General features: G+C 40.8%; 5 protein-coding genes and 1 pseudogene across 10 annotated transcripts; 4 read left to right on the forward strand and 2 right to left on the reverse strand.

Annotated features, from left to right (window-relative positions):
• Positions 1–6,213: 6,213 nt before the first annotated feature.
• On the forward strand, positions 6,214–11,401 carry LOC131240365 (phenylalanine ammonia-lyase). The gene is made up of 2 exons (XM_058238543.1): positions 6,214–6,906; positions 9,514–11,401. Exons 1-2 carry the CDS (start codon positions 6,515–6,517, stop codon positions 11,261–11,263), a joined length of 2,142 nt encoding a protein of 713 aa, XP_058094526.1. The 5' UTR covers positions 6,214–6,514; the 3' UTR covers positions 11,264–11,401.
• Positions 11,402–20,088: 8,687 nt separating this feature from the next.
• Positions 20,089–120,292, reverse strand: LOC131240366 (uncharacterized). The gene is made up of 21 exons (XM_058238544.1): positions 120,160–120,292; positions 119,193–119,355; positions 117,282–117,853; positions 96,047–96,752; positions 94,223–94,307; positions 89,493–89,638; positions 85,258–85,451; positions 75,274–75,413; positions 74,815–75,102; positions 63,646–63,795; positions 62,075–62,329; positions 61,588–61,728; positions 61,184–61,504; positions 60,798–60,971; positions 49,532–50,558; positions 49,219–49,454; positions 46,892–46,996; positions 43,807–45,414; positions 30,291–30,890; positions 29,972–30,182; positions 20,089–21,153 (listed from the first exon to the last, which is right to left on the reverse strand). The coding sequence occupies exons 3-21, from the start codon at positions 117,832–117,834 to the stop codon at positions 20,528–20,530; spliced, it is 7,566 nt and encodes a 2,521-aa protein (XP_058094527.1). The 5' UTR covers positions 117,835–117,853; positions 119,193–119,355; positions 120,160–120,292; the 3' UTR covers positions 20,089–20,527.
• On the forward strand, positions 29,186–29,299 carry LOC131241599 (U2 spliceosomal RNA; annotated as a pseudogene).
• Positions 120,293–138,138: 17,846 nt separating the features above from the next.
• Positions 138,139–158,500, reverse strand: LOC131240367 (inositol phosphorylceramide glucuronosyltransferase 1-like). The gene is made up of 10 exons (XM_058238545.1): positions 157,945–158,500; positions 149,803–149,923; positions 144,825–145,010; positions 142,602–142,765; positions 141,978–142,085; positions 141,437–141,574; positions 141,172–141,318; positions 138,935–139,220; positions 138,730–138,853; positions 138,139–138,351 (listed from the first exon to the last, which is right to left on the reverse strand). The coding sequence occupies exons 1-10, from the start codon at positions 158,188–158,190 to the stop codon at positions 138,210–138,212; spliced, it is 1,662 nt and encodes a 553-aa protein (XP_058094528.1). The 5' UTR covers positions 158,191–158,500; the 3' UTR covers positions 138,139–138,209.
• Positions 158,501–181,613: 23,113 nt separating this feature from the next.
• Positions 181,614–203,754, forward strand: LOC131240368 (protein root UVB sensitive 2, chloroplastic-like). Of its 6 annotated transcripts, none has more exons than XM_058238547.1 (10): positions 181,614–181,746; positions 181,865–181,990; positions 198,784–198,872; positions 198,991–199,075; positions 199,411–199,470; positions 199,559–199,652; positions 199,812–199,909; positions 200,180–200,359; positions 202,211–202,333; positions 203,134–203,754. In XM_058238547.1, the coding sequence occupies exons 2-10, from the start codon at positions 181,871–181,873 to the stop codon at positions 203,560–203,562; spliced, it is 1,278 nt and encodes a 425-aa protein (XP_058094530.1). In that variant the 5' UTR covers positions 181,614–181,746; positions 181,865–181,870; the 3' UTR covers positions 203,563–203,754. The 6 variants fall into 6 exon arrangements, with proteins under 6 accessions (XP_058094530.1, XP_058094529.1, XP_058094531.1 ...); XM_058238546.1 differs by lacking the exons at positions 181,614–181,746; positions 181,865–181,990 and adding exons at positions 186,795–186,910; positions 187,029–187,154; XM_058238548.1 differs by lacking the exons at positions 181,614–181,746; positions 181,865–181,990; positions 198,991–199,075 and adding exons at positions 186,795–186,910; positions 187,029–187,154 and having other exon boundaries at positions 199,365–199,470.
• A 13,892-nt stretch (positions 203,755–217,646) lies between these two features.
• On the forward strand, positions 217,647–220,961 carry LOC131238650 (transcription factor MYB14-like). The gene is made up of 3 exons (XM_058236275.1): positions 217,647–217,968; positions 218,786–218,915; positions 219,997–220,961. Exons 1-3 carry the CDS (start codon positions 217,836–217,838, stop codon positions 220,565–220,567), a joined length of 834 nt encoding a protein of 277 aa, XP_058092258.1. The 5' UTR covers positions 217,647–217,835; the 3' UTR covers positions 220,568–220,961.
• Positions 220,962–236,418: the final 15,457 nt, after the last annotated feature.

A 236,418-nucleotide genomic window follows, 5' to 3' on the forward strand; every position in this document is an offset into this window, starting at 1 on the left:
CATCATTCATTATTTACTATATTTACATAACTAAATGAGGCTCTAAAAGGTGCATTTCCACCCCCACTACCATTTAAAGACATGGACCACAGAGGGTGTCAAGTGTCTCTTATTAAAGAGACGGTCTGACTCTGACCCTTGAAAATAACAGTTACGGTCACAGAACGCGTGCGAAGATATTTCCAAATTACCAAATTATCCCCCACCATGAGAAAAACGTGGCAGCTACGGATCCATGACAAGAACGATAACGGCTGCTTCTGACTGAATAGAAAAGCTTTTTAGGTACCTTGAAGAGCGTGCTCGATGCCAACCAGACAATAAGAAATTGAAAATTCACATGCAAGTAATTTAAGAAATTGAACTGTCCAAACTATATATACGGTGTCAATTTACATGTATCTGAAACAAAAAATTAGACTTATTTATATAAATATAGAATTGATGGACGTTTATGGACGGTTGACAAGAAAGAGGGCAATGGTCCGATCTAGCAAAATGTGTCCACGGATCAGAGGTTATGATCATTAAAGCAAGCTCATTTTGGGATTGTAACTTAACTACCGTGGGTTTTACCAGTTAGACGGTTTGATCGAGTGAAAGTATGCACGTGTACAGTACATGGGTCCGTGTGTATCCAGCCAGCATCTTTTCATTTTTTTTTTGTCTTAAAAGCATTTTTCATATAAGGGTTTTTTTTTTTTTTTAAATGATAATAATAATTTTATGGTCTTAAAAGCATTTTTTCATTTTTTTGAGAACGAAAATACCTTTCTAATATAGTTGTTCTTCATACGTTGGGCTCTCATTTCGGAAAGAAATTTTTTTTTTTTTTAATGACGTGGGCCTTACCAAAAATAAAGATTTAGTTCACCCATTGACCGATCTAATATTTCTTTCATTTTAATTGGACAATCGTAAATTTACGAAAGATTTTTTTTTTTTCAATTTTCTGTTTGAAGTTCTCCGTGTTTCACAACTACACTTACATTGTGCATTAATTCTAAATTGTTTCCTCCCGTGTGGCCCATCTATGATGAGTTTTGCTCTAAAACTAGGGCCAATAACGTGTAATTAAAACTCCTTACATGTGGAAGGGATGAATTTTCTTTAAGACAACCTAGTGGGCCCCAATAAGATTTGGATGGGTTTAAAACATAGAACCCACACCACACGATGCCAAAGCTGTTTCAGTTTTCTGTTCCTTTTTTTTTTTTTTTTCACTACCTAAGACCACACAAAATCAAAGCTTCTTCGATAGTTGGGAATTATACGACTAAAGTTGATACTTTTCGGGCGACGACAAAAAACTTCGGTCAAACTCCTATGAAGTTCGGACCACTCTCTAGTGCAAAATAAAATGATTTAAAAAAAAAAAAAAAAAGTTTTGAAGCTGCAATCTTTGAAGTGTAAGCTATGGTGACCAGATGCAATTCTAAACTATTTCCTCTCGTGTGGTCCATCTATGATGAGTTTTGAGCTTATGATATGTAATGAAAATCCCTTACATGTGGAAGGGATGGATTTGCTTTAAGACAACCTAATGGGCCTCAATAATATGTGGATGAGTTTAAAACATAGAGCCCACACCACACGATGCCAAAACCATTTTAGTTTTCTTTGTTCTTCATTTTTTTTGTTCTTCTTTTGTCTTTTTTCACTTCTTAAGACCACACAAAATTGAAGCTTCTTCGACAGTTGGGAATTATACAACCAAAGTTGGCACTCTCCGGGCAACGACAAAAAACTTCAGTCAAACTCCTATGAAGTTCAGACCACTCTTTAGCGGATTTTTTTTTTTAAAAGTTTTCAAGCTACAATATTTAAAGTGTAAGCTATGGTGATCAGATGAAACTTTTTTGTGTTACTTTATTTTGTTTTTATTGGTGGACATGCACAGTGAGAGTTTGTAAAAGAGAGGAAGATGTGATAGGACTTTGTGAAAGGGAGGAAGTTGTGGTAGTTACTTTATAGATGTTGTAATTTTTTTTATTGTATGAATGGTGGGAGTTTGTGAAAGGGAGGAGAGTGTAGAGGTCCCATTTTTTATTATATGAATGGTGGGACCACATGGATCGTGAATAATCACTATGAACCATTAATATTTAATGTGGATTGTTGATATTCATAGTGGCCCTCTAATATTCACTTTGGACCATAGATATTAATGGTGAAATTCACTGTGGACTGTTGATAATAATAGTGGCCCGCTGATATTAACCATGGACCACTGATATTTTAAACAAATGACCGTTGATATTCACTGTGAATTGTCGATATTTTTAATTCAGGATCGCAGATATTTGTTGTGGATTGCAGATATTCATTGTGTACCGCTGATATTCATTGTGAATATCAGTGGTCCATAGTGAATATCAACTGTCCACATTAAATATCAGTAGTCCAGAATTTCACTATTAATATCAGCAGACCACAGTGAATATTAGCGATCCTCTATTAATATTCGTGGTCCACATTAAATATGCGTTACATATGGTGTCTTTGAATGAATTAGTGTGATTATATTTAAATCTAATACTTTGTATTTCATGTACTAAAGAATCATTTTGTAAGGTAAGAGAACCCAACCCTTGCCTAGACTACCACATCATGAAGGTGTCTCTGAAGTGCTCGTTAGCATTTCTTAGTATTGTGAATGATGATGTCAACAACTCCCCTTCTAGGAGAGAGATGTTTAGGAAAACTCAGTTTGGATATCTTATGGATTTCGATGAAATAGTATGGAGGGCAAATGAACCTTTGATGTATCGTCTAATACAAAGGCACATCAGTGACCTCTACTTTGACATCAATGGCACCATTCACAGCTTCAGAGAGGTGAACTTTGCCTTATCATGGGTCTAAAGTGGGGAATTCTAGAAAAATCGAAGCGAACTGGCAATGGGTCATCGCGGAGAAAGAGAAAAAGTATTAGGGATCATTTTTTTTAGGATAAGTACTATATTTCAAAGAATTATTTGCTTAAAGTATTTCAAAAACTATGAAGGACTAACCATCATAGGGATGACATGAAGTTGGCGGTGTTGATGTGAGTGGAGCATTTACTTCTTGAATCGCCCTTTAAAAACGCATGTATCGATGAGTATTTAGATTTAGTGAATGATTCTGATGCATTTGATAAGCACCCACAGGGGAGTGCGGTGTATGATGCATTAAAGAAGAACCCAATATTATAATTAAGAAATACCTTTTGAACTCTTACGATTTCTGTGGATGCCCATATGCCTTACTGTAATGTCCTGAAAAATTCCGCACTGAAACCCTATTATGTCCATGAGCGGACCTGTCTAAGGACCGTACCAGTCACACTAAAATGACAAATCATGCTAAGACTGGCAGATTTAGGATAATTAGGATTGAATAACTATTTTTGCAAATCATAAGCGGTTAAGGTCGCGAACTTAGCTAATCCTAGCGTTGAGAAGTTTCAGGGATTAACTCCTCCTGGAGGAGGCCTGATTAGTCGTAGTAGATCTAGACTACACGTCGGTGGTCCGCTAGTGTCAGAACTATAGAATAACGTCGATCTCGCGGGGTTCGATGTCCACTGCGAATGTTGAACTGGGTTAGTGTCTAGAATCACTTGACTTGGGCCGAAAGCCTGGTGTATAGGTTATGTGAATGCCTTAGGTGAAAACTCAAGATTTAAGTGAAATTAGTCATTTCCTCTTTCACAAAGTTGTAACTTTCGGACCGTTGATTCAAGGGTAAACTCAGTGTATTGTCTAAAGACATTTCCCTGCACATATTCGTATAGTCGTTGCCTGGATCGATTATTGATGACTGTCGATCTAAGTTAGGACCTTCCAGGATGATCAACACGCCCGATTATCAGATGGTTATGTCTAGTTGCAAGATCTCTTAGTGGGGTAGTCTATGGCTATCCAATCTACATTTTTTACAAGATCCACATTGAGCTTAGTCCATATATCTCTGTCGTGGACATTTCTGACGGGATCTCTAATGAGCTCAGTCCAAGGATCTTCGTTGTGCATTTCCGAATGAATACATATTGAACTTATTCCAAGGATATCTGTTGTGCATTTTCAAAAGGATCATCGATTGGTGGAATGAATCTATTTTATTACGACTAAAATACGTAAAATAAATGTTACACCCATCTTTATGTTGATGTTGCCCTAGAATGATATGATGGTTGCGGGGCTGTGGGCCCATGAAAGGGAAGAATTTTTTACAAGTCACCATAAACTCGTCGGAATGGAGGGAATGATGCCGGAGGTCCCTGGAGTGGGTCCCATAGAGTAGAGAAACGGTCCTCACTACCTTCTAGGTTGGTGCTCCCCTTTCTCCAAAATAACTTCACCGTAATAAATTCAAATGACTCAAAACAAAACCTTTTGGGAGGACATAGCTTTTCAAACCCTTTTTGCAGGACCCACTGTGCATATCCTCTGAGATCTGCTCTGACCATTAGCTGGGGGAAAGAAGGTTTAGGGCAAGGCCCTAAGAATGAGGAAGGACATCAGGGGTGGACCACACAAGAAAAGGTAACTTCGAGGTGAAAGGCCACTGTTATTTCTATTGGTGGCCATAGAGGTCTTGGATGAGGATGAAATTAACGCTCTCTGTTGTCCCAGGATACTTCGAAACAAATAAACAGATCAATTCGATGAAGGAGTGGCCTTATTCTTGTTTTGTTGGACTAAAACTTTCTTACGAAGCTTCTTTTCTTTCCTTCCGAGATGACCCCGCCCCACGAGGAACAATTATAACAAAGAAGCAATTTAGTCATCTAAAAAATGAAAAAGTACTTTTAAAGGTTAAAAAAATTGAAGTTTAGAAAGTAAGGGCTCCTTACAGCAACAAGATCAAACTACAGGGCTAATCTACCTAATTCTCCAAAGATTAAAAGTTTAATACCCGACCGAGTGATATGAATTATAAGCAGGCACCAAAACATTACTTAAAAATTGCATACGTGGCGTACAATTCAAAATAAACAGGTAAAAGTGTGGGTCCTAGTTTAGATATCTCATGAACCAAAATGAAGATGATTTGATAATCTGACTGTTGGATTGGTAGACACGTAGGTGATGGTTAAAAATGAATGGTATCCATTGGCACTGTTTCAACAAATCCATGTTCATATAATTATTCAAACAAATTGATTTTTTTAATGTGATTAGATATATGGGTTTCCACAATTTAATTAATTTAATTTAATTTAATATATGCCACGTGTACCATTTCTCAGTGCGTGCATATGAAGCCTCATCCGCAGCCAGAGTATCAAATAACTCCAGAATGAAGGGAAATGCTCCAGTGCTCTTAGAACAGAAGAAGTTATAGTGATTCTAGTTGTCTAAGTTCACAAACAGTACAATAAATCGATCTGAACCGTCCATTAATTCCAAAAATATATTCCTACGATTAACATATAAAAAGAACAATAATTGGATGATCCACTCAATCCTTGATTTGACTTATTTTCTCTAGCCGCCCTTTTTCCCGGCCATGGATGGGATGGCTACAATTGCCTAACATAAGCAATCCTTGTTAGTCTTTAACAAGTAGATGGATTGGACCTAATTTATTTAAATGATCTTGACCGTTGAAATTTGATGACCATTGATCAAATGGTAAAAAATAATAATATCACTATAACTCTTTTATGGTAGGGTAAGAAATGTCTTTTGGACCTAATGAACGGTCTAGATCAGTGGATTGGACATCCCACGTGTCCCAATGCAACTAAATGATACTAGGAGCACTATAACTTACAATGCTCTGAGAGCACCGGAGCATTTTTCTCTGATCAAAATGGAGAAATTATTCACGCTACCTACCCCCACATGGTCAAACTTCAAAGGGTATTTCCGTCATAGGAATAACATGCACAGCTGTAAGGAAGCTGCTGTCATTGTCTTTCGCTACAGGGGCATTTTAGTAACTCGACCTCAATTTATGAAATTCCTCTACAAAGGGTTTTTTTAAAAAAAAAAAATTGCAGATGATCGTCAGATGACATGGCTTCCCACCCACCACCTATTTGCCTTGAAGAGTAAAAACCCGCGTTAGGCCCTCATGCTTCTGTCATGCAATAGACATGCGCCACGTGTCGAGAGATTGACCGTCAGATGGATGAAGATCCGACGGCCACGAGCGTTCTTCAACTAACACGCGGGGGTGTGTTTGGTAAGGCCTCTATTTAAAGAGCCAAAAGCAGGTGAACAAACTCAGGAAATTCATTCAGTACCTGAAATTTCCTCCCACTAATAAAATCTTCCATTTGCATTGCATTCTCAGCTCCAAAACTCAAATTCATTTCTGGGTTTTTCTTTCTCTCCAAAAAGAAAATCTCTCTCCTTCTTTTCAGATTAACGACTTCCTTTCAAGAAAAGCAATTTCTTTTTATTTTTTGTCTTTTTTCTCCTCTGGGTCTTCTTAACTTTCTATCATTTTCTTTAAATTCCTCTTCAAAATCCTCAAACCATCAGCTAGAGATATTCATATAATTCCGAGTTTTTCCTAAATGGATTTCTCCCAAGTCCACGAAAATGGCAACGGCACCGTCGCGGCCGAAAGCTTCTGCATCAAAGACCCTTTGAATTGGGTAGCAGCAGCTGAGGCGCTGAAAGGCAGCCACCTCGATGAAGTGAAGAAGATGGTCGAAGAGTTCCGTAAGCCGTCGATCAAGCTCGGCGGAGCGACGCTCACGATCTCTCAGGTGGCCTCCGTGGCCCACCAGGCCGGTGTGAAGGTCGAGCTGTCCGAGTCAGCAAGAGCTGGCGTGAAGGCGAGCAGTGATTGGGTGATGGAGAGCATGAATAAAGGCACAGACAGCTATGGTGTCACTACTGGTTTTGGTGCAACTTCTCATAGGAGAACAAAGCAAGGTGGTGCCCTTCAAAAGGAGCTAATCAGGTGATTTTCTCTAATCCAGTATTAATCATGATTAGCAAGTTTCAATTATCTTTTTGTTTTTATTGTTAGTTTGGCATCATTTAGAATATGGTGGATGAGTCATCCTCCTTGTATTTGGCACTGTTGTAGAGATATCCAGATTGTGGGTCCCATTGACACTGATAGACCAATTTTTACTATCCATTGATGGATATCAAATGGATGGTTAGGATCTTAGAAAGAAAAAAAAGTTTTTTTAAAAAATAAAAAATTTTAAATCGTTTCACGCGTAGGCTCCACCCACATCTGGCTTAGCGATTTGGACGGCCTGGATTGCTGTACAACCATTCTATGTACGCTCGAAGAGTCACCACCATTTTTAAATGGTGCAAAACTAACATAGAAGCCTAAATTTATTGTGGGCTTCTACGAGATTTCAACGCTTTGCACCACGTTCCATGAATTGGACGGCTCATTTGGTGGGCCCCCAGATGGATCGACTATCTTGTGGGAATTTCATCATTGGACTACATCTTAACCATCCAACCAACGATCTACAATGACAACTGTTGGGTAAGGTCCACTGATTGGACGTGTAGGATGGTCGAATATGCGAAATTTGTGGACAGTGTTCGATTGTTAGTGGGACCCGCCGACTAACCGTTCGGATCATGTAATGGTTTTGCCGATTCCTCGATCAGGGATAAGACATGCGTCTGAACTATATACATTTCTACGTTTGTGAGGTCTGTTTCATCTTTCAGAATTTAATCATGATAGATACACTAGATCCTTTTCTAAAGTGGGCCAACCATCATTCCCATGATGCATGTGAAAATGATAACAGGTTCCTACCCTTCTCCATAGGGGATGTCTTTTCAAAAAATAAAGTTACTAAAACTAATGCTATGATATTCTAGGAGACTAATCGTGGTTAGGATTTTATGATAATTGTGATTTTATGCCTACCACGAAGCCTTCCATGCCTGGATAGATGAATGAACGGTTCGGATCATTATATACATATATCATGTATTTAGTTTAGAATGTGGAAGCACAGGAATTTGGTGCTTCTGAGGGGTACCGCCTCTCATAGTTTCCCACCATTCCAAATGCTCACGGGACTCCCGTACGGATCCCACAGCGTTTCTTCCGCTGATGTGTACGGAACGACTTCATGTGGACGAGATCCACCCGTCCATCAGGTGCGCTACCCTGTACTTGAATCAGGACCCAAAAATGAGGCCGGATCCACCTTCGATTGAAAATTCCATCCATTCCACTGGTAGCGGATTGCCTGTGACCCGCCTGAGAATGTGTGGGATCCACGGATATGTCTGTGACAAATCCACTCCGTCCATCTGTTTTCAGTCTGTGTGGGGTCTACGGATATTTCTGTGACAAATCCACTCCGTCCATCTGTTTTGAAAGACCACATTAGTATAGGATTCTAAAAATAAGACATATCAAAAACTCAGGTAGGCCACACTAACAAAACAATGGGAACAACAACGTCCACCGTTGAAACTTTGCTGGAGCTTACCATGATGTTTACATGCCATCCAAACCGTTCATAAACTTTAGGAACAGATATCATCCTGACACAAAACTTCTGTCACCGTCATGTGTTCAATCCTCACTGTTTCGTGTGGTATGACCCCGTATGTTTTGGATCAGAATCCTATCCTACCGTAGTCTTTCAAAACAGATGTACGGAGTGGATTTGTCACGGATAGGGCCCCAACTTACATAATGAAATCCCGGAAATTACGATATCATGTCGGCCACACCACGTGAATTTAATGTTATAAACATGATTTTACACCGTTCCCAATGATGTGGTGCACGTGAACCTTTTATCTTACCCAAATTCTGAAAATATGACTGATGAACGGGGTGGATCTGATGCACGTCCGTCTCAGGCAAGTCATGCCAGCGCAACACATGGCATAGTTGTACGGAAATCCAGACCGTCTAGATCGCTGACACATCTGTGGATGCGCTTCGCTGGGAAGATAGCAGTGCCTTATGATTTTTCCACTGGTGTTTGGACCGCTCACTGCTTTGTTTCTAGCCATTCATTCATTTGACAACCCTCAATTGGATGGTTAGGATTGCTTGATTTCTGCGGTTGTAAACAAATGCTTTTACACAGCATCTGGTAAGTGAGGGACACACATCTGTAGATGATGAGACCCCATTGGTCCCACACGTGCTAATAATGGAGATCATGTGGTCTGAAATTGTTTACAGCTCCTATTAGCTGTTGAAGTACGGGCCCACGCAAAACACGTGGCTTTCCACAAATCACATCAGATCTGGTTTTGGCAAAACCAGAAGAAAAAAGTCAACTAGTTTTTCAATCGTGTAGACACGCGGGCTCACCTCATTTTCAACATATTCCCTGATGTGGATGGATGATCCGAGCCGTCCATCTACAGGAATTTCCATGGATTGATTGGCCCACAAGAAGAAAATCGTACCGGATGGATGATCCTGATCATTGATTTAGTCAATAGTCAGACATTAAGTATTCCAGTCACATCAGTAATTCTGCTGACCCACCATCACGTGGTGGTGATGATGATTGCACGAGCACTAATTAGTCCTTGGAATTTCTGTCCACAGATTCCTCAATGCCGGAATTTTCACCCCCGGCCGAGAATCCGGCAATGTGTTGCCGTCGACCGCCACCCGAGCCGCCATGCTGGTGAGGATCAACACCCTCCTTCAAGGCTACTCCGGCATCAGATTCGAGATCTTGGAAGCCATCACAAGCTTCCTCAACCACCAGATCACCCCATGTTTGCCGCTGAGGGGAACAATCACCGCCTCCGGCGATCTAGTCCCTCTATCCTACATTGCCGGGATCTTAACAGGCCGTCCCAATTCCAAAGCGCTGACAGCTGACGGGAAAGAGACTGATGCAGCAGAGGCATTCCGTCTCGCCGGAATCAACACCGGCTTCTTTGAATTGCAGCCTAAAGAAGGCCTTGCATTGGTGAATGGAACCGCGGTGGGGTCCGGCCTAGCATCGATGGTATTGTTCGAGACCAATGTCCTCGCCCTCCTATCGGAAGTCCTATCGGCGATCTTCTGTGAAGTGATGCAAGGGAAGCCGGAGTTCACAGATCATCTGACCCACAAATTGAAACATCACCCAGGCCAGATTGAATCGGCAGCGATCATGGAATACATCTTGGATGGAAGCTCGTACATGAAGATGGCCAAGAAGCTACATGAGCTTGATCCTCTCCAGAAGCCGAAACAGGATCGCTACGCCCTCCGTACATCGCCCCAATGGCTGGGCCCACAGATTGAAGTAATCAGGACATCCACACGGTCCATCGAGCGAGAGATTAACTCAGTCAATGACAACCCTTTGATCGACGTCTCCAGAAACAAGGCCTTGCATGGGGGAAACTTCCAGGGGACACCGATCGGGGTTTCCATGGACAATACCCGCCTGGCAATCGCGTCTATTGGGAAATTGATGTTCGCTCAATTCTCTGAACTGGTGAATGATTTCTACAACAACGGACTGCCTTCCAACCTTTCCGGTGGGCGGAATCCCAGTCTGGATTATGGGTTTAAAGGGGCTGAGATTGCAATGGCGGCTTACTGCTCTGAACTCCAATTCCTTGCTAATCCCGTTACTAATCACGTTCAAAGCGCTGAGCAGCATAACCAGGATGTGAATTCGTTGGGATTGATTTCGTCGAGGAAGACAGCTGAGGCCGTTGAGATATTGAAGCTGATGTCGACCACTTACCTTGTTGGGCTCTGCCAAGCTATCGATTTGAGGCATTTGGAGGAGAATTTGAAGAATACGGTCAAGAACACCGTGAGCCAGGTGGCTAAGAGGGTTCTAACCATGGGTGCGAATGGCGAGCTTCACCCATCAAGGTTCTGTGAGAAGGACTTGATTAAGGTTGTTGATCGCGAGTACGTGTTCGCATACATTGACGATCCGTGCAGCTCGACATACCCTTTGATGCAGAAGCTGAGGCAGGTTCTGGTGGACCATGCGTTGATTAACGGTGAGAAGGAGAAGGATCCGGGCACTTCTATCTTCCAAAAGATTGGGGCTTTTGAGGAGGAGCTCAAGACCCATTTGCCGAAAGAGGTTGAGAATGCTAGGGCTGAGTACGAGAGTGGGAATTCGGCGGTGCCGAACCGGATCAAGGAGTGTAGGTCTTACCCTCTGTATAAGTTTGTGAGGGAGGAGCTGAAGACAGATCTTCTGACAGGCGAGAGAGTACGGTCACCGGGCGAGGAATTTGATAAGGTTTTCGCGGCTATGTGTGAAGGGAAGATGATTGATCCACTGCTGGAGTGTCTGAGAGAATGGAATGGTGAACCTCTTCCCATCTGTTAGGAATGTTTTTTGTGAGAGGTGTTTGTGCTGTTCTCTTTGGTTATTGTTCTTCTTCAATCCTTTTACTTCATGTATTTGTATTTTGATGAAATTCTACGATGCGTGGAGATGGAGAATGTGATTTCAAGATTTCATGTATTTGTTTTTATTTCTGTTTGATTTGTCTTTTTTTTTTTTTTTCTTTTTCTCTGTCTTTTTCTTTTTCGTGCAAGGAGAAATGTAATGTGTATAGAAGCACTTTTCATTCCATCTGTAGTTTGGTTATCTTTTTCATATGGCTCTCTCTCTCTCTCTCTCACATTTGGACACGGTTTCGCTTGTGACCAGCCAAAGCTTTGTGGCCCTCACCATGATGTATATGTTTTATCCATTCCGTCCATCCAATTTTTCACCTTATTTTATGTATGATCCCAAAAATAAGGCACACCCAAATTATAGGTGGACCACACAACGAGAAAACAGTATTGACCGAATGTCCACCATTAAAAACTTTCTAAGGCTAGTGTAACGTTTATTTACTGTCAAACCTGTTGATAAGGACACACAGATCTGGTCAGCTTGATCCAAAACTTCTGGACGAAGATAAAATATAAATATCAACTTGATCCAAAACTTATGTGGTGCAAACTTATGTGGTGTTGGAAAAGTTTTCAACGGAAAGCGTTCAATCCCTGTTGTTTCTTTTGGGGGTCAACGTGAGATTTAATTCTGCCTCTTTTTTGTCTCATGTACTAAAATGAGGTTAAAAAATGGATGAACGGCCCACAGAGCTTTGACACTAGCTAACTTGCTGCCTGCTGGTACAGGGGTCAGTAGCCAAACCGCGTCCGTCAACTGCAGGGCTTGTGCATTGGGTGGCGAAATAGCCTTTGATCATCCAAAAGAGCCATGGGTGATAGTAAAGTAACCTCGCACCATTGGATGAATGGGCACTTTTTTAAACGGTTGAGATGCTACCAAATTAATGTGCATATACCTTGATTTTCATTTCAATGAGCGATTTTTGGATTCATCTCAAGTGGTCCACTAATTGGACGGTCCCTACCCATCAGCAAAGTGAACCTATCAAGGGTTTCCCAGGACAGATACCGATTATTATGTGGTGTAGGACGCACATTGTATCCCAAACGTTTGTTGCATTTAAGGACGGATAGATCATATGATAAATGGTTATTGGTAGGTTAGCACCAAACCAGTAACGTGTACGATTGCTAGGTACTCTTTGTCAATCAATCAGGACCGACCAATTGATGGGCCAATGGCGAAATATTTCAGCAATGGACTATTTCTAACCATTCAACCAACTGAATGGTCCGCATAATCTCTTCGTTGCTAACCGTTCGATATGTGGACAATTTTTTCCCTGGACTATTCGCTCTTAATTAAATTCCGTTGCCTGTCCATAAAAAGAGTCCGGACCACCACATTAAATTCCGTTGCCTGTCCATAAAAAAAAAATCCGGACCATCTGCTTGCCACGAGCAGGGATATCCTGCTTGCCCCAATGCAATGTGATTGGGCTACATCATCATTGGCGGATTGTGGCAAGCAAAGAATCGAACAGCTGCGAACTTGCAATCAGTACGGTTTTATTTTGCTGTAGCTTATGCCATATCCAAGAGATGGTCCAATAATTGGACGGTCCACATCCATCTAAAAAGTGCACACATCAGAGGTAGGCGTTATTAGTACCATTTATATCTGAAGCACCCACCTAACTCGGGTATTACACATTCCTCCGGAGGAAAGGGATGCCAATTTCCTATAACTGTTGTCTAGAGCTGGGCCGACTGAGTTAGGGCTGACTTGGCTTGATATGGTTTTGAAAAACAGCTTAACCGGAACTCGATCCGACTTAGAAATACCAAGTCGGTGTGTATCGGATCACCGGACTGGATTACTAGGGAAGGCCACAAGGGCTCTGGCTCAAACACTATTTCTTATTCGAATCCAAAAAAAAACAAAAGAAGAAGTCAAGTAATTTACAGTTAAGTCTTCACTGTTTCGTATAGAATGAGCCTCTCCCTACATAATTTCCGCTAAAATCCACGTAACTTTTGGATTTTTGTCCAGGAATAGATAGTTATCACGTGGACATCAAAGTGAGAGATGGAGAAATTCATAAATCAAACAAAGATGAAAAGCGTTCACACTTCAATCCTTATATATATATATATATATATATATATATATATATATATATAAGAGGAATGCTTACGTGCACACCATCTTAGTGAGTACTTGTGCACACCTTTGCACATGTGTCATGGTCACAGAATCTAAACGGTCCACACAATGCGGCACCCCTTGAAACCTTACAAGCCCAATTTCCAGCCTGATTCAAAACTCCAGCGGGCCATAGTAAAGAGAAATGCAAATCAAGGGATGAGACTATTTTCTTTTGGTATGGCCCACCAGAGTTATGTATCATGCTAAAAGTTGAGCTTTTAAGGTTTTGAGGGGTGTCGTATCATGTGGACTGTTTAGATTCTGTGTGTAAAAGTGCACACAGTGCTCACGTAAGAAGTGATGGGGTTTTCCTCCTCAGGTCAGAAGATATGTGGTGCGGTTCGGATGCCACAAACAGTAGAATCACCGCACTGCTCGACCAGTCGAGTGAACAGTGCTCGACGAGTCGAGGGTCAGTCGACTCAAAGTCCAGCGAGCTCAGTAAACAGTGCTCGACCAGTCGAGGGTCGGCTCAACCTGTCGAGTGAATAGTGCTCGATCAGTCGAGGACTCTACTCGACCAGTCGAGCTTACGCAGATTTGAGTCCAGATCTTGTGTGGACTTTGAAAGTTAGAGGCGGTTTCGCAAGAGGTGCGAAAGGGGGTTTCTAAATCTATAAATATGGGTGTCTACGACCTTTCTAGGCAATGCAAGAGGGTTTTCTAAAGCTTTGCAAGAATTTGTTAAAGGGTTTAGAGCTATCAAAGGTGTGAGAGAGAGGGAAAGAGAGAGAGGAAGCTTGTAGAAGGGATGTTATACTCATGGAGGTGATTTACTGTGTAATCAACATCTCAGCGCTTCTACGTCCTCGTGATCGGTGAAATCTCTCCGTTTTTTTATGCTCTTATTATTTATCCACTCCTGCATGAATGAAGAAGGTTATAATATTCTACTTTATAGTGGATTGTTGATCTGGACGAGGTCCCGTAGTTTTTACCTCTTTGAGGGTTTTCCATATAAAAATCTCTTGTGTGATATGGTTTATGCTTCGATTTATTTCATTGCTTTATTATCACATAATTCTGGTCTATTTTGGGAGGCTAGATCCTAAGGTTTTGTGCAAGGCCCCCAAGAGAGAGAGAGAGAGAGAGAGAGAGAGAGAGAGAGAGAGATGGTTCCATGCGGTCAATCTCATGGGAACTTCTCATGAGGTCGAGCTGTGTGGGCCACACCATGCATTTGATGGGTCCCCTTTAAATTATGAGATATTCCTAAAATCAGCCGTATATGGAACTCAGGTGGGCCATTCTATCTAAAATCACGTGAAGACATGTCTAAAATATATAAAAGCACTTGGTGGAGCCCACCTCAAACTTGGATGCAATTGAAACTTGGTTTGACCCCTCATCCAAGTGGGACACACATAATGGATGGTCAGGATTTGTGACCACATCTTGGTGGGCCCAACAAATGATTATAAATATATTAATGGGAGGGTAACCCCTCTCAACTTTTGTATGTGGTGTGGCCCATGAAAGTCCTGGATTGACTTGATTTTTAAGACTAAGGCCCACCATGGAATGATGCATTTGACTGATGGGGTAGATGTTTAACATACATCACATCGGGGGCCACACAACACAACCTCATGGGAAGTTCTCATGAGGTCTACGGCATAGAACCATTTCCCATATATATATAAGAGGAATGCTCACGTGCACACCATCTTAGTGAGTACCTATGGGCACCTTTGCACATGTGTCATAGTCACAAAATCTGAATGGTCCACACAATGCAGCACCCCTTGAAACCTTAAATGCCCAATTTCAAGCCTGATTCAAAACTCTAGCAGGCCATAGTAAAGAGAAATGCCCCTTGAAACTATTTTCTTTTGGTATGGCCCACTAGAGTTATATATCAGGTTAAAAGTTGAGCTTTTAAGGTTTCAAGGGGTGGCGTATCATGTGGACTGTTTAGATTCCGTGTGCAAAAGTGTGCACAGTGCTCATGTAAGAAGGTCCACAGGTGAGCATTCATATATATATATATATATATATATATATATATATATATATATATATATATAAAATGAATTTTACAATAGAAAAAAATAGAGTCGGAGAAGAAAAAAGAAGAGTAAAAATAGGGCAATGGGAGAAGTAGAAATGGACGGATAAGAGAAGTAGCTAGAAATAAAAGAAGAAACAGTCTTAAAGAAAGAATGAAATGTAAAATTACAAAAGGAGTAAGAAACGTAGAAGTAAGGTTGATGTGACTTCCTAAGGCGTGTAGAAGTTGGAGTCTTTCCTTATCAAAAGCACGACAGCCAATTGTAGGAAACTCACGTTCACATTAGAGTGGACCGACGGTGAGGCATGGCCTTTTTTGTTGCAACAGTACAGCTCGTGAACTGCGTAGGCGTGGAACGCATGAACCTCTGCCTCTTTCTACTAAGGTGTTGGACGAGCTATATCTAACAACCACAATAACAGAGGCCACACATTCCCAAGCTGGTGGCCCCACACATGAAGATGCTTGATTGACCGTTACAGAAACACATCATAATTGCAGGTTGCGTGTGTGTTTCATACTTGCATTGGTTTTGACTTGGGCATTCTTGAATCGGCATGGCAACTGAGTTGGTGGGCCTGAAATGTCCCTCTACTGGGGTTGGACACCAACCAACTAGCCTGTTTCAAAGCTCTATGGACCCTACCATGATGTATGTGTTTTATCGACTTTGTCCTTCCATTTTTTTCAGCTTATTTTAGGGCATAATCCCAAAATTGAGGCACATACAAAGCTCAAGTGGACCACAACAGAAAAAAATAGTGGAGATTGAATGCTTGCCGTCGAAAACTTCCGTGGGCATACAGAAGTTTTGGATCAAGCTGATAATTCTGTTTTCCTTTCATCTAGGTCTGTAAAACCTTATGAACAGGTTGAATGACAAATAAACATCACTGTGAGCCCTAGAAGGTTTCAATGGTGGACATCGTTATGCCCACTGTTTTCCCTGGTGTGGTCCATTTGAACTTTGGATGTGCTTCAATTTTTGGCGCATGCCCTAAAATGATCTGAAAAAATCATTGGACGAAGTGGATAAAACAAATACATCATGATAAGGTCCGCGGAGATTTGACACGAGCTAGCTGGCTGGCGTTGGGGTAACCAGCCATACCATGTCCGAAAACATAGGTTCTTGACATTCACACCGGGTTCGATGGAAACGTTGCATTTGAGGGACTGGATTGCCTAGTGTTATAACACAGCGCCAAGGTAGGTACTGTCTTGATGTGTCAAAGTTATTTGGCTCCACCATGATGTATGTGTCATACTCACACCACCTATATCATTTTAGGCTACAAGACTAAAACCTTTTTTTTTTAATAATTTGCATGGACCCAAAAGTGAGGCAAATCCAAAACTCAAGTGAACCACACCACAGAAGCAGTGAGATAATGATACCCACCGTTGAGACGTTCCTGGGGCCCGTCACAACATTTATCTGCCATCCAATCAGTTCATAAGGTTAAACAGACTTGGATAAAGAGAACATAAAAATATCAGCTGATCCAAAACTTGTATGACCTTTAGGAAGTTTTCAATAGTAGTAGTTCACTCCCAACTTTTCCCGTAACATGATTTAGTTGAGCTTTGAATTTGTTTCATTTTTGGACTCATGTCTTAAAATAAACAGGTCAAAATAAATGAACAGTGTGACATAAAAGATGCATCATGATTCAGCTATAGAGATTTACCTACCATCTAAGCAGATTGCGTCGAAGACAGAGATGTTCCAGGCTTGCGTGGGGGGTTAAGAGATGTTAGTGACAAATCCACTCCATCCATCCATTTTGAAAGATCATAATGGGACATGATTCTAAAAATCAGGTAGATCCAAAACTCAAGTGGGCCGTATCAAATGAAACAATGGGAATGAAAATGTCTGCCATTGAAACTTTCTTAGAATTGGCCATTATATTGATATGCCATTCAAACTATTCATAGGATTACTACCAGTCAGATAAAACTTAGGCACGTCTATCATCTTGAGGCAAGACTTACATCACCCCAAGGCATTCAATCCCATTGTTTCATGTGGCATGACCTACATGAGTTTTGGATCCAAGTGGTTTTTAGATGATTCCTGTCCTATCATGGTGTGAATTTGTTAGGGACATTTCTGTAGGCCCCACAGAGTCTTGAGCACAAGAATATCTCAGTGCCTGGTCTCACAGGCAATTCACTTCTCCACATTCGAGGGAAGTAGATTGCCTTTGATCCCACAAACAGAAATATTCTTATGCCCAGGGCTGTGTAGGACCCACAAAGATATTCGTAATAAATCCACAGCTTCCATCTGTTTAGCAAGACTATAATAAAATAGGAATTTAAAAATCAGCTAGATCTAAAACTCACCTATGCTATGCTATATCACACGAAACAGGGGGGATTGAACACCTTGGGGTGACTTAAGTTTTGCATCAAGATGATATTTGTGCCTAAACTTAATCTGAGTGGTTGTAACCCTATGAATGGTTTGATGGCATATAAATATCATGGACAGCTCCATGAAGGTTTCAACGGTAGACATTTGTCCAATCCGACTATTTCATTTGGTGTGTCCCAACTGAGCTTTGGATCCGCTTGAATTTTAGAATCCAGTCCTATTATGGTCTTTCAAAACAGATGGACGGTGTGGATTTGTCAGGACGTCTCTTTGGGCCACACAGCCCCTGGCAAAGGAGTATCTATGTGCCTGGGGTCATAGGCAATCCACTTCCGCATGTGAGGGGAGCGGCTTGGTGGATCCGCCCACCATGATGTACCTTCCTTACATCCATGCCGTCCATCGGTTTTGACAGCTCATTTTGGTCATTATTAAAAAAAATGAAGCAGATCTAAATCTTAGGTGGACGACACCACAGGAAACAGTAGTGATTTACCATTAAAAACTTATTGTGGGCCATAATAGTTTTTTATAAAGCTAATATTTTTGTGGTCCCTTGATATAGGTATTTATGACCTTATTAACAGGTTGGATGGAAAATAAAAATTCTGGTGGCCCCGAGAAATTTTTAATGCTCAATCACCATTGTTTCTTGTGATGTGGTTCACCTAAGATTTGAATATTCTTCATGTATTGGATCGTGCCCTAAAAATAAAATGAGCTGTCAAAACGGCATCTAGATGGTGTAGATGTAACGTACCAACATCACTGTAGTTAGGGATCCAGCCACCTCAGTGAATAAAGGGATCCACCGAAGCTGCGCCAGCATTTGAAAGAACTGCCGGGCCCACACAACGGATGATCAAGTTAAACGTGGAATCTGCATGATGAAATGATACAAATGCAAGGTCCACTTGATCAATGGCCTTTGATTGGATTGCTTTGACCATTTAATTTGATAGGACTGGGAAATTAAAGGACCCATATGATATGATTATTCTTGTATGATCAATCTGGACCCATTATACATTGAATGGATGGTTATGATTTTGTTTGATCAAAAGTGACTTTTGGAAAGACAGGCAAATATCCTATTTCACTAGCTATTGATTAAGATCATCCAATCAAAGCGATTTCCTGTCTGCCACAATCAAAGTTGGACCTATGAAGCAAGTGTTTACCAAATCCATGTTGTTTACCAAAAAGAAACCAAACCTGTTCTTAGAAGAACCGTACTAGCCTGCTAACCTGTAGTGGCACGTGAGGGACAATGCACATGAAATCCACCCCGTCCATCATGTGAATTGCCTAGTGTTCACCCTGCAACCCAAAACTCAGGTAGGGCTCCACTGCAGGGAAGAGATGGGATAGGACACTCACCATTCGTTAGTTGAGTGTGGGCCCCACCATGATTTGTTTATGCCACCCAATCCGCTCATCTGTCGCAAACACACGAGGCTAAAGGGACGTCCAAAAATCACTGTTCTGAAACTCAGGTGGGGGACAGCAGGTTTTAGGCATGATCTTATACATGCAGGTTTTGGATGAGAGTATGAAATTCGGGGTCAAGGCCAAACATTAAGTGGTGCACCTGATGGATGGTGTAGATCTCATTTACATGCAATCATTCACCCAACAGAAGCGGTGGGCACACTTGGTGTATGCCTAGTAGCCAGGCCAGAGTTTAATAACAGTCCACCAATCAACAAACATGCTAATTCCGAAATATAATTGCCTAGTTAATCCCTCTTGCAGAAGCTTTACAGAGTAAGCCCGTTTGGACGCACAGCCCAAAAGGGGGGTTTGAATTCTAAGAGCCGTTTTGATCCAAACAGCAACTGATGTTTGTGCATTTGGATGCACTTTGCAAACCACCGTCTCATCTCCTGCTCGACTACGCAAACCGGTTCTGTCGAGTTGAATAAAAATCAGGCTGTAAAACCCCCTTTTCCAATAAACCCTGAAACCATCCTTTTTGAGGAAGTGCAACCAAATGGGTTTGACAGTCCATACACAAGGGATGCAGCAGATGACCATGACCAGATATTCTCCCTTGATTCCCTGTAATTAATCTTTCCATCTATTATGACCTACAAAGCAAATTCCACATTCTCCCAACAATTTTTAGCTAGGATCTTCCAAACCGTGAGATTCATGGGCCATGTCGCATGCAAGCCTGTGTATAATGTGCAAAAATGTGCATGCATTTCCAACATTTCCTACCACAATTAATATTTCCAATTAGAAAATACTGTGATCAGTTACATCATTTTTGTGCCTTCGAATACAACCATAAATTCCCACAAAATTCAACTAGAGATCTGCATCAGTAGCTAAATTCACTTGGATGTGCTCGCCGTAGCCTCTGGAGAAGACTATCATGACAAAATTTCAGGGCACACTAGCAGAATGAATTAGTTATATTTTTGCAAGATTACAATATATTACAAAAGGCCCCTGTCATCTCCGATTATGAACAAATGCCACCTTCGAGAAGCACCATCCCATCCTTCCAATCATCTTGTTGGCTAGCTAGACCAGCCACCGTACACATTCTGCAGGAGCTGCATCCCCAACAGCGCCCCGTCCACTGTCATCTCTGACTGTAAACACCACCATCAAGAAGCATCACTCGGCGCTTTCAATCATCATCCGACAGGCAAACAATGTCCACAGCTGCTTGGGGGCGAGCAGTAGATGCACCAGCAGTGCCCCGTCCACTGCCAGTTGATGGGTTTGATGGGAGCAATGTGTCGAATGATAAGCTCAGGTCAGATAGGTTTTGTAAGTTTGCCCCGGAGCGGCGATCAAAGTCCATGAGTAGCTCAACTGCTGATAAAGAGTTGTGAAAAGCTGGCAATGCACCAGAACTGTCGCGCAAGTGGGTCCCACTGAACACTCCTGAAGGAACAGATTGGGGGACATGTGGAAGCTGTGGGGGTTGGGGTGGTGCAGTGACAGAATTAGCAATAGATTGCTGACTCGGCATCCCGCTGGTAGGAGGCAGATGACTGGACATTGAAACGGACGTAGGCCTAAAGGGCTGGAGGTGTGGGGCTGGGGCCCGCAGTTCGGTGCTGAGTTGGATGTTGACTCGAGGAGAAACTGTAGGGCTGAAGTGGGGTGCAGTAGCTGAATTGCTTGAGAAAAGTGCAGAAGGGCGGTGGACGACCTGTACAGGTGGGGCTGACGGATGGAGGGGCCTCTGTGCAGTTTGTGGCGAGGATTGCATGGGAAACTGCTGGATGCCGGAAGTAGAAGGCAGCACTGAGAAATGAGAAACAAGGTCAGCGAACCACCTAGAAGAGGAAAATATGGAGGTTCTCTCTTGCAAGGACACCTCCATACAAATCCAACGGTTAGCACAAAATTTCCAGATTTGGTGCACTGCATTCAAATTGGACTCACATGGCATTACAGTCCATGATCCAAGCTATTTAACGGGGGTGGCTCCCCCAATTGATCAGCCACATTGTCCCAACCTTACTGATATGATGATCCAACTGTCAGATCCATGATATAAAGATGAACGTATGAGAAATGTCTCAGCAACAATCAGAATTGAAAGGAGAAAGGTCCACTAATCAGATAGGTGGGTCATCCAAACTATGCAATTTGGAAAATGGTCCATCCACAGTGGACCCATCCTTTCAGCCATCTGGATCATGACTGCTGTTCATGTCTACACTTTGAGGCAATGCACCAGTAATTGAACTGCTATGTTGCGCTCAGGTTAGATTATCCCTAAATTAAGATGGATACTTGAAAGGAAAAACAAAAAAGAAAATCATGCTTCTCCCTATCAAAATTATTTAGATCCTTAAACCAACCTATACTACCTACAAAAGGGGAATGATAGGATGGTGCCAGGCCTTACAATATTGGCTTCACATTTAATGTACCTCAAATCCTAAATGCCTAAACAATGAAGCCCACTGTAGATCTGTCATCATCATCTAAGCCTAATCCCAATTAATTGGGGTAGGCTACATGAATCCTGTTCCACCGTTCTATTCCATAAAGGACCACCCACTGTAGATTGGTCATATCCCCAAATCGAGTTGACTAGACAATTTTACGCTCTTATTAGTTGGACATTTGTTTGTCGAATTTAGACAGTTTGCTGCTTTTAATTTGAACCGTTCATTGGTCGACCAGTTAGGATCGTACTTCCCATGTAAGTTGGGAACCACTGTTTGCACAACTCAAGAGTCAAGGTACATGCCATGTGTACAGTCGGGAAGCCTTCTCGGTACCATTTTTAAAAAGAGAACAGCAATTTTATTCGAGAGCTCGGAAAACATGAGAAAAGAATAAAACCCAAGAACATGTAATCAAAGGGATGCAAAAAGAGGGCCAGCCGAAGCTGCCTTTGTATGCACATCCCAACACAAGTAGTTCTGACTTTTCTGATGAACTCATCCACACCCTCACATTCATTCCGAAAACAGCACCCGTTCCTAGATCCCCAAATGACCCAAAACACAGCCATAATAATCAATCTCCATATAGCTTTACTGGATTTGCCAACTCCTCCATGCCACGCCCATAACAAATCCTCCACTAACTTGCGCCTCACCCACTCAGTGTGAAGCAAGTTTAGGAAATAATCCTAAACTCTAGCAACAAATGGGCAATGAGTAAAGAGTTGATCAATCAACTCCTCATTATTCATGCACATCAGACATTGGGAAGAATTCTCTTTCGACCCATAGGCCAAACAAAGACCGCCACCCGAGGAGCTCCATAGAACCAATAATGGAACAGATGAGGTGGACCCTAGTGAGACAACTAAAAAATGAGGCTGAAAAACAACCTAACAGAGAACTTTCCAGAGCAGTGCCTCGACCATGGGATTTAATATTCTTCTTGAATCGCAGGTTTGGCATTCTTTAGAAAGCCCAAAAGACCAGCAAACTTGACTATCTCCTCATCCGACATGTTCCTCTGACAAGGAGGATACCACACTACCAACCCCCCATCTATAGATAAACAATCTGCCACAAACAAATTGATCAGAAGTAAGACGAGCAACCCTCGGGAACAGATCCTGGAGCACATTATCGCACACCAAACATCCACGTAGAAAGAAATACAATGCTCGTTTCCAAGCACGAAGGAAATGCCCCTACGAACCAGATGCTCAATAGCCACTACTACTTTCCAGACGCTAGAGGCTCTATAAAGAAAAACTTTTCACGAGCCAACCACCCTTCTGCGTACCATACTCGGAAGCTAACAAATCCCTCCAAAGTCTACCCACTTCTAAACCAAATCTGTATATCCACTTCGCAAGAAGAGTTGTACTCACAAAGAGTTGATGTGTTATCTCAAGTCTATTTTTCGTGTAAAAGACCAAGTAAAGTGGAGGGTTAGTTCAACCCAGATCAACTTGCACACCTCGTCCCACCAAAGGTGATGAAACATCCTCCCTCGCTAGTGCTTTTCCATAAGAAATCTCTTATTAGCTTTTCAAGCTTATCCAACACCAATTTAAGACATTTAAACAAAGACGTGAAATACATATTGGAGAAAGCCGCCTTGATAAGAGTCAAACACCCTCCCAAGGAAAGATATCAGCACTTCCAAGAAGCCAATTTCCTCTTGGTCCTCTGAATCACCATGTCCCAAATGTGTTTTGGCCGGTTTTCCAACGCAAAGAGGCAACCCTAGATACGTCGACGAGAAGGAACCGAACTGACATCCGAACACACACGCAAAACAGCTAAGATCATCATCCCCAACATGTAGTCCCAACATTTCAGATAGATACATTGATCTTCAACCACGACACCGTTTCAAAACACACCATAATTTTCCGAAGATTGCCCATTGATTCCACTTCCGCCTCGCAGAACAACAACATATCATCCGCATACTGGAGATGGCTAACATGACCCATGTCACCTACAACCTTAAAACCCACTAAAAAGCCCATTCTCATCACATTTCCAAAGCATCATGCTAAGCGCCTCTCTAATAATAACAAACAAGTAAGGAGAAAAAGGATCCCCTTGCCTGAGGCCTCTTGATGCTTTGAAAAACCCTTTAGGTGATTCGTTAACCAAAATAGAAAAGGATGTGGATTGCACACATGATCTGATCTACTCGCTCCACTTCTGGCCACATCCTAGTCTAACATGCATATAATCTAAAAACACGCAGTCCATGTGATCATAAGCCATTTCAATATCCAACTTGCAGACTAACCCACTTCTCCTCTCCCTATGCCTAGTGTCAATACATTCATGAGCTATAAGAGAATTGTCCAAAATCTCTCTACCCGCCACAAAAGCACCCTAATTTACCGAGACAACCTTTGAGAGAACCTCCCAGAATTTGGAAGTAAGGATCTTAGCCAAGATTTTCTAAGGGCCCCCTATGAGGCAAATGCCGCAAATCAGTCTGAAATCTTTCAATTGCTTGGCCCCTTCCACTTTGGAAATAAGGGCAATGAAAGAACCCTGAAGCTCACTTGAGAGACGACTTCACTCCGAAAATTCCACAACAAAATCCATAACATCCTTTTTCACGATATGCCAAAACTTCTAAAAAAAGATCATAGAAAATCTGTCAGGGCCCAGGGCAAGCAAAGAGGCATCCCCAAAAGACAACTGACAAAACTCGAGATTATCCAACCTAGACCTCCCCCATTACTCGTGCCAACCCACCCATTCAGAAAATCTTAACGTGCTTTTAAATACCCCGCCTCCCTAGACGTTTCATAGGAAAATCATGCAATGTTAAAATCCCCACCAACACACCAAGAGGCCTTCCACCTCTGCCTGATACTTTCTAATTCCTCTCATAATAGTGACCATGCACAGCAAAAAACACCCACTGGAATTTGGATGAGATCTCTCGCAACAAAATAGAAACAGAAAAAATTTAAGAAAAAAGAATTAATCTTTCTCCAAATGTCAGAGTTGCAAGCAACAAAAATCCCCATGTTGCCCCAACAACACCACAACCACACAATATTTGTATTTAACCCACAAACAAAATCGAGCATACCTCTATCAATAACCTAAAGCTTGGATACCATGATGATATCTACCTTTGATTTTCTACGCACTTTCTTGAATTGAGCCCTCCTGGCTTTGCAACCCAGGCCTCTCACATTCCAAGATATAATTATCATTGATAGCCACCTTTGCCCGATCTCACCCTCTTGCTCCACTTGCTCTCACCGCAGAATCATAATTGATGGAGCACTTGAGTCTCAGAAGCTCCCTCCAGCCCTTGGGAGATTTCTTGGGCTTCAAAGTCTACAATTTCAGCTAACGCTGAGCTCCTCTGGCTTGAACAAACTAGAAGAACATGTAGACATCCTAGGCCAAACAAAAATTGCTTTTCTGAAATCGAACATTTTCTCTCATATAACTCGAAATCCACAACAACCATTTCCCAATCAACCACACAAATGGGTGTTCATCATTCCCCATTTTCTTGGCATAAAAAGGAGTGACAAACAAAGCTTCTAACGAATCACCTTCAGAGGATTCACCAGTCAGTATCATCTCCCCTTCCTCTAGCTCGACTGCTTCTTGAGATGCCACGATTTTAATCCCACCTCCATTACTCTGTCTGCCCATTGGTAAACTGGAACCAAACCCACCTAATTGCCGACCCCATCCTGGACAAAGCTTGTAGGAGAGATCTCCCTAGAGGGCAGGGAATTGTTGCCATTGTCAAAGGACTTGGACAAAGCTCGCAAGAGAGATCTCCCCGAAGGGTAGGGAATTGTTGCCATTGTCAAAGGACTTGAGCCTCGTCTAAGCTTCTTCGCACAAAACAACTACTAGGAAATCCCTCTTTAAAACAAAGGGAGATATCTACTTATGATATATAAGGACTGGTTGTTTGTCACACGTGAGAACTTGAAGCGCACGAGGCAATGAAATATAATAAGTGTCACACGTGAGAACTTGAAGCGCACGAAGCAATGAAATATAATAAGTCACATGTGCCAACGACAAGACAACAGCTAGTGACCTCGGCTTAGCTTCCACGTGACTCTCTCTCTCTCTCTCTCTCTCTCTCTCTCTCTCTCTCTCTCTCTCTCTCTCTCTGAATCCATTATCAGCTAATCATCACCCAAACATTTTCCACCATCCATTTCAAAATGCGATTGTGACAATCGAGACGAGGAATCTAAATCCTCCTCCTCATGACATGAGTCCCAACCCAAGAATCCATCAAGGAAAAAGAGGTTCGCTTCGATGTCGAAAGACAAGCTCAGATAATGCTCAGGCACCAAATTCCTTTGTTGCCCAGGCTCGGGAGGGAGTAACAGGTGTTCGATGCTCCATTGCCCAGGCTCGGAAAGGAGTAACAGGTATTTGATGCTCCCGTTGCATACTCATTGTCACACGCGCATCAAGGTTTGAGCTTGTCACACCTACCCCATTTCCTCCTATCACCTTCTCACATGAAGACCTCCCAGCTTCCAAAGGAGAAAGATGATCATGCTTCATCATCTGCAACTCGCCAGAATCCATGGCTATCCAGCACCCTTCCAATCTCCCGCGACTTCCAAATTTCCCCCCAATGAAGCAGAAACCTGCCATTCTCCTCCCTCTGGACCGACATCACCACTCGTTTCTCCCCTATTGTCATGGAAACGAAATTACGAAACCCCATCCCATTCTTCCACCTCACGCAGATACTGTCCGCTACCACCGGCTCCTTGTTCTCTGTCAATGGGTTGATATCAACAACCTCGCCAAACGAGAAGCTATCACGAAGAAGAAATCCTAAAACCAAAATTCCAGTGTGACTCCCCAAACCAGATACCACGCTTCTTCCTTTTCGAAAATGGGAGTATTCCTCCCACCTGCGGATCTGAGCTATCAGCCCGTCCCTGTGTAAAGCCCCAACCATAAACAAGCGATCCACATGCACCTTGCGGCTCAAACAAATCCACACCTCATTGAATCCGATCGATTTAATAGAGTACGTATTTGTTGCCAATCTACAGCATTCATCCAACCATTTCTTGATTTGTGGGATGGTTGTCTTCCTTTGTGACAATGACCATTGTTCAGAGTATCCTTGATCTTATCCGTATCTCCAGCTCGGCGATACCAATAACACTGGTATTAGAAACTCCCAGTATCTGCGATGTATCTCTAAGCATCACCAATGTATCAATATCGCCAATATTTTTTACTACATAAATTTCAGGTGTCGCTTTGTGGTGTTGCTTCTACCACCAATGTATCAATATCACCAATATATTGCTAATATTTTCAATTGTGTAAATTCTAAGTATCGCTTGTATTGCCAGTGTATTGATGATATTTCGATAATATCGACGATATATTGATATTGTAAAAATTGTTTATTAAAAATTTTTTTAAAAAAAAAAAAAAAAAAAAAACTACATTTTTTTAATAAGCGCATATGGTTGTATGCATTGTTCAAATTGTCGACGATGATATCAATAATATTGCGACATTATCATTATCGCAACATGGGCGATATTGAGACCTCTTTCATTTCCTTTTGGTTGTCAATGATTTCTTTGTAAAATATCATGTCGTCAATATTTTGGAATATCGATGGATGTTTGGGTGGATAGATGGGATTTATGGGATGGTTGGAATGATTTCTTATGACAGCACATGCTTTTAGGCTGCCATTAAATGGAAACTTATTATGCATACATTCTTTTTGTAATTTTTTTATTTCTAAATATGAAAATGTGTATTTTAGCATCTTCTGAAGTTACACCAAAAATTTTCGCCATTTTCCCCATGTTTCCCTGCATTTTCGGTTATTGGGGATAATATCGACGATATCGATATTGTTTTTGTATCCCCGGCTGGTGATACTTGTAGCAATACCGATACTTCGAACACTGACTATGATTAAAGAGGGATTGCAACAATTCCTAGGACTTGTCTATCACTCCCTTGGCTTTAATAGTATCCCCGGGAAGTTCTCGAACCGTAGAGATCTCCCTATTCAGCCTCAAATATGAAGATCCCTTAATTTTCTTCCCGACATTGCTTTCCCCTCATTTCTCAAGTTGGGACCAAACGAGCTCTCTGCACCATGAGCTTCTTCCACCCGAACCTTTCGCCACAAAACATCTTCATCGCTTGAACCAACTCCTCCTCCGAGTTCCATACGGACGAAAGCAAAGCCCCGATAAGCAACCGTGAATATATCTCTAGATAGCACCCCCTCCATCATTGCACCCGCTCTCCCGAACACCCTAAAAATTAATTTGATAGCCACCCTCCAGGAAACCTTCGACGTAGAGTTGGATGCTTAGACAAGTTCGACTTCATGCCCCCTCTTCTCCGCCTCCGATTCCTTCCCCCAAACACCTTAAAAAATTAATCGGCAGCCACCCCTCCAAGAAACCTTCAACGTGGAGAATTGGATGCTCAAATAAGTTCAACTTCATGCCCCACCCCCCCGCAAATGCTCAGCACTGTAGTGTGGTATAATGTCTATTGTCAAATTTAGATAATTTTCTGCTTTTATTTTTCAACATTCTTTGGAATGTCCACCAGTCAGCAGGTTATGATCGTACTTCTTTTTTCCATGTAAGTTGGAAACCTCTATTTGGACAGATCAAAATCGAGGTAGATGCCATGTGTAAAGTCGGGAAGCCTTCCTAGCACCATAGTGTGGTATGATGCCAACACCCTAAACTAGCACCCTATGAAAAGATACGTAAACAGGCAAGACAGATGGTGCCAGTGGTTGAAGCTACAATTCTACAAAGTGTGAAAGGGAAGCAGCAGCAGATTCAGGTGCACTTTAATTTGCCAAAGTCCAATTTTCTGTCCGACGACTTTGCTTTAATTTCAGCATTTCTCAAGGACCTTGTCGTGAAAGCCCCAGATACAAAGCAAGGTATTAAAAAACGGTTACGTAAAATGGTGGGAACTGTTACATGTTAAGGCTGACACAGTATTTAAAATAAAATAAAATAAAATAAATAAATAAATAAATAAAAGAGGCGGTAATGGCCACTACAGCCCTTATTGTAAGGGTAATTATAGTGACTGCTACGGCCACTGTTACCGTTAATGAAGACCTTGATACAGAGGATCCACACATGTGCACGTTTCTAAGATTATATGCATGCCTGAGCTCTAAGTTATGTATGAAGTACTGTCACTGCACACATGGCGAACATGTACAAGATCTGGAATGTTCATCAGTTGGGCCCTTACAATAGATGGACCATACCGAAAGAACCCCAAAAGTTGGATTATCCCAGCTACTGGCAAGAAAAAATTTTATGCATTGAAGGTCAATAGGTGGTTGGGATTTTTCTATACCTCTCTCAGCCTTTTGGCTAAGATCAAGTGTAGTATCTGTTCTTTCTAAAAAATAAAGGGAAAAAAAAAGGTGGATGAAATTTTTCTTTAACTTCCAAATCATAAACCTTGAAATTTCTCCAGCCTGCAGCTATGATTATCTGACATGCTGATTAGGATTATCCATGGTATCGTCCCATTGACGAATGATCTGCATTTTATACATGAGGGTCGTGCAAAAGTGTTGGTACCCAATCCTTTACCTTTTGCAGGACTGTAGCATCCTGGTGCATCAGAACACGAATCGTGTCCAGATGCAAAAACTTATACAAGATTCATGGCTCAAGACCCAGAGCATTGATCAGAACTGTCCTATCATGGATGGGTATTCCTCAAAAATATCCCATTTTAACCCCTTCGATCACTGGACCAGAAATAGAGGGTTATAAGAAAAATATAGCAGTCCAAAATAAATAAAATAAACATTAAATTGCTAGGTTCTTCCAATCTAGAAGACTATGGATTGGCCTCCACCTGCAGTGGGTCAGACAAGATCAATGATCTGGACCAATCAAACCATGGGGCCCACTTGTACTGATTGGATGCATCAGAACAGTATTCATGTATTCAACTTCCGTTTTCATCATGATTAAACTTGTATCAATTGGATTCTTAGACATTAAGATGATGCAGTGACTAGCACAGTGTCACTTGCACTTTTAGACAATAAGAATGCGAAAAAGGAAAAAGGAAAGGAAAAACAAGAAAAATCAGCTCTCAGAGGGGTCTCAAGGTGCTCGTACCTCGGCTTGGTTGCATCGACCTCAGCTTGACATCAATGCATTTCAACCTGAATGCCTCTGCCAACCTCTGGTTCATAGACACCTTGTACATGTATGTCTCAAGCTTCTTCATTCTCTCCGCAAATATCTTATCTGAATTCTGAACTAAACCATTGTACTTCCTACGCACCTCTTCAAGCTCTCTCTCGCAATCAGCTTTCAGCCGATTGTTCTATTCATTGAGCAGGAAAAGAAAACAAATGAAACATCCAAAGGCATAAGATTCATTAATAGTTGAGATATAAAACAGCATATCAAAAGACATTCAGAGAACACAAACCACATCTTCATGCATCTTGACGGTTTGCTCCTCTTCTCTGCGTAATCTTGACAGCTCGTTTTGAAGAGGGTCAAGGTAGAGCACTTGAGACCGCTGAGTTGTCATGGGAAAAGAATGTGGGGGCCGTATGGTGGATTCAAGTGGCATTCCAGCAACTCGAGGATCTAACACAGGCATTCCTCCATAAGGCAAGTCTGGGTAAATGGGCAACTGTGTGACAGACTGAGCGACCAAACGACTAAATTGATCAGTTTGTGGATGTAAAGCCTCATCCGGCTGCTGCAACGCGACTTCTGTTTGTTGGGAGGAATGGAGGCCTTCATGTCGTGGCTCACGTTCGCTTCCATTAGCAGCAGATGCATCCGGTTGAATTTGTTCGGTAAGAGGTACATCTGTAGATGTTGGAAGCTGTAGCCGCACAACAGGCTGCAGGACTGAGACACTATCATTACATTGCTCCACTAGTGGTGATGCTGGATCAGCAGTTTGTGGTGGTGAAACCTCAATTTGATGAGGAGAGTTCTGCCCTTCACAACTGGGTACGTGTTCCTGCTCCCCTCTGGAAGATATGGATGGTTGATTATGATCAACTGAGGGCACCTGGTCATGTCATAATAAGAATATACCATTAATTAGTTCTCTTTGAGAAAGGGGGAGAAAAAGTCTCGAGCATGTGGAGATGCCTGAACACAAACAAACAAGCAGACTTGCTTTACAGAGATTAGAGAAATGGAAGTATTCCCATGGGGTCATTAGATGAGACTAGCTAACATTTATTTTTAATGCAGACAGGAAGAATCTGTATGACTTAGAAATGCCGACATGCAAGGTGTAAAGAGTGATGTATCAAGACACATTGGGGCAGTTCTTATTACCCAAATATTAGTTGATATTTGCAAGTTCCATCACTCGAAATGATGTGACCCACCAATACACAACGTTTCCACTGACAGGAGCACTAACATGCACAACCCAAGGAGCGAAGGAAAGTAGTGCCATTGAGCAGTTGCCAGGCAAACCACAAGGACGAAGGTGTACAAATTTACCACCATCGGACCAAAGTGGAAACAATATGCTCAAGAAGAAGTTGCAGGGAAAAGCAAGGGACCCACCAGTAGATGCTTACAAAGAACACCACTCGCCAACAAATGCCCAACACTACACTTGAACCTAACTATTGCACATAATGGCAAACAGTTATGTTCTCTAGCATGCAATAACAGTCCCCACCCACAAGGAGAAGTTAGCAATGTCTCCAAAGCATTTAAATGACACATGTGACAGCCAATCATTGTCCAGACTGTACATTCATCCATACGGATATTAGCAAGCCATGTTGCAAAAATGACAACAAACATATGATCCTGACCATCCAATCACTAACACGATAATCGGACAGTCAAGATTGAGTAGAGAAAAATATAGGTGCAATGATCATCTTGAAACATCTATTCAACAGACTCCACCGAATTTTTCATGATTCTCGAGAAGCACTTTCATCAAATGATGCTAATCCAATCTATGATGTATAAAAAACCAACTTTTGTATAAAAACGATCATGGAACCAAAAAACAGTATCGTATCGACCACTACACCTGTATCGTATAAGTATCGGCTCCATACAATACACAATACGAGGCCACCTCAATACATAATAATAAAGAAACTTTCGACACCATTTACAGCTATTTGGATTATCAAAACAACAATTTCCAGTGGATTTCTAAGATCCAGACAATGTTCGAATTATTTCCGATATTATCGAAATATCTCTGATTTATCAATATCTCCAGCTCAATGATACCGATAACACTAGTAGTGATACCGATAACGCCGGTCGTATAAAAAATTCCAGGTATTAGCAATGTATCGCTAAGTATCGCCAACGTATCAATATCGCTAACGTAATCGCCAATATTTTCAACGATGTAAATTCTCGGTGTCGCTTGTATTGCCAATGCATCAATATCACCAATGTATCACCAAAATTTTTTACTATATAAATACTAGGTAATGCTTGTATCATAAGTGTATTGACGATATTTCAATAATATCACCAATGTATTGATATCATCAAAATTTTGTTTATTAGAAAAAAAATTATTTCATTTTTTCTTTTTCAGGGGCACATGGTTGTATGCAATGTTCAAAATATCGGTATCGCGTTACGTATCGCATTCTTGGGATACGGATACGTATCAGTTATCGCATGGGATATATCGGATGTATCGTGTAATGTATCGTTGTTGTTGGAAACATAGGGAAACATTGGGAAATTGGTTGAATTTTTCGATGAAACTTTGGTGATTGTTAAAAAAGACATCAATACACACTTATAAATCAAAACATTATAAAAAACAAGCACACATAATAGGTTTTCTTTGTACGGGGTCCTAATCTATGCGTTGTCTAACTGAATTGATGCAAGTATATTCAATGTCTACTCAAATAATTTATAAATGTAAAAAGACATGTGGAAACACAAGCAATACATTCAAAAGCAAAAGAAGAATCACTAGATTAGGTTACAGACATGTTTGATGTGATGTTTGAACACAAAAATTGCAAACAATTTGCGAGAAATTGGGAAATTTTGATTTTTTTTTTTCAATTTTTCACAACTCGGCCCATCTCCTCCAAATCTCGAAATTCAAGCTCCCAATCCATGATTTTTCATGCTTTAACAATTTGACATTAATTTAAAATTATTTACAAAAAATAAGAGCATCGAAATTCGAAAATGCTCACTAGATCGAACATGTGGGATATATCGCACTACTTGTGCATTTCGTATTGCACTACTAGGATACAAGATATATCGTGGGATATATCAGCCAATATCGTCGATATTTAAAATAGTGGTTGTATGTACTGTTCAATTTGTCATTGATAATATTAATAATATCTCGATATTATCGATATCGCAACACGAGCGATATTGAGACCACAATCTTTCATTTCCTTTCCAATTGTTGATGATTTCTTAGTGAAATATCATGTGTTGTTGATATTTTGCAATATCGATGGATGTTTGGATGGAAGGTTGGATGGTTAAATGGTCGGATGCTATGGTTGGACTGATTTCTTACAACAACACGTGCTTTTAAGGCCCTGTTAAATGGAAACTTGTTATGTATGCATTTTTTTACAAATTTTTTTTTTTTTTAATTTCTAAATATGCAAATATGTACATTTTAACATCTCCTGAAGTTTCACTGAAAATTCTACCATTTTTCCCACGTTTCCTCACATTTCAGCGACATCAATATTATTTCTGTATCCCTGGCCAACGAAACTTGTAGCGATACCGATACTTCAAACATTGGATCCAGCACTTGTTGCACAGCCACAAGCGCATTCAGATGATTACGAGGACGTGGAGGTTGACCAATCACAACCAACCAGATTTTCATTTTGGTGGTGAGGTGATTGGTGAATTTTTATTAATATTAGTGTTTTTTTAAATATATTATTAACATTTAAGGTAATTGGTAAGTACTAAGTATTTCTACAGTTACACTATTACATACACATTCTCCAAGCAAGCACGGTAGTGACTAGCGACTAGTGAGTTATGATACTTCTTGGACACTTAATAGTTAATACTTAATATTCCAATAGTTGATATATAATCATATTAGGCTATTAGCAATATATGATATAAATTTTTGACATATATCAACAGTTTATACAATAAATAAATAAACACCACAACTTATAGTAGGTCAACCCACCGAGACAACATTCTTCCGAAAGAATGGTCCGATACACCATTGAATACATGGTCAAAACATACAAACACACACACAAAATTTGATAGATTCTTGAATATCTCATTTTCCCCTATTTTTTGATATTTTTCCATATTGCTTCAAAAAAATAATATGGCCAATACGGCCCCAATACCGATACGCGACACCTATCATATCATTTTTCCACCAAACCGATACGGTGATCAATATCATCATTCAGAACCATGAAAACGATCAACATTCAAAAGGCTTGGATGCTTCCTAACCTTGCAATAATCGTAGGAAAAAAATTAACAGTCCATATCCCACCCATCATTTACGAGCTTCTAGGACATTGCCGGCATCCCCACTAAGGTGACGGACATTAGCATTTCCTTGCATATATATATTGTGGTAAGCGGAACAAGAATTGAGATGTAAGGTGATGAAATGACTCAACAGTAAAGAGAAGCAAGTCATGGGTATCTTCAAGTTGAGATGGACACGCCAAGCACGTCGCTGTGGTTATCAAATCAGACAGATTAAAAATTCCTAGTGACATGGAAGATCAAGTGAAGACCTTAGACTTCATGATAGCCAAACCAATTTAACTGGGCCTTCATCATCAACTACCATTGAAGCAGAAGAACAACTCAAGAGCAAGTTCTTTAAACCAAGAGGGGTCACCCGTTCATTCCATAGAAGTCCAAAACAGTACCTATTGATCATCGTCTGATTAGGTCCAAGGGTTCAGGTTGCAGGTACCCAATCAGACCCAATTTATTAAATCAGCCCAAAATATGGGCACATACGAGTCGCCTTGGGTACCCACTGATCCAGCTACCCATTGACACTCCCACAACCATACAACGTTATAGGCGCTATATACAAACCATATAATCTAGCTGAGGGGTTTGTACAGATTGTACACTAAAGCAGCCCATACAATTGGTATATAAGTATAGTGGGGATTCAAACTCTTTATTTAGTTCTTCATTATCTTTTACAGAAAATTTTAGGGGTAGATAAGTGCTAGGTTGTCCAATAGATATCAAAGGAAGGATCTAGAGACTTCTTTCTAGATCCTTCTACCCTTCCAGTTGAACCCATAAACAGGCCATCAAAACCATAGGTGTGAACTAAAATGCTTGATTATTTGAATGATTGAATGAAGTAATCTTCTTCAGCTTCCCATGATGGGATCATATGAGAGGAGAGAAGTTCCTGTAGAATCTAGTGGTCGTCCAGATTCCTTTAGCATGATTCTGTAGTGTTTTCTTTGTGGTGTGATTCCACATTTATCCCTCCCCTTCATTTTATTTTCTGTTGCAAGCAGAGTGAGCATCAATTTTGTGACAACATTTGGAGGATTGGGTCATCCACAAGGGGTACGTATTCAGTCTAATTAAATCCTAGTTTGATTCAATCATATAACACCAGTGTCTATGACCAATTTTCAAAGGAATTGGAAATGATGAAGGGAAAAAAAAAAGGGTCCAGCAATCTTGTCCTACCATCAGGCAGTGTTGGTCAAATTTCGATGGCTCCTCCCTCCACAACCTGGGCCAGGTGGCATGGCAGGGAACAGCACGTGTGTCATTCACATGGATTTTTTGGGACCCCCTCATAGAGGTTGCTGTGAAGGATAAGGCCCTTGGGGAAGCCTTGAGGAATTTTTGAAGGACCTTTTTCACCTGGTGATAGTGGATGGCAACCTACAAATGTTTTTGCTTGGGCATCAAAGAAGGGTGTTGGGCCATGGGATCTTAGTTTTGTTTTAATTAAATCCAGGATATTGCCTCCAGATTAAACAAGAGGAAAACATAATTGCCGACATGTTGGCAAGAATGGGGGTTAGCCATTTGGCTCTTTGTATAGAGAAATCTTATTTGACTTTCTTTTAATAAATTTCAATTATCTTCTCAAAAGAGCTTAAAAAAAACTAAACGTTCCTGAAAGTGAAAACAACATTTTTCCAAGAGAAGTTAGTATATTTTTTGTAAGTATATTTTTTGTAGGATTCTCGCGTACTAGAAAGTCGAAACACTCAATTAAGTAACCAAAAACTCAAAAAACTGGACAACGAATAAGCTTTTCAAAAAGAATACATATGGAACCACATTCGGAGAGATAAATCAGAACCAACCAGGCCCTCCACAATGATGGGGACATCATGCGCACGCCCCCACCCCCCACCCTACGCACATATTCAAGGAGGAGGAGAGCCCCATTTTCGATCTAGATTGACAACGACATTTTTGGAGGGCCTCACAGTTAGGGGTTGTACTATGAAGCATTGGAGTGGACCCGATCATCATATAGATTCTACCATCGGATCTCATGATCGTGGCCCACAACCTTAGATGATCTAGAATTTTGAGTTCTGACTATTCTCGTTATTAGAAACATCATGAACAGCTTTGATTATGTACATTAGTTATTATTGTATTTACTTCCGCTTTAAGTATTAGTGTGCGCACATAGTGCAAGGGTAAAATTGTCTTTTGGGGTTTAGGGTTTTCTTATAAATAAGCAACCCCATGTAGGCATTTTCAATGATGTTTATGAATAAAAATTCTGCGTTTTTCTTCTCTATCTCTTTGGGTTGAAAAATCGAATTGGGTGTGAAATCCTCCCTTCCTCGAAGGGCTAACTACCGTGGTGCGAAGCCACAACCATCTCAAATCATCTCCACTTCTTTACACCCAACATCCATCATCTTCTACATCCCTCCCATCTTCAGATTCACCCTTTCTCGTACCCAAGTTATCTTCTACAGCAGATTTTCAAATTCCGATACGTTAGAGGGGCTGAAACTTCAGCGGAGTACCATGCACAAATCGTGCATCAGATCGACATGAAATTTGGCATGGAGGCAGTCCTAACCTGGCATATCCTAGCCTAGGAGTCGCTTTCCGACTTTGTGGGCCCCACACATGTGCGGATGAGTGGTCACGCACGTGCACCCAGGGTCAGCCGCTATCCACGCACGTGGCTCATCTCGGGTTCTACCCTTCCTCTATTTTCCTCCTCTTTAGCCCTAAATCCAGGTCCTTAACCCTAAAGAATCCCAAATCCCAATTATCCCCAATTTTGCAAACCCTAGATTTTCCCCAAAGTGAAACATGGTGAATCTCTTGAATTAGAGAACAATCCTATGCAAGAATGGATGAATCTTAAACTCCTTTGGGCTTGTTTGATTTATAATTTTATTTGATCTAGCCCTAAACTTGTGTAGGCTTGGACCGCAATAGATTCCCCTTTTTGAATATTTGATCATATGTAGGATGTGAAATTTTGTGATTGTTTAGAATTGGTATAATCTAAAGCTTGAACTCTTGCATGTCATATTTAATTTCATGTCCTGCATCAAATTTGGTATTAGAGCTTAGGTTTTTTATAGGGGAATGCATTGCATATTTATGGTTCAGTTTATTTATGTCTATTATGCATCAAGTCTTCTCATATAGGATCGTTTAGGACCCATAATTCACAATATGGGCTGCTGAATTTTCTGTTGTCAGAAAATCCACAAATTTCATGGCTGAATTTTCTGTTAACAAATTATTTGGACAGTTATATTGCTGGAATTTTAGTAGCGTTGTGTAATTTACTTCATATAGAGTCATATAGGATCATTTAGTCTCATTTAGACACATATAGTTGCATTAGAGGGTCTTTGAGTTGAGTGAGTGGTTGTATGCCCACACATACTGGTCGTGGTTTTGGTTTGCACCCTACACTAAACATGGAGCAATTGCAAGACTCCGTGAACAACATAACCCGGCAGTTTGAGTCTTTGGGTAGGTGTTTCGAACAACGTATTGACCAACACTTGGATCAGCTTAATATGTGCATTACCCAACTAAAAACCTCCACCCAGGCAAACCCCGCCATTGAGGAAGATGCCCAACCTCAGGCAGGTGGTCAAGGGGATAGACAAGGGAATGAGGATGGCCAAGGAAATGGTCATGGGCGCGCACCCGTGCGCCCACCCCGCGATGAGCGTCATGATCATTATGACCCAAATGCGCAACTCCTCAAGGGAGTTAGAGTAGAGGCCCCTAAGTTTAATGGTCGCTTGGACCTTAAAGCTTTTCTAGACTGGTTGGCGGACATGGACTACTATTTTAAGTACTACGACATATCGGATGCTCGTCAAGTCTGATTTGCCAAGATGAAGCTTATGGGCCAAGTAAAGAGGTTTTGGGCTACTGTGGAGCGAAAGAGAGAAAGGTTGAGGGAGCCCCCAATAGTCCATTGGGGAGAAATGAAAGAAATTCTAAAGGAGAAGCACTACCTGTTCTCTTATCATTTGAGGTTGGTTGAAGATTGGCAGTCTCTTCGACAAGGTTCCATGAGTGTGGCTGAATACATTGAGAAGTTCGCAGAATACTTGACCCGGTGTGAGGTTGAGGAAGATCATGTACTCAATCTTACTCGATTTAAGACAGGCCTCCATCCTGACATTAGGAAAGAGTTGTTCGCCAAAGACATAGACAGTCTTGAACAGATGTATCAAGTAGTGTTGGAGGTCGAGCAATACCTCAAGGCATCTATGGGAAGGCGGTTTGAGTCCCGTGATTCTGGCGTTAAGGCCAACCCTTCTAGGGCTAAGCCTAGCACTGGATATCAATACAAGACTTTCAGTAATTCTCGGTCTAGGCCGAAGGATGATAAAGATAAAGGAGTTGTTGGGTCTAGCTCGCGTAAAAGCGATGCAATTAGGTGTTTTAGATGTCAGGGGTTTGGTCATTTTACTCACCAGTGTGGCACGAAAGCGGGCACTAAGGCGTTCCTTATTGATGGGCAAGTAGAAGTAATGCCCCCAGAAAGTGACAGTGAGGAGAAAGAATACAAGCCAGTGGAGACCCCTAGTGATGAGGAAGAGGGAGTGCAAGAGATTGCAACACTTGCAGTTGTTCGTTGCGCCTTTGTACAAGCAAAGAATACTGACAATTGGTGCCACAACACGATCTTCTATACCTACGCAAAATGTGGTGATACGTGTTGCAAGAGGATCGTGGATAATGGTAGTTGTACTAATGTGGCGTCCACTGGAACTGTGAGCCATTTGGGCTTGAAGCTTGAAGCCCATCTCTAACCCTATAGAGTGTCTTAAGTTGATGAGACTTCCATTCCAGTCTCGCACCATTATCTTGTTCCTATCTAGTTTTGATCATATAAAGACACTCTGGTGCGATGTTGTTCCCATGGACGTTGGTCATATCATTTTAGGTAGGCCCTGGCTCTATGACAGGGATGTCACCATATTTTGTCATTCGAATGTGTGTACATTCTGGTTTAAGAGAAAGAAAGTTAAGTTAAATCCACATCCACCGAAGAACACAACTGGAAAGGAGTCCACCACAAAGAGTGGTGTGAGCGATTCAAAAGAATTAAAGGAATCGAAGTCCACATCTAATCCTCCATATTCTAAATGCCAAAGACTTTGAGCAAGAGATTGAGTCGGACTCAATGGTATACACCCTTGTGGTTAGGGAGAGTGCACCGGAGGCTAGTGTAGAGTTACCCACTGAGGTCATCCAGTAGTGGATGAGTTTCGTGATGTCTTTCCTGATGATCTACCGGATGATCTTCCCCCCTATGAGAGATATATAGCACGTCATTGATTTAGTCTCTGGGACGACTCTACCAAACCTCCCTCATTACAAAATAAACCCAAAGGAGCATGTAGAATTGAAAAGGCAGGTTGATGAGCGCCTGTAAAAGGGTTTCATTCGAGAGAGCATGAACCCGTGTGCTGTGCCCGCCTTTCTTACACCTAAGAATGATGGCACATGAAGGATGTGTGTTAATAGTAGGGTCATCAACAAAATCAAAATCAAGTATCGGTTTCCCATACCGCGTCTTGATGACATGTTGGATATCATGGTCAATGCTACTATCTTCTCAAAAATTAACCTCAAATGTGGTTATCACCAAACCCGTGTATGCCCTGGCAACGAGTGGAAGATGGCCTTCAAGACAAAGGATGGGAGATACGAGTGGCTAGTCATGCCTTTTGGGCTAACTAATGCCCCAACTACCTTCATGCATGTGATGACCCAAGTGTTGAGGCCCTTTATAGGGAAGTTCCTAGTCATCTACTTTGATGATATCCTGATTTTTAGCATGACCAAGGAACAACACCTCAACCATTTAAGACAAGTTTGTGGGATCCTTAGAACCGAAAAATTGTACGCCAACCTAAAGAAGTGTGCGTTTATATCTAGTAGTGTCATCTTCTTAGGTTTTATTGTGTCAGGTGAGGGTGTGTTGGCGGATCCCGAGAAGGTCAAAGCCATTATCAATTGGCCCGAACCTCGCAATATTCACGAGGTGTGCAGCTTTCATCGCTTGGCCACCTTCTATAGGCGGTTCATTCGAGGCTTCAGTTCCATTATGGCTCCCGTCACGGATTGCATAAAAAACAGGAGAGTTCCAATGGACGAAGGCCTTCAACTAGATAAATGCTAAGATGACTGAGGCTCCAGTCACGCAACCTCCGGATTTTTCGAAAGTTTTTGAAGTCGCATACGACGCGTCAAGAGTGGGTATAAGAAGAGTACTTAGTCAGGAAGGGCACCCTATCGCCTTCTTTAGTGAGAAACTGAATGAAGCGAAGCAAACATACTCCACCTATGACAAAGAATTCTATGCGGTAGTGCAATCGTTGCGCCACTGGCGTCATTATCCATTGCCGCAAGAACTCATCTTGTTCTCAGATCACAAGGCCTTGAGATACCTAAACTCTCAGAAGAATTTAAACCCTAGGCACGCCAAGTGGGTCCAGTTCCTTCAAGAGTATACTTTTGTGGTTAAGCACAAGGCCGCTGTAGAGAATAAGCCTGCCGACGCATTGAGTCGTCGAGTCACGTTACTTAATTCCATAAGTGTCGAAGTCACAAGGCTCGAGCGTGTCAAAGATGATTATTCTGAGTGCCTAGATTTTAGAGTTGTTTACCCATCGTTGTTAGAGAGTCTGTCAAGAGCTAGCAGTAAGTATTTGATATTGGACAAATATTTGTTTAGGAGTGACCATTTGTGCATACCTCGCACCTCCCTCCGCGATTTTCTTGTCTGGGAGTTACATTCAGGGGGTCGCCGGTCATTTTGGTCGAGACAAGACCATTGCCCTAGTGGAGGATAGATTCTATTGGCCAAGCCTCAAGCAAGACGTGGCCAAAATTATAGGGTAGTGTCAAACTTGTCAACTGGCAAAGCAGAATACGGGGCTATACACACCTTTGTCAGTTCCATTCGCCCCTTAGTAGGACATCAGTATGGACTTCGTGCTTAGGCTCCCCAAGACTATTCGGAAACACAATTCCATATTTGTTGTCGTGGACCGTTTTTCTAAAATGGCCAACTTCATCCCTTGTTCGAAGACCTCTGACGCATCTCACGTTATCAAGTTGTTCTTTAGTGAGGTTGTCAAGCTTCATAGGTTACCCAAAACCATAGTGTCTGACCGTGACGTGCGATTCATGAGTTATTTTTAGAAGACACTATGGCATATGATGAGTACTAGGCTCCAATTTTCTTCTACCTACCATCCTCGGACCGATGGTCAGACTGAGGTGGTCAATATGAGCCTAGGAAATTTGCTCAGCTGTTTAGTGGGAGAGCATACCAGGACCTGGGACACTACACTACCTATCGCCGAGTTTGCATACAATAGTTCTGTCAATAGATCCACAGGTTTAAGTCCTTTTGAAGTCGTTACTGGTTATAAACCTATAAAGCCTATTGATCTTGTCCCTATGTCCATGTACCATAGGCCATCAGAGTCCGTAGAGTCCTTTGCACATCATATTCATTCATTGCATCAAGAAATCAGGTGAAAGATCAATACTAGTAATGAACATTACAAAATTTCTGCAAACCAACAAAAACGATTCAAGGAATTCAATGTAGGGGACTCTGTGATGGTCCACATCAGGCCAAAGTGGTACTCTCAGGGAGCCGTTCCGAAATTACACGCGCGTAGCGCTGGACCATTCAAAATTATAAAACGAAACGGTCCCAATGCGTACGTGGTAGATCTTCCACCTTCCATGGGAATTAGTTCCACATTCAATGTGGAGGATCTAGTTGCATTTCAGGGGACCACTGATACATTATCCAACCTTGCACCTAACCATCCTGATTCTCCAGACCTTTTCCTTGATTCATGGCCCCTTCCCGACCCATCTTCCCTGCCTCTACCACACATACATACCCTTCCCATACCCAGAGAAGAGATAGATGATATTCTAGACCATCAGATAGTATCGACGTTGGATGGCGGCTTTTAAAAGTTCCTTGTCAAATGGAAGTCACGCCCAGTTTCGAACAGTACGTGGCTCACTGAGGAGCTTCAGAGACTTGATCCAGACATCTTAGAGAGATTCAGGAGTGTTGTTTCACCAGTAGCGAAACCTTCACAGCCGGGGAGAGTTGATGGGGACAATATAGGCACGCCACCGGCCCCCCACCCTACACATATTCAAGAATGGCCCCACTTTCGATCTAGATCGACGACAACATTTTTGGAGGGCCTCACAGTTAGGGGCTATGATATGGAGCATTGGAGTGGACCCAATCATCATATAGATTCTACCATCGGATCTCATGATCGTGGCCCACAACCTTAGATGATCTAGGATTTTGAGTTTTGATTATTCTCGTTATTAGAAACATCATGAACGGCTTTGATTACGTAAATTAGTTATTATTTTACTTACTTCAGCTTTAAGTATTAGTGTGTGCACATGACACAAGGGTAAAATTGTCTTTTGGGGTTTAGAGTTTTCTTATAAATAAGCAACCCCATGTAAGTATTTTCAATGAAGTTTATGAATAAAAATTCTGCATTTTTCTTCTTCTCTATCTCTTTGGGTTGAAGAATCGAATTGGGTGCGAAACTCTCCCTTCCTCGAAGGGCTAACGACCGTGGTGCGAAGCCACAACCATCCCAAATCATCCCCACTTTTTTACACCCCACATCCATCATCTTCTACATCCCTTCCATCTTCAGATTCACCCTTTCTCGTACCCAAGTTATCTTCTACAACAGATTTTCAGATTCTGGCCCGTCGGAGGGGTTGAAACTTCGACGGAGTATCATGCACAAACCATGCATCGGATCGACACGAAATTTGGCATGGAGGCAGTCCTACCCTGGCCGATCCTAGCTCAGGAGTCGCTTTCCGACTTTGTGGGCCCCACACACGTGCGGACGAGTGGTCACGCACGTGCGCCCAAGGTCAGCCGCTGTCCACGCACGTGGCTCATCTCGGGTTCTACCTTTCCTCTATTTTCCTCCTCTTTAGCCTTAAATTCAGGTCCTTAACCCTAAAGAATCTCAAATCCCAATTATCCCCAATTTTGCAAACCCTAGATTTTCCCCAAAGTGAAACATGGTGAATCTCTTGAATTGGGGAACAATCCTTTGCAAGAATGGATGAATCTTACACTCTTTTGGGCTTGTTTGGTTTATAATTTTATTTGGTCCAGCCCTAAACTTGTCTAGGCTTGGACCGCCATAGATTCCCCTTTTTGAATATTTGATCGTATGTAGGATGTGGAATTGTGATTGTTTAGAATTTATATAATCTAAAGCTTGAACTCTTGCATGTCATATTTAATTTCATGTCCTGCATCACACAAGTATGAGCAACATTTCCAGCTTCTATACCCTGATACTTCAAAATAACAATTTTTGGTAGATACCATAGCAAGCATTTCTTTAACAGAAAATGTGTGATCAAAATTTGCAAATTATGCTGAAAAGGTGTACCTGATAAGATGGCCACGAATTAGGATGGCCAGGACTCATGCTGGAATGATCTAAAGAAGGCAACTCTATCCGATTCTGCTGGGGAGAAGCTATTAAATTTGCAAAATCATAATTATCTGCACTAACTCCAGCAGCACCAGAATTGTCATGGCCTGGACTCACTTGAGGCTGATCTAAAGGAAGGAGCTCACCCCGACTATGTTGGGAAGATATCGGACATGCATCAACAGAATTGTACACCCTACTGTGCTGCACGACTCCACCATCAGAATTATCATGGTCAGGACTTGTGCAAGGCTGATCTAAATAAGGTAATTCAGCCTGACACAGCTGAGGGGAAGATACCGAATGTGCACCATTAGAATCGTATGCCCTACAGTGCTGCTGGACAGTGGTAGCCTCTCCTCCTTCCAAGGCAACATTGTCATCCCTGCCACTGTCAATGCCATTGCTAACTACATTCATGCTACTGGAGTGCTCAGCAAGTGTTATTGTTCCTGGAGGCATACTCCCTGCTACTTCATTCTGAGGAGGCATTCTCCCTGCCACTTCGTTCTGAACTATCACAGGAGCTTCAGCTGACATTCCGCTCAAAGCTGTCAATACCACTGGAGCTTCGGCTGATATTCTACTCACCGCTGCCAATTTCACTGGTTCCGATACAACATCATTAACATTATGTCGCACTGAAGACGGACCAGACATCAACTTACCTGAACCATCACGAACCATGCTTCGTTGCCAGGTCTCCATTCTCTTCAGCCTCAATCCTGATTCAGACAACGGAAGATTAAAGAAAGACTCTGACAACCTTCCTGATTTTGCATCTTCCAACCAGCGGGCCTTTATCCGCTTCTCCCGATTCCTTGCCTCCCGCTGCATTTCTACAAGGATTCTCTGGTAATAATCCATGCACTTTGAAAGTTTATCCATTTCTCTCGCAAAATTATCATCTATTTTCTTCAGTTTGTCTGACTTAACTGAATGACCTTTATGCATAGCACGAACATGATCTGATTCCAACAAGCGTGCTTTATTCAGCTTTTCCCTTTCCATGTCCCAAAATTTCTTGAATTCTGCAATTTCTTCTTGTTGCTTCGATAGGATCTCCTTGGTCCTCATGCCACAAACTTTCTCAATTCGCCTAATACATTTCTTGGTAAATTCAGTTCCCTGGGACCCGTTTTCACCAAGGTGAGGAGGGTGCATATTACGATATTGTTCATTAATCCCTGCATTGCCTAGCTCGTGGTAAGGTGCCTCCTCAACAGAGAGTTGTTGCTTGAATAAGTTACTACTTGGAGATATCGCGTGTGCCTCTCCTTCCACCCCTTTCTGATGAGAAGCCATAGATCCCAAAGTCTTAGTATGAAATGGATGTCTTGCAACATCATCATTTCTTGGTGTAGAAGACTGGCCTTGAGAATTTGACATGTTGGATTTCCCTGAACTCATTTGCGGTAAAATCTTTTTCTTCAGCTTCCTTAATTTCATATAAACCTGTTCAGCCTCCTCCTCCTTGCACTCAAACTTCAACAGCTGTTTTACAAGTGCAAGTGATTCCTTGTGATCCACCTTGTGTTTCAAGAAAGAAGCTGCCGCCCAACACTGAAAATTGCAAAAGGAAACATTTATTATGCCATGTATGCAGATTCACAGAAAGATGACTATAAGATCTCAGTTTATCCATGCAAATAATTTTTATTTTTTTATTTTTTTTTAAAAGATGATTGTCGATGCAAATAGGGCTCCCACCAACAAATTTAAGAATTAGAAAGAGTTTGTAGTAACAAAAAGAACACAGCTACCCAGGACTTTTAGGAAACAACAAAAATGTAACCAAATAGTTTCTAACCAATCTAAAATTTCTGAGAAGAAAAAAAAAAAAAAAAAAAATCCCTCGATTTCACTACTAACAACAACAAAACTTGTACCATTGTCTTAAAGTGTAAAACTAGAATTAATGGATGCAATTAAAAGTGAGACGATGAAAATGTTACTAGGTTCTATTTTTTTCTTCTTTTTTATTTTGTATCGTATTTTTGTGAAGTCACTAGGTTCATGACATTGTTTTGGAAAAGAATGGTAACAAAGGTTCCGAGCATTCTTAAGAATTGAACATTATCAGCAAGAAGAAGTTACTTTAGCTTTATTTGTTTCTGATGTGAAGGTCATCCTCTCACACATTTCAAAAAACATGCCAAATAAGCAGTTCCACGCATCTAAATTAGCAGATTCTTAAAACTGGAGCACTATAAAAGGGTAACTGACATTCAAAACCACCAATATGATAGACACACCCTTCCTTTCGGCTCCAAGTTGATAATGAAAATCCTGCTTTTCAGCTGACAAACATATGTGCACACTAGCACGAAACAGCTTTTCAAGCATTGCTTGCTTGCCCAGATATTTAGTACAGGTTTTGACACATCCCCACCTTCCCCATAGCTTTTAAATGGCACACAAGGTAACCTACTGTTGATCCAAACCATTCCATTCATACAAACGGAGCAGTGCAAAAATCATGACAACCAGATGATCCTAAGCTTCCGATCAATAGCATGAAAATGGACAGTCAAGCTTAACTGGAGAAACAAAATAGGTCCAATCATCATCTTGAAACATCTAGTAGAAAGATCCCACTTTGTATTTCTTATGATTCTAAAGTAACACTTTGAATTGATGATTCTAACCATGTGATTGATGGTCTGTAGACAACAGATGATTGTCAACGATTGGCCCTATTCAAAGGGTTAGGATCATCCGATCGGTGTGATTCTTGCACCTTAGCTTGCTTCTAGTTTTATGAAGGATCGGAGTGATGATAGGTCACCATGTGTGCCATTAAAAAACTTTGGGGATGTTGCTAACATTCTCATGACCCTTTAGTAAAATACAAGTGAATTGGGTAAATTCAAACCATGGTCCAACAAACCCGCAAGTTTTTTTTTTTCGAAAGATAACTAGATCCAATATCTTTTTAATAGGTTCAGGTGATTAAATTGAAACATCCAAAAAGCCAAGCATGTCACTAGATCAGTCGGATTGTTGAACATGAAAATGGAGAAGGATGCAAGATTCTTACCAGAGATATCTGAAAAGCCTTTAATATGGTCTCTGGTTCTCTAATAACGCGATGATTATTCATTATATATTCAAGAAACCTTCTAGCCATATGCTTGACATCCTCCTGTAATTGAAGTCAAATGTTTCAGTCAGCATTTATTTCTTAGAAGTCGCTAAAAACATCATCAGAAATTACATATCCCACAGAGCCAACCAATTCATGATAAAAATAATAAAATTAATAAGCATTATCTTTGGCATATGATATGACCTGCAAACATCAGACAAAAAATGAACAAGAATGAACTTTAAACACATCAGGAAAATCACTGCACAGAATAGAAAAGGTGCTTACATACTTCTGGAGAAACAGAAATGAACAAGAATTAAGTATTCAGGAAGTCCTGCCACTTACGTTTCAAATTGAATAATTCAATATAAATCCCATGGAAGATGATTCATGATTAAACTTGCATCCCATTTGACTAAAATCAGACATGAATTACTATGAACAGTTTAAAAGCTACGGGATTCATGATTTTTAATGGTTTTAAAAATCAGTTTTCTTATATGGAATGAAGGGTGATGAAATGGAAGTGCAGTTACCATTCTACGACTTCTTCACATGCCTGATTGCTTAGGATCCTGTGTAGTTCATCATTTATACTAGTTTTAAAGTAGGGTTGATTAGTATAGTTTATCTATACTTTCTTTTTAAAAAAAGTATAGTTTATCTATACTAATGCAATGGAATATTTTAAATTGACTGGAATCAATTTTTAGACAGTTGATTGGTCGTCTCCTCGCATTTGAATGAGCCTCTCTGTTCATTTTATATCATCATCAGAGCCTTGTCCCAGTTATTTGGAGTCAACTATCTAATGATTGCTCAGTATAAATTCAAAGATCAGATGCCTACTTGCTGCCCCTTTCCTACACTTGGAACCAGATGGCACATCGTTACAAGGCAAAATTGGTTATTTTTGTTTATATTATATAAATATATAAGACTAATGATTTAGAATCCTATTTTACTACTTCATTTGGTTCTTTTCAATTGGTGGTACAGGCAGACCACTTGACCCACAAATTTTCAGGTAAATAATAAAGCAAAAGCACAACTTTTTTTCCTTTCATGTCCCAAATGCGACCTGATGCTGTAATAGGTTGCGCTCTCCCCTAACCAAACAGTTCTCATGAACTGTGTTTAACTTTGACCTCAAATCAGACCAACTTAATAACATATGTTTTCTTTTTGAACTAATACTTGATTCTTTAAGAGTACAATCCCAGAAAATAGGGCACCAGAAATACTCAAGCAGAAAGAAATCTGACAAGATTTGAAGCAGCACTTGAAGTTCTCTTTCTTTTTGTCGTTACCAATGACCAGTGCCTGATTTGTTGTTATCAATCAGACGATCGCACCCAAAATTAATCCAAATGCGAGATTAACAAAGAAAACCTTTTTTATTCAACAAATATTCCCCACTCACAACATCTACAAATTCATCTATGTAGGTTTGGAACCCAAGTCCAATCCCAGCCATTCATTAAATCTAATCCCAACAGACTATTTTATTAAAATAGTAATAATGACAAAAATATCCCTAAATCCTATCATGCTTTTTTAAAAGGTACCCTAAATCCTATCATCAGTTCAACAACACAAACTGGCTACAATCCACTCAAATCATGTCAGAATTGCATGATCATGAGCTCATCTGAAGGCACAATATAGGCTTTCAGACAGGACCGGTTTTGTGCCATTTGGACACATAAAGAACCCAAAAAAGGTGACATGAAAAATAAGTAACAAAAAGATTTTTTTTTTTAAGTGTTACAAAAACAAGGATTTGTTATCTAATCCTTCATAATTATGTTACTTGAGTCACAAGAATTGTTGTTATGCCATTCTAGAATTCCCACCTGCTAAAGAATGTTTTTTTTTCTCTCTCTAAAAAAGCTACTAAATAATGTAATATTCCAACCACGTGGACCATATGTGCCAATTTATTAATCAAACAATTAGTGGGTCCATTTTACTGATCAAGTAGATTGTGGGGCCCACTCCTGGACTGCATCACTAATGAACTATGTGTTCACTAGTTTGGATCTGAGGGGAATGCTAAGAAGTGGTTGGTTCTTGACATTATGGGGTATTCATTTGTTGAGTGTTGGAATATATCCATCTTTGGCATCCAATATCCTTCAAAAGAAAAGGATACATAAGAAACAGAAGGAAACAAATTGGCAGATAAAGAACAGAAACACTGACAAAAATAAATGACATTGAAAGTTTACAAAGAAAAAGAATGCTTCTGACATGGAAATGTGAGAGATGCTTACTGGAAGTTGCAGAGTTTCACATAGTTTCGATATCTCTGGCTTCAATAAGAAATGAAGGCTTTTTTGTTCATCACGTAACTTTCTTCTTCCCTCAGATTCAACCATATTAACTTCAGGTGATTCTACAATTTTGGGACTCACAGGAGGAATCCGTGAACCATGAGCTGGATGATTCATATTAGGCAGTGATCTTGACAAATAGTGTGATCCATAATCAGTTTGAGATCCAGATGCTCCTGCATAGAATTTAAGAAGACTTGAGAAAAACAAAACCAGTCAAGAACTGAAAAGCTCAATCAAATCCTATCAGTACCTGATTCCTTATTTAATTCACTTGGACAATTTTGTGATTTCTTTAGAGAAATAAAACATGATTGATTAGAGGTAGTAGAAACATCAGCTGGTCTAGTTTCCTCACCGGAGGCAACTTCTTTTCTTTGGTCTTCCACCCAAGGCTGGGGAGAAAGTGAGTCAAGGGAGGCCACTTTCTTTCGCTTCTTCCTAACTTCATCATTGCCTGCTCCTGGTTTCTCTGGTAAATCATCAAAATATTGAACTCTTTTTCGGGCCCTCTGAGATGAACCAGTCAGATATCTCCACTTAGGAATCCTACCTTCGAGTAATTTTTTCCAAAAGGCATGAGGTTGCTCTTCATCTGTCAACTGCAACTCCAACTCACCTAGCAAAGAAATATTTCTAGAATAGGCTGCTCCGCTCTGTTTTGCTTTTAAAATGATCGAGCAGTTGCTTGTATCATTGTTTTTAACCTCATGTGGTAGTTGAGCCAACAGCTCTGACACTACATCATTCAAGAGTGACTGCTCAGAGGAGGTGTTTGAGCCTAAGCATGGCCTATGACCATGATGAAACTCGTCAAGCCTATTAAATAGGTAGGCAGCACCCCAAATGAGCAGCATGTGACTAGTACTACGGTTTATATTTTGTATATTGCTGTCAAACGTCACATCTTGCTTCGCGAAAATCAGAACTTTTTCTTCCACAGTATAAGACGAATATAGCCTAAAGACTTTTAACTGTTTAAACTGTGAATCAAAGTTGATCTTCTGCAGTGCCCTTAAATCATTCGATGGGTTCCAATCGCTATCAAAGATGATAATGGTATCCACTGATGAAAGTTTAATGCTTGGATGGCAAGCACGATTTTCAATTAGAAACACAAACCTCCCTCTCTCCTTATTATTGAACATGCTTAAGGCAGCTTGTCTCCTTGATGAGACCAATCCACTATCAATTCTTTCATAGGAATCAGGACCAAATCTTTGACGCATATAATCATCCAAAATATCCCCAATAGAATTCCGTCCCGATCCACCAATGGACTGTCATATAAAAAAAATTAAAAAGACTTAAATAACACATCATGAATGAACATAAAAAGGAAATATCTGCACAATGTAGCCACAACAGCAAAAATAAGAACTAGAAGCAGCCAAAACATTCAAAGCTGAAATAACTTTTCTTTATTGGCACTCGAAGCCGAAATACTTTTCGTAGTGCTGAATTTATTAGAAGGGAACATGAAAGACACAAAATAAGAACAAGAAGCAATCAAAACATTCAAAGCTGAAATAAAATAAGAATTAGGAGCAACCAAAACATTCAAAGCTGAAATAACGTTTCTTCATTGGCACTCGAAGCCAAAATACTTTTAGTAATGCTGAATCTATCAGAAGGGAACATGAAAGATGCAAAAATAAGAACAAGAAGCAATCAAAACATTCAAAGCTGAAATAAGTTTTCTTTATAGGCATTCAAAGCTAAAATATTTTTAGTAATGCTGAATTTATTAGAAGGGAACATGAATGAAGCAAAGCAATTACCCACAAAATACAGAAAAGCTCTAACCTAACAGGAAACTATCACTTGGGTGCCGCGTTCACCAAAACACATGTACCTTGCACCAGGGACATCCATACCTTAAGTGGTTCATTCATAAACTGGTTTGGTAAAACAGGCAAATCAAGGGAACCCTAGTATTGTAGGCAGTACTGTGCAGTGCGGATGTGATACTTACATCACGTTTTAAGATATAAACACATTTTAGAAAACAAATCCTACATGAGCACCAGGTTCTTTCAGTATGTAGCATATGCATACCTGTACCACATGATGGTTTCCTGAGCCTAATTAAGCACTACCAACAATCTTTGGAGTCCTCTTTCGAAACATGCACCAAAGAGGCATCAGTAATTAAGGAAGAAGCAGTAGGAAAGGGGTAAAACAGTCACTGCTGATAATGAGGAAGGCAGTGCCATTGTATCCATAGATAAGGACAATTAAATAAGACAGTGGGTAACAGGATCACCCTCATTTTTTGAAGGATAAGGGGAACCCCATTCCTATTTGTGGTCATGGATGAAGCTCTGGGCAGAATGTTGGAAAATTGGCAGGAGGTGGGTCATCTCTGTGGCTTCAAGGTTGACGGAAGCAGTTCTCCAATTTCTCACTTACAGTTCACCAATGACACTATTATTTTATTTTATTTTATTTTTTAAAAGTAACGAGAGAATATATTAAAACGAGAAGGAAAAACAAAACAAAGGACAATTGCTGAGGTAGCAGAAGCCGACTTTACTAGCCAAGAAAAAGAAGACTACAGTCCTTAAGAGAAGAAACATTGGTTGCCCACTCAATAATCAAAGATTTAGCCCTTGAACCCATGACAAGCGAGGACGATTGAGAGTTGTTGAAGCATCTGTCGTTCCTTTCTTTCCAAATCGCCCACCAGATGGCCAGGATTGCCATCTTCCACAGCTTGGATTTAGCCTTGCCCAACCTAAAACCATGCCAATAGGCCAAAAGAGAAGAAGCAGAAGCAGGGATGCACCCGCTGACATGAAATCGAGAGAAAAACTCCTGGCGAATCTGAGTAGCAAAGGGGCAGTGGACAAAGAGATGATCCACTATTTCGTCGCTGGCCATGCAGCACAGACAGATGTTAACCAGTTGCATCCCTTTCTTCTTGAGATTGTCTATAGTGAGGATCCGATTTTTAGCCGCCAACCAACCGAAACAAAGGAGCTTGGGAGGGACGGGGTATTTCTAGATAAAAGGGCAGCCAACCGAAGAGCGGGGGGAGGGGGAGCGAGAGCTTCATAAAGAGACTTAACTGTGAAACAGGAAGATTTGTCTCTAAGCCATAGAAGTTTGTCTTGTTCAAATTGGATTGGTGAAACCGTGGATAAAAGATCTAGCAAGGCAGCATAATCAGCAATCTCCCAGTCATGAAGGCTTCTGAAACATCTAATGTCCCACACTATCCCGGAAGAGGATTGATAAAATAAGTCGGCAATGACACTATCCTTATTAGCGGCAATGCGATGAATAGAGGGGAAGCGGTCCTTAAGCTTACTGTCCCCAAGCCAGAGATCTTCCCAGAACCGAATAGCTGTCCCATTCCCCGGGTGGTAGGCTGAATTTTGAACGACGTAGGATTTAGAACGCAATATTCCTTTCCAGATACGGGAGGCTCTATAGGAGGTGGAATCCTTGGTCCACCACCCACCGTGAGAAGATCCGTATTTACCTTTGATGATAGAATTCCATAAGGCTGCCTGCTCAGAACCCAGTCTCCAAGTCCACTTACCCAAAAGGGCCTTATTCATGGCCTTCAAATTTTTGACACTAGCCCCTCCATCGTGGAAATGCCTACAAACATCTTGCCAGTCTAGCAGGTGGAACTGATGCTGATTGTCTTTACCGCACCATAAGAAATCTCTTCTCAACCTGTCAATGCGGGACAGGACAGCAAGGGGGCACATGAGGAGAGACATGAAATAGGTGGGGATGTTGGATAAAGCGGCTTTGATTAAAGTGAGCCTCCCTCCCATAGATAAATATCTGCATTTCCATGTGGCCAGCGTCTTCTGAAATTTGTCGACTACCTTATCCCACATCGAAGTCGGCAGGGCCCCAACAACGAGCGGCAGACCAACGAACTGCGTTGGAAAGGAGGCGGTTGAGCAGCCGAAAGTAGTAGCATATTGATGAAGATCAAAGCCTGGCACATTGACCCCAAAGATCTTGGATTTAGCCATATTGATATGAAGACCCGAGACTGCCTCGAAGCATCTAAGAGTCATGAGCAGGTTATAGATTGCATCGAGGTCAGCTTCAATCATAATAAGCGTGTCATCTGCGAATTGAATATGGGAGATTGGAGACGATAAGCCGGGCATCGAAATGCCCCTGAACAGCCGACGATTTTGGCCCACTTGCAACAGCTGAAAGAGCTTCTGCGACGAGGAGAAACAGCAGCGGAGAGAGGGGGTCGCCTTGACGAAGACCCCTAGAGCTAGGGAAGAAACCTTTAGGAGTGTCATTAATAAGAACTGAGGAGTGCGACGATTCAATGTAGGCCTTTATCCACATTCTCCATTTCTCGCCAAAGCCCATTCGGAGTAATAAGTAATGTAGAAAGCTCCAGTCTACATGATCGTAAGCCTTCTCGATGTCAAGTTTACAAAAGACAGATTTCGTTCCAGAAGAATGACAGGAGTGAAGACCTTCGTTAGCTATGAGGGCCTCGTCGATGATCTGTCTTCCCCTTATAAATGCGTTTTGATACTTGGAGACCAAATTACCTATGACTGAGGAGAGTCTGATAGATAGGATCTTCGCCAGAATTTTGTAGGGTCTGCCAATCAAGCTAATGGGTCTGAATTGGGAGAAAGAGGTAGCCCCTGGAGTTTTAGGGATTAGGGCTATGAAGGAAGCTCCTAACCCCTTAGACAGCTTACCTCTGACACGGAATTCGGAAAAGAAATTCATAACATCAGATTTAACAGTGTCCCAGAACTGCTGAAAGAAAGACATGGGAAAACCATCAGGCCCGGGAGATTTGTCGCCTTCCATAGCAGCAAGCGCCGATTTAGCCTCTTCTTCCGAGAACGGCAGTTCAAGAGAGAGGGCTTCCGAGTCACTGAGAGAGAAAAAAGGGGTCCCATGCATGAGTGGTCTAGACCAGCCTTCAGAAGAAAGGAGAGGAGAAATAATCAATCGCATGCTTCGAAATTTCTTGTCGATCATTAGTCAATCTGTCATCCACCATAATACTATGAATGGCCTTCGCCTGGGCTTTCATGGAAGCAATTCTGTGAAAGAATCTGGTATTCTTATCTCCTTTAGATATCCACTTCGCACGCGATTTGATCTTCCACGAGACTTCGTCCTCGAGGGCTCGGGAAGATAGGGATTGGATAATCTGGATGCACTTAGATAAAAAATCTGATGAGAGAGAGTCACCCTCGACCCCAGCATCTAACCGTTGCAACTCAGCGAAAAGCCTTTCTTAGAACTTCAGTCTTCCAGACTTTTAGCTTCTCCTTGAGCAGCCTCAACTTGGAAAGCAGGCAATGACCAGCAAACCAGTAACTTGAAACGAGTCCCACCATTCCGCTATCATTTGTTTGAAACCGGCGATGTTGATCCAAGCAGAATTGAATTTGAAAGGCTTAGGGCCCCAATCAGTATTGAGGACCGAAAGGAGAATGGGGCAGTGATCAGAAGTCGATTTGGGCAGAGCCGATTGAGAGACGGAGGGGAATTCCTCTATCCAATCCGAAGAGAGAAGGAATCTGTCCAGCCTGGACTGAATCTGCGACTTTCTGCCGTTTGACCAAGTGCATCTAGCACCCCCCCAGAGGGAGGTCAACGAGCTCCCGCTCCTGAATCCAATCAGAAAACGCTTGCATGGCCGGGGTGGAACGCCTCTTCCTAGAGTGTTCATCGACAAAGCGAATGACATTAAAGTCACCCACATAGCAGCAGGGGCCTGAAAAGGACTGCCTAACGACAGTCAGTTCATCCCAGAAGATAGACCTTAACGAGTCATCGTTAGGACCATAAACAGAGACAATAATACAACTAAAAGACGAGGACTTATCTCGAAGAGTAACCGCTTTGAAGAAGGAACCAGTGAAAGAGGCCTCTAAGTCCCACTTAGAGGACTTCCAGGCAATGAGGATGCCACCCGAAGACCCTTTTGCGTCTAAGGAAACGAACCGAGCATCCGTGGGACCCCAAAGGGTAGCCAGAAGGGCTGAAGAGAAAGAGGGGACTTTAGTTTCCTGAAGACAGATGACGTCCGGCTTTTTTCTCCTAATAGAGCGTTTAATCAGGCTCCGTTTTTGCTTAGAGCCCACTCCCCTAACATTCCAGGAGAGGATAATCATTGGGGAATCGAGCTGCCCCGAGTACCCTTACGCCCTCGACGAGCTGTGGATGTGGCAGACAAGGTTGGAGAGGATTGGAGACGGAGAAGTTCTCTGTTGCTAACAGATCGGGAGACCTGCTTGACCGGGAGCTTCCCCGAGGGTTAAGGGTCTGCCCCTATTCTCAATGAATTGGAAGAGACCTGTGTAATCTTCGGGAAGATTCCCAACGCTCGGCCCACACATCCCACTGCATCTCGAATCCACTTTTTGTCATGGATTTCTTCGTAAATTTCCTCCTTGCTCTTTCCAACCATACGAGGGGATGAGATGTCTTCCTGTTGCTGATAAGGGATCTCGGAGCACATCTGGAGAGGTTCCGCGGCTATGACATCCCCCATTGAATCGTCCTAGAATAAGGTGATGGGCCCCAAGTCCGCCCAGTCTCTACCGTTGGAGTGCATAATATTCGGGGTAGAGGTAGAGGGTGAGGTGTCAATGGAGTCAGACACCGCCTCATCAGAGAGGACCCCTCTGGATGAGACGTCAAGTTGGATAGAACAGGTAGGGGTGAGGGAAGAGAGCTGGGGGTGGCCATCTGGAATATGTATATCGGTTTGGATCGGGTGCGGGATGAGGATGGGGCTGGGGTTAAAGGGGACAGGATCGTGTAATATGACAGAACCCCGATTATGCGAAGAGAAGCAGATACAGGTTGCTAATGGACCAGCATTGACAGACCCGATGTCAATAAGGGATGTAAGGGTAGGAGCTGACGTGAGCACTTCCACGTGGCGAAGGCTGGAGCCGTCGATCAGAATTTTGGGAGACGCTTGCGGAGATGACGTGCCCGGAGCAGAAACGTCAGCTATAATACTTGAGTTTGATGTGTACAGGCGGCCACGTGTCTGAATAATAGCGGCGTGGGTCGAGGAAAAATCGGTCGTCATTAATTCAAGCTGATTTTCTCAACCGCGTATCGCGTTGTTGGAGATAGGACGAAAATTTCCATCTGCGTCTGTAGATATAGCAGGTGATCGAGACTTCCAATGCAAAGGGGACGAGCCACGTGTACTCTAATTAGGCTTGACGTTGCCCGGATTAGCGTCTACTGTAGTCGACGTAGAGGTCGTCAGAACTGGTGATCCGCGCGAGAATGGGACCGATGCTCCTTCTCTATGGTGCTCCCGCACGAGCACGGGCTCGGGCTCGGCCGGAGCCCGAGCATTCTAGACATTGCCCCATCTCGGATGAATCATACCGGGGATTTCCTTCTGAATAGGAAGAGAAATCACTCTGTTATCAACAAACGCGGATGTGAGACGGGAGAGAGGAGCCTTCTTCTCTTTCACTTTTGCCCGGATAACACCCACTTCGACTCCTAGCTGAGTTTTGGAGTCGATTTCGAGGAGGAAGCTTAGCGAAGACGCGGCTTTTATGAGAAATTCGTCATACCAGCACTCCATTAGGACATCCCATATGAGAATCCATATATTCTCTTTGCCAAAGACAGAAAATTCCTCCCACGGGATGATCTGCTTTACCGGGCCAGAAGTGTGAAGTTGCCCGGCCATGGTTATCATATCTGTGTTCAGGCTTGGACAAACTCGCACCCGCAGGGCGTTATAGCCCAATGGTTTGATATCAAAGTTACCGTAGTGAAAACCAGTGCAGTCTCTAATCCATGATCTCACCGCTGGAATAGATGCTCCTTATTCGGTTAGGATGACAACCGACTTAGCCAAATCTACATGATTCTTCTCAAATATAGTTTGATTAACGGAGACGGAAAATTCAAGTCGCTCTTCTGTAATACTCAAGACGGCAGGGCCGTTCGAAGAGGCCGGGGGGGACTTCTATCGGGGATGGGTCGTGGGATCTAGCATAGGTTGGAGAGTCGGGTTTAGACCAGACTGTCCGGTAAGGGCATCTTTAAAAGAAAGTCCGATGGAGCGCTATCTAACAGGCGGGCTTTGCGGTGGTGGCCGATTGGGCAGCAGTTTGGATAGAGAGTTGGAGGGACGATTCTGGCGATAAGAGGGAGGCATGGTTTCCGGGCCAAACCGAGCCCTCTGAACTAACATTTTTTTTCCATCGTAGCTAATGCCGTGAAGCATGTCAACCACCCTGGCAAGTTCATCTTCACTGCTCATGCGGACAAGAGCGAATCCGCGATAAGCCCCTGAAACTCTATCCCTAGGCATTACGACATCCATTACAGCACCAGCTTGCCCAAAGATCTTTTGGGGATATCCCTTAACGAATAAGGTGGGGTAGAAAGGTTTTTTGATCTGGTTGTCACCCACCAACTTAAGGTTGCGACGGGAAGGGGGCACCAGGTTCCATTCTCGCTCATCTCTAGCAGGGGGGGCATGGGGAGGATCCATCTGATAACCGGAAGATTTAGAACTGTCGAAGCTCCTGGTCTTGGTGGAGAAATCGAAGTGGGTCGGAGAAGATCATCGGCGAAGGTCGGAGAAGATCATCGGCGAAGGCTGGAGAAGAACTTACCTTTGATAGCCTCTGCACCAATCAAATGATTGTAGCCATCCAATCAAGAACAAATGGTTGCACCAGTCAATAACACTATTATTTTTGCAAGGAGGATCCAAACATGATGAACAAGCTCGGAATGATGAAGATGCTTTGAAGTAGTGTTTGGGTTGAGGGTGAACATTGCTAAGAGTAAAATGTTGGGGATTAGGATCCCGGCTGAAGAGGTGGGCCAGTTAGCAAGGGTCTTCGGGTGTAGGGTGGGGTTCTTCCCTTCCACCTACCTGGGTCTCCCTCTTCGAATCAAGAAGCCACCAAAGTACCTATGGGACAAAGTGGTGGAAAGGTTCGAAAGGAACTTATCTAGATAGAAAAGCAAATATTTATCTATGGGCAGTCAGATAGCAGTGGCACTTATTAAAGCAACCTTATTTAAATGCCTAAAATCACTGTTGTTGAGGTTAGAGAGGCTTAAAAGGGAGTTTTTTGTGGCAAGGATTGGAAGATAATGGGAAGTTTCACTTATTGGGGTGGAAAGATGTTGGCAAGCCATAGGCTAAGTTAAGAGACTTGGAGACTATGAATTTGGTGATATTAAGAAAGTGGCGGTGGAGGTTTGGGACAGAGCATGACTCCTTTTGGAGATAGACGAAAACAGCCAAATATAGATGTGAGGAAAGGGGCTAGCGACTCGTCTCTATATAGAGAGTCAAGCTTGTGGAGAAGCATCTTGAGTGTGAAAGCCAAGTCTAAGGAGGGGATCGGCTTTTTGGTTGGAAATGCAGAAAACATCCCATTTTTAGGAGGCATGGGCAAGTGAGACTCCCTTCCAGAATGTGTTCGGAAGACTTAAGCATAGTGCGGTGGATAACAACAAAATCTATATGATGAAGAAATTGAAGACCTATTTTCATTCCTAGAGAGAATCCAACTTATCACTCTTTTGCTAGGAGAACGAGACAATATACTCTGGCGGAAGGAGAATTCAGGCTGATTCTCAGCCAGTGTTCGAATTATCTTCGATATTATCGAAATATCTCCAATATTATCTTTATCACTAGCTCAGCAATACCGATAACAATGGTAGTGATACCAATAACGTTGGTCGTATTAGAAATTCCTTGTATTAGCAATATATGGTCAAGTATCGCCAATGTATCAATATCACTAATGTAATCGCCGATATTTTCAACTATGTAAATTCTAGGTGTCACTCGTATTGCCAATGCATCAATGTCGCGAATGTATCGCCATTATTTTCGACTATGTAAATTCTAGGTAATGCTTGTATCATAAGTTTATCCACAATATATCAATAGTAAATTTTTATTTCAATTTTTTTTTCATGGGCACATGGTTGTATGTAGTGTTCAATTTGTCATTGATAATATTGATAATATCTCGATATTATCGATACCGCAACATGCTCGATATCGAGACCGCAATCTTTCGTTTTCTTTCCAATTGTTAGTGATTTCTTAGTGAAATATCATGTGTTGTTGATATTTTGCAATATCAATGGATGTTTGGATGGAAGGTTGGATGGTTAAATAGGCCGGATGGGATAGTTGGACTAATTTCTTACAACGGCACATACTTTTAAGGCCCCATTAAATGGAACCTTGTTATGTATGCATTCTTTTTTGCAATTTTTTTTTTTCTACTAAATATGTAAATATGTAAATTTTAACTTCTCCTGAAGTTTTGCTAAAAATTCCATCGTTTTTCCCAGGTTTCTCCACATTTCCAATTATCAGCGATATCGATATTGTTTCCGTATCCCTAAACAGCGAAACTTGTAGCGATACCGATACTTCGAACACTATTATCAACTAGTTCGTCCTACAAGTTGCTTCGCCATCCACAAGTGGAGAGTCAAGTTACGAGATCACAAAGGTGTCGCATCATAGGGCTCCCCCAAAAGTGATGGCCGTCGCATAGTTAGTAGGTAGGAAGAGGATATTGACCATTGTCAATCTCCAGAAAAGAGGTATGGTCATTCCCAATATATGTGCAATGTGCATGGGAGGCAATAAATCATTGGACCATTTGTTTATTTATTGCTCCTTCAAACGTGGGGTTTGGTCTAGCCTTCTCAGCTCATTCAACGTGCTATGGTGAGATGCCAAACTCAATGTCGACTTTGCTTACGACATGGCATGGGGTGAACTTAAGCTAGGTCTGAGTGGAGATTAGCATTGATGGCTGTTATATGGACCGTGTGGGGGGAAAAGGAACGGGAGATGTTTCAACAATATAAGCAACTCTGTTTCTCATGTTATTCGAAGGGCAAAATCCTATGTGGTTGAATGGACCTCTTGTTTAGCTATCTTAAAGGATTGTAATCTTCTTTTTGCTTCATTGGGCCGGTTGGTTTGTGCACCATCTCAGTGCTTTTCTAATTAAATCATCTTTAGAAAAGAAAAAAAAACGATGGGAAAGGGGTAAAACAGTCACTGCTGATAATGAGGAAGGCGGTGTCATCATATCCATGGATAAGAATGGTGCCAGAAGATGGACAAGGCTGTTCCAGGTGAATCGAAGAAGAAGAAGAGTAGCCAACAGGACTAGAATTTTAGGCTGTCCCTTGGCATATTGTAGACAGTATGCATTTATAGCCATCCCATGGCTCGTCTACTAAAGAAGAGTAATCAAATCCTCCTCTGCAAAGTCCCACCATAAGTCTCGATTGGTTCCAGGTCTTACCACTCTAATCATTCTATCAGTCCATAAGTATGAACACATAAATATGGTTGTCAATGGCTGATGCTAGCAAGGACAAGGCTATGATGACGATGATTATGATGATTAGAGATAAAGGGAAAGACGTGAAAGTAAACAACACAAAACCCAAAAATAATAATAATAACAAAATAAACATGAATGGTTTGATATCATAAAGAAGTCACATGCCTGAAAAAGGATGAGTACTCTTAGCCCTCGGTTTTTAATGTCCGGAAGAATTTTGTCAAGAAGTTGTAGCTTGCCGCTAGCATTCACTCCAATATCCAAATACTCAACCTCTGCATGACCTTTAGTCAGAACAATTTGCAAAGATGGGTCGACAAGGTAGGGATGGTCACAGCACTGCCAAGAAATATCATGTGAGTATCAACCAGCAAGTCTAGTAGTGCTCTGCACAATATGAGAAATTTGACAAATGACAAGGAAATGAAGCCAAAATAACATGTACAGCATGCAATGAATTTCAGCTCAGAGATGTTGCTGTGGACAACATTTCCAAACAAATGCAAGAGGCAAATACAGTTCTATCAAAACAAGATTCAGTTAGATTCAACCTTCCTGGTAGAAATAAGAATATCGCGAAGAGCACCAACAGGATCAGTCTTTGAACATGAGCAAAGGGAAATAGAATTTGCCAGTAGAGTAGCGCAATACTGTTCAAGCTGCACCATGGAGAGCCGTACAGGTACCCAATACTCAACAAACTTCGAGGAATCCGACTTCCGTTCATATAACAGATACCGTGAAAACCTATCCTTCAATGCAGCAAGTTCCCCAGTACTATCATTAGAGTCGTTCTTCAAACTATCACCACAAACCCCACTCCCCCTTGAATCCAGAAAGGCCAGAAACTTGCGGTACTCAGGTATGCTATCCTGAAAATTCTCAAAAAGAAGTTAAAAAGTTAGTGAATGAAACCCCAGAGAACTGTGTATTAACCATATGAAGAAAGAACTACCTTCATTTGACCACTGATGAGCAGCAGCCTAAAATCAGATATAAGCGTCCCAATTTTTTCAAAATGTTTTGATACTGTAGGAAGCTGACATTCATCAACTATTATTGCTTCCCATCCTAGGCAATTCAGCACTTCTAAGTCCTGCACAAAAACATTTCATAGGCTTAACCATAGTCAGAGTTTTATCAAGTAAATAAGATAAGAGTCCTGCAAATCAATATTATACTGCAACTAAAACCACAAGATAAGGTACACATTGGGCTAGATGGATAGCCAACATAGCACTTCTATGGTTCCATGACAAACTGGCATGAATCTTTATTTTAATAGCAAAGGTTATCAACTGGTTGACCCTTCAATCAGCTGGAACCATCATGCAGGGGCAGGGAATAACTCATTTATGAGGTTAATTTTCTAAGTTCAACTATAAAACATGTTTAAACCCACAAAACTCAAGAAGGGAAAAGAAGATTAGGAGAGCTGTTACCTCAACAACAGCATCAGGATGTGATAGAAGTACTTGAAACATTACACAGCCACCATTTTCATAGAACTCCAGTGACCGAATGCACTTACGGACATCCTTATTCCCACTGTAAACTACAAAATTGAAAGATGGGGCTAAATGCAACAGCTCATCTTCCCATGCAGGAATAGAAGAGGAAGTTGAGATGATCAGGAAAGGACGACATATATACGACTGTATGGATATGATGAACAGGATCACTTTCATAATTCGTTCCTGAATACAGGAAATCCATCAGGTAAATTTGAATTTTGAACAATGAAAATACAAATGCAATAATTTGAATCCTCAAGAAATTTATTATTATTTATAAATAAAAAATAAAAAATAAAAAAAAATAAATAAAAAAGGCAAGCTAGAATCCAATAGGATTCAAGCATAAACTGGATGTATTAGAAAGTAAACAATGAGTGAATAAGAGTAAGAGAGATGGAAAGAGAGAATGAGCAATGATTTTACAGCAACCTTCTAAGAGTTAACTAATAATAAACACAATTCTTGAACAGAGACCAGGAGCAACATCTCCAGAAACAAATGGAGGAGAAATTTTGCTAAAACAGAACTGCTGAATAGTAAATACCACTCATGCAAAGCAGGAAATGATCAAACAAAACACATGACTGACAAGATTCCGTTCTGGCCTTGATGAGGTTGCGTGAGGAGAGCCCAACCATATTAGGATGAAACATGAAGAAAAATATTGTAATCAGCATAATGCATTAAAAGGAAAACAATCAGCTAATGCAACACCAGGTCACAGACATGCTAAAATAAAAAAGGAAAAATCGTGGTCAAGGAACCCCCACATACAAATCAGGCTACCTACTGAATGGCTAGCCAGCCTTCAGATACCCGATTCAGATTCACCTTCTGGTGCACATAGGAGGCCTTTAGTACAATTAAACCAACCACAGCTCAAGAAGGCTTTCCATGCCACCAGAACTTTTAAGACTAAGGTTAACCTTGCAACAGAAATGATTAAATTGCAACACCTTAAAAGTTCAGCATTTTACACAAAAATAGCATACAGACAGTGTAATCCCCATTTGTGTATTTAATTTGAGAATTGGTATTATTAGACAACAGAAAAACCCCAAAATAATAATAATAAGCAGAATTAGAATTGGATAAATCTCATCCGTTTCCACTTTTATCTAAGAAACCAATCATCATACTCAAGGGCTAGAGCAATGCCAGCTCCATAATTATTATTTTTTAATGAAAGGTCAGCTCAAATAAATAAGGATGAATTAGATAAAACATGGGTTTCATAAACCAGTCATTCGCATCTCAAACTTTAATCTTTCGAGTACCAAAAACATTGAAGCCCTTCATGACATTTGCAGTCATGGTTAAACATCCCAAGCATAATACCTTAAAATATTATATCTCAATTTCATGTCTTCATACGATGTGTAGACACTACACCACATCAACTGTGAGAATAACATGATAGCATTACCAAACTAGAGTCACAATTGCCTAAAAGAATCACTAGGTAAAGGAAGTAACTTTGCAATAGAGACCTGTACCTGCTCATCAATGACAATGGCATTTTGGTACTTGTGCCAGTATTCACGAAGTTTATTAACAGAATGTAGATGATCATTATCCAGTCCAGCTGCAAACTCACTTAGCACCTTTGGCAGTTTAGAAAGGGAAACTTTTCTTTCTTTCAGTACCTGCAGATTATTGAGTCTATAATCAGAAACTGAAGATATGTATTAGAAAGCTCAAGATGATAAAAGTTGAATGTATTCTTAACCGGGTTTCAAAGCATAACCAATGTAATTCATTGAACTGAACAAGCCTCTATCCACCAATTATTTACGCAGGAGTCAGTATATTAATCCTGTTGCTAATAACAGAAATGGTCAGAAAGGCAGCCACCACCAACAGGGATATTAATCCTCTTGTTGATGAATAAAAATGGTCAGAAAGGGTGCGTTTCATTCTACTTCAGGAGATGGTAGCAGTTCATTAGCTGTTTGTTTGAAACATTACAATGAGAAGGTTTCTTTTCAAACTGACAATTTGACCCTTTTTTACACTTTGGGAAGCACTTCTACCCCACACCCATTATATCAAAGTGATGCTATAGTGGCGCTGGGAATCAAAGGTAGGGTGAACAAGAGCATCCATATCCATGATCAAGCATTCTATTAGATCAAAGCAATTCCTAAGAGAAACGGTGAATCGGAGGTGGGCTCCACTTGATGGATGGTCTAAATTCATGATTTGACCTATTCGCCAAAAATTATCCAGACCGTCCTTTTTTTTTACTATTGATCCAATGTTTAGATCATCACATCAAAGTGCTTCTTGAGAAGAACACGAAATTAAAGGTGGGGCTAGTGAGATTGATGGTACAGATCCACAACAATATGTTTTTTGTCATAAATAAACAAGGCAAGGAAAGAATAGAATTAGAACGAGCTGTTCATAGGGTAAATGTAGTTGAAATGAGGATGTTGAGGTGGATGAGTGGCGAGACAAGGAGGATAGAACTAGAAATGAATGCATTCGAGGTAATCAACATATAGCTGATGGGTAATAAGATGAGGGAGAAAGTAGGCTTAGATGGTTTGCCCATATAGAATAGAGACCAAGTATTGCGCCAGTTACGACTTACAAGTTTATTCAAATTGAAGGCTTTACAAGGGCAAAGGAAAGGCCAACTGCCCAAAAGGACATGGTGGGAGGTAGTAAGAAACAACTTGATGACCTGTGGATTAATTGAGGATATGGTCCTCAATAGAGTGGACTGGTGGAGCAGGATTCATGTAGCTAACACCAAGTAGTATCAAGCTAAGTTTTATATGTTTTCACTTCATCCTAATGGGAATGACCTTAGAAACGGTTTGGATGGCATATAAACATCAAGCTGGAGCCCAAGAAGGTTTAAACGGTAAGAATTTCTTTCCCTAATTTTCCCTCTCGTGTGGCCCACTTGAGATTTGGATCCACCTCAATTTTCGTATCATGTCCTAAAATAATCTTGCAAAATGGATGGACATGGTAGATTTTTCAAAAACATCATTGTGGGCCCCACCTAAGCATCTCAGTGCAGGAACTGTCTGCTTTTGCAGGAAATCCACAATCGGAAGTTATTTGATACTCTTGTTGCGTACTTGATACCTAGCGCTTGAAAATGGTATGGCGAATTCTAACACAATCTAAACCATGTTTTTACTTTCATCCTAGCCTATGTGATCTAATCAAGAGGTTAGATGGCAAAAAAATATTGCAATGGCCTTGGGAAGTTTTTAATGGGCCCTAGGAAGTTTTTAATGGTGGTCATTTTATCACCATTGTTTCCTTTGGTGTGGTCCACGTCCACCTGAGATGTGGATCTGCCTCATTTTTGGGCTCATGCCCTAAAATTATCTGACGAAATAAATGGACGGCATTGATAAAATATAGCACATCATGATGGCCCCTCAGAGCACGGAACCACTGACCCAAACAAGTCGCACACCGGCTACTTCCTAGGAAGTGGATTGTGCACGTACTGAGTCAACTGTATGGGACCCATCGTGATTTATGTATTTTATTCACTCCATCCATCCATTTTTACCAGATTATTTTAGGGCTTGATCCCAAAGATGAACCATATTCAATGCTCAAGTGGGCCACACTACAAGAAACAATGCAAATTGAACGTTTATCGTTGAAAAAATCATAGGGTCCACAGAAGTTTTGGAACCTCAGCATTTTTATGTTTTACCTTCATCCATGTATATCAAATCTTATGAATAGCTTGGATGACAAGTAAACATCATTGTAGGCCTTAAAAAGGTTTCAATGGTAAGAATCATTATCCCCACTGCTTTTTGTGGTGTGGTCCACCCAAGCTTTGGATCTACCTCATATTTGGGCTCATGACCTAAAATGATCTAGTCAAATGGATGGACTAAGTGGATATAACACATACATCATGGTGGGGTCCACGGAACTTGGTGACATCCACACGCGTGGCACACCGCACACCACACTAATCCGCTCCCCATAAAAAAAGGCTTTGAGAAGCCATTTCTTGAAATGAACGAGGGTTCCAGAAGGGAACCCTCAAAACCCTAAAATCCCCAAAAATCACTCCCAAATCCCTAATCTTTCACAGATTATTCGCCGAAATTATCATTTCATTTGAAATTTTTTATCTATTCAAAGAAAAAAAATGGAAAGTAGAGATTTTTTCGCACTTATGGCGCACCGATCAATTGATTGGCCTACTGCTACTTCCGATCAATAATCCTCTTCTACGACTGGCCCTTTGCTACTTCCAATCAGCAATTCTCTTCTACAGACTACAGGTACCGAAATCCGAAAGTGCCCCCCTTTTCCCCAATATCGGCTCTTTTATTGTCGAAAAGGGGTTGTTCGCTACAGTTATCCTGTTATAGGGTTAGGTAGCTATAGCGATTTCTCACTAATAACTATATTTTTCACAAAACAAATAATAATAATAATAATAATAATCGATAAAATCGCCGAAAAATCGTTGATATTAGGAAGAGAAACAAATAAAGTGAGTTTCGGTGTCGCGACTCTAGCGACACCGATAATATTGGCAACAATATCGATTTTTCGCCGATAATAGGAACATTGGTGACAGCTACATGGCAATGGAGATTGTGGTGGCGAAACGGGTCCCTAGAGAAGTCAATGACAGCAACATGGTTGTGTTAGGATTACAACCTAAAGGCGAGGATATTAAAACTCTCCACATCCTTTCAGTACCTTCGTTAGGTAGCACATGGCAAGAGGAGTGGGACGGGTTTAGGGTAGATGTTGTCAATTCGAAGCGAGATGGCACTCAACAGAAGGGTGACGTGATGTTGTGCCAGATGGAGCCTGCTCCTAGCGACGTGAGGCTACCTCGGACTTCAGTGGGGATAGGTGGGGTCGTGGCTTTTGACGCTCCAACAGGTGGCCACTAGATCATCTTTAAAAAGGAGCTCTCATGTGTGCCTTTTCACTCATGTTTGAGAGAGGCCGTAGGACCCACTCATGTGGGAGAGTCAGTTAATCCTAACACGTGCAAATCCCCCATTTTCCCACAAGTTCTCTAAAGGCTTTCGTGCACCCTTCTACTTCCTCTCTTCCTTTGCTTATATCGAGTGACCTCTATTTGGAAGTCAAGCTGGAGGTTCGTGGCATGGCGAGACTTCCTGGCTTTGATTGCGGTTCCCCTAGCTGAAGTCTCTGCCAAGTTTAGTTGTTGTGGAGTTGTGCCTCTGAATGCTCCTGAGTTTGAGCCTGGAGACATCTCAAATGTTGTGGATGTATCCCCTTTTGCAAACAGTTGTTTGCGACGTCATGATTGGAGATTCCCCTAGCAAGCTCTATCTTTGCATGTCCTCGGCCAAGCGTACGGAGATCTGATCGGCGACTATGAGAGGTGGATCAAGGAGGTTATCAACCACATGGGTAGGATAATAGTAATCTTCGGCGACTATGACAAGGACCATGTTGCTCTCTTCCAACTTGTAGAAGAAAGGGGCCTCCTAAAAAGCAAAGAGGACCTTCAGAGTAAGTCCCCAAGATCTGCAAAGGGATGCGGAAAGTTGGTTGTCCTTGGGGTTTCTTTCAGAAGTGAAGCACAGGTCATCCCAAGCTGTGAAAGGAGGGGCATGGGGGTTAGGTTGGTTCCCCAATGAAGATCAGAGGTCATTCCAAGCTGTGAAGGGAGAGGCATGGGGGTTGGGTTGGTTCCCTAATGAAGATCCTTAGCTGGAACATGAGGGGTCTCAGCTATAAGCCATAGTGTATCCAAGTGTTGGATGTGTGTGAGAGATCCAAGGCCTAGCTTATCGTTATTCAATAGACCAAGCTTCAGTGAGTGGACCAAGTAGTGGTAGATATTATCTGGGGGCGCAGGGGTGCGAGGTTAGACCATAGGAGACACTAGATGCCCAAGGTTCAGTTGGAGGTGTCTAGTCCTGTGGGATCCGAGCGTTTAGGGTGAAGTACGATAGCTAGTCTAACAATTTCTATCTTGGTGGTTCTAAGAGAAGCGAGATCTAGCTTCATGCCGGTCTTCTCTGAAGTTTAAGGCCCGAATCATCAGGCTCTTCAGCCATTGTTGTGGGAGTTGTCCTCTGCCTTCAAGAGGTGAAAGCCCTCGTGGTGCGTGGAAGGGTGACTTCAATGTGGTCAGTTTCTCCCATGAGAAGCTCAATGGTAACCATGTCTTGAGTAGCATTTGTGGTTTCTCTGACTAAGTCCAAAGGCACAAGCTAGTAGATTTGCCAATGGACGGAGTCCAATTTGCATGGTCCAATGCCTAGGTGAGGGCCGCCATGTCAAGGTTAGATTAATTCTTGGTCTCTCCTTTGGGGCGGGGGTGGTTTCCTTTGGTGCTTCAAAGGGGGCCTCCCTAGGCCTGTCTTTGACCATTGCTTAGTGCTCCTAGAGGTAGATGAAGATAATTGGGGTCCCAAGCCCTTTCGCTTCGAGTTAACCTTATTCAAGGTGGTGGGCTTCTACAACCTTGTTTTGGGACGGTGGTCCTTCGAAGTTGAAGGCTTCGTCAGATTCAAGCCCTTCCAGAAGTTAAAGATGTTGAAACTTAAGCTAAGTGTGTAAAAGAAAGAGGTGCTCGATCTGTAGGAGTAGGAAATGGATAACATCTTGAGGGATATCCAAGAGGTGGATGTTAAAGAAAAGGGAGGAGCGCTCTTGGATGTAGAAAGAGCTTTAAAGGAGAATCTAACCACTGACTATAGAAACTAGCCGAAAGAGGAGATCAAGTGATTTCAGCATTCAAGGGCTACTAGGCTTGAGGAATGGTATAAGAACATCAAGTTCTTCCACAGGATTGCCAGAGCTTGAGCCAGAAATAACGGGATCCCTTCCCTGTTGGTGGATGGAAGGAGCCTTGCAGATAAACCCCTACGATACCATTATCAACTTTTACCCAGATCTCCTCTCGGAAGGGAACTGGAAGCGATTGAGCTTCGACAACATGTTGTTCGATAGAATCTCAGAGGAGGAAGCAATTGACCTTGAGAAGCTAGTTCTAGAAGTGAAAATCAAGGCAATGGTGGAGGCGCATAAAGCTTCGAAGCCGGATGGGTACCCCTTAGCCTTCTTCCAAGTCTTTTGGGAGATGGTTAAGGCTGATTTGTTGAGTTTCACTATTGAGTTCTTTGATTATGGCCTACTGCCATTGGAGATGGGGCATTCATTCATAGCCATTATTCTGAAAACTGAGGGAGTTAAGAGCCTAAAAGACTTCAAGCCTATCAGTCTCATCAGTAGCCCCTATAAAATCATTGCCAAGATCCTAGATCAAAGGTTACAATCTGTCCGCCTGAAGGTCATATCCCATCAAATTGCTTTCATTTCTAGCAGCCAGATTTTGGATGGCGCATTGGTGGCTCATGAGTGCATCGACACATGCCACCGTGCAAGCAGTAAAGGTATTATCTGCAAATTAGATTTGGAAAAAGCCTACGACCACGTCAACTAAAAGTTTCTCGACTATATGTTGTGTTGGTTGGGATGTGAGGCTCGATGAAGGAGGTGGATCCAAGCATGTGTTTGAGCAGCAAAATTCTTCATTTTAATCAACGGCTTCTCATTCGGCTTTTTCCAAGCCTCAAAGTCTCCGATAGGGAGACCCCCTTTCTCCCTTCCTATTCGTGGTTGTCTCAAAGGCGATGAGCAAAATGTTAAAAAGGGGCCAAGTCTTGGATCTTGCCTTGGGTCTCTTTAAAGGATTATAGGTGGAAAATGTCGACTTCAAGATTTCCCAACGTCAATTCACAAATGACAATCATCTTCTGCAGAGCTATCGAGTCCATGGTGGAAAACTTGCGTAAAATCATGAGGTGCTTCGAGGCAATGTTAGGTTTGAAAGTCAATATCTCTAACGAGATGTTAGAGATTCTCTTGATTCACCTATCTGAGGCAAAAGCTTCTAGGTTGGCTGAAGTCTTCAGTTGTCGAGCTAGTTCCTTCCCCTCTCCGTATCTCTTATCTCCCTCTCTATGTTGGCAAATTGCCTATGCATCTACGGGATAAGGTCGTTGGGAGAATGTAGAGGAAGCTCTGGTCTTGGAAAAGCAGGCATCTATCCTTAGCAGGCAGAATTACACTTATCAAAGTCGTAGTCTCAGATCTGCACCTGTATTTCATGTCCTTGTTCAAGTGTCTGTCGTAGGCTCTAGCCAAGATTGAAAGGCTAAGAAGGGATTTCCTTTGGCAAGGCGTTGCAGCCAAAGGTAAGTTACGTCTGCTAGACTAGAAGGAATATGTCAACCATGCAAGAATGGTTTGTGTAGGTATTAGGCAATTGGAGGATGTCAACTCTGCTTCGTTAGACAAGTGGGTTTAAAGATCTGATACTGAAAAGGACGGTCTTTGGAGGTCCATCATCGCAGGTAAATATGGCGTTTCTACCATGGGTTGGTGGACCAAAGACTCCTCCCTCTATAGAGCATCTTACCTTTGGAAGGTGGTTGCCAAGCAGGTGAGCAAAGTCTTCGAGGTGATCAACTTTTCTATCAAAGATGGGGGAGAGGATTCGGTTCTGGGATGATATCTTGTTTGGGAGACCTCGCTTTGATCGAAGTTCCCCAGCCTTGTCACCCTTTCTTCTTCTTTGTATTTATCGATCGCCCAATGCTTCTTCGAGCCAGGCGATGGCGACGTTTGGCCCCCTCCCCCCTGTAGGGGCAACCTCAATGACACTGAGGTGATCAAGTCGTTGTGCCTCTTAGCTCGCCTCCAAGGAATTTGCTCATCCAGGTGTGAAGGACTCCACAGTTTAAGGTGAGAGAGATCCAGAAAGTTTTTTATGAAATCCTTCTTCTCCCAAGTGAAGCCTGGTGTGAGGTGCACTCACACAGGCCCAATCAAGTCCCATGATGCCCTACCGGAGGTCACTGCCTTCGGTTGGCTCGTCGATAGGAATAGGGCGCTCACCATTAATAACCTATGTAAGAAGGCTATGGTTCTTTCTAATGCTTGTCTCTTATGCGTGAACGACTTGCTGTTAGTGGATCATATCTTCATACATTGCTCCTTTACTTGGGGTGTGTGGATCGACATTTTGGATGTCTTCAAAATTCCGTGTGATGTTGAGGCCAGTGAAAGGGTTGTTCCTTGCTTGGCACGAAGGTGGACCCGAAAGGAAAGGTAAGTCGAGATGGCAGCTGGCCTTGCAAGCATGTGGTCTGTTTGGGGAGAGAGGAACAATCATAGTTTTAGGAATCATTATAGACCCATTTCAACTGTTAGTAGTAGGGCTTTAATGTATATTAGGAAGTGGGCTCCCTAATTTTTAGGGGTCTTCCTTTTCACATTGCTACTTTCCACTTGTAGTCTTTCAGCCTTCGAGCTTTTCCTTAATAACATTCATTACCTCTCAAAAAAGAAAAAGCGATAAGCTCATCAAATCGAAGTGATTTTTTAGAGGAACAGTAAATCATATGTGAAGCCCAGATATGCGCAGAGTCCAAATCCATGAGCAATTTCTTGTCGTAAATGATTTGAACCGCCATTTTTATAGCCATTAATCAAATTGCTAGGGTCATTTCATAAAGCCGATTCATGAGGAATGGGGAATTAGAGTTGGGGGCAACAATATGGATGGTCCAAATCGCGGTTAGGGCTATCCATTTTGTGGTTGAATGGGCTTCCTTCTCGTCCAAGCCTACGGATTGTAATTTTGATTTCCTCGTTGTGTAGTCGGTCTGCTATCTCAGCAGAGCCATGCTCTCTCTGTTTTTGTTGTTTTTCCTTCTCTCTTTTAATAAAATCTTCTGCGCTATCTCTCAAAAAAAAAATATGGATGATCCAAATCCACTTTTAGACATGTTATCATGAGTGATTTAGACCCTCCATTGTGTTGGCCATTGATCGGATGGTTATGCTCATCATATCAAAGTGATTCATGAGAGGCAAGGAATCAAAGGCAGGACCCGTTGGAAGGTCGAGGTCCATGATTGGAATTTTTCGTCAGAACTAAACTGGCATGTCAATTATGTTGACCATTAATCAAATGGTTAGGACATCTGATTGGTGAATATTGAAAGTCATGAGCAATAGATGAAATGTAACATGAGATGCATGGTCCAACTAGATAATTTGTCGTTTTTATCACAATTAATTTGAACCAAGCCTAGAATTTTTATAATGGGACCATTCATGAAGTAGCGTACGACATAACACAGTCCATTAAGTTCATGAAATGTTCATGAACACAAGTTCCCCTTATGAGGACTTTTATTGTTGTGGAAACTTTACACTGACTACCATGGTATAGCAATAGTATGACTCTAGGGCAGTGTGCACACAACTGTGGGAGAAAGCATCTCTTGATATTTTTGTTTAATAAGCACCCAGCAAGGGAAAGTAGTGTGCATGGACTACTGGTACTGTTTTGTGGTGCCACTCTTGTTTTTGGAACTCCCAGTGATCCATGTGTCAAGTCCTGTGGGACTTACGATGTATTACTATACATCCAAGATGCTGAGCATGTCAGAATTAACACTACACCAGAGTCCAAATAAGGATTCAAAGGTGCCCTCCTGTGGGAGTTGGGATGTGTTTGGTGCGTCAAGAGTCATTCCAGTGGGACCTTAGTTGCACAATCCTCGTAACCAGGTGCTGCTCCTGCTCCTGCTTTCTACCTACTTATACCGGGAAACATTTGATACAGACGCTTCCCCAGTCCCACACCGGATTTTGTTTTTGCTTTGTTCACACTTTGTGCAACAATAGGTGGAACCGGATCAAGGCACAGAGGTGCAACAAGGGAGGAGTAGTGGGTCTGACACTCTGGAAAAAGCTTCTTACTTAGAGAAAAGGCAGGTAACTCACTCAATTAGACTGTCAAAGATGATAATCCACATTTGTCCAGGAGATGGACTCAAAAAGAGGCACAAGGATGCCTGACACTTCGGGTGCATGAAAGAATCAGTCAGAAAGTGCATTCCTGAAAATTGGGTGTTAGTGTTGAGACTTTGCTAAGTAACCACTTGGTAGGACTTGAACAAAAGTGTTTGTGAATGCTAGGGTGCACACCTGAGGCTGGGGTTAGGCCTAGAGGGAGAGTGTCGGCTGATACTCAATTAGAGTGTGAAAAAGACTTGGACAGAAGCGCAAGGAGCTTGGGTCAAAGAGCGGCTTGGAATGCTTCCCAGCAAGTCTAGGGTTAGACCCAGGAGGAAAGAGTGCAGCGAATTTCACTATGTAATGACCAAATTTGTGCATGAAAAGGAGAACATAGATGCTCATGACAGTACCAGGAAAGGCCACACGAATCTAGATTTAGACACCATGTTAGTGGAAGTCAGAAGTAACTGACACGGCAATATACTGGGGTTGAACTCAGATATGAGCAATCTTGCTCATGTGGGCACCCCGAGTGGGGTCTTTCCGGAAACGGCAAAGTACTTCATGATTGTTGAGCGCATGACTATAGCTTGGAAGGCAGAAAGGTGGCTATCAGGACAGCAAGTGGGTGCAGAGTTGCACCCATCAGAGTTCCAGAGATGAACTCTTCAAGGAGATGCCTGTTGTCCCTCTGCAACGCATACACTTCCCTGCACGAAAGGAACCTGCAGTGGTTCTCAGTAAGTCAGGAAGGATCCCTGGGATATAATCCAAGGGCATCCTCTTACAGCCAAAACGGAAGGACTTCCCAGTATCCCATGGCGAGGATGATCAAGACTATGGTTTATCGATCAAATAAATCAATAAATCAATAAAGACTATGGATCTATTGATCAAAAAAAAAAAAAAAACGTCAATACCATGGATCAAAAGGGATCCCCTTTACCACTTGCAGGGACCCAAGCCATGTGGCAGGCTGCCACTGGGTCAAGGTAAGGCTCAAGCCTCAACAGTCTCACATGACAGCCACTGGTTCAGTTGCCTATTACTTCTTTCATTAAGGAAATAAGGGATTTCAGTTTTTATACATGCATGAGAAGCCTATTGACATGGCAGGCTCCCATGGATCCTAGCTAGAGTGAGGCTCCTACCAGCCTACCTTGGAAGAGGCATAAGGTGATAAGCCCTGCTGCCGTTTGTCGTACGGAGAAAGGAAACAAGCTCAAGAATCTGTAAGTAACATAGCATGCTATGAAGGGCATGTGGAAGCTGTTGAGGCCAAGCTGCCGGATGGGAAAGGTTGCATTTCGCAAGATGAGAAGGAAAAGAATAAGGAGAAATTCAGGTATAGGAGTGTACGGCACACGGCAGAGTGGCTTGAAGGCCCTTTTGCAGCAAAGGCTAGGTGCTACCGAATGTGAGTGTGTCATGTGCTTGGCCAATATGGAGACGATTAACCATCTATTTCCTCACTGCCCTTCTGCTAGTAGGTTATGGAACTGCTTTCTTCTAAAGTTCAATGCCTCTTGGGCTACCCCGAACTCTATCAGTTACTATTTTTTAGGTTGACATGGGATGGAGGTTGGAAAGGAGAGGAAAGGCATTTGGTGGCTATGTTTACTGGAGAATCTTTGGGTGATCTGGGGAGTAAGAAATGGAAAGGGGGGGGTTATTATTGATTGTAATTTTCTATCATTTTTTGGTGGCTGGTTTTTTGCTTCCTGTTCTATAGCTTTTGCACTTTTGGCACTCTGTTTATAAAATTATTTGTTAACTGTCAAAAAAATAAAAAGGTTGTGACTTCAGAAAATAAGTACTGGATTATATTTTTCCATTAGGCATGCATTAAAACGCACCTGATCTGCTCTAGAAGGACTGGATGTTTTCTTTGCCCTTTCACGACGACTTTCATAATCTCTCATAAGCATCTTAGCTTCCGGCAAGTTTAAAAATGATGCATTCTCTAACTCCCATGTGGCATGCTCGTAACCAAGACCTTTCCATTTCACGAACCACTCATAAAAGCAACTTGAAACATCACGACAACACTCATCAAAGTATTCATCCGCCTGCTTTGCAGTCATTACTAATCGTTTCTGCACAAGACGCTGTGGAAGAGTCCACTCCGTTTTCCATCTTACAACCTGAAAAGGAACTTGAAATCGCAAGAACCATTAATATGACAAACAGTACTCGATGGGAAGCAAAGGAATCAAAAACATGATAAATATATTTCTTTCCATAACAATCCATTGGAAAGTGAAAATTTTAACAGTCTGATGCAACTCTATATCAATTGTCAAGAGGTATGTGACCTGCTCTTTTTGGAGCCTTTTATTGTATTTGGTAATAAGCTGAGGAGCCTCATGCAGAAGTTGGCTTTCTGGGATCCAGCGGTTATGCACGTGAGCAAGGCCTTTGTACTTGACAAAATATTGCTTCTCCTTCTGCATTCCTAACATCATATTATCAACATCATTAGCAAAACCACCCCGAGCATCAATATCTTATCAATTTACAATCTGAGAACAACTACTGAGAGCAACATTAATTAACAGATGAGAATTGGCAATTGGGAGGCATCCCTGTTGAGGAGTGCCATTGCCTGACAAATACAGGAAGATGAGAATGGATGGAACATCAAAATTGCTGGTGGTGGAAAGGGGTCCACAATTTGGAAAGCAATCTCTTCGGTGTAAAGCGTTTTCTGAAGCACTTTGACTTCAGGGTCAGAGTCGGGCTAATGTCAGATTTTGGAAGATTGGTGGTGCACAGAGGTTCAGGTATGTATCTGTATGTATCCTTTTCAAACCCCTGTATGCTATTGCTCTAGAACAAGGAGGGGCTGGTAGCTCAAGCCGCTCGACATTTCCAGTTGTTGGTTTGGAAGGTGGTTTGGGTGCCTCTTTTTAGGCTTAACCACTCATGCAAGCCCACCAAGGTGTGCCGTATTGGTTTTGGTGGCCATAACAGTGCCCACTGAAACCAATACGCGTAACGGCCATAATAGAGGCGTAACGGACAACTTTTTTTAAAGAAAAAATGTCACCCAAAAAAAAAAAACCAGAATATTGAGATTTGAGAGGATTCCAAATATGTATTTTTTTTTGTGGTTTTTAACCTGTTAATGATGGTGTAACAGTCCACTCTTTGGTAAGAATGTTGTCTTGGCCTGTCTAATGATTTTATTAACCTAAGATAGCAGTGTTCAGGTAGCTAGTTGCAATGAAGAAGGTCCTGACAATTGATAACTTGAGGAAAAGGGGCACGGTTCTCACTAATGTTTGTCTGTGTTGCACGGCCAATGCAGAAACTGTTCATCATCTATTCGTTCACTGCCCGCTCGTCAGCTATATATGGGCAGCTATCCTCCCCCTTTTTGGTATTCTTTGGTCTTCTCCTGAATCCACTGAGAGTTTGCTTTCAGCATGGCAAGGTGCTGATTTAGGAAACCAAAGAAAGGAGATTTGGAGAATGACCCTTCTCGCTATTTGGTGGACAGTTTGGGAAGAAAGAAATGGGAGATGTTTCGGGGATATTTCAAACTCGGCAGATTCTCTAGTTAATAGAGTGAAATTCCTCTCGGTGGAATGGGCCTCTAATGTTGTTTCTCTAAAGGGTTGTATTTGTCTTTTTTAGGTGGGTAACCTGCTCGCTATCTCAGCGGGCCGATTTCCCCCTTCTTTTGTAATCCGTTCTCTTATCAATATAGAATCGTTACCTTTCAAAAAAAAAAAAAAAAATTTGATTTTATTAACCTGACAAGCCTAGATTGACCCCAAATTGGCCCAAAATTTATACAAGCTATGACACTCATCCCACCAATGCACATCTCCAAGCATTTGACATCATTCTCCCCAAGTAATTTTAAGAAAAAATTAAAATTAAATTCAAATAAATATTGCGCCGATATAGGCAACCACTCAAATGCCCCAAAATTCATGCAAACTATGCACTCATCCCACTAATGCATAGGCCTAAGCATTTGACATCATTCTCACTAAGAAATTTTAAGGTAAAAAAATAGTATTAAATTTGAATGAATAATGTCACCATTTTGGGGGACCACTGGAATGCCCCCAAATTGTCTCAAAATTCATGCAATCTATATCACTATCTCACTAAGACAATGGGATCCAAATTATGCTTATTTCATGATCCAACTATTAAATCGATGGACATTTATTAGAAGGTGAAGAATTAAAAATATCCATTTGTCCCATTTCAATAAACAAGTGTCTACAAATCAATGGTTAGGATCATTCAAATAATTTGATTTTGGGATTGTGACTTAGCAACAATGGGCTGCACGTTTCAATGGGTTTAATTTGATTTAATACATGCCACGTGTCGTGTACAAATTTCTAAGTGCATGTGTATCAAGCTTCATATGCCACTAGTGCATCATATAAGAGAAAATGAGAAAGTTGTAAAGTCAAATCAGTTGGACAATAAGCTATGGTCCACCTAGCAATATAACTTCCAACTGGTTAAGTGCACGTGAAATCCGACATTTCCAATAGATTGGCCCCAAAATGAGGGCCACCTAGCACAAAAATCATCCGTATCTACTCATCGAGTGGGCCACACCATAGACAAAAATTTCTAGACATAAATAGCAAAAAATACAAGTATGGTCCACTCGATGCCTGAGTTATGCAAAAAAGTGATCCTCGTGGTGGGGGCAACTTATTGGATGGATTAGATTTCTCACACACATAAAACATTGGAAGCTATCGACTACTGGACTATAACTTATAGTCCAACCGGTTGGACCATCTCTTTTAAATACTTGGAGATAAACAATCCACATTGTGGCACTCTTTTGAAAAAGACAAAAAGGGGGTAGAGAAAGAGAGAGTCGCACTTGCTCTCTCCCTTCAAAACCCTAAGAGAGAGAGAGAGAGAGAGAGAGAGAGAGAGAGACATTGTTGGCAGAAGAGAAGAAGAAGAGGAGAAAGAAAATGAAAAAAGGCGAAGAGACTCCTAGCCCTAGGTACTTTTTTCGTTATCGGGGTAACGGCTGTTACGCCTTGTAACGGCCATTACAGTGCTGTTTTACCAAGGGTGTCCAATTTGACCCTGAATCGCATAACAGGGTGTGCCGACACTGTTATGTAACTGCCATCATGCAACTATTTTGGCACATCTTGAGGCCCACGGCCGATCGTAGGGCCTAGCATGTGCTGATTTTGGACTGTTTATTTACAGATTTTGGGCCTAAACATCAAGAGCTACAATTTACTATTTGTAAGAGATACGAGAGGATGTGATGGATGATATGGGGTTTATTCAAAGATGAGATTGATGAAGTAATTGAAGATTTTGAGGATTATTTCATATATTTGGTTCAACTATTATTACGCTTTTATCATCTTAGATTGATTTGAAATCATTCTTTGTTGGGGGAACATCACTAAAGATTCATTTAGGATCTACGAAATAGAAGTTGGGGGGGGGAGGAGGGTACGATCTCCAAATCAAACAAATTCGTCAAAGTAAGGAGAAAGGAAAAAAAAAACTTGGGAGAAGATGAAAAAGAAGTTAAAAAGAAAGTTCACACCCGCAACTTATACCCATGGAATCTATCAAAGATGTCACAATCTATGTTAAGGGAACAAATCAGTAAATGAATATACTGAGTTCCATACACTAACATTATGGGCAGGGGTTTCGTGAGTATGAAGACCAAAAGATTTCAAGATACCTTAATAGCCTTAACTCAGACATTAGAAAATGTAATGGCTTTCCAAGATATACTCAAGATGCCCAATGCACACACGCATTAAAAGTCGAAGAGATAATAATTGGGGACTTGGAAAACGATTTGGTGCCCCACGACTCGAGAACCGTTATCAACAATGTGGCGGCATGCAAACTTCCGATGCAAGATAACCACGGGACCTCCCATAAGTCAAGGGATGATGGGCCAAAGTCCAATAATGAAGCCAAACCCCAACTTGGGGGAGGTGGTCATGGACAGGGGGCTAGTACGCCCAAGATGGTGCAAAATAGTACTCCTTTCACAAGCTTTTAGTGTGAACCGAGACATCATTTTTTTTTTTTTACTGTTTTCAATATCAGTCTACAATTAAAGTAAATTTGACCGAGGAAGGAGAATATGTTGAAAACACTTCCGACCGCATGCAAATGAAACATGAAGATGATACAGAATATGAAGAACACGCATAAAAGGATGGGGTGCATGTTGAGGAAGATGTAGCAGATGTATATAGTGTAGGGGCAAGTCATTAATTATCCAAGGGACTGTTATTGACAGTTTGGGTGATTAATGAAGGGCGATATGGTTACGACATAATATCTTCCACACCACTTGCACTTCTGGTAGGAAGATATACACAATTTTGCTAGATGGGGGGAGCAGTGAAAACACTCTCACAAAAATTTGGTATATAAATTAAAACTCAACGAACATAAGCATCCACACCAATACTAAATTGGTTGGTTTAAGAAGGGAGGAGAAGTGTTTGTTAACTCCAGGTGCTTAGTTTCCTTCTCTATTGGGTCTAAGTACAAGGATGGGGTGGTGTGACGTGATTTCCATTGATGCATGCCACATTTTATTAGGGACACCATGGTTGTGAGACCAAAATATGGTGCATTTGACTTGAGCTAACACCTATTCCTTAACCAAGGATGGTGTTAATATCACATTACACCCAATGAAACACAATTCCAATGCCCAAATCTAATGAAGACGAGGTCAAAAATCGTTGTGTAGAAAAGTTTGAAGAAGAAAGCAAGGAGAATGACATCATTTGTCTTGGTTATTAAAGAAAACACAAAACGGTCAGATGTTTTGCCTCTTATCCAAGAGCTCCTTCCTGAATATGGAGTCTTGGTGCCAAAAGAATTCTGAGTTGGACTTCCTCCTATGGGGAACATTCAATACCACATTGATTTAATGTCAGGTTCAAGTCTAGCGAACCTTGCACACTACCAAATGAGTTCATCCAACGATGTCGAGCTCCACACAGGTTACAGAGTTGCTACAAAATGATTTAATTCAAGAAATCATTTCACCATGTGTTGTTCCTGAATTGTTAACCCTAAGAAAGATGGATCTTCAAAGATGTGTGTGGTCACTCATGCAATCAACCGGATTACTAGCAGGTAACGGTTTCCTATTCCTCGCTTGGATAATATTTAGGACATGTTGCATTAAGCAAAGGCCTTTTCAAATATCAAGTTGAGCAGATATCATCAAATATATCTAACACGGAGACGAGTGGAAGACCGTATCTAAGACTCGAGACAAGAAGTACGAGTCTTTGTTTTAAATAGTGGTAGCATGTTGCATACGATTAGCCCTATGTAGCGTGTAGCGTGTAGAGTAAGTAGCGTAGCATATAGCGTAAGCTACCCATGGTATTCAAAATCGGTTACGTAACGGTCATTACATAGTGGTAACAATCATAACCGTTACACGTTACGGGGTTGAAACGGCCGTAACGGCTGTTACAGAAAAACGGGCCGTAACGACCCTGTAACGGTCCGGTAACAACATTTTTCAAAAAATAAAAAACGGCCGTAATTGCCGATACAGGGGCTGTAACAGCTGTTACGGCCCATATCATAACGGTAACGGTGGTGGCCGTTGCGGCCATCGTTACCGTTTTGAAACACCTTTAGCTACGAGATACTTCTATTTTTAATTTAAAAATAGAAAATATATATATGATGAATAGTTTTAAAAAAAAAAGCCTAAAACATTATTCATTTTTTCAAGTAAAAGCATGTTCAAAAAGGTTATTAATCATCATTTATCAAAAGACAATTCACATGCATAAACCAAATCAAACTATTATCACATTAACTTTTTTAAGCAAACTATAATTTATAATGTCTAATTGAAACCACAAGTCACAATTGCAAAAAGAAATTAAACTCCCACGGGTTGAGAGTTTAAGTACAAAATACAAAATATAATTACCTTTCAAAAAAATACAAAATATAATTACCATTTATTTAAAATAAAAAAAGGCGTAGCGTACGCGCACACTACATACGCTACGACCCTTGTAGCATATGCTACAGGGGATTTACACTATTTGTTACCGCTATGCTACGGGCGCTATTCAAAACACTAGTACGAGTAGCTCGTCATGCCATTCAGCCTTTCAAATGCACCGAGTACTTTCATGAGGCTGATGACAAAGGTATTCTGCCCTTTATGGGAAAATTCTAAGTTGTTTATTTCAATGATATTCTTGTTTTTAGTCATGATTCATCTATTCACCTAGATGTACAATGGAATGAGTCATTATTTGTTGACTTGAAAAAAGTGCTCCTTTCTAGCCGATAGTGTTGTGCTTTTTGCATATATTGTGTTTGCAGAAGGGATTAAGGTTGACCAAGAGAAAATCAAGACCATTGTTGGGTGGCCCACCCCACGAACCTTTTCAAAGGTCCTTTCTTTCCACGACTTAGTGACATTTTACAGGAGATCTATCCAGAATTTTGGTACAATTATTGCACCTGTCATTGACTACATGCACAAAGGCAAGTTTGAATGGCTAAAGCAGTGGATTGAAACTTCAGTACTATGAAAAAATGATAGAGATTCCATTTTTTACGGTTCTGGACTTCAATACAATCTTCTAAGTAGAAAGTGATGTTTCAAATGTTGGGGTTGACGTGGTGTTAAGTCAGGAAGGAAAGCCGATCGCATTTTTAATGAGAAGCTTAATGATGCACGGAGAACCACTCCACATATAATCTCGCTTTCGATGCAGTGGTCCAAGCATTACAACAATGACGAAATTAGATTCATCGGGAATTCATTCTATACCCGAACCAAGAGGTGTTGAGATATCTCAAGTCCCAAAAAAGTTTAGTGCTCATAATGCAAAGTGGGATGGCTTTCCTATAAAAATATACGTTCCCTTTACGTCACAAAGCTGGAAGTCATAACAAAACAATATATGCTTTTGAGTACGAGGGTGGTTCTACTAAGAACGCTTGCTGTGGAGGTCGTGGGATTCAAGACATTAAAAGAACAAAGGACGCCATTTTTAGCAAAATGCTCAATAGATGTGTGGATGGTCATCCAGAGTGTGAATTCATCTCATACTATGGATATTTATTCAAGGGTTCTTGCTTATGCATTCCCAAAGGATCGTTGTGAGAGAATATCCTATCTGAACTACATGAAGGACTGGGTGGACACTTTGAGAGAGAGAAAATTGGCCATGGTGGAAGAAAAATACTACTACCCCCAATGTGTCGTGATGTTAAACGATAAGTAGCGCGATGTCACCAATGCCAAGTCTCCATAGGTCACATACAAAATACCGACCTTTATACGCCGCTTCTCGTTCCAATCACACCATAGGTGAACATTTCTATGGACTTCATTTTGAGTCATCGTAATTCTTAAAGGGGGAGCATTTTTTATTTTCATTGTGGTGGATGGCCCACTTCATTCCACGAAAAAGAACAATGGACACTACATATATCTCCAACATATTCTTCATAGAAATTGCGCGACTTCACGAGGTACCAAAAATAATAACTTCGGACCACAATTCAAAGTTTGTGAGGCACTTCTAGTGCACTTTCTGAAAGCAGTTGGGGACTAAGTATCAGTTCTCTGGCGCACATCATTCTCAAACAAACGGTCAAACGAAAGTAGTCAACAGAAGCCTTGGTAACCACTTAAGGAGTACTGTAGGCGATAACGTATCTTAATGGGACTTGGCTCTACCCAAACCCGAGTTTTCCAACAACAGCTCCATAAATCGTATCACAAAAAAAAAAAAAAATCCCATTTAAGATTGTAAATGGGAGGAGTCGACATCATCTACTTGACTTAGTACAATTGCCGTTACAAGATCAAGCAAGTGAAGATGCTTATGCTTTCGTCAAGCACATCCAAGACTTGCAAGCTCAAATAAAGAAAAAGATAGAAAAGAGCAACACCGGGTACCGAGAGCTGCAAATGAACATCATTGGGAGAAGACGTATAAAGAATGTGACTTATGGTTTATCTCCGCAAATAAAGGTTTCGTAAGGGAACTTAGAACAAGCTTAGGTCTAAGAAGATTGATCTATGCTGAGTTAAGAGGAAGTTGGGTGACAATGCCTATGAGATCGAGTCTAGATGACTTAGACATCTCACCAACTTTCAGCGTGGCGGATGTATTCAAATACCATGGCGAGGTGCCTAACGTGTATGATGAAGTCATTATCAACATGGATAAACAACTCCCAGAGAAAAGGAAAGATGAAGTTGAACAAGTTTTACGCATGAAGCCTATATTGACACTCGTCGGGCGTCAATATAAAAAATAATTAGTTAAATGGAAGAACAACCCTTATTCTTAATGCACATGAATCAAAGGAGATGAATTGAAAGATTAGATCCAAACCTCTACTACTTGTATGAAGTGTCCAACTCACAGGAGTCGAGTTCTTTGCAACCTGGGGGAATGATACAGACCCATGGCCCATTGTAAGGCCCAACATGTGTTGCTTTTGGATTGTTTATTTATATATTTAGAGCCTAAATATCAAGAGCTACAATTTACTATTTGTGGTAGATATGGGAGGATGTAATGGGTGATATAGTGATGACCTAAAGATGTGATTAAAGATTTTGAGGACTATTTCCTATATTTGTTTTTACAATTATTAGGCTTTTACAACTTAGGTAGATTAGATTGCTTTGAAATCAACTATGATTAAGATTAGATTGATTTGGAATCAACTATGACTGGTATAAAACTAATCTCTTAATTGGGGGGATCCTCATTAAAGATTCATTTAGGGTCTATAAAAAAAAAGGGGTAGCAAGTAAGCATTCCGAAATTTTCTTAGCATGAGTTTTTCTAAAGTATTGTAAGAAGTTTGATATTAGTGAAGTATTTCTCCCTTTCTGCTCAAATATTTTTGTGGGTGTACTCTTTTTGTCCATTTTTTTGCAATCTAGGTGTCAATGTTGCATTGACTCGATAACCAGGTTGCCCAACCACAAGGACGATGAAATTCCAATACTACAGAAGTTGTTGAGCAGCTAGAAGAGGTGTACTTGTAGAACTGGAACACAGACCACAGAATCTGGGAGCTAGATGCTAATGGCCGGTTCTCCGTTAGGTCACTCTATAGGCTCATCCAATCAAGACATGAGTCTTCTCTTGCTTGGTCGTCATTGGTTTGGGCTGGTAGTCCTATGCTGAAGGTGAAGACGTTTTGTTGGACAGCATGCTTGGACTAGATTGTAATGTTGAATCATCTTCAGGGGAGAGGTATCTCTCTTCCTAACCATTGCGCTATGTGCCTTGTCAAGGGGGAAAGTGTTCTCATCTGTTCCTTCAGTGTGCATTTGCGTGGAGGATTTAGGCAATTATCCTTGAGAAATTTGGCATGCAATTGCTTATCCATAGTTGGTTGGCGATATCCTTCCAGGTTGGAGTTCTTCCAGGTAGGCAGATGTAAGTGAAGATTAGCTGAAAAAGCAGGCCTTTGGAGCTGTGGTGCTTGTTGTTGGAGAGGAATAGGATAATATTTGAAGGTAATGGAAGCTCAGTGCGGTGGGGAAGAAAATTTTCAGTTTGATCCTCGAGTGGGATGAGTAAGACAACATCATGAGGGATCCCATCTCATATTTTTCTTTCTAAATGGGAAGAGATGTTGATGTGTGGTAGTCCAAGGTCCAGAGCTACTGAAAGATGGTGCCCTCCCCCCGCCTGGTGGTTTAAATGGAATTCAGACGGATTCTCAAAGTAATACTGATCTAGCCAGTTTTTGAGGGATTAACAGGTGCATAAGCAGGTTACCGGTACTGGAATTTCCAGGCTAACTGGACATTCAGGACTCTAGTTTTGCAGCAGCAGCAACCTTCCTTCAAGTTGTTATATTAGCAATTGATTTCAAGTTTACCATTGCTTGTTGTAGGGGATTCTGGTAATGCCACTAAGTGGATAAAAGAAGGCAGATCCCCCTATAGGCTAGTGAACCTGATTGAAGAAGCCTTAGATATCTGATCAACATTTTTTTTTCTCATTTGCACTCGTACAAGCACTCGGAAGCGGATAAGTTACTTGAGGGAGTTCATAGGGCAGGTGTGCCGTGGTGGTGTCGGTTCTTACCTGTGGTTCAGATTTTGCATTTTGTTTGGGTAGCGGCACCTATTTGTTGTGGTCAAGTTGCTTTTTGCGTCATCTCTTTTGCAGTTTGTTTTTTGTTTCCTTTTCTTTGAACAAAATTGTAATTCATAAAAATAAAAAATAAAAAAAAATTTTGACAGAAGATGTTGTAGACGCATCCTCGGTCCTTACCGTCACAATCTGATGCCTCAGCTTCTCTAGCATCCCAAATGGATTCCAGTCCTTCAGACATTGAATGTACACCAAACTCCATCTTCTTCTTCACACAATGCAGACAGTGCCAAATCCCAAGCGGGACATCTTCCACAGGAGGGTCATGGCAAGAGAGATGGTAGCTCCTGCTGCAACCTTTTCCAGCACAACATCTGAAATTGCAACCAACAAAAATCTCAAAATGTTGTATGTTACAAAACAACTAGTCTGACCATAAACACATCAATGAAGTAATGAACTTTCGGATTCATGGTATAGGTGGAAAGTATTGGATATATGAAGTTCTCAAAAGTATGGATTAGTAGAAGAGTGTGGGGACAATGAAGCGCATCAAAACGAGTGATAGAAGTATCTCGATGATTCACAAAATTTACAGGCAACAACTAAGGAACAAGCAAAATTCTACGTTGCAACAATTGTACCTCTCCTCCATGTACATCCTCTTTCCTTTTTTTTGTAATTCTTTATGGTGAACATTAGAACAATTTTCCTTGCCAAAATATTTGGCCTTCCAATTTTGTTCAACCTTTTAGGCACTTCAGTTAGCATGTAAACAAATCCATTTGAGGCCACTTAGTTTATTCATTTAAAAAGTAGGTGAAACGTACAATCATCTCTTTTCAAAATGTGAGCCAATTGGTCCATCACTGTGGGTGCCCTTATATTATATTAATATAATTAAATTCAAAATTAAGTTTCTCCAAAAGTACAACATCCAATCACATTAACAATTGTGTCGTGTTTTACAGCTTTGGAACTATTGGAAGGGGCGAAATATATAGCCTTTAGAGAGGAGGTGGACAACATCTAGTCATCATTAACAGGAAGCAAAGAACAATTATTTCTTGACCCCTCGTTTATGATCTTTCATGGTGTAAGGGCTGTGAATCTGTAATAGCTTTCTTACCATCATAATATGGAAAGTTTTCTAGCTAGAGTAGATTCAATGGTAGATTTGTTATTTTTATTTATATTTTTTTTGGTGAAGGACAATAGTTTTGTTTTATTGGAGAACTGCTGAAAAGAACATAGCATCAAAGAATACAAGCCAAAATTACAACCCAAGCATGGGTGTAAGAACAGAAACATCTACATTATTAATCCCAGCTGCCCATTCCAAAACATCTCTCTTGGACTTCCAAAAACTTCTTCCCAAGAACCTTGTTTGTTCATAAAACACCACCTATTGCACTCCCCCCAAATATTTCACAAAATAGCAAGCAGCATAAGGGGCCAAATGATATCATTATCAAGAGAATGGAGAGAGAGCTCTCCTTGGAAAGCGGAGGTAGACTTATCCTCATCAAAAATGACCTATCCAATCTGCCTACATATTTCCTCTCCATCTTCAAATGCTCTAAGGCGATTCTCAACAAGATAGATTCATTGAGGAGGAGCTTTCTGTGGCAAGGAGCAGCTTCTAATCACAAGTTTCACCTTCTCGATTGGAGGGAAGTGCGTAAAACTTACTCAGAAGGCGGGTCTGGCATTAAAAATCTAGAGGCGATGAACGATTCTCTTTTAAGCAAATGGATTTGGAGATTCAGGGTTGAGTCCAACAGTTTATGGTGGAAATATGGAGTAGATCATTTCGGTTGGCGTATCAAAAGATCATCAATCTAGAGAACATCTCACATCTGGAAGTCGGTAGTTCAGATGGAGAATTTTGTTTGGGAGAGGAATATAAGGTGTGATGCTTTGTATCCTGTAGGTGAGATGATGATGACTATTAGATGGTGCAATGCTGTCCAATTTGTGGGATAAGATCGAAATGGATAAATCTAGTTTTCAAAAGAAGTACTCTATTCTTCTAGTATTGAGATTGAGATTTCAGGCTCATCAGGACAATCCAACAGTCAGTCCTGTGTCACTGAGTTAAGGAGAACAATTGATGCCCGGTCAACAACTGGTCATAAGAAGTCCTTTCTTGAGATAGAAGAAATAGGATTCATAAAGATAACGCAAATAGAGGTGTTGGGAGAACAGATGTTATACCAATAAAGGTGTGGAAGGTTCAGCATGAAACTGGAGTGGCTTGGTTAACTACCCAACAACACAGATAGATACGCCCAATGAATGGAGCAACATCATGATACCCATTTACAAGAACAAAGGAAATGCACGAAAGTTGGAGATCAAACTTACAAGTCTCACTAAGGAACTTCAGAACAGATTGACAGAGCAAAGACTAAGACAAAACAAGGATATCAGTGTTATGGCATGAAAAATTCATTAAGCTGTCATGTGGGTTCTGAAGCTGTCATGCGGGTTCTGAAGCTGTTGTATGAGTTCTGAAGTTGTTGTACGGATTCTGAAGCTGTTGTATGGATTCTAAAGTTGTTGTGCGGATTCTGAAGCTGTTGTATGGGTTCTGAAGCTGTTGTACGGATTCTGAAGCCGTTGTGCGGGTTCTGAAAAGGTTGTGCAACTGCACAAGTGGTGTTGCGCGGCCGCACAATAACAACGAGTTGCACAACCGCACAACAAAGCAATGTTGCGCGGCCGCACAAAGAAATCATGAATGTGCAAGTAAAAAAAAAAAAAAAAAGACAAGAAGCTACAAACTTGTTGCATGGTGCAGAAAAAAAAAAAGGCAAGAAGTTATGGAAGCTATTGCACGGAATTCAGGGTTTCACACATGTGAATGCCTATAAATACCCCTCACCCCTCTTATTTGGATATGGGGAACATTTAAGAGCTCTTGGAGTAGAAGAATCCCACAATTCAGGTATCGAGAAGTTCGCGGAGTCGAGGAAGAAAAAGAAAGGAGAAGGACAGGAATTGAGCCTGTTGCATGACCGCGCAAAAGTGCTGCCTTACGTGACCATGCAACAAGGCTGCCTTGTGAGACATGCAACAGTGGTCCCGCGCAAATCATTTAACAAAGTTGATGTTGGCCGCGTAATAAAGGCTATGGATTATCAATTCAAGTCTTTTAGCTTGCATGTTAGTATGAAGCCAAGGTTTCAAACCCGCACAACTCTTCTGTCATTTCAACAGACACTCTACAGGGCCGAAATGCTGCCAAAATTACTATTCTTAATTGTCACTTAATGTTATACAATTAACCGTATCATATTTTAGAATCAAGAGCAATATAAAGAATGTAATAAGAAGTTAAGAACTCAAATTAATAAAATCTTGGATGACGAGCATTCTTTCTTTTTATCTTTCCTGATTATGTTAGAATACAGATATTCCAACCCCCAAAACAAAACAACATTTTGTCCTAACAATCAGAAACAAGGTTTAATACTGGTATTAGAGGGTGCATCAATTGGGCCGAGAGAGAGAGAGAGAGAGAGAGAGAGAGAGAGAGAAACCAGAACCTATTGGAATGATTTTCCACCACACAAAAAAAGAGACAGAAAAATATTAAAACACGTGAATATATCATTTTTTGTGGTTTTGACATGTATTCAATGGTATATTGCTCCATTCCTTGGTAAGAATGTTGTCTTTTGAATATGGTATCATGACCATACAAATTTCTAAATGATATGCTATCATTAAACATGCCTATCAGATGATCAATTTATCAATGAAATTGATATATACATGCAATAAGTATGCTAACACATGCTATAATGCCTAAATTTGGCCATGCAAACTTAATAATTAAATATGTGATTGAAATAAGTATGGATATGAGGGCTTGTTCAGCATGTTTGCTTACCAATGATAGGGAGTCATATAAGAATGGTTGGTAGAACAGGATTCATAACGCCAACCCGTATAGCTGGGGCAGCAAGATGATCGTTGTTGTTTGTTACTACTGCTGCTGCTGCTGTTTATTTTTATTGCATTTTTCATTTTGGCATGCGTGAGCCCATGCATGGCACAGTTTTTCTTACTAGTAAATAATTAGTAAAAGGATAGTTCAAAAAAATCCACATAAGAATTTGCTGAATCTACATTGAGTTATTCAAGAGAAATATACAACCGGGGTGGAAAGATTTGCAAAGGTGATCTTTTTTTAATGCACAAAATTAGTCCATGAATCAGGAAACCATTCCAAGAAGGCAATGATCAAACTTTCAAGCAAATAAATAAATAAACCAACATGAAAGGTGAACAATCTATTAGAAAGCTGAAATCACGAGCTAACAGATCTCTAATTTTTGTCTCAACCTCAACTTTAAAAAAGAACATCAAAAGAAATCATGCATCAGATCAAAAGTAGAGTTACCCACACGAGCTCTCCACCACACTTGCAAATAACACATGCGTCACGGTCAATATCTGTTTGAGTGTCTAATGAAAAATCCTTTTGCCGAGCATTAATGCCGCATTCTTCAATGGTTCCTATGTTGTCGCTACCTTCAAGTTTCCCTCTATCCTGATCGAAGCATTAAGTTAACATGGCAATCAATTCCAAAAATTAAAACTAAATAAAAAAAAAAAAATATATATATATATATATGTCAAAATAGAGCCAAAGAACTTATACAAGATGAAATGGCATAAGTCAGCAATCATTTCATCTACATGAAGATAGAAGAGAAAATCAAGCTACAATACGTCTTTCGAAGGAAATGAGACATCAATTGTAGTAGGTGAAACAATTACACATTTAGAAGAAAATTAATTAAAGAGAATACTAAAAGAATAACCGAGACTCCTCGAGCCGAGCCTGTCACATTCCCAACCTCAAAAACCCAATTAATACGCATGATATCATCCTATCAAGCTTTGCTAAGCCCGCACGAGTGTACAAGGCAGCTCATGTACATGCCAGTATGCCACACATGACAAAATGGACACGTACAAGATCCAATCCATCCATCAGCAGGGTACACTATGTAGATGTCTTGGCCGAATCAGGTCAGTCCCCTATACAGGTAGGCCACAGTTCACAAACCAAAGGTATGGCTGCAGAAAATTTGGCTGGGGTTTTCAAACCATCCACCTGCTTCCAATATAAGGGCCCATCTACTAACGGAACCAGATCTATTTTCTTGAGGAAAATGTGCTCAAAGGGGGTTTAGAAGACATCTTTCCACCCTTGATGGGTATGTATCAGCATACCAAAAAACCATCCTCTAAAAGTACCAAAAAGATACAGAGGGTATGTCACAATATTATGCAGGTGGCAACCGGGCACACTTAGGCGTCAGGCACCAGGCACCTAGGCGTGCAACTAAGGATAGGGCCTCACCTGGGGCCCAGATGAGGTGCAGGTGGCCCAAAACGCCTAGGCATGCACCCAAAATGCATTTGACTACACTGTGGGGCTTTCAGCTCTACTGGAAGGGCCCATGGTTTAGCAACCCAAACGGTTGATACAATGGGCCTAACCGTGGGACGAGCCATGCACCAAAAATCCTGTCCAACCTTTACTTTTTAATGGGAAACCAAGAAATAGACCATTAGGAAAGAAAGACAGCAACAGTTCCAATTCAACCAGAAAAACTGAAACATTCGACAGGTAGATCTACCAATCTGGTGGATTTTTTTTGCATGGACCACCTATAGTGAGACCTGTCACATGAAGTTTGAGTCGCCAAACAAATGGACACTAATTGCACAAAATTATACACTCAATAGTACCACGCAAACATTCAGCCATAGCATCATATAATGCACCATGTTAAATACACCGCCACAAAGGCAAAGACATCAGCACATGCTCCAAGCTTGTTGTAACTTGTCACCATATCATATAGGAATAGGATTAGCATTAGCTGCTACCGTGCCCTTATTGACTTGGCACTTCATATTCAGAGGATAACATTCTAAATGCTACTAGATGGACCGGAAATGGGTATGCTGTTCCAAGGAAGATTTCTTAAATTCTTAACATGTAGTATTGGAGGCTCCTGTTTTGCAACTTTCCACATGCAAAGGAAAAAAAAAAAAGATCTTGACCACTACTGTGGAGCCTCAGAATCATGATAGGTTCTGCCCATGTTTGGTTGGATTTCAGTTTTGGTTGAGGTTGAGGTTGTTTAGTCGCCAATTCAAAACATCTGACTTTATTTGTGTTTATTTCCTACCTCAATGGACCCGACTACCAACAGAAGAGGCAAACACACATGCATGTTTTCACGTGAGGTAACTTGAAGAAAAGAAAAAATTGGAACATCACTAAGAAATTTATTACAAATTTGAAGTAGATAAAGGGGAGGGAGCTTCACTAAGCCCACATGTGTGCAATAAAGCTCATATAAACACCACGTGTGCCAAAATGGCACAATAGGTCCGAGCAATGTTCTCAAATCGTTATCGTATTGCGAATCGTAATAAGGGTTGAATCGCATCAAATCGCAAATCCTAAGATTTTTTATTTTCTTAAAAATTTGAAGAAAATCTGCAAAATATAAAAAAATCAGAAAATAAATTTTAAAAAAACTCATCAATCATCCATTTTCCATCCATATGCACCATTACACATCCATATCCTGATAGTGTTAGATGATTCTTGTCTTTCCTTTATTTCTTCAGCATAGAATCACATTGGAAAACTGGCATTCAGTTCTGTGGACTGATGAAAAAAATATTTTGATTTTTAACCATCATTACGACAATATATATAGGTCAACATGATCACAAGTCACAACCATCTATAAAAACATTACAGATAAGCCATATATCAATTTGGTGCTTCAACCAATTAAGAAGTAAGAAATCATAAGAAAGGGCAAAATAATTTAACGTTGAACAGAATATTAATTGTGTAATCTCTCACTTGACCTCTTCTAAATGATTCTTAAAGGACCCACCAATTTAAAACATAAAATGAAAGCCATGTAAAGCTTAAAAAAGGAGATAACAAGTACAATTTGAATCGTAAATCGGGATTTGAATCATAAATTGTAGGATTCAAAACATAGAATCGTAGGATTCATCTAAAATGGGATTCAAGGTGAGATTTAGATTGTTTTGCTTAAGATTCGACTCAAATCGTAAATCGTAAACCGTAAATTGTAGGATTTTGACAACATTGGGTCCAAGATCCAATCCATCCATCAAAACAGCACCACCATATCGATGCCCTATCCCAAGAATTAGGTTGTTGATCCACTGGTCGGGGGGGGCACAGTTTGCAAAACAGATGTAAGGCTTTAAAAAACTTGGCTGAAGTTTTCAAACCCATCCACTAGTTTCCAATATTTTGGCCCACATGATGATGGGTAGAGGTGGGTGTCGAGTCAAGTTGAGTCGGACCGGATTGGGTCCAACTCGACTTGGTCCGAAATTTTCAATGCACTGACCCGAACTCGATCCGATCCGAGACCGAGTCCGGGTCCTCTAACTCAATCTAATCCATTGCACTGCTGGCCTGACCCGAACTGAGTCTAACTCGGTCAGGGAAACCGAGTCGGATCAGGTTGGGTACGGTTCGGATCGGATCTTCTGTTTTATTTTTTATTTATTTTTTAAATTTTTAAAAAAATAAAAAATAAAATGATTTTCAACGTTAAAAAGGCCCGCCATAACATTTATTTTCCATCCAATCTGTCAATAAGGTCACAACTACATGGATGAAGAGGAAAAACAAATTTCATATTGATCCGAAACTTCTGTGACCTCTAAAAGAGTTTCAATGGTAGACGTTCAACCCTCCACTTGCTTTTTTGCAGTGTGGTCCACTTGATCTTTAGATCTATCTTATTTTTCGGCTCAAGCCTTAAGACGAGCCTGCCAAATGGATGGACGGTTTAGATATAACACATGCCTTATGATGGGACCCACAGAACTTGCTGGTGTATTGTGGCCTGGTGCGTGGTACACCTGCCAATCTGCTTCCTTTAGGCTTTATCTTCTTTCTTTTCTTGGGACACGAATTCCCTGCAAAAGCCTTTCGTAAGAAGTTCCTGTGCAAGGATGCTATGTGGGGCCCAATTCAATGTATATGAGAAATCCATTCCGTCCATCTATTTGGCGAGTTCATGTTAGTATGTGCCGCCAAAAATGAGATGGATACAAAACTCAATTGGGCCACACAAGAAGAAATAATGGAAATTCAGCTAGCACTGTTGAAGCATTCCTATGGCCATAAAAGTTTTGTATCAGGCTATCTTTCTAGTTTTTTCACTTCATCCCATTTGGAATGACCTTACAAACGGATTGGATAGAATATAAACATCAAGGTGGAGCCCAAGAAAGTTTCAACGGTAGGAATTTCTTTCCCCAATTTTCCCTCTCGTGTGACCCACTTTAGTTTTGTATCCTTCTCATTTTTGGTGGCACATCCTTAAATGAGCTCGCAAAACAGATGGACGGAATGGATTTCTCACATACATTGAAGTGAGCCCCACATAGCATCCTTGCGTAAGAACTTGCCTTTCGCAGGAAAATCACGATTAGAGCTCGGTGCTCGATGCACCTCGAGCTGTGAGCGGGAGACTGAGAGGACGGATTGGCTACTCCCCCTGCCACCGGCCAATGGCTGGTGGTTGGTGCTCTGTGGACCACAGCATGATGTATTTATTTCATCCATACCGTCCATCTATTTTTCTAGATCATTTTATGGTATTAAACCAAAAATGAGGAATATCCCAATCTCAAGTGGGCAACATTACAAGAAACAGTGTTGAATGAACATTGTGCGGATCGGATCGGATCCCGGATCGAATCGGTCCGGATTGGCTACTGATCCGAACTCGACTCGATGTACGGTCGGATCTGAGTGGGCCTATTCGATCCAACCCGATCTTGGCCTTCGGTTCGGATCGGATCGGGTCGGATTCTTCCCAGCTCTAATGATGGGACCAGATTTTATTTTTTAGAGAACCATGTGCATGGTCGAACCAAGCTGATGGATGGATTAAATCTCGCACACGTATGTGCCATGCCATGGCATGTGTGGCATGTACACGAGCTTCACTACACATGCATCTTCACTTAGCAAAGCTCAAAGGAGTGAACCCTCTTAGAGAAAAACTGATCAAAAGAATGACGGAAAAAGAAAAAAGCAAACCTCAGATAAAGGGTTGTCGCATAAATCGTGACTTGCTGTAGCATTGCAAGAGCAGACCTCCTGGTTTTCTGAATCACAGTCCACACTGCCATAATCAATAATAAGATTAAATTAATCAATGAACTATCAACTATATTTAAATGTTCAAACAGCATCTATATAAATGAACTTCGTCTGCAACACCCAAACTGATATTTGGTCCTATAATGACCAACAATTATTGAGTTTTTATAGGGTAATGATGAGGATTATATTAATAAGCACACCCTCTTACAAATACACATCCAGAAGTCTACATTTACGAAGTATTGCAAAAAGAGAGTGAAGTTATTCCGCTCATGGCAAAGATTGCCTGCAAATTTAACAAAGATATCTGCAGCCTCATTAGCTTCGCTGCACAAGTGCCTGGAACTCCAAGCAGCAGACCCATTCGGCAAGATCCTGGTGTTCTGCAACATCGCCCTGGTTCACCAATATCTGTAATCCCGATTCAACAAGGGCCTAATAGGATTCCTGTGGCGAGCATGAGATTGTCATGTTACTCATCTCACAATATTCTCTCACCGACCGTTTGTTTTTTCTTTTCTTTTTTCAACAGCCTCTGTGTTGAACTTTTAAGAAGGAAAATTCAGTTATTTCTTTCAAACCAAAGGCACCACAAGATGTATGGAAAGAATGCTGAAAAAATGGTGGGGTGTTCATTACAGATTCAAATATACCACAACAATCTCCGCCTCCCACAACAACATATAAAATGTATATCCGGCCACTGTAAGCTACAAAAGTTTCTTTTATCAGCAATGGAAATTTCATTAAGAATTAAGGAAAGAGTATATAAGTTCCATCAAAGCAATGAATAAGAAAAGCCCAACCATAAACATGAACGGAAAACATGTGAACACCATGCTTCTCGGGAAATGACCGTGGAAGTTCTGGACAAAATAAGAAAACTTGTGGAAAAAACAGTTTGTGTAAATGCAGGAATTCACTCGGAGGGTGGTTCACTAGAGCATCATCTCCGCACAGGACTTCGGGGCTATGGAGACCAATGTTTAGAGTTGACGATGGAGCACTCATCCAATCTTGGGAAAGATGTGTAGCGTGCTAACATACCCCTATTGGTCCACACGTATAACTCCTTTAACTTAAAATTAACCTTTTAAAGTTGTACTAACAAAAGGAAAGAAATAAACCCTTTTCAAAAAAGTAATAAAAAAGGAAAGAAACCAAATAAAAGAATTCATCAACTATTCAAATTCTCTAAGTATATATACAACCATGTGGCCCTATTAGTCCATATGGTTGTACTAACAAAAGTAAAGAAATAAAACCTATCAAAAAAAAAAAATGGAAAGAAATAAAGAAACCAAATAAAAGAAATCATCTACTATTCAAATTCTCTTTGTATATATAAAACCATATGGCCCTAGTGTTCAATCTATTGAATATATTGGTCAATATTTTATGTATTGCATTACAGGTCAGCAATATGAAACCATCCGGGAAGAAAAAGAAAATCTCATGCATCGATGACTGGTACATCGCAATATTTGTGAAAGTACCCAGATATTTACGATATTTTTTGCTGATATATCATCAATATTTGGGTTACATCTGCAATACTTTGACTGAAACCAGCAGAAATCTGTGAAATCAGAGAAGTTCACAAAGATAACAAGCTCTGTGCCATTGGCCCCTAACAACAAAGGCTTCATGGCAATCTTTTTTCCTAAAACACTGGCATTAACATGTTTGGCAGTTGCAATGTATCAAATAAATATAAAGACAAATGCACATGGAAAAAATATTGTGCAAGTGAAATACCTTTGCTGCTTAAAACAAGCCATACATCTCTTAACAAGTTTATTGATCTTGCTCCCGGACGGTGAAGATGCATTGAGATCAACAGATGAAGCCCCCGGAGAACAGATCCCTTTTGTTTTTGTGACAGAGATATCAGAATCCAGTTCTAAAGCATTCCTTTTCCTTTTAGAAGCTCCGGCTTCGCAAGCTGGTTCCAAGTCAACATCATATGCCCGTGACGGCAAGCCTCCTCTTGCAGAGCAATCCAATTCCACCATGCCAGCATCATTGATAGCTTCTGGTGGGTCTTCCGTTGACACGCTCTCCGATTCTGGCCCATCAGCCTCATCAGAGGTTTCTTCTTTGGTTGTTACTCTATCAGGGGAAGATTGCAATGAACCAACACTACATTTGGGAAGTAGTGAATTATCTCCACATTTGGACTTTTCAATCACCAAACTAAATTTGCGTTTTTTGCTAAGTTGAGAAATTTTCGCTTTCCCATCACCATCTCTCAATATCCCATCAGCAAGCTTTTCCGAACCAGAACTAGATCCTTCCATAGCTTCTTCACCTCCTTCACCTAAATACTTACTAGTGGGCTCGTCTCCCTTTTTAACATTACACTCATGCATACCCTCTTCAACTTTCTTAGAACCTCTAGTTCCAGTTTTGGTACTATCCCTTTGAGATGAAGTATCCTCTCTTCCTTGGTTCTCACCTAGATCTACAATTTCAAATAGAATAAGAAAAATAAGCACAAATAGAGACCACCAGCCATATTCTGACTTCCCGTTTGCAAAAATAAATCCAAATATTCAAACAAGAATTGGCGTGAACCACAATATCAGGAAGGACAATATGGGGAAAAATTAAGATGTGTTTGGGTAACCAAAAATTGCAATTTAACTGGTATTTTTGAAATTTTATATTATATGATTTTAATTTAAAGGGACGTTAGCAATGTCCCCAAGCATTTTAAACAGTATATGGGGTGACCTATAGTTGATATGAACCATTCATTCATTCTTACAACTAGTAGCAGGCCATGGTGCAAAATTCATGCCAAAAGAGTGATCCTAAGCTTTCAATCAATAGCAAGCAAATGGACATTCAAGATTGACTAGAGAAACAAAAGAGGTCCAATCATCATCTTGAAACATCTAGTTGATGGATCCCACTTTGTAGTTCTTATGATTCTAAAGTAACACTTTGGTTTGATGATTCTAACCATATGATTTATGGCTCATAAGCAACAGATGGTTGTAACAAATTGGCCCCATTCAAAGGGTTGGGATCATCTGATCAGCGTGATTCTTGCATCATGGCTTGCTCCTAGCTGTATGAATGAATGACCGGTTCAGATTGACGATAGGTCACCGTGTGTGCCGTTTAAAAGGTTTGGGAATGTTGCTAACGTCCCCATGATGATGGGAAAGTTAGCAAAACCCTAATTCCGGTCTTTAGGGAAAATATTGTAAATTTTCACATTCACTTCCAAAATCAACTATGGGAGGGATGGACAATCAAAGGTGGGCCCCACGTGATTGCCATTCACAATCAATGATTGGACCTTGTCTATTGTAATCAATGATTCAATATGGACCGTCAATAATGATCCGATGACAGAGGCTAAGATGGCTAAAATCATCTTATCAAAGTCACTTTTAAAGGGACGAGCAATCAAAGGTGGCCGGCCTGATATGACGGATGGTCTAGATCACTAGTTGTACTCGTACCTTCTCTATTAAAGTCAATATGAGCCATCTATTTTCCTAGCCATTCATCGGATGGCTATGATCATTCAATCAAAGTGACTGTTAAGAGCGATGGGCAATTAAAGGTGGGCCCAGCTTGATGGTGCTTATCAATGATCATACCTTCTTTATTATAATCAAAATTCAATAAAGACAATCCATTTTCCTAGCAATTAATATGACGATTGGGATCATCCAATCAATTTTTTTTTGAAAGGAATGGCCATCAATGATGGGCCAAACATGATGGACTCTCTAAATAAATGACTAGGCCTACGCTATTATAATCAATAAGGACCACCCATTTTCATAGCCATTGATCAGATGGTTAGGATCATCCTAGTAAAATGACTTTTAATAGGATGGGCAATCAACAGTGGGTCCACATGAGGACTGATCTAGATTGATGATCGGACTTATTGCGGTCAACGTGAACCGTCTACTTTCATAAGCATTGACTGAATAGTTAAGAGGATTCAATCGAATTGATTATTCGGAAGAATCAACAACAAAAGGTCGGCATGATGCGCAGTCCACATCACTGCATTCATTTCATATCCATTGATTGCACAGTTAGATCATCCAATCAAAGTGACTTTCAGGAGGATGGGCAATCAAAGGTGGGTCCCACACAATTGATGATCCAAATCAACGGTTAGACCTTTTTTGTAAGTAAAGACATTTTAGACAAATCCTCTTTTATTAGGATTACTTTTGTTTAAAGCCTATAAAGGGCAGTCTCTTGGACGTGAGACACTTTTTGCTTGAATGTTGAGCAGAGATTATGCAAGTCAAGGATATTAGCACGAGAGCAACCTAAGGTATCAGCAGCCACGACAGCCGAAGCAAGGACCACATGCAGCTACAGCCCCTCATCATGATTGTCCTGATTACAGAGAAATGATTCAAACTCGCATAGAGGACCCGACCAAACAGATTAAAACCGAAATTGAAGATTTCCTTTTATGATTGGTTGAGAACATTGGTGAATCACATTTACTGGTTTCAGTGGACCGAGCCTGTCAAAATCGGTTTCACAACCTTTAAGTTAGAAGGGTCATCATTAAACTGGTGGCACATGGTGATATGAGAGCAACAATGTGGCCTCTTGCCCATCTCAACTTGGGATGAGATGAAGGCCAAGTTGAATAAACAATTTCTACTGTTGAATTACAAGGCCAATGGTTTCAGCAAACTCCTTAGCCAACAAGATGGCCTGACTGTCGAGTACATGCAGAAATTTTATGACTTGGTAGTGAGATGTGACATGAATAATATTGAAGAACAACAGGAAGGAAGATATTGTCGCAGGCTAAGGATGGAAATACAATGGGAAATGGTGGAAGTCTGTCCCAAATGTGTAGACAAGGCCTATCAAAAAGAACTGCAAGCCCAAGCACAACACAGGAAAATGGCAGCCCGACGCAACAATTACCAAGTTAGGGGCATTTTTCTTCTTACTCACGCCAAATAACCCCATGTAGTACAGCCCAAATGAAATGACAATAGGAGTATTCAGGTCAAAAGGCAGCAAAAATCAGTAATCCACCCAGCCACAACGAAAGTTTGGAAGCAAAGGCAAGGGAGTGGCTCAAATCAAGCCAAGCCCGCTAATACACGTTTCAAGTGTGGTGGACAAAGACACCTCACATCTGCTTGTCCTACACAGAACCTAAAGGGGTGTTTGGACTGGAAGAATCCAAAACACAGATATGGAAAAATGACAACAGGAAAAACAACAGAAAAGAAACCGGATTCCACTGTTCAAAGTGCAAGGTTGTTTTCCATGGGAATGTTAAAAGTCAGCAGTCAAACAGTGAAAATTGTCTCTCATACCCGTGGAAATCTCCATGGATTAGCTTTTGGGGGAGGCAACTCACAGGATTCTCTTGGATAAGTGTAATCATTATTTTTGTTTCCTCAACCTGTTTTTACAATACCAACAGTGGAACAAGTAATCCATGGAAATTGATTTCATTTCCGGTGATTTCCAGCCTCCCAAACACACCAACACACTAACTCAAGTTAACACCAAGGATGGCGACTCTGAGATGCTCATGACAATTTCTTTTTAATATGTCGGCGACTCTGACGGTCTTCTAAACAGCGACTCGTCCAACATTCGAGTGAGATGTTTTCTACAACTGTAGACCCAAACCTGAGAGAAGAATGGCTAGTGGCGGAAAGCAAGTGGCGAGATGGAGATACGTTCCTCTTGGAAGGTCCACACAGTGATGGTATAGTAACAACGTAGCGGGCGAGAAAAGGGGACCACTGGAGAATGGTGCAAGAAAAAGGAGCCTTAGCAGAAGAAAGGGTATTCCTTTGGGGACCTCACGGGAAGGGGTAGGTTCTTGCAAAGAAAAGTATTGAAGAAGGAGACCTGTGGAAGTCAAAATACTTAGCAGAGGAGGGAGCAGGGACTTCTTCCAAAGAATACAATCGTCGACCCCATCCAACAAAGCCCCATCATCCCCTTCGACCTCTCGGGTGTTCAGCAACTTCGACAGGGTTATGGATGTCTCTATTCCTAGGGTCAGGGGAACCCAATCCCTCAAAAGGGTTCGCTTTCATAAGAATGGAAGCCATTGATAACCTTCGCCCTGCAATTGAGGGCATAAATGGAAGGAACTTCAAAGGGAAGGCCATTAGGGTTCCGGTTGCTCGGTGTGGACGCTCCAAGGTTAACAGGGAGATGGGAGGAAAGGTAACTCCCGTCCTTTAGGAAACCCAGTCCCGAATGCCCTCCGACCAAGACAGGGGGTGTCCTTATAGAGAATGCTAGTGTATTGTGTATGTGATTAGTGGCCCCTTTTAGTATAAGTGCATGCGCACATTCCCCTCTTCTCCTGCAATGTACTATATGTTGTATTATAATAAAATATTATGTGTTAAGGCAAGCAAGCCTAACACAACATCTCTCCCAAGCTCACCTTCTTCTTCTTCTCTCTCAATATTCTCCTCTATTATTATCATCAAATCATTCTCTACTTGGTATCAGAGCCTAGATCCAGGCATTCCACATCCAACAGATTGAGAGGCGACACGTCACCTTGCTAACGTCAGCATTGTACGGACACATGGACTCCGTTTGAGCTAAAAGTTTAGGGGTTTGATAGATCTTGATTTTATAAGATTTGTCATGATTTTTTCAGAATTTATTGGACCTCCTTTCATGGTATTTTGGGCGAAATAGAGAAATTCGAAAATCGGGCCCATCTTCCGTTTTTCTTCGATCTACCTCAAATCGGTAAGCTTTTCTTTGGTTTCTTTGCTCAAGATGGACCGAAATCTTCCTCCCAAGCTACCCATGGAGGATTTTTTACTTAAGATCAATGTTTTAGAGGTTTTTAACCTCAAACGGACGTGCGGCTGGGCCGTTTTTCACTCGGTTAGGCCTTTTTTTACTGCGTTTCATGGTATTTTGGATGATTGATCTTTGTTTGAGGTTTATCTCTTATTATCTTGAAGGATTGAGTGAGATAGAATTGTTTGAATCAATCCTTCTTGACATAGGGCCTCTCTTGGCATAAGTTTATCTCTCTTGGACTCTCCTATGGCTGACAAAGGGCCCTCATCTCTTGGTATAGGGTCTCTTGAATCCAACCCCTTGCAGATTACCTCCACTAAGTTGAATGGTGACAACTATCTTCAATGGGCACAATCTATAAAAGTATTTTTAGGAGCCCGTGACAAGTTGTCGTATATTTTGGATGATCCCCCAAGCTCTACAGATGTTACCTACAAGTCTTGGACAAAGGAGAATTATCAAGTTATTGCATGGTTGTTGAATAGTATGGATTCCTCGATTAGCCACTCAGTGATGTTTTTATCCTTGGCTAAAGGCATTTGGGATACGCTTCATGATATGTTCTCGGAATATTAGAATTTTTCACAGGTATTCCAGCTTATTCAAGAAATTGGTTGATTCCAACAAAACTCCAAATCCTTAAAAGATTACTATTCGACACTTCGAGGTATGTGGGATGAGTTGGATATGTATTAGCCTTTTCCTTCCAAATGTAAAGAGGATCATGAACATGCTCATAAGCAGCGGGATGATACTCGTATCATGTAGTTCCTAGCTGGGTTGAATTCTGATTATCTTCATGTTCGAAATCAGGTTATTATGCAGGATCCTCTTCCCCATTGACGATAGTCTATGCCATATGTCAGCGTGCTACTGTCTCTACTCTTCCTTTTCATTCATTTGTGCCACCTGAGCGTTCGGCACATCTTGTTGGTGATCATCAGTCCTCTCTTGGTCTTCGGGTACCATCCTTGAGTTCAGGGCGTATTTCTGATTTTGGCGGTCATGGCAGAGGCCGCGAGGGAGATCGCAGTCGTGGCGGCCGTAGTCTTCGTGGTCGTGCTGGACGTGGACGAGAACGTGATGGTTCCCGCATTTGTTCACATTTCGGTGGAACTAATCACACTATTGATTATTGCTGGCAGATACATGGTCATCCTACATATGTCGCTGCTTCTGTTGCATCCACAGTTGCTTCTGAGACACAAACTTTCATCCCGACAACTGAGCAGTCTACTTCAGGGGAGTCTTATCATTTCTCGGGCTGCATATGATGCCCTTATGCGGCTTCACATTCGTGATATTTCTGAGCCTGCTCACGCAGCTTCGGACCAGTCAGGTACTGCCCTTCTTGTGTCATCCTCTCCTACCTCCTGGGTCATCGACTCTGGAGCTTCCTCTCATATGACTGGTAAGTTTCAATTCTTTTTTTCTTATTCTCCTTCTCCTCACGCTCAGTATGTCACCATCGCAGATGGAACCCAATCTCCCATCTCTGGGATTGGTTCCATCCCTCTTTCTTCTTCTTTGTCTGTCCTCAGTCTTGCATGTGCCTCGTTTTCCATTGTTCCATTACCTTCCTCCCTTCTTATTATTTGTTACAAGACCTACAGACGAAGAGAGTGATTGGTGGGGGGCATGAGCGATGAGGCGTTTATCTTCTCGATGACGCACCCGTTGCTGCTTCTAGTACCATTTCTCTAAATCGAGAGTTCATGACTCGATGGCATTGCTGCTTAGGCCACCCATCCATAACTAGATTGAGACTTTTGTTTCCCTCCTTATCTGTCACTAAGCCATTATGCTGTGATATTTGTGAATTGTCTAAATATCATCGTGCTATATTTCCTCCTAGCTCTTCTAGGAGAAAATCTCAACATTTTCTTCTGGTTCACTCGGATGTCTGGGGACCAGCTCCGGTTACCTCCACTTTTGGATCTAGATATTTTGTTACCTTTATTGATGATTATTCACACATGACTTGAATTTATCTTTTGAAATCTAAAAGTGAAGTGTTTGATGCGTTTAAAGTGTTTTATCATGAAGTGTGCACTCAATTTCATTGTTCCATCAAATCCCTCCATTCTGATAATGAGGGGGACCAGCTCCAATTACCTCTACTTTTGGATCTAGATATTTTGTTACCTTTATTGATGATTATTCACACATGACTTGGATTTATCTTTTGAAATCTAAAAGTGAAGTGTTTGATGCATTTAAAGTGTTTTATAATGAAGTGTACACTCAATTTCATTGTTCCATCAAATCCCTCCATTCTGATAATGGGGGGGAATACATGTTTACTGCATTTCTGTCCTTCTTGCAGGAATGTGGTATTTTGTCTAGGACTTCATGTGCTCGCACACCTCAACAAAATGGTATTGCAGAACGCAAGAATCGTCATCTTATTGACGTTGCTCGCACCCTTCTGCTTAGTATGCATCTACCTAAACATTTTTGCGGTGATGCTCTTCTAACTGCTACTTTTCTTATTAATCGTATACCCTCATGTATCCTGTCTTACAAATCTTCATCTACTATATTGTATCCTCATGATAATCCCTTTCCTCTACCACCTAAAGTTTTTGGTTGAACATGCTTTGTTCAAATTTTGGATGGAAGTAATGATAAACTTAGCCCCAGGCAATTAAATGTGTCTTTCTAGGGTATCATCGGAGTCAGAAAGGGTATAAATGCTCTGACCCATTGACTCGCAAGAAATATGTATATGCCAATGTAACCTTCTTTGAGGATATTTCTTTTTTCTCCGCTCCAGGTCGATCCCTCTGTGATCCTCTTGCGAGTCAGGGGGAGTATGACTCTTATCTTCTTTCTACTAGTGATCATGGAAAAACTCTTCTCCCCTCTATTCAGCATCCTGTTGGTGATATGGGTGAGCCTAAGCCTCTGCAGGTGTATCATCATCGAGATAAATCTTCACACGCTCAGCCATCCACCCTTCCTCTCACTTTGGATGTTGGCTCAAGTAACTCTCCTACCTCGAGTTTAGATCTTCCCATTGCCTTACGGAAAGGGTCACGATCTTGTACTCAACACCCCATTAGTAATTTCGTTTCATATGATCATCTTTCACCGTCTTTCCAGTCATTTGCAGCTTCCCTTTTATCACAGACTATTCCTAGATCTCTCTCACATGCTCTTCAGAGTCCTGATTGGACGAAGGTGATGAAGGAAGAAATGTCTGCCCATGAGAAGAATCATACTTGGGACCTTGTGCCATTTCCTTTAGGCCGTAAACCTGTTGATTGTCGATGGGTTTATACGATCAAGTTTCTTCCAGACGGCTCAATTGATCGCTATAAAGCTCGTCTTGTTGCTAAGGGTTACACACAGACGCATTATGTAGATTACTTCGAGACATTCTCTCCGGTGGCTAAGCTTAATTCGATTCACGTTTTGCTCTCCTTGGCCGTTAATTTATCATGACTCTTGTTTTAGCTTGATGTTAAGAATGCATTTCTCCATGGGGATCTTGCAGAGGAAGTTTACATGGATCAACCTCCTGGCTTTGTTGCTTCTCACAACCCTGCACTTGTATGCCGGTTGAAGAAGGCTCTTTATGGACTCAAACAATCCCTACGTGCATGGTTCGAAAATTTTAGTCAAGCTCACTTGGAGTTTGGCTTTATTCGTAGTCATGCCGATCATTCTCTCTTTGTATGTCGTTGATCAATGGGCATCATGGTTCTCATTGTCTATGTGGATGATATTGTTCTGTCCAGTAGTGATTCTGCTGGAATGAGGGAGGTCAGATTTTTTGAAGACCAAGTTTGAGATCAAGGATCTTGGTCCCCTTCGCTACTTCCTCGGAATTTAAGTTGCTCGCTCATCATCCAGATCGGTCTTGTCACAACGAAAATATGCACTCGATCTTCTCATGGAGACCGGCATGTTAGGGTGCAAGCCTGCTCCCACTCCCATGGATACTTCACAGAAGTTTCGACCAGATGATGGTGCTCTCCTTACTGATCCCAAGATATATCGACGACTTGTAGGCCGGCTCATTTACCTGACTATTACTCGCCCAGATCTCTCATTTGCGGTGGGGGTTGTTAGCCAATTCATGCAAGCTCCTCGTACTTCCCATCTCACGGCTGTCTACCGCATACTTCGGTATTTAAAATCAGGCCTGGGTCTTGGCCTCCACTTTCAGTTGCATAGTCATCTTCATCTTTCTGGCTATTCTGATGCTGATTGTGCATGTAATACTTTTGATCACCGCTCTACATCCGACTTTTGTACCTTCCTAGGTGGAGCAAAAAGCAGACAGTTATTGCCCGGTCCTCGGCTGAAGCAAAATATCATGTTATGGCTCATATGACGTGTGAACTCGTGTGGCTTCGCCACCTTTTTGAAGAACTTGGCTATTCTCCTTCGAATCCTGTTCCTCTTCACTGTGACAACCAAGCGGCCATCCATATTACTCATAACCCATTTTTCCACGAGCGAACCAAGCATATTGAGATCAATTGTCACTTTATTCGGGAGAAAGTAGCTTCTAACGAAATCGTCACTTCTTTTGTTCAATCTGGGGATCAACTTGCTGATGTTCTTACAAAGTCCTTGAGTCGATATGCTCTTCATCGTGTTCGTAACAAGTTAGGCATGATCAACATCTATGCTCCAACTTGAGGGGGAGTATAGAAAATGCTACTGTATTGTGTATGTGATTAGTGGCCCCTTTTAGTGTAAGTGCATGTGCACATTTCCCTCTTCTCCTGCAGTGTACTATATGCTTTATTATAATAAAATATTATGTGTTAGGGCAAGCAAGCCTAACACAACATCTCTCCCAAGCTCTCCTTCTTCTTCTTCTCTCTCAATATTCTCCTCTATTATTATCATCAAATCATTCTCTATTGTCCCCTCCTTCGAGGGTGGCATCTGGGGCTCCTGGGGGTCGACCAGAAATATTCAAGGAAGCCTTCATGGGGACTTCTTGTCCTCTTCATCCATCTCCATCTATTAAGGTCATCTCTCCTCCTATTCAGGTTGCTTCAATCCCTAAACCTCTAAGCCTTCTTCCTCCACCCCCTCCCCTACCGTTAATGGTTTCGTGGTTCTCTTTAAGACCTTGAAGCTTGGTTTAGTTATTAGTGTAATCTACATCCTGGGATAACATTCTTCGGTTCTTAAATCAAAAGTCTATTTGGGCATCCCTTCGTCCCTCGGATGACTTGAACAAAATAGTCTTTACTGGTTAGATCCACCGAGCGGGTCCGATGGCTGCATCTTGTGAGAGATCAGAGGAACATCGGGCAACAAGGATCCTCATTTAGGTCGGTAATGCATCCAACACGCCAGCCATTGTTAAAGTGTCGGCCGGGAAAGCCTCTTTGAGCATTAGAATGCTCCAGGAAGAATCTATGAGGCATCTTAAGTGGTTCAGGGAAGAAACGGGTCTTGTTAACAGCGGAAGTTGACCTCTTGCTCCGCCTCCAGCAATCGGAGGAACAAAGTTTTTGCCCTTCTCTAGGGGAGCTCTATCTTGGTCAGTCATGGTGGGTATGCATGCCAGCCAAGGTCAGTGGATGGTGCACGTGCAAGTCCTCTGGCGAATGAGAGAGTGACACGTCGTCGACGAGGGTCAAGTCATCTATCGGATCCAAACTCCTTTCCAGAAGCATGTCTTAATCCATGACCTCTTAGACTCCCATCCACGGGAGGGGACACTTGACAATCACTCCCATGGAGACGGATCTGGTTGACCAGTTATCCTCGTCGTTGATTCCTATGGCCTCATTCTCACACGTGAAGCCTCTCACAGAGAGAATGGAAGACCCGAGGACCTCTCCAGGTAGAGGAGATGCCTCCTCAGCCAAGGCGTTGGCTTTGCTTCCGTCCTCGAGTGCCTTCGGTCTTGATGCAAGCCATCTGCCATCTACACTACTAGTACTAATTACAAAACCCACGTGTCCTCTCCCCATTTGCTACAACCCACCTCTGGCCTACAACGACAATAATGAAGGCCCACGTGTCGACCTCTCTTTTAGTGTTAGTCAAGCACTAGAGACACTGAGGCAAGGAGAAGCAGACACCAGTCCAAGTGATCAGCTTGAGGTAGAAATCAAGCGGACAGTTGACCTCAATTTTCCTTCACATATCTCCGTTCACCAAGAGAGAGATCCTGAGGACGACTAGCATCTCGTCAGCTTTTGACGAAGGCAAAGGTATTTCCAGTATTCCAAGCTCTCATTTTGACATGTGTTTGGCTACCTCAGAAGACTTCGCAGATGCTGACTCCATTGGGGGCACTTAGATGGAAGCCTCCCCACCCCATCTCTCTTGGATTCGAACTAGGCAAACCCTTTCAGCCGATCCTACTCATCCCTCAATCTCTTTTGCTTCATTAAGACAGACTCTACAAACGTCAATCCCTCCTTCCTCGCTGGATATGTTTCTAACCCCTCAGTCGTCCTACCCCCCTCAAGGATAGGGATGAAGATTACATCACTTTGTTCTATTTAATGGTAGAAAGGGGTATAGGTATTCCTTCCTTCGGCTCCCCCAAGAATCACCCTAGGATGCTAAGGATAACCAAGAGTTGGCAAATTTAGGCGTCAAAGGTGAGGGGGTCCATCTAGCCACCCCTCGTGTTAACAAATGGGGTAAAGGGCTGAGGCAGATCGCCCCATGAAAAACCTCTCTTGGAATGTTAGAGGGTTAAGTTGCCCCCACAAGTGATCCATTGTCAAGAAGGTTTGCACTAATTCGAAAGCTTGCCTAATAGTTCTTCAGGAAACCAAGCTCTGGTGTATGGATAAAAAGTTGGTCCGTTCGATTTGGAACCTGGGGTGGAATCCTCCTCCTTTGGGACCCTGCAATTTGGCACAAGGAAGACTAGTCTAGGTACGTTCTCTGTGAACATTGTTTTTTGGTGAAATTGCTTCAGACTTCCGATGGATCTTCTCGGGGATTTATGATCCTTCTCGTCCTTCCCTCAAACCCTCTTCCTGAGAAGAACCTTCCTTTGTCTCTGAAAAATGGCCCATTCCCTGGTGAATCAGAGGCAACTTTAACGTAGTTAGGTTTATACACAAAAAACTAAACCGAGATAAGAATTTTTAACGGTATGAGGAGCTTCTCTAACTGGATTGGGAAGCGCGACCTAATAGACTTCCCGAAGGGAGGAGTTAAATTCACTTGGTCCAACGGTCGTGCTTCCCAAACCATGTTCTTGTTGGATAGATTTATGGTCTCCTAGATTCTAAAGTATCCATTAGCCATTCAAAGAGGTCTCCCCAAGCTAACTTCGGATCACTACCCTATTTCCCTATAGGTTGATGAAATTAATTAGAGCCCAAAACCTTTTCGTTTCAAGTTAGCATGGCTTGAAGTGGACGGGTTCATATCCTCGGTTGGCGAGTGGTCGTCCTCTTTCTCAATGGAGGGTAGACCAGTTTTGTCCTTTTTAAGAAATTTTCGATGCTCAAAGGCAAGCTCGAGCTTTGGCATCAGGAAGTATTTGGCAAGAAAGTGATGGAGATGGCATCTATCTTAGATCATATTCAAGCACTAGACATTCAAGAGGAAGGGGTAGATCTATCAGCCACGGCCTTCTCTCTCGGATAAGTTGACTTTGGATTATGCTGGCAGAATAAAGGAGGAGGAAACTAAGTGGCTCAAGCACTCTAGAGTTGTCTAGATGAAGGAGGGGGACAAAAAAAAAAAAAAAACCCTTCTTTCACGCAATAGCCCGCACTAGAGCTAGATGTAACTCCATTTCCTTTGTGGTTGTCAATGGTAATCTCCTAACTAGAAAGGATGACATTACTTCTGCAGTGGTAAACTTCTATACTCAACTTCTGTCAGATGATGGATTCGACAAACCTCTCCTGGATGAATTATCTTTCAATTGTATCTCTCAAGAAGATAGGGAGTTCCTAGAAAGCCCATTTTCCCAGACAAAATTAAAAAGGTGGTTCTCAACCTTGAGGAGGATAAGGCTCCTGGACCAGATGGATACCCCATGGCATTCTTTCAAACCTTCTGGGAGTTGATTAATCAAGATGTTATTGATTTCGAACAGGATTCTTCCTTTCAAGCCGAATCTCAAAGGAGATGGGTAGTTCATTCATAACTCCAATTCCAAAATCAAAAGGTGCTGAGAGCTTAAAGGACTTCCGTCCAATCAGTCTCATAGGGAGCCCTTATAAGATAGTAGCCAAGTTACTCAACTCTAGAATCAGACTTGTTTTTCCTCAGGTTATCTCTATATTTCGGAATGCTTTTGTTTTTGGTGGACAAATCATGGATTGTGCTTTGATTGCTCACAAATGTATTGATTCCTACCATCGAGCTAGCAAACAAGGTATAATCTAAAACTCGACCTCGAAAAAGCATGCAAATTGGAATTTCTAGACTATATGCTTCGAAGGATGGGGTTCGAGGAGAAATGGAGAGGTTGTATCAGGGCCGAAAGTCGGGCGGGTTCGACCCGACCGATCCGTGACCAACCCGAGATTTGGTTGGGCACGGGCAGGATGTATCAGGTTCGGTCTTGGGCTTGGGCTATACAAACACCAACCCGATAAAACTTGGGTTGGGCTCCGGTTGCCCGACCCAACCCGAACCCGATCGATATATAAGTTACTTATAAATTATAATTGAGTGTGGATCATCTGTGTTAAAGGCACAGGAAATTCCAGTGCCTTCAGGTTTCATTGGTCCACGTCATTTCTGATGACTTAAGCTAACAAGAAACGCCGTATTTCTCTCTCCCAAATAGATTGCGCACTACACAACATGACTTTTAAAGGAGTAGTCCTATATTTTAGCTTGTTTGTTTAGGAAAAATGAAGTTTTTTATGATAAATAACTACATATATAATTAATAAAAGCATAGCTAGAAAAAATAAGACATGTATTGAAAATATAATATACTAATGTAATAACAAAAATATTAGCATGAATTCAGCCAACCAACCCGACCGAGCCCACTTGGGTTGGGGTTGGGTTGAGAATTCCCAACCTGAGGTTGGGTTGGGTTGGGTTGGGGTTGAGGTATAGAAACCTTGGGTTGGACTCGAGTTGAGCACCAACCTGACCCGACCCAACCCACCTGACTTTCAGCCCTAGGTTGTATCCAAAATTGTGTTGACTCAACTAGATTTTCTATTTTGATTAATGGATCCCCATTTGGCTTTTTTAAGGCTTCTAGGGGTCTTAAGCAAGGGGACCCTTTGTCTCCCTTTTTATTCCCTGCAATCTAGGAGGCATTAAGCAGAATGTTGTCCAAAGGCCAGGAAATAGGCTTATTTTTTGGCTTTAATGTGGAAAATCTCCCCCATCAGATTAACCATCTGCAATTTGATCACGATACCATCCTTTTCTATGAGCCTTTGGAGGCGATGGTCGTTTGTTTAGGCATGATTGTGTGCTAGTTTGAAGTCATTTCAGGTCTTGGGATGAATTGGGCTAAGAGTGAATGTTTTGGGATCCATGTCCCCCAGTGTTTTAAATAGCTTGTAGCGTATAGCGTGGCGTTTGGCCCTCTATAACGTGTAGCGTAAGCTACACAATCCTTAATATTTTTAATTAAAATAATAGAACATATGATAAAATTTACAAAATGCATAAGTTCTATGAGTTCTTGACTACAAATCCAGATCATCAACCACTTATTTCCATGCAATATCCTTCTCTCTTTGCCTTTAGACATCTCTAAGTATGACTTCTTTTTTATTTATTGAAACATCACAAATTCATAGACCACAATTTGGATGGTCCGGATTGATTTAAGTGCTCTATCTACAATATGGACCACAATTTGGATGGTCCAGTTTAGTTTAATGTAGTGTCATGTGTCATAGGTATAAGTCATCACCATTTTAAAATAGGTGTTTAACTAACATTGAAAAAACACTTGAAAAATGAGATTTCAGGTAGCTTACGCTATCCACGCTACATACCATGTAGCTTACGCTACTAGGGAATTACACTACATGCATACGCTACGTAGCGTTTTCACTATGCTACGCTACGGCGCTACTGAAAACACTAACGCCCCCACACAAAATCGATATCTGGGCTTCAACCTTTGGTTGCAAGGCAGGTTCCCTCCTTACTTAGGTCTCCCTCTTTGTGTGGGAAAGATAGCCCTGCATTTGTGGGACAAGGTGTTGGAAAGGATGGAGAGGAAGCTCTCTCCATGGAGGAGTAACCTCATATATCTAGGTAGAAGGATTATACTGATCAAGGACTCACTCTCTAACCTCCCCCTTTATTTTATGTCGTTATTTAGATGTCCTAAATTTATAATCCTGAAAATTGACAAGCTTCGTAGGAACTTTCTTTGATAGGGAGGATCAAAATCCAAAAAAAAAAAAATCTCCTCCTCGGTTGGAACGAGGTTTGTAAACCAGTGTTGGAGGGTGGGGCAAGTATTAAATGTCTTGATGTAGTTAACACTACATTATTAGGTAAGTGGTTATGGTGCTTCACCTCTAGCGAGGACCTCTTTTGGAAGAAGGTGATTTCGGTCAAGTATGGTACGGAAATTAAGGGAAGGGGGAGTCCTCCAACTACAGCGCCTCTGCCAAAGAAATAATAAAAATGGATGATGTTATGTTCGGAAACTCCTCTTTCTTAGTGGGCAATGGTAACAAGGTCAGATTTTGGGTTGACAAATGGTGTGAATACCCTCCCCTTCAGATCTCTTTCCCTCTACTTGCCAAGCTTTCTCTGAATATCAACGTTGGGGAGTCCTCCAACAATAGGGCCTCTGCCAAAGAAATAATAAAAATGGCTGATGTTATGTTCGAAAACTCCTCTTTCTTAGTGGGCAATGGTAACAAGGTCAGATTTTGGGTCGACAAATGGGGTGGAGACCCTCCCCTTCAGGTCTCTTTCCCTCCGCTTGCCAAGCTTTCTTCGAATATCAACGTTGGGGAATCCTCCAACTATAGGGCCTCTGCCAAAGAAATAATAAAACGGCTGATGTTATGTTCGGAAACTCCTCTTTCTTAGTGGGCAATGGTAACAAGGTCAGATTTTGGGTGGAGATACCTTGTTTCAACACTTGACGTCTTGGTATCGATCCTTAGCGAGGGTGTCTAACATGGAGTGTGTGTACTAACATGGGTGTGTACTAACAAGCTTAACCCAACCCGAGACGATGAATTTGAGGAGTTACTAGTCCCTTTCTCTCGTGTGCAAGGTTACTCGGTTGACCCAGAGGCTGTAGATTCTTTGAATTGGAACCATGGCAGGTTGGGAGCATTCTCTGTTCGGCCTCTATTTGGCATCATATCTTCCCCAGAGCCTTTAGGCATCCCTAGCAGCACGGGCCTAGTGTAGTCTTATGAGGCCCCCATGAAGATCGCAACCTTTGCCTAGCTGGTTAGTAGAGGGAGAATTCTCACCATAGATAATCTTCAGAAGAGAGATCTTCAGCTCCCTAATGTTTGCCTCCTATGTCTTGTGGATGCCGAGTCTGTAGATCATCTCTTGCAAATTTGCCTCCACTGTTTCGAACGGTGTGCTTTGGCAAGCGGAGGTCTCATTGGTGCTATCTGCCTCCAAAGAAGGTCATTTTAGATAGTGGAAAGTGGGCGGTGGAGGGAAGCTTGGGAAAAAGAGATGGAAACTCACGTTACTTGTAGTCTTATGGGTGATATGGACTGAGAGGAATAATCATTGTTTCAATAATAAGCAGTCTACAATGTGGGGGGTTCTTTGTAAGGTTACTCAATTTATCAAAGAGTGGGCTCCTTGATGTGGGGGTCTAGGTTTTTTGAGTTGGTTGGCTCTAGTCTTTTTGTCTTTCTTACTTTTGTTGTTGTCTTGACCTTGTTAGGGCTTCTCTTTGGTTTTTGTTTCTGTTTGGCTGCAACCTAATAAATTCTTCACCTTCCAAATAAAAAAACAAAGCTTCCCAAACACACCATAAATTTCTTTGAGGATAAGGAGGAATGGTATGATGGAGATGGTGACATAAAGGAGAAATATGTCAATCAGGGCTAAGGACTAGGTGGAAACAATGACAATATAGCACTTAATGGTCTACCAGAGAATACTACATCGTGCATCATCAGACACATTCTAATAATAGCCAAAGAAGAGGAAGCAAATTGGTCGCGAAACAATATTTTCCACATTTAATGTGAAGTGTGGAGGAGCTATGAAGTTATATTGGCAGAGTAAACAGTATGAATGTAGCCTCAAAAGGTATGATCAACAAGTTGAAGATCAAGCCTGGAAAGCACCCAAAGCCGAACAAAGTCGCTTGGGGTGATGAAACATTCATCCCAGTGACTAATAGCTTAATGGGTGATTGCTAAACTTCCCATTGGAACAATATAAAGAAACCCTATGGTATTATATCATTCCTATGAAGGTTCCACATCCCACTACCCTTGGCTATACAATATGATGGTTGACCATTCCAATCACAAGAATACCTACACTTTTGTTGATGGTGGAAAACATATTACACTTAATCCCATGAGGAATGATAAGCTCAAGGACATTCATTCCAATATGACATGGTTTGTGAACAAGACCTAGGGTTGATGTATAGCATGGCGTGATGAGGCGAGCCAGGAAGGAGTGACGCACGCCATGATGAGGTGAGCCAGGAAGAAGCAATGCACACCACGATGAGGCATAACTATAAGCCAGAACAAGCAAAGGAATTTTCCACACCATCAATGATTGTAGTGTCCATAATATCGGTCAACATTATTGACATCAAACCCTCCAATACGAAACTACCAAGGAGTTATAGAACTCCCTGTATCATGTGATACATCGTCGATATCACGGTATCAAAAATATATTGCAAAATATCATCCTACACCCTTTGGTATAAATCCCTTGTATGGCCGATATGTGTGATATATCATCTCTCTCTCTCTCTCTCTCTCTCTCTCTCTCTCTCTCTCTCTCTCTCTCTCTCTCTCTCTCTCTCTCTCTCTCTCTCTCTCTCTCTCTCTCTCTCTCTCTCTCTCTCTCTCTCTCTCTCTCTCTCTCTCTCTGACATTGTTTTCAATATGAAATGGTTCGTGAACAAGAGCCGGGAAAGAGTGATGAATGCCTAGATGAGGCGAGCCAGGAAGGAGTGATGCACTCCCTGATGAAGCGAGACCCAAGAAGGAGTGACACACACACAAATTAGGCAAGCCCAAGATGGATGCATGCCCTGATGAGGCATAACTATACGCCAAAACAAGCAAAGGAAGTTTCCACACCATCAATGATTGTAGTACCAATCATATCGACTGACATTTTTGATATCACACCCTCCAATAGGAAACTACATGAAGTTATAGAACTCCATGTATCTCGCGATATATTGCAGTATCAACAATATATCGCAAAATATCGTCCCATGCCCTTTGTATAAATCCCTTGTATGGTCAATATGTACAATGCATATCAATGAAGCAAGGGCATGCCTATTCCCCTAAAAATAATCGAGAAAAAATAAATAAAAATAAAAAACATATATACCTTGAGAATGCTCCCCCATCAGAAGTGTTTTAAAGGGGAAATATAAAATACTTGGCGGCATATGAATTATGATGCTTGATACACTTGCAATCAGAAATTGTAAACGCGACATATATTAACTCAAAATAAACCAGTTAAAGTGTGAGATCCACTGTTGCTAAGTCACAATCCGAAAATTAGATTGCTTGAATGATGCTAACCACTGATTTGTGCACACTTCTTTGTTGAAATAGGACCATTGGATAATTTTTCATTCTTCACCATCCAATAAATGTCCACCAATCTGTTAGTCAGATGATGAAATAAGCATAATTTTTTGGAAAATGCTCTAGTGCTCTCAGAGTGCTATAAAGTTATAATGTTCCTAGTTGCATTGGGACACGTAGGCAGTCCAATCCACTGATCTAGATTGCTCATTAGATCCAGCGCATGTTACATGGGCTAGCATGCAAATATCATGCCAACCCGACAAAGGTTAACCATTTGATAAGTTGCCTTTAATATGGACGATCAATACAACTTACACAAAATTAGGTGCAATCAACAAATTAATCCATCCGTTTGTTGGGGCCCATCATGAATTGCTGTTTTTTTTAGAGGTAACATGAAATTTTATTAAAAGACCCGCCAAAAGGTAAGGAAAGAATACAGCCCATGACTACATAAAAAGGAAGGAAAGGTCAACAGTCTTTGCTGCTTTCACGTAGGCAACCCATTCCATCATGAATTGCTTATGATTCTTAAGAATCATTTTTTTAGGCAATAGAAACCATCCCATCCATGGATTGGAAACTGGATGGCCATAGAAAAAAAAAAACAAGGATGGATTGGGCCATCCAATTGGTGTGAATTGTGCATGGTAGCCTGAGATGTGGTGGACTTAATGGACAGTTCTGATCAATTAATTAGATTGTCCAAGTAAATCAATATAACTAGGAGAACTATAACTTATAGCATTGGATATTTTAAATCTTTAACAGTCCAATAAATGTCCACCAATCTAATAGTCAAATAATTAAATGAATGTAATTTTTTGTTAATCATACATCTAAATTGGGAACCAACCCCAATTAGCTGGGATATGGCATAGATGATGATGATGATACATGTAAATTGGAACCCATGATTTGGATGGTTTAGTCTGAATCAGTTGTAATGAATTTATTTGAATGATTTTCATGAAAGGTATTTATCTCAATGATATGATGTCATTTTGCATATAACTGCATCACTTCAGTCAGGCACCGCATAGTTTAGGACTACATACAATGGAAACTTATTATGCATGCTTGTTTTTTGTAATGGTTTAACCATCAAGTTCCAAGCGTGTAATAATGTGTCTTTTAATATCTCCTGAAGTTTCATTGGGACAATTCCATAGTTTTCCCAATCTTACCCAAATGTTTCTCTTAGACTGACACATTCCAGAAACATTCAATATTTCCCTGACCCAATGGTGCAATACATGCATTGATACCGATACTGCAAACACTGCACAACATCACCTGAAGTTCAAGACATTGTCTCAATTCCAAGAATTGATTCCAAGTGAACTTCCTGGCAACTTTCCACCACTGCACGACATCCGGCATGCAATATATTTGGTTCCAAGAGCTCCTTTCTCGAATCTACACATATCGAATGAACCCGACAGAGCATGAAAAGGTTCACCAGCAAGTGGAAGGCTTGCTGGCCAAAGGCTTTATCCAAGAAATTCTAAGTCAATGTGTAGAGCCTACATGATTAAAACCAAAGAAAGATGGTAGCTGGCGAACGTATGTGGACAGTCTAGCCATCAATAAACATAGTGGTTATTAAATACCATTTCCCATCGCCAATTGGACAATATCCACACATAATGTCTAATGCTATGATCTTTCTTATATTGAATTACGAAGTGAATATCATCATATCAAGATCAAGAGTAGGATATGAATGAAAAACAGAATTCAAAACAAAGGATGGATGTAGAGTGGTTGGTTATTTCGTTCAGATTAACCAACATGCCCAGTACCTTTTATGCCCGTGATGATGTAAATTTTACCACCATTAATCGGAAAGCACAACATAGTCAAGTAACTCAAGAAACTTGACATTTTGGTTAAACATGATGGTCTTAGGAACTCCTTGCAAGCGGGGTACTTCTCTAAAGAAGATTTTAGCAATGTGCACGGCATCCAAAGTCTCCTTACAGGGAATTAAGTGAGACAACTTGGAGAAATGATCGACCACAATGCCGATGGAATCCTGACCAGTTATGTTTTCAGAAATCCCAAGTCAATCCATATTGAGATCTTGACATGGTTTATCTAGGATCAGTCAGCCTTAACACCTTTGGCCAATCAATACAATCCACATTTGATTTCTTTTGCCACAGAGAACTGCTAAATTGCAATTTTTTGTTATGCATCCAAATATGCACAATGCTAAAAATTTAATAAGATTTTGATTTAAGGTTAGCTGGCCTAACAGTCGATGAAACATAGAAAAACAAGGCAAAACTTCTGTTAAATCAAAAGTTATTATTGTTCAACAAAATTGTAAATTAGAAAGTTTTGCTTGCCAAGCGAACCCTGAAAGAACAATCCTTTTTAGATGTTGAATACCAGTTTCCAACAAGTGAATGCATCCGATTTTCAAGTGATAAGTAATTATGATACAAAAATTGCTGAAACTAAAACAAAATAAAAGAGGTAACAAGGAAACCCAGCTATACCTGACTGCTTGGCCTTCTTTGTCTGGACATTGAATGATAACCTATAAGCACGTGCATCTAATCTCTTTTTTTTCTTCAATACAACAACAGCAACCTTCTTCTTTGCTTTGCACTGTTCCTTAGTCTCCAGCTGTGCTGGTTTCACATTTTCCTCTTTCTTTTGCTTTTTCTTTTTTGGATTCAAAGAACTTGAACCCCTCTCAGACTTTTTCAAACTGGAAGAACTTAATGACCGATTCTTCTCGCCTCTCTCAGACCTTCTTGGTGAGCTTGGCATCTTTTGCTTCTCTCCTCGTTCTAGTTTCCTCTTAACTGGGGCCAATGGGTTCCGCTTCTCAAGTCTTTCAGACTTTCGTGTAGTCGAAGGACTTGATGACCTCTTTTTCTTTGAAGGTGTCTCTCTTGAAGACCTTCTCAAACCAGATGTCATTGTTGTGGAGCCAGAAGCAGGCAAACTTTTACCATCCTTCAATTTGCCACCTATTTGTTTCTTCTTCGAGCTGCCACTATCTTCATCTCTCAATCTCCTACTTGGTCGTGTGACATTTGCCATATTCAGGATGAAATTTTACCTGAAACACAAAATTCAACGCCTTTTTTACCCAGTCGGCAAATTCTCACTAATACTAACCAAAAATGTCATTTAATTCCAACCAAATTGAGTGAACACAATTTCTTCATAAGAGCGGTAAAGAAAACCACAAAATTTAGCCTGTGATTTGAACAAATGACCACTAACATTGTCCAATAAAAAATGCCCTTTTGGAACTATATAACCCAAACATTGTCATATATATCTGCCAACTTGACATGGAATAGGACATCCAAACCATGCATCAGGTGGACAAAATATCAAACCAGCCAGGTAGGCCACATTTGTATGTTGAACGTGGAATATTAGTAGTCTTTTTACACTGCCCATTGTTTTTCAATGTGTGGCCCAACCTCTATTACAGTAAAATCTTTTTTCTTTTGTAAAAGTTACATTAAACTCTTTTACTTAGTAAGAACCACAACTAATTCAGGAATTTCAAGTAAAAAAGAAGAAATTTTACCAGCTAATTCACAAATTATTCGTGACTTATGACTTATTTGCAAAAATATACAAAACATTCATATATCATTGGTGATGTGCTCAGTAACTTAAAGAAACACCAAAATTACTCAAGAAAAAATCAAAAATACTAAAGATAAAGTATTTTATTCCGAGTCTTTTAGAGAAGAACATTGCAAATGTTTCCCAAGTCTTCCTATATTTTCCTGAATTTTTAATGAACAGCTATTAATTGTTTTTCCAAATTCTCCTCAATATGAACTTCGTAACATTCAGCCAGCTGATGAATTGGTCAGGTTGTGAAGAGGTGCATTTCAGCTTCGTAGAGCTTGGAGCCATATGAATAAATCTCCAATGTTTTCTCACTGAAATGATACCAAAATAAAGTAAATAAATAATCCACCAATTACCCATTTATTCAAACCAATCAAGTCACATTCAGCCAACTCTAATAAACTCGTTGATTGTAATCAATCTATGTAATAAACTATTAGATAGCTCTCGATTGTAACCAACCAATGTAATTGTCTATTACATTGCACCTACGGGAATTTTATGCTCTCATTGCCAGTCCCCATGCCACATAAAGGAGGAGGGTTGCATCAGATTGGCAACCACGCCATAACTTTCATCATGAATCCGAACAATATGACATTCCAAACCAAAGGTATGGCCCTTGATAGAGAGGAATGGTGGAACAAGATTCATGTAGTTGACCCCAATTGATAGGGATAAGGCCCAGATGATGATGATAATGATGATTAAGCCAAAAAAGAGTACCATGACTTAGTAACAAAAACGAAAAGACTAGAGAAAGTATTTGTAAATGCAGCTAATGAACTGCATAGAAATCTTACAGATCTTTCAGATGAAGTCAGCTGATACTGCTAACGGTGAAATCTAGTCTGACTTTCAAAACCAGCCCTTTGTTTCCCAAAAACCTAGCATAGTTGCATGCAGGTAGAAGAAGGATGGATGCTCGACCATTGAAGTGTTTTGCTACACAACAGCCAGATTTTCCTAAATAAGTTTAAAGAGTAATCAGAATATGGTGACTAAAAGTATATATATCAAATAAAGGAGAGGCAAGTTTTGCAACAAAATGCAGAGAAGCCATCATTTTCATTCAAAACAACTTCAATGTTCAAAGCTCCTGAATGCAGCAATTTAGGTAGCATTCGGAATTAACCCCAAATCAGGGTGGTTGGACTTGTTGGTGGGGCGGCTTTGCATGCCCACGAATCCCGAGGCAACTCCAAACATCAAAGTGTCCATCGATTTCTGGAACTGTCACCAGAAAATGCATGCAACTGGATATAACCAGACCCACGGCAGTGATAGAAATCTCACACCGACTTCCACTGGTTAAATTCGAGGAAACCGCGGTAATCTTGTCCGTCTTTGATGGGAACAAGACCCTAGCCGTTACGAATGCGGGCCAGCGCAATGCCGGAACCCTAGATTACTGCATTCACTGCGGAATCTCTGGTCAAAATCCTTATTTTCTTCGAAATCAGGTAAGAAGTGTCTGGAAACAGAGCAGGGAAGGAAAGCCTAGAGGTGGAAAAGGTTTTATTACATCAATCGTATATGAATTTCTCGAAGACAGATTGCTTGAAAATAAAAAAATAAAAGAAAAGACAAGCCTTGAAGAAAGGCCGGAGATGAAAAAGAAAAAAAAGAAAAGAAAAAGGGCTGGAATTTGCAGAGGATATGCAGGTTGAATTTTTAAGAAGAGGACATTAGTCGATTTAATCGAAATCTTTTATGAAAAACGAGAGAGATAGATAGAGAAATCTCAAGAAAAAGTTCCGGAAATCTTACTGTGAAATTCAGATCGGATTTCGCTTGCAATAAGAATTTTCTCGCTCCTGTCTCCCTCTCTGAGAAAAGAGGCATCCGCGTATCTATACACGAAGAGTTATGTTATTGTACGTCTCGGATATTACTATAAACATCCCTGTTGCTTTTTTCAGGGTACTTGGACGCAAATTTCCTGAACCGTGGTGTAAGGTGTTGAACGCCACGCGTGCGACCACAAAGGGGAGCGGTTTAGGTGTTAGTTGGGAAACACCTTTGTGGGTGTTACCCTTACAGTGTGGGGCCCACTTTTATGAATTTTTTTATATATCCACGCCGTCCATCTGTTTTGACAGATCCATTTAGACGTGATCCCAAAATTTAAGCCGTTAAAATTCTCAAGTGGATCACATCATTGGAAACAGTGGTGAATGTTCTTTAAACTTTTCACGTGATACAAAAGTTTTGGATCGATATCGTCTTCGTATTTTACCTTCATCCAGGTAATATTGACCTTATCAACATGTTGTATGGAAAATAAACATGACGCTAGGCCTTTGGAAGTTTTTAATGGTGGGAGTTTAAACACCACTGTTTCATGTAGTGTGGTCTATTTGAAATTTGGATTTGCTTGATTTTTGGGACCATGTATTTAAATGGTCTGTAAAAAAAGATGGACGGCGTGGATATACATAAAATATCAATGTGAGCCTACGTTATAAGAGCAACACGGTAACAGCTATTGGGCTCCCAAAAAAGGGGGGTTGATTGAAAGCAAGAAACTTTCAACATGATTTTTAGGTGAAATCCATCCTGTAGATCCATTTACCCAATTATATCAAGATATGCGCTCAAAATTTAAGCAGATCAAAAACTCAAATGAACCGTGTGAGAGGAAATAGTGAGGGCTGAGCAGCTACTGTTGAATCTTTTTTAGGGCCATGAAAGTTTTGAATCAAGGAAATTATCACATCGAGTAAGCTCTATTAGGCCCGCCGTATATCGACCTGGTCCATCCATTTTTCTAGCTCATTTTAAAGGTTGAGCCCAAAATTGAAGCATATCCAAAGCTCATTTAGATCACTCAACAGGAAATAGTGGGAATAATGATTTCTACCTTTAATACTTTCCTAGGTCTCATAGTAATGTTTATTTGTCATCCAATTTATTCATAAGATCACAAAAACATCAACATAGATAAAATAAAAATATCAGCTTAATCTAAAACATATGTGGCATTCAAGTCACGCTCGTTTCTATGATGTGGTCCACTTGAGTTTTGGATGTGTTTCACATTTCGGCTTGCACAATAAAAATTTTTTATAAATTGGATCTACGGAGTTAATAAAATATATAAATCATGATGCCCTCTAGAGTTTATTTCTCACGCTAAACTCGTGCACAATCCCCTTCAGGTAATATTTGTGTTTTTTTTGAGTTCACCTAAGGGAGAGTAAACTCATGAACGGGATATGAAAGGCATACAAACATTATGATGGACACATGAATGGGATATGAAAGACATACAAACATTATAATGGACCTAAAAATGCCTACTTTTTTCTTGTGTGCGGCCTACTTAAGTTTTGGACTGCCTTGATTTTGGTCCATTTACTAAAATGGTACTGAAAAAGGGAAACGGATTGGCTACTCCCCTGCCACCAGCCAATGGCTGGTGTTCGGTGCTATGTGGCCCCCACCATGATGTATGTATTTCATCCATGCTGTTCATCTATTTTTCTAAATCATTTTAGGATATGAGACCAAAAATGAGATATATCCCAATGTCAGTTGAACCACATTACACGAAACAGTGTTGAATGAACGTCAACAATTAAAACTTTTTGTGGCCAATAATAGTTTTGGATCAAGCTGATCTTTGTTTTTTCCCTTCATCTAGCTCTGTATGGCCCAATCAACAGATTGGATGTCAAATAAACAGTACAGTAGGCCTTAGGAGGATTAGATGGATGAACCGAATGGATGAAACATATACATCATGTTGGGCTAACAGAGCACGACACCGGCCTAGTGTCAGGGGAAGTAGCCAATCCGTTTCCCAGAAAAGCGGATGTACAAATGGATTTCTCACGAACATCGTGGAAGGGCCCACCTAACTTCCGGTCCAAGCCAAAGGCTTTGGCAGGCAATCCTCGTCCCTGTATAACATCCAACCGTCCATAAGTCGCAGGCGAAGGGATAAGACAAATTACATTATGATCCAAGACTGCGGTGGTTGGCGGGGCTTTGTTGACGTTTGGATCCTGAGTGGATGTCAGACAATGGTGGAAACTGGAAACCGGCATACACGTTTTCGAACTCCCGTAGCCTGAAATTACCTGCCCATCCACACGTGCCAATATGACACGTGCGTAGTATAATAGGAATCCGAATCGGCAGTCACCCCTCCCGTGCCGTCAGTGCTAGAAAAGCACTGTGGCCCCACCATGTTATATGTGTATTTTTTATCCCTCTGTCCGTCGATTTTGGATTATTATTTTAGGGGACGCGGATTGTGTCCTACCCGGCCCTCCTGGGAAGTGGCAGGAGATTTGAGTGGCCACCGTGATGTATGGGTCTTATCCACACCGGCCATTATTTTTCATGTCATTTTAAAATATAAGACCAAAACTTAGACAGATCCATGATATATGTGAAATGCACAATTGGGATTAAACTCTTAGGGCGTGATTGGGCAGTGGGATTAGAAGGGATTAGGTGGGATGGGATTCATCTGGTCTGCGCCAATTCCACTCTATGTTTGGAAAGAATGGAAAAGCTTGGAATTAAATTAGATGGAATTGCATTGGGTCCCATGCCAATTTCACTCAATATTAGCAAGTTGTGTAGGTCCCACCATGATGTGTGGGCTATATCTACACCGTCCACCCATTTTTCCAGATTATTTTAGAGCATGGACCAAAAAATTAGGTAAATCTAAAGCTCAAGTGGACCCCACCATAGAAAGCAACGGGGATTGAATACTTACCGTTGAAAACTTCTTTGGGGCCACATAAGTTTTGGATTTACCTCATTTTTAAGCTCATGCCATAAAATGAGGTTACAAAACAAATGTACGGTTTAGACATAACACGTGTGTTATTCTAAGTAATTTCAAATGATGGTGGGTATATCCATTCAATGTACAACCATATTACCAACAAAGTGTGGCATTAATCTTATCTCATGGCAACTGGGGACAATCCCTGAGTAATAATTATATTTTTTTGAATCCTATCCCACCTGATCCCAACGCCCAAACACCCCCTTACCTTTAAAAACTCATGGGATAGTAGAAGTTTTACACGATGTTGATATTTGTGTTTTCTCTTCTTCCAGCTCATGTAACTTTATGCATAGGTTGAATTGCAAATAAGCATCACGGTATGTTGTGTTTTTTAGAATAAAAATAAATTTTAAAAATAAAAGTTATTTTTAAAAAGTAAATAAATATATTAATTATTTAAACTTTTCATAAATAGTGTGTATAGTCAGTTAGTAAGAGAAGAGGTTTTTGCTTATACAACCAGGGTCATTGCTCTTGCTTGGGTGATAGACTCTCAGGAGTTTCAACTCCCGGTCAAGGGTTTGAGTACCCATAGGTGGTGAAATTCCACCAGCATGAGTGTGTGGGGTGTGTGTGTGTTAAAAAAAAAAACCAAGGTTCAAATCTCGCACTGTCCGCCTACACGCGCGCGCGGCGTGGGCTGTAGGGCTGCTTGGGCGCTTTATTAGGCGCACTCAGCACTTCGCATCATCGCAAGGAGCAATAAGAACCTTAGTCTTTTTGACACATGTTTCAAAATTTGGGGCCATAGTACCATGATGTTTTATTACCTTTTTTGTTAATTGAGAGTAATTGTGACATGATTATACATGTGGCACCTATGCCATGTGTCGCTTATGTGGATACAGTTTTTCCTGTTGGATAACTGCTTCTGTCAGAATGGGTATAGAAATAACTGTCATAGGACAAAGAGTCATATCCTTTCATGGAAGGCAATTATTTGCTGTGAATGGGTATAGATTTCTTGAAAAGACACTTTAGCACCTCTTCAGGAAGAAATACATAACCTTCCAATTAATATAAATCCTGGATACTATAATTCAGAAGATAATACTTTTAATCATTGAGATTATATCATCTTTTGTGCAATTACTCTCGATATGATCTATTACTGAATTTTTTATGAACGTCTTAAGGTATATTGGTGTCAAAACTAGAGATCTGTTCGACACTTAAATGTGCAAATTTTTGTGTTGAAAATCGGATTGAGAATTCATTGTATCCTGAAGACAATTTGCAGATTTCCTTCGTTTACACTTGCTGGAAATTCCAGAAAAATGGCAGCAAATCTGTCTTGAAAAATTAACTATTCAAGTCGAGCCTTGAACCCGATAAATCTGATCGTTTCGTTATCGTTTTCTTCTATCCTCCGTTGTATACAAGAAACTCTTATATTTCTAACATTGTGTATTAGCTTTCTAACACGGTAAGCCTAGAAAAGTTTCAATGCGGCTGCTTCCTGTGCCGTCCACTTAAGACCTGGGCTTATATCCAACTAAGTTTGGGCTTATATCCTTAAATGATATGAAAAATAAAAAAAATAAAAAATAAAAAAAAAGATGAACAATGTGGATAAAGACCCACATATCACTGTGGCCACTCAAGAGTGCCAGTTCCCAGCTGGAAACAGCGGGGTTGGAAGTGATCCATTTACTCAAAAATAAGGTAAATTCAAATCTTAAGTAGACAGTAACACAAACATCGGTGAATAGAAAATACAGTTATAAGCTTCATCCAAGAGTTTTGAGGCCCCATGAAGTTCTTAAACGTGTGCATTCCGCATTCATTCAGTGTTATTTCCAATGGTGCAGTTCACTTAGGATTTGGATATGACTCATATTTGAAATGATGCCTTAAAATGAGCAATAAAATAAATGAATATGTGAAAAAATCCAGTACATTACTGTCGGCCCACAGAACTGACCATACCTAACTTGTTAATAAAGAATCACTGCACAATCCGTATCCAATATATTAGGGCTTTCAACTAGGTACACAGCTTGAAGATAGATGGTTGCAAGTGTGTAGCACTTAAATTAGTTGGGTAGCAAATGTTATGGTACACGAGGCATTTTATAAAAAGAGAGATTTTTTTTTTTTATTTTAAATGAAATCCACAGGTGAGAATTTTTCAAGAAACCAAAGCGAAATGAAATAATATCTCTCTCCATATGCGTGTGTATATATATGGAAATGCTACTATGAGGTCGACCTCTTGGGAACTTCCCGTGAGGTCGAGTTGCGTGGGGCCCACTGTGATGTGAGTCGAATATCTACCCCATCAGTCAGATGCAGCATTCCATGGTGGGCCATGGGCTTAAAAATCAAATCAATCAATGATTTGGGTGCACCACACCACATACAACAGTTCAGAGGGGTTACCTTCCCATTAAAACATTCATAATTATTTACTGGGCCCATTGAGATGTGCTTCACAAATCCAACCTATCAATTATGTGTGTCTCACTTCAATGAGGGGTCAGACCAAGTTTCAGTCCCATGTGAACCTCAAGTGGGCCCCACCAAGTGATTTTATATGTTTTAGGTATGTCCTCACAAGATTTTAGATGGTATGGCCCACCTGAGTTCCGCAAACGACTGATTTTTGAGATATCCCATAATTTAAAGGGGACCCATCAAATGCACAATAGCATCACGGTGGGGCCCACACAGCTCAACCTCATGGGAAGTTCCCATGAGGTCGACCACATAGAACCATTTCTCATATATATATATATATATATATATATATAAAAAACAAGCAACAAAAACATGAAAGTGACATTTACTCGATTTATACTTCAACAAATCCAAATAGGCTCTTAAAGTTGTTTTAACGTACAAAACAAATTAATAACTAAAACAATTTTGCTTAGGAAATTAATTGTTTTATATGAAGTATCCCACCTAACAAATCATGCAGCCTAAATTTCAATATGGACTTTAAACATGTGTTCCTAATTGTCAGGTGTGGTTTGATGGTCAATGATCATGGGTGGCGATTAAATGGGACTACTTACATGTAATTAGTAAACTTATTAGGCTCGATGAGGTTTGTTGCAGTTCATCCATACTGCTATTTTACCATTGCCACTATGCTAGTTGGATATGCACTAAGTTGCGATGACCCAAACCACGGTCAACCTTGCATTAGATGAGTATTAAAAATAAAAATTTCGAGATTGAAAACTCATAGCAAGGGCCGGCAAAACCAGCTAGGAGATAGTCCATGTACAATTAGAGAGAGAGAGAGAGAGTTAAGCCTAACTTCTTCTTCTTCTTCTTCTTCTTTTTTTTTTTTGGGCGTAGACTATATGTGATCTCTACATGGCATTCATTTTGTCTATTAGTTGCGCCAGCTTATTTTATGACATGGCCTCAAAATGAGGCAAATCCAAACTTGATTGGACCACCATAGGAAAGAGCGGAGACAAGGATGTGAAAAAATAGTAGGGAACAATTCCGAAATTTCTTATTCATTTTTCTGAACTTGGAGAAATACATACATATACATTGAAAGAATAAGTTGGGTATAACATAACTACTTGCCCAGACGAGAGTAGTTGTGGTACAACACAACTACTTTCGAATGAATGGAGAGGGTCTTAATCTAATTAGAATCAAATCCCCAATACACTCCCCCTCAAGTTTGGGGAGAGTTATCAATGACGTCCAACTTGCCCGATAAGCTTTGTAACATTAGTTTTTCTATAGCTTTTATAAAATAATCAACTAATTATTCTTTAGTTTGTATAAACAAAGTAGAGATCTTTTTGTCTTAAATTTTTTCCTTGATGAAGTGACAATCTATCTCAATATGCTTTATTTTTTTTATGAAATATGGGATGAGTTGCAATGTTAATGGTTGTGTGGTTGTCGCAAAATGGGTCAATAGGGTTTTCGTTAGGAAACCCAATGTCCTTAAGTAGAGCTTTAATACAAACAAATTCGTGCGTGATTGAGACCATTGCTATATATTCCGCTTTTGCATTGGACCGAGCAACAACACTTGGTTTCTTACTTTTCATTAACCAGGTTACTGCCAATAAATGTACACATATCAATTGCAAACCTTCAGTCAAATGGCCAACGAGCCCATTCAACAACCGAGTAGCCCTTAGTTTTAAAATTTTCATTACACTTCATTAGTACTCATTTTTTAGTGAAACCCTTTAAGTAATAGATGATTCTATTAATGACTTTCATATGGATGGATGATGACCTATGTATAAATTGACTGGCCAAAGAAATGGCTTGAGCGATTTATGAACAAATGATTTAATTAATGACTTTCATATGGACAGATGATGACATATGTATAAATTAATACTCATTTTCCATTTTCCTCGGAGAGATGAATATTGTAGTTGACTGAAGTATCATCAAGCATTATAGTTAGTTTTCCTATCTCTATGAGCAAGTTTAAAATATAATTTCATTGTGATAGGAAGATTCCTTTTTTTATGAGACAACCTCTGTACCTAGAAAAAAATAATTTGCCATCAAATCATAATTGCCAATGATTATGATATCATTAATTAATATATACTAAAATAATCACCATTTTTACGACTCTCCGCTTGATAAACATGATGTAATCAACTCTACTTTATTTATGTCACGTCTCAAATTCAGTTCCCAACACCATATGCTACGTCCTAAATCTGATGTTGTTAGCCTCTGTAGAATCTCTAGTCTGGCACTCAACACATATATACTAAGTTTTGAAGGTGGCATTCCACAAGGAGAATTTCAGGGGAGACTTAATAACTGAGCATAACCAAAAGAACTCCACAAGTAACATGCGTATTCCTTATACAAGATTAGATACAATGCTAGTAAAAGAAAATAGATATGATAGCAAAGTAAAAAACAAAGGAGCATATTCTAACATTACCAAAGTAAAAAACAAATGAGCATACTCCAGCATTGCGAACAGCTGTACTCTAACATATCCTTTAAAAAAATAAGTAAATGCCTATAAGCTTCTATACAACGCCCAATAAAGTGAGCGTGTGCGCGCGCAATGCGTATAACATAATATATTGCATCGATATCAATATCAGAGTTAGTATCAAAGATATATAAACCATGTCAAAGCCCATGCATGCAATTAGTTATAATAAGGCTATGCATATATGTTATATGAAAAGTTAACCGTGTCGAATGTAATAAGCAACCATGCGATGCAAGAATTCCAATCATAATGTCTAATCCACATCTCAGTACGGTTCTCATCTGGAATCGTCAAAATTTATTGCGCAGTCAAAGCTTGTACTCGAAAGTAACAAGAGGGCAAAAGACCTCACTACTCACCACGGGAGTGAAAGACCTATAGCCATGCCAAATCCCAAATGACGTGCCAGTAACGGACCCATTTCCAAGTTGGTCAAACATGACCTTAATCACCACTATACTCTTCGAGCAGGTGAGGTCAAACCCCTTTCCAGCCGACCCCAACATAGTGAGAAATGCGGCTTGCTGGTACGCAACACTCGAGCGCTTATGTATCTACTCGGTTTAGACATTGGAACATCCTACGGTACTATGGGGTTTATGGACTTTCACTTATGAATACCTTTAGACACCATATAACCATAACCAAATTTTCAGTGTGCACAACCATAATCGCCAACCACAACAAGCTTGTGATGGCCACAACCCTATGCCGTTAGGGTATGCATGCAAGTGCATCACGCAAATGCGTGAATGCATGGGTCCATCATATGAATCATACAACCATGTTATGCAGGTCGTGCATACATGTGGGGTGACCCCATCTCATATGAGTCTCCTAAAATGCCCTAAGCTATAGGGTCAACAATGCAACCTTATCATGCAAAGGCAAGCCAAAACTATGTCATGAGTACCAATCGTGATCCATTGGCCAAACATCACCTGTTGGACTGCATTGTAAAGCTAGTTGTACTCAACCATGATTAAACCATCAATCAATGTCATGCATACATGATGCGGATGAAGTATGATGATGTACAGTCATATAGTTAACCATGCATGTGGTGTGTGTTGTCACATCAAGTATAAGGGCAGTGTTATATGGAACGTAAGACTAGCGTTGCATCTAGCATAAAGTAAGTACTACATTACTGTAAAGGAAACACCACATCACCACAAGCATAATGCCACGCCAAACTAAGAGAAGCACACCATTCACAAAGAGGTAAGACCCACTTGGAATTCAAGTCTAATGGGGTCTAGAAGGATCTATTTGAGTGGGCATTCAAACCAATAGTCCCCACTTAACAAGTGTACACACAAATGGGCATAATCGTACTAAAACAACACTAATAGGGCAACAATCATATGGTCCACAAGCAATCATGGTAAGGCCAATGCGGATATCAAAGGTGGGCCTACAGCTATCCCCAAGCAAAACCCAAGAGGGTGACCCATAACCAATCAAGTGCAAGCCTATAGAGTTGTACACGAGTCGAGTTAGCTCGGTTAGCTTGCTCGACTCATCTCGACTCGAATTTGGATTCGGACCGAGTGAAGATGATTTTTGGAGCTCAAAAAAATTTCAAGCCGAGTTCAATCTTGCCCGAGCTCAACTCTACTCGAATTGAATTGGCTCAATGACTCGATTATTTTGATATCGATGCTGCTTGCTGAGTTTTTGATAAAATGACTTAACAAAGTGTTGTTTCGGGTGCATACATTATCCGCGTGATCAGTTGGTATTGAGGAATGAATAGATATGAAACAAATCACTGAAAGAAAAAAAAAAAACTCATATTAGAAGTGATGTAGAGCGGGTCGTGGACACTTTCATACCCAAGATGGATTATAAAAAGGCCCAGTTGATGACAAAAGTGATTCAGACCATCGGAACTTAAAACAGACGTATCTCGCAAACTGGAATGAGCTATCGAATGTACCATATATGATTTAGGGGTAAGATGAGCTACTTTAGCCACCCAACCCAGCTATGCAGGGCTGCCTATGCTAAATTTGCAAGATTCCGTCGAAATCGCTATTTATTTTCATTTTTCACTATTCATAGTAAGTTTTAGTTTGGTTATCACCCTTCATCTGTTGAGCTTTAGGAGTTGCGTCCAACATGAAAAGTGAGTATAAGATGGTGGAGCCAAATAAGACACTAATTTTGGCCGAAAACCATGAGGTATAGTGGAAATCACGACCGTCTATAAATAGTAAATTTACTATTTATAGTAAGTCGCGATTTTTAGGAGTTTTAGTTATAGTATGATTCTGAAACTTCTCTCTAGGGTTTGTAGCCTTATTTAAAGAATTTTAAACTCGTTTTTTATCATTAATAAAATTATTTCCATAATTTTTAGAATTATTTATTTATTCTTTCCTCTAAGCTTATGAGGAGTTTAGGGAAGTTCCATGGATTCAGAATAGTTATCCCTTTGAGGAAAATGATGCTCGACCTCAACACATCCTCCCCTGCGTCAATTTAATTGTATGAGACTAATACATTTTCTTCATAAACTCTATTTTTAATATAAATAATAAATCCCTTTAAAAAAAAGGAAAAAAAGAAGAAAGAAAAGCTGGAGTAGTTGCCGCCGGTGCCGGTCTTTAGCTACCACTAAATCAATATGAAAATTGGGTTTGGCAGAGTACTTTAAATTCTGTTTGGATCATAAACAACATGATGCTAACAGTACTGTACTCTTAATAATAAGAGAAGCCATTTGAATTATTATTTTTTTTCAAAAAAAGAAGCTAAGCAGAAAGACAAAAAGATGCAAGGAAGCAATCAGGTTTACAATGCAACTACTGTAGAAGTAAACATTTGTATCTTATTTATAATCAAAAGCATACCAAAAAAAATAAAATCGAAAAGAAGAAGCATGGGAGGAGTGATTAGCCTTGTTTGGCACTGTAGCATGGTATCAAACAATGTGTCGCTATCGGGAAATACGAGGAATCATGTGATCTACTGGATATATCTATAGTAACAAGTGGGGCCCATTTATAGGTAATCCAAACTGTTGATCTGATAATTGTGTAACGTCTCGAAAAAATCCTTACAAAGACCCGATTATCACCTCAGGCAGAAATCACTAAGGAGCAAATCCTTTAGAAATTAGTCGAGGATTAGCTAAGTGTTAAAGTAGATTATCTGTGAAATTAGCACTAATCACTTTAAATACGATCTGCAAGACCCAAAATGAGTAGAACCGCTAACGCTAGATTACCTACAAACTTAGGATCCATCTCAAAACCCAATTGCTCTCGGGAGTATCATGAAACTCCGTATCGGATCTGAACTGCACATCGAAAGTCCGATTACTGCAAAATTATACGGTTATGACCACCTTATTGGGCTTGGCTACCATCTTGAAAATCAAGTCTAGATAGTATTCCGAAATGCACATCTTGAGCCCGGAGCAAAGTGTGTGAGAAACGTGAATATCTTTAGGAAATGAACTAAACCTTAAGTGAATTGAGTTGTTCACTTGCAGGTCAAATCTAAGGATTCAGACTGTCGAAATCTGACCCAATTACACCCTTAGATCAGGGAAAATTTTCAACACATGTCAGTGTACTTATGGCCCTGATCGAATACCGGTGACCTTTGAACTGAAACTGGTCCTCCGCGGTCGATCCACTGATCCGATCGGGCCGAGATCTTAGCCTGACCTAGATCCAACGTCAGGAATCTTAAGTCCGACCGCATGTGGAAAAAGGGCCTCTAGAACAGCTCCGTTGGACCGAAACAACCAACCTTTGACTATAACCTAAGTATACCTTGGCCCTGGGGCCATTTCCATTAGTCCTGGACTTATATAAAGGCCTAAAACCCTCTCTCACCCTTCACATACGAAATTTTAACCCTAGGTGAGAGAAGAGGAAAAAAAAAAGAGAAAGAAAGAGAGAGAAAGTGTGAGGGAAAGCTAAGGTTTGCTGCAGAGATTCTTCCCTGCCGCTCTACGTATCATTTCACCGCTACCGTATCGCTATACCAGCGATTCTGGTTCTGTTTTCGGGTAAGAAATCCTAACCCTGACCTATTTTAGGATTTCAAATACAGTAAAGGATGAAATAGCTAATCTATTTCATACTGTAGGTTGTAGTTGTGCCGTAGACGACGAGTTAAAGAACGAACTGAGTTCGTTACGTGTCTACCGGCGTAAGGTGCGGACTATAAACGTTTAGGTTATGGTTTTCAAGGCTTTCAATGTCAGTCAATAATTTATGACTGACTTGAGTGCTATCACATATGCGTAGTTAGGATGTTTCAATATATTACACATATATGTAGGTTAGACAATTTCGAATGCATTCTAAGTATTTGTTAAAATATTTGAATGAATATGAAATTATAATTTATGCTTGCTATAATTATTGATTGCTAATACATGATCGTTGTGCGTATGGAAACTCCTATGTAGGAGGATTTGCTATAACATGTGTTTTAACTGATTTATTATATGTATGTAATATGTGTAGACTAAGTGTTTGATAAAATGCTTGAATGAGAAAATGTTGGTTTAAATGTATGTAATGAGAGTGTTGAGATATGATTCTCAATCCCCTTATCTATGGTTATAGTTTCTTTATGTAACTTACCTTACTACTATGTAATTGATGGATGAACTGCTTATATATTGTAACATGTGTAGTATGTGTTATGTTGAAATGCTCAGATAATATTTATATTCAGATTTGGTTGTCACATGCTGGCTTTGGTTATTACACGTGAATGTTAATGTTTGAAGTGTGATTGGGGTTATAATGTAGCTTAGGCAATCGGTAACAGTTTACAATCGGTGGCCGAATTGATTTAGCCACGACGGATACATTCGACGAATCCGAGTCGTACGTCGTTTGACGGCAGTGGTTAGGCCACGCAGAATGCTTATGCATTTCATATCGATTAAGTCGACGTACGCTCGTACTAGTCGAGCTTGTCAAGTAACCCGATTGGTACGATGTATGTTCACCATGTATGGACGCTACTGCTTGAATCTAAGGTACCAAACTCACCAGTGGAAACCCCGTTTAACCTTGGTACCTCGATCTGCTAAGACTCATGAGCCGTGCATGGTGGTATGGGACACCGCGGTTGAGCTGTCGGCCTACGCTGGGGCGACGAGCCTCCCCGTAGTGTCCAGTGAGCAACCCAGACTCGTGAGTCGAATACGGTGGTATGGGATACTGTATTCGAGCTGTTGGCCTACGATCAGGTGACGAGCCCGTGGTGACCTCGAGCATATACTAGAAACTATATTGAGATGACGAGCCTTTCAGTAGTAAACTAGAGTATAAACCAGGCATACGCTGACGGTGACGAACCTCTCCGTAACGACCTGGAAACTATCTATCGTATGTGACTACTAGGATTGACGACCTTAGATGGATCAATGTTTGAGTTATGATATAAAGGGAGGTGCTTTAGCTTCTCAATCCTACTGTATGAAAAGGTCTAATAAGAACTTGGTAATCACGCTCATGAACCGCATTGCATGTGCCTTTGGCGTTGGTGTTGAGCACAGAGGAAGGGGTGCATGCCGCAACCGTAAGAGAAAGATCGCAGAAGGAGTGCAGGCGACGGCATGCATCATTAATACATATCATTTTTGCATTAACCAGAGTACTTAGGGATGCTTGATTGTATTGCTTTATCATTATTGCTTGATTGAATTGATAACATGTTAACCTTTGCCTTATAAGTTCACTGAGTTGATCACTCACTCCCACGTTCTGTGACGGTGTTTTAAACACCAACCGGACTCTGTCTTAGCTGCAGGTGATGACAATGCTTATGAGGCAGAGCCGAACTATTACGATGACGAGGAGTTCTCCTATATGCAACTCTCTGATGGGTCTATGTAGACCTGGAGTTGCGCTGTCGGGGCTACAGGGTTGGATATAGAACATTACACTTTCTGATTTTGTACATTTTTGAATTAAACTTGTAATTATTTAACCTAGTGACATTCATACTCTGAGGGTTTGCTGTTACTTTTGTACAGTTTATATACATATCACAGTCTTCCACTAGCGTACTTTAATTGCCTCTGGAGTATAATATGTTGTTTTGGTATAATCATATCATATTTAAAGCACTAATACGGACAACATTTAAACATCATTATCTATGTTACATAAGTGATGAGTTGTAACTCGAGAGTTAAGTCTATGCTCGACCCCCGATTTTCAGAGCGTTACAAATTGTGCACCTGCTATTTCCTGAAAATTCATATGATGAACCATCCTAACCCTTTTCCTACCGCTGAGAAATTTACAGCTTAGAAAAGAATATAGATGGTCCACCTTCAGTGAACGGCCAAAGATTGGATGGCTTTGATCCTCCATTCTCAGAAATTTTTAGGGCATCTCCCATCCACAGTTAGGCAACTCAGATGAACCGCATGGATCACAAGTCCCCCGGTCCTACTTTTACAAACCTATGCCTGTTATCAGGCCCACCATACTATTTTTATTTTTTTTTTCATGTGTACCTTCCGTGCCATCTATCATGCGCTCACTCACTCGCTAGGACCCACTTGCATCCACACCTGGATAATCAAAACCACCCATCTACTTGATGCTGAGGTGGATGGGCCATGTTTAAAAAAGGCTGAACGGATCATCTTAACCGCCGATATTTTCCTGCTAAATGTACCTCGGCCCACTGGATGATTTTGTTCTGGAACCGTCCGTTTCAATGCTACCAACTGATGGTGAAGATGATATTCTTGGTGCAGTTTTTAGATAACAGCCCACTGAAACTAGAACCCCAACTGAAGGACTACTCTGATCATCTACCTATGGATGATCAGAGCAGCGCTTCAGTTTGTTTTCCGTGGATAGGCCATGTTACAAAAATCAGACTGAACGGATCATGTAAACCAACTAACTCTCTCCATTGAATGTAGGCCAGTGGATGATTAGTTTCAGAACCGTCCGTTTTAAATCACCCACTTAGTTCAGTTTTTTAGATAATGCCCCCTCAAATTAGAACCCCCACCTGAAGGACGGCTCTGATCATCTACCCATGGATGAATGTTAGCCCCACCTAGCAGTGGATGTTGAAAATCGTATATTCCTATTGGTTTAAATTACGTTACATAGATGTACGTGATAAATCCACTCAGTCCATTAATTTTTCAAGACCACAATACTACAGTTTCTAAAAGCAGGCATATCCAAAGATCATGTGGGCCATAAAAGACAAGAAACAGTGTATATTGAACCCCTGAGGGTGACTGAAGTTTTGTATCAGGATGATATTTGTGTTTACAGTTTATTTGAGTGGTAATAAACCTATGAACGGTTTGGATGGCATATAAACATTATGATCAGCTCCAGGAAGGTTTCAACGTTGGACGTTTCCGTTCCCACTTTCGTTTTGTGTGGCCATCTGAAATTTGTACTGACTGATTTTTTAATCCTTATCCTATTGTGGTCTTTCAGAACAGATGGATGGAGTGGATTTGTCACTGACATCTCTGTGGGTCCCACACGGCCCGGGAAGAGGTATATCTATGTGCCTGGGTTCATAGCCTCATAGGCAATCCGCTACCGTAGAATGGAGCCCACGTTTTTGGACTGGAAAATGACGTCTAAGGAATGAACGTGGATTGCCTGGTACCCGTCACCAGGGATATCCCTTGTGACCCAACTTTGTGGGACCCAACATGATGCATGTGCCTTATCCACGCCGTCTATCCCTTTTTAAGGCTCTTTTTAGGGTATGGTCCTAAAAATGAGACAGATCTGTATCTCAAGTGAACCAAACCAAAGGAAATGGTAGAGTATAAACGCCTACCTTCACAAACTTCTCGGGGCCACGGAAGTTTTTGATCAAGCTCATATTTGTGTTTTCCCTTCATCCAGGTCTGTGTGACATTATGACGAGGTTGGAGGGAAAATAGACAACATGGTAGGCCGGAGGAAGGTTTAAACGGTGGGCCATCATTATACCCATTGTTTCCTGTGCTGTGGTCCACTTAGCTTTGGATCTCCCTCATTTTTTGACTCATGCCCTGAAATGGGCTGGAAAAATGGATGGACAGCGTGAATAAAACAATCACATCACGGTGGGCACCACATAGTCGGGTCACCGGGGATATCGTTTCCTAAAAAGAAATTCGGGCCGGCTTCACATTCCAATTCGTGGGCCTGTTTGGCCAGGCGAATCCCATGGGATTAGGAGGGATGGGATGGATTTTAAGGTAATCACGGTGGTGTCAGTGGATTGGTTTAAGATCCATGCGATTGCTATATGCCGGGACAAGTTCATCGGGTTGTTTGACACGCCCAGCATATCCCGGGATTTTACCTTCCAATCCGTCCAAACAAGGATGGGATAGATTTTAAAGTAATGATGGTGATATCAGTGGATTGTTTTAAGATCCATGGGATTCCTTATATCCCGGGACAAGCTCACCGTGTCAGTTTTGGCTCGTCGTGCATATCACGGGATATCGCGGTCCCATCCCTCCTAATACCGTGGGATCGGTCCAGCCAACCAGGCCATAAGCCTACAACAAGTGTTGCAAGTATCCCGTCCAAAAAAAAAAAAAGCTCTGTGGGGCCCACGGTGACGTCTGTATGACATCTTCACTGTACTGGATGGGAATCCGAAAGTTATTTCTATGTTACATCCAACCATTTCATGTAATGAATCCCACCAGGATGAAGGGAAAACACAAATACGAACCTGATCCAATACTTCGGTGGGGGCCATGAACATTTTGTATGGCACACACCACCGAGGCAACTGTTTTCGGTGCTGTGATCCATTTGAGTATTGGATCTGCCTCCTTTTGTGTTTCACAAACTAATATGAACGGGATTAACTGATGGACGGAGTGGATGTCAAATAGACATCGAGGTAGGCTCCACATAGCTTTGTGTCGCACGGCCTCTCTGCAACAAGTATTGCACGAAATTCGAATCCGAACCACCGCCGTGCCCATGTACCTTGAGCATTGAACCACATGGGTGGAGCTTTCGTGAGTTTCCACCCGTCCATCAGGTATGCTGCTCCTTATTGGCCTTGGAACCCGAAAATCATAACCATCCACAATAAAAATAGGCCAAATCCTAGGTAAAAGTTGGTATGGGGTACACACCATTAGTTTCTGTGGGGGGCACTTTAGTGTCTGTATGCCACCCAATCCATTCATCTGATGTGCCTCATCAAGATGAAAGAACTGCCAAAATCAGTATTCGAAAACTCGGGTGAGCCATACCACGCGACTTCAGAACTTTTAAGTATAATTTTGTGGGGGTGGCCCACCTGAGTGTTGAATCACACTGATTTTTGGAATAAAGGCTAACAAATGGGTGCTGCACCTGATGGACGGAGTGGATTTCATGCACGTTGAATCATTTACCCCATTTTAAAGAAATTGATCATGGTAGTTACCTACACAAGGTGAGCAGATTAGGTGTGGCCCAGCCTCACCCAACAAAGTGCGGCCCTGACCACAGGGGCCACCTTGATGTATGTGTAGTATATCCATGCCCATCCGAGTTGTCAGCTCATTTAGGGCATGAGCCTGAAAATGAAGCAGATACAAATCACAGGTGCACACTCCAGGAAAAAATCAGAAAATTCCCATGGGGCATCGTCCGAGGTTAGGGACAGATAAGATGCATGGTCCAGATTGATTCAACCAAGGTTCACACTTGTATTGATTGGATGGCTTCTATAATTCCCAGTTGGATTCTTAGATTTGACAATTTTGCTGTGAATTATCATGCTCTTATAAATGAGAAGAATGCCGAGGGAAAAACACATGAAAAAACGGTTCTTAAAGGGCCCAGCCTTTGGATGTTGCTCGAATGACCTATTGGAACTAATCCACTGGCTGAACAGAAACTATTCGTCACCAGTCAGACGAGCATGTTGCACGCTCACACACACAAAGGAAAAGGGAGGGAGTGAGGGAGGGAGGAAGGGAGAGGGAGAGATGATTTACAAATGTAGAAAATCAATAACTAAATTACAAACAAGGGATGCTCGCAGTTTACATTATTGATACAAAGTGGTCGATCAACATAAAAAGCAGACGTTTCTACTCGATGGTTGATCACGATCTTCACGGCCTCTCACGAAGGCCCTGACAGCAAGATGCTCAGAAGCATATGTCATGAAAGATGCCAAAACTAGCCCTCCTATAACCATCAGACCTAACCTGTCAAAATCAACATTCCATGAGTATCCTCAGGTACTTGATTCTTCCGATTAGCTTGCAAAACAGCACCCAAATTTTAAGGGGATAAAAACCCCTAACATTTCCGATAATCTAGAAACACAGCCAGATGGGATGGGAAGAGTGACAGCAACAAAAGATTTTAGAAATAACCCAACATTTCCAATAATCCAGAAACACAGGATGGGACACAGCATTACAGATGATGAGCAATGTTGATACTTTTTTCTTTCTTTCTTTCTGGGTGTCAGGCCGAAGGATACTACTAAATCTTTAACCGTGAAACCGAGACAATGGGTAATCTTGGAAAAAAAAATGCAATACCCATTTGAATCTCAAAAATCGTCAAGAAAGAATTACCTTGCAAACAGTGCAGTGATCCCAAAAAGACATGGCAGTGAAGGAGCAGCAACAGCTAGAAATGCCATGCCTAACCCATAAAACCAAGTGGCAGTGTCACAAGTAGAAACCTGGCGTTGATGACCTGCACCACAAATAAAAATAAGTGATCAGCTATTAAGATAATTTGCACATGCTTAAATCAAACAAATATAACTCAATAGACCTTTTCCAGAATTGTATTCAGAAGATTCTGAGTAGGTTGAAAATGCTCCTGTTTGCGCTGCCGTTGCCTTTCCCCATTCATATACCAAATGGAGATATCTTCCAAATATTATGAAAAAGCTTGCAAATATCCACTCATACATTAGCAGCAACCCTGTCCATGGCATCACTTGTCGAGGGACAACTGCGAATGCAAGTGCAATGGATGCCGCAACAGTGGTGAAGCAAGCGAACACAGAGATTGCACCCAAATATGCAGGTAGCTTAGATTGTGTGACATTTGAGAACTGTTCACACAACAAAGAATGAGTTTAGAAGCACAGCTATGGATGGATATTTCAAGTTAACAAGGCCAAATTGTAGGTATCAGACCCCAAACATTCCATATAAAATGATCATAATCTCCAGCAGTTTAGAAAGGAATTGAACAAAACCCTTCAAAGGAGCCGTGGAACCAATAGGAATCCGATGATCTATATACAAGTACTTTTGTTCTTACCCACAACAAAATGTGTGAAAACATTTTCAAACGGGTCGAAAACACATTCATATGAGAAACAACAAACAAATGCATCATCATCATCATAGCCTTATACCAACTAACTGGGGTCAACTACATGAATCTTTTTACACCATTCCACCATCAAGGGCCATAATATGCCCTAGGAGTTTGGAATGTCATATGGTTCAGATTCATGTTGGAAGTTATGGCATGAGTTTTACACCGGCTGCCAACCTGATGCAACCCTCCTCTATCCAGGCTGGGGACCAGCAATGATAGCATAAAACTCCCACAGGGACAATGTAATAGACTATTACAAAGGTTGATTAAGCTCAAGTGCTATCTAATAGTCTAACAAATAAAAGCATGTGAAACAAATTTACAAGGAAAACTGCTATGCCACATCACTGGCAACCAGAAGCACCATTTTCGACAACCAGGGCAACCCAGCATCGCCATTCACACCTAAACTACCTGTTGGAATGATGGCAAATTTTACATGCTACTTTCCAAGTCGCTTATCCAACAGTAGCGCTACAACTAGTAAGGTGCAGTTATGTGTGTGTCATAACAGCTAAATTACTTAGATTTCTAGACTTTAATCTTATTTGCAAAGAGATCCTTCTAAAAGTGCCCAATGCCATTTTTGGTTACAGAAAATTCTAAAAGACGGGATCTTCCCAATTCCGAAAACAACATTTTGCATAAAGCTTCTTGTCAACCTATTTTCATACATGGTTGAGGATTTCGTGGACCCATGTTTTTTTTTTTTTTTTTTTGAAAGATCATGCGAAATATATTAAACGAAGAAAAAGAAAACAGAGGAGATTAGCAGATCTGCGGAGGGAGCAGATGAGACTAAAATCCAAGAAAAAGAAGGTCATAATCCTTCAGAGAATCTACATGAACAGCCCATTCTAAAATTAAACGCTTAGCTTTAGAAGAAACAACGCAAGCAGAGTTAGCGATATCCCTGAAGCATCTGTCGTTCCTTTCTTCCCAAACTGACCACAAGATAGATAAATCCGGCACGTTCTCGGTCAAGTCTTTATTCGAATCTTTGGGCAGTATCTCTCTCCCCAAACAAGAAGTCATGACTAACCCTGTCCGGAGATATTCGGCTCCCCCCAAGATCGTTTCTTTTGGTTGGCTAGTTGGTTTAAGTAAGGTTCTCACAGTCGACAATTTGAGAAAAAGAGGGAATAGTAAACGTGTGCTCTTGCTGTATGGCGGATGAAGAGATGGTTGATCATTTATTTGTCCATTGTCCCTTCGTCTATCCAATTTGGACAGAAGTGCTGAGGCTCTTTGGAATCAATTAATCTTTCCCTGATTCCACAACTCGTCGCCTAAAGGCCTGGCATGGTGCCAGATTAGGTAAGCAAAGGACAGAATTATGGAGATTAGCTCTCCTCACTATTTGCTGGTCCGTATGGGAAGAAAGGAATAAGAGATGCTTCAGGGACACATCCAATTCGGTGGAAGTTCTAGTGCGCAAGGTTAAACAGTCGATTATAGAATGGGGTTCTAATGTAGATAGTCTCAAGGGTTGTAATCTTATCTTTATTGGAGTTTAGGCAGTCCGCTTTCTCAGCGGCCCCTCTCCTTCTGTTTCTTCTCCTACTTTTTTAATACAATGCAGTGATCTTTCCAAAAAAAGATCAGGTGAAGAATCTCACTGCAACTTGATTAAAAAAAAAGCAAAAAATCCATCAAGAAATTAGAAAGAAAATGACCTGTTGATTTGAATTAATGATAGATGATGAGGCAACACTAACAGCAGAATAAGAAGCAAGTCCGCCACCAGATTTGAATTTGTTGTAAAGATGTCTAGCTTGATCACATATGGAGCTTCTACCAAAAGCACCAAACAAATCCCTGCGCTGCAAAAACAACGTTAGTAAACCTCATGTGCAGAGTCTTTTGAACTAATCCAACTACACGTCTTTAATGTGCATGAATCTGTTTTTAGTGAAGAATGATGGTCTAGAAGGTGCTAACCTGAAGAAAGGATCGATAATAACAAAGAAACAGGACACATATGGGAAGGAGAAATAGAAAATTGACTAGAAGCTGTTCATTAGGGTTCCTGCCACCTCCAGTTCCTGGCAGAGATTCCTGGAGCCTTTCCCGAACATTCTGCAGCATCAGCAAGTTCAAAAAATTATACACACGTAGATGCATTCAACAACTTAATCTCCCTCTGTGTTTGAAATCTTCAACTTCAATCATATCCACCCCCAACATGTGGGAAAAGGGCATACATGCATGCCAACTATAGTAGCATGAAGAAAAGCAGCAACAATTTCAGGTGTGGGAGCAGGGAAGTGTCTCTTTCAAAATGCAAACAGGTATAAATAGGTTGGAAGTTGGGGTAGGAGAGAGTCTGAAGCAGGGACTCAGAGCAGGAGCAGCACCTAGTTAGAAGGAACCTGCCATTACGATGCCAACGCATGCATGACATCCACACACATTGAAGAAAAGGAGACATAACAAAATGCAGTGCCTGGGAAATACAGAAAATGGAGTTTGAAGAGAACACCTGCCAGAGGTCAACAGGTTTTAGGAGCCAAGCTGTCCACCAGTCCCATGGTTTAAGGGGACCGAGGGTGTAGTGAATAACCCGTAGTTTTTCCTCATCTACCATCCACTGCAAAAAAAGAACGTTTATAAAGACAAGATTGATTATGCAAATCAAATAACAAGTTGATGATCAATCGCTTTACATTGGAGGGAGTCATTGGAATCAATGTGAATCAGTTTAATGCAAGATTAGTTTAATCAAGATGGTTCCTTCTGAACTACATATTAAGATCAGAGACACCTCAAAATCGAAAAAATTGGGTACATCTTTAACATGCCTCAGATTACTAAAACAGATTCACGATTGGCAGAGTAACATCAGTATCTTACTCAAATAAAATGTACAATTAGTTCCATCCACTGCTGAATGGAAAGAAGGAAAAAAAAAAAAACACTGATCATTACAAGGGATCATCAAATTTGAAATAAGCCCTTGAATTTAGCAACATGATTCAATGCTTAAATTATGTTGAATCAAACATGCATACAGATATCAATTAGACAGTTGTAGTAACAATAATTTGACCCTAGCACATTTTAATCAACTGACAGATATCACATTTATCACAGACGCATTAATTACCTTATTGGCCAACATATATAGACCAACATCTGCATTGTATAGAGTTGAGAGTCGTTCCATTTCAGGTACTGGTCTAGAATTCAACACATCCGATGATAGATTCGGATCAAAGACATGTGCATTTGGAAATTCGACATAATATGAATTCAGAAAACCTTGATCTCCTGTTAAATTAAAAAAAAAAAAAAAAAAACTTTTGGTTAGACTGAGAATAACTGATTCACAAAGAATAGGATACAAATGCACAAACAGCAAGATTGGTTCAAATGCAGCAACCCTACATACTGGCACATGTTTGGAAATTGGAACAGACATCTAAGCTGTTCAGTAGTTGGGCCCACTGTGTAACAACTTCACTACCATCATTGTAGGCTTGTCCCAGCTACTTGGGGTTCATGTTTAGCCAATAATTCCAAAGGTTCTATCATTGGAAAGTGAACGAGGATTCATATCCCTACTTAACACCCTGACGCTTTAAGGTCATCCCCTTGTCCCCCTTTTAGGCCATTCAACCCCAATCAAAGTTCCCCTCTGCACTGAGACTGTCTTCAGTTTTTATAAAACATGGCTGAACCATCTCAATCTGTTCTTCATTATTTATCTCCTATTGGAGCTGCTCTTATGCTGCTTTGGATGACTTGGTTTTTGATACTATCATTTCTAATCTTCCAGCATCCATCGCAATATCCTCATATTTGGAATGATCATCCTCTGCTCCATATAACATAGCTAGCCACTGTGTAGATGACCTGTTTCAAAAATCATTCGCAGTCAACTCATTAGGTGGGCTACACTTGCAGGACGAATGTGAACTGTTGGCAATTTTCTAAAACTGTCCATGTTTGGCCCATGGATGAGTTGATTCTCCTGATAGGTCATCTAAAAGATGAAGCCCACCTGATGCACATATTGGGCGTCCTATAAACGTGGCAGATCAAGTAAAGCTTGGGGATGTCTGACGCCCATGCCAGGTTGCATGTATGGCTGTGTATAGATCTGGTTCAGCCATTCAGGTGAGGTGTGTGCGGGCTTAAAGCTATGGTTAAGGAAACTGAAATCTGCGATGTTTCCCGTCAAAACTTCAAAGCAAAAAACCATTTTCAGCCACAGTTGAGTATATAATCTACGGACCATGTATATATGTGTGCGGGGTTGAAAACCTGTCCTAGCATAGCACTAATTTCTAATGTTCATGTTGTCATAAGACTAAACTTCTGTAAATAGAAATTTTTCGGTCAGTTTGGTGCACTTGGAATGAAAATGGAAGAGATACACCCCAACCCATGCACCTTGTATGGAACTGGAGCCATTTGGCACATCATGCGACATACAGTGGTGGGGTGCATCAAACAGTCTACAAATTGCACCCAAAAAGTAAGAATGGGAAGATAATCAGTTGGCTTTGTTATCATTCCATTCTCAGTCTGGATAATCAGTTGGATTTGTTATTATTCCATTCTCACTCTGGACAGACCCCATTCACATTTTGGAGGACATTAAAAACAGGCCCAAGTCACTAGGGATTAGAGACCCGCACAATCATTGCAAAGAGATAATAGATGTAGTAACCATTAATAATAATAACAACAACAACAATAATAATAAAGAAAGATATATTGACTCAGGGACTCCTTTCCGCTGCAGCCACCACCCCTCCAAAGCACCAAGCTTGCTCTCAAATATTTCTCACCCAATAATTATAGAAGGGGATTCCAATAACGCAATAAGATGGATGGTAGAAGGACAATATCCATGGAGATTAGTCGATCTTATTGAAGAGGCCTCAGAGCCATGTTGATCTCTCTTGGCAACTTTCTGTCACATGCATCAGTTGGCTAACTATAGGGCGGACAATCGCCAAGACAGGAATGCTTCAGGAGGCATTAGTGATTTTGGGTAAGAGCCAAGGCTCTTAGCTGTCCATGCTAGCTTAAGCATTACCTGTGATCTTTGTGTCTGTTCTAGGTGTATTTGATTGCTGAGAAGATGCTGATGTATTTTCCTTTCTTCTTTTTTGAAATATATTTTAGTCATTCATCAAAGAAAAAAAAATCCATTTGAAAAATAAAGGCATTCCAAACAGACCTGAGTCACAGAGGCTTGCTCAATTATTCTGAAATGATATATAGATACAATAATGAAGACAATTATCACCCCGATACACATGCAAGAAACGGAAAAACAATGTACTTCAAAAATAAAGGCCTGACAGAAGAGAAAAACCTCCAGTGTAAGAATGTAAGGTGTTAACTTTGCTCATCATATCATTGAAAATTGATTCAGATGGCTCCACTACCATAACTCCAGAATTCAACCTTTCAGAATGCTTCAAGTTTGCACAGAATTTACGACATTTAAAGAGGTCTTCAATACTTTTGAGCACAATAGTATCTGCATCAAGATACACAACTGCAAAAGGCAAATTAATCAGTATATACCGAACTTTCCCAAATGCCCAACAAGCTATCTAAAAGGACACTTCATTTAAAAAAGAGAGATTCCATTTCAGTTGTCAAACAAATCGATGCAACAATGGGGAAAAATGGTCATCTCCTGTGGTGTGATGTTGCATGAGAACACACGTGCACATGGGATGAAGTTTAACGCTGAGATTCCAGACACATGGTATGGGATATGGATATGGGGACTGTGGAATAGACTGGCAAAATCTGTCGGCAAAATTCGGCAAAAGAAAAGGAAAAGGAGTCCCCACTCACCAAAAATCTCAGAATCCATGGAAGGCTAGAAACCGTAGAATTAAGTAACCTGAGCGTTAAGATTAGAGTTTGATTGAAGGACTCTGCTTACGATCTAGCAATCCGAAGGTTCTAACTTCTAACCAAGGGCCTCGGTTACAGAGAAGGATGTTATTAGGTACCTTCTCCACCCATGTATACATGTGGCCTCTACTTAACAGGATTCACGATATTCTGGGATTAAAGCTCTAGGAAAACACACAAGGATTAAGAAAATAAAATAGAAAATAATAAAGCTGGTAAGCAGGGGGGTGTAAAAGAAAGATTGTAGCAAGCAATGGCAATAAAAGAGTCCGCACTTTCTACGGAGGGCTTTTGTTCTAGAGATCCAAGTAAGAAAGAACCACCCTCTAATCCTCCTCCTAGTGATGGTTTGGAAACTGTTTCTATGAAACCCGAAGGTTGAGGCACACATCCTGGATGACTTTAGGAAGATCAAAGGGGGGTCTTAAGTCCTTAGCTTCTTTTCTTTTTTACCTTTTTCTTTTTTCTTTTTCTTTTTTTTTTCTTTATTTCTAGCTTCTTTTTTTCCTTTTCCTTCATTGATGCTTAATTACTTGTCCTCCCCTTCACAAGATAGAACCTCTCTAGAAATGGGGGTTGTTTGAGAGTGGAAATGTTCTCAATATAATATTTAGAAACTCTGTGAATATTCTCTACAAAAGAGGCCTTGGTTCTTAGAATTAGGTTTTCCCATGAAACCCTCTTTCCCATGTTTTTGATAGTCAAAACAATAGGAAAGTGTGGAAAAGTGTGCATCGAACACAGAATTTTCTTACAAAATCTCCAAAGTTGGCATCATGATTCATGATTCATCAACTGGACACCCCATCATGGAAGATGTACATGCACTATACGACTAAGCCCCACCATGCAAGATGTATATACCATTCAACCCATACAGTAGGTGAGCCCCATCATGAAAGTTGGACTACTTGAAAAAATAGTTCGATCCAACCATCATATTGACCATTGCGTGAAATTAGAGGTTTTTGGATAGTTGTCCATTGTTTTGTATGGTGGAGCGCACCTAATTATAGCATGGGCCTGATATGTGGGGTATCCCATCACCATGAAGGGGCTCATATTATGCTCAGTTGGACGTCATATACACAACACACTAGGCCCCACCTAAGAAAACCATCCAAACACCTCCAAATTCACATGGTGGCCCACATGATGGGGCTCATGTAATGCACTGTTGGCTGCATATGCAGGCCTGGTGGGGCCATGCCCAACATGTACAATAAGCTTATTCTACAAGGACTTGTAGAAGAACCAGCCTCTTTAACTTTCCATTAAAAAGAAAAAAGAAAAGAGAAAAGAGAGAGAGAGAGAGAGAGAGAGAGAGAGAGACTATAGAATCCTCTCATCAGCACATGGGAATAATGTTCCAATGCATCCATTTTCACATGGCCCTGGAACACATGGGTCATGCAAATGGCTTTAAATCCTAACCCATTTTGCGCACTTACAAAAAAAAAATCTCAAAAAAGTTTTGTAGCCAAACATCTGATTTGGAAATAGGTCTCAAATCTTTGAGAAGATGTTGGTGATAAACAAACATGAGAAACAATATTTCGTTTCCTATGCATTCGAAACAAAGTTTCTCGTGAGATGGTACTTCTTTTCCCACGCTCTCCACAAATCCGAACAGCCCCCGAGGGCATTTGGACACCCACTAGAAATGGAAAGGAAAGGAAAAATATAAATTATTATTTCCACTAGGTAGATAAGAAAAGGATTCTAGTATTAGGGGTCTTGTTTGGATGGTGAGTGAGAACCTCGTATTTGTGAGACAACGGTCACACAGACTTCTTTCAATAATATCCACATTTGTATCTATATCCAATATCCAAGTCAGCCATCAGATATGGATATTGCAATATCCAAACCGTTTACAGGGACTCATGGCATTTTCTTGTTAGATTTTACTTCTATCAGTGCAGTTTTTTATGCCTTCTAGCATGCAAAATTTTATGAAAGTATGACCTAATAGAGTTTTTAACAGCAAAAATTTCAAACATTCCTTTTATGTATATACTTTTTTATGGGGAGAGAGAATATCATAAAATTCTTTAGGGTTTGCAAACAACAAACTAAGGTGCCATTCAGTAAAGCACATCCTAAAAGTATCGTATGAGCATCCTCTGCTATCATCTTATCAATATATGTCAGTACCGGCAAATGAACTTGTACAAATATTCTGACCCCATAAAGTTGAGACAAGGCTATGATGATGATATGAGGACAAATTTTCAATGTCATATGTGAAACTAGCAAGGTAAGAGCACAATGATTGATATTTTTTTAATGGAAAGAATGCAGTAAGAATGTTGATCACGATGGGAATTCTAGCACTTCTAGAACTTTGGGGATTTTCTTCCTTTTTTAGATGATATTATTGGTTCTAACCGATCCCTTTTTATAGGCTTATAGGGCTTATAGCATTCTAGATTTTTGTCAAAATATCTCAACATTTGGATTCCTTAAAGGCTTAAACACCCAAGGTGAAAACGGCACCCATTGAATTTAGAAAGCATTTCCCTTCCCATTCTTGGTTTCAAACTATTTTTGGGAAGTAATTATATTCAGAAACATTCCCAAATATATTTTTTTTAAACACTTAAACAAGAGGCTCACTGGGCTACACATGTTCCAACATCTCTCACTTGGCCATGAGGGCCAAATACGTCATGAGGTTTTGCTCCTACTTTTGCAGTTTTACCCTTTATGAACATATCTTTGTCATAAGGTTCTTCATGCTTATGGGGAAATGCCTCTCATGACTTCAACATCACAAGTGTTTTTGTAATTACCAACTTAGGCATACCTAAGTCCAATTAAGCCTACATACTCCAAAAATTAAAAAATATATATATAAATAAAATAAAATCTACACTTAGACCATTTGCCGAGGTATCAACAATCATATCAGCTGAAGGCAAGTGACTCACAGTTACTTCTTAACAATATCATGTACATTACGACTATTAGTTTCTCCTGACGTATTAGGCTTAGTTTGATTTTCCAAGTTGTCAATGTAATAGAACATTTGAAAATTGATTAGTAGCTATTTGAATGCGTTAGATACAGTTTGATTTTATTATTAACTTCACTAGACGCATTAAATTTAGTTTGATTCTTAATTCGTTGATAAAATAGGAACCTGTAGTTATCGAATGATGAATAGTACATTGGTTTGAATATTATCTTTGTACAATTTCCATTTATTTTTAAGGTTGGTTGTGTTTATAATTGAATGGCAATGTATGTTGTATTAATGTCTGAATACTATAGTTCGTGGGCTTGGGATTCAGGTTTCCAGTAGCCTTACTCTGGTATCCGGATTTTGGAGCGTAACAGAGCAGTATCATAAAGGAAGTGAGTTATTACCTCCACTTTGTATTATTCTAATTGCAGCTTGGTTATCATGAAGTGAGCGAGCTAGCTAATCGGCCATATCATTAAGCGTTTTTTCCAATGAAAAAAAATTAAAAGTTGCATTACAAGCAATAAATTCATCTCAGACCAAGAAATAACAGTCCCTTGTAAGCAGAAAGCATGACCAGAAGTGGATTTGCTATCATCCTTGTACCCAACAAAATTGACATCTGAATATCCTAAAATCCCAAGCTTATCCTCATGAAAACACAATTTTCGATCATTTGCACCTTTCAGATATCCAAGCATCTTTTTTACTACTTGCCTGTGTTTTATACCTGAACCAATACCTTTATCTTTTATGATATCATAGTTTTAGTATTATCGTACAATGTACTGGAATGCCAATGGATTGATGGCTGTACACGAACTGAGTTCGAAAAAGCTTGATTCGACTCGGTTCGAAACTGATTTCGAGCCGAGTTGAGCTGATTTTTTTAGCTCGAAAAATTTTCGAACCAAGTTCGAGCTTGCCCGAGCTCAACTCGACTTGGATCGAACCCAACTCGAATCGAACTCGGATCGAACCAGTTCGGTGACTTGGTTACTTTGATATTGATGTTGCTCACCAAGTGTTTGATGAAATGACTCAAGGAAGTGTCGGCTGGTGGCAAGGAAGGTATGTATATTAAACAAATACCCTTTTTTTCTTAATTTTGGTGTTGCCTACAAGGTGTTTGATGAAATACCTGTAAAACTGCTGCTGCTGTTTTACATACAGTGAGAATTTGAAGGTGCAGTCCATATGTTTGTGAAAATGCTGCACAAGCGAACTCGGCTCGATCTTGGCTCGAACCGGCCCGAGCTGCTGACCGAACCGAGCCGAGTTCAAGCTGGGGTCAGCTAGTGGCCGAGCCGAGTCGAGCTGTGCCAAGCTCGACTCGTGTACACCTCTAGACACAAATGTCTTTCTCCAAGTTACACAGCTTAACAAAGCAGTGAAATATATAGATAGAAGTTACCAAGGCAATAAAATGGTTGCAATGAGGGGAAAAAAATACCTTTCTTATAGTTCGTCATGTTAAATATTTTTAGTTTGGTATAGACTCCCCAAAACCTCTTTGGGCGTATCTGATTCGGGTTGGCCAGTAGACTTATAAGTTCGATAATCCAACCATCAGCCTACAAAAAATTCTCCACGATTACAAAAGCATCAAAGAAAGCATAGAGTTATTAAATGAACAGAAAAGATAAATGTCACAGACTTAGCCAACTTTCAACTGAATTTTAACAATTGAACTCATAAAATGGATGAATTTGGAGAACCACTCACTTGATTCCATTATAAAATGAAGAAACAATATAATTTTGCCAAGGCGCACAGATTGATTGAAACAATATGCATATATCACAATTCTGCTATGCATAAACCAACAGTATGGGGAAAATGTTCTTTGTAAGGGGCTAAACTGGAATGAAACACAACCCTTGTCCGCTGTTACTTCTTCTTCTTGCTTCAGGAAATTGAAAGAAGGAGACTGGAGAGTGTATGTTCTGTTCGAGATTCTGTATTAGTACAGGATCAAAACGAAGTTCATTATGGAGAGGTGAAAAAAGTTTTTGGGGGGGAGGGAGCAAAGGATCGGCAATCGGAGAAGCGGAAGAACAGGTGGGCTGGCAAACAGTTACCTACAGAAAAAAGGATGATCGGGAATCAGGAACAAGAAGGAAAACCCCTTTATCGGAATACCCGACTCTCTTCGTTGAATCCTTTCCGACTGGCTGGTCTCCTGTTAATTTCGAGAGGGTATTCGGGGGTTTTGGTCTGGTTATGGAGGTAGTAGTGCCACAAGACAGCATTTCTAAGTCCCCCAGGGGTTTTGCTTTCGTCCGTATGAGTACGGTAGAAGAGGTGGAGAATGTTGCACTTCAACTGAATGGGGAGTGCTTCGGAGGTATCAAGCTGAAAGTCTAGAAAGCAAAGTACGGGCCAGATCGAATAAGGAACAGAAGGTTTCAAGCAAAATCGGGGACTCAAAGGCAAAAAGAAGTGGTTTTGCTTTCCTACTGGCTGGTCTCCGGTTAATTTCAAGAGGGTGTTCGGGGGTTTTGGTCTGGTTGTGGAGGTAGTAGTGCCACAAGACAGGATTTCTAAGCCCCCCAGGGGTTTTGCTTTCGTCCGTATGAGTACGGTAGAAGAGGTGGAGAATGTTGCACTTCAACTGAATGGGGAGTGCTTCAGAGGTATCAAGCTGAAAGTCCAGAAAGCAAAGTAAGGGCCAGATAGAATAAAGAACAGAAGGTTTCAAGCAAAATTGGGAACTCAGAGCCAAAAGGAAGTACCTACAAGGGGAACACACACTCAGAACACCCGGTGGAGTTGCCGAATCCATACCAATCAAGGGTGAACTTGGGAAATAGGAGTTTTAAGGATTTCATAGCGTCTCCGTCAGAAAAGGAAGATATTCACTCAGCGTTGTTGCCAGAGCAGGAAGAAAGGTGGGTTTGGAAGGATACGGTGGTCAATGGTCCAGTGGTAAAGGTCCATGAAAAGGTGCTACACGAATCATTGACCTCTTTCGAGTCAAGTCTTCCTGCAAAAGCTAACTCGGAGGTTTTTGAAGAGACTGGCTTTATGATTTGCAGGAAAATGTGAAGGGATAGAAGAAGAGGACATCGTCATTAAAAGGTTTCACTCCGATAGGATGATTATTTCGTTCGCAAGTAAAGCCCAAGCCAACAGGGTTTATGCACTTTGTAAAGAGGTGCGGGATGAGTCGATATGGGAAATCCAAAGATGGGAGGATTGGTCGATGTTAGGCTGGGAAGAGCGCTGGTTTCAGTTTGGGAACATCCCGCTCGAGCTTTGGATAGATGATGTAGTCAAAGTCCTCAGAGAATGCATTGGCGAAGTGGTGGAGAAGACTTGAGTGGCTGCATTTTGCCCAGCTAAAAATCAGGAAGAAGGTTTTTCAAGCACCGAAACAGGTTATCCTTAAGGTCGGCGAGGTGGAAATGGGGATCCTCGTCATTTAGGAGAGGGCAGGGTCTCTCTGTGCGGAGGACGCTAGCCGGAAAGAGTCCCTCAAAGTCAATAACAACGAAGAAGTACCGAATGCTTACTCCCACGGTTCTCCAAATGCCTCACCTATGCGGTGTCGAGCGGATTGTGGCTCCGATAAGATAAGGCTAGCAATTTCTCCTCCTGTCTAGCTCGTGAGAGATGCTGCGGGGTTATATCAACAGAGGTTTGTCTGTGCGACACAATCCCCTCTTGGCGTCTTTTTCGCGCTGCCGGATGCGCCTTTAGACAGGAGGGAGGTGGGATTCCCGCTACAAGCGACACATGGCAAGGACTCTCATATGTCAAAACAGGGCATTGATGGGGATATGGTAGAAGGTTTCATTCGGGCAACGTGTGCGGCACGTGCGTAAGGTGAGGCTTCCCTAACAAATGTGGCTCGTGCGCAAGGAGAGGTTATTTTGGCGCATGCAGCACGGGTGGCTATCTACTAGGGGTGCACATCGAACCGGTAGAACCGTGGAACCGGACCGGAACCGACCAAACGGTCCGGTTTGGTCCGGTTCTAGAGTGCATCGGTTCCGGTTCCGGTTCCAAAAATTAAAGAACCGTCTAGTTCGGTTCGGTTCGGTTCCGGTTTGGGGGTATGTAGAACCGAACCGAACCGAACAGTGATCCGATCCGTGGAACCGAACATGGAACCGAACCTGGAATCGTGAGTTTCCGATATATTTTAGTTGTATATTTGACTCATGATTTATGGTTTACAATGCACCTTTTGATTGTTTTCATAAATATATTTTTTTCACACCATATACAATATCTAAACCATTCATCAAATGGATCACAACGCGAATGGACATGGGCTAAATAATAAAATAGAACATGCAATTGGGCTGGATTATAAAAAGCCCAGAACCGTGGAACTGATCCGAAACCAAAACAGTTTTCACGGTCTGGTTCTGGTTCGGTTCTAGGGTGCTAACGGTCCGGTTCCGGTTCCAAAAATCCTAGAACCTTAAGGAACGGTTTGGTTCTGGTTTCACCCCCGGAACCACACCGAACCGAACTGTGTGCACCCCTACTATCTACCAGCACGTGTTCTCTCACTTAAGTTGTCGCAAGCATATGATGAAAATTTTTAACCCCCTTCAGCTCGCAGTGCCGAACATCAGTTTTTCACCCGATCTCTCCTCTAAAGATCGCGAGATGTGGAGCGAGCTGGTCGAGTGGTCCACTTGATCTAGTGCTCGTGCAGCACAACAAAAGTCTCTACTATGCAATAGCTTGATCGGTTTCATCCCTCCTCGGCTAGAGGATTTTGAAGACCCTGAGACGCTTGACCCTTGCCAACAGGGGCATGAAAGAAATGGCGGTTTGGCTTCAAGGGGTGCGTCAGAGGCAGTGTGTGGAACTACCAACCCCTTTCTTCAAATGTTAGAATTAGGCGATGTCCAAGATATCAGTCCTCTGGCAATTCTCAGGGAGAATAAAGGATTGGAAGAGGAAGGCGTGCATGCGAGGCCAGTTGGGGAAAGTTCGGGAAGAGGGAGGCATAGTAACGACAGAGGAAAGAAGATGACTATGGCTCAGGGAATGAAAAGGGTCAAAAAGGAGACAAAAGAAATTGTGCATCTTATAGGGGTGTCTTTTGGAGATAATATTGATGATTACAAGGCCCTTTTTTAGTAGGTCGAAGGCATAGGGAGACAAAATATGGCTCTAGCGCAGTTGGATAAGGGAACTGGCGGAATCAATAACAGACTTGGCCTGATTGAGGCCCCTCACAATAGTCTTAGATCCTTTGGGGTAGCAAGGCTTTTTTTGGTTTTCTTACGAAGATCCTTTGTTGGAATGTTCGTGGGTTGGGGTGCTCCCAAAAACGGTTCTAAATCAGGGATCTATGTAAGAAGTATAAAGCGCAGCTGGTGGCCTTTCAGGAGACTAAAGTGCACGGGGTGGATGGCAGGTTGGTTGACTCCTTATGTGGGGGCGGCAAAATAAACCATGGGAGTCCCTAGATGCAATTGGCTCCTCATGGGGGATTTTAGTAATCTGGAATACTCGGATATGGAGTATTGTCGATTGTTTTAAGGGACAGTTCTCTTCATCATTGGTGATGAGAGATTTATCCTCCGGATTTTCGTTGACGGTGGTTTACAGCCCAAATAAACCAAGTTTGAGACATTTGTTTTGGGCAGAGCTTGATGTTTGCAAAAGTGGTCTCACCTGTGGTGCATGGGAGGAGATTTTAATCTTATCAGATTCCCATTTGAAAAATTAAAAGGGAGCAGTATAAAAGCGGAGTATGCGAGACTTTTCAGATTGGATTTCTAGGAATGACCTGATAGATCTTCCAATGGGGGCGGTAAAGTTCACGTGGTCAAATGGGCAAGCACATCCTATGATTTCTCCTCTCGCCAGATATGTTGGACAAGTTCCCTTTGGTGCATCAAAGGCATTTGCCAAGACTCGTGTCTGACCATTGCCCAATCTTTTTGGAGTTGGACAAAGAGGACTGGGGTCCTAGGCCGTTTAGATTTGAATTTTTGTGGTTACAAGTAGAAGGTTTCTCGACGTTAATTAAAGAGTGGTGGGCGTCTTTCCCGAACCCGCCGGGGGGGTGGGGGGTTCTAATTTATTTCAGCTCTGATTTATTTCAGAAGTTGAAGCTCTTAAAAGGCAAGATCTAAGTGTGGAAAAAGGAAGTGTTAAGTGTGCAGGAAGAGAAATGCTTGGCCATTCTTGCAGAAATTCAGAGATTAGATGTAAGGGAAGAAAAGGGTGAGCTTTGAGAGGAATAGAGAGTCTGGAGAGAAGTCCATTCAGCAAAATATCTTGTTAATGGAGGCAGTGGTCAAGGGCTTTATGGTTAAAAGAGGGTATAATAAGAATACCAAGGGCGTATGGGATAATGTGATTGAATGTTTTCATAATAAGCTTTTGCAATGGCAGTCTAAAACTTTGTCTTTAGAAGAGAGGATTATTCTCATCAAGGGTACGATGTCAAATTTGCCGATATACTTTGTCCCTTTTTCAAATGCCTGAAATCAATTATCGAGAGGCTAAAGAAAATCAAGAGAGATTCATGTGGAAGGGAGCAGAGGGTAAGCAAAAGTTTCATCTTATGAAGTGGGATGAGGTTTGCAAGCCATGGGATCAAGGGGGCGCCGAATTGAGGAGTTTGGAGAAAATCAATGATGCCTTGTTAGGTAAATGGGTTTGGAGGTTTAGGGTGGAAGAAGGGTCCTTATGGAGGGAGGTAGTAGGTAGAAAGTATGGGGTGGATGTTAAGTGCTGGTGGACTCACTCTTCTTCTCTTTATAGGTCTTCCTGGCTATGGAAAAAGGTAGCGCGGATTGGGAGTAAGGTTTGGGAAGACATTCAATTCTCTTTAGGCGGCGGGCAAAGGATCAATTTTTTAGATGATATTTGGGTGGGAGATCGGAGTTTGGGCGAAGCATTCCCGCTGGTAGCTAGGGTGGAGTTAGGGGTGGGGATCTTGGTGGCAGAGTGCTTCTCGATCAAAGGCAAGTAGGTGGTATGGGCTTCGCCATGTAGGAGGAAGATGGATGGTGTAAAGGTTGAGGATTTGGCGAACATGCTGTCCTTCCTAGCTTCTGTGAGACTTGTGTTTTCCAAATTAGATTCATTGGTGTGGTCCATAGAGAGATCAAGCAAATTCTCGGTCATATCCTTCTATAGTCTGTTGGAGGGAGGTCATTCTAGTGATGGGATAAGTCCAACAGTGTATGTTTGGTGCTATGGAGAGCCCTCCAAGGTGGTGACCTTTGCTTGGTTAGCAGGGTGTGGCAAAATTCTAACAGATGACAACCTCAAAAAAAGGAAGATGATCCTCTCAAATGTCCACATGACATGTTTTCAAGATGAGTCGGTGGATCACCTTTTCATCCATTGTGCATTTGCTAGGCAGATATAGTATAAGTCCTGCATCCTTTTTGGCGTTTCATGGGTCTTGCCAAGTTTCATCGGTCGGTTCTTCCTCTTGTGGCACAAAGGTTTGAATTTGTTTGCAGGTTGAAAAGTTTGGCGTCTTGCGATGTTGGCCTGTCTTTGGTCTCTATGGAGGGAAAGGAACAATATATGTTTCAGGAACCGATCGGGCCAAGTAAAGGAAGTTTTTCAGCTTATGAAGAGGAATGTAATTAATTGGGTTGTGGCTTCAAAGGCCATAGCTCGATTTCCGAAAATCGTTGTATAGTTTTTCTTTTCTCTTGTTGTTTGTTTTTACTCTTTCTGGCTTTGGCCTTTTTCATTAATAAATTTTCTCATCGTTCAAAAAAAGAAAAAAAAACGGAATGAAACATGTGACTTAAGATTACAGCCTTTATTACAATTTACAAAACAACAAGTGTTTGCTAATTGCACATGAGTTCCAAAATGGGTATACATGGCAAACCTGTACAAGATCAGACCTCTCAAACAACATGACTCACAATATAGGAACCATGGCCAAAAAAATCAATCCAAGCAGGCAATCATAACCATTCAATTTGAGGGCAAGGACAACTACTTATATATGTGTGTGTGTGTGTTTGGGGGGGGGGGGGGGGTCCACCGCGGGTAGAGGTTTTTTGTAGTTGGCCACAACTAACCAAATATGTGCTTCATGTGTTGAAAGCAAGAAGAGCCTATGGACCATCCTTTTCTCTGATGCAAAGCAGCTTTCTCTGTTTTGACTTTCTTTTTCTGGCTTTGTGAAGTAGAATGGATTCTCCTAGGTTCTATCTTGGACCTAACAACTGGTTGGAGTAGTGAGCCTTACAAGCCTAGAGGGAAGACACATTGGAGGGTGCTTACACTTTTGCCACTACGTGGTGCATTTGAAAAGAAAGAAATAAAAGAATATTTGAATTCAAGCTCTCGAGTCTAACGCACGCACAAGTGATTTAAAGGGTCAATATTATGCTAGTAAATTGGGGATTCATCGCGCAAAAATTTAAAGGGACCTCCAAGTTAGATTCAACTTGCTATTGGAGATCAATTATTGACAACATTGAAGTCTGGCTATCATATCATCGAAGGGAGTGCTCCAACGGCAGGTAAATGGAAGCTAAGTATTGATAGGAGTTGTGAAGGCAATCCTGGAGAATCGGGTGTGCGTGGAATTCTACGAGATGACTAGGGAGCAATCAAGTTTGCTTTATTCTTCAGGAGAACTAAAAAAAAGAAAAAAGAAAAAAGAACAAAATCAATCAAGTTTACATTCTCCAGACCAGCAGGCAACCGGAGCTCTAAGGTAAAATTGATGGCTATCAAGAATGGCGTTGAAGAGTTTGTAAATAGGGTGGGAGGGTCGATGATAATCAATGGTTACTCTTATAATGCTAATGTGTGGGTCCATGGAAATGTGTGCACCCTATTTATATGGCCAATTGTATTAGGATTCATGAGCATTATTTGGACTATTTTCATCACATTCCCTAGGAAGGTGAACTGTACTGCAGACTCCCTAGCTAAGGAAGGTGTCCATAGGCTCTCTCTTTGTATAGGAGATGCATAACCCTTGCCTTCATGGACATTTGTTAGCTTTTCCCTATGGGTCCACATATGGTGATGCCTGCTGGATGTGTGGTATGTATATTGGATATGTTTTTCAAGTGTCCTCACGGTAATTCATGCAGTAATATGTACAGTGATAATTCATCTACATATCATTACTCTTTTAAATCATTATGGCCTTGTCTTGGCTATTTGGGGTCGGCTTCACAGTAGCTTGGTGGAAGATGAACAACCGGATGCCCACCTGACATCTACCCTCTTTTACCTGGCTAGCAAATTGTGAATAATGTACATCCCGAAAGGTCACACTGATCAGACAATCCTAACCATCTGAGTAATGGCTTCTGCCTGTAGAATTTAGAACCTCAATATACTCTTTTTAACTGACAGTTTGATAGCAACCATCACATGGTTTGGAATGTCTGATCACAATGGTTTTTGGGGTCTACTTCATCTTCAGTGCGGCCCGCAATCTAGATGGTTTTGATAGATGCATGATGAGTGAAGGCATAACTATTCTGAGGAGTATCATATAAATCCTCCATCCATCTAACGAGCTCTATGTATATTTGCCCAACGCAAACCAAAATTCCAAAGTCTGAAAAGAAGCATAAACCCTAATCCTAATTTCCATTTCCCAACAGGAAAATCCAATTACCTGAAGAAGCTTCTTGGCATAATCGGAAACTCCATCTGATACAAGAACGACCATGTCTTTGGTAGACCCCGTGTCCCGGATCGACCTCCCGAGAACACGAACGCCGAGAAGAAACTCATCTCCGTAAAGGAGAGTAACATAAGCCTCCTCTTTCGATGGATATCCGGCGACTCCTCGATTTCCAAGTCCACAGCTTAAGACAAACAAAATTACGAAAAAGCCGAGCTTCGAAACAGTCGATCTCATCCTAACTCAAATCCGAAATCGAAATTTCGAGAAAAAGCAATCCAGTTTATCACTGATGAATCTTGAGAAATGAAGCTGAAATCTGATCTGAAGGTGGGATTTTTTGCAAACAAAGGGGATCTCTGCAAATTGAAACCCTAGGAAAAGTTCGAAAAGCTTCGAGACTTTGTTTTCCCCTTGTGTCTTCGTTTCGTCTCCGAATTTTCCTTTGAAGAAAGAAGATTCCGTATGTAGACTTTTCTCTGCTGTTCAACAGATTAGTAAAAGGCATTGCCGCCGCGCTGTTTGTTCTTTCGCTGACTGTGCTATCATCCGCAGGGTGCGCAGTACCCAGGGTTGGATTCGTTTCCTCGAAAATACGTGGAACTTCGAAAGCCGCTCATCAGGTGGGCCACAATGTGTAAATCGCTGGGCAAAAAGAATCGTATAGTGTGCTGGCCACATATGCACATGGATAGCGGATAGCTCAAAAACAAATTCAACGGTCCACATGACGAGGGAAACGGATGCTCTGTGGACCCCACCATGATGTATGTGTTTCATCCATTTTTACAGGTCATTTTATGATTAATCCAAAAAATGAGAGGGATACGAATATCAGGTGGACCACACCACAGGAAAACAATAGTGATTGGATATCCACTATTAAAATCCTCCTAAGGCCCACTGTACTATTTATTTGACATCAAATCTGTTGATTGGGTCCTACAGGCCGAGATGAAGGGAAAAAACAAAGATAATCTTGATCCAAAACTTTCATAGCCCCCAAAAACATTTTAATAGTCTACGTTCATTCAACACTGTTTCTTGTAATGTGACCACTTCAGATTGGGATACACCTCATTTTGTGTCTCATACCATGAAATGATCTAGAAAAACATATGGACGGCATGGATGAAACACATACATCATGGTGGGGCCCGCAGAGAACCGATCATCAGCCATTGGCTGGTGGCAGGGGTAGTAGCCAATCCGTTTACCCTCATAGAAAGAGCCAGCTGAGTTTCTCTCGTCTTGCGCACGCTATAAAGCTGACCGGCGACTCTCGGTTCTCGAAGGAAGGTCGCACGTGGTCATTTCTTCCTAGCAGCGTGTCACATGCGTGGAACATCTAGAACATCAAATCAGCAAAAGAGGTGGGCTATGCCATTATAATAATCACCGAAATGAAAATCAGATTTATCCGCTCGATCGGGTGGACCACACCAGTCCACTGGGTATTTACATCTGCTGTCCGTTGATGTCAATGTTGTATACTGCTCTACGAGCGGATAAGCCTGATGCCAGGGTAGGGCCCACTTTTCTAGGAGAGATTCTACTCATGCGCCGCATCACGTTGGCGGAACCTGTAACAGGCGAACATACAGGTATACAGCTTATATATGATCATGAGATTTGGGGTTTGTCTATTTTTTTTATTTATCTTTAAATGCAAAGTAAATGAATCATGTAAGCTTATCAAGTGTTTGTTTCAACTGAAATTACCGTTTATAAATGAAGAGCTAAATACACTTATAAGAATAATAATAAATAAAGTAAATTATAATTATTATATTTTCATATTATAAAATTATTATTTTTACCCTAACTTCAGTAAAACAAAATTAATATAGCAAAATCGTAATAGCAATCAAATGATATCACCGCGCAATAATAAGAATAAATAATCATTATTCATTTACAATCATTTGTCTTTGTAATTGAAAATTTAAATAGGCATTTAATAGAATACATCTAAGTAGAACATACCTGAATCTTGGCCGTTGGATTGGATAATTTTCAATAACAGAGCGATTTAGGTGATTTTTTTTTTTTTTTTTTTAAAAAGGACATGGTTTGGCTAGCCAAGACAGTGACGGTAACGAGGTGGCTATTGGTTGGCATTTTGTGGTCTCCACCGCGCTGTATGCGTCTTATCCATGGGGCCCAATCTTTTTTTTCATATCATTTTAGGGCATGATCCCACGGATAAGAGAACTAAATCACAGATGAACCACACAACCGGAAAGCATTGATTGGATGTCCACCATTAAAAACCTATTAGGGCTCACTGTAATGTTTGTTTGACGTCCAACCTTTTGATGAGGTCATACAAACATGGACGAAGGGAAAACAAATAAATACTAACTTGATCCAAAACTTTTGTGGCTCCTAGTTTTTAATGGTGGGATTTTAATCAACATTGTTTCCGGTGGTGTGGTCCACTTGAGATTTGGTCTATTTCACTTTTGGTCTTATATCATAAAATGATCCCAAAAAATGGATGGACGGAGTGGATAAAACACATACATCGTGGTGGGGCCACATCAGTAGCAAAACCATGTCTTAAAAAACACTTTGCATTCAAAATTCAAAAGTCCATGGAGACCATTTGCGTTTGAAGGAAAAGACATATCGTGTTTTGTAAGGATATCATAGGATGGGACCAGAGTAATGAAATATATCTCTCCACGGTGAACGTGGCAGGAAGAAAGTGTAAATCTGATCCACTCGTTTGTAGAGCCCGGCGTGGATTGTTTGTGTTAAAAGTCACACCTACCAAACAAACCGTTCATCTAATGTGTTGTTTGAGCATAAAATAATGAAGAAAGATCAAAAGAGAGCTAGAAGAATGAAGAAGAAAGAAAAAGATCAAGCACCTTGTTCAGTGGTTGCGCGACAACCTAATTTGTTAAACGGACAGCACAAAGAACTTTCTCCGTTACACGGATCGCGCAATTAACTTCCTCATTGCGCGAGTCGCGCAACAAAGATTAGAAGTGGATCGTTATGGATGGTCGGATTTGATGCAAAGTGGGCCCCATGGCACAATAGTTGAGGGTTTGCATATGTGAATGCCTATAAATACCCCGTTCCCCCTCTCATTTGGGAGAGATACGAATTTTGAAAGAGGAGCAGAGCTCTGAAGGAAGACTGAAGATGAGGAGGGAAGTCAGAGATTGGTTGCGGATTGGTTGCGCGGGCCACGCAATCAACAACTTGTTGCGTGGGTCGCACAACCAGGTCACCATATGGCCAATTATAAAAAGGGTCGAGATGCTGCCGAAATTGTCCAGTTCGATCTTCATTACTCTAAGCTCTCCTTTACACAATGGACAAGCTCAAAAGGGGAGAAGTTGAATGATCAAATCAGCACAATATTTCTCCTAAGGAGATGACTGAAGCAACTGTAGAAATGCTGCCGAATTTGAGACTCGACATTCGAACTTTGTTAATTTCAATTTATGTATTTTAAATGATTTATCTTAGAATCAATAGATACTGAAGGATGTAAATGAACTCAATATTAATAATACGATGATCATTCTTCATATACTATCTTTGTTATGTTTGAATAAGATAATTTTTCTCAAATCGAATGCATTTGTTACTTGTTCGAAACAAAATAGCGAATCTGTTGGGGAATTTATTATTATTTGATATTAACATTGAGAGTGTTATAGAACTTTCGAGACGCCAAAATGGCGACTCTTGGTGGGAACATCCTCCTCTTCATCTTTAAGATAGATTATTTGATTCTTCAAGTATTAACTATAATTTTATATTTGAAGGAATCAAAATGCAAATTACAACCAATGGCAATTTCTACAAGGAAAGTGAACTTCTATTTCACTGCGACCGAATTCACGGTAGAATATGCATTGAACCAACCTCCGGAACACAGGGTTCAATTTCCTACAAGCAAGAACAACTCAACCCGAGCAATGGCTGGAGTTGTGTCTGCTTCGCCTCAAGCACCAAAAAGTGACAAGGATTGGACTGTTATAATGTCTCGCAGGGCGAGAGCACGAAACACAATAAGCCACATAATGAATCCGTCTTCGCCAAGAGTTAGATTTACTCCTTGACGCTCTATGTCCACTGTGCCTTTAGTCTTCAGCTTCCAAGGGCGCAGCTGACTACATGACACACAGACTTACATGATTGACAGAAAAAGTACATAAATCAGTGCATTAACACTTAATTGGTGTAGGAGTGGAAGTGTGTGGTGGCTCCGAAGGAGTAACAACTCTATATAAGATGAAAGTGGTAGAGTTTGTCCCAGGTATGTCATTGCTTGTCTCTTGGTTAGAGATTGTGGTTTTTGGCAGATCAATTAACCAAGTTGATTCTTATTTGTTGTCCACAATTACTAGATGTCTGGCAGCTGCGCCAAAAGTAACTTATTTGGTGGGGCCTGGAGATGGTATAAAGCAGTTGACCGATGTATGAGTAGAATGCAAAGACACGTCCTATCGAGGATCCTGAGGTGTTAACACGATTGGCTTATCATTTTCTTGATTGAGAATGACTGATGGAGCCTTATAATGAAAGGAAATGTGGAAAGCTTCCAACGATTGGGTAGTTTCCATGTCTTTGGGAATTTCTCCTTTAGGCCGAGGTGCATTTCTTGTAGTTGCTTCAGAATTAGAAGCATTGAGTTCCACCTTAGGATTTACAGTTTTGCCCATAGCAACAGAGGTGAAGTTTATTCAATCTGTTGGGGTAAAGAGACAGCTACAGCAGTAGTTTATTTTTCAACGACAGTAATTTCTCTTAGTTCTACACCAAACAAGAAGGTTAGAAGGGATGAAGAATGGGGAATAAATATAAAATAAGGAGAAAATATCCACTTAAGTCAGAATGAACAATGAGAGCGGAGTATCGGTCGATCATTGACTTAATTTTTGGTTGGGTGATTGGTAGCCATTGTAAAAGAACGAGTAAAAAGAGAAAAAAAAAATTGGTGGATTGAGTGTGTATGGTTTGAGGTAACGATCGAGAGGAAGATTGGGATCATTAAGCCCTTTCTTATCTTTCTCTCATTTATTCTAAGCTGGATTGAATATAGCTTCCGCATGTCACTTATGAGCTTGCTTCGTTTCCCAGGAATATCTTGAAGGAAGTATGCCTGACCAAAACTTAGTTTTATAATATTTTTCAAAGGCGGAAACAACCTTGGCTGTAGGAGAAACACCTGAAGTTTTTCTTATGGAACCCAGGCCATCGTGGAAGAATATTTTGGCACAATTGGAGCAGTATAAGCTATAGGAGCACGATATGGCAAAGGTCAAAGGACTGAAATTCGGACGACTTGAGGAGCTGTAGAGTACGAAACAAGTTGAGCATGTTGTTCTTTTTTGGGAGGACTAGCGGCTGAGATTTTTTGGCGTTCGCGCATGGGAGATGTTAAATCAACAACTCTTATCGTTACTGGAGGAGAAGTGATTGGGTAGCTACTTTTCTCCGTGACCACATCATCCTCTGACTTGGAGACACAGCTGACTTTGGTACAGATTTCTTTTTATTCCATTCGATCATTGATTTCTTCTTATCAACCATAAGTTTCTCTTTCCCATGAGAAAAGTCGAGCGAAGATGAGATCGATAGGTTTAATAACCAATTATTGTAATATTTGTGCCACCAATCGTAGAAAGCGATCATTTGGCGGGGACAACCTTGGAAAATAGGTGGTTCAAAAGTAGCGCAGATCATTTGAAATTTGTTGTGGAGGGTTTGATAAATGCTGATCAACTCCACGATCAAGCGTTGATGGGGTGGTTGATTGGCAGTTTTATGAGTGAAATGGTAAGGAATGCATTGAGTTAAACCGAATTAACAGGTAAGTAGATCGGGATAGTATTGTTTGACCCCTGCTTTAGCATCGATGTTAGTTTCAACTGTGCCATCGTATGGGAGATCTCTACAAAGGAGGTAGCTTTCCCAGGCCCAATCTCTGTTCTCGGTCGTGACATTGTCAACCAAATTAAAGTCTTTTTTGATGAATCAGGCTGGGTTAATAATGCAAAGGCATTTTCACACCGGGCTTGAGCGGGGTCGCTTGTGAGATGCAGGGGCACACTCGGGGTGGGCGGGGCCCACGGGGGAGGTCTTGTGTTCGAGACTCCTCATCGGGGGTAATTAATGCGCATTTCACACTGGGCTCGAGTGGGGTAGCTAGCTTATAGGATGCAGCGACACACTCGGGGTGGGCAGCCCGTGTGAGGCAGTACCCATGTGATTTGGGGCCCACGAGGGGGTTTGACCGAGGTCTTAATTACCCATAAGTGTGGGGCCTGGGCAATGAGATAAAGGAATTAATTTGTCATGCTCTAACAGTTTGAGCTTTTAGAGCAAGTGGTTAATTGTCCTGCATTAATCAATATCTTTATTTTGGAATGGATAGAAAGAACTATTAGATTTATTAGCACAAAGAGAAAATAAGAAGTTCATACATTTTGCAAATGTGTAAATAATTCCGGAATGTAGGATATTGTACCGATCATAAGAGGAATGAAGACTAAAATGAGTAGTAGGGTTGTAAGTGAAGGAATTCAAGTGTTCACAGAGCAACATTTGGAGAAGCCATAGAGGTCCTCTGTTGTGGTAAAAACTTTGGTTGTTGCTTCATACATGCCGCAATATAGATGGTTGAGTACAAACAGAGCGAGAGCTAGTTATAGTCCTTGAGCCAATGCCTTGAATAGATAAACATACTCCTTCATAATTTATATGACATTCACGCAGAGTAAATAACGACAAATACACATTTATATGAACATTGTATGTTTCAAATCACAAAATTTATCGTGATTCTGGCATTGAGTAAGCATGAAATTGGAATAAGCTCTTCCATTATTGTTTACAAGGTTAAAGCAGTGATCATCATTTTGGACAAAGGTTGGAAATACTGCTTCGTGATTGTTGGACTCATGAGACCACATCTGAAGTGGAAGGTGTTAGTCGATGGGTGTCACGCCCCAAACTCGGAAAACGGGCTCACAAAATTTCCGATCGCCGAATCCGGTGCCGACAGCCTCCGTAGCACCCCATTCTCGGCTCCCAACGCCCATACGCCAGATTCCGATCCTGGGATCCTACAAGGAGGATTTTCAGTATGAAATTTTTTTTTTTGTAATGGAGCATAACCACAAGCATAACCAAGTCACAAAACAACAACACCACATATCCACTATAACAAAACTTTAAATACAATGCGTAAGAAAGGAAAATACAATATAATGAAAGTAAAAGAAACTCCAGGAGCTCGGCTGCACGCTCCAAGCTCAACGCTGCTGCAACCTAACGCCACCTGCACGCATCTATCGTGCATAAGCTTATAGAAAGCTTAGAGGGTGGTGAAAGTGTGTGTAAGGCGAGTGCCAAGTGTATAATATCAGAGTAATGCGGAAATATGCGGTAAGTCCATGAATACTATCAACTATATCAAAGTTATGCGATGCGAGGCATGAATGCTATCAGCCATACCAAGGCTATGCGATGCGAGGCCTATGTAGCCAATGTCATATGCGAGATGCAAAACAAGCGTGCGAGTACTCATCAAGTACCCATATCAATACAGTTCCTCTCTGGATATCACCGGGGTCTAATACACCTCACACTGACTGCCTCCTCCCACGCGCATGACCAAGTAAGTGGAAGAGACCACACTATCCGCCCGACCAGTAGTCTGCCAATACTACCCTGGTCGATAGCGGACTCATTTGCATGCTGGTCAAACTCACTAGCTTATAGCCCCCTCACTCAGTGATAAGGCCACACCCCCTTCCAACCGACCACGAAACAGTGGGAGACGCGGCCTACTGGTATTCGGCACTCGGGCGCTCGTGTATCCACTCGGTCTAGACGTTGGAGCATCTCCTGGTACCAAAAGGTTCTGGGACTTTCACCCAAGGACATCCTAAGTGCCCACAGTGCTAGAACCAAGCATTTCCGGTATCCGATACGGCCATCCACGATGTGTCTGTGGGGCCACGGCCCTGATGTCGCTAGGGCGTGCAGTGGTCAAGTCACACATATGCGAGATGCATGAGTCACACCGTACAATCATGCACCAATCCTGCGTGTACCACGCGATCATGTGGGGCACTCCGTCTCATAAGGAGTCCCGTAAATGTCTCAGCCCGACGGCTTATGCTATGATCAAACATTCCTCATCTCAAGCATACATATGATGCGTATGGGCATGAATCATGAAAGTGCACTAAGCATGCTATAAAGTAATGAACTATCAACAAGTATGGGCCTATCAATGGGCCCTAGGGAGAGTTATAATGCGGACATTTAACCAACATTATCCTTGCAACGTGGACGTCAAACCAACATTGCTCCCAAGGCAAGGCTCGCCATAAAATACCATTACACAAACCATATGGAATCACACATTGCAATGGACCCTAAGGACATCCCATTGGGCCTCGACCCATGGGCCTTAGACACATCAAATGGGCCGTATCACATGGGCCTTACATTCATCAAATGGGCCGCATTAATGGGCCTTACCAACGGGCCTTATGTACATTGCAAGGGGCTATAACCCATGTGCCTTAGAATATATCAGAATGGGCCTAATCACATGGGTTTTACATTCATCAAATGAGCCACATTAATGGGCCTTACCAACGGGCCTTATGTACATTGCAATGGGCCATATCCCACGGGCCTTTGAAAACATCACAATGGGCCTTGTAACATGGTCCTTATGCATGCCAAATGGGCCTAATTATATGGGCCTTACGTATCTCAAATGGACCACACCAATTGGGCCCCGTATGTAGATCAAATGGGCCTTATAACACGGGACTTATAAATGTCAAGGTGGGCCTTAAAAATGGCCACAAATACATACATACATACATACATACATACATACATACATATATATATACATACATATATATATATATATATATATATATATATATATATATGAAATTCATGCCAAAGGATCAACCGATCCTCACTTCAAATAATAGTGGTAGGACCCACTTGAACCACATATCTGACTCATTTGAACCACTTGAATCATACCTTAAAATGAGCTTGCAAAATGAATCAACGGTTGGGGATGCAACACAAGCATCATGGTGGGATCCACTGTCCAGACAGTGGACAGTATGGATAAATACATGAATAATGGTGGAGTCCACTGCCGTGGAGATAACTCATACACAGGGTGGGTTCCACCGTCCGTACGGTGTGAAGGAAGTACATACATCACTGTGGGTCCCACGTGGGGCCCACCATAACATTTATTTTCCATCTAAGCCGTTGATAAGGTCGCATGGACCTGGAGGAACGGTGGAAACAAATTTCAGATTGATCCAAAACTTCCGTGGCCCAGAAAAGGATTTCAAAGGCAGGCGTCCAATCCCATTGTTTCCCATGATGTGGGCCATCTGGGTCTTGGATGAGGCTGAAATTTGGAGGGCGGCCCTCTGCCCTAAGGGCCCACCATATAAACGGGTTTGATGGAAGATATACATCAAGGTGGGGCCCACGTCAGAGGCCGTGGGACGGTGCTGTCCGCCCGCCCGCCCTGGCGCGCTGGCGTCTGACAGCAGCAGCAGCTATGCTGCTGTTTGCATTTTTTTTTTTTGAAAAAAACTTATTTTTTTATGGTTTTTCACGTGTGGGGCCCGCTTCAAGATAATCCACTCTAACCATTAGATTTCACGGTTCATAACAAGTTTATCAAGTCCAATATTGGCCCTGTTTCAGCGTGTAGAAAAATTCGGTGAACTTTAGACGGTGGAAATCACTGTTTGCCAAGCAATGGCCCGCCAGAATCTCAGATTGACCTCATTTTTCGACTCAACGGTTAAAATGAGATAGCTAAGAGGATGGACGGCGTGGATTGAATCCATTCATCAAGGTGGGGCCTAAACAAGTGGGCCACCAAGAAGCTTGTGAACCAAGCTTGTATTTGTGTTTTCACATGGACGTCCAGCGTCCAGGGACGCTGGACGGTCCCGGTCTTTCACATGCATAAGGTGGGCCCTGTTTAGATGGGCCACCAATGATGAGTGTTGTGGATATAATACAAATGAGGTGGGCCCCACCCATAGGTGGTTTAGGATAAAATACAAGCCTTATGGTGGGGTCTATTCGGGCGGGCCATACAATCACACCAACATCATAAGAAAAGAAGAATAAATGAAAGGGAGGGAGAGAGAGAAAAAGAGCGTGGGACACGTGTGATGGAGGGACCCCGGCACTATGGGCCCTCCGTTCTAAGTGTCCAATCATACATCAAGTGGGTCCCATTGCATATGGGCCCACCAAATTTAAAATCAACGGTGGAGATCCTTTCTCCACCAAACTAAAAGGTCTAGATGACCATATTCATACAAGAAAGCAAACATCATGATGGGGTCCATGGAGAATGGCCCCATCATGGAATGATCTTAAGCATCAAGGTGGGCCATTAGCCACATCAAGGGTCCAAAGTGAGATCCATACCATTGATCGGTAGGCCTCACTTGGCCCATCATAAGAACATGAAAATCTAGCCTATAGAAGCACCCACCGGTCGATCTTCTCGGTCCGTTGAAATGCCGATCTCCTTAGGCTTCACTTCAACGGTGGAAGATGGAAAATGAAAGGCTAGGATGGAAGATTTGGGATGGGAAAGTGGGCCACACACATGCACTCTCTCACATGGAGAAGCTTGGACGTGAGCTCTCTCCTTGGTTGCTTGGAGTTGAGTTGAGAAATGAGAAAGAGAGAGGGAGAGATGGGATGTAAAGAGAGAGAGTGATGGATGTGAGTGATGGGTGAGGTGATGTGTACTTGACTAGCATGGGTGTGTAAGAGAGAGGGTGAGAATGGGTTGACTTTGGAGAGAGAAAGCATGGGTTGCTTGTACTTGACATGAGGTGATGGATGGGATTGATTTGACACATTGTAGAGATTCTCTTAGGATTGCAAACGCGCTGCGTTTTCTTCGAAATAAACGCCGGCTCACATCTTCCTGCCAGGGTATCGGATCGGTACGAGAGACGCGGCGTCGGAACCGCGACGACGGTGCGGTCGCAAAGGTACAAGTCTCGAATTAAGCCGACTCAAATCTATAACATACGACTTAGGGTCGATCGCAACGTCGATTATACGTCACAGGTTGCCGAAATTCGACGGGAAGGATCGCGAGATTTGATGGAACAGTACGGACTAGGATACGGGTCTTACAATGGGCTCTTTAATATTAAAGTTGCAATGAAAAGGGATGCGTATATTGTATATTTAAAAAGAGAAAGCCGATGCATTCATAGATGTTGACTTCTCTTAATGTATCATCATGTTGTTGAGCTACGTTATTGTACCATTATATCCATCATTTCATTGGTCTCGGCTAGGATCTTGGAGCTTTGAAGGCATTTGAAAGGTGTGGAAGGCTAGATCGCAGTAATAATCTTTCACTTGGATAGCTTGGGAAGAACTGGTTTATCGTCGATTTTTTTTTTTTAATGAGTGACTTTAGGGTGGAAGGCTTATTTGAGTGAAAGGAATGATATCTGATCGATAGGGACATCGAAGATGATATCTTTTATGATATTTGGAGAAAGATTGTCTAATTCTCTAATGAAATATTCCTAATGGAAGGTTGGAAGAGCAAAAGATGAAGAAACAACCATGATGATGATAAAAAATTTAGAAGAAGAAGAGGAGAGATGAGAGAGCGATGGGCGTAGAAAATCAAAACTGATTTGAAAATGCGTATATATTGGTTAGTAACGTACGTATTAATGAGATAATATTATAACTCCTCGTAGGATTTGATTGTGTGCTGCGTATAACATCAAAAATCATAGAAAAAGCAAAACCATTATTTGGGTTTTCGTCTTGGCCAAGTAGAATCAATAGGGAGTTGGCACGTGAAGGAAAAGGCCAATCGCATTTTATTGCATTGAGCAATAAAACACCGTCACTTTTCACCTTTTTACCTAAAGGCGAAGCAATGTAGGGGCAATGTTGTACTATATTTTTTTACCGCTCCTGAAATGACCAATTAGGAAAGGACATGTGCCATTACACGAGAAGTATATAACATGCTTGAGATCTTTGATGATACTTTCAGCATGTGTTGCGGAAACAACTGTTAGTACAATAATTTTTGCACCCTATTTGTCAATCACGTGAGTCGTTGTGTTATGTAATTGGTTAAGCCTTTAGAAAGTGAAGACTGAAGACACAAGTGAAGTTGGAGCATTAAGGAAGCAATAATAGGTAAAACAGGTGCCTTGGTGACCCTAACCCTTGACCCAAAATAACCCATAGATCTTTAAATGATCTTGACTTAATAGAAATACTTAATTGATCATCTATTAGCCTTAGGAGACCAATAAAAATATGATAAATATGACTATAAGAGATGCAAATCTGATGTGTGGAAGATAACCCAAAACAACAGATTTTAAGTGATGTTCAATGGCATCAAGCTCCCATCGAACAGTCTTCAATGATATTGAATACCTGGCCAATGACATCGATCGAGAGTCAGGGATGTCCAACAACCTAACTGGAATTTTATCTGAAATTCTCGATGGCATCGAGGTCCCTTCAATGACATCGAATTGAGGGGCAAGTATGTCCAACAAGTTTTTAATTTTTCCTTTGATTTTCTCAATGACATCAAAGCCCTTTCGATGACATCGATGACTTGATGTTCAATGACATCGAAGGTCAGTCGATGACATCGAAACTGGTCTAGAACTGTCTAGCAAGAAATACTAATTTTAGTCTGGATTGTTCGATGCCATTGGAGAACCCTTCAATGACATCGACAAAGCCATTACCGTTGGAGCTCGAACTTTTTATAAAGGGAATTCAATTATTGGGCATTATGATCGATTTTTGGAGCAACTAGAGGTAGGGCAATTCCATATGCATATCCCTCATTCTTAGCCTCTATTTTATTGATTTCTAAGTCCTATCCTTTGAGATTATAACTGTAGTGAGGATTCCAATCTCAACATTGAGATATACTTGAACTTTTCCATTTCCTAGAGATTAGACTTAAGCAATCTTGGCAAAGTATTGTCCAAATCTTCTAGGAGATCCATCTAGTTGAATCCCCTAGAAAAATAACTTCCCATTAGTTGTAGGAGATTCAACCAACCTCCCATCACCTTGGTCACCTCAAGGGAGCATCACAAGCAAGTTGATTGATTGTAGATCTAAAGCCTTAGCGAAGCGGCGGCAACATGATTGGGGGAGCATCGAGGAACTGATTGAAGTACAGGAGAGCGGAGATCAAGCAACCCAAGATGGAGATACAAAAGGGACTCAATCCGGCAAGTGTCATGTATAACAGTTCAAGTTTGTACCTGTTTCTTGTGTAAGTTGGAGTGCAAGAGTTTGTATTGCCAAACTCAAACTAGGTTCTTTCGTAGGATCTTGGCCTTTGTGTAGGACATCAATTCGCGATTCTTGTGTAGGACCAAGGTTGTTGGTTAGCCTAAGGAGAAATCAACCAAAGTCTCTTGTGAGAGCCTCTGGTGGGAGAATACGTATCGAGTTACTGAGTAGGACCTTAACTCTTGCGTAGGGTCTAAAACCTTTGGTTCTTGTGTAGGACCTCGACTCTAGTGTGGAGTCTAAATTCTTGGTTCTTGTGTAGGATCTTGGCTCTTGCATAGAGCCTAAAATCTTGGGTTCTTGTGTAGGACCTTGACTCTAGTGTAGAGTCTAAATTTTAGGTTCTTGTGTAGGACCTTGGCTCTTGCATAGGGCCTAAATTAAATCTTGGGTTATTGTGTAGGACCTTGACTTTAGTGTGGAGTCTAAATTACAGGTTTTTGTGTAGGGCCTAAACCTTGGGTTCTCATGTAGGACCCTTGCTCTTGTGCAAGGGATCAATCTTAGAGTCCATGTGTAGGGCTGTAAAGGTTTGAAGTCAACCTGATTTAAAACTTCCCATAGTAAAATCCGGTACACTTATGAGTTGAGTGCATTTGTTGGGAATGGAGTAGGTAAGTAGCCGAACCACTATACGTTCCTCTGTTTGGGAGTATCATTTGTGTAATTATTTAATTATGCTTGTGAGCTTGAGTGTTTACATTTTACATGCATGATTAGATGAATGCTTAGTGTTGATAGGTAACACATCCCCCCCACACATGGTTACATAATTATATAGACTAGTTGCTTATTTGCATATCTTTTGTAGTTTATGTGATTGGACCCTCTATTGACTTGGAAGCCTTAGAGTTATATTGCCTTGCTTAGTTTAATTGTTAATTAGTTTAAGTTATGTAATTATTATTATTATTTGGTATAGATTTTAATTTTGTCATAATCACCCCCTTTAGGACATAGCTTTCACTCTCTAGCTCCGCCATACTTCCGCATTTAACGCATTGCGGCAAAGACTGCAAATTTAACAACAAACGACATTTGTTGGTTAGTACACATTATCCAAAGGTGGAGCATGTCCAAGAAGTGAAAGACGGAACGTTGTTGAGAGAAAAGCAATACTGAATTGGTTACCAGGACATGTGTTCAAGAAGAGTATGAAAGGCCAGAGTAGTGCTGAAGTGGTTACTATAATCGTCGAACGTGGAAGAAACATCTAAATGACTATCTCAAGAAAGTTTATAAATAGCAAAGGAGTTCACTGAAGCAAAGTGTCTCATACCAACCCAATCAAACAAATCAAATCCATCAATTATCCTTTATGTTCCTTGGCATAATCTGTCTTTTGCGTTCCTTAGCGTAATCATTGGCTTAACCTTGCATTAGGAGTAACCGTAATCCAATAGTTGTAATCCTTAGCTCATACGTTGGACGATTTCCATTAAATACAAGTAATTATTCATTTAAAAACGTACTTTGCTGTTACTCCCTGTAATCGACCGTAAGTATTTTCTTTTTGTTTACTTCTGAATTTGAAAGTTCTTTCATATGGAAGGCAAAATATAACCCATTTTTGGAAGACAAACCCTTCGATAATCACATGATCAATTTAAACAACATTTTACTAGTGGTTGAATATGGGATCATTCTTCTCAGATCTCGGTTATATACGGTCAATCTTGACGTATCTGCCTATTTTGGCACTTGGGGTCAAAGTTCTTCGGTTGGAATCAAGTTGCACGGTTGATTTTGGCATACCCCCGCACATCGCACATAATCGAATTCTAAAATCGAGAGGCAACAAGTTACACGTGATATACCTACAAATTTTCATTCTAAAGTATTACCCAACTTAACTCTTTAAGTTACTTTTACTTGTAGAACTTACAGGCATCCAAACCCTAGTAACCTAATCATTTTCCTCTCCCCCAAGTAAAATATGAACCAGTAACAAGGAGTACACCAACTTAGTGTAAACACATCTATCTCCCGCACCCCACCCATGTAGGACACCCTTGCCCCACTATGTAGATCACCTTGCACAAAATTCAGTCTAATATGATTATGAGTTGGAAAAATAACAATCATACTCAACATATCAGCATGACCCACCTAATGAGGGGATCTGTCAGAATTTTGTGCTAGATGAATGTCACCGTGGGGCCTACAATATGCATAGTCCAACTGTTTGGGGAGCGGATTAGGTGAGACCCCAACGTCACTTAAGACAGTACGACTGTAACGCCCTGAAATTCGGCGGTCGAGCATAACTTAGCTCCCGAGTTCCAAAACATCACTTATACAACATAATTAATGATGGATGTATGTTGACTGTATTAGTGCATAAAACATGGAATAAATTAAGCCAAAACACAGATATGATTCAGGGATAAGTGAATAAAGCAAGCGGAAGACTTATAGTAAAATGTGTACAAGTGTAAATCCCTAAATTACATATACAAGCCAGATCGCATGAAAGTGTTATTTAACAAAATTGTAAGTATCAAATTACATCATTTAAGTTCCTAAAAATAATTCCATAATCCCGCGCATCAGACCAAGGCTCGCTAGAACCCGTCTGAAAACTGCATATACGAGAAGGCAGCCTCATCATCATCCAGCTCCCGCTCTGCCTCAGAAGTCGCATCCACATCTGCAACATCAGAGCCTAAGACAGTCTGGTGGGTGTTTAACACCGCCCCAGAAACGTGGGAGTGAGTGATCAACTCAGTGGAACAATAAGGCACTGGTTAACATGTTATCAGTTCAATCAAATAGTAATGATAAAGCAGAACAATTAAGTAAATCCTAAGTACTCTTGTTAATGCAAGGATGAATGCAATATGATGCGTGCCCTCACGCGTACACCCTCAGCGTCTTCATCTTACGTTACGCATGACATCGCCTCAAAGTGTGCCACATCTACAAAGCACATGCAAATGCGGTGCATGGATATGATTACCAATTTGTTATTAGTCCATTTCACACAGCAGGATTGGGAAGCTAAGATACCTTCCTCATGTCACCATCCAAATGGTGATCCATTATAGGGTCGTCAATCCTAGGCATCTCATACGATCATATATTTGAGGTCGTAGCAAAGGGCTCGTCACCAATCAATGCACGCCTTTCATGCCTTTACTACCACAATTCGGCTCGTCACCTCCTTGCGGTATCCAGGTATGCTCGAGGTCACTACAAAGGGCTCGTCACCAATCAATATAGGCCGACAGCACGAATATAGTGTCCCATACCACCATAATCGGCTCACGAGTTTAGTCGCTCACTGGTTACTACGGGGAGGCTCGTCACCCCAGCGTAGGCCGACAGCTCGACCACGGTGTCCCATACCACCATGTCCGGCTCATGAGTCTTGGCGGATCAAGTACTATGGTTATTAGGATTACACTGGTAAGTTCGGTACCCTAGATTCAAGCAGTAGCGTCCATATATGGTGAACATACATCGGACAATCGGGTTACTAGACGAACTCGACTAGCACGAGCGCACGTTGAATTGGACGACATAGAGTGCGCAAACACTCCGCGTGGCCAAACCATTGCCGACAACTCTAATACGGCTCGGGTTTGTCTCATACGTCCTACGTGGCGAAAGCAATCTCAACCACGAACATAGGGTCAATTACTGATTTCCTGGACTAAGGCATAGTCCCAAACATCTTACACTACTACAGATATTCATATGGAATGTAAAACAATAATGGAACAATAACTCCAATCATGATACATAAGCACTTGAGGAATATCAACTTAACATAAATGTAAGCATAGGAATGCTTGAATTTAAATAACTTGGAATGTAACTTGCATAAAGGAAATCATGCACATCAATAGGAGTGTTGAGAATCACTTCTCAACGCCCACAATTAGTGTAATAAATTACACTTTAGATCATTCATGCATTTCTACAAACACTTAGCATACATGGAACAACATACATGACGTATGTTGAAATACATGCATTTAGACAATACCTTTTACCAAGGAGTTGTCATACATGCATCTAGCATACATACATGACAAATAATCATGGCAAACACAAGTGCATATTTTATACGTATACGGTACTTTATAAATACACATAGAATACACAAATCTCAATATAGCACATGCATATCAGGAAAACAATGTAAACACAACATTTGGCATGTGAAATCTCATCCATAACAAGAATAAATCACTAACTGGGATTGAAAGCCTTGAAAACCATAACCTATACACTTAAAGTCCGCACCTTAAGCCAGAAAAGAAACACCGAACTGATTTAGACGAGTTGTCTTCGTCAACGGCGATAGGATACCCTAAAACAAGGATAGAAATGAGATACAACAACATCAAGACTAATCTAAGCTCTAACACAGGTTAGGGTTAGGTTAACTTACCCCAAAAGAACTCAGAATCGTCAGAAGAACGATTCAAAGTGAAGGTTCAAAGATGAAGAAGAACAAGGAAGAATCCAAGATGATTCACCAACTTATCTCTCTCACTTTCTCTCTCTTTTCCACTCGCTTTCCAAGCTAGGGTTAGAGAAAAATCGTATGGAAAAGAGAGCTAGGGTTTAAGGACTATAAATAGGCCTATTCTTGATGAAAATAACCCCAAGGTCAAGGTATACTTAGGTTATAACCAAAGTAAGCCTTTCTCGATCCAACGAAGCACTTCTGGTGGGCCTATAACCACGAAAGGTCGGACTTAAGCTCCTTGACCATGGATCTAGGTCAAGCTGAGTTTTCATACCGACCGGCTCTTCAGATCAGCCGTGGCGGACCACACTCAATTCAACGGTCACGGAATCTCGATCAGGTCCACAAGCACTAGGATATGCCTGGGCCACCTATCCTGATCAGAGGGTGAAATTGGGTCAGAATCCAATGGTCAGATAGCTTAAAATCGTCGCGCAAGCGACACGACTCAGATTTCATAAAAGCTAAATAAATTTCAACCGTTCTCACGCTCTTCACTCCGAGCTCAAGCAAATCGACCCAGAACATCAGATGGACTTGATTTTCGAGGTGATAGTCAAGCCCAACTCGGTGACCGCAACAGCCTAAGATCATCGCCATCGGACTTTCGACGCGCGGTCCAGGTCCGATCCAGATCTTCCAAAAATTCCCCAGAACAACTGGATTTAGCGATGGATCCCAGGTTTCAGAGTAACGTAGTGCTAACTAATCTACAAGTTTAGAGCCATACAGATACAATTTAAAGTGATTGATGCGAATTTCACAAGCAATCGAGTATAGCGCTAATTATCCCAAAAACAACTACTTAAGGAAAGATTAGCACAAAAATTTCAAGGTCGTTACAACGACCTTTACTGTGAGGCCCACTCTGATGTATATATTTTGTATCCATGTCGTCCATCCCTCTTTTCAAATCATTTTAGTGTATGATCATATGAATGCTCCCACCATGCAAGCGGTGGTGCCTCACTTTTGCTTATCAATTGTGTAAATGGGGTGTGAAATTAACTAAAAGATAAAAATTTGTTTGGTTTTTCGAGTTGCCACTAGCCAAATGCAGCTTTGAATCTACAGTTGACTAGAAACCATATAATCGCTTATGGGTAGGAGAATTGCGAAATTTTCCAACTTAAGTTGCTCTTGTGGTTGATTTGCAGCCATCATTTATAAGTAAGGGTTTCGGTGATAGAAGAAGAATGGGTTAGGCACCCTCTTCTACCCACACAGTGTGCAATCTTTACTCTAAGGAATTATATGACTTTTTAGGCGGATATAGCATGATTTCAACATTATTTATCTGGTCACGCTTCATATAACCTAGGAGCAACTGGGTAGGAAAAAAAATGATTATAGCCTTACTTCGATAACTCAAATGACTTCAGGTAGGCGAGTGCAATAAAGAAAAAATGTGCAAAAGAAAGAAGATGAAATTAGGAATGCGCAGAGTTGAATGCCATCCAAGCTTGATTTAGACATGAGAAAGAAAATGGGATGTTAGAAACATTTTTTTATGCAAAAGGGATAGTCTAATATCCTCAATTCCAACTCTACTCTCTAGCTTTGTTGACTTCTTCGGTAGGATCCCTTTTGAGGGCTAACTTCTCGAGTTGGGTGGGGCCTCGACGTCAGTCAGAGATTTCTGAAGTCTTTAGAGAGGTCCCATCTCATTATCTGACAATCTCTCTTTGCCCTCTATATGTTATTGGGTATCTTTGGCCCCCCATGGCCCCCCATGGAATGGCAATGGTTGCACTGCAAGATGGAGAATGTTGGCTCGCGAAAAGCCGACAGTGGACGCTTGTCCCCTCATGAATTTAACATATGGGAGAGGTGATCAATATCTTAGTTAGGTCAAAAGCGTGCTAGGTGGCTATCGATCCACATGGCACCATTTCGCTTGACAAAATAGGTTCCTTGACACCCATGGGAGCATAAAACGGAAGCATGGATGATGACATCCTTGTCGGCTCGCCGCGAGCATATAGATTTATTTTTTTGATCTGATTTGTTGGTTGCTTCCGGGAAGTGTTGGGGACCCTAACTATGTAACCTGTTTGGATTTGCAATGCTTTATAAGTCTAATATAGATAACTTTATGATGTTATTTAGGGTTTTTAGAGCATCTGGATGATCAACCAAAAAATAATTTGTTAGGTTTTAGATCTACCGATCAGGTCCGTCGGTTGTTTCTGCGATGTGCCGAGACTCTTGTTCATTTGATCGATTGGATTTTCAATGGTCGGTGAAATGCCCAAAGATGATTTTATCGAAGCTTAGGCAAAGTTAGAAGAGTAGTTTAATTTAATTTTTGATGGGGTGCCTATAGATTCCAAAAAAATGAAGCATGTCTAATTATTAGGTGGACCATACCCTAGGTGACAGTGTTGATTGACCATTAATGGGCCACAAAAGTTCTACATTAAGCTGGTATTTGTTTTTCTGTTGATTCAAGCGTATGTGACCTTATCAACAGATTGGATGTAAATATACACTATATAAACATTAAGGTGCATCCTAAGAAGTTTTCAAGAGTAAGGCATTCAACCACCACTGTTCCATAGAGTATGGTCCACTGAGATTTGGATCTTGTTCATTTTTTGGGATTATGCCCTAAGATGATATGGAAAAAAAATGGATAAACATCATGGATACGAAATAGATACATCAAGGTGGGCCCATCGTGGTTGAGGCCCGTGTCTCACCTAATCCACTCCCTCGTTGTTCTACACAGTGGCATATTGGAGGGGAGAGTTGATTACCTCTTACCCGATAAGATCTTAGTGGGTGTTACCCTAATTGTGTAGGGTCCATCTTGATGTATTTTTTTTAAATTTTATATCCATGTTGTTTATCCATTTTTCCATCTCATTTTATGATGTTATACCAAACCTTAATAAGATCCAAATCTCAGGTGGACCACACCACTAGAAACAACGACAAATGACCATTAAAAACATTTTGTGGGCTAAGAAAGTTTTGGATCAAGCTGATCTTTGTATTTTTATTTTGTCCAGGTCTTCTTGCCACTATCAACAGGTTGGATGGAAAATAAACATTACAAAAACCTTAAGACAAGCCCTTCGGAATTTTTAACAATGAGGCACCTAAACAACACTGTTTTCGTGTGGTGTGGTCCATTGAGATTTGAATCTGCTTAATTTTTGAAACCATGTCCTAAAATGGGCTAGAGAAAATGGATGGATGATGTGGATTTACAACACATCATCATGGTGGGCCCAATGGTAACACCTTAGTGGGTGTTATCCTAATCACATGGGCCCACCTTGATGTTTTTTTTTTTGCTATATCCATGTCACCCATTTGTTTTTCCTTCTCATTTTAGGACACGGCTCCCACTTTAATAAGACTAAAATCTCAAATCAACTACTAAAATCAGCGACAAATGACTGTTAAAAACCTTTTGCAAGCCATAAAAGTTTTAGATCAAACTTATATTTGTATTTTCCTTTATTTTTGACATTATTAACAAGTTGTACCGAAAATAAATATTATGAAGACTTAAATGTGTCCCTTTGGAATTTTTAATGGTGAGGCACTCAAACACTACTATTTCCTGTGGCGTGGTTCACCTGAGATTTGGTTCTGCATAATTTTTGGGACCGCCTCCTAAAACGGGCCGGGGAAATGGATGGATTGCATGGATATACAACCCATCATCAAGGTGGGCCTTAGGGTAAGGGTAACACTTTGACGTTTTTTTTTTTTCATAATATTCACGCTGTTTATCTGTTTTTACGTCTCACTTCAGAAAGTGATTCCAAACTTTAATCAGATCCAAGTCAACACTAGAAATTGTAACAAATGACCACGAAAATTTTTCTGTGGGCCACAAAAATTTTGTATCAAGCTCATCTTTGTATTTTCCCTTTATGCTGCATGTGATTAGTTCTCTAGCTGCGCGGATGCATTGGGAGACACATGTGGCCCACTGATCCGATCTGTTGAAGAAGTACGACTTGCAGTGGATAGGCCTGGCCTTTGCCCAATCTACAGCCGCCACCCCTTCAAAACATTGACAGCTAAATTGGGGAAAGATTGAAGGGTTAGGATCTTCCAATTAAGATCCGTGACATCCACATAAATAGAGGGGCCTAACGGACACGGGACTGTAGAGGTGTACACGCATCGAGCTGAGTTAAACTTGGCATAGCTTGACTCGGCTTGGCCATTAGCTGACCTCAGCGCGAACTCGGCTCAGTTCAGTCAGTGACTTAGGCCAGCTCGAGCTGAGTTCAAGTTAGGATTGAGCCTTCATAGCATTTTCTCAAATACATGGAGTACACCTTTCAATTTCTCACACAATGTAAAGCAACATCATCGATTTACAAGTATTTCATCAAACACTTAATAGGTAACATAAAAATCAAGTTACAAGGTTATTTGTTTCATATCCATACATTCTTAGCCACTAGTAGACACTTCGTTGAGTTATTTCATCAAACACTTGTTGAGCAACATCGATATCAAAATAACCAAGTCACTGAACCGGTTCAATCCAAGTTCGATTTGAGTCGAGGTTCAATCCAAGGCAATTCGAGCTCGGACAAGCTCGAACTCAGCTCGAAATTTTTTCTAGTTCTATAAATCAGCTCGACTCGGCTTAAACTCAATTTCAAACCATGTCAAGTCAAGTCGAGCGAGTTAACTGGGCTAACTCAATTCATGTACAGCTCTCCGTTAATGATAGTAGTAGCTCTCCGTTAACGATAGTAGTACACGGGAGTGTCGTCTCGGAGACAGATTGACTACTCCCCGGACACCAGCCCCGTGGCTGGTCGGAGCTCTATGGGCCTACCATGATGTAGGTGTTTCATCTATTCCGTTCATCCATTTTTATAGAGCATTTTATGGCCGGATAAAAAAAAATAGGGATAAAAATCTTAGGTGGACATAATTATTAGATATCCACCATTAAAATCCTTCTAAGGCCCACTGTACTTTTTATTTGACATCCAATCTGTTGATTAGGTCGTAAAGACCCAAATGAAGGGAAAAAATAAATATCGGCTTGATCCAAAACTTTTAAGACCCCAAAACGTTTTTAATGATCAAAGTTCATTCAACACTGTTTCCTGTAACTTGGTCCACTTGAGATTGAGATATACCTCATTTTTTCTTTTATACCATAAAATGATCTGCGACGGAATGGATGAAACACAACACATAAACCATGGTGGGGCCCACAGACAATGGCTGGTGGCAGGGGCAGTAGCCAATCCGTTTCTGTCGTCTCTACTGCCGCGCGCATTTTAGAAGGGCGCGGATTAGGTACTTCCCCGCCTGTACCGAGCTCGGGACAGGCGGAGGCTCTGAGGGTTACTGTAGGTCCACCGTAATGTTTTAATTTTATCCACACCGTCCATCCATTTTTACATATCATTTTCGAGTACCGAATAAAAAATAAGACAGATCCAATACTCAATTGGACCATACCATAGGAAGCAGCGGTGCTAAGGATGCCTACCGTTGAAACCTTCTTAGGGTCCACCATCTTTTTTATTTGCCATCCAACCTATTGATACGGTCATATAAACCTAGGTGAATTGAAGAAACAAATATCATCTTGGTCCAAAACTTCCGTGGTCCCCAAGAAATTTTCAACGGTAGGAATCTAATCCCTATATTGTGGTCCATTTAACTCTTTGATGTTATCCATTTTTGCCTTAATAGTTTAAAATGACATGTAAAAATGGATAGACGGTGTGGATAAAAATAAAACATCAGGGTGGACCCTCAGTGGCCCTCAGAGCTTCCGCCTGTCCCGAGCTCGGAACAGGCGGGGGAAGTACCTAATCCGCGCCCATTTTAGAACCCTTACCGTTTCAAATTCTCAAAAGCCGCTGAATTCAAATTGCTCAGCTGCGCCTCCATTGCGCACTCTTCTTACAACTTTTTCTAATCGTCTCTCTTCATGACTGGTAAAAGAAATTCTATTTCTTTTTCAAATTCACCATTTTCCAATATTCCAGCTGTGATTTCCCTGCCTTATTTATTTCCTTTTCCGTCTTTTTTATTCTTCTCATTTTCCATTTCTAGGGCAAGATGAAGCTGCAGCAGCAGAAGAAGAAACCAGACAGAGAACTGCAGTGCCCTGATTTCTGGATTGAAACCTCAAGTTCTATCGCCCGTCAGTATGCTTTCGACTCGGATGGCCGTCTCTCTGTAAATTCTCCTCTCTCTTTGAATCTACAATTGGCTAGAAACCGTAAAATCATTTATAGGTAGGAGAATTACTAAATTTCCCAACTCAAATCGCTCTTATGGTTGATTTGCAACCATCATTTATAAGTAAGGGTTTCAATGATAGAAGAGGAATGGGTTAGGCACCCTCTTCTACCCGCACAGTATGCAGTCTTTACTCTAAGGAATTATATGACTTTTTAGGCGGATTTAGCATAATTTCAACATTATTTATCTGGCCATGCTTCGTATAACCTAGGACCAACTGGGTAGGAAAAAATAAAACGATTATAGCCTTACCTCGAAAACTCAAATGACTTCAGGTAGGCGAATGCAATAAAGAAAAAATGTGCAAAAGAAAGAAAATGAAATAGGAATGCGCGGAGTTGAATGCCATCCAAGCTTGATTGAGACATGAGAAAGAAAATGGGATGTTAGAAATATTTTTTATGCAGAAGGGATAGTCTAACATCCTCAATTCCAACCCTACTCTCTAGCTTTGTTGACTTATTCGGTAGGATCCCTTTTGAGGGCTAACTTCTCGAGTTGGGTGGGGCCTCGACATTAGTCAGAGATCTCTGAAGTCTTTGGAGAGGACCCACCTCATTATTTGACAATCTCTCTTTACCCTCTATATGTTACCGGGTGTCTTTGGCCCCCCATGACCCCCCATGGAATGGCAATGGTTGCACTGCAAGACGGAGAATGTTGGCTCGCGACAAGCCGACGGTGGACACTTGTCCCCTCGTGAATTTAACATATGGGAGAGGTGATCAATATCTTAGTTAGGTCAAAAGCATGCTAGGTGGCTATCGATCCATGTGGCACCATTTCGCTTGACAAAATAGGTTCCTTGACACCCATGGGAGCATAAAATGGAAGCATGGATGATGACATCATTGTCGGCTCGCCACGAGCATACATATTTATTTTTTTGATCTGATTTGTTGGTTGCTTCCGGGAGGTGTTGGGGACCCTAACTATGTAACCCGTTTGGATTTGCAATGCTTTATAAGTCTAATATAGATAACTCTATGATGTTAATTAGGGTTTTTAGAGCATCTAGATGATCAACCAAAAAATGATTTGTCAAGTTTCAGATCTACCGATCAGGTCCGTCAATTATTTCTGCGATGTGCCGAGACTCTTGTTCATTTGATCGATTGGATTTTCAATGGTCGGTGAAATGCCCAAAGATGGTTTTATCGAAGCTCAGGCGAAGTCAGAAGAGTAGTTTAATTTCATTTTTGATGGGGTGCCTACACATTCCAAAAAAATGAAGCAGGTCTAATTATTAGGTGGACCATACCATAGGTGACAGTGTTTATCGACCATTAATGGGCCACAAAAGTTTTAGATTAAGCTGGTATTTATTTTTCTGTTGATCCAAGTGTATGTGACCTTATCAACAGATTGGATGTAAATAAACACTACATAAACATTAAGGTGCATCCTAAGAAGTTTTCAAGAGTAGGGCATTCAACCACCACTGTTCCATAGAGTATGGTTCACTGAGATTTGATCATGTTCATTTTTTGGGATTATGCCCTAAGATGATATGAAAAAAAAAACCGGATAGACAATATGGATACAAAATAGATACATCAAGGTGGGCCCATCGTGGTTGAGGCCTGTGTCTCACCTAATCCACTCCCTCGTTGTTCTACACAGTGGCATATTGGAGGGGGGAGTGGATTACCTCTCACCTGATAAGATCTTAGTAGGTGTTACCCCTAATTGTGTAGGGCCTATCTTGATGTATTTTTTTTATATCCATGTTGTTTATCCGTTTTTCCATCTCATTTTATGATGTTATACCAAACCTTAATAAGATCCAAATCTCAGGTGGACCACACCACTAGAAACAACGACAAATGACCATTAAAAACATTTTGTGGGCCAAGAAAGTTCTGGATCAAGCTGATCTTTGTATTTTTATTTTATCCAGGTCTTCTTGCCACTATCAAAAGGTTGGATGGAAAATAAACATTACAAAAACCTTAACACAAGCCCTTTGGAATTTTTAACAGTGAGGCACCTAAACACCACTGTTTTCGTGTGGTGTGGTCCATTGAGATTTGAATCTGCTTAATTTTTGAAACCGCGTCCTCAGATGAGCTAGAGAAAACGGATGGAAGATGTGGATTTACAACACATCATCATGGTGGGCCCAATGGTAACACCTTAGTGGGTGTTACCCTAATCACATGGCCCAACCTTGATGTGTGTGTGTGTATATATATATATATTTTTTTTTTTTTTGGTATATCCATGTCACCATCTGTTTTTCCTTCTCAATTTAGGACACGGTTCCCACTTTGACAAGATTCAAATCTCAGATCAACTACTAAAAGCAGTGACAAATGACCATTAAAAACCTTTTGCAAGCCATAAAAGTTTTAGATCAAACTTGTATTTGTATTTTCCTTTATTTTTGACATTATTAACAAGTTGTATCGAAAATAAATATTATGAAGTCTTAAATGTGTCCCTTTGGAATTTTTAATGGTGAGGCACTCAAATACTACTATTTCCTGTGGCGTGGTTCACCTGAGATTTGGTTCTGCATAATTTTTGGAACCACCTCCTAAAATGGGCAGGGGAAATGGATGGATTGCATGGATATACAACCCATCATCAAGGTGGGCCTCAGGGTAAGAGTAACACTTTGATTTTTTAAAAAATAAATATTCATGTTGTTTATTTGTTTTTACGTACGTCTCATTTCAGAACGTGATTCCGAACTTTAATAAGATCCAAGTCAACACTAGAAATTGTAACAAATGACCACTTAAATTTTTGTATCAGCCTGATCTTTGTATTTTCCTTTTTATGCTGCATGTGATTAGTTCTCTAGCTGCGCGGATGCATTGGGAGACACATGTGGCCCACTGATCCGATCCGTTGAAGAAGTACGACTTGCTGTGGATAGGCCTGACCTTTGCCCGATCTACAGCGGCCACCCCTTCAAAACATTGACAGTTAAATTGGGGAAAGATTGAAGGGTTAGGATCTTCCAATTAAGATCCGTGACATCCACATAAACAGAGGAGCTCAGCGGCAGTACATGGGACTGTAGAGGTGTACACGCATCGAACCGTGTTAAACTTGGCACAGCTTGACTCGTTTCGGCCACTAGCTGAACTCAGCTTGAACTCGGCTCACTTCAGTTAGCAACTTGGGCCAGTTCGAGCCGAGTTCAAGTTAGGATTGAGCCTTTGTAGCATTTTCTCAAATACATGGAGTATACTTTCAATTTCTCACATAATGTAAAGCAGTATCACCGGTTTACAAATATTTCATCGAACACTCAATAGACAACATAAAATCAAGTTACAAGATTGTTTGTTTTATATCCATACATTCTTAGCCACTTGCTGACACTTAGTCATTTCACCAAACACCTGTTGAGCAACATCAATATCAAAATAACCAAGTCATTGGACTGGTTCGATGTAAGTTCGATTCGAGTTGAGGTTCAATCCGAGGTGATTTGAGCTCGGACAAGCTCGAACTCGGCTCGAAACTTTTTCAAGCTCTGGGAATTAGCTTGACTCTGCTCAAACTCGGTTTCGAACCATGTCGAGTCGAGTCGCGCGAGTTAACTGGGCTAACTCAGTTCGTGTACAGCTCTCCGTTAACGACAGTACACGGTAGTGTCGTCTCGGAGACGGATTGGCTACTCCCCCTGAAACCAGCTCCGCGGCTGGTCGGTGCTCTGTGGGCCCACCATGATGTATGTGTTTCATCCATTCCGTTCATCCATTTTTACAGAGCATTTTATGGCCTGATACAAAAAATAATAGGGATAAAAATCTTAGGTGGACCACACCATAGGAAAAAAGATGAAAAAAATAATGATTAGATATCCACCATTAAAATCCTCCTTAGGCCCACTGTACTTTTTATTTGAAATCCAATCTGTTGATTAGGTCGTAAAAACCCAGATGAAGGGAAAAAACAAATATCGGCTTGATCCAAAACTTTTATGGCCCCCAAAACCTTTTTAATGGTCAACGTTCATTCAACACTGTTTCTTGTAACTTGGTCCACTTGAGATAGAGATATACCTAATTTTTTCTTTTATACCATAAAATGATCTATAAAAATAGATGGACGGAATGGATGAAACACATAAACCATGGTGGGGCCCACAGAACACCGACCACCAGACAATGGCTGGTGGCAGGGGGAGTAGCCAATCCGTTTCCGTCGTCTCTACTGCCGCGCGCATTCTAAAAGGGCGCGGATTAGGTACTTCCCCGCCTGTATCGAGCTCGGGACAGGCGGAGGCTCTGAGGGTCACTGTGGGTCCACCATGATGTTTTAATTTTATCCGCACCGTCCATCCATTTTTACGTATCATTTTCGAGTTGAATAAAAAATAAGACAGATCTAACCCTCAATTTGACCACACCATAGGAAGCAGCGGTGCTAAGGATACCCACCGTTGAAACCTTCTTAGGGTCCACTATGTTTTTTATTTTCCATCCAACCTATTGATACGGTCATATAAACCTGGTTGAATTGAAAAAACAAATATCATCTTGATCCAAAACTTCTGTGGTCCCCAAGAATTTTTCAACGGTAGGAATATAATCCCCATCTTGTGGTCCATTTAACCCTTTGATATTCTCCTTTTTTGTCTTAACAATTTAAAATGATATTTAAAAATCGATAGACGGTGTGGATAAAATTAAAACATCAGGGTGGACCCTCAGTGGCCCTCATAGCCTCCGCCTGTCCCGAGCTCGGAAAAGGAGGGGGAAGTACCTAATCCGCGCCCATTTTAGAACCCTTCCCGTTTCAAATTCTCAAAAGCCGCTGAATTCAAATTGCTCAGCTCAGCCTCCATCGTGCACTCTTCCTACAACTTTTTCTAATCGTCTCTCTTCATGACTGGTAAAAGAAATTCTATTTCTTTTTCAAATTCACCATTTTCCAATATTCCAGCTGTGATTTCCCTGCCTTATTTATTTCCTTTTCCGTCTTTTTTATTCTTCTCGTTTTCCATTTCTAGGGCAAGATGAAGCTGCAGCAGCAGCAGAAGAAACCAGACAGAGAACTGCGGTGCCCTGATTTCTGGATTGAAACCTCAAGTTCTATCGCCCGTCAGTATGCTTTCGACTCCGATGGCCGTCTATCTGTAAATTCTTCTCTCTATTCCTCTGATTTTGATTTTGGATTCTAGGGTTTCTTGTTTATTCATGTATGCTCGGCAGTTCTTTTTTGTTTCTCGTTTCCCGAGTATCCAAAGCCCTATTTCAGGTCATGTTCCTTCATGTTGAATACCGAGCAGTTTTTTTCTTGTGAACATTGTTGTGGAAACGGAGATGCTTCTGGGCGATGAATGCTTTTATTCATTGATTTGTTTATTGGTGTGCACAGGCAAGTCGAAATTATGTATTTCCTTTTGGGCTGGGGAATGAAGTAGCTAAAACCACCACCGACCACTTGATGTAACTAGAACCACCGTCCAAACAGCACACCACCAAAATGAAACACCATTTGATTTTAATGGCACATGGAAAATGCAAGGACCGTGTGCAATAAATAGAAAGAAGCTACTAAAGAAAGAGCCAACCACAAACCACACATGAACATAAGATATACATGGTTCACCACTTGGGCTACATTTATGGGAAGTCTGGCAAAGAAATAATCTACTATAGAAAGGAGAAATTACAAAGAACAAGGTATATGACACATTCCTTAAGAACACAACAAAACCTCTTTCAATCCAAGCTTTAAAAAAAAAACCCTCATCCATTGTATATGCTAGTAATAAATCTTTTCACTTTGAACACTTTGAGAAGAAGACCTTGGAGCACCTCTTGAGAAATCCTTAAAACCCTTGAACCTTATTTTAAAAAAGAATACCCCCCTTGAAACCCTCTCTTGACTTGTGCAAGAAAAAAACGCTCTCAAATTCATAACTCTACATTTTTTTCCCATAAAACTTATATTAGAAGGCTCATTTTCATCAGCGAACTACCAAAAATACCTCTCAAGGGGTCCACAAACACTTGAGCCTTATTTGCTTATGTGTAACATGACTTATATGGGCTTAAAAGGTGATTATACTTAAGGTATTCCCCATGTAAAAATGTCATTTTTATATTTATTTTCTCAAGTTCCAAGTCTAGCACGATACAAGTGCAAGAACAAACTAAATAGAAACAACTTTCACAATCGGTAAAAAAATTTCTATAAGATCAATATCTTCCTTTTGTGCAAAGACCCAGGTAACTAGCCCTGTCTTATATCTTTCAATTTTACCACTCGTGCTCTCCATGATTTTATAGACCCACTTGCAATCAACCGTCGTACGACCATTTTGCAATTCAACTAAAAACCCACGTTTGATTTTTTTTAAGTGCAAACATTTCTTCTTGCATGGCAATCTTCAAATTTTTTGAATCTTTACCTTGTACAGTTTCTTCAAAAGATCTTAGTTCTTGATCTTTGGTAACTAGAGCCTTTAATGTCATATGATGTAAATAGTTTTTGAGATATGTCGGTTGATGGAATTCACGACGTAGATGTTCCATCATAGGTTGTGCCCCTTCTTCACTTTCTCCATTTTCTTCAAGTCCTTTAGTTTCATCTTAATCATTTTCTTGATCCATGGGATCTACAATGTTTGGAACCGAATATTCCAGTGCATTGTCGAAACGTTGAACATCATTTTGCATAGGACTTTCTTTTTCCCCATTTTGACCTTTTGAGCCTCTCATAAGCACATTAGACTTATCAAAATGAACATCCTGACTAATGATGATTTTCTTGGCTATCAGATCCAACAAATGATAAGCCTTTTGCTCTTTTGTATGACCAACAAGAATGTATTTCTCAGATTTAAGTTCCAATTTATTTCTTTGACAACTCAAAGTTCAAGAAAATGCATCACAACCAAATATCTTTAATTCAAAATAATCACAAGGAGTTCTAGACCATACCTCTTGATGTCTTTTCTACTCTAGAGCCATAGATGGTGATCGGTTGACAAGATTGCAAGCCGTTGATACATCTTTCACCCACATTTCTACTTCAAGCCCCACATCGGCCAACATATTTCTAGCACACTCTATTAGTGTACGCTTCATTCTTTTAATCATGCCATTTTGTGAGGAGTGTAAGCAATTGTAAAGTGTCGCCTGATTCCTTCATCCTTGCAAAAATTAAGGAATTCATTTGAAGTAAATTCCTTCACATTATTCATCCTATGAGTCTTAATATAGCGCCTTATTTGCTTCTCTACCCCGGTTTTGAAATGCTTGAAAACTATGAACACATCACTCTTGGCCCTTAACGTTTTTAACCACACTTTTCTTGAGAAATCATTAATGAATGAGACAAAAGTATAGTGCACCACTATACGAAGAAGTTGATGATGGTCCCTACACATCTGTATGTAATTAACCATGCCTTTAGTAGTGTGACTACCTTTTGAGAACTTCAGCCCATGTTGTTTTCCATAGAGACAATATTCATAAAATTCATTTTCAGCAAACTTCATCATGGGTATTAAATTTCTTTTTGTGGTGTGAGATTTGAGAGTTGAATGTGAGAAAAGAAGTCTTCAAATGAAGTCTTGAAGTCTTCAAATCTAGTGTTGAACTCTAGTGTTGATTGTTGAACTTGAACCTCTCTTGAAGTCTCGAATCTTGAAATCTGTAGTCTTCAAATCTAGTGTTCAACACTTGAACTTGAATGTCTAATGTCTTGAATCTTGATAAAAGAAATGAATAACAATGATATACTACACAATATAATTATACAATTACAAATGAACACAATAGTCGATAAAACAATATAATGTTGGGTGACTCTCGAGTCTTGAGTTGACTTGAGTCTCTTGAGTCTTGAGTATTTGGGTCTTGACTCTGAGTTTTAACTATTGAAATGGAAAAAAAGACAACGAATGTTAGATAAAAGTTAGAACTTAGAACTTAGAGGTTAGAAATAGAATGCTAAAAAGAAAGATTGAGATTAAATTAGAGAATGAGAATGAGAGATTGAGAATTCGAGATAAAGAAAGTGAAAGCAAGTATATAAAGAGATGAGATGAGAGTCATGAGCAAGGTATTCAAAATCGGTTAGGCCGTTACGTAATGGTAACGGTAATAACCGTTACGCGTTACGGGGTCAAAATGGCCGTAATAGCCGTTACAGAAAAAACAGGCTTTAACGGTCCCGTAACGGTCTTGTAATAGTTTTTTCAAAAAAAGAAAAAAGAAAAAAATGGGTCGTAATGGGGGTTGTAACGGCCGTTGCAGCCCGTATCATAATGGTAACGGTGGTGGCCATTACAGCCATTGTTACCGTTTTGGAACACCTTGGTCATGAGACTTGAGAGAATGGGATTGAGAAAGAAAGTTAAGGAAGAGGAGAGAATGAGAAATAGAGATAGATAATAAATTAGAGAGAGTGTTAATAAGAGAATAAAAGAGATTAGAATGAGAGATTGAGTATGCTTTGCTTCTCCTCTCCTTCACTCTTGCTTTTTTGCTTCTTTGCTTCCAGTGAACCAGTGAAGTGAGTGAGACAAGAGACTATATAGAGATTATGAAAGAGAGAATGAGAGTGTTTAGGGCTTTAGGCTTTAAAATGCTTTAGAATGAGAGAAAGAGAGTATTAGGAAACGTATAATGCAAATGGAGAGGGGAGAGTGCCTTTTTATAGGCAAAAAAAATTTAAAGTTCAACGGTCAAATTTCTGACTGTTCGACCATATGTGATCGCATGTGGTCCACCACATGTATGGCATGTGGCCCAGATTTCGCGATCGCACATGACAACATTGCTTTCAATTTATTACATAAACCAAAATCTCTGATACCACTTGAAACGACTAAAACCATTGCCGACTACTTGATGTGAATAGAACCATCGTCCAAATAACACGCCACCAAAATCAAACACCATTTGATTCCAATGGCATAAGAAAAATGCAAAGATCGTGTGTAATAAATAGAAATGAGATAATGAAGAAAAAGTCAACCACACAAGAACACAAGATATATGTGGTTCATTACTTTTGCTACATCCATGGGGAATTTGGCAAAGAAATAATTTACTATGGCAAGGAGAAATTACAAAGAATAAGGTATAGAGTACCTTATTCAAGAATACAACAAAACCCATTTCAATCTAAGCTTAAAAAAGAAAAACCCTCCACCATTGCATATGCTAGGAATAAATCTCTACCTTGAACAACTTGAGACCAAGACCTTGGATCATATCTTGGGAAAGCCTTGGAACTCTTGAATCTTGCCTTAAAAAAAATCCCCTCTTGAAACCTTCTCTTGACTTGCGCAAGAAAAAAACCCTCTTAAATTCCTAACTCCACATTTTTTCCCAATATAACTAACCTTAAAAGCCTCATTTTCATGAGTGAAATACCAAAAATACCTCTCCAAGGGTCCACAAACACTTGGGCTTTGTTTTTTTTTTTTTTTTTTGTAACATGATTTATATGAGCTTAAAATGTGATTATGGATAATCACTTTTTATACACACACACACACACACACACACACACACACACAACACACACACTTAACATAAAAGAGTCAAAACGTCTTTATATCATTGCTTGTATTTCAAGTTTTTCGGTTATAGAAAATTTCTTATCTTGGTTTTATATATTGATGACATGCTTTCGGTATGCAAAAATAAGAGAAGGATTGATGAGTTGAAGGCTCAATTAAGTGAAAAATTTGAAATAAAGGATATAGGGGTGGCACGTCAAATTCTTGGAATAAAGATAGAACAGATAGACAAAGTGGAACCTTGTCACTTTCTCAAATGAGGTTCATTGTTGCTTGACAAGTTTGACATGAGCAAGGCAAAGCCTATGAAGACTCCATTGGCTGCTCATTTCGTGTTATCTCCCAAACAAAGTCCAAAGTTAGAGGGGAAAAGAGAATATATAGCTTGCATTTCATGTGCAAGTTTGGTTGGAAGTTTATGAACAAGGCTAGACATAGCTTATGCGGTTAGAGTGCTTGGTCGTTTTATGACAAATCCGGGAAAACCACATTGGGAGGCAACACAATGAGTACTCGAGAGGTATAAAGTGATTATATGCTTACATATTCCAAGGGGGCAGAGGTGATGCATTGTTTTATTGATACAAATTTTATTAGTGATCTTGATAAGCGAATGTCAACTATGAGATACATATTTCGTTTTGCAAATGGTCCTATAAGTTGGATGTCAAAGCTTTAAGGAATAGTAGTATTGTCAACTACGGATGCCAAGTACATGGCGATAATGGAAGCTTGTAAGGAGGCAGTTTGGCTTCAAGGACTTATGGGAGAGATATGTTTTTAACTTTTGTTTGTAAACCTATGGGTTTGTTTTGTGACAATATGAGTGCCATTTATTTGGTGAAGAACCCATTTAATCACAAGAGGACTAAGTATATTGCTATTCGACACTATTTTACTTGTTAAGTCGTTGAAGATGACTAAATTCATTTGTTGAAGGTAGGAACAAAGGCAAATGTAGCGAACATGCTCAAAAGACCATTCAAGTGGAGAAGTTGGATTGGAGCTTGACTTCTCTAAGTTTCAAGGCAAGGTAATGATGGTGGATATGCAAGGTAAGGGAGTGATTTTGCTATTAAGTTGGGGATTGTTAAAATAGTGACACCAAAATCACTATGGTTTTAATACTCTTTTAAGCTCATATAAGTTATGTTACACATAAGTAAATAAGGCCCAAGTGTTTGTGGACCCTTGGAGGGGTATTTTTGGTATTTCACTCATGATAATGAAGCTAGTAGGGTAAGTTATATTGGGAAAAAGGTAGAGTTATGAATTTGAGAGGGGTTTTTTTTTTTCTTGCACAAGTCAAGAGAGGGTTTCAAGAAGGGGATTTTTCCCTTGAAGGTAATGTTCAAGGGTTTCAAGGCTTTCTCACAAGGTGTTCCAAGGTCATCTTTTCAAGGTGTTTAAGGTGAGAAGATTTATTGCTAACATATGCAATGACGGAAGGTTTTCCTTTTCTTAAGCTTGAATTGTAAGGGATTTTGTTGTGTTCTTAGGGAATGTACTTTATACTTTATACTTTTTTTTTTTTTTTTTGTAATTTCTCCTTGATATAGTGAATTATTTCTTTGCCAGATTGCTTGTTAATGTAGTGTAAGTGATGAACCATATATATCTTGTGTGATTTTGGTTGGCTTTTTCTTTATTATTTTCTTTTTATTTATTACACACGATCCTTGCATTTTTCACGTACCATTACAATCAAATGGTGTTTGATTTTGATGGCGTATTGTTTGGACGGTGGTTCTAGTCGCATCAAGTGGTTGACAATGGTTTTAGCCGCTTCAGGGAACCACGTGCTTTTGTTGCAAGGCAGTAAATTCATGTCATGCATGTGTCATGATCGTGACCAACAAGATTGTTGGTCTATTGTGGATGGAGCGTGGTTGTAGTTACAATTCATTGGGTCATTCTAATTGTATGATCAGTGGACATGAAATGGACGGTTAAAAAGAAAATCATCAGTGGTTTGAATAGAGTGGGTGAAATTAGATGGCTAAAATTGTATGGCTAGTGTATTTTTTGAGCTATGCTCTAACAACAATGGGGCCCAATATTTTGATGATCTGGATTGGGGTGCAGGTATGCCAAGTGTCTTGTAGATGAGCTGCTGCAATTTAGTACTTTAAGGCAAATGCAAATCTTTATTTATTTATTTATTTTTTTGGATTTTAAAAGATTATATGAAGTGATCAAGAAAACCGTTTTTGTAGAAAAGGGAAAAAGAAAAAAAAATGAAGTGATAAAGAAAGCAATTTATGTCTTGCTATATAACGATCAACAAATCACTGAATCTTCGAGAGAGGGAGGGAGGGGAGGAAACCCATTGACATTGTGATTGAAAATGTAGTAAGCAGCCAAAAGGAAAGGAAAAGATAAAAAGAAGAAGAAGAAAAGAAATCCATTTGCCTTCCATGACCACAAAATGCGTTTCCGCCATTTTGTAAATGGCGCATGACATGCATGCGTGTTAATCTAGATAGTTGAAATCATGCCTAGCTGTGGATGAAGCATAGCCTACAAATCACATGGATCAGAGGTGCTCTTAAGTGTTAACTATCTTATATAAGCTTTTTAATTGAACCATCCATGTGATGGCCAGAAATCGGATGGCTAGGACATGACATCCATGTCATGTATGAATTTGATGTTTCACCCCCATTTAAGCCACGATAGATATGCACAAAGTAGTGTACCCCATGATTACATCATTGTATCTCCTAAAAAAATGAAAAAAGAAAAGAAAAGAAAAGAAAAGAAAAGAAAAAAAAAACTAGCCTGGGATATAAACAAATTTTAGAGGGTTTCTCTATGCTAGACATACTAATTTGCGGATAGGTTGATGGGAAATACCAATCAAATGGTTAAAGTGTAGTGGCCTAGTTGTGTTGCTGGAGTTTAAGTATTAGGAATTAGGATGCATGTGTTTGTGTTTTTGAGTGAGCAGATTGTTTTTTTTTCACTGTAGTTGTGTATAGTTGGTTATGGGGAGCAAATTCTTCGTGAAAGTGTCAATTATTTCAACGCTTGGTTTCTAAACTTGATTGAGCCATATCCATAGCTCTAGGTTTGCCTCGGTAAAGTGATGACCTTGAGTGGAGTCTTGGACAAGACTTGGTCAAACCTCAAGTTGTATGATATATTTCTCTATAACTTTCATGTTTATGGAATAAAAGTGTAATTGAAAATTTGTGGTATTTGTCTAATGTACTTTGCAGTTTATGCAATGAGACTACCATAATATCTTCATGTTAGCGTTTGCTAAGGTACTACTAAAAGTCGATTGGATTCTGTGAATTGGATTCAGGTCATCTGAAACCTGAGATGAACTAGCTAACAAATTTAGCATTACTCAAGACTTTCCATTAACTTGGTTCTACCTAGTTTATGATAGCTTGGTTATCACTGACAAGGTTCCTTCTATTATCTTTTTATAATACTTTCTGAAAAATAGATGTAGTAGGTTCACATATGAATTTGGAAGGATTCTCGAACCGACGATATACCAGGTATTGCTGGTCTCTATGCTTGTACAAGTGGTGCCCATGGTTTAACTATCTTGTTGGTTGATCTAATGGGCACATTCATGGTTGGACCATGCTATGAAATTCTCCTCGATGGTACAACCCCACCCCCTCAATTGGTAGTATGAAAATAGATGATTAAGGATAGAAGTACAACAACTGTCCACATCTAACTTAATAAAGGAAAAATATTAGATGGCTAGGATCATCCAATATGGGAAAATTTTGGCACAGAGTCCATCCACGGTTGCCCATCAGAGTAACAGTTGGATTTCTCAATAATGCACTCCACTGTATAAACTAAAAGCTAGAGGATACTATGCATATCCTCTGATCGAGGGTCATGTGATTCTTCATTGATACGATAGATCCAAAATGTATTTGAAGGGGAAAGTTGCTATTGGTAGTGCACTTATTCGTGCACCTATTTATCAATCACGTGGGTCCGTGTGTCAGTGAGTTGGTTGAGCCCTTGGAAGTTGAAGACCGAAGACACATGAGGACATGAAGCATCGATGGGTGAAGAATAGGTAAATTGACGTGCCTTGGTGATCTTAATCTTAGACCCAAAACAACCTAACCTCTAGGTGATTATGCCTTAATAGGTAAACCTTTGATTGATCATCACATAGCCTTATGATCTTAATTTGATCATAATTAGATAGGCTTTAGAGGTGCTAAACTGTTGTAAAGCATTAGCCCAAAACAATGGTTTTCAAGTGGTCCTCGATCCTAGTGACAGGCTATTGATGGGTCTCGATAAAATTGAAGGTTAGCTTGATGCGATTGAAGAAACGGTCTAGCAATTAAATAGAAAATTCATGGAGTTTCTCGATGGGATCAAAGGACAACTCGATCCTATTGAAGGACCTCCAATCTTATTGAAGGGGCTTTCCATGAGCCATTAATTAATCATTTTATAGACATTGCAACACGATTTTTATAAAATAGGCATTCAAATGGGTTTTTTGGTGCCATTAGAGGTTAGGTGATTCCCCATTCTTAAGTTCACTCCTAAGCCTCTAAATTCATGAGATTCAAGTCATCTTTCTTGAGATTACCACTCTAATTAGGATTCCAACCTCCATTATGAAGACGTACTTGATCTTCACCATTTTCTAGAGTGTAGACACTAAACCCATAGGTATATCTTTGTCTGTATCCTCTAGAAGACCCATCTAGGTGAATCCCCTTTGAAAATCAACTATCTATTTAGTTGTAGGAGATTCTACCATCCTCCCATCACCTTAGTAACCTCATTGGAGCATCGCATGCAAGGTGTTTGTTCATGGAGCTGAACCATTGACATCAACGAATGTGGGAGCAATTGAGAAGCTGATTCAAGCATGAGAGCATTGAAGAAACATCTCAAGAAGGCACTACAACGAGGCTCAATCCGACAAGTAAGATTGTCAATTTAAAGTTCATACAGTCTTTCCTTGTATAGGATTGAGTGTAAGAGTTTGCGACCCAAATTCAAATAGGTTCTTGAGTAGGACCTAGGCTCTTGTGTAGGGTCGAATTCACTGGACATGTGTGCGTATGTGTTAGTTTCCATGGGAGCCTTTGGCGGGAGTGTATGTAGGGCCTTGGATTAGGACCGCATTCACTGGACATGAGTGTGTACGTGTTAGTCTTCATGGGGAGCCTATGGCAGGAGTGTATGTAGGGCCTTAGATTAGGACCACTAGTGGTTGTTGGTTAGCTGATAGAAAAATAACTAAAGTCTCTGACAGGAGCCACCGACATGGGTGGAAATGTGTTCCTCCGACACGGGAGTGTACGTGTGGGTTAGTGGTTAGCCTAGGAGAAACCGTTGTAAAGGTTATAGAGGTAAACTTGATTTAAAACCTCTGATAGCGAAATACCGGTACACTTGAGGAGAGTGCGTTTGCTAGGAGTGAAGTAGGTAAACCAAACCACTATACATGCTTGTGTTTGTGATTGTTATTTGCGCACATTTCTATTTATGCTTGTGAGCATAATTTGTTGTAGTATATGAATGCATAATTGGATGTATATTAGGTGTTGAATAGTTAACACATCTCACACATAAGATCACTATCTTGTAGACTAGTTGCTTACATTGTTATATCTTTTGTAGTCTATGTGATTGGACCCACTTTGGCTTGGAAGGCTAAAGTGTTATTTGCGTTATTGATTTGAATTTGTAAATTATATAATTAGGCAAATAATTTTTAAGCGGTCCTATTCACCCCCTCTCCCTCCCCCCCAAGGTCTTAGCCAAAATTCTAAGCTTCACCAAGCTTCTGCACGTGCCATGGTAGATAATCCACGCAATTTCAGCTATGTGTTGCTCTGAGGTTAGTGGCACATACCAATTTAGTAGGATGCAATTTTAAGCATTGACATAGAGGGAGATTGGTCAATATGCTGTTGGAATGAGTTTTGATTATAACGTATCAATTTTAGTTGAATTAGTCACATGGGATTTGAGTTAGGATTTAGGAGTTTTAAACTAGCACTATATATTGGTGCACTCTGATTCTGGTGCAATGAGTGAAAGAGATTTGACACTCTTCTCTAGATAAGCCCTATATGACTGTCCACACTGAGTGCAGAATTTCTTTGTTTTTTTTTTTTTTTTTTAATACAACTGAATGTCTGCAGGTCTGTACATGGCTGCTTTCCATGTCTGTTTGTGGATGTGTTCTGGGTTCTATATATAAAGCAAACAATTGGTTTTGGGGAGGCACGAATTGGTTATTGTCATGTCCTGCCTCAGCATATCAATCAGTTAATGTTTGTAACCCAAGTTATGGATAACCTTCTTTTGAATGCTGAAGATTGACCATGGCATGGTTGTCAAGAAAAAAGAAGGTAGAGGTAAAGAAGAAGATAACTACCATTTGCATCCTTTTTCCACAAATGTTTCTTGCTGGTCCAATGTGTTTTGTTTTATAATGTTCCCAACTTCCCATTGAGATGATGAAGATTATCTGTTTTTTTTTTTTTTTGTCAATTTTTTGCATTGAGATATTTGTGGGGTGTGATTGTCTTTCCCCAGTTTATTGGGACAAGTCTTGATCATGATGATGAATTGCCTTCTAGAATTGGCTGATTTTTGGATTCATTTGTCTTTTTTTTCCCCCCTTTGTTTTTCTTTTTTGGCAATTGCAAGTAGGATTTTCTGAGAACTCCACCTGGTAGCAATTGCACCAGCCGGTCCGCAGTCAGGTTAAGGAGTGTCAATGTCAGGTGCTCAGCCGGTGATCAAACTTTGCCAAACTACCATGATAATTTTTGCAAAAGTTACCTCTAATAGCTGGACAAGGCTGCGATGATTAGACTGATGAAAATTGCCTTTGTAATTGATCCGTGTGGTCCAGGGTTTAGGAATTATGCCAGGAATTAGAATTTTGTAGCACTGGAGAAAGCATCCTATATTGTGAATGAACTGTGGATATCATATGCATCATAGTAGCAAACATGAATGCTAGGTTACTGGCTTATAGAAAAAGTGTTAGGTTACTGATTCAATCCCACTGCATCAGAGAACAAAGAAAATCTTAACCTTTGTTGTGAAACTAATCATTTGATTTGGCAGTTCAAATTGTTTCCCCCCTTTAGATTGTGAAGTTCCGGTCACCCTTGTTCGTGGAAATTTTGTTAGTTCACATAACCCATGCTTTCCTTCAAACTGATCAAACAGGAACTTTGAATTTTCTTTGTAGGTGAAGGTGGTTGATGATTCAAGGCCTGTTGTCCGTAGGATGGTTGACTCATTCGTGAACAAATTTTTCCCATCCGGATATCCTTACAGGTAAACTTTCATTTTCAATTCATTTTGTAGGTTAAGTGTTGGGCCGTTGGCTTGAGCTCAACTATATATAACGGTAGTGCACTACCTTTTAGATTTTGGCCTTTTCTTGATTGTGCAGTGTGAACGAGGGATACCTGACATATACTCAATTTCGCGCACTGCAACATTTTACCAGTGCAACACTATCTGTCCTGTCAACTCAGGTTTTTTCTATTTCCCCTTGGACATCTTCACGGCAGCATTAAGGATAATGTTTTGGGTAGTAATCTTCTTAGATTGACATAATGTCAGTTAAAACTCTCTAAGAAAAATATTTAAGAGGCATCATATGCATCCATGTCAAGGTTAAGGTTCATGGTCTTGTTCTTAAGCAAACTGGTGCTAGGTTTTACAACTTAGCCTAAAACATTTGTATTCTAGGATTTGATCTATGGCAAGTTACAGGATTTCTTTTCTGATTGCATGGCTTTTGCCTTTATTCTGGCTTTGTAGTATGCAATTTGGATTGTGGCTTCTTAAAATCCTTACTCGTATGCAGTCAATGCTATTTGCTGCAGGCTTACGGCCGACCCCTGCACAGGCAACTGCTGTGAGCTGGGTAAGAACTAATAGTTGGATTGGAAAGTAGTTGTCAGTGTGATATTTTGTTTGGAACTTTTCCTTACTGTCCACTGCATTGCATGCAGATACTGAAGGATGGAATGCAGCACATGGGAAAGCTCATATGCAGTAATATGGGTGCAAGAATGGATTCGGAACCAAAAAGTTGGAGGATACTGGGTCTGCATTCTCCACAAATTCTCATCCCTTCTAACCTTTGGTTCTCTTTGTTGACCATCTAGTGGATTCATGGTAATCATATGAAGTGGCAAGATCTTCTTGCCTCTTGGGGATTTGGTTGTTCCTAAATGTAAACATGCCTTTTACCTTGTTGTGCAGCGGATGTGCTCTATGACATTGGTACTGGCCTGGAAGTTCTTTCTCCATTATGTCCACATCTATTTTTTGAAATGGCTGGCCTAGGCAATTTTGCAAAGGTACCTACATTATTCACGAATTCCTTTAGGTGTTCCTCCATTGCAAATGAATTTTCTCATAGTTCTGCTCTTTTGGAATATCAACACGAGCTTTTTTTGTTATTAGAAATCTGTGCTATCTAGATGAACTTCAAAAGATATTGGAATTATTTCTGTTGTATTCTAGTATTTTAACTTGAGTGAAATGATTCACAGTGTCCATGATGGATCGTTCAGTTTATTCTGCACAAATATGTTTATTTTGGATGCTATTTTCTTTGGATTTGACAGGGAATGGCAGTTGTTGCAGCGAGAGCAACAAGGCTGCCAATATATTCTTCTTTTGCCAAAGAAGGCAACCTCAGTGACCTATTTGCCAAAGGAGAGGCAATATCAGCTCTTTTCAATATTGCGGGAATGGGAGCAGGCATTCAATTAGCATCCACAGTATGTTCCTCAATGCAAGGAAAGGTACAATTATTGTTACGATCATACAGTTTCTGAATTCTGATATATGGTCCAATATTTGTTTGCCATGTCCACAAAGTATGTGTATACAAGACTATTCCGAGATTAACTTTTTTAGCAAGCCCCAAAATATTCTGATGTCCTTCCTGTGGTGTCTTCCATAATTGCAAACATATGCTTGTTGAAATTATGTATTTCTGGATTTTGGAAAGGGAACTTGCGTATTATGGAATTTTGCAATGAGTCACTTTGATAGTCTTGCTTGTGTAAAATATGACCCAGAAGCATGTAGCAGTTCGACCTTAGTTTTTAGCTTCATGTGGATTCACGTTCCGGTATTCTCTTGGTCAGGTTCTGTGTCACTGACCTGGAAAGCAATATTGCTACCATTTTGCAAACATATGCTTTTTGAAATTATGTATTTCTGGATTTTGGAAAGGGAACTTATGTATTCTGGAATTTCGCAATGAGTCACTTTGATAGTCTTGCTTGTGTAAAATATGACCCAGAAGCATGTATCAGTTCGACCTTAGTTTTTAGCTTCATGTGGATTCACGTTCTGGTATTCTCTTGGTCAGGTTCTGTGTCACTGACCCGGAAAGTAATATTGCTACCATTTTGTGCATTAGTTATTCTTTCAAAATCTATGTTAAGATCTGTTGTGTACTCTTTCTTCAAGCTCTGGTGTTGGCTCTCTTGGAATGTAGCATACGCAAGCAGTAAAGGGTTGGCAGTTATGAGGATTGAATTGATGAATTCACATGGCACTTTTCAGAGGGTTAGAATCGTCCAATTAATGCATATAGCCTATCCATGATGGGGCCTTCCAAATGACAGTCTGGATATCACAAAGATGTACTCTATATACAAGATGAATGTGTTGGTGTGTCGGATTTGTCAAAGTTGGAGACTTGTTCATCTGTGATACCAACGAGCATTGTGCCTAACTCAAATAGACAAGCAGTGATGTGTTAGAGTGCTGCATTAATGGAGTTCACCATCCGGTAAGGAGCCATTATGGTGTCCTGCTCACAGCAACTGTATTGTTTCAGACCTGCAGCATTCTGTATGTCTGGGACTATGGTTCATTGATCTAAAGATTCTAAACCGTTGCTCTGGTGAGCCCACTGGTGATGGTAGGTGCCCTGAAAATATCGGAGATTTGAAGCTTCCATCTGTTCGATCTTTGGATTATTTTCTGCTGTATCTGTACCATTGTTACATTTGGCTTATAAACATCTGTTTGTAGGTTGCTGATCAAAAGGTCTTAACACTTGCACATGCAATCATGCATGCCAACCTGGCATGCTTTGGTGTCATCCCTGTGCATCATGTGGGCTCCACCATACAGATGATCTGGCTTAAAATCAGGTCGATCAATTCATTAGGTGAACTGTGCATGTAAAAATAAATAAAAAATGGACAGTTGAAAAAATGGCCAGTAGTTCACATTCGGCACAGATTGTGGCCCGCCTATGAGCATGCATCTAGGGTAAAATTTCATCTGTTTTTGTGGATTTCAAGTGTTCAATCTTTCAAATCATAGGCAACTACTCGACTTCTATTGCAGGAGATTGCACAGTAATTATTTAAAGTAGTCGGTACTAACTAGCACCCTTATCACAATGATATTCATATTCTGTAGTACGTGTATTCTACTTCATATAGTGTAGTTTGATCTTTGATGCAGCTCCCAATCAGGAGGTTGGAGTAATCAACAAGAAAAATATATCTAGAGGAACTTATTTTTATTTTTGTTTTTATTTTTTACTATTGTAATTTATGGAACAATAGATCACACCATCCTCTTTGCAGACCTGTACTGTTCTAATTACTTGGTTTACTCCCTTGCAGTTGATAGTTGGCCCGTTGCTATCTATTATTCATATATACAGTGTGGTTGAAGAAATGCGAGCAGTTCCAGTTAACACATTGAACCCGCAGCGGACAGCCATGATTGTTGCAGATTTTATCAAGGTGCACATACAAACTTAAAACATGTTCTTGAATTCTGTTTCCACTTGCACCCCTAGATGTGGCCATGCATGCCGATCTTGTGTGTCTGTGGGACAACCGAGCCATGCATTGGGTGCATGGTCCCACAGTTCCCACCATGTGGATGACTTGATACAAAATTCAGGCCGGTCCACTCATCAAATGGCCATGTGTGTGCATCAAATGCGAACAGTTGGCAGTCTTTGTTAAGCATCCATTGTTTTCAACTCCACCTTGTAGCGGCTGTGCCACTGGATCACCTGCCTGATAAAGCAGACTCATGTCAAGTGGGTAGCCAGTTGTCAAAATTTTGCCAAGCAATCATAACAATTCCTGTTTAAATAGGATTCATAAAGCTGATCCCGACATTCCTGAATGCTTAGGCAAGGCTATGATCCATTGTTTTCAACTCTGCCTGGTAGTGATTGCTCTAGCTGGTCCCCAGCCTGGGTTGAGGGTTGATGTCATGTGTGCAGCTAGTCATCAGCCTTCTGCCAAACAATCATAAGAATTCCTGTTTAAATACGATTTGTAAATCTGACTCAATATGTTGGTGAAAAACTACAATGAGCATGATGATGGCGACGATCTATTGTTCCTCTATAGGTGTGGCCCACCTGATGAGTTGATTGGCTTGATTTTTTTAGCGAGGTCATCTACATGATTGAGCCCACCTGATTAATTGATTGGATGTCTAACATGCTGCTGGCAAAGGTGAATGTGGGCTCACCAAAGCTCAACATTCTTGAACTGACTCATTTGAGCATTGGAACATAACTCAGACCGGACAAATATCGAAACCAGTGGACTTAAGATACCGGGAAGATCTCCTCTTCCCAGAGCGGCTCATAGAAGATGCTGGAAGTGTGAAGGTGGGCAGGGCTTTACACAAGGTCGTCAAGAAGGCATCGAAACTCAGCAAGTTGAGAGAAATATTCCCGAATGAGAAATTTCTTATAAATAGTGAAAGTAAGCAGACAGACATTGTCTTGGAGCACAGTGCAACAGGTGAAGATGCACTGAGGGGGTGGTTAGTAGCTGCATATGCTGCAGATATACAGAAGTTGGGACGTGTGCCAAGTGATGGGGTGTTATCTGAGGCTTATGAGAAAATGGATAATGTGTTCCCTTCATTTCTGTCTGAACTGAAAGTAAGAGGGTGGCATATTGATCGCTTTGTTGACGGAACAGGAAGCCGGTTCAGTTGGTAGGATCATGTGATTTCAAGTTCTTGTTGAAAATGTTGTTATTCGATATCCTTAGATACTGAAATCTCTAGTGAATGGTTGGGTGATATGGAGACTTATAGAGCTGTGTCTATAGAAAGTAAAGCTATGTTTTGTAAGGAGTTTTCTCCCAACAGTTTTGACATTCATTCAGAGGAAAAGAGCTTTGGACCTTCAGCTTTCAAGAACTGCAGAATGCATATCTGTAGAGCTTTATGATACAGTGAATGACCCCAAGATATGTGGAGGTTTTTAAGGTTTTCGGTTTGATCAAGTGGCGCACATGTTCAATGATCCAGATTTTAGAGATTGAAGGGGTCCCAATCTGGATTGCAATGCACAGAAAGCCCTCAGGTTTGGAAAATCCTAGCAGTTGAACTGTCTTTGTCAGTCAGACATGGAAGATTGTTGAATGTTCTCTATTTGCTGGCCAACAATAGAAGGGTTAGGAAACAACCATCTGGGAAGTTTTGGGTACATGGGCCATCCAAAGTGGGACCCATTACGTCAATGGTTGGATCACTGAACCATGCGCAGTTGTAGAGAACTGAAAACCTGCGTTGCAGTTTTTATCGAGTCTACGAGGCTCGTAGCTATAAACAATGAGCCTGAGTAAACTAGTTGCACATGTATGCCCATGCCATGTAAGAAGTGTGTGAGTGTGGGAATAGACGCCTGAATGCCTCCAGCCCAAGCTCTGTGGAGTCCACTGTGATGTATGTGTTATATCCACTCTATTCATCTGTTTTGCCATTTCATTTTTGGTTATGAACTCAAACATGAGGCAGATACAAAGCTCAAGAGGAACACACCACAAGGAAGAGTGGGGATTAATATCCACCATTAAAAACTTGTGGGGGGTCACAGAAGTTATGGATCAAGCTGATATTTGTATTTTCCTTTCAACCACGTTGGAGTCACCTTGTGAACAGGTTGGATGGCAAATAAACATCATGGTGGGCCCTAGGAAGGTTTGAAGTGGGTGTCACTATCCCCACTGTTTCCTATGGTGTGGTCCACTTGAGCTTGTGATCTGCCTCATGTTTGGGCTCATGCCCTAAAATGAGCCAGCAAAACACACTACATTAGGGTGGGCCGCATTGAGCTTGGCGCTGACGGGAATGCCCTTCAGCTTCCTTCAGCCGGGCGCCGCGGGCAAACCTCGTCCTGTGAGGATGCTCACGTGCAATCACGCGTCTCACAGAGACAGCTTGGTCGTGAATCATGCTGTGACTTGTTGAAATGATCATGCTCGCAAAGCCATCCTAAACAGTTATTGGTGTAAGGACGGTCGTAACCTGGGATCATATCTTTCAAGCCTTTTGTCATCCAACGGCTAACGTGCTCCAGAGGGAGAGAAACGAAGCATCCAGTAAATGAACAATAAATAAGAAAGTGGTGAAAAGAGGAAGCTGAACCAATAAAGTATTACTTAATGGATGTATGATGATAGACAGGCTAAACAATTGGAAATGGGAATGCAATGAAATGTGGATGGAAACTTTAAGATCAACTATTTGATACTCTGGCAGAGTAGAACACTTGGTACGCAGGCACCCGGAAATTGCAAGCGTGGCACACATTAATTCAAATTAAACTGGGAAACTGTGGAACCCATTATCAGTAACTCATACCAAAATCATATCGTTTGAAGAATCCTCACCTCTGATTCACATACGCTTGTTTGTTGAAATAGGATTACTGGATATTTTTATTTTATTTTTAAACGTGACTGATAAGTGTAATTTGTGGTTCACGGTACATCTAATCTGGGGTCCATAATTTGGACAGTTTAATCTGAATTAATTGCATGACTAGTGTGCAATATCTACATGATTCCTAAATTCCTGCGTATCATCCATCAAAGGATGCAAGAGTATTTAAGTTTTTGGCAAAAGAAAGGATTGTCCCTGATTCATGCATTTACGGCACATCTTCCATTAAAAATCCATCTCCTTTGTCCAGATTAAGCCAATACATGGTAAATCAAGCGTCATCAGCTTATCTGTGATGCAATTGAGTAGACGCTGAATCGAGCAAGCTTCTTTTTGGTTAAGAGGACGTGGATTCGATGGATCCGTGACTGTGGGGCCCACCTGGATGTATGTTTTTCTTTTTTTAATATCCATGCTGTCCATACGTTTTGCCGCCTCATGTTAGGCTATAAGCCCAAAAAATAAAGTAGATTCAAATCTTAGGTGGACCACATTACAGGAAACAGTGGTGATTGAACGCACACCATTAAAAACTTCCTGGGAGCCACAAAATTTTCGGATGAATGTGAGTTTGTGTTTTTCCTTTCATACAGGTCTGTGTGACCTTATCAACAGGTTGGATGACAAAGGGCCCTAGGAAGTTTTTAATGGTGTGTGCTTAATCATCAGTGTTTCTTGTGGTGTGGTACACCTGATATTTGGATCTACTTAATTTTTGGGTTCATGCCCTAAAATGAGTTGGAAAAATATATAGACGGCCTGGATATAAAGAAAATACATCAAAGTGGGCCCCACAGTCACGAATCTACCAAGCTCGGTTGTTCCACTGAATCCGGATCCATCTTTCCCGCTGACTTACTGCTTGTGGAGGTCATCCATACCATGAGAACAGAAGGCTCCATCATGGAGATCACGAGTCTCGAAAATCAGATTGATCCACTCACTGTGGGCCACACATATATATTAAGTCACACCATCGGCTGTCCGGTTATATAATGATGTGGCCCATTTGATGAGAGGACCGGCCTGATTTTCTTCATAGGTGATCTTCATGGTGGGACCTACTGTTTACATTGCACGGATGTCCTACACAAGTATCAAGCCCTTAGGTGGTCCGTTTTCTCACAGGATACGCAACCCCAGGCTTTTTTTCAGTTGTATCCACGGGTTTTCAGTTCTAACAGGTGGGCCGTGGTTGGTAATCCAGACCATTCGACTGTTGCCTCCTGCCGTGGATGGACCATGCCCCAAGAATTCTCACAATATTGGAATATCCTAACCGTCCACATTCATTTCTCTTCTTAACCATCAGTTTGTAGGACATAATTCCAATTATCCTATCGATAGGATTTTGTGGGGATGGCTCATTGACGCTGTGATGCTAGAGACCAGCGGTCTGGATTACTGAAGGCTGGGCCCCACTAATCAGAATTGAAAAGCAAGTGTGTAATACGTTTTTACCTTTAATTCCTCTTCCTGACCCAGTCGAAAGTAATGATTATATATTCTGCCTCAAAAGTTAGTCTGTCTGATCACTTCTCAGGTGGGGCCATAATGCACAGACAAACTGATCGATAGAACAGATTTTCTAGCCGTCTATTTTATTTGCTAGTCTGTGAAATAACTGATTTTTAGGCCGTATGATCTAAACGGTGCAGCCCACCTAGCAGAAAGTTCAGATCCCACACGTGTTGCATATTGGCACGTGTGCCTGCATGTGGAACGGGTTAACTCCGCTGGGCCCACCATGATGTATGTATTTTATTCATGCCGTTTATCTGTTTTGCGAGCTCATTTTCAGGCATGAGGCGAAAAAATGAGGCAGATCTAAAGCTGAAGTGGGCCATGTGGGAGATCCGACGCTGCGGAAAGAAGCACCTTAGTATATATTGAAACAAACGATAGAATAAAAATCCAAATAAATACACTGGGAGCACACGATGTTTTTAACATGAGAAATTCTTGCAAAAAAAATCATGGCACACAGCATTGATCAATCTACTATATAGAGAAGATTATAGGAATGGAGAGAAATACCTAAAGCCATATCTCTTTCTCTTGGAGGCTCTAAAAAAATAAAATAAAAAATAAAAAAATCATAACTCTTTTTAACCCTAACATAATTAACTCTAAAAGCCACCATTTCATGATGGAAATGTCAAAAATACATCTTTAAGGGTCCACTAATACTTGGACCTTATTAGTATATTAAACATGATCATATAAGCTTAGAAAAATGAGTAGACGTAGTAGTGATTTTGGTTTTACAATTTCAATAACTTCTACTTTCATAGCAAAATCACTTTATTGCCTTGTCAAGCTTCTTTTAAGCATCATTATCATCACTTTGTGAACGGTCTTTATTCATTTCTTATCAACTCTAGAGAAGTCAAGAACAACTTAAACCTCTCTGCAAGAACTATCTTCGTAAACATGTTTGCTGGATTCTCACTGGTGTGAATCTTCTTAAGAATAATATCTCACTCTTCAAGCATTTGCCGGATATAGTGATGACGAATATCAATATGTTTAGTCCGGGAGTAATATACCGTGTTCTTCACCAAATTAATCACGTTCTCGCTGTTACAATGCACAAGCATGACTTCCTGCTGAAGCCCCAACTCATTATCATCCCTTTTAATCAAGCAGCTTCCTTGAATGCATACATCACTGTCATGTATTCAATTTCGGTAGTGGAAAGTGCAACATAGATTGATGCTTAGATATCCAACTGATAGCTCCACCAACTAGTATAAATGAGTAACTGAAAGTTGACCTTCTATCGTGCACATTCTCTATATAATCCGAATAAACATATCTTATGGGTTTCTTATCTGAATCTTCGAAATACAAGATGTAATCTATCGTACCTCATATACATCGAAGTAACAATTTCATTGCTTCCCAATATTGTTTGCTGGGAGTTGGCATGTATCTGCTCACAACACCAATTGCATGTGAAGTATCTGGTCTCATATAAACCATGACATATATAAGACTGCTAATTATGCTTGAATAGGGCATACGAGACATATACTATTTTTCTTCATTTGACATAGGACATAATTCTGAAGAAAGCTGAAAGCGAGCAGCATAGGGAGTATTAACTGGTTTCACCTTTTTTAATCAAAAATTGATTAGACACTTCTTAAGATACTCCTCATGAGACAACCATAGCCTGCTCATCTCAATGTCTTTGTGTATATTAATGCTAAGAATCTTCTTTGCAGCTCTTAAATATCTCATTTCAAACGTTCTGGATAACTAAGTCTTCAACATGTTTATTTCGGATATGCTATGGCTAGCGATAAGAATATCATCAACATATAACACTAGAATGATGAATTCCCTACCACTTAGTGCTTTAAAATAAATACAATGATAAAACTCACTTTTAATAAAACTTTGGCTCAACATGAAAGAATCAAAGTTCTTATACCAATGCTTAGGCAACTGTTTAATGCCATATAATGACCCATTCAACCTGTAAACAAGGTCATTCTTTCGCTATACCTCAAACTCTTATGGTTGCTTCATGTAAATCTGTTATTTTAATTCCCCATATAGAAATGTAGTTTTAACATCCATCTGTTTTAATTCCAGATTATATTGGGCAAGCAGAGCAAATAGAAATTTGACAGATACATGCTTCTTTTGGAATATCCACTCGCACCCGATCGCCTTCCTCCCAATGGGCAGCTCAAATAGTTTCCATGTTTGATTTTTATACAGAGAATTTATCTCTTCAAGCATAGTTACCATTCATTTTTCTGTATCTTTATCTTTTAAAACTTCTTGAAAAGTAGATGGATTCTCCTTATATGTAATGAGAGTAAATGCAATATTAGAGTCATTCCTGTATCTCAATGGCAACTTGTAATCCCTCAGTGGATTTCTCCTGACAGGTGACCGCTCCATCTCCTTATGTATCTTAACCCATGGCTTAAGTTCTTTAAGTGTCTTACCCTTGTTTAATTCCACATCAACAATTGACTTTTCTATTTTCTTTTGCCCATCTTTTTGAAAAAAAGAACCCTCATCAAATTTGACATCCCAGCTAATAATGATAATTCATGAATCTAACCTATAACCTTTCACCTTATCACCATAGACAACAAAGAAGCATTTGTTTGCTCTTTGGTCTAGTTAATTTCTCGCAATAGACGGTACATGAGAGTAAGTATCACAACAAAAAAAACTTCAAATTTGAATAATCAATTGCCTGACCACTCCGTACTTCCCTAAAATTTTTGTAATCAATAACTGTATAGAGAGACCTATTAACTAGATAAGAAGTTATAGAAGCATCTTTAGCTCAAATGTAATACCTTAAAATCTGGCGTCGCCCGAGTATGGGGACTCAAATCTTGAATTCGAGGTAGTTAGTTAAACAATGGATGAGTACTTTGACATAAACTCTCGTGGCGCCCTAGTTTTCTCTGCTTGAGTATAATACTCTCACAACGAAAATTCAAGAGTTGCATAGGGAAAGTTGCACGTAGGCGTACTTCCCAAGTGTCTACATAGTCAGATTATCATTCATCCCATAAACAAAAATTAGAGTAGCATTCATGAACATAGCAGGTATCAAGAGATAAGCGAGATAACAAATCCTTAGAATATCATGGCAAATACCTAGAATGCACGAGTCCAAAAGGTGCCCAAGGGGACCATACAAATCATAAACAAGTAAAATATACGAGGAATATAGATATCAAATAGAAAGGTTAAGAATATATTGGCTTGAGCTCCTATAGCTTAGCCATGCCAAAATTGTGCACTCTAACCATCTAACTCCCCATCAAGTTCTATGAGAGCGCTCATGAGCATGCCATTATATTGTGCTACGCCGAACTATCTATATATGTTAATTGAAAGGCGTAAGTGGCTTTCAAAGTGAAGAAATACCCATAAGATGATGTGCATGACGTATCAATCAAGTAAAGTCCTTAAATTAAAATCAAAATACTCACAGATGCAGTTCATACATGATGCCTAATATAGTTGCTAAGAGTAAATCCAAAACATTCATGCACATCACCATAGGTCACATATGTATTCACATATATCAATAAATGTAATAGCATGAAAAGTAATTAACCCGTAAGTCTTATTTAAATGCATGGATACATGAAATGTCCATCCAATTGGTATGAGGATGACCTAGCTATAATGTACTAACTAGATGGTAAAATATTTTGAGGAGCCACTCGGTAAAACCCATGGGCTATGAATGTGCGATTAGCTTAATTGTTATTAGTGTAATTTACTAGTGACTCATTCATGAGAAATTACTTCGACTAGTGGGCCTTCCAAATTGATAGTAACTAAACGGACTAAGAGATCTTCTCCATCAAAAGTACGATTATAGATACATGAAAATGATTCAACCCGAGAAAAGCTAACACCCGGATCCATAGCTCAAGTGGTAGACTGAGTGAAAGATACCTCATTTCAACACTGAGGTCATGGTATTGATTCCTAGTGGGGGTGGCTAACACTGAAGTGTGAACTGACAGTGGGTGTACTAACAAGCTTTAAAAAAAAACAACTGAGAAAAGCTACTTTGGCAAAATCCATACCGTCCAACCATTTGTAGAGATCTTTTTATGGCACTATCCCCACTGTTTTTTACGGTGGGGTCCACTTGAACTTTACATTTATCTCATTATTTTTCTCATGCCATCAAACGATCTCTCCAAATAGATGGCCGGTATGGATACAACACATGCATCATGGTGGGTCCATAGAGCTTGGTGATGTCACTTCAGTTGGATACTGACCTTGTCAGTATATACTTACTTGGCATAGATTAAGTACTGACACATGTGGTCACCCAATATGATGGAATTTGATTGGGATGAGTAGCTGTCACTTTCAGACATGGCTCTATTTGACTTATTAACTTTCAAAGATGCTTTGTGTGCCATTTAAATTCCACCGCCTTATCTATGACGGCTGCACATTGCCCAATTAAATTCCACCACCAACTTCTGGTAGGGTCACTGATTAATCCGTGTACTTTTTAATTGTTTTCCTCTTGTCACTTAACCCACATTTCTTGCAACTGGTTTCGATCACGAAGTGAGGGAAGAAAAGACATACGGGCTGAATGTGAGGGGACTCAATCGTCTAAAACACTTGTTCTTTGGGCCACCATGATGTATATATATATATATATATGTGAAACCGACTCTGTTCCTAACATGAACCCTTATGTTCACTGTACATACAAAAGAGCATCCCAATTTAAAAAAATAATACTAAGATGGGCTACATCAAAACTCTCTAAGGTCATATGTTGTGGCCCACCTGAGATTCGTATATTCCCTTCATCCTAATGAGCCACACCTGATGAATGGATTTGAAGAAAGATAACCCCATGTTGTTGTGACCCATCTCCAGTACTGTTCCCTGTGGCCCACCTGAGATATGGATCTGACTGATTTTTATCCACAGGCCTAGCATTAAGGATAGACCTGACAAACAGAGTGGATTTCACATCTACAACATGGTGGACCCAAAAAGCTTGGATGTTTTACACAGTTAGTCAAAGGTGAAACAGATGTTGCAGAGGATTTCGGTTACCCCGTTCCATGGGAGGCCTGGCTCAATAACTACGCAGTTCCTTTTGTTGGGTGGGTTGCACTTGTATGTTGGTGTGGCCCACCTGTGGATCTTTTCAATCATAGAAATTCTCTTTTCTCTGTGCACATGTGACCCGTTCCACAAGTTATCTTTGTAACACACTCTCTCTCTCTCTCTCTCTCTCTCTCTCTCTCTCTAACCTATATGTTGCTCCACTGTGGCATAGATGCAGAGATGGTCAGGATGGGGTCTCGGTAGAAATAGCTCGGGAGATTTTCTCTCCGCTTTCGCCGTTGGTTACGGATTCGGTTCCAATACTCGGGCTGAGATCAGGGTGTGATCCTAGATAGTCTCACCCAATGCAGGAATCTCGGCTTCACAAGAGTAGAGGTGGCTAGTGATTCTAAATTAGTGGTGTCTGCCCTCTCTAATTCTATTCTATCCTCTTAGTCCATGTGGTATCCGAGGACTAGGATCAAGTCCCTAAAGAACATTTTGGAGGTGCGCTTCGCCCATAATCCTAGGGAGGCGAACGCTGCTGCAGATGGCCTGTCACGAGTTAGGAGTGACGGGCAAGTAGACTACCAGTACAGAACATTAGGTGATATCCCTCCAACTACTCGAGATTCGTTATCCCTTGACAAAATTGGGTGGGCTGATTTTGTCTCAGTTTTCTGTCTAATTTCCTTTTCTTCTTGCGATAGGTGGGCCCATCCGATTCAAGCCTGCTCGAAAGCTTAAGGCTGTTTAGCTGCTGTAATCTCTTTTTGGTATGAATGCATTAATCTTAAAAAAAGAAAGAAAAAGAAAAGAAGGTGTAGAGATGGTCAAATGACCGGAACCGTCCAATATCTGGTCTCTGCATTACACGAGCCAAAACATGAAAAGGAGAGATCGCCAAATGACCAGAACCGTCCAATATCTGGTTTCTGCATTGTACCAGCCAAAAAAAGAAAGAAAAAGAAAAGAAGGTGTAGAGATGGTCAAATGACCGGAACCGTCCAATATCTGGTCTCTGCATTACACGAGCCAAAACATGAAAAGGAGAGATCGCCAAATGACCAGAACCGTCCAATATCTGGTTTCTGCATTGTACCAGCCAAACCATGAAGCCTAATCTAAACAGGTGATTTTGACGATTGATATGTAAAAGCAAGTTCCAAACACTAAAAAGAAAGATTCAATGGTTCATATCCAATAAATGATTGAGATGTCCATTCAGAATCATCAATGGATAACAGGCATTAATTTCAGAATACCACCCAGAAGTACTAGGGCTGTCAATCGTACCACCCTAGGGCGCCACCTATTTTTAAGGGGTCCAAGTTCCAATTTTGGACACGTTAACAAAGCGGTTCCAGTCAGGGTCTCACCATCCAAACCCAGTTACAAGGGTCTAGCCGGTCCAGTCAAGTCCATCAACTTGGACCCAGTTAAAATCAAATTGGGTCGGGTTTAAGTCAGCTGATTTGGGTTAGGTCAATTAATTTTTATAACACTGTTATATGCATTAATTTAATATTGATTCTAGCAACAAGTGAGTTTTTCTAAGCCTACACGCGTGCAAGAGACACTGACTACACACTAGCATGCAAATGCAAAGTAGCACATGTACATGCAATATAATTCATCCATTGGGCACGCTGCCACATAAATGCTATTGTTTTTCCCAAACCAATACCATACTAGATCCGAAGACTCCATGGGCACCCTATGGGTACTGGAACCTAAGCTGATCCAGGTCCGAGTCTTATAGAGCGAGACCCGAACCTGAAAGGATCCTGACCTGGAAAGACCCAACTCAATTAGTCTAATTATGGTAACTATAGGACCCCACCTGAACCCAACCTGTTGACAACACTTCTCAGAAGATGGGAGGTTTGATACATCCAATCAACACTTTGGAAGTGGATAGCCAGTGATTGAATCACCATGAAAGTACCGGGTGATCTGATGTGGTGAGATTTGATTAGATTATATGTTTTTATTAGAGATGGGACCAAGTGAACAATTTTCAAACATGCTTTACATAAAAACATTTTTTAGTAGCTCAGTGTTTGGATACTATGATTGGGTGATGAGCCAAAGCTGCACAAAAATCCATACAAGCCAACTCTTATTATTGCTTAGTTATGATTTAGGGATAATGATTTTTCTCATCATAGTTATAATTGCGCGTATTCTAAATAGTATGATCGTTTCCACCGAGAATGATTATGACTTCGGCAAGCTCTAAAGCCGCCTTCTATCGATTAAAAAATGTTAAATGTTGGTCCTTCAAATTCCACTGTGTGGGATTACCATAGATAATTCAAGCGATTTGGTTACCAGGTATTCCTCATGATTACACCTAGGGCTCCACCTAGGGATACAGATGTGGGAAGATTTGATTGGACCATATCAAGGATGGGTCCAGGGGAAGGGGTGTACCACAAACTGGTGTGTTGATGTTCGTGGGTCCTACCATGAGGTATTTGTTATACCCAAACCATCCATCCATTTGGCAAGCTCGTGGTAAGGCTTGAGCCAGAAAATAAGACAGATCCAAAGATCAAGTGGACCACACTGCATAAAGCAGTGAGGGATTGAATCGTCTACCATTGAAACACATTTTAGGGTCACAAAAGTTTAGAAGTTTTGGATCAATATGATATTTTATTTCATCCAGGTATTTGTCACCTTGTGCACAGATTGGTTGGAAAATAAACGTTATGTTGAACCCTTTGAATGTTTTAATAGTGAAAACTACTGGCGTCGTCCACTTAGGCTTTGGATATCACTCATTTTTTGGATCTTACTTTAAAATGATCTCTTCAATGGGATGAACCGTGTGGATATAATAAATAGGGGGCATGTAACTTTGACTTCCTTTGAACGTTGATACAACTCGGAGCTCGAAAAGCGTCAGCTTACTCCAGAACGACACGTACCCACTTCAGCCAGATCGGTCGTGTGTGGTACACCAGCCAGTCCACTTCCGCTTGATCGCATCTTTTGTGGAGGCATTGTGGCCTACCCCAATCCTATCAAATCAGGTCACTGGTAATTCGTATCCCATTTATGTTGGAAATGGATTGGCTACTCCCCCTGCCACTGGCCCGGTGCCTGGTGGTCGGTGCTCTGTTTCCTGTAAGGTGGTCCACTTGAGATTGGGATATATCTCATTTTTGGTCTCATAACATAAAATGATCTAGAAAAATATATGGACGGCATGGATGAAACACATACATCATGGTAGGGCCCACATAGCACGGACCATTAGCCATTGGGGTCGCAGGGGAGTAGCCAATCCGTTTCTCGCTACTGAAGTATGTGAGCTCCACTATGAAGTATGTGTTGTATCCACACCGTCTATACATTTGGAGGGATTATTTTAAGGCATGATCCAAAATGTGAGGCAGGTCCAAAGCTCAAGTAGACCTCACCATGGAAACAAGTGGGGATTGAACGCCTACCATTAAAAACTTCTTTGGGCCACAAAAGTCTTCGATCAAGTGGATATTTGTGTTTTTCCTTATTTGGTATCTGTGCTAACTTATAAACAGGATGGATCTCAAATAAACGTCATGGTGGGCCCTAGGAAGGTTTCAATGGTGGGCGTCACTGTCCCCACTGTTTTCTGTGGTGGGGTCCACTTGAACTTTGGATCTGCTTCATTCTTTGTATAATGCTCTAAAATGATCTCTTCAAATGTATGGATGGTGTGGATACAACAGACATCATGGTGGGGCCCAAAAAATATGGTGATGCCACTTTAGCAGCCGACTCGCTACTGTCGGGTTCAGTAGCTAATCCGCGTCCGTTGGCCAAATCTTCAAGTAATTCAGGAGCAGATTTGGTGAAGCAAGGGAACGGCGAGTTGAGTGGGCCATATGCGGAGAGGTTTATCGAACGCAGTCTCTGATCATGTTTGAAAGTGACTGACATCATATCATACGTGGGTGACACCAATCAAATGTCATCATGTCTGGGCCTCATTGCTCCGGAAGCGGATTGGCTAGTGTACCTCACACCAGCTACATAGCTGCTGTATTTACGTTAGCAAATTCTGTGGGTAGTCATGAGTTATGTGTTATATCCAAACCTCTCATCCATTTGGCGAGATCGTCTTAAGGCTTGAGACGAAAAATAAGACAGATCTAACCTTCAAGTGGACCACACTGTAAAAAGCAGTAGGGGATTGAACGTCCACCGTTGAATCCATTTTTGGTGTCACATAAGTTTTGTATGAATATGAAAATTTCTTTTCCTCTTAATTTAGGTCTTTGTGACCTCATGAACAGATTGGATGGAAAATAAACGTTATAGTGGGCCCTACGAATTGTTTAATAGTGAAAATCATTATCTCTCCTCTATTTGTGGTGCGGTCCAGATGATCTTTAGATATGATTCATTTTTTGGATAATGCTTTAAAATGATATTTAAAAATAAACAAATAGTTTAGATATAATAAATACATCCCGGTGGGGCCATGTATTGATCTCCATTGAACAGTTCATACAACTAGCAGCAGTACGGGATTCCCTGTGAAAGCCTTTTGGCAGGAAGTGTCTGCGATCAGAACTTAGGTGGACTAATGCGATGTTTCTGAGAAATTCACTTCATTTGTCTATTTTGTGAGCTTATTCTAGGACCAAGGCAAAAAATGAACTGTATCCAATACTTAAATAGGCCAAAAACATAAGCATTGTATGTCAACCGTTGGAATATTCGTATGGCCGGAGATGCTTTGTATTTGGGTAATAATTGTGTTTTCATTCCATCCCAATATGAATGAAGTGCCAAAAACGTTTCAATCGGCAGGAATTTTTGTACACACATTTTCCTCTAGTGCAGCCTACTTAAGTCTTGTGTCCTACTCGATTTTGGTCTAAGTCTTAAAATGACCTCAAAAAATTTATGGATGGGTGGATTTCTCACAGCCACCACGGTAGACCCCACCTATATTACCAGCACAGGAACTTTATGCTAAAGGCTTTCTAAGAAATCCGCGTCCGAGCGTCAGTGCTCGTCTTCGAGACACGTACCTACAGCAGTTATATAGCTGGTGTATAGTACACAACCAATCAAGCGGATTAGCCTGGTATACCAGGCACCAGCAACATGACTGGCTTTGGTACATGTCGTGCAGAGACGAGCGCTGACACTCCTCGAGCTCCGACCCATACCAACGGTTCAAAGGAGATCAAAGTTACGTGGCCCCACAATGATGTATTTATCGTACTGACACCGGTCATTCATCTGGCGAGGTCATTTTAGATCTTATCTAAAAAAAAGAGTAATGTATAAGGATTCAGTGGACCACACATGTTGACTTTCACAGTTAAAACATTGGTAGAATCCAACGTAATGTTTACTTTCCATCCAATCTGTTCATAAGTTAAAACATCCAATAAGTTGATCCAAAATTTTTGTGACCCACTTAAGGTTTTCAATCGCAAGCGTTCAATACTCCATTGCTTTTTACAGTGTGGTCCACTTGATTTTTGGATATATCTTATTTTGAGGGTAAAGCCTTATGACGAGCTCACCAAGTGTATGGACGGTTTGGATATAACTAATATCAGGATGGGACCGACAGAACTTGGTGACGTCAACACACCAGCCACATCGGTGGTGTGTGGTACACCAGCAAATCCGCTGACGCCATTATGGGCTGCTGTCATTGTTTATCTTTCTTCTTGCATGGGCCCACTTTCTTTAACGCTAAAAGACACTGAATGAAATCTGTAAGTCCCGTCTCTTAGTGCTAAGCAAACACAGAAAAATCTGATAGCCGCCACCTCCAAGACTCTCTTTCCCTCCTCTGAGAAATTGCTGGCATCCATTTTCAAATTGAATGCTATTTTGGACTAGCTGTTGCAAGTTTTCATTTGGGTTTCTAGCATATAAATACCAATGCCCATCTGATGCAGGAGTCTTGAACTTGTGGGATTTGATCTTGATATTGGAAAGATGGTAAGACCACCTTGTTCTGAGAATATGGGATTGAAGAAGGGGCCATGGACACCAAAAGAGGACCAGATATTAGTAGCCTACATTCAAAGGCATGGCCATGAGAATTGGCGGGCGCTTCCGAAAAAAGCCGGTAAATTCGAATTCTGAAATGGGTCTCTTTCGATAGTCTAGATCTATAATACATAAGACTTCTTTGATGCTTTGATCGACACAGGAGAAAATGACCCATGCATGTAGTAGGACTTGTTAATTAATAGCTTAGTTTTCTTTATGGGGGATATTGCAATGAAGCAATCTTCATTTGGGTCGTTTTGGTTGAAAATCATACCAACCGGACGGTCCTAATTTATCATCGGTTTCTCCTGTTGAAGCCATTTTCATCTTAGCCTTTAATTTGAAGGATACCATCTGTGTGGATAGGATCGTATGTCTGGTTTGATTTTTCAAGGCAAGGACACAAGATTGGTGGTCTGGATCCACTGGACCTCCTCTCATGTGTCTGCCACGCAGACAGAAAATCTTCCTGTTCCTCATTTGTCACAGATTTTATCGTTTCTGTAATACTTTTGTGGTGAATTTGCAATGAAATGAAGGGTGATTTAGAAAATAAAAGATGGTTTGTATGTTTTCATGTAACTTCACTAATTCATATGGAGTCTGAGATTATCTTAATTTGGCTATAGACTTTCAATGAAAACCAAGGTGATTTTCATCATAAAAGATGTATCTTATGTTCTCATTAACAAGTTCAAGAATCTTCTTCAAATTCTCCACGAATTTGGTATCTTTAAATCTGCTCGAAAGGCTCTTTTTGTTACTCCTGTGAAAATAAAAACAAGTTTGTTCATGAACTAATGAAGTCATTAAACTAATTTCATGCAATCTTTGGGATTTTAAAAAAAAAAAAACCCAAGATTCTGATGTTATTGCCTACTTATGATTTCCAGGCTTGTTAAGGTGTGGGAAGAGTTGCAGACTCCGATGGAAAAATTACTTACGACCAGACATCAAAAAAGGGAACTTCAGCAGACAAGAAGAAGAAACAATTTACAGATTACATGAATTGCTTGGGAATAGGTATAGATCGGTCCATGTATCATTTTCTCTTCTGTTTTTGTCATTTCCCACCAAAATCATCAATTGAAGGGCATCTTTGTATCAAGACATTGGGGTATAAAAAGGTGGACCACGGCATCAAGATCAACTGGTTACAAACATATTTTGAAGTATGAATCAAACCCTCGGATTTACATTGATTTCTATCAGTGTAGCCTATCTGATGAACGGGCCATTGTGGTTTTCGACCCGGCTGATTTTTATGGTGCAGCCGAACTCTTGCATGCCAACTGGATATTATACACAAGCGACTTGTATTATTGACGCAGGGATGGACGTGATGAAGTCAATCACCGTCTTCCTTAGGGATAACTACTCCAAATCCGGGGCTTCTTTGGACTCCTCACAAAGATTCCTCAAATCCATGAAAAGAAAAAAAGAAAAAAAGAAAGAAATTCTAATAAATGAAAAAATATCAAAGTTTCATAATCAAACTCCAACTCAAACTCCTTACTATAAATGGTAAACTTGCTATTTATAGACGGTCATGATTTCTACTAGACTTCACGGTTTTCGGCCAATCCAATTTGGCATAACCACATTATTCTCCTCTTTTCTAATTTTTCTAAGCCCTTTATATGTTTGGCATGAAGCTCAAAGGATCAAGAGTTACTATAAATAGTAAAAAAAAAAATTTAAAATGGACTTTGGACCATCGATCTGATGGAATCTCGCAAATTCGGCATGGATAACCCGGTATAGCGGGTTTGGGCAACTAAATAGCTTCTCCTACCTCAAAATCATATATAGTACATTGAATAACTCATTCCTGTCTGCGAGATATGCCTGTTTTAGGGTTCTGACGGTCCTAATCAATTCCACCTCCAATTCAGCCTTCTCTAGTCCATCTTGGACATGAAAGTGTCCGTGACCCGCTCTACATTAATTATGTATTACAATTTTGCATTTGGTGGCACCAAATATCATGATATGATATTTCTTGCAAGCCATAATCTTCATTAAGATCAACAAAATGTGACCTCTTAGACAAGATTAGGAGTAAATCATAGCGAATTCTTACATGTTCTTCGCTTGATTCTAGATGGTCAGCAATTGCAGCTCGGCTTCCAGGACGGACAGATAATGAGATAAAAAACGTCTGGCACACCCACTTGAAGAAACGCCTGGACCGGAATCGGGCGTCTCAAGCTGTAAAACAGTTGGTGGAAACATCAAAATGCAACGCATACAGAGAAAGAGACTTGAAAGCTGTGAATTTTCCGACCCATCAGAGATTTGGATGTCCCAGCATCACTACTGTATCCCAGCAACAATCCTCTAATGATTTCTCTTCATCAGCCACCATTTCCTATGCAGTTACTGGCGAAAACCTTACCACGGCTGTCAACGGCCAGCACATAGCAGATGCCGATGATAATCTATGGTCGGAAGTTCTGTTGGCGGAAAACAACAGCGTGTCTGAGTATTTTGCAGCGGCAGTGGAGGATTCACCACTTCAGTTTCTATTCTCTCCAGCTTCCCTGGAAACTGGTCAACCCAAGGAAGACGACATGGGATTTCGGGCATGGGTTGAGCAAGGCTATGATCCATTGTTTTCAACTCTGCCTGGTAGCGATTACTCTATCTGGTCCCCAGACCGGATTGAGGGCTGATGTCATGTGAGCAGCTGGTCATCCGCATTCTTCCCAGCAATCATAAGGCTTCCTGTTTAAATAGGATTCATAAAGCTGACTCCATACGTTGGCGAAAAACTACGGTGATCATGATGATGGCGACAATCTATTGTTCTGCTATAGGTGTGTCACACTTGATGAATTGATCGGCCTGATTTTTTAGCCAGATCATCTACATGATAGGGTCCATCTGATTAATGGATTGGATGTCCAATATGCTGCTGGGAAGGGTGAATTTGGGCTTACTAAAGCTCTACATTCTTGATCTGATCACTCATAATTCGAGCATGGGAACATAACCCAGACTGGGAAAATTCGAACCCGGCGGACCTAAGATGCTGGGAAGATCTCCTTGTTGAAGAATGTCTCTCGTTGGGACTCCCTGCGAGTCTCTCTCTCTCTCCTCTTGTAGATATTTGTATTGTACACAACTACTCTTCTCTACTAAATCTATGTATGTCTTACCCTACCACGGAAAAAATATCAATAAAAAAGTTGGAATTCCACTTTTACTTAGTTTTCATGTGGTAACATAGCTATTATTTATTATTATTTTTATATTTGGAGGTTTAAGCTTGCACAACAGTGTGTCAATTCCCCGTTCAAATCGAGCTTCTTCTTCTGACATCACAGTTCGATGCGAGCAGCTCCTGCTCCCTTTGCTACTGCGTCTGCACCATCGACGATGCTTGTCCGTCACTGAGACCCCACAAGCAGCCCCTCGTCCGTCTCTGCTTACCCCCACTGGCCGCCAACAGTGCTGCCACTGTGTTTCCTTTGTTATGTGTCGCTGCGGCCATTGCCCTACTGCCACATCATCCATTGATTTTGGTGAACCCAGAGCCACCAGAAGCATCAAACTACCATCAAGAGCAACATCTCCTACTTCGTTTTCAGTTGTATCGTTGTCATCATACCCACCAAAACAGGAAAATATTGACCGTGCTTGCCTCGAAGTTTAGGACAATTACCCATAAAACTAGGCCATTCCATATATTCTAAGAAGTGCTTTCTGACACGCTTCCGAAAATAACTTGGACCTTATCTCAGTTGTACGGTTTCTTAAGGAAATAAGATGTTACTTCGTCCTATTTAATGGCAAGAAAGTGATGCTTACGAAACTCTTTTTGTTGCGAGTGGATGAGGACCAAATTTGTGGGGCTGCATTGATGTATATATATAATCTATGCTGCCCATCCTATTTGTTGTGTCATTTAGGGCTAGAGCCTAAATATCAGCCTGATCCAGAGCTCATATGGGTCACATGATAGAAAATAATGGTGACAATAGAATCCACTGTTGAAACTTTTCAAGCTCATTGTGATATTTATTAGAAGTGGACACTGCCCAAGTCAGGACTTTTTGGGCCCACGGTGAGCAGGACGACAAGGTGAACGGAACGGATCACCTCATTGTAAGCCTTAGGCTATTGTACCAATGACTATCCTTTCATTTGGTAGTAAAGGAAGCGATCATGTAACAACCGCGACCCATATAACATGAGAACCACGACCATGATAACTACGACCCACGACAACCATGACCCATATAACATGACAACCACGACTCATGACAACTACTACCCTTACCGCATTACAACCACGACCCATATAACATGACAACCACGACCCATATAATATGACAATCACGACCCATATAACATAACAACCAGACCCATATAACATGATAACTACGATCTATGACCAGTACGACTAATGACAACCACGATCCATGACAACTATGACTTATGACAACCACGACCTATATAACATGACAATCACGACTCATATAACATAACAACCATGACCTATGAAAACTAAGACCCTTACTACATTACAACCACGACCTGTACTGCATTACAACAACGACCTAAGAATTCGACTAACATCAAGGCCCACATTGATGTATGTGTATAATCCATGCCGTCCATCCTTTTTGCCGTGTCATTTTAGGGCTAGGACCCAAATATCAACCTGATCCAGTGCTCGTGTGGGCCACATAATAAAAAATAATGGTGACAGTCGCACCCACTCTTGAAATTTTTCAGGCTCACTGGGATATTTGTTAGAAGTGGACATTGCCTAAGTTAGGACTTTTTGGGCCCACGACGAGTTGACCGACAAGGTGGATGGATTAGATCACCTCATTGTGGGCTTTAGGCTATGGTACCAATGACTATCCTTTCATTTGGCAGTAAAGGAAGCGAACATGTAATAATCGCGACCCATATCACATGAGAGCCACGACCCATATAACATGATAACTACGACTCACGACAACTACGTACCCATATAACATGACAACTACGACCCATATAACATGACAACTACGACCCTTACCACGTTACAACCATGACCCATATAACCACAAACCATGACAACTACGACCCTTACCACATTACAACCACGACCCATATAACATGACAACCACGACCTATGATAACTACGACTCATATAACATAATAATCATGACCCATATAAAATGACACCCACGACCCATGAAAACTACGACCCATATAACTTGACAACCCTGATCTATAACATGACAACCTCGACCCTTACTACATGAAACCCACGATCCATTCGAAGGGTCGTGGTTCCCATGCACAACGGATCATGGTTTTTATCCATACAGGGTCATGGTTGACAACAATTATCCATAGTGCATGCGAACCATGACCCTTCGAATGAATTGTGGTTGTCATGCATTTGTTTATTTTTAAATAATAGGAGTCGAGGCCCACCATGGGGTGATCTATCCTGTCTGCCTTGTCGGCCAGCTCGTTGCGGGCCCAAAAAGTCCTGACTTAGGTAGTATCCACTTCTAACAAGCATTACAATGAGCCTGAAAAGTTTCTATAGTCACCATTATTTTCTATTTTCTGGCTCACACGAGCGCTGGATCAGGTTGATATTTGCGCCTTACACCTAAAATGACACAGCAAAAAGGATGGGCGACGTGGATTATACACATATATCAATGTGGCCCCATATGGGTCATGGTTTGCATGGGTTGTAGTTGTCATGTTATATGGGTCGTGGTTGTTATGTTGTATGGATCGTGGTTTCCAACGTGTTCTCTTCCTTTACTACCTAGCCATTAAAATCCTCCTTAAGGCCCACTGTACTGTTTACTTGACATCTCATTTGTTGATAATTAGGTCATACAAACACAGATGAAGGGAAAAAACAAAGATCAGCTTGATCCAAAATTTTTATGGCCCCCAAAAAGTTTTTAATGGTCGACCACGCTCATTCAACATTGTTTCCTATAATGTGGTCCACTTGAGATTGGGATATACCTCATTTTTGGTCTTATACCATAACATGATCTGGAAAAATATATGGATGGCATGGATGAAACACATACATGATGGTGGGGCCCACATACCACCGAGCGTTGAATGGCTAGGTGGTCCATTTGCTTGTTCGGGGCCAGAGACGTGTGGTGGTAGGACGTATTCCGCGTCTGTCTCCAGATGTAAGCGGATTGGCTGGTGTATCTCACACTGGATGCAGATTTCCCACGAAAGCCTTTCGCATGGAGTTCCTGCTGGAAACTCAGGCGGGGCCACTGTGATGTTTCTGAAAAATCCTCTCCGTCTATCCATTTTGTGAGTTCATTTTAGGACATCTTGTCAAAAATGAACCGTATCTGAAGCTCAAGTGAACCGAAAACGTGATAATTAAACGTCCATAGTTGAAATATTCGTGGGGCCATAGAAGTTTTAATTCATGCTAATATTTTTATTTTCAGTTCATACCAATAGGAATGACGTTATTAACGGTATGGATGACATCAAAACATTACTGTTGGACCCAGGAAGGCTTCAATGGTAGAAATTTCCCTAATCACATTTTCCTTTAGTACGGCTCACTTGAGCTTTGTATATGGTTCATTTTTGACAACATGTCCTAAAATGAAATAAAAAAACGGATGGACGGGGAGAATTTCTCATAAACATCACAGTGGGCCCCATCTAAGTTCCTGACGGAGGAACTTTCTGTGAAAGGCTTTGGTAGGAAATCCGTGTCCTCTCACACTAGCTATATCGCTTCTGTATTGACATTAGCAAGTTCTGTGGGTCCCATCATGTGGTATGTGTTACATCCAAACCGTCCATTCATTTAACGAGCTAGTTTTAAGGACTTAGGCAAAAAATAAGACATATCTAACTATCAAGTGGACCACACTCCAAAAAGCAGTAAGGGAATGAACGTCTACCATTGGAACATTTTTGGGGTCACAAAAGTCTTGGATCAATATGAAATTTGTTTTTCCTCTTTATTCAAGTCTTTGTGACCTTATGAACAGATTGAATTGAAAATAAACGTTATGTTGGGCCCTATGAATTGTTTAATGGTGAAAATCATTATCTTCGCTGTTATTTGTGGTGTGGTCCATATGATCTTTAGATATGATTCATTTTTTTAGATAATGCTCTAAAATGATCTATAAAAATAGATAAACGGTGTAGATATAATAAATACATCACTGTGGGGCCCATGTAATCATTCGTACAACTCGAGCTGGAGGAGGAGGAGCGTCAGGGGGAGTAACTAATCACGACACGTACCTACAACAGCTATATAAGTTGGCATGTGGTACACGGACGCACACGTACCTAGAGGAGCTATATAGCTGGCACGGACACACACGTACCTAAAGCAGCTATATAGGTGGCACGGATGCACACGTACCTACAACAGCTATATAGCTGGCATGTGGTACACGCGAATTGCATCCTAACTCGGGCAAGGCTCTGTGGGGCCCACTGTGTAGACGTGGGTGTAGTGAAAAAACAAATATTAGCTTGATCAGAAACTTCTCCAGCTCCCAAGAAGTTTTCAACGGTGGACATTAAATCCCCACTTTGTAGTCCACTTAAGCCCTGTACATTAAATTACGGTGGGCCCCACAACCGTCTGGGCGGGGGTAGGACACAATCCGCGTCCGTGGTACACCAGCCAATCTGCTTCTGTGTCCATCCAGGACTCGGAAGCTAACTAGCTGTTGTACTGATGTCAGCAAGTTTTGTGGTCCCATTATGAGGGATGTGTTATATCCAAACCATCCATGTAACGCCCCGTACTTTTAGTGCTCAGGTGTCGCCATGGAAAACTGATTTAACTGACATGTGTGTGGGAACACAAGTAACTTAGTCATACAGTGATTCTCGATCTATTCATCTGAACTGTCTTGTACAACATTCATCCGTATAATAAGCCATCCATCCAACTTGGTAACTATCACCAAATTTCCTCCAGAATGGACCAGGAAGCTTGGGTATCGAATTTGGAAATAATCCAACTGTTGGGTAGGCAGAAATCACAATTTTAAATTCAAGAACAAACACTATGGTGGGCCATCTTTATCAATTTAAAATAGATGGTGGCCCTGATCGACTTGCTAGTTAGATGAAAGACCCTAATTGCGAGAGTGGACCCCAGATCGCCATCGAATCGAGGATAATTAACCCCTGATGGCCATATTTCAGTTGATATGGCCCACCTAGGCCATGGATCTACCTCATTCTTTGGATCGGGTTCCAAAATAAGCTGACAAAATGAATGAACGGCCCGGATCCATTAGAATATCACTGTGGGCCCCACATTTACCGCATGAGTACAATCAGCGGGCGTGTGCCCCTGGTGCACCGGACCGCCAGACTCGGTCAACCCGCTCTGACCCGACGCTACCTTAAAAAAGAGAGTTTTTTCTCCCTTTTCTCCCGCCTGCAGCAACATTTGAAAAGCTCCCTTAGTGGCGTCGATCATGGCCCACCAATGGGTGATCCAAACCGTCCATCTGGTAGGGGTTTTGAATCTATCCAAACCCCTAAAGGTTCACTCGATTACTTGCACATTCAGCTGCACAAACACGGGCGTAAGGAGGCTGCGTGCAACCACTATTCCAAAAATGGAAAGGATTCCGTGCTTTCTCCTCTTTCCACACTAGTGATCCTCCCAACCCTTCAAAGTAGGGCTTCCTCCACTTTTGCTTGTGCTTTAACCCGTCGCCGCTGTTGAAGCTAAATCTTTGAAATATGTTAATCACCATCCCATTTAGTGGGTCCCACAAGTCTCTGGGGACCAATCCGATCCTTCTAGGAGCTTCAGATTGGATGATAATCCGTCCGATGAAAAACTACCATGGACGGGTCCATCATCTTCTCCGTCTATTTGAAAAACCCACCACTTGTGCGTGGGTCCCACTTGCTGATCTAGACCATCCTTTAAGTAGGCCAGGGTCCCAGAAACTAATCCCTAAGATCTGATTGAAGCCTTGCAAGGGTTTTGGTGGTGATCAACATCCAACGAACCTAACAAACCGAGTTTGCGAGCTGATTAGAACTCGTTTTGTAGCTAATCCGGAAATTTGTTACAACTGTTTTAGGGCAGAGAAAGGGCTATAAATATCATTCTTTTAGGGCAACCATCCGAAAAAGAAGAAAAAAGAGAGAGAAGAAATATAAACTAGAAGAAGAATCAAAACATTCAAAACAAACCACAGGACAAGATATACGTGGAAAAACCCCAACAAGGGTAAAAAACCACGGATGCAAACTTCCACCATGAAGAAAAACGTAGATTACAAGGCAATATACTAACCTCTTCATTGGAAGTAAAAAGAAAGCCCTTTGCCCACACCTCAGAATTATTTCCTATACCCTAGAAAAGCCCTTGGTACACGTATTTATAGTTTAGACAACTTTTCTTTCGCATCTCTGCGAAAACCAACTCAAAAATTTGCAGTCCGCATCAAATCCGGAAATAAATCTGCATAACCTCGACTGGTCAAGCACCTTGGAACCCAAAACCTGATGCTCGCTGGACTTTGAGTCGAGCTAGTCCTTGACTGGTCGAGTGGGCCACTCAATCGGTCGAGCGGGGCACTCGACTGGTCGACTGGCCCCCAGATGTGGCTCCACATCTCAACAGTGCCCGCTCCACCTCTTTATGTATCTTAACTCGTGGCTTAGGTTCCTCAAGTGTCATACCCTTGTCTAATTCCACCTCAGCAATTGACTTTTCTATTTTCTTTTGCTCATCTTTTCGAAAAAGAACCCTCATCAAATTTAACATCCCAGCTAATAATGATAATTCATGAAGCACAGTCTAACCTGTAACCTTTGACCTTATCACCATAGACAACAAAGAAGCATTTGTTTGCTCTTTGGTCTAGTTTATTTCTCGCAACAAACGATACATGATAGTAAGTATCACAACGAAAAAAAATCTTCAAATTCAAATAATCAACTGCCTGACTACTCCATACTTCCTTAGAATTTTTGTAATCAATAACTGTACAGGGAGACTTATTAACCAGATAACAAGTTATAGAAGCATCTTTAGCTCAAATGTAACACCTTAAAATTTGGCGCCACTCGAGTATGAGGACTCAGATCCTGAATTCGAGGTAGTTAATTAAACAATGGATGAGTACTTTGACATAAACTCTCGTGGTGCCCTAGTTTTCTCTGCTTGATTATAATACTCTTACAACGAAAATTCAAGAGTTACATAGGGAAAGTTGCACATAGGTGTACTTCCCAGGTGTCTACATAGTCAGATTATCATTTATCCCATAAACAAAAATTAGAGTAGCATTCATGAACACGGCGGGTATCAAGAGATAAGCGAGATAACTAATCCTTAGAATATCATGGCAAATACCTAGAATGCATGAGTCCAAAAGGTGCCCAAGGGGACCACACAAACCATAAACAACTAAAATATATGAGGAATACAGATATCAAACAGAAAGGCTAAGAATATATTGGCTTGAGCTCCTATCGCTCAGCCATGCCAGATCGGTGCACTCTGACCATCTAACTCCCCACCAAGTTCTACGAGAGCACTCATGAGCATGCCATTATATTGCACTACGCCCGAATTATCTGTATATGTTAATTGAAAGGCGTAAGTGGCCTTCAAAGTGAAGACATACCCATAAGATGATGTGCATGACATATTAATCAAGTAAAGTCCTTAAATTAAAATCAAAATTCTCACACATATAGTTCATACATGATGCCTAATATAGTTGCTGAGAGTAAATCCAAAACATTCATGCACATCACCATAGGTCACATATGTATTCACATATATCAATAAACGTAATAGCATGATAAGTAATTAACTCCTAAGTCTTATTTAAATGCATGGATACATGAAATGCCCATCCAAATGGCATGAGGATGACCTATAATGTACTAACTAGATGGTAAAATATTTTGAGGTATGAGCCATATTGACTAGCCACTCAGTAAAATCCATGTGCTATGAATGTAGGATTAGCCTAATTGTTATTAGTGTAATTTACAAGTAATTCATTCATGAGAAATTACTTCGACTAGTGGGCCTTCCAAATTGATAGTAACTAAACGGACTAAGAGATCTTCTCCATCAAAAGTCTAATTATAGATACATGAAAATGATTCAACCCAAGAAAAGCTAACATCCGGATCCGTAGCTCAAGTGGGAGACTGAGTGAAAGATACCTCGTTTCAACACTGAGGTCTGAGGTTGTGTTATTGATTCCTAGTAGGGGTGGCTAACACTGAAGTGTGAACTGACAGTGAGTGTACTAACAAGCTAACTAAAAAATAAAATAAAAAAAAAAACCCTGAGAAAAGCTACTTCGGCAAAAAGTCCAAATAAAGGATAAAAATACAGAATTTATCTTGAAAACCTCAAGGGACATAAATATATCAAAGATGAAATTCATCAGACAAGTTAGCCACTAATCCAAGGTATGCTTTTGTTAAATTCATAAAAATAGCAATCTCAAAGCCACGCAATTTATGAAAGTGGCAATCTAATCCACATAAATAATTCATAAAAGTAGCAGTAAAAAACCTACATAAACAGTTAATAAAAGTGGAAATTACAATCACAAAAGTAATTCATAAAAGTAACGGTACAACCACACAAACAATTCATAAAAGTGACATCACCAAGCTGTGGACCCCACCATGATGCGTGTGTTATATCCATACCGTCCAACCATTTGTAGAGATCTTTTTATGGCATGAGAAAAAGAATGAGATGGATATAGAGATCTGTTTATGGCATGAGAAAAAGAATGAGATGGATATAAAGTTCAAGTGGACCCACCGTAGAAAACTGAGGTATCAGTCAGACCAACCGTTGAAACATTTATAGGGTCCACCATGATGTATTTTTTAGATCCAACCTATTCATAAGTTAACACGGAGATAGACAAAGTGAAAACAAAAATATAAGCTTGATCGGAAACTTGTGTGGCCCCTAAGAAGTTTTGAATGGTGGATGCCACTATCCCCATTGTTTTCTACTGTGAGCTCACTTGAACTTTACATTTATCTCATTATTTTTCTTATGCCATAAAACCATCACTGTTTTGGAGTGTGAATACAACGCATGCATCATGGTAGGGTTCACAGAGAATGTCACTTCGGTAGCTAATTTGATATTGACCTTGTCAGTGTATACTACTTGGCATAGATTAAGTACTGACACATGTGGTGACCCAATGTGATGGAATTTAATTGGGATGAGTAGTTGTCACTGTCAAGCATGGCTCTATTTGACTTGTTGACTTTCAAAGCTGCTTTGTGTGCCACGTAAATTACACTACCTCATTTATGACGGCTGCACATTGTACAATTAAATTCTACCACCACCTCTGGCAGGGTCACCGATTAATCCGTGTACTTTTAAATTGTTTTACTCTTGTCCCTTAACCCACATTTCTTGCAACTGGTTTCGATCACGAAATTACGGAAGAAAAGACATACGGGTTAACACGTGTCAGCTGGCATGCATGCGAGGGGACTCAATCGTCTAAAACACTTGTTCTTTGAGCCACCATGGTATATGTATATATATATATATATATGTGTGTGTGTGTGTGTGTGTGTGTGTGTGTGAAATCGACTCTGTTCCTAATGTAAACCCTTATGATCACTGTAAATACAAAAGAGCGTCCCCATTAAAAAAAAATACTAAGATGGGCTACATCAAAACTCTCTAAGCTCACATGTTATGGCCCACCTGAGATTTGTATATTCCCTTCATCCTCATGAGCCACACCTAATGAATGGATTTGAAGAAAGATAAACCCATGTTGTTGTGACCCATCTCCATTGTTCCCTGTGGCCCACCTGAGATATGGATCTGACTGATTTTTATCCACAGCCCTAGCATTAAGGATAGACCTGACAAACAGAGTGGATTTCACATCTACAACATGGTGGACCCAAAAAGCTTGAATGTTTTACACAGTTAGTCTAGGTGAAACGGATGTTGCAGAGGATTTCGGTTACCCCGTTCCATGGGAGGCCTGGCTCAATTACTACGCCGTTCCTTTTGTTGGGTGGGTTGCACTTGTATGTTGGTGTGGCCCACCTGTGGATTTTTTCAATCATAGAAATTCTTTTTTCTCTGTGCACATGTGACCCGTTCCACAAGTTATCTTTGTAACTCTCTCTCTCTCTCTCTCTCTCTCTCTCTGTAACCTATACGTTGCTCCACTGTGGCATAGATGCAGAGATGGTCAGGATGGGGTCTCGGTAGAAATAGCTCGGGAGATTTTCTCTTCGCTTTTGCCGTTGGTTACGGATTCGGTTCCAATACTCGGGCTGAGATCAGGGTGTGATCCTAGATAGTCTCACCCAATGCAGGAATCTCGGCTTCACTAGAGTAGAGGTGGCTAGTGATTCTAAATTAGTGGTGTTTGCCCTCCCTAATTCTATTCTATCCTCCTAGTCCATGTGGTATTGGAGGACTAGGATCAAGTCCCTAAAGAACATTTTGGAGGTGCGCTTCGGCCATAATCCTAGGGAGACGAACGCTGCTGCAGATGGCCTGTCACGAATTGGGAGTGACGGGCTAGTAGACTACCAGTACAGAACATTAGGTGATCTCCTTCCAGCTATACGAGATTCGTTATTCCTTCACAAAATTGGTTTGGGAAGCCTGCGGGTGGGCTGATTTTGTCTCAGTTTTCTGTCCAATTTCCCTTTCATCTTGCGATAGGTGGGCCCATCCAATTCAGGCCTGTTCGAAAGTTTAAGGCTGTATAGCTGCTGTATTCTCCTTTTGGTATGAATGTATTGATCTTTAAAAAAAAAAAAATGAAGATGTAGAGATGGTCAAATAACCGGAACCGTCCAATATCTGGTCTCTGCATTACACGAGCCAAAACATGAAAAGGAGAGATCGTCAAATGACCAGAACCGTCCAATATCCGGTTTCTGCATTGTCCCAGCCAAACCATGAAGCCCAATCTAAACAGGTGATTTTGACGATTGATATGTAAAAGCGAGTTCCAAACACTAAAAAGAAAGATTCAATGGTTCATATCCAATAAATGATTGAGATGTCCATTCAGAATCATCAATGGATAACAGGCATTTCAGAATACCACCCAGAAGTAGGGCTGTCAATTGTACCAACATGGGGCGCCACCTAATTTTAAGGGGTCCAAGTTCCAATTTTGGACACGTTAACAAAGTGGTTCCAGTCAGGGTCTCACCATCCAAACCCAGTTACGAGGGTCTAGCCGGTCCGGTCAGGTCCATCAACTTGGACCCAGTTAAAATCAAATTGGGCCGGGTCAAGTCAGCTGATTGGGGTTAGGTCAATTAATTTTTATAACACTGTTATATGTATTAATTTAATATTGATTCTAGCAACAAGTGAAGTTTTTTTCTAAACCTACACGCATGCAAGAGACTCTTACTACACACTATGCATGCAAATGCAAAGTAGCACATGTACATGCAATTTGATTCATCCATTGGGCACGCTGCCACATAAATGCCATTGTTTTTCCCAAACCAATACTATACTAGATCCAAAGGCTCGATGGGCACCCTATGGGTACTGGAACTCAAGCTGATCCAAGTCTGAGTCTTGTAGAACGAGACCCGAACCTGAAAGGATCCTGACCTGGAAAGAGCCAACTCAATTAGTCTGGTTATGGTAACTATAGGACTCTACCTGAACCCAAGCCGTTGACCACACTACTCAGAAGATGGACGGTTGGATACATCCAATCAATACTTTGGAAGTGGATAGCCGCTGACTGAATCACCAGGAAAGTTCCTGATGCTCTGATGCGGTGAGATTTGATTGGATTATATATTTTTATTAGAGATGGGACCAAGTGAACAATTTTCAAACATGCTTTACATAAAGGCATTTTTTATGACGAGGTGATGAGCCAAAGCTGCACAAAAATCTATACAAGCCGACTCTTATTATTGCTTATCTATGATTCAAGGATAATGATTTTTCTCATAATAGCCATAATTGCACGTATTCGAAGTAGTATGTTCGATTCCACCCATTCCGAGAATGATTGTGCCTTTAATAAGCTCTAAAGCTGCCCTCTATATATAGAAGATGTTGAATTTTGGTCCTTTAAATTCCACTGTGTGGGATTACTATAAGTAATTCAAGTGATTTGGTTACCAAGTATTCCTCTTGATTACACCTAGGGCTCCACCTAGGGATATGGATGTGGGAAGATTTGATTGGACCATATCAAGGATGGGTTTGGGGGAAGGGGATTGGCTGGTGTACCACACACCATTGACTTAGCTGGTGTGTTGACGTCATTAAGTTTTGTGGGTCCCACCATGAGGTATGTGTTATACCCAAACCATCCATTCATTTGGAAAGCTTAAGGCCAAAAAATAAGACAGATCCAAAGATCAACGGGACCATGCTGCGTAAAGCAGTGGGGGATTGAACTTCTACCATTGAAACCCTTTTTAGGGTCATAAAAGTTTAGAAGTTTTGGATCAATATGATTTTTTATTTTCCTATTCATCAGGGTCTTTGTGACCTTGTGAACAGATTGGATGGAAAATAAACCTTATGTTGAACCCTATGAATGTTTTAACAGTAAAAACTACTGGCGTCATTCACTTGGGCTTTGGATATCACTCATTTTTTGGATCTTACTTGAAAATGATCTCTTCAAATGGATGAACAATGTGGATATAATAAATAGGGGCATGTAACTTTGATTTCCTTTGAACGGTTTAAACAACTCAAAGCTCAAAAAGCGTCAGCTCTAGTCTTGGAACGACACGTACCCACTTCAGCCAGATCGGTAGTGTGTGGTACACCAGCCAGTCCACTTCCGCTTGATCGCATCTCTTATGGAGGCATTGCCTACCCCAATCCTATCAAATCAGGAAAGTAGGAAATTGGTATACCATTTATGTTGGAAACGGATTGGCTAATCCCCCTGCCACCTGCCCGGTGGTGGTCGGTGCCCTGTGGGCTCACCATGATGTATGTGTTTCATCCATTCTTTTAAGAATCATTTTTAGGGCTTGATCCCAAAATTGAGAGGGATATAAATCTCAGGTGGACTGTACCACAGGAAAACAATGGTAATTGGATACCCACCATTAAAATCCTACTAAGGCCCACTGTACTGTTTATTTGACATCCAATCTTTTGATTAGGTTATACTGACCCAGATGAAGGGAAAAACAAAGATTAGCTTAATCCAAAACTTTTATCCCCAAAAGTTTTTAATGGTTGTCATTCATTCAACACTGTTTCCTGTAAGGTGGTCCACTTGAGATTGGGTTATACCTCATTTTTGGTCTCATAGCATAAAATGATCTAGAAAAATATATAGACGGCGTGGTTGAAACACATACATCATGGTGGGGCCCACATAGCACTGACTATCAGTCATTGACGGGTGGCAGGGGAGGAGCCAATCCGTTTCTCGCTACTGAAGTGACGTCACCACATTCTGTGAGCTCCACCATGAAGTATGCATTGTATCCACACCGTCCACACATTCGGAGAGATCATTTTAGGGTATGATCCAAAATATGAGGCATATCCAAGCTCAAGTGGACCCTACCACGGAAAAAAGTGGGGATTAAAGGCATACCATTAGAAACTTCTTTGGGCCACAGAAGTTTTAGATCAAGCCGATATTTGTGTTTTTCCTTATTCTGTGTCCGTGTTAACTTATAAAGAGATTGGATTTCAAGTAAACGTCATAGTGGGCCCTAGGAAGGTTTCAATGGTGGGCATCATTGTCCCCACTGTTTTCTGTGGTGGGGTCCACTAGAACTTTGGATCTGCCTCATTCTTTGTATAATGTCCTAAAATGATCTCTCCAAATGTATGGATGGTGTGGATATAACAGATACATTATGGTGGGCCCAAAAAATATGGTGACGTCACTTCAGTAGCCGACTCCCTACTGTCAAGTTCAGTAATTCAGGAGCAGATTTGGTGAGTCAAGGGAACGACAAGTTTGGTAGGCCAGATGCGGATGGATTTATTGAACGCCGTCTCTGATCATGTTTGAAAGTGACTGAGATCATACGTGGGTGACATCAATCAATGTCAAGTGGCTGGTGTACCACACACCAGCGAGATAACTGGTTTAGTATGTGTCGCGCAAAGACGAGGGCTGTACAGCGGGCCGAATTGAATCAATGAGTCAAGCTTGGCTTGGCTTGTCCCAGCTCGTACTCACTCTCCTTGATTCGAGGCCGACTTTGATCTTACTATTGGATCTTGACTTGTTTGCCAAACCTTTTGAATCGAGATAGTGTATTGAGTCAAGGCGAGCTAAGTCGGGGCAAATGCTGAGTCAAGCTTGGGCGATTGGCACACGGAGAGAGGGAGAGAGAGAGAGAGAGAGAGAGAGAGGGGTAAGGAAGAATAATGGTAAAAAAGGGCCGGACGGGTAGGGTATGCTTTAAGTTCTATTTTTTTTTTTTTAAATTTTAAGTATAATAATATATAATATATATTTGAGTCGAGCCGAGCTCGAGCTTCAAGCAAGCCGGGTTCAAGTCAAGTTGAGTCAAGCTATATTATGTTCGAACTTGGCTTGTTTTCGAAATGAGCGGGGCATATGAAGCTTGACTCACTTCGAATCATCGTTCAAGTCGAGCTAGATTGAGCCAAACCGAGCAAGCTTTTCAAGCTAGTTTGGCTCATGTACAACCCTAGCAAAGATGAGCGCTGACGCTCCTCGAGCTCCAAGTTGTACCAATGGTTCGAAAGAGATCAAAGTTACATGACCCCCACAATGATGTATTTATCGTATCTACACCGTTCACCCATTTGGCGGGATCATTTTAGATCTTGATCCCAAAAGTGAATAATTTAAGGGCTTGTTTGGCCTAACAGATCCCATGGGATTAGGAGGGATGGGATGGATTTTAAGGTAATGATGGTGGTGTTAGTGGATTGGTTTAAGATCCATGGGATTGTTATATCCCAGGACAAGTTCACCGAATCTGTTTAGCACGCCCGGCATATCCCGGGATTTTACCTTCCAATCCCTTCCAATCCATCCAACCAAACACGCCCCAGGCACGATTGAACGGGATTAGGAGGGATGGGATCAACTTTAAGGTAATGAAGGTGATGTTAGTGGATTGGTTTAAGATCCATGGGTTTGCTATACCCCGAGACAAGTTCATTGGGTCTGTTTGGCTCGTTTGGCATATCCCGGAATTTTATCATCCCATCCCTCCTAATCCCTCTTAATCCGCCCAGCCTAACAGGCCCTAAAGAGCCCTAGTGGACCACATAACAAATTGCAGTTGGAACAATGATTTTCACCGTTAAAACATTAATAGAATCTAACGTAATATTTACTTTCCATCCAATCTGTTCGTAAGATCACATACACCTTGATGAGGAGGAAAAACAAATATCATATTGATGACTATGGAAAGGTTTTCAATAGTAGGCGTTAAATACTCCACTGCTTTTTACAGTGTGGTCCACTTGATTTTTGGATATATCTTATTTTTCGGATCAAGGCTTACGATGAGTTCACCA

The sequence above is a fragment of the Magnolia sinica genome, chromosome 3 (genome assembly GCF_029962835.1).
Source record: "Magnolia sinica isolate HGM2019 chromosome 3, MsV1, whole genome shotgun sequence".
NCBI lineage: Eukaryota > Viridiplantae > Streptophyta > Magnoliopsida > Magnoliales > Magnoliaceae > Magnolia > Magnolia sinica.

Coding starts and splice junctions, on each gene's coding strand:
- LOC131240365 (XM_058238543.1), top strand. CDS start 6,515: ATGGATTTCTCCCAAGTCCACGAAAATGGCAACGGCACCGTCGCGGCC. Junction 6,907..9,513: donor CTTCAAAAGGAGCTAATCAG/GTGATTTTCTCT, acceptor TTCTGTCCACAG/ATTCCTCAATGCCGGAATTT.
- LOC131240366 (XM_058238544.1), bottom strand. CDS start 117,834: ATGGCAAATGTCACACGACCAAGTAGGAGATTGAGAGATGAAGATAGT. Junction 94,308..96,046: donor GCTTGTTTTAAGCAGCAAAG/GTATTTCACTTG, acceptor TGATTATGGCAG/TGTGGACTGTGATTCAGAAA. Junction 46,997..49,218: donor GTGAAACTCTGCAACTTCCA/GTAAGCATCTCT, acceptor CTTCAATTACAG/GAGGATGTCAAGCATATGGC.
- LOC131240367 (XM_058238545.1), bottom strand. CDS start 158,190: ATGAGATCGACTGTTTCGAAGCTCGGCTTTTTCGTAATTTTGTTTGTC. Junction 145,011..149,802: donor CATGACGAACTATAAGAAAG/GTATTTTTTTCC, acceptor TGCCTTTTGCAG/TTGTGTATCTTGATGCAGAT. Junction 141,575..141,977: donor AACCTGTTGACCTCTGGCAG/GTGTTCTCTTCA, acceptor CTGATGCTGCAG/AATGTTCGGGAAAGGCTCCA.
- LOC131240368 (XM_058238547.1), top strand. CDS start 181,871: ATGAAGCTGCAGCAGCAGAAGAAGAAACCAGACAGAGAACTGCAGTGC. Junction 198,873..198,990: donor CCATCCGGATATCCTTACAG/GTAAACTTTCAT, acceptor TTGATTGTGCAG/TGTGAACGAGGGATACCTGA. Junction 199,910..200,179: donor GCCTAGGCAATTTTGCAAAG/GTACCTACATTA, acceptor TGGATTTGACAG/GGAATGGCAGTTGTTGCAGC.
- LOC131238650 (XM_058236275.1), top strand. CDS start 217,836: ATGGTAAGACCACCTTGTTCTGAGAATATGGGATTGAAGAAGGGGCCA. Junction 217,969..218,785: donor GGCGCTTCCGAAAAAAGCCG/GTAAATTCGAAT, acceptor TATGATTTCCAG/GCTTGTTAAGGTGTGGGAAG. Junction 218,916..219,996: donor CATGAATTGCTTGGGAATAG/GTATAGATCGGT, acceptor GCTTGATTCTAG/ATGGTCAGCAATTGCAGCTC.